Below are 271,641 nucleotides of genomic sequence, written 5' to 3' on the forward strand. Positions count from 1 at the left end.
TGGTGGGACTTGCACCTTGTAAGACTTAGATATGCAGCTGCACGGTGGTGAGACAGGAAGTGGTGGGAACAGATAAGTGAAGGCAAGCGCAGGTGGAAACTTCAGCACTTGAGAACATATTTTCGAGAAGTCCATTACATGTGAGGTGTAAAAAAAAGCCATTTAAGTACATGCAAAATGTCATTCTCACTCCCTTCACAACAAATAGTTCTGCAAACTGTGCAATAATGTTATGCATACAAAACATGTACAATGAATATTATGCCTTTTAATCTGTGTACATTGCATCTTTTCGACTATAATTCATATTTAGGCCTCTTAATTTGCACTTGTGCAAACATGACCTCAGACTGTGACAGTCTGATCACATTATTCATTCATTCATTTCCCGAACCGCTTAATCCTCACTAGGGTTGCGGGGGGTGCTGGAGCCTATCCCAGCCGTTTTCGGGCAGTAGGCGGGGGACACCCTGAAACGGTTGCCAGCCAATCGCAGGGGACACAGAGACGAACAACCATGCGCACTCGCACCTAGGGACAATTTAGCGTGTTCAATCAGCCTGCCATGCATGTTTTTGGAACATGGGAAGTACCCGGAGAAAACCCACGCAGGCTCGGGGAGAACATGCAAACTCCACACAGGGAGGCCGGAGCTGGAATTGAACCCGGTACCTCTGCACTGTGAAGTCGACGTGCTAACAACTGGACTACCGGGCCGCCTACATTAACATTTACTTATTTGTAAATGTAAATTTCCCCAGCGTGGGACAAATGAAGGATATCTTATTTAAAGAGCGAATTTCTGTCAAATCTCAATAGAACTTTTATGCATAAACTCAACTTCAGAGCAACTTGAACAACATTCAGTACTTGCCAAATACAAACATGCAACGTCTTAACCTTCTCTTTTTTCTTTTTCCCCTTTTAGATTAGATTTCAATGTACACGTGTTTTGAGTTCATCCTCAATGCTGCTCTTTGTGTTTGTTTTTAGTTATTATATTTTTAATACGCGTGAATTCCTAATGTCTGTCTGTCTGCCTGCTAAGACAATCTGAGTTGATGCATATTGTGCCATGCATGAGCTCATACTGCTAAACATTGTCAAGTTTGCCAGCTAAAATAACATCCTCAAGATTTATGCATCCATTCCATAGGAGGAAAATCGGGATGTGACCAGTTATTACGACGCGGGGTGGTTGTAATACGTGTATTACAGGATGAAAACTCCAAAATGAGGCTTGCGTTGTCCGATTGTGAGCGAGTGTGCTGCCACAAGTTCAACATGTTCTCATTTTCCTCTCGGTATTTATAACTTGGTCAGCTGACCGCTCACTCGGAATGTTCCACTGCTCGGGAACGTCGCTGAAGCATTCGAAAACATGACTTTGCCGGGGCGAATACGGTAGAAATAAAAAAAATATTAGTCGATTGACTTGTAAAATATTACCTTTTGTTACACCGTCTACTTTTTATTAATAGGGTGTTAGAAAAAGGCCGGTGGGTATTTTTTCCGTGATCGCCCCGTCGCCCACAAAATGGTACGTGCCGATGTTGAAATTCCGAGAATTAAGTCGCTCCGTTTCTTAGAACTGGATTCGCAGAAGTGGAGTGGCTCGGATTTTCGAGGAAACTTTTTACAAGGTTAGTTTTTTTTCCTACTCTCCGGCCTTCATCGCCTTCACTCTTCCCGACACAGAAGCACAACTTTAGGCTTCCCTCCTCGGCTGACTTGCTGTTTCCTATTTCCTATATTAGACATTAACAGTGCCGCTTTTACTGCTAGTCCCTTATACCAATTTGTGACCGTTTTAAAGTGTAGATGTGTGCAAGATGATTTTATTTGTTGACATTTTGAATGGGCTTGTGCGTGGCTGAGAAAGTTGGGTTGTTGACTTTGAATTGTCGCCACATTGGCTCGCCTTTTCTTTTATGTAAGCAGTCAAACTTTTTACGACCCTGCTGTCACTAAACGTGGCGCAATCTGACCGGTCTGTCTGGTTTGAGTGTCGTTTTTACTGTCAAGTAAACGTAACAGAAGCTTGCTATGGGGATGTTTTCCTCTGGAAGCAGCATTTCGAGACAAACTAATAATGGCGCAGTCTGAACTTGAACGCAGCGTTGTTGTGTTCAGGGCCTGACTTTCTTGGCGTGGCCAAGCAACACAACGCGGCTAAAGCGAATGAATGTCCTTCACGCAACGTGATTTTTTATCTTTCAAAACTCGGGAGTTTGGCTGATTTCTGATCAGATTGGGAAGAAAGGGGGAAAGATCGAATATAAGATTGAGATAGAAGATGAAAGAGGTGGGGTTCATATGTTATGTTTATTTATCTCTGTATTATCCGATAGTATTATCGTTTTTGAAGTTCAAACACAACATACGAAGACGGCTGAGTCATTGAGCGTATGTAATAGCTTTTTATAAGGAGAGCAATTGCCCTGTAATTAAGAGACCGTGTTAAGTGAGATCAGGAGGTTACAGAAGTTTTTTTTCTCTCCATAATTCGCCGCCCCCTGGTGAGAGATTGCCAAGTGTCAGTTCACTAAGTTTTTTTTTTGCCACGAGCTGCACTCAAAGAACGAACGTGATCATAACATCAAGTAGCAATCGACAAGATACGATGCAAATATGCAACCTGATAGCTGTGAGTAGAAGTCGAAATGATTGGAACGAGTTCAAATTGTATTTTTCGGAAGGGAAAACATTTTAGAACTGTGCTGAGGCCAGGGAAGGAGAAACGGCCTTCAAACAAGGAAAAACGACTGATTTTGAAAACCTAAAGGCAAAATTAAGCTTGTTATTATATGTTAGTATATAGTTTATTATTTTAATATTGTAGAGTAGATGTACCACAGCTGGCTGGCAACCGGTCCAGGGTGTAGTCTTCTTGCCCAAATTCTGCTGGCCGTGCCCTGATTGAAGACGAGCGTTGAAGGAAAAAAAATGGATGGATGGATAATAGCATTGGTATTTGTTGTCATTTGCCATAATGAAATGCGTTTAATCAGGTATTAAGTGCAAAACATAAAACAACATAAACACACTGCTGTTCAAAAGTTTAGGGTCACTAAGAAATGTCCTTGTGTTTGAAAGGAAAGCAGTTTTTTAATGATTAAACCATTTAATTAATAAGAATTACAGCCTAAACATTTTAATGAGGTAAAAAAATTGTATATGGGGGGCTGCTTTCCCATGATCGACTCATTGAATTATTAAAGTGGATATTTTTATTACTACACACACACACACACACACACACAAAAAGGCCACAGATGCCATTTCGGTAGCAGTTATTATTATTGTCCACTTGAGGTCGCTATCCTCACTGTCCACCCTATAACAACTGAGTGTGGATGGCTTTAAAAGGTGATGCCTGGCCTGGTGAGTGATGTGGGCGCCAGCAAACGAAGGTTAGAGTTGGCTGTTGTGAGCTGAGATTAGGCTGGCTGTTAAATGGTTTGCTGTGAGTCAGGACGTCAAATTATTACCAATATTTGATTAGTTGTTGCAGTGCCATCAACACTGTTTTGATGGAAAACGGTGGTGCGGGGGGCGGGGGGGGCCTCACTATTAGCAGCCTTAAATTCCCATGAAATGTGAACATGATTAAAACCGCATTTCATTTTGGACACATTTCTTCCTTTTGCTTAATTTTCACAGCACGGCAATGACTGCAAATGGGTGCGTTCAATTTACGCGGCACGCAGGTGACGTCCTGCTCAACTTTAACCGCCTCCGCAGCAGAAATATTCTGACCGACGTCACCATTCAAGTGGACGGTCAGATTTTTTACGCTCACAAGGCCATCTTGGTGGCCTGCAGGTAATGCAATACAAAAATGTGACCGGACCGCAGGGAGCAATGATCCTGATTCCTGTCCTTTCCTTTCCTTTCAGCGGCTTCTTTTATTCGGTATTCATGAACCCTGAGAACACAAACCTCAATGTCATCAGTTTGGATCCCAAAATAGATGCCAAGAGTTTCTCAAACCTCCTGGACTTCATGTATACGTCTTGCCTGAACTTGACGGATAGCATGCTGGCAGGCACCATGAACACGGCGCTCTACCTCCAGATGGAGCACGTGGCTGACACCTGTCACAGGTTCATCAAGTCCAGGTAACTATCGCGGCACACACAAAATTACAAATTTTTTTTAACGGATTTTTTTACGGATCGTAGTTTGTGGTATATTTTGGTTTAAAACTATGAATATAGGCAATTATTAAAAAAAATAAAAATAAAAATAGTGGGGTCCCTATCGTTCACGAATGGAAATCAGTGACATGGCTGGATTCTGTTTCTCCAGGCCATCTTTAAACGTACACGTTGAAGAGGTGCAGACCAGCATGTTACCACCGGCTGACCAACTCTCCCCACTGAGGCCGATCCACGTGACCGAGTTAGATGTTAAAACCAGGTACACGGCCACATCGCCCCCTCTTCAGGAGTGCAGGGGTTACAGCGTTTTTCGGGGCATCAACACCTCCGGTTCCTATCACGTGTATGGCGATCGCCACGTCCCCGCTGGCAAGTCCGTAGATTCCCAACCAACGGGCACCCCGACCAGAGCATTCTCCTTGTCCCACAAACCATTTGTGCAAGTTCCCGGCACCGACGCGCCTCACAAGGAGTCGTCGGCCATTATCGGTTTCCATCCAACTATCATTCGACCTGCCGCCCACATGGAGGAAGACGGCGTTCAGCACCCTCTCGCCGATTGCCGTCGATCGTCTCTCAGTTTTGGCAAAGGCGTGATTTGCAGCCCTCAGAGCCCCTTAAGATCCGACTGCCAACCCAACTCGCCCACCGAGTCGAGCAGCAGTCGAAACGCCACCCTGAGCCTCAAACAGCCCCCAGATTGCCACAAAGAAGCCAAAGTCCGAAACTGGAAGAAGTACAAATTCATCGTGATGAACCGAAACCCAGAGAGCAAAGAAATGGATGCTCCGAGAAGCAGTCCTGAAAGTGGATCGCCTTCGCGGAGTCCCTGCAGGAGTGGCGGAGACCAAAGGGAATCCCAAACGGAAGAAGCAGCCGCCGGTGAACACAGGGACGAAAACGCCACGACTGTTGATGGGTAAGTTACAACAAAGTACACATTTCAGTGACTCGGTGTGAACAACTATCAAAAATGAGACAGAGGTTTTATTGGAGAAAACGCAAAAACAAAAAAGAAAAACAGTTTCAATATTCATTCATTCATCTTCCGAGCCGCTTGATCCTCACTAGGGTCGCGGGGGGTGCTGGAGCCTATCCCAGCTGTTTTCGGGCAGTAGGCGGGGGACACCCTGAATCGGTTGCCAGCCAATCGCAGGGCACACAGAAACAAACAAACATTCGCACTCACACTCACACCTAGGGACAATTTAGAGCGTCCAATCAGCCTGCCACACATGTTTTTGGAATGTGGAAGGAAACCGGAGCACCCGGGGAAAACCCACGCAGGCCCGGGGAGAACATGCAAACTCCACACAGGGAGGCCGGAGCTGGAATCGAACCCGGTACCTCTGCACTGTGAAGCCCACGTGCTAACCACTGGACTACCGGGCCGCCAGTTTCAATATTAACACTGCAATTCAAAATAGGAAAATATACGAATAAAATGTCTGTCAGATATAAGTTACATAGAAATTGTCGCGAAATAAATATTTTCAAACACCCGTTCTTAAGGATTAAATGCACTGAACTCAAGTTGGGCAGTTCTTTCATGTACTTCTAGCAGTTCAGTTGTACTTAACTTTGAACTCGACTCCATTTCGACATCCCTTGAAAAACAACCGCAGTTAAAATAAACGGCTGTGCATCAACTCGACAATAAAACATAAGTGGAACACAGTGAAACATACAGGAAAGACCATAGAAGGACGGCAATGTTCAAGACAACACAAATACGACGGAAAGACGGAAGACGGGGAAACGTGCAAATGATTTTCGAAAGCGGCCCGAGTCATGTTGAATTCATCAACGTCTGTCCTTCTCTTGCAGCCGCCACAAATGCTCCTCGTGCGGTTGCGACAGCCCCCAACAGATGGAGGCCACTCACCTCTTTCCCAACTCTTACTGCGGAGACTCAAAGTTCTCGCTGTCGAGCTGCGGTAACGATAACTCCGCCCTCCCTCCGCATCCGACGGTATTGATCGAAAACAAGGGCGCGCTGACGACGCATCTTCTGACTTACAGAGGGCTTCCCCGAAGACGATTGCCCCAAAGACCACAGAAAGAAGCCGTACAAGTGTGACTGTTGCCAGGCTGCCTTCCGCTACAAAGGCAACCTGGCCAGCCACAAGACCGTTCACACAGGTGAGATTACCGCTTACAGTCAAGGTCGTCATCACCCGCTTGCCATTCGAAGGCGCCAATTTGTTTATTTACATCGATATATATTTTAGTTGCCGTTGTCAGACAACGAAAAGCTGTTAAAAAGAATTACGGGGAAAAACAGCGGACCACACGCAGCAAATATAAAAAGTGGACACACCCCTGTTCAAATGGCAGGTTTTTGTGGTGCTCCGCAATGAGACCAATTATTGTGACCTATCACCTGTACAGCTCATTCATTCATTCATCTTGCGAGCCGCTTGATCCTCACTAGGGTCGCGGGGGGTGCTGGAGCCTATCCCAGCTGTCTTGGGGCAGTAGGCGGGGGACACCCTGAATCGGTTGCCAGCCAATCACAGGGCACACAGAGACGAACAACCATCCGCACTCACACTCACACCTAGGGACAATTTAGAGCGTCCAATCAGCCTGCCACGCATGTTTTTGGAATGTGGGAGGAAACCGCCCCTCCGTGAGTCGTCACCTTACCGTGGTGGAGGGGTTTGTGTGTCCCAATGATCCTAGAAGCTAAGTTGTCTGGGGCTTTATGCCCCTGGCAGGGTCACCCATGGCAAACAGGTTCTAGGTGAGGGGCCAGACAAAGCACGGCTCAAAGACCCCTTATGATGAACAAAATATATGGACCAAGGTTTCCCTTGCCCGGACGCGGGTCACCGGGGCCCCCCTCTGGAGCCAGGCCTGGAGGTGGGGCTCGTTGGCAAGCGCCTGGTGGCCGGGCCTACACCCATGGGGCCCGGCCGGGCACAGCCCGAAGAGGCAACGTGGGTCCCCCTTCCCATGGGCTCACCACCCATGAGAGGGGCCAAAGGGGTCGGGTGCAATGTGAGCTGGGCGGCAGCCAAAGGCGGGGACCCTGGCGGTCCGATCCTCGGCTGCAGAAGCTAGCTCTTGGGAAAAAATGTCACCTCTCTGGCAGGGAAGGAGCCCGAGCTGGTGTGTGAGGCAGAGAATTTCCGACTGGATATAGTCGGACTTGCCTCCACACACAGCCTGGGTTCTGGTACCAGTTCTCTCGAGAGGGGTTGGACTCTCTTCCACTCTGGAGTTGCTCACGGTGAGAGGCGCAGAGCAGGTGTGGGCATACTCATTGCCCCCCGGCTCAGTGCCTGTACATTGGGGTTCACACCGGTAGACGAGAGGGTTGCCTCCCTCCGCCTGCGGGTGGGGGGACGGGTCCTGACTGTTGTTTGTGCATATGCACCAAACAGCAGCTCAGCATACCCACCCTTTTTGGAGTCCTTGGAGGGTGTGCTGGAGAGTACTCCTGCTGGGGACTCCCTTGTTCTGCTGGGGGACTTCAATGCTCACGTGGGCAATGACAGTGAGACCTGGAGGGGCGTGATTGGGAGGAACGGCCCCCCCGATCTGAACCCGAGTGGTGTTTTGTTATTGGACTTCTGTGCTCGTCACGGATTGTCCATAACGAACACCTTGTTCAAACATAAGGGTGTCCATATGTGCACTTGGCACCAGGACACCCTAGGTCGCAGTTCGATGATCGACTTTGTTGTGGTATCATCGGATTTGCGGCCGCATGTTCTGGACACTCGGGTGAAGAGAGGGGCGGAGCTGTCAACTGATCACCACCTGGTGGTGAGTAGGCTCCGATGGTGGGGGAAGATGCCGGTCCGTCCTGGCAGACCCAAACGTATAGTGAGGGTTTGTTGGGAGCGTCTGGCGGAATCCCCTGTCAGAAGGAGTTTCAACTCCCACCTCCGACAGAGCTTTTCCCATGTTCCGGGGGAGGCGGGGGACATTGAGCCCGAGTGGACCGTGTTCCGTGCCTCTATTGTTGAGGCGGCCAATCTGAGTTGTGGCCGTAAGGTGGTTGGTGCCTGTCGTGGCGGCAACCCCCGTACTCGCTGGTGGACACCAGCAGTAAGGGATGCCGTCAAGCTGAAGAAGGAGTCCTATCGAGCCTTTATGGCCTGTGGGACCCCAGAGGCAGCTGACGGGTATCGATTGGCCAAGCGGGCCGCGGCTTCGGTGGTCGCCGAGGCAAAAACCCGAGCGTGGGAAGAGTTCGGTGAGGCCATGGAAGCCGACTTCCGGACGGCTCCGAGGAAATTCTGGTCCACCATCCGACGTCTCAGGAGGGGGAAGCAGTGCACCACTAACACTGTGTACAGTGGGGATGGGGCGCTGCTGACTTCGACTCGGGACGTTGTGAACCGGTGGGCAGAGTACTTCGAAGACCTCCTCAACTCCACCAACACGCCTTCCTTGGAGGAAGCAGAGCCCGGGGGCTCTGAGGTGGGCTCTCCTATCTCTGTGGTTGAAGTCACCGATGTGGTTAAAAAGCTCCTCGGTGGCAAGGCCCCAGGGGTGGATGAGATCCGCCCGGAGTTCCTCAAGGCTCTGGATGTTGTGGGGCTGTCCTGGTTGACACGCCTCTGCAACATCGCGTGGACAACAGGGAGAGTGCCTCTGGATTGGCAGACCGGGGTGGTAGTCCCTCTTTTTAAAAAGGGGGACCGGAGGGTGTGTTCCAACTACAGAGGGATCACACTCCTCAGCCTCCCTGGTAAGGTCTATTCAGGGGTGCTGGAGAGGAGGGTCCGTCAGGAAGTCGAGCCTCAGATTGAGGAGGAGCAGTGTGGTTTTCGTCCCGGCCGTGGAACAGTGGACCAGCTCTACACCCTTAGCAGGGTCCTTGAGGGTATGTGGGAATTCGCCCAACCAGTCTACATGTGTTTTGTGGACTTGGAGAAGGCGTTTGACCGTGTCCCTCGGGGAGTTCTGTGGGGGGTGCTTCGTGGGTATGGGGTACCGAACCCCCTGATACGGGCTGTTCGGTCACTATACCACCGATGTCAGAGTTTGGTTCGCATTGCCGGCAGTAAGTCGGAATCGTTTCCAGTGGAGGTAGGACTCCGCCAAGGCTGCCCTTTGTCGCCGATTCTGTTCATAACCTTTATGGACAGAATTTCTAGGCGCAGCCGAAGCGTTGAGGGGGTCCGTTTTGGGGGCCTCAGTATTTCATCCCTGCTTTTTGCAGATGATGTGGTGCTGTTGGCTCCTTCAAACGGGGCTCTCCAACTCTCACTGGAGCGTTTCGCAGCCGAGTGTGAAGCGGTTGGGATGAAAATCAGCACCTCCAAATCTGAAACCATGGTCCTCAGTCGGAAAAGGGTGGAGTGCCCCCTCCGGGTCGGGGAGGAGATCTTACCCCAAGTGGAGGAGTTCAAGTATCTTGGGGTCTTGTTCACGAGTGGGGGTAGGAGGGAGCGGGAGATCGACAGGCGGATCGGTGCAGCGTCTGCTGTGATGCGGACGTTGTATCGGTCTGTCGTGGTGAAGAAGGAGCTGAGCCAAAAGGCGAAGCTCTCAATTTACCGGTCGATCTACGTCCCAACCCTCACCTATGGTCACGAGCTATGGGTCGTGACCGAAAGAACGAGATCCCGGATACAAGCGGCTGAAATGAGTTTTCTTCGCAGGGTGTCCGGGCTCTCCCTTAGAGATAAGGTTAGAAGCTCGGTCATCCGGGAGGGGCTCAGAGTCGAGCCGCTTCTCCTCCACATCGAGAGGAGCCAGATGAGGTGGCTTGGGCATCTGATTCGGATGCCTCCTGAGCGCCTCCCCGGTGAGGTGTTCCGGTCATGTCCCACCGGGAGGAGACCCAGAGGAAGACCCAGGACACGCTGGAGAGACTATGTCACCCAGCTGGCCTGGGAACGCCTCGGGATCCCCCGGGGAGAGCTGGAAGAAGTAGCTAGGGAGAGGGAAGTCTGGGCTTCCCTGCTAAAGCTGTTGCCCCCGCGACCCGGCCCCGGATAAGCGGTAGATGATGGATGGATGGATGGATGGGAGGAAACCGGAGCACCCGGAGAAAACCCACGCAGGCCCGGGGAGAAAATGCAAACTCCACACAGGCAGGCCGGAGCTGGAATCGAACCCGGAACCTCTGCACTGTGAAGCCGACGTGCTAACCACTGGACTACCGGGCCGCCTTGTACAGCTCATCAATTCAAACAAGTCACCGACACACCTTTCACCCTTTAAAGTGCCTCAGATGGACCTCGAAAATATCTCACATGTTCTAGTAGGCTTTTGTTAAAATGTCTTTTGCGTCGTGGCAGAAGCATGAAGGTTTTGTGCTCACACTGATTGTTGTGACAAAGTAGTCATCGTTCGAGCACATTTTCGCACGTGTGTTTGGGAGATTCTGTTACGGTCCGAGTTGAGCTTTTGGCACAGACGCTGTGCTTCACCACCCAAAAAACACCAATCATCTCTGTTGTGAGGCACGGCAGTGACAGCATCACACTTTGAAGCCGTTTTCTTCAGCTGCAAACTGGCGCCTTGGACAAGATGGAAGGAATTATGAGCGGTACAAAATAGCTGACAGTGTCAGGCAAAAAAAACAAAACAAACCCCCGCCCCTAGCGAAAGCCTTCTGCAACATCTGAAATGTATTTGTGGTTCATCAAGGGCACTTTAAATGGTGGCAGGTGTGTGCTGAGTGTCACTTAACACGAGTTTGAAAATGACGGCTGACTCTGAAAACATTCACGCACCAGTTGTGCAACCACATTATTGCAGTCGTTTGTTTTTGCTTCGCTTCTGGAAAATATTTTGTCGATCAACTTGTACACGTTAGAGGCCTCGAGGTTAAGTTTGTGGTCTTATTTATTTAGATCGCAAAAACTGGGCATTCAAACAGGGGTGTGTAGACTTATTTCCACCGTGTCCCGGTGAGTGAACAGCTTATATTTGTCCTTCGTTTGGCCTGCTTGCATAAATACATTTGATACCTTGACTGAATTCGTCATCACTCTTGTAGGTGCAAAGCCGTACTGCTGCAACATCTGCGGGGCTCAGTTCAACCGGCCAGCTAATCTGAAGACCCACACCCGCATCCATTCTGGGGAGAAGCCATACAAGTGCGATACGTGCGGCTCCAGATTTGTCCAGGTGAGAAAGTCTTCCGAGACCGCTCGTAGATTTACTTGCCGCGAACCCTGAGCCTCTTCGATAATAATGGTTCGCTGACCAGTTACGAGGGAAGGAAGAAGTAATAATTACCTTCACCCAATTTTAGTGTTCGACATTCCTGCGTTGTTTGAATAATCATTATTTTGTTGTTCTGGCAGGTTGCCCACCTTCGCGCCCACGTGTTAATTCACACAGGAGAAAAGCCATACCCTTGCGAAATCTGCGGGACTCACTTTCGCCACCTACAGACGCTCAAGAGTCACATGCGCATTCATACCGGAGAGAAACCTTACCATGTAAGTGTTCCCGACAAAGAGGGGGGGGGGGGCAAACGAGAGTATAAGTCAGGATACAGTATTGAAAAAAAAATCATACTCTAAGGAAGGAATCTGTTGCGTTGAAATCGATATATATAGCAACATCCGATCAGGGAGCAGGGCTCGTCCTGTACTTGTATGGAATCTGCCTGTTTTAGGCCATTTTCTGCTCCCATGTTAGGTTTGCAAGTTAAAAAAAAAAAAGTACGGAATTTCGCAAGCCTCTGCAACAACTTGAGTTTAAATTGTGTCCTTTGTTCCTCAGTGTGAAACGTGTGACCTCCACTTCAGACATAAGAGTCAGCTGAGGCTTCACCTCCGACAGAAGCACGGCGCCATCACGAACACCAAGGCGCAGTACCGCCCCGCATCCGGCAGCCTGCCCTGCTGAGTGCAACGCCACCCCCCCCCCCCACCCCCTCCATCGGCCAATGTATTGTAAACAAACAAAAGAAGATTTTTGTAATCCAAAGAACCAAATTTTGTTAATGTTGGGACTATTTTTCAGTATTTCAGAGTTTATTCTTGAAAACCTCAACTGAATGTACATTGGGACTGTGAATTTGAACACATCGGGGTTTTTTTTTTTCTGGTCAACATTTTTTTTTCCTTTCCAACACAACACGACTTGTTACAGTTTGCTCCAGTATTGATCCAAGTTTGGCCGCCAACGTCATCACTTTTGTCGTAAATAAGATGAGATTGCCATCTGCTGGCAGGGCGTGGAAATGTTTTCATGCCCACTGAGCTTTTACTGAAGGAAAGTGACAATAAGACGCTTTGTTTTGGTCACTTTTTGGTACGTATTTTTGTGTACAGATTGACATCCATTTGTATTTTCCTTTGTATGCACAGTACAATCTTTTCATAAGCCATCGTTGGTATTTTGCACACATATTGCTGTCTTCAGACTTTTCAGATATACTTGTTTTTCCCTTGTAACTAACATGTTGAGATGTTTTCAAAAGCATGTCCCTGCCCCCGCCCCTGATGCATGGCTACGAAAGAATTATTTTGCATTCAAATTTCCCTTGCCATATTGTCCTAATTTTGGTGCTGCAAAATTTCCTGAACAAACAGTACACCTTTGACCGTACTTACAGTGCCTTAACATTCAAATGTTTTATTGGGCGATTGTGTCCGTTTCTGATGTAAATGCCATGTACAGTCATGCTTTTCTTTTTTGTTAGTTGTTCACTGTATGCCGCTGGTAAAATGCAGACAAGCTAAAAACATGCTCAGGAATATTGCCTATGTTTAATCGCATCTTTGTAACTGCAGAATACGTAATATATATTTATATTTATGAAACAGAAATAAATATGCCTACCGCAGCAGTGCTCCTCCTCTTACACTGTCCAAGCACTATTTTGGTGATACCAAAGCCATTTTCAAAAGTTGCACAGGCAATTAACAGTTGCCTTGAATACCTTTCATGCACTCACTTCACGAGACACTCGCATTGAAAATTATTCGGGTCCATTAGCTTGCAGTATGACTTAAAAATACATTTTTTTTAAAATTCAAATGTCCCCTTCTGAATGGAAAACAAGTTCAATATTTAACAGGTGGCGATAATTTTATTATTGCAACCAGTTTCAAAGTTGTGTAAAATGAGTGTGAAATCAAAAACACAATCACCAAAAATATGGGCCACGTTATGCTTCAGGTGGGCTTAAGTAGATGTTCGTCATGTTCGTCAACTTTGTGTGCTATTGCTCAAGATACACAGATGCAAATAAATACAAGGAACATTTTCATAGCTGCTTTTTTATCTTCTGCAGATACAGACATCTCAGGAGGAGTGGGCGTGATTAAGCGCATCGAGTGGTTCTGATCTTGCTCATACTCCTTTGAGTCACACAACTTCTAAGTACAGTAACGAAGCGTGGAAAGCGCAACTTGGTCCGGCCCGTCCGGCCGTGGTCTTGGCAGCGGGATAATTATGCATTTTATGAACTATTTCAGCTCCCTTTGACTTCTCGCGTCGGTACGTTTGTTGATTTGGTCTGAAAAGCACGGCGGCTGCTGCCAAAAACGATCACGTAATGAGATCACCAATACATTTGTGAAGCAAAGCACACCTCATTGGTAACAGTACATTTTGTCCCTACGCACAGCGCTCCGAACTACGACGGAAGACCATACAGATGGACCGGAGTCGCTAACTGTGAGCTTTTCATTATTAATTCCTACCCTAGACATTGTACACCATGGCCCAAAAAGGAAAAAAAAAAAATAGTGCAGATTTTACAAGAGAAAGAAATAGACATGGTAACCGAAAGTGCCAATGGATGCAGAGATAAATATGACGGTTTTCATCACGAAATGGCAGGTGATAAAAAGAAAAACTAAAAAGAGTAAAAATGAGTGCCGGCGACAGCGGGGCCTAAGTCAACCCTCTTTGTCAAAGATGAGTTTCACGTCAGCAAAGACCTGGAAGAGACAAACACGTGAAGAGTGTGGTGCCTTGAGGTCCGCGTGACCCGATTTCGGTTTTTCAAGATGCCAGCTACCGTTTGGCCCATTTCCCCCCCCCCCCTTTGAATTCCAAGTAGGGAGCATGAACTCAAACCTTACTGTTGCTAAGCTGAAAAAAATGATCACAAACTTTTCTAGGCTAAATGGTCCTTTTGTCTTATCTCGCTTTTGGAATGGATGAAGTTCCGTCTTGTTGTTTCAAAAATAAATGCGTTGCGGGGCGGCGCCACGATCCCACATCACAAGTGTGCACACGCAAGCGTTGGACAACAGCACAAAAACAAACCCGGACTTGTCAGAAGGCAGGGCACAGTTAACATTGAAGCTCAGCTTTTTTTTTTTTTTTTTTTGCCTTGAGCAAACCCACGTGAAAACTGCCTTTATATGTAAAAACCCCGGACAAGCATTATTCGATGCGGTGAAGCTGCCAACATTCACGAGTTGACAAATGATTGCAGTGCTGCTTTTCGACACAGGAACCACAGTCAAAAAAAAAACATAAGCCAGAGATATTCTTTTTGAGGCCCAGTGAGCAAAATGAACATGTTGCAGTGAAAAAAAAGTAAATGAGAAAGATCTGCAAGTTAAAGCTCTTGAATTCTAGCTTACTTGGTCTTAAAAAGCGATCCCGCATCCGAGACTAGTGCCCGGTCAACCTGCAGTTGAGCTCTCGACGCGTTTCCCGAACGCAGTTGCCGAGCACACTCACCTCAGCCACAGAGTGAGCGGCATCCACACAGCGCACTTTGCCTTGCTTCTCGTACAGCTCGATGATCGGTCGTGTTGACTGCAGATACGTTTGGATTCTGTAGGGGGGGGGGGGGGGGCAGATGACAGAAGTGCTTATACGTCAGGTCCAAAAACACTTGCAATGGTGTCAAAGTACATGGAAAAAAAATGGGTCATGGATATATATCTTGATTTTGCTCATGTTCAGGTATAGAAAATATTTTGCAGTCGATACTCTGAAGCTTCATCTGAAGGAGTCGTCGGGTTGACGTGGAAAGCGTTTGGGTCATTTTGACTGAAGAAAATGCTAAATTTGAGTAAAATGCTGTATATACATATAAAAGATAATGTTAGTTTTTTTCCAACTACTATATTTAATTCAAATAAAACGACATATCGGCGTTTATCAAGTGTCGGCACTCTGTATCGGCGAATACTTGGACTTGTACCATGTCGCAGGGGAAAAAAAGTGGCATTGGTGCATTCCAAGTTTTAATTTTGGAAAACACCAATCTCAGGTTTAGCGCACCGTTTCTCCAAGCTTTCTCTGTTGTCATCTGTACGCCCGCTGCTCTTTCCTCGTTCTAAACATCTTTTGATGCAAACCTGTGCACGGATCACACAAGAGAAAAGAAATCGTCGGTGTCACGACAGGCAAAAGCTAATTAACTTCTCTGCGGCACGGCGATCCGCGGCGTACCTCATTGCTGCAGTCAAAGAAAAGGACAAACTTGACATCTGCTTTGCCATCCATGACTCTGTTCCAGCCCTGAAGGTTGTCCTCATTACGGGGAAAGCCATCTATTAGGAAGCGAAACTTTTGTTCATCTTTTTTCATGGTCTCTTCCATTGCCTTGAAGGGGGGAATGAAAAAAAGTGGGACAGACTTATTGATGGAAAAACACAACACAAACAAGAAACAAATTTGTTTGTGCATTGCGCAACACAAAACCCATCTGGATTGTCAAGGTGACATTACAAGCTGGGACAAAAACGGAATTGCACTGGCGGTCAGGCTTTGGGCTGAGATTTTTTTTTCCCCTCTTGCCAAAACGGAAAATATTTGTTATTCAAAGCGGCTGGTTGTCACAATTAGCACACTGCTGCCCCCTTGTGGAAGCAAAGGCTCCATGCACAACAATACAATTTAAGATAAGATAGGGAAGCCTTTATTATTCTCGCAATGGGGAAATTCCCAATTCACAGCACCAAAGTTATGAAAGGAAGAAGTAGAAGAGGAACATTTGACTTCTCGTCAATGTGCAATGTGTGGGCCCAATGCAAATACGTGCTCTCATTAAAATGGTTGTTAGTGATGTCATGACCCGTTGATGTTCGCAGCATAAAGAGGTATGTACTGTCGACTTTTTTTTTAAATTCAACAGTACCTTGGACATTGCTGCCATCTAGTGGGCATAAATGCATGTTCGCTGTACCCACTTTTGCATCATTTTAGAACGAAAAAAAAAAACCCACCAAGGCATCCAAGATACTGAGCCGAACTACTTACTCCAAACTACTACACCTTTGTAAAAAAAAAAAGAGGGATAAAAAAAGGTTTCTACAGTAACCAAGAAAATTGTGAGAAAATTAGAATCATTTCAGACAAAGCAAATGACTTGCAAACGGCTCTTGAGGAACTTGACGCGTGGCATGCGTGCGAATCCGTTTCTCACCATTCTAAGCAAGTTGATGGTGATCTCCACAGGGACTATTTTGCCTTCCTTGATGAAGTTGGCGATAAGAACTCCAAACTCTGATCCCTCTCTGGCCCGTTCTGCCCTCAGGAGGTCGCCAGCTGACAGATGGGTGTAGTTGTAGCTCTGAGGTACAAAGCAACACAGAGTTTTTTAATACGCATGGTACACATTCTACCCAATCCTGGAATCTCCCCTTGGGTACGCCGGCGACAACCATTCAGTCACATCACGGCCACTTCAACCAAATGTTTGAATCCAAAAACTCTCGCCGGTGATAGTTTACAGCAATGGCTGTTTTAAAGTGCTTTATGAATACAATTGAGTTAAAACGTTTTTGTTTTTGTTCTAATGGCTTCATCCCTCGCACGCCTCGACCTTGCAGTTAAATCCGGGAAAGTGCTCTTCGGATCGAATGAATAGAGCCTCTGTGTACAGCTGTCATTCAGGCCTGAAAACCATACGTGAAGACCAACAGCCAACACCCAGCAATACACACACACATACGCTGAAGCACTATAAAATAGGAGGATTCAGAAATGTAAATACTTAAGAGTGTATTTGGCAGCACGGTGGATGAATGGCGAGCACAATCACCTTCCTGTGAAGAGCTTGCATGCTCTCCTTGTGCGTGCGTGGGTTTTTCACTGGCATCCTCTCACTTAATAAACATGCCTGTTGTAAGACTGTAAATCGTCCTTAGGCGTGAATGTGACTGTGAATAGTTGTCTATGTTTGTCTATCAGGCAAGTGACCCTCGTGCACACAAGGCACAATGTTTTGAGTTTTGAGACGCAACACAAATTTCCCGGAGCAACTTAAGAAAAAGAGGAAATGGCCGAGGAGTGAAGACGATATCTGAGAGCCTTTTTGCTCCATTCATTGACTGGACAGGTGCATTCGGTGAGAGGCGCCACGGGTTGCTTTTTCAGCCACAGGTACAGTGCCCTCCATAAGTATTGGCACCCCTGGTTGAGATGTGTTTTTTAGCTTCCAATTATTTTATTTTTTTTCTAAATAATATGGGACCTTAATGGAAAAAAAGAGAAAAATCCAACCTTCAATACAAGTGCATTTATTCAGTGGGGAAAAAATCCCACATAAAGAAATAATTATTTGACATCAAATAATGTGTGTCACAATTATTAGCACCCCTGGTGTTAATATTTTGTACAACCCCCTTTTGCCAACAAAACAGCACCTAATCTTCTCCTATAATGTTTCACAAGATGGGAAAAGACAGAAAGAGGGATCTTCAGCCATTCCTCTTTGCAGAATCTCTCTAAATCATCCAGAGACCTGGGTCCTCTCCTCTGTACTCTCCTCTTCAGCTCACCCCACAGGTTCTCAATGGGGTTGAGGTCAGGGGACTGAGATGGCCATGGGAGGAGCTTGATTTTGTGTCTGGTGAACCATTTCTGTGTAGATTTGGCCATATGTTTAGGGTCATTGTCTTGCTGAAAGACCCAGTGACGACCCAGCTTCAGCTTTCGGGCAGAGGGCAACAGATTTTGATTTAAAATGTCCTGGTATTTCAAAGCATTCATGATGCCATGCACCCTAACAAGGTTCCCAGGGCCTTTGGAAGCGAAACAGCCCCACAGCATCACTGACCCACCCCCATACTTCACAGTGGGTATGAGGTGCTTTTCAGCATGCGCATCTTTCGTGGTACGCCAGACCCACTTAGAGTGTTTGTTGCCAAAAAGCTCAATCTTGGTCTCATCTGACCAAAGCACACGGTCCCAGTTGAAGCCCCAATACCGCTTGGCGAACTCCAGACGCTTGCGTTTATGATTGTGAGTGAGGAAAGGTTTTCTCCGTGCATGCCTCCCAAACAGCTTGTTGGCGTGTAGACAGCGCCTGATGGTTGATTTGGAGACTTTGTGACCCCAGGATGCTACCATTTGTTGTAATTCTGTAACAGTGAGCTTTGGAGATCTTTTGATTTCTCTTACCATCCTCCTCACTGTGCGTGGTGGCAAAATAAACTTGGCTCCTCGTCCAGGCTTGTTTACCACTGTTCCAGTTGTTTTGAACTTCTTAATTATTCCTCTCACAGTGGATATGGGCAGCTGCAGTTGAGTGGCAATCTTCTTGTAGCCTCTGCCTGACCTGTGAAGGTCGACGCACATCTGCCTCACTTGTATGCTGTGTTCCTTTGTCTTTCCCATGTTTAAGAGTGGATAAGAGAAATGGCCTCGGTGTCACGTCATATTTATACCCCAGGGAGACAGGAAGTGATGAATTACTAATTAAATGTTCCTACATACTCTGGTAAACTTTGTAAACTACTGTAGAAATGACAGAAATGCTTCAATTATATTTATTTCCTGGGAATTGTTAAGGGTGCCAATAATTGTGGAACAGGTGATTTGATGTCAAATAATTATTTCTTTATGTGGGATTTTTTCCCCACTGAATAAATGCACTTGTATTGAAGGTTGGATTTTTCTCTTTTTTTCCATTAAGGTCCCATATTATTTAGAAAAAAAATAAAATAATTGGAAGCTAAAAAACACATCTCAACCAGGGGTGCCAATACTTATGGAGGGCACTGTACATATGAAATAAATATGAATAAGTGTTGTTCGCAACATCGTGTCGCGATCAACCTGCAATTCCCAGTTATACCGGAGACAAATTCCTTGTGTGTTCTACATACTTGGCCAATAAAGATGATTCTGATTCTGATCTCGAATCGCAGTAAAGCGCACGACAGGACCCGACACACCACGGCAATGTTCATTCGCATTTAGTCGCGTTGCTGTGTGTGAAGAATATAAGTAGGTTTAAGGATGGAGCTGCATATTCGTGAGACTTCACACAATCAGTAGTCATAGATGAGCTAATGCTTATATAATTGCACAAGTTTGAAAACTCCTCATGGCATATGAGTAAGTGATTGCATCTTCATCGAAAAGTTCAACCAACTTGGTGTCTGCGCATGTTTGCGCTGCCGTTCCTTTGCGACCTTCAAATGTCGGGCTGATAAAGGAAACGTTGCCCTATGATTGACATTTTTTAGCATGCCAGCTACTTATAAAATGACATCCAACTGATCTACCTGCTTTATTTATTTATTTATTTATTTATTTATTTCAAATACAGTTAGAATTCTTTAAGTACAATATATATTGGTGTACCTTGCATAACTGCATGAACCCATATATCACTGTATACACAGTGATATACTTTTTTCTGTAGTTGTTTTCCCCCCACTGGCGTTGACAGTCAGCCACGTCAAGAGCATAAAACCGGAATTGCTGGTAGAGATTAAGTTGATACAGTCAGAGCTATACCTTCACTTCTTTTGCTAGCTACTGGTAGCTCAAAATATACTTAATGGCCACGTCTGGTGGACACAGTTTTTGGCTCAAATTCAGATGCGATAGGTTCCAGCTCAACCGCGAGCCTAAAAAGGACAAGTGGTCTCAGAAATGAATGGATGGAAATTGTCTCTGTGTGGGTTGCTTTAAAAGGTTTCCATGGACAAGTGCAGCCTAGACAAACACACTGACCCTGACACAACATTTGCTATCAGAAGTCACTGATAAGGTTACAAATATGCTACCTACTTCCATTGTTTTTAACCAAATACTGTTTGGATACTGATTCAACGTGTGTGATTTTACCAAGTTTGTCTGCAGCGTTAAGTCTCAGCTATTCATAAATATTTGGTTATTCTCACATTCTCTGGAATGACAGGTATCTCACTACCGAAGCAGAGTGTCGGAGTACTTTTGCCACCTCGCATAACTAGCTAACTTGCTAGCTAACACAGATTCATTTTAGAGGACGGCCGGAAGTCGAAGAAGCGGCGATAATAACTACTGTATTCCTTCCTCGTGTTTTTTTTAAGTTACTGTCCATGATAAGACGTCATATAAAGGGGTTTGAATCAGTCTCGCCATCTCTTGTAGCCTACCTCGACGATTTTGGCGCATTGGGTCCCTTTGCCGGCCCCAGGCCCGCCCAGCACGAACACAACCTGCGGCTTCTTCATTGCATATACCCGGTACACCAGGCTCGGCACCCTCTGCGCGACGTTATTCACCAAACGGCCGATCATAAACCAGCCACGCTGGCTCCTAAAGCGTCGACCGGCACTCTCGGGGAAGGGAGGACAAGCAGAAGCCCGGATAGCCGTCGGTTGAGTGTGTTTCAGACAGAGAGAATGGAGCCCGAGGTCATCACTTCCGCATGTGGGCTCGACGGCCAATGAGAGCTTCAGTCATTTGTGACGTAATATACGTCCACCCCGCCCCCACAAGGAAGAAGTCGGGTGACGCCACTCCCCTGGCTTTTCAGCATCAGCACCTCCAAAACCAAAAATCCGCACCGAGAAGGAAAAGGATGCTCTCCCGAATTAGCATCGAGAGACGGCGTTTGTTTTTTCCACATTTATCTCGCCTCCGTTCATGATGCACCCTTCATGATTTATAAGAATGGAAGCACAGCACAGATAGCGGGGCTTTAAAATAGCGGCAGCCTATCCTTCACAAGCCGCTTCGCCGGCCTTCTTTTGACGCTGCTTTTTTTTTGTCGTTTCGTGTTGCAGACGCAGGGTTTTATCTTTTCTGGGAACCGTGTAAATGTAGGCAAACAAAAGGAATCCGACCCCCCCCCCATCCCCCCCACACCCTGTTTCCTTTTGACGCACCTGTCAGTCCGGTTGACATGACAGCAGCGCGGAGCCGGGAGCCGAGCAGCAGCAGCAGCAGCAGGATCGAGGAGCCTCCGAAGAAAGGAGTCTCCGGACGCACGGGGGAGAATCTGCATCAGCATCATCATCAACAACCTCGGGGAGGCCGGATTGCAGTTTGTGGGGACGAGCGCCAAGGGCAGTGCGGCAGTCAGGAGGCTCACCAGGGGGAGGAGGCTGCAGAGATCTGTGATACTTCCTCCCCAGTCCCTACTGCACTCTCACCTCCACGTCACCCCCAGTATTTGCCCATGCACGCCACTTTTACATTTAATGAATGGTGACTGGTTCTACAGACAAGGGTGTAACCTGCATGGGACTGATGTGCATGCTGGTCAGGTGTCATTTGCTCCCTTGTTTATTGCTCGCTCTGCTGGTCACCTGCACGATGGGATGTATTCAAAGCATCGCGTGCAAGCCCCGCATCAGACGGGAGAATATCGTGGTGTATGAGGTGTCAGCCTCAATCGACCAATGCCCCACCATCATCGAGGAGAATTCGCCCATCGTACTTCGCTACAAGACGCCGTACTTCAGGGCCTCGGCGGGAGTTGTGATGCCACCAGTGCCCCGGAATGAAACTTGGGTGGTGGGCTGGATCCAAGCTTGCACCCAGATGGAGTTCTACAACACATATGCTGATATTGGCATGTGAGTATCCAGTCATCTCTACTCCCCATTCACAATTCCCCAGTCAGTCTGACTTGAACTGTCCCCAGGTGGCAGAATGAGCAACGCAACTGAAGGGAAAAGTGTGCCAAAACGTGGTTTTGTTTTTTTAATTATACAAAACATACATGACATCTCTATTTAAATAGCGCTTTCACGACAGCGGATCGAATTATGTCATTTGCTGTATGTTTTTCTAAATTCTAATATGATAGAAAGCGCTATTTTTCTCATGAACAAACACGTTGCCAATTTTGTTGTTGTTTTGAAAGAGGCTGGAATGAATTAAAGGCATTACAATTCATTTCAATGGGGCGCATCGATTTGCTGTATGAGTAAATTAAGGAACAGATTTAACTCGTATGTCAAGTTACTACTGTCAATGGTGTTATGCACAGCTTTGGTCATAAAAGCTTTGGGGAAGTCTTCACCACCTGCGCGTGTTCTTCCATTTTGTTTCTTAACAAATCTAATGATCTGCAAGTCATTTATTTTTAAGGGTATTCATGTAAAATCAGTTTGAAATCCAAATCAGTCCTGATTACCGATTATCGTATCACAAAGGAGGTTTTGTTTTGCTATCCACGTCACCCAATTTGTATCTTTTCCTCCTTTTCCTGCCACAAGGTCCAGCTGGGAACTACCGGAGCTGCGGGAGGCTAGGGTGAAGGCTATCAGCGACTCGGATGGAGTCAGCTACCCGTGGTACGGCAACACCACTGAGACGGTCACCCTCACCGGTCCCACCTCCAAACCGTCCCGCCTGACGGTCAGCATGAACGACAACTTCTACCCGAGCGTGACTTGGGCCGTTCCCATCAGCAACAGTAACACGCCCATGCTCACCCACATCACCAGGGATCAGAGCTTCATCACCTGGCTGGTGGCCATGAACTCCATCACTAAGGTGCGACAAATGAATAGGAAACCGTCTCGTCTTAAACTCCGTCCATCCAACCGTCTATTTTCTCTAGCGCTAGCCGTTATGATTGAAACCTTATCAAAAAGTCAAGAATAACGGTTTATTCACCTATTGTTTAAGTTACTATAATGATAACATAAAAATGCTTCCAGTATCGCTCATCTTTATTACAAATGATCATTTTAAATTTTGGTACAGATTTTAGCAAGCATCATGAAAGTCGACATCTTTCATTTGCTTTCGCGGGCCACATAAAATGATATCGCGGGCCAGATCTGGCCCCCGGGCCTTGAGTTTGACATCAGTGATGTAGACAATCGGGGGTTGAACTGATTAAGCCTTCTTATCATTTAATGTCGAGACTGAATATTACGAGTGTAACGGCAACTTGTTACTTATTTAAAAAAAATTGTAGTAAAAATAAAGAACTGATAATGTTGCACAACTGTGCACACCCTCTTATAGCTGGCATGTGTTTGTATTTAGAACGAAGCAAACAAATTCAAAGTCGTGTTATAAGCGTAGCTTAATTGACCCCAAATAAGTTCCACATGTTCAAGTTGGCTTTTTTATTGGCGGTTTTTGCTCTCTAGCAGAACGTCAATACCCCGACTCCACTGTCAGCGAAGGCTTCAACAAAGCTAACCGCATGACGCATCTCGTTGTTTTCCTCCTCTCCTCTTTTCAGGAACGGATTGTACTGCAGACGGTCCGGTGGCGCATGCGGGTCGACATTGCCGTCGACCCCGACATGCCGCTGGGCTCCCGGGCCACCCTGGTAGGTCGACCTTATCAGGAGCAGCCACACATCCTCAACTATCAGGAGCCCATCCCTCCCAACGCCCTGGGGAGGCCGAACGCCAATGATGCCCAAGTGCTAATGTGGAGACCGCGGCGAGGAGCACCACTTGTCGTCATACCGCCAAAATGAGAGACTTCCAAAAACAAAAAAAAAGAATTAAAAAAAAAAAGTCATTGTTTCTTCATGCCAAAAGAGAAGATGAGGGTGATCGAGCCAACAAAGGAATTGTTGCGTGAAGCGTCAAGAGTCGACGGAGATCTGGTGTTGCGTCAAGTGTTGTTTGTTGGCCAAGAGCTGCAATTAGAAAGCTTTGCCAGCGTTTTTACAAGTCAAACTCTTTTTAGATGCACCGGCAGAGGAATTTGACCGACCCCCCCCCCCGGCCCCCACCCGACGAGAACTGCGTCCCGCATCCTCATGTAGATCTTTATTGCATGCGATGAGATTGAGCAAAACTGTCATTGAAAAGCCGTTTGGCTCGCATTTGTTTTGTATTTCCGAAAGCCTTTGTGATCGAGACGTCACATCGTCCAAAAGCAAACAGCAGGCTGATGATACCTCTTTAGTGCCATCGAAGGCCTTCATCAGCACACTCATCACCAGAGTTCAAGAATGTATTCAGATGATTTAGGACACCTAAGTATTATATGAATCTTTTGAGTTAAGATCGTGACTATTATTGCGACAAGTCGGTGTGAAACGGACAAACAAAAAGACATCTGCTGGAGTTTATAGCACAACGACTTCATCGGGGAAACATTTCGTGTCCAATTGTAACCGCATCGGCGACCGTATTGAGGATTTTATTGACGATGCTTCGAACGGGAGCGCTGGGAATGACACAGAACGGTGTCAGATGGCAAATTTAAAACAAAAGTGTCATTGCACGTCATATTTGCTACATGTGAAATGAGACGAAATGACTGAAATAGTCGAGGGAATGTGGGCCTAATCAGGCCAGCTCATCTTGCAAGCGCTACGTGCAAGGTACATCTAATGTATTTCCAGACAATCAGGGAATCTGACTCTCCTCCTCTTATTTCAGAGTGGAATTCCTGAAAAAAAAAGCAGAACATATTCTGACAATGATAAAATCATTGTTCACATATGGCACAGTTGCTGTGTAGCAGTGGTTTTTGTGTGGATAATCGCCAACGAGAGCCTCTTCCCGTGTCACCGTTCCGGTCCCGTTCGCGCTGCGCTTTTGTCCACGTCTCTGCCCGCCACTCCACAAACAAGCCACATGGCCGATTCCTCCATCTGTGCTTTTCTCCAGGTTCATGTCTCATCCTCCCATCTGCCTCCTTACACACTTGTAGGTCCACCTCAGCACACACAAGCACACACTACCTCCATTCCAACCTGCTCATTTGCTCTGAAGGCCACAACTATGCAAAGGTTGTCTGAGTGTATAAAAAAAAAACAAATCTGAAAAAAAGATCAGTTTCACTTCTGTTATCATCTTCGGTTATTTGTAAGGGTATTTGCTGAATAAAATGGCCATTACAATCATGTAAATATTCAAAGGATGCTATGGCAGGCTTTATTGATTCATCGTGGATCGCGTTGCTGCACCGCGACTGCAACATTTGTCTGTTGCTATAGAGACCGCTTCGGGTTTTTCAGAGTGCACTGGAACTACAGAACAACTCTCAAAATATTCAATGATGTGTGTGTGTGTGTGTGTGTGTGTGTGTGTGTGTGTAAGAGAGAGAGAATAGGCCCCACCTCTGAAGTATCAGAGCAAAGCTCAGTTAAGTCTGTGAAGTGATAATGAAAAATCTCATATAACACAGTGAAGAGTGTTGTCAGCAAGCCTGTAACATTTTAATCAATAAAAAATAAATAAAATAAATGCAGTAAGTAAATAGAACGAGCCTTCAGAATCGTGCAAAATCAAGCCATTCTCTCAACTCTCAGATCAAATATGTTCGCGCATCGAGCGTTTTTCTTACGCCTATATAGTCCACCAAGTCGAAGCACATGGACACACGGTTATGGGTGAAAGGCGGCGGTCAATTGTGTGACCGACGACATCATCCGCAAGGGAAGATCTTGCAGCTCGCCTGTTTTAACACACTTTGCTCGCCCAGATGACATGTACGGACTCCCTAAGTCTATTTCTGCTTCCGCAATGTCAAGCCCGATGCCACTACGATTGTCGGGGAGTTGGCTCGGCTTCATCCCACAATAGTAGACAATGGCGCAAACACATTCTTATAATTTAATGAAACAGATCAAGCTGGTCTCGAGATTGTGGCATCCAGGTAAAAGGCGTTTTTTTTTCCCGAAAATGGATGGATGGATAGCCATGCAAAAAAAAAAAAAAATGCCGGCAGTTCTTATACAGTGGAGAAATAAATATCTGAATTCACTTTACGAGCTCTTGAATTAATTTGTTCCAACACAAAAACATTAATTTGGAAATTAGTAACTATGTGAATATGTGATATTTTTTTTCGCCTGGATCTTTCAAAGGCATTTTTCTTCCACTGGAATGAAGCTTAGCCAAGATTTTTCGAGATAAAATTGAAATATCCAGTCAAGTCCTGTTATCTCTATAGTCTACCACATTACTTTATTATACAATTGTCTTGATTTCACAATGTATGTATGGATGTGCAACAACTGTTGTTTTTTTTCATTCTTTGGGCAAAGTTGCAGTGATGCAAGGGCATATCTGTTCTGAGTCATTGCAGATTGTCGGTAATAGTTTTTTTTTTTCCCCAATTCACAGCAATCCACAGAGTCCTGCTCCGTTTGCGTTTTGCTGGCAGTGGGTCTTCTCTCCTTTATACTTTTGCAACGCTGCCGCTGGCAGGTTTGTGCTCATAGCCGTACAAAAATGTGGCTGCAATAACCAATGCTGCCCCTGAGAAAAACACCCTGACAAGCAGCAGAGGGAAGAGAAAGGGTGATAGACGTGTTACAAACACACGTATACAGTCGGAACTGGAAGCAGACTTTAAGACGACAACATCCTCAACAGTCCATTTGCAATTCAAATCACTCAAATGCTTGTGTCATTAGCATGCATGTATTTACCCCGTCGGGTTGAAGTCTTGCAACAGAAAATATGAGATCAGCGTGGACACGATGATGGACAGAGAGGTGGCGAACCCTTTCAGAATGTTGTCGGCATATTTAATGACCAAAGCTATGACCAAGCCTCCCAAAGCCTGCGTGCACACAAAACAGTGTTTCAAAGCAACTTGTGGGAGGAACATACGCACACACACACACTTCTGAACATTGAATAAACAGTGGTCAGCGGGGGTGCAAAGGTGGGGTTTTCGATGTGAGAGGCGACACGACTTGTGTTGCCTTCGAGGAACTTCACCCCCTTTGCTGATCAGCAAAAGACAATTTGTTTCTGAGTTGAGTTGACTCTTTTCATTCAAAATTCAAGATGTTCGGGTGAATTCCCTGATAATCAGATAGCTAGCTATCTGGATAGACAGCTAGCTAGCGAGCTAGCTGGATAGACAGCTAGCTAACTAACTAGCTAGCTAGTTAGCGAGCTAAATAGACAGAGAGGGAGGTTCGTTATCATTCAACAAATACTTTGTAAAGCAGGGCGTACTTTATCAAAGAGAAGTACCAAAGCAGAAGGAAGAAAAGGAAAAAGTGAACTCTCCTACCTGCAAGACAACCACTGTGCAAGCGATCTTGTTGTAGCCTTGAAACATTCCAGACTGTGCCACTCGCTCGCCGTCATACACCATCATTCCGAGTGTACCAAACACAAACCCGAACAAACCTGCAGGAAACAATTGACCATGTGCTGATGTTTGTACTTCACATTCATAAAAACAATACACACAAAAGTGTCTATTCTTCATTGTTAAAAAGCCGCTGCCAAAGGAATCGTGTGCTCACCCAGTTGTATGTTACGAACCCACAAACTCTGCTTCGTCTCCTTGAGAATTTTTTCAAAGTAAACTCCAGCAAAGCCACTGGAAATGCATGCCGTCAGCACAGCCATCAGACCTACAAACTGGAAGCTGGCGGAGAGAACCTTTTCCTCTGAATCGCCGACAGATGCCGTGGGCCACTGCAGGGGTTTCAGCAAAAAAAAATATATATATATACAAAGTTGGATTAATTTGCGACTACAGTGAGGAGAGAATATTTAAAAGCTACGCCCGAGTGTTTCTACAGGTTTTCTGCCGACCTGCACTAAAGCAACACCAGCCATGAGGAGGATAAGGGACAGCCATTGATAGGAAACCAGCCTCTTGCCCAACATGGAGACGGAGAACAGCGCTGTGGTCAAAATCTTCAACTGGTACGTGACCTATATGAAAGACAACTCACAATTTTTATGCTATCTTGGATCATCTAGTTAGTCGTGATTTGGACAAGCTTTCTTTTATCTTTGGACCAAAGTAGATAAGACTATTGAATGGCAATCCCCTTCAATCCTGCTTTTTATTCCTACAGAAAGCAATGACTGTAGGTTCATTTTATAGTGGTAATTTGTTTATTTTTTGTACTGTACTTCATTCACAAGCCACCAAATTGTCCTTTGTCATTTAGTGTGCAAACATTTGCGCTCAAGCACTCCGTACTTAAACAGTAGACACATTTTCACACATATGCAGCTCTCAAAAGGGTTCACTGTTGCAGTCAAGTGGCACATGGGTAACCTGATAGGTGGCTGCGTCCAGGTTGGATAAAGCAACATAGAGTAGATTGTTCTGCAGTGTGTAGATGCCTGCAGGAATGGCCAGCTTCATGGTCTCCAGAGGCTTACTCAAAATCTCCTCCGTCAAGAGCTGGTTCACGGCCCGCACTCTGAAATCTACCCGACACAGAGACAGTCTTGTCAGCTCGCCGCGGAGTGAAGACACAGTCAGGTACTAACGTAGATGTCAACAATTTTTTGGTCCCACCGTCCGCAATATAAAATTATATTTATATAAAGTGAATCGCGACATGACGAGAGACGAATGTACCGGTACTCACTCTTTTCCATCAAGACCAGAAGGGTGCAAATGATGATCTTGATGACCTCAGCGGACACGACGGCGGACGAGGAGAGGTAGCGGGAGCCATCTCCTTTCAAAGTACGCGAGTAGCGCATGGTGAGCACCAGCGAGGTGGTCTGCAACACGAGAACCCCCAGAGACAGATACTTCAGCCTCCTAGAATGCGTGGGGGACATCATGACAGGAGACTCTTCCTGGGGAGATTCTGGAGGATATTTTGGGAAAAGTAAAAAAAAGAACAAACAAAACCATCATCTTGGGGGGGTGGAGGGGCATCCCCGCTTGTGTTGTCAACGAAATGTTCAAAACATTGCTTACATAAAATAGAATGTGTTTTTAATGTGCACCAGGCTATCATCCACCGCGTGCCAATTACCGCCATGCTGTGAAACAGGTAAAACGAACCAGTTCGATTTTCCTGTTTTCTTTCATGGCATAAACCCGTTTCATCGTTCGATTTTGGTGTAAAGTGACGCAGATAGATCTGGTGCGAGAGCTACCCTGCTGGCCAGAGCAAATGAATGAATGAATAAATCAATCAAGACTTCAAAGGCTAAAGTAGCATTTTGACAGAATAAGAGGTATGGCTCGTATGCACACTGACCTCTTTGTGGAGCAGATCTGTTGAGTAGCACACAATCCCCCGTGTGTACCGTTTACGTTTATGTACCTCCAAACAAACGCTCCCCTCACTCCATCTCTTTCCATACATTGAAAAAAATGCTCACTGTGACTGTGAAGCAGCGCACACGGGCTCCGTCGGCACATATTAACATGTAGCCGGATGGAAGACTCCACAGAATATTTAAACTTTCCAGTGCGCTTGTCGCACATTAACTCATGACGAATAGTTCACAAATGTAAACAGTGCTTTAAATTGCACTTGGGATCCGGAAAGAAGTTGAATCAAACTTTCCCTTTTCATGTTAAAAACAACACTGGTTCTGCGACTGTGCTGTACTATCAGAACAGATTTTAAAGTAATCAGTTTCAGCCTCGCCCCTCACACCCCCAAAAAATGTTTGTACTTCTTTTTAACACACGGAAAATAGCACTTAACATAATCCAAGAGACTGTAAATAATTTAACAATTTGTGCCTTGTGATTAATTCTTCTTCCTTCTTGTGTGAGATTTGGCCACCAGGGGTCAGCTTAAGATGGATAGTCACGAAGATAAAACGAAGAGGGCTTTCACGACTATTTTCAGTGACACTATAAATCGTAAGATTATGATATGCCAGTGAGTATTGTTATATTGTCAGTCTATGTGAGTTGCTGCACAATTTGTGTTCACATATTAATTGATGACAGCGTAATACCACCGCGCCGATGCTACTCATGAGCCGGTCTTCCCATTATGTGTTAGCATTACCTGAGCAGACTTCGAGGCAAAGTCATGTGGTTGTTTTAAATACAGTATACATATTTTTTTGTTTTGTGTTTACTTGGACAGTCAACTTCAACTGGAAGTGTCCTTTAAACACTTGAAACCTCTGTTTGGGAGGGGAGAATTTATCACTATGTGCCAAACCCCTGCTTGTTGTGTAATGAGTTGAGTTGGGTTAAAACCTTTGTTGGCGTAATTTGCATGAAAGGGAGTTGACCAAGACAAATATTGAACCTTTCATCATCACCAGGATGTAAATCCTTTAGAGCCATGATTCTCAACAAGTGAGATGGAAACCATTATGAGTGGGTTGCAGACAGGTCGTAAAAAAGGTGCAGGTGGTGCTTATTTATATTGAACGAGTTCCACACAAGAAGGCAGGCGCAGTTACAGCCGGATCAAATTGAATTGTTTCATATTTATGTGCTACAAGTGTTATACAATGTAATACAATACATGCTGATTCATATAGCACTTTCACAACAGCGGCAGCTGTAACAAAGCGCTTAAGAAAACAGTTAACATAAAGTAACATAATAAACACAACACATAAAATGGCTTTTCTACTTTGTTCGCATAAAGTAGGTTAGTGATAGAGCCCGTTACGACTTTTGGGGGCTTACGTAAACTCAGGAAAAAAATATTTAACGTGCAAAATAACCTTAGCTTGAAAGGCACGTCGCTGAAAAATTCTAACTTGGGTTTTAATCTCGCCTCTGTTATTATTTCATTTAGTGGCATCTTAATGCCAAGGAACTGTTGACATGCGTTGAGTTCATTTTGATATAAGTAGTCCCCGTACTACATTGAGTTCCCGCATGAACATGTTTGGTAACGGACAGCAAGTGTATGTAGTCTCCGCAAAACAAACACAGCGCAGCTCAGCCTCTGGCTACAGACATCCTGGCTTTTTGTGGCAGCGTCAAACAAATTTAAACATGAGTGCAGGTTGAAGGAAAACGTGGTCCAAAGGCAACTTCCAGTGGCATTCCTATAGAATTTCATGAAAGCAATGGGTGCCCTTTCGCAAAAAGAAGAAATCAGTGCTAAGACATTTAAAGTTGACTGTAATCATTTTTGGAAGTGTTCATTTTCAGATTCTTAATATGGTGCTCGGAAAGACTTTTTGATCATGAAAAAATATCCATATATAAATATTCATTTTTACAAGGGCTATTTAAGTATAAGCAACATAATAAGTGTAAATGGTTGGACGTTAAATTTAAACAATAAAAAGGCTTTTTGTGAAATTCATATGAAAACTTAAACTGTTGAACATCCAACTCGAGAGCGTTACCTTGATGTGTGTGGGAAAGACTCTGGGGACGCTCATTCATTGGATAGTGATGTCCTCTTCTCTTCGGACAAAAATGTAGCTTTAAAAGTTCCGGCCACCAACATCCTGAATGGGGAGCCAAGTCAAATCCTCCCATAGACGTTCTTCACACTCTTAATGGACGCAGTGTTGGAACCTCCCTCTTGAAATCCGGTTTGAAGAAGCCTTCCCGTCAATCACACGATGAGCAGTGGCGCCATCTAGTGGACACCTTTATATTTCAGCAATGGCGTTTTCATTATGCTTTGACATACTTGACATCCCTCTCAAGGTCCAAGTATTATTGGTAGCATACTAATATGAACACTAAATTACAAATGAGGCAAAATTGTGCAGTCGTTGACATCTCTGCACTACTGCTGGAGATGATAAGGATAATGTTATGAAACCAGTAGACCTCAAAGAATGTAGTTTGTGCAGTTTTGCCACATTTGTCTTATTAACAAGCCAACGTTGTCCTACCAGTGAGGATTGCCATATTCAGGTTAAAAAAATAAATGTGTGTTACTAATTCAGACTTAAATCGGCATAGCTGCATCATCAGGCATTTTGGCGCCATCTTGAGTTTGAATTAGATATGTTGAATTTTTGACAGAAAATTGTATGGTAAAAAAAATGTTCGAAATCGAAATTTCGTGTTGGAGCCATTAGATTTCATGTTTTCATTTCGGCAGCTCATATGATAAACACATGATAAACTCACTCTTGATTTTTGTGTTACCAGTGTTTCTGTCAGGCAGTTTCTCTGTGTGAGTGAATCGCCGGGCCCATTCCACAGTCTGGAAGAAAGCAGAGTCGGTTATATTTCCTTCATTCTTGTCAAAGTTACAAAGTTCCATCACCGGTATTAGGCTCCGTATCGTAAATACTACATCATTAAAATGGTTTCATGTCTTGCAGGCTTTCTGTGCCGCTCTGGAGGAAGCGAACCATCGCCTACAGAGGGAACTGATGGAAAAACAGAGAAGTTGAACATTTGAGGGAGACGCTGAATGGGAGGATTGGAAGGAACTTCCCATTGATGTCCGCTAAGGGGCGCCAGAAGCCTCCACCCCACTGCAATTAAGGATTCATTCTTTCACAGGGGTTCCTGACCGACCTTTTTGGTTCCAGAGAGCCCTTTGGATGATATTTTTTGAACACCCCCAAGAACCCAAAGTAATATATGTAAAGTAAAAGTTCTGAAAACCCCCAAAAACTACAACATAAAAACCCATGACAGTCAAACAACGATCCAAGTCGCAGTCTTTTAAAACAAAAGGAGCTAATGATATGACGACAAACAGGTGCGACGCTGGACGAGCTGCCCTCCAATTTTTCCTAACATTACTATTTTTTTGTCTCTGTCAACCTTAAAAAAATTAAAAGTTGCTACCGTAACTGTAGGACTACCTTTGACATATTTTTAATTTCTATAACATTTTGGATGAGACGTGTTAGATGGGGGCTGGGAGAAAAATCAGTCTGAACGTGAATTACCTTTTCTTGTTGCTGCTCGTCGTCCCACTCCCGCAGAGATGCAGCCCGCCCACTCGCAGATCCACCAGCCTGTGCCTCTCCATGAAATTAGCATTATATGGTGTAATCCGTCTCCGTGCAGAGTGCCGTGCACAATTTTACGCCGGTCCCAAAAATAGATTGTCAGGAAACACCTGGCATCGTTTAAAGTGCCTTTGATTCACTCTAAATGAAATTCATTTGTTGTTGTTCCAAAGGAATCACAAAAACAGCCTTTTAACAGGCTGAAAAACGGCTCCAGACCGGAGGGTGGCATGCTCAGACCAGGAGAAACGTGACCATACTTATATCTCCAGCAGACTTGATTCTTGTAACAGTTTTCTTACTGGACTTTCTCAAGCCTCATATAAGATATCACCAGAAGTGAAATGCTTTATTTCTACATCGAACTGAAGGAGCAAGAGACCTGCAACATCTGGATATTGCAGATCTCATCCCATCTGGATCGCGGAGTGTGTCGCGCAGACAAATGTCCAAATGAGATCATCGCGTTTCAGGGTACAAATGAAACCGTAAGGATGTGGATGAGATGCACTTAAAGCTGCAGAATTTAATAAATGCACACGAAACAGGTTACAGTTGAATTACATCTAAGTCACTCACTGATTAGCTTCATTGTACAACAGAAGAAGAAGAAGAAAAAAAAGAACTCATTACCAATAAACAGATTGCTATTTTTTAAATATTCACATTGTGACAGTGTCTGTTTCAAATCACACAAGTGTCAAGAAAGGGTGCAGCAGCTCATGAGGCATGAAAGTTTCATTTTGGCCTCTAAGAAATGTCTCCATCTTTACCCTTGCACTGAGGGGAATAAAAAAGAGGAAAATAAACCGTCCGTACCGCATCAACATCACATAAAAACTTGAATAAATATGAATTCATCATGCACGTTGGTTGTACAAGAGCCTAAACTTACCACACTGGGTGGGGATTTCAAGGGGTATGTAGTTGTGTTGGCACAGATGAACAAAGGCAGACGCTAATCGACAGGGAGCAGTGGAGGAGCTTGACTCGCATACCAAGGAGAACTGACCAGGATCCACCTGATGGTAGACACACAGAAAGTACTCCAGAAAAAAAACAGCCCAAAAAGTTATAGGGACATTTTGTGCGCCATTTCAAGATCAACCTAAAATGCACTGTGACCTTTATAGGTGAACTTTTCTAATGGTGGGACTAATAAAGGTTATGTTAACATCGTGTAGTATGAGCTTGGATAATATTACACTCCTTGCTGCCAAGATGAGTTGTGTCATCAGGATTTGCCTCAACAATAATGATGCTCTGTTTCTAATATCACTGTTATTATACGGAGCTTCTGGATATCCTGACTTTGCTCTAAATCAATCTAAAATCAATTAAATGTTGGGGCGGTTGCACTTATCCCAACATTAAGAGCTCTAAACACCAAATAAAAGCATGTAATCATAAACTAAACGGTTTTATAGTTCTTGATAAAAAACTGTTTTCTCAGGGATCAACCTCGCTGAACAATAACCCCCCACGCCAAACATAAACACTCAGCGTTCATACTCACCACCCCAAAACAGGAACTTAGAGGAGAATCAGCAGAGGAGAACAGAAATTCACATGTGACAGCCCTGGTGGCTCCAAATTGCCTTTCAGCTGTCGATCTTGCACACTCAGAGTTCACCTTGGCACAGAGCATGAACATCCACATAAAAATCCTCGATTGTAGCCAATGGACCATTTCCATTTGCCAGAGGGATAAATTGTTCACAGACAACAGCTCAAATAAATGCCAGACCTACCTGCCAGCTGTTGATGAAGTCCTTCATGTTTTCAGCTTGGGAACCATCACGCAAAGGTGAGTCATTCCCCGCTTCGTTGTCATTGGTCCCCAACAGACCCGTCGACTTGCCTGTATGCACACAAGCACGCATATACTGTATATCTCCCAGCCAAGGCGCATCTTTTACATGAGAGAAATCTTACAGCACGGCACCAGACAAAAAAAAAATAAAAAATCTCTCGGAGAATATCATAAATGGGGGCTTGAAACATGGCTGGAACATCAGTGAGGCCAAAGGGCATCACCAAATATTCTAAGTGGCCAAGGGCCACCTTAAAGGTTGTTTTCTACTCTTTCCCCTTCCGGATACGCAGCAACCATTGCTAAGATCTAGTTTGATAAAAACGGTGGCTTGGTTGCTTGGTTGAGGGTCTCAAAGGAGGGGTCAATGAGGCAGGGTGGATACCTATTTTTAATGGTGATGTCATTTAGTCGTCTGAAGTCACTGCATGGTCACGGGATCTTTTTTTTTTTTTGTCCACAAAGAAGTATGACACGGTGTTCCTGTCATTCCTTTATGCGTGTCTTAAATTCTCTCACCGTGCAACCATCCGTCGAGAGTCAAGCTGCACACCTCGATTCTCAGGTCACATGAGACGGACACGCCATTGCGACTGGATACCTGCACAATGCGTGATCCCTTACGGACGATGACGCCGCCATCACTTCGCCACATGTGTGTCACGGTTTTGTTGCACTGAACATTTACCTGTGACACAAACAACTCTTATAACAACTCACCACTGGATTCGTGCCCCTCCCCAAAGAACACGTGACATCAATATTGAATGCTCCCATACCTCCCCACTGCGCTGAATCCTGACAGTGCTGTTATTCAACCGCAGCAGGAGGAGGTTGCGTGGGTGTGAATTGAGCACAAGTGTGAATGAGGGCTGGGAACTAATATCTTGGGCCAGAAGAAGTGGGCAGGATGGTGGCAGCTCATAAAGATGGCCATCGAACGTGACTACAAACTGATCTGCCACCAGCAGAGCTTGGTCTGTTGGAGGTAGAAACAAAACAAAAAAAAATCTAAATGTCGCAACAGTATGTAAGCAGCGGAGCTCATTACATCGAAGTGTTTCTTACGAAGAAACGGACTGTCCATGATCTTCCTCTTGAGGCGGTAAAGTTCAGCAGTGGGTCTAGTGGAGGCGAGACTTTGCAGGGGTTTGAGGAGCCACTCTTCTAAAAGGATCCCCACCAGACCGGCCTCAGCCACACGAGTCCAGCGCAGCGGGGGAAGTGACATAGACGCAGCCACAGAACACTCGCTGGCGAAACAAATGAACTCAAATCCTTAACAAGTGCAACATCTCTCCGCACATTTTTTTGAGATGCACGTGCGGTACCTTGGCGAATATCGATAAAGTGAAGCCAGTTGTTTCCGGAGTCCGGAAAAAGCCACTGCCAGTTTGCTTTCTATCCAGTGGTACGTCTGCTGGCCTGCCTGATAAATGCAGAAACAGAATAACTTCAGACCTGCTCAATATACACAAAGTAAATTCAAGTGTCAGTCGGCACAAATAACAAACGGTGAAGAGCTGAAGCTGAGCAGAAATACGGAGAAATACCGGCAAATGCAATTGTGTAAATGTGAAGCTATCCTAATAGTTTGGATCACGGAACAAACTTTGATATCATAATAACAACAATTGAGAGGATCTTGAAGTGTTCCGTACCAAATCCATGGCACGGCCGAGCGTAGCCATGCTTCTTCGAGCTAGCGGCCTGAGCTGAGGACTGTCCCGCAAAGCAGGAGCGGCCTTCAGAAGTTTGTCGGTCCACAAAACAACAGCCTCCCTCCACACAGCCTCCAGCCGTTGTCCTTTCACATCCTGGTACACGCCTGCGAGAGTGGCCATCGGCTCTGTGGACGGCAAACACACCCGATGACTAATCTTGGATCGAGGTACGGAAATATAAGCCCCGAGCGGATCGGAACGCCTGCGAATGACTGTTGGCAATCACAATTGAAAAACAAATGTTACATACTCCTCAGCTCCAGCTGTCCCAGTAGCGAGGTGTGCTGTAAAAGGTGAAGATATCGAGGCAGGCTCGTAGTGACGATGTGCCGAAGGGAGCTACTGTGCCACAGAGCCAACAAACTCTTGCTTCTGTGTCCCAACAGAGACTCTGCTTGTTGGACGATAAGCAGAGCGGCGGCACTCACGTCTTGGAGCAACTCGCTGTCTCTGGACTGGAGAAAGGGGAAAAACTGCTTGTTAAATGTGTCCTTTTGTCACAAAAGAATCGTTTTGAGTTTTTTCAAGGAAAAGAAAATGATTTACATCAGTGCCAGCTTTCTACTGACTACTTTACAGTGCCAGTAAATTCCTCTGAGATATTTTCGACATAACATCACAGTAGTATTAGCCTGTTAGTCACCTGTTGTCTGAATTCAGCGAGGAGATATTTCATTGTCTGGATTCTCTCCAAAAGCTTGCGTCTGACCTGAGAGCCGACGGCTTGAATCCGTGCCTTTAAAAATAAACACACCAAATATGGAGAAACATAAATACGCTAGTCACATGAAAAGATTTAGGAATATTTGACTCCTGAGTGAAATTTCATCTATTTGCAGATTTATTTATTTTTTTGTGTGTCAACATGTCGAATCTTAGGGCAGCATTACCTCCACTGCAGTCAGACTCTCCACACAGCCACTTGCTGTCAGCGTGAGCCTCCGATTGGCTGCTCCTGCGGACAGACTTCCCAAAGTTTCGGACTGGCTGCTGCCATCTCTTTTTTGTACCCCCAGAATCAGATTGCGACTTGTCCCCAAACACGCCACCACAGAAACATTCTCACTCAGGCCAGTACCTGCACATATACGGATAGACATATACAGTACAGACTGCATACCGTACTAGCTAGAACCATCAAGTACATTCGTTATGTCAGTCAAACTAGGCATGATTATTTGGTGAGCGTTGTGCGGCTGATTCTCTATGTACCGTTTTTATAGCCTGCAGTGGTCTGGAGACATCTTCCCTCCAGTGTGCCATTCAACCACATCTCGTCTCTGTGGTCCAATCTTGTGCGTACAAGAAGAGCAGACCCCTGGAGCCATGACAAAGCACTTGCTCCTACCTCCACACTCCAGTTCCCCATCCTAGACTGATAAAATATAGAATGTTTTTATGCTAACTCGCCATAGCATTTGGTTTCCTGGGGGACTCAACCCCGTGAAAATTACTTAGTTAAGAGCAGGGACTCGGACAACACCATACACATCCAATATGCACATACATGCAATATTGCTTGCCCACCCCAGTCTGCACCTCAGTAAAGAGAGTCACGTTGGTGCGCTCAACATTCGATGAGTTGGTCAGAGTGAGCGTGAGGCTGCAGAGGTTGGGGCGTCCTGTTACTGACAGACGAGACTGGGTGTAAAACAGCTCCTCTCCAAAATTCAGCCTGTGAGAGCCTGACCACGATAGAGTCTGAAAAACACAGACACACATGGAAACGGTTGCACATTGTCTGAATGTTGTACAAGCCCTGACAAAAATGTGCAATCTCTCTCAGGGGACGTTAATCGAGTTCTTTTAATTTGTAGGGAAAAAAAGCAGGTCATGAAATTCTATCAGTGTTAGGGCTTCTCCTTTTATTCTCGCTTCACCCAAGTGGTCGCATATCTGAAGCAAGCCGAGTCAACTGTATTTATAGAGTACGTTCAAACAGCCATCGCTGCATACAAAGTGCTGTACATGGAGCAATTTAACATACGCAATAAACAGTTTATCAAATCAAATTATGTTCATTATATTGACATCGCAGGTAGTTTTGGTTCCAACAATGTTCTGTTGGATTTTCTCACATTTAAATTACTGAATGATGTGAGCTTTGTTTCCGGACTCGGAGCCACGTACTTACGGGCTGTGGCGGGCAGAGGGCCAGCAAAACCGTGTACTCAAAGCGATCTTTGAGGTTGGTTTGGATTTTCGTTAAGACGGAATGTGAGGGACATGGCGCAGGTGACACTTTATCCAGGCCGAAATTCACGTGGAGGCTGTGCATTCCTCGTGCATCTTTCTAAAGAAACACACAACATGATTAGATCTGCCAGAAGAAGGAGAATTTACATCGTCATTCAGTCCAGTGCAAGCTTTTGCAAGTTGTGTGTACCTGATACTTCATGCCTTGTTTTACACTCCTGTTGTCCCATCTTAGCTCAGCATTTTGTGAGAGCAAGTTTCCTTCCTGGCTGACTGAGACACAACCTTTCACAGGAGATGCCGCTATCTACTCACACACAAATATACGGTATTAGGCTCAGAATGAAGATGGACCCTGGTTTGAGATTGACAACAATTGTTGCTTCCCTACCGTTTGGGTTGACAAGTGAGCACAAGCCTGCCCCCTGCTGGAGTTGAGCTGCCATCGTTTGTTTAGGCTGATGGAGATGTTGACCGGCAATCCGCTGAGCCAAGACAGCTGGGTCTGAGTTGAGCAAAAATATGGAAAGGAGGATAACGGTGGTCATCTCAGACTGGTTGGGCAGGCAACCTGCGCAATATTCATGCTGTCAAATCAGCAGCTTGAATCTGAACGTGTACCATCACCTGCAGGAAGCTGCGCCGCTCTTTCTCAGAGCCGTGTGAGAGTGTGTGAAGTGAAAGCTGGCTAAGTAATGAAGAAAAGGGCTGGTTCAGCTCCAACTTGGTCTCATTCATCTCCTGGGATCGACTACGCAAGCTGAGAGCTCTGACCTTGAAAGAGATAAAAAAACAAAAGTGATTAAAAATCATTCCTAGTGAAAAAAAAGCTAACAGTCATCTGTTTCAGTGTGTGCGAAGGCCAACCTGCTCCAGTCGACCGTTTCTCATCCAGCCTAAGGAAACGCTGTCCAGACAACCTTGGAGGGAGCGCTCTAGTGCGATCTCCAAACTGGTCAAACGAGGCCGCCACTTCATCTGAACTACGGTTAATCACATGAAAAACCGTACACTTAAAGGTGAAAGAACATGATTTATTGTTTATAAACGTTGACATCTGAAATGTGACAAAGGACAGAAAATAGAAAAGACAGTGATTCCCAGTATCAAGACAGTAACAGTAAGAGAGAACACAAGTGTATTCACTGACCGCAGCGCAGCTAGACCTTCTATTCATTAGATGAAACAAAAAAGCTTATTTGTGAGCTTTGATGAATTTTTGCATCACACTCACCTTTTAGGGTTTGATTCCCGCTCTGCAGTGACGGAGGTGCCGTGTAGAGCCCCGACAAACTCAACTCCTGCTTTCCCCACAAGGCTCCGTGTTGCACGAGGTAACTCCAGTTCCTGGCTTCATACAAGGTCTTCACCGCAACATTTCTTGGCAGCAGCTTCAACTGCAGAACACAGACAGAGTTAGATGAATGGATTAACATGAATCTGAAGAAAAGCGATGTAAATGTGATATCGTCTTGGAATGTAAGTACAGCACGGCCTTCTCAAGAGCAGCCACTCTTGGTATGCACTTTTTGCATATCATTCCTCTGGCAAGGCGCGATAGCCGAACAACCGCAACCACTGGGAAGCGCCAGGTGAAGGCACGCCCCGGCAGAGCTGGTGAAATATCTGCGTACAAAATCCCAACAATACCTGAGGGTACGAGTGTTTGAGCTCGAGAGATTGTCTGTATCCACCATCAATCACCGCCAACTCCCCAAAGCTCCACAGACGCCTTTTGCCGGACAACAGCTCTACCAAACCCCCCACGCCGGACTGGCTTTGGTTCAACTGGACAGAAGAAAAGACGGATCATTTATTTAGAGATGGCGAGTCTGCCTTGGGCATTAATCAGCATGTCTAGCATCCAACCGACCTGTGAGTGGAAATTGAGTTGTGATGGCAAGTAGATCTGCATCTTGGGAATACTCTGGACCACCTTGACGAGCAGATCCTTGCTGAATAAAACAATATTTTGTCGTCATTCGTAGTGATTACCAAAAACTGTTCCATGACATATGATTCCAATTGGTTCCAAAATTATTTATCATTATATATCATTTATCAATCCCAGTGACGTAAAGTGACAGGCAAAACAATTAAAAGCCAGATCTCATTTCTCTTTGTGCATTGGTTTAAAATGCTAATTGCTTGCACACCTCAGGTGGAAGCCAATTTTCAGAATTGTGTTATTTCCACGCCTACCTGTTGGGCAGATGGTGCCCTTGAATAATTATTGCAAGTGAGGATGCGAGTTCAGGGTTCAATGCCATGGAGGACTTCAACTGTGACCCAGAGAGTCTTCCCCACACTTCAACCTAAATGAACAAACAGAGAGATGGTTGGCAATCTGCAAAAAGTCCCGTCGTCGATGCCTTCTGCTCCGTGTAATTTTTTTACTTGCAAGGCAGGACTGGAGTCGCCAGCTCGGATGTGCTTGAGAGTAACTCGGCCCTCTTTGGACACTCCCTTGAGCCCCCAGCCTGCAACGTCTGCGACCAAGCGAACCCGCCAGTCTTCATTATGAGCATGCACTGAGATGCTCCTTAAAGGACCTGTAGAAAGAGAATATCATAGCATCACATTCCTCTACGGTGCAAAAAAAATTCAGCTTCTTCTTTCTGTTAAGTCAAGCTGACCTGTAAAGTGCGCAGTCACCACAGTATTGAGACTGAAGTGCTTCCATGTTTGATTTGAAGGTGAGGGAGAGTAGGAGAGAAGTGCAGCCAAACGTCCGTCAACCGAACTCACATTCACACCCGAGTCCAGCAGCTTGTGCCCGTCTAGAGTAACCTGAGCCCTGGACTGGAGCTGGGACGACGTCCCTTGTGTGGAACATAAGCCCTTGAGGACACATATATGTAAAAATAAATACATTTATGTATTTTTTCTTGTCCCGATAAAAAAATAGATTTTATGTCCCCTTTATGAACATGCATTTACATATCACACAATCCCCAAAAATTTGGCTGTGTTCACTCCCACAACAGCGGAAACTCTCTCTACTTGCAGCCATCTAGGAAAATGCCAAAAGAAACAAAACTACACTTGCACTGGGCACGAAAACAGGACCTGAGTGTTAGCTCAAATTGTTTTTTTTTCAGATCTTTATTTTCAATCTCATTGGATTACAGGGAAACCTCATTTACTGTTATACCGTACCTCGATATTGTGCGGTACCCCTCTTTGCTGTAGCCACGGGAAACTGTGCCACATGATCGCTCTTATCTCTTTGGTCATGGGAAAACATTTAAGATTTAGTCTCAGTCCTGCTTGCAAATGCTCAGATTGGACCTTTACGGATAGGGCCTTCCCTTCAGAGCACCCAATCTCCAGCTGTAGAATCAACACACAAATTAAAATATTGGCTCTTTTAATTGTCAGAGTTGGTGATTGACTGAATGTACCTGGATGCTACTGTTGCCAGGGAGACCCATTGAATTCAGGCGGCTCAGTGTATGTCTGAAATGACTCTTCACAGTAACCGTCTGAAATGCTTTCTCCACGGTCATCTCTTGATTGAACTGTAATCCAGAAAGGACAATTTTTAGTTGAAAAAGGTACAGTAACCGGTGCCACAAACGTTACCTTTTCGTTCTGTGCTCTGCAGTGCATCCTGTAATAATACGATTGATTGCCATGATTCCCAGAACTCAGTAATATATCCGTGTGAGTTGTGAGACCGAGTTTCTTTAACAGGGCCACGGAGTGGTTGAAATGAAGTGATACCTCATTTTGTGTCTGAAAAAGAAGAACATGGCTCTCTGAAGACAAGATTGCTACATGTATGTGTTTACTGGGTCACCCAAAACAAAAATGATCATTCCCCCTTACTCCTTTCACTTATCTCAACCGATTCAAACCATTTAAATTAGGCCCCGACCGACTAGTGGCACCAGACATTAAAATGAACAAGAAATTGAAGAAAACATGGCGGTGTCTCAACTTTCTTTTTCCCCTTGGCTTTATACTCTTGACATATATTATTATTATATTCTCAAAATTCCCACAGAAGAAATTTTACATACCTCTTCCATCCGCAATTGTTCACTAACCATTCAAACTTCAGTTCCATACAAACAGATGGAGGTTTCTTATAACATTCACCAGATTGCCACAAAGGAATTCCCAAATTAGTCCATCCTAATTTATTTATATTTATCATATTTATCTCCTCCTTCTACAGACAATTCTTGACTGATTCAAACCATTCCAACTAAAGTCTCACATTCTACATTTTAAAAAGTCCGCAGCATTTCAGTTCACCGTCGGATCTTCGGCAGTCGCATGCAATTACGACAGAAATTGCATTCTTGAGTTATTTATGATTTTCAAACCTTGGTTTTCTTCAGAGCAACTAATGAATGTAACTCAGCCTTATCAATCGCCATCGACATTTGAGATTCAGCATGAACTGGGGTGATAGTCAAAGACCCAGAGGCCTGCATCATGTCCGGACTACCCCACTCCTAGAAAGCACAAATATGAGGTCAGCTTTTGATAAAGTGAACCAAACAGGAAGCAACCTTGTGAATGATGTTGGACACACACTACCTGAATTACACTGCAGTTGTTGTGATACACAAATGACCCCTGCAGGCCAGAATGTGACATCACAAATCCTCTGGCTCTCACAGCACATTCATCCAGTAGAACCAGAGCCTCTGTGGCGTATTGTTGTTCGCCTAGTTTGCCTGTTAACCTCACTTTGCTGAGTTCAGGGAAATTTCCCAGAGAGGGAAGTTTATGCCTGAGCTCACCCTCCACACTTAACTCGGGTCCTGGCTGCGCAACGAGCCGCAGGAAACACCTTTTGCCGTCCACGTTTGCGTCCACCACGGCTGCCCATTTGCCCTCGTTATCCCGCCATGCTGATCCATTCAACTGAGCCTGAGCAGAAATGAGGAAAGGTCACTGAAAATATTTTGGACAAGGAGAGGTGGAATCTATGAAGCCCCAGACATGATATGGATGAAAATGATGCCGCAATGGAATTGTTTTTGTCATGTCTCAGGCTTCAAGACAATCATGAAATCAAAGTCAGGAAAACGTTTTTACTACTTCTCCCCACAAAGCGTACTTGCAAGGTTGGGCAATCTGATTGCAGAGCCCAGAACTGCCGCACCCTGTCTTGGTCCTCAACAAATCTTATTTGACAGGCTCCAGCTTTTAGGAACAGAGTCCCAGTCTGCTCAGTGCTTCCTGGAGCAGTGGCCTCAATGAAGACCATATAGGGAACACCTCGGCTCCTCAAACCTGAGAAAGAGTGTGTAAGGCTTGCAGACAGATGTGGGGAGCGGCAGGACTCGCGTAACTCAAAAGCGAGCTCCTGGTTGTCTGCCTTCAGAGAAGAGCTGATCATACGCCCACAGGGAAACCCTGACAAAGACCCCCGAAGAACCAAGATCGCAGGATAGATTGTCCCCTGTGGAAGAGGAAAAATGATGAGGGGCATGTTTGTGGGTTGCTTCTGTTGCAGAGCTGCTTTGTTCATGTAGTCCAGGGCTTCTCCAACTTTTTCAGTTCAGGAACCCTTTATAAGACGGACGCCTCTCATATTCCTAATACTAATTACGACATCTAGCGGTATTTGTACATCTAAAATAATCGACTATATCACTTAAAAGGTTGGCTGTTTTAAAAAAAGAAGTTGTCGCGTAACACAAAGGTCAATATTTTAGAGGAAAAAAATGTATGAGCCTGAAGTCATATTGTTTTAAGAGAGAAAAAGTTGGAATCTTTACAAGAACAAAAAAGTCTTTTGTGAAGATGAACAGTGAAAATATAAAGTCATACTTTTCCAAGATGTTGAATTCGCCTTTTGTTCTACATGATAAACAACTTTATGGATACAAGCAATCACCTCTGAGCTTTAAATTGAGTCAAAGCTTGGACAGGGAGGTACGCGCTTTTTGAAATGACACAGTTTCTTACCTGCAAGGCAGGGCAGGAGTTGGCCACATTTACACTGTAAGAAAATCCATTGCTCTCTGCTTCTGAAGATTTGCCTTTATCCAAAAGGCCGCTGAAGTGACAGTTTCCAATGTCCAGGCCAACGTGTACAAGAGGCAAATGTGTAGCTAAGACACTGATGACCAGTGCGCCATTAGAAGGGAATCCCAACGCTTGCAATGTCTCTATAGAGTGCCGGACTGATGCGTTCAAACTTAGACTAGGCTGAAAAGCAAGCGACAACGTAAAGCCGCCTCTCTGCTTATTTTGAGCCAGGAGATTAACGTGGACATTTGTAGAGGAACCAGAAGAGTTGATGGAGATGTTCATTGATGCCTGTGAGGGTAGGAGCGCCTATACAACAAAAAGAAGAAGAAAAAGTTAGGAACAGGATACATTTGAATTATTCAGTTTGTAAAATCTGTGGCAAATTTTCAAATTGTCATAATGTAATAAATAATTTGAGATCATTTCTTGTTACGCGAACAAGAGTCGAACAAGGTATTCTCCTAAAAATTCTGATCTCCACTTTAGCTTGGAAACAAGATGTCTGACATGCATCTTGTTTCCTGTCTAACCTTCAGAAAGACACATTGCTGATGAACAAAAACAGTCCAGTGGCGTCTCCCGTTCTCTCCTCTCCTTTGTTGATACAGCAGAAGCATGGAACATTCATCACTTTCCAGTTGAAACCCGACTTGACCCGCTGTGGAGAGCACACCTACAGCGAGTGCCCTTGGTACCTCGCGAGACACATTTTGGTCAAGCGTCATCCTGAGTGAGGGGAAGGATTCAAAGGCCACGGTGACACCTGACTGAGCAGACTGGCTTTGGACAGACTGTTGAGCACTACCATTGAGGAAGGTGTCACCAGAACCTCGAAAGTCCGGTGTGCTTGGGAGGAAGGAGAAGCGGGAGGCCTGTTTATTCTGGAAGGTCACACTCCGTTCAGTCTTCCGTTGCTTCAGTCGTAGAGAGAAGATGTGACGGGTGGATTCGTGTTGGTTGTGGAAGTGAATAGCAGCTTTAAGTCCATCTTTCACTGCTTGCCCATCTGCCGTTAGAGACGTCTTCCGCAGCACATCCCCTTCGAGTCTTCTAATCTGCTCCAACACTAACCTTCCCTTCCCTTGACATCGCAAAGACAGCAGCAAACTGGAGCTGACCGAATCCCACCATGTAGTGACATCCGCCCAGATGTGACACCAGCTTTCCAACCTCACGCGACCAGTCATCTCAGCCTTGTGTGTCACGTTACGACTGCCATACGCAAGTTTTCCATACCAGCCATACAGCCCACCCTTCTCCATTCTCAGCCCCAAATTCCAGGCCGTTATCCACGGGCCAACCACCAAGCCGACCCCCAAGGCCCACCTCTGAGGCCCGGGCCGGAGGAGCAGCCTGAGGCCAGATTTGGTGGGCACCCCGTAATAGCTCAGCAGCACCACAGAAGAATGTGTGAGGTTAGCTATGAACTCCCTCTGACCGTTAGGACTCAAACATCCTTTAGCTTCTGCTTTGAGGCTCAGGTGTGCAAGTGACAGACCGTAGCAGAGCCTGCGATGTGGTCGATGAGAGCGAAATGCTCGTACCTCCACTGGGCGCCCTGTCACGTCTCCGTAGCACTGCGCAGAGAAATGGTCTGCAGCTGTGTCCCCTGTGCAGTTCATCTGTGAAAACAAAAGCCCCCAACGCCCCCCTGTTGTTGACTTTGCTGTTCAAAGCAGAAACTAGAAAAGAAAATAGCATTGTGGGATAGCACATTACGGATGTGAACCGTGAAAGCTTTAAAACACAGGTGTCAAACTTGGGGCGCCGGGCGAGATCATGAAAACTTGTGCACATTTTTCCGAAATATTTGTTCCAATCAAATATTTTTAACAATGATGAGGGCCAAATGCAAGACAATGTCGCAGTTTGTGTTGGATTTACTCTATTCAAAGGGATTGAACTTGAAACCAAGCTATGTACTGAACAATGATTGTTGCCATACCTTTACACGCTTGGTGATTATGCATTTTCTGTTTCACAGCTAAAACCAGAATGAAGTGGACCTCAATGAAAACAAGGAAAACCTATTTGCTGTTTTTTGTGCTTTCTACTGTCTTCGTCATGAATTTAGTGTCTGATTGTTCGTTGTGGTGTGAATTATTTTGCTCCATGTACAGCACTTGTTTTAAAGTGCTCTATTAATACAGTTGAGTTAAGTTACTCTTCAATCTTACTGGTTTTGGAGGGAGTGTTGCTTCACTGTGCAAAACAAGACATGCTTGAAAAAGACAAGAGTGTACAACCCCAAAAACTGACCTGCGACATGGCAGGTATGATCCCTTGCAGCAGCTTTATTTGTTGCCACACGGATGCTATGAATACAACTGTGTTATTTTCTGTTCCGACAACTAAAAGGGCGTCAATCATTTTCATCTCTTCCATTTCAAATGCCAGCCTGGCATCTACCCCAGTGGTATCTATCTGTTAGGAGAAAAAAAAAACAATGAGACTGGCACCATCAAATTAAAAATCCATATTCATAATAAAGAAATAGTTTTGGACACCTCGCAATGCGCTTTGACTTGCATGGAGTTTGGTAAGCCTCGTCTCTGTAGTGCTTCGACTCTGTGTCGCAATGTCGAGAGGATTTCCCAGCGTGGGACAAGTCGGCTTGTCCTGCCACCGTTCAACTCGCCTTTTAAATGCTCAGGTCCGGCCTGCAATTCTACAAAGGCTGACAATCTACTTTCATCTTGGTCCCAACACACATGGGCACTACTACTCGGCGGTAAACCTAATAGAGTCACACAGCAAGAAAGACTTGGTTAAAATTGCCATTTTACAACTCGGATTTAGAACAAAGTTATGCAGTTTTGACAAATGCAGAATTCAGAAAAACAGAATACAGCGGTACCGTGAGATATGACCGAGTGTGGTCACAGAACAAACTCTAGTCATATTTCAGGGCACCGATGTATGGATGAATATCAAATATAAACAAACAGTCATGGAATATTAAGTCAATCTGCTTGAATTACGTAAAAAGTATGAGTTAGCGATTACCTGTGGCATTGAGTAATCGGGACACGTGAGACAGCTGGATGTGGACCTCACCCACCCCTTTTTTCTGTGATTGCCTACTCACATTCACACAGACATTCTCAGCCGCCAACAGAACACACATCCAGCTACGGGTGGGGGACAATTTCTGGTCAAGAAGTTCTTCCTTTTCCTCCTGATGCCTCAGAGTCATGCTGTAAAAAGTCTCCTCCACTCTAACTCTGACTTGCCCTTGAACCATTTGAAGAATTCTCATGAATTTAATCAAGAATTAACAAAAGAAAACAAAGCCAAAAAAAAAATTGAGAATCGTTTTACCTTCAGTAATGGTGTCTGACAGTCCCAATATGACATCTAACCCCAGGATGGAGGGCAGAATAGCGAGGTTAGTTATTGAATGCCTCAGTTTCCCTGACACTGTATACTGAAGACCACTGCTGTTCCTTCGAGAACCTTTCACCTGAGCCAACAGAGTGTTACGTCCCTCTGCATAGGAACCATGTAGAGACACGCTAGAAGGCCAGAAGTGAAGAAGAAAACTATCCAGATATCAATGCTTTCTGATCAACTGGGGAAAACAAGTGAGAAACAATACGTGCCTTTGTCGAGACATATGGGCGGCCATTTTGACATGCAAGTCAGTGAGTTCGGGCAGGAAACTCTGCGAAAAGTTGAGCCTCAGTAGCACTGATTTGTCTTCCTGCAGAAATAAGTGAGAGACCTGCGCATCCAATATCAGCTTGTCCCTCCCATCAGCCTTGACACAAATGGAGCTACTTCCTCTACCAGCCGGTGTGGACAGGTTAGCAGTTGCTTTTGCCTTCACGTGAAAATAGAAACATTAGGAGGTTATGCACTCACATTATCCCCAAATCCATTAATGCTGATTTATTATTTTTCAAAATCATGATAAAATTAAATCACGATAAACCTGGGGGAAATATTTTCCACATAGTTGCTCCAATCGGATTGGTTAGATTTGTTTCACAAATGCCATGTTTCCTATTTCATGATCTGTCCAAAAATGCACTGGATCATAAAATGGAAGAAAAAAAAACAACCCACCTCCAGTGATTTGGGAATCTTTGATTTGAAAGGATGTCTGAGAGCTGAATAAAGAAGAATTTTGTCTGAAGTTCCATTGACCTGCATTGAAAGCTGAAGGGAAAATGGCGTTTCAAAAAAGCAAGCATTTGAAACCTGCCCGGTTTGACTTTAATGAAGACTTCAACTGTTTACTCACTTGACACTCCTGTCTCTCAATTTTTAGTCTCCCGCGAACTACATAATCAAATTCTCTGTTGTTTTGGGGGCTCCAGCATACATCTCCTTCCACCAAAGCAAAGGAAGGGATTTGCAGCTGGAACAGCAAAAAAGGTTGAACTTGTCAAAAGGTAAATATAGAGGCCGGACAAATACCTAAAAACATTATATTTGGTGTAATTTAATCAACCATTTTTAATCTGCTGTTTGTTATTTTAAAATTGCCAGCTAATTTACCTCGAGTTGATGGGTGACATTGGCTCGAATTTTTATCACTTGCCGATTCGGGTGCAATGAATTCGAGAGAAGTTCCCCGAAGAAACTCAGCTTCTCTTGGCTGCCGATCCGCAGCCATCCTCGAATGCATTTCTGGGTCTTGAAGGAAAACGCCGATAATGTTTAAGGTCATTTACACATGCTTAAAAAAACGAATTGAACAGCATTGTTTTAATCATTGTCATGAATGTTTGATTTTAACATTACATGTCGCCCAATTTAAAACGAATTGAATCATTAAAATGTAAATATTAAAATGATTTTAATGTTGCCTGAAACATTTTTTATTAAATTACATTGCCTTATTGGTGACCCATTCCTGCTTATTTACAGTGTACAACTAGAAGTGGCAATGATGTTAAAGATTGAAAAAAAATGGAGGATACTTCTTGAATATCACTTGAGACTTTAGACCATGAAATATCTTACTTGGTTGCTGGAGGTGATAACACAGATCTCACAGTTTGATGGAAATGTTTCAGTGTTGAAAGGATGAACCAGCGCAGAGCAAACCTAAATGTGAGGAGATGCATTCAACAGTACTGTACCGAATTAACAACTCACACAATCCTCTTGTAAATACACAATTTGATTGCACTTACAAAAGGGCTTGGCGGCTTGGAGCCAATGGTCAGCGTGTGAATGATCTCTTTCATGCCAAAGAAACCGGCTCTTGATTCCAGGACGTAAAGGCCTTTCAGGAGGTCTACGGTGAAAGTCTCCCTAAGGAGAAGCTTCTGAGGAAATGACTTGAAAGGCTGTCTGTGCGAAAGGAATTTTTTTTTTTTTACATCAAAATCACAACCATAAAAGATTATGAGTGTAAATGAAAGTCGTGAACAGACTTAAGTTGCAGCAATGCTGTTTTTTGGTACATCTTCTTGTTCTTCATCAGTTCCTCCAACGTCCCTTCAAACTCAAACTCAGTAGGGGGACTCTTGGGCTCCAATAAACTCACGCTCAGTCTCACTTGCCTCTTTTTCAAAAGCTTGAACAGGATCGTTGAGAATACGGTCAATAAGACAAGCACATGCATTTTCCAAATGGGAAGCGGAGCACCTTGTCAATGGTGTTCAGGGCAGCTGCGAAGGTGATGTTTTGTTTGCCGTAGCTGGAAGACATCTGCAGGGTGAGGCTGGATTTCAGGGTCTCCAGAGAGATGTCGCCTCTCAGGGGAGCAGTCCACAGGGAGGTGAGAGAACAGGAGGCTTTCATATTCTTCTTTCCCTTGAATCCCAGTCCTCCTACCTGTCAAGGAATGGGGGTACAGATTGAGCACCGCTGATTTCTAAGAATCACTGAACCTGACATAATCAAGGAGGTGAAGTTTCACATTACTTGCAAGAATGTGACAGCTGGAGTGCGGAGCTTGAGATGGGCCTCCTTCTCGCGACCCCTATCTCTGTAGGAAGCCTCCAGGATGAGATTCCGGATTGTCACCCATTTGTTGGCTGTCAGTTCAGAGTTGAGCTGCAGCGTGTGGTGATGGTGCTGACTCAGCTTGTGGGTGGTGTAAATGTATAGCCACGGAGTGTCCATATTAAATGTTCCTGAGGAATTCAAATACTATGTCTGTCACTTCACGTTGGCACAAAAAGACATCAGAGAGTTTGAGATGATACAATTCACAGCGAAGTTCACCTTCCCATTTCTTGTGCGGCGTGTCATTCGGAGGACTTTTCCAGTGTAAACCAACCACAAGAGGCGTCAAGTTGTTGTAGTTGATTTTAAGATGAGTACTGCTGTCGGACCCCAGTTGTCGAACGTAGGAATGCAAAAGCTGGGTCCGGTAGTTTAAATCTTTGTCGGGAACTTGTAAATTGAACTGAAAAGATTTGGGGACGATTTCAGTCGTTCATGCAAGATCGGGGGGACTCATCAGAATCGGAATCATGTGACATAATCACAAAATTTACAACAGTGCACAGTAGTGTTTTAAAACGGATCTACAACAACTAACGGAGTCATTAGGTTTCAAGCAAACAGAACAGACACAGAATTTTAAACCGAACATGATCAAACTATAGGCCCGGGTTACCTCTAATATGTAGCTGGTGTGGTTTTGCGTGGTCTGATTTTTAAAGGACTGGCTCAGAAGAAGCATGCGTTTGTTGTTTATCTCGTCCCAGTGTTTACCGTAGCTCATATCCACAGATGATCTCACATGATTGGGGCTTTCTTCGTGCCTGAAATGGATCTGACAAGAACACAAATTGGTTGGTCAGAGCAAGCCAAGTTCAACGAGCAAAATACATTTACTTTGTGGTTGATAGCAGCCGTGTTGGAACAGTAGAACTCGTGGTCAGCTCTCATCGTGAACGTGAGGTTAGCATGCCTCTCACTCTTGACACTCTGGGATGTGTGGCACTCTTGATGCAGGTGCCGGGCGTCATCTACAAAGGGGCGAAAGGACATTAGCAATCCGTAATAATTATAACGACATAAACCCATGCCCAAAATATCATTTTCGATATTTTAGCAAGGAATTAGCTAGTAGGAGATTGTATACAAAAGTATGTATAGTGAAAAGAAAGAACCATGTTGCAGGATGTTTCTCAAACACTCACCGCCCAGCCCATATTTGAGACGAAGCGCAGAACTCCACAGCGTCCCTTTCTGCTCCATGATTCCCAGAATTCTGCTGCCGACCACATCGGGGAAGAGAAGATCGGCTTCCAGAGAGTACTGTCTGCTGTGGCTGTCCCTCCTTCGCTCCAGGGCCACTACAGACAAACAATTTATGTAAGTATAATATTATGAAAGGAAACATGAGACAATTCCATGGCAAAACTGTTGTATACCTGAAAGTGACGCGGGTAGTCTGAACACGTTCTTCATCATGGCAGAAAAGCTCATTTTCCTGCCCAGTTCACGAGTAACGTTGGCGGAGAGAATGACTGGATTTTGATTGTCAGCCATGTTGGCTTCAAAGTGGTAGCGTGTCATAAGTTCTGAGATGAGAGTCTGTTTGTCAACCAGAGCCTTGAGTACAGAAAATGGATCCAAATAAACTTATGGGTCAGAATATTAGACACACCTGCACCAAACATCAAGTAAGATCCATTGCATTGAATCTCATTCAACTGTCTGGACCATTTCATAATATTTGTAAACAATCGGCGCCAGGTTACTTCTAGGTAAAAGACAAGTGAATCTAAATCTGATCTGAATTGAAATGATGGCATAATACGTGCTGTGTTTGGGTTTGCACTGTCAAGTGTTCCCCAAAAGATTGAGGTATTTTCAATGTCTTCGGTTAAAATAAATACATAAATAAAATGACTATAAATCAAGCAGAAACTGTGGGCGCACTTCACATATTCAAACTATGGTCATGCAAAAGAAGCCTTAAAATCCAAATTGAAATTGCTTGCTTAATAACTCTGCCTCATCAAATTACAAGTGAGGGTTGGTTCACAACTTTTGCCACTCCTTGAGTGCATGTGCCATCATGATGAAACATCCGGCAGGTGCACCAATGTGTGTTTTAATAACAGAGGGAATCTTTTGGGAAAAGTCCAAACGATATGTTACAAAACTTACCAAAACATAATAATGAACACCATCAATTATTAGCTCAAGTTTTGCAGTCGTTGTACTCCTCTCTTGTTCGAGTTGCCCTGAGAACATAAAACATCTTTGGTATTCGCAAACCAAATCTGGTGAATGTTGCTCGTTGGACTAACCTTGTACGAGGATACTTTTTAGAGGGTGTGATACCCTGAGCAAAAATCTGCGAGGGTCGAAGGTCAGGTCAAGTGACATGTCCCTGGGGATGGATGACTTTGGAGTAGCCAGAAGGAGGTGCAAAGAAGCCTCTCTGGGGAACCAGCTGCCTATCTGAAGTCAAAGATAGGCTTGAGGTATTTGATATTCTTAAATCAGATTTTTTAAAAACTATTCAAATATATTTTGGTTCTCCTGAAATTCACAAGACAATGTGATCTTTGTAGCTCTCGCAAAGATATCCGAAAGAAGAACGAATAGAAATTCTGCATTACATCTGATAGATCTCTATTACCAGTGGGGTCATTGAGTAGGCCGCCTCAAGCAAGTAGTAATGGAGACCTCTGTCCAGTTTCAGCAGCCGAATGGATAGGTGGGTAGGACCTGAGGGCGGGAGCGAAATGCCCCCAGAAGCTAAGGGGAGGGACATATCGGCACAAAGTTGCCAGCCGACCATCTTTGAATCTGCGAAGAGAGAGCAGAAAAAGAGGCAATATCTGACAGTTACATTCACTTCGATGATGTCTGTAGTGTACATGTGAACGTCTTACAGGTCTTTGGTGTGCAGGCAGTGTGCTGGATGCGACTCTTTGGTCCTTTAATCTCCTCCATGTGATCGCCACTGAGTTGAAATACTCGGGAGCTGGTTAACAAATGCAGGTGTGGTTGTAACATATTTAACAAAACACCCTTGCCTGCCTTATTTTTCCCATTACAAAGGGTTTCTTTGAATTTGCTGTGATTTACGTGTGTGGCAAGGTGCGCTCACCAAAGGGACATGATATCCATGGCATCCTCTGGCGTGTTAAGTGTGACTCTGAGATCTTGCCCCTCCTGCATGTGGACGCCCCCATCCAGACTAGTGGAGCTCACCAGTTCAGACATCCAGCCGACTGCAGCCTGACCCAGGACCCCATCAACTCCCATCCTCGCTGACAGGCCTACAAAAGCACTTTGGAAAATAGACAAAACTCAACACAACTTGACATTGACAGAAGGAGGAGGCTACGACTGTGTTGCATTAGACATGGCTACTAGCTGGTCCTATTGGTGTTATCAGACGCAGCACAGGAAGATTTAATTGCATAGTAATGGGGAAAAAAAACATGAGCACGGTCTAATAGTTATGCAACCCATGTGCTGAAATTGTCTACTAGTGAGGACAAAGACCATAATTGCAAATGGACCATAAGATGGATAATAACAATCGAATCAACGATCAAATGGCTTTCTAGATATGTCGACCTACTTGGGTTTAATGTAACCACCGAGGGAGAAGTGCGACACATCCCTGTAGTTGATGCTTCCTTTGAGCCGCAGTGAAAGAAAGGAAGTCATATTGGTTGCTATTTTCACAGGTAAACCAGACAAAGATGGCAGAACCAACTCTTCGGTCAAGAGCACAGCCCTGTGATTCAACTGAACCTCGTGACCCTGGAAGAGAAAGAGGACGTAAGGAACTTTTTGAAAAGCCAATCAAGATCATGACAACGATGACGATAAAACCACAAGGACACCTTGAGCAGTTTAACAGCTAGTCCCGCCGCGCTAAGTGACATTTGGTCCATTTGCGCTGAGAGATCGTCGCATGTAAACATGCTGAGCTCATTCCCAAACACTTTCACGCCAACCCAACACTTCAGGCGAACCTCTTCCATTTTTTGCCTGGTGGATAACTGGAACACACAAACAAATGCATGCTCACCACGCACTATATTGAATGTACACTCTCAGAACGCAACTTTAGAAATGCTCGCATCTAATTCGGTACAGATGTGTGGTACCGAATTACAATATACTGTGGTGACTTTATAATAAATATTGTGATTAGATTGTTTTCATTACCAACCTTTATTGAGCCCAGGCCAATATTTTATGTTCTTGTCTCAAATTACTCACAAATTTACATACTCTGTGTAAAATGTGGACACATAACTATGACTGCACCCTATTGCATGAATGGCAACAAGTGAATAAACGGGTTAAGTGTACCTTCTGCCATCTAGTGGGAGAGCATTGAATTACTTTCCCGGTCACTATATGTCACTGATATCGACAGAGATAGATGAACAAAAATTTATAATTTCTCACAACATGGCCCGTGGTTAGGTCTTTCCAAAAAGAACAAGTGTCATTTCTGCTGCCCAGACTGTACATTTCTGAACACGTACTGTACACGCCTATGATAACACCCCGGCGTTGTCATTGTCTCCCACCCTTTACTGTAACCTCACCAATGCCCTGGCCTGCTTCAGATAACTGCTGGTGCTGGATAAACAAACGTCTCTCTTGAGATGGTCTTCGTTTATTTTTTCTCTCGCCCTCGCCTCTTTGGACACCGAATCGTTTTGATGTGAAGATGTGCGTTCCTCTTTTGCGAAGGGACTCAGCTGACCCAAAATGCTCTTCAGAAGGGGCTCAGCATTTTCAATGTGAAAATCAACCTAGAATGTAAATTGGGGCTGTAAGTACTGGAGACAAATTTACAGGAGGACCTTTTGCTAACAAAGTGGGGTTTAAAAAAATGGCACTCACTTCTAGAAGGTTGCTGGCCCGACCATGAAAATAAAATGTAAGGTTAGTGGATGCAGACCTCGGAAGGAATGATTTGGAGGAGAAAATAAGAGTTGTTTCCACATTTGTGATTCCCATACCTGAAACATTAAAAAACAGAAACTTATGAAGAGTGTATGATTTTTTTCCAGTAAATATAAAGTGGCCCTGGAGAAGTCTTGCCCTTCTACCTCACCCCCTGCCAATCCCAACCCGAACCTAGACTCCCCCCCCCCCCCTCCAAGGTATTTTTAATAAACATTTGCAGATTTAATCAGTCTTACCATTTGTGACTGTGTTGTCTGAATAAGAAGAGTATTTCAAAAAATCCGATTCAAAGTCTTTGCTGATTATGTCATTAGGTAGAGAATCAATGAGGGTCTGCTTCATGGGGTCTTCGCTTCTCAGGATACTGGTTAGGTGACTCCACACAAATGAGCCCACTACTCAGAAACACAAAATTCATGCAAAAGATGGAAAACATTAAATATCATGCTTATTTTCTTATGCAAGTGCATAAACAAGAATAAAACTCACTTTTCAGTAAACCTCTACGATATTGTGGTTCATCACTGGCAACCCTACTATATGTCCCATTTTTAAGTGATTATTTGTTAGGGGGGTTTCTACAGCGTACAGTCATAACATCCATGATCATTTCTATTAGCTCTTCTATAGCATTTTGCAATCACACCTAGGGACAGTTTTGAGTGTTCCGTTAACCTGCCATGCATGTTTTCTGAGAATGTGGGAGGGAACCGAAGCACCCGGAGAAAACCCACGCAAGCACGGGAAGATCATGCAAACTCCATACAGGAAAGCCAAAGCCGGAATCGAAACCTGCACCTCTGCACTGTGAGGCGAACGTGCGAACCAGTTGCCCACCATGCCTAGTAAAACGCCATATTGAGGCATCATCTACCGACCTTGGCTGGAGTTTTCATTTCTCAAGATCACCTTCACCGCCTCAAACACATCTTGATCCGGGCAGCGCATGAGCTCCTGGTATGCTGCAATTCTGACCTCCGGATCCTCTAAGGAGGAGCGGTACAGCTGCAACAACAAAGTCCTCTGAAAAAGGGAAACTGCTGTCAGTGACTCATGTCAGACTCCTGCTAACCTCCTCACCTCTTCACCTCGACCCGTCGTAAAGCATGGTTTTAGACATTTAATTCATAAAATCAACTCTTTACAAAACACATGTGAATGAATTGGACACGAGATGTCAGAACATGATGAATCATTTCATTTCAAGCAAAACGTTGTCATATTTACTCACATTAGTTGTACAATCAAAACGCCTGAAGGCTTTGATGGCAGCTAGTCTGAGCTCCAAAGGTGCTGACTGGTTGAGTCCACAGTGATTTAACAGAGGGATGAAGATTGAAGCAGCCAGGCCCATGTTGCCCACAGATTTCATTGCATAAATAACCTGTTGGATGAAACGAAATGAGTTTGAATTTTAGAATATATTTCTGTCCATTTACTTTGTCTTAAAGTACAAATGCGAATATTGTACTCAGCATTTATTATACCTCTCTCACTTTCGCAGGACTTTGTGGTTCACGGCATTCCTTCAAGGACACTTCGAGTTTCTGTATGAAGGCCTGTACCTGAGAAAGGTCAACGCAGGGTGTAGTGGACCGCTGACATAGTTGATGGATCAGGGAGGATCCCACAAGCAGAGCCTTGTCTCGCACCTCTTGGACGTTAACTAAAGTCTTTCAGAAACATCGGAAGTTTCAGAGCTTTCATTCTTCAAAAACAGTTGCATTTTATAGGATATAAACTATATGAACAAAGTTATTGAGAAACACCTCCTTATTGATTCATTAATCAGGGATTGAGATGAACCCCTTTGATTCTCACTCATTTTAACGAACTGTATTAGAAAATCAACTATGGAGGGTTAATTTGGGTAGTCCCTTTTCTGTTTCAGTGTGAGGGTCATGACAGAATTTGAGTTGTTTTTTTAAATAAATAAGATAAGATACAATAGAAATTCTGACAAATTCATCTGGATAAATTGAGATGACTCCCACGCTGCAAAGTGGGAACTAGCGACATTTTAGGTGCATGATATCACAATACTTTGTACATGTAGTTAATCTCATTAGTGAAAACCAGAAGGTGTAATTCCTGGTTCATGCCATGCAGACGTTCCTACATTGAGGGAGTGTATTATCTGTGGCGAAGGGTTAGGGATGAGGGCAATGGTGGTGAGGAAAGCATGAGCCTGTTCGTCCTCCACTTCTTTCTTCTTCATTAGGTCAGTCAGTAGTATGATGCAATTTTCTGAGCCACAAGCGGGTAATGCGTCCAACAAGGGCTGCCTGTCCCAACAGTGAATGAATATTATGTTAATAAATGACAATATAACAAAGTTATGCCAAAAGAACGCTGACCGCACAGACCAGTCATTGCGGCACTTGAAAGACGCTTCCCGCCAAAGTGTCTTGAGCTGCGCTAGAGTTAGCTCTCTAAGTTGAAAAGTCAACTCAAGAAACCAATGAGACACCTAAGAGTGTAAAAACAAAACAAAAACAAGAAAGAAAAAAAACCCCGTCACTCGATTAGAAAATGCGTTACACAAAAAAAGTCAGGGAATTTCATTTTCTTCTGAGTGCTGATGTTACGCTGAAATCTGATGCATTTTAAGCCTACCTCTTGTGGATGTGATGTGACGCTACACACCATCCTGGTAGTTTGGACGACTTGGTGAGGAGTGAAACTATTTCCAGGTCTTGCAGCTCCTTCGTCCTCAAACCGTAAATCAGCTTTTGTCCCACAACCTAAAGACTCTGCCATGCATTACATTGGTGTTGTCATTTCCATTCCATGTGGTGTGCATGAAGTGAATTTCATCTGTTAGGGCCCTATTTCCATTCCTTACCTACTCCTGCAACTGTGCCTGACTGGGCTCTGAGCAACTGCAAAGTTGACTCGGTTTGCATCTTCACCTGCCCTCCAGTCTTGGACCACGTTGGTATGGATACAGTTTCGGTACAATTGGCCTCTTCCATAACTGCTGAGCCGTAGGCCTGAATACAGCGTAGCTCAGATTGCACTGACTGTGGATGAGACAAACGAGAATGAGGTTCAGTAATCTTTTAGTATTACAAATAAATAAATAATATAAATTGTTCATGCATCGCAGGATGTCTTTGTCTTGACGTGCTGCTTGATCTTGTGGCCCACACTGAGGGGTAAAATTTATAGTTTGGATTTGAAATGTACCTTTTGTAATGCCGGTCCTGTCCACAACCACATTTTAAATGCAGGAAAAATGCCCTGTGATCACTTGTATTAGACTTTGTTCAAGTCATTTTATTTTTGGAGAATACTTGTGCTGTTTTATCCTTTTATTGGAAATACGAGAACCCCCCCAAATCCCCAGGGGAGAAAAAATCCTGGTGCTACGCTGGTATAAACAATGCATTTTATTTACTTACCGGTATATATTTTTAACGCTAAAAAAGACAATGAGCATGAACTCACCGTGTCTCCTGTTAGAGCCACGGAATGAGTCCAGAAATGTGCAAGCCTTGACTGGTGACACTCTTTCAGAGACCTGGTTTTCAACAGTAATCGTCCTCGCCTTTCATACAAGCTGGCGCACGTCCCGTGCACATCGGTCTGAAGCAGGAACATTTGATCAAAGTTAGAAAAACTCTCAGCACTTCATTAGGCTCTTTATTAACCTAATGAAATAAGGATTTACAATAGAAGTTATGAATGCATGAATTATTTTTTTTCTCCAGGTCATTGTAGGTGAAATGCATTAGACTCAAGAACTGACTCCTGGGGCACACCATAAGACACAAGGGCAAGGGATGAAGAGTATTGGTCTGAGGCTACTAAAAAATGACTTTGATGTCAACCTACTGTTCAAGATGATCCACGAGTGTACTTTCTACAGTACCCACAGCAACACGAAAATCAAACAGGATCAGATCTCACCTCCAATTCTGAATGTTTGGATTTTGTGTTGGAGGTCTGGAGCATGCTCAGAAATGCCCTTTTAATGTTCAACGTCCACATCTGCTCCCGCTCCTGGATGCATAAGTTAAAAACCTTCCCCCCATGGAGGCAGAACTTCAGGGGTGTTCTCTCCAACGACTCCCTGAGAAACAAAAACACCAGCTGAGCTCACCGGGACGGACAAAAACACAGACGAGTGATGCGAGTATCATATGTCATGATCTGGCTGTAAGACTTGTTGTGAGAATAAATAAAGGATGACACCACATGCATTGAGCACACCAACTGATGAAAGGATGCATAAGCAGGTATATTTTGACATTACCGTAAACTTTTTAACCGAGGCACAGGGTGGTCCTTCTGAGGGGAAAGTCGCTTTATCTGTGGATTTCTTATCTATGACACAAGTCGCACGTTGTAAGTCATCAACAATCACAATTTTCCTGATGTTACCGAAAGAGACAGAATTTGACCTGCATCATTAGATGACACTCGGAGATGGCATCAATATCAACCAAACAGTCCAGTGCCAGTCCATTTCTGCCTGCATTCGAGCCGTGCAAGGATGTGGTGATTGTTGTTTTATACCTGTAAGTATACCTCACCCCTTTCTGATAGGACATATCAGAAGTAGAGAATGCTGAGGAGATGCAGGAATAAGAACATTATTTTTGAGATTTGCATGGAAATACGTACTTCTTGTTCTTGTTCAAAGAAACGATTAATATCAGTCAGATGCAGCTTTTTTCCAACAAAATCTGTGCAATATTATAGACACAAACTCGCCCAAACATTTCTCAGCTGCACAACTTGAATCACAGATATCAGATTTTGACTGGAGGCAATCAGTTACTGCAAAGATAGGCAAGCCAAATCTCACACAACTTCAAAGATAGCATGGTTTGCTTCCATACTCAATATTCACTCAACACTCACTTTACTTTTCTTGTCTAATCTTATAAGATCAACTGACACACACAATTAAAAAAAATTAAAATGCACACATACACAGAAACTTACCACGCAGAAGACAAATAAACGCAAAATGCAGACAGTAAAACCATGGCATAGCCATTGCAGCCCCAAGTGACGGCAGGTCCTTCTGCCTCAGAGCCTCCACATGAAAGTGAGATGAAAACGAAGCACTGTTCCCAACCACTGAAAGACCACACTTGTATGAGAGTCTCCACAGTGACCCACACTGCTCACAGCAACCAATCAGGAAATACTTCCCAATTTGTAGCTCCAAACACACTCTGGACCAATCACTTCACACAACGCTGGCACCTAAAAGTAGCTGAACATATGGCACTTTGGTCAGAAAGCAAGGCAGGAGAGCAAAATCCAAAAGTACAAGATTACGAAATACAGAGATGCCTTGAGACACGTGACCCTACTTATATTTGAGCAGTCGTATGGACAATTATTTTCTTTGACTTGCAAGAAAGAAAAAAAAGAGATACGACAAGCACTCTATGTTGCCAGGTAATTCAACTCATATCACTTCACAACAAACAGTTTGGTATTGTGAACCATTCTAGAAAAAAGAGGTTGCAAGCGGTTTGATACGTGAAACAGAGATTGTGTATTTCAAACAACCATGTAACTGCCTTTGAGTCTGCTAGCCTAATCCTAAAACATAATGAGAAATGCCATAGACAGACTAATGAATATCATCTTTGTAGTGGTGTTGGAACACACAATATAACAACACTCATGCGCATGTATTCTTTATCCCCGGAGAGAGAAAAACGACAAATACTGTATTGCTGCAGAATACCAAGTCACTTACATTTGTTTGTATGACAAGATATTCAATTTTCAAACTGATAAACGTTATTGTTTTGAGCAAATAATCAAATAATTTGATGGCAGCAACGCTACCACTTTACGGCAGCCCTTTTACGTCACATGCAAATGCTCATTTACGGCATCATTAGAGACGCATGGATACAAACAATAAGGCAAGCGCGGAGAGCTTAGCAATGTTCGAACTCAAAAGGGAGGCTAAAAAGGAGGTGGAGGACTTGGAAGAGTTGGTGCCGAAAAGAGGGAGCCGGAGTTCCATGGTTTGGCTTTGGTTTGGATTTAAAGCATCAGACATCGAGCAGAAAACGGTCATTTGTAAAACATGCCGCCGTCAAATCGTTACGAGCGACTCTAACACGTCGAATCTCTTCTATCACTTAAAAACGCGACATGAAGAACTGTACATCGAGAGTGTGAGGTTGCGAGAAAGCATAAACGGCACATCCCTACCACAAAATAACGGAACGAAAAAAACAGACCAGAGGGCTCGAAAGGAATCGTTGACTAAATTCATCCCGTATGACGAGCAGTCTCGCAGACATCGAGAAATTACAAATGCCATCTGTGATTTCATCATATCGGAAGACACGGCCTCTGCATGTACTGTCGAAAAGAAGGGTTTCCGGGCATTGATCAAAACACTTGACCCCAGGTACAACATGCCGGATCGGAAACACTTCAGTGACATCCAGCTGCCTCGCCTCTACGAAGAGTGCCGCGCGAAGGTGACTGAAGAACTTCGAAACGTGGAATATTTCGCATTGACAACTGCTCTGTGGACCTGCGGAGTCACACGGCCATACATGAGCCTAACGGTGCATTTTGTCAACAATGACTGGATCTTCACTAGCAGATGCTTACAAACGGTTTACTTCCCTGAAGACCACACAGAGGTGATGATGGCCACCGTCCTCAGAGAAGTGCTTGAATCCTGGGAGCTGCGTGAGGAGATGCTCATCTGTGTGACCACAGATGGTGCAACTAATAGCAATAGTGCACTGCACCTGAACGAGTGGAACAGGCTACAGTGCTTTGGGCAGCGTTTGCAGCTGGCAATAGGTGAGTGCCATGGAGCGTTGTCTTAATTGTACTAATCCTAAGATTAAACAAAGTTGACACCTTCCTTTGTATCCGAGTAACAGAGAGTAGCCTGAAAACACCGTCTCCTCAAACCCAAACGGATGTGCAACGTGCAGTTGAGGTATGCAAGCAGGTGACAGGTACCATCTCAAATTCATTCAAGAGAAGATGTGACCTGGCCAAGGCTCAAGTGGACCTGGACCTGCCCATTCACCAACTCAAGAGTGAGATCCCCACAAGATGGGGCTCGAGGCAACAGATGATCTGCAGGTTCATCGAGCAGGAGAAAGCTGTTAAACAGGTATGTTTATATCTACACTTGGCATGCATCGTCTTATGTAAAGAGGGGGAAAAGCAGCAGTAAAATACTGAATCAGGGACAGTTTACATATTCAAACGCAGGATGGGGAAGTAAAAAACATACATAATCCTGGTTATGGCGCAAATGGACTTTTCACTTGTTTCGCGCTTTTCTAGCTTCAAAGCGCCTTAAACACTGTCTTGTTATTTCATGACACTGAAATTGTCACAACCCATAACCTTGCGGTTGGGAGACAACCACTCTGCCACCTGAGCCATGCTGCCCCCTCATACTCTCTAATTAGCTTCATATTTACAGTATATTATGCAATACATCTTTATTTATACATCGCATATAGTCATTGGTTCACTTCTCCTGTCCAATGTAAACCCGCTTCAATTCCAAGCGCCGATTGTCAGCTCCAAAGACGCATTTGCGCTCCACACAAGCTATATTTAAGTGAAATGTGTGGCAAAATTGAGAAAAACACGCAGTTAGGTGTTAAAATGTAAATCATGACAAATTACGCCGAAAAGTGTTACATTTGAGTGAAACCTCTGCCATGTTTTAGAGCAGTATTTATTTGTGAATATTTGGTTCAAAGGAAACACATTTGTAATATAATTGCAAGACGGAATAGCATTATTTAGTATCAGTTCTCGGTATTGGCGGGTACTCGACTGTAATCAGTATCCAAAACGCGCTTTTGGTGCATCCCTATGTGTAACATTTTTATCCATTTTTTTAGGTTCTCCGTGAAGACAGTAAAGTCAGGCATATGATCCCAACCAGGCAAGACATGAAAATTCTGGAGTCCGTGAACAAAGCCTTGAGCCCTCTCATGGAATTTACAGACGCCTTTCCTGGAGAGGAGTATGTCAGCGTGTCGTACGTTAAACCTGTATTACACCTCTTCAAGCAGCAAATTCTCAAATCTCAAGATGATGACTCACCGCTCACTAGAACGATTAAAGAGGGAATCCTGAATTACCTCCATGACAAATATACTGACAATGCCACTGAAAAGCTGCTCGACATGGCCACACTGCTGGATCCGCGATTTAAAACGGCCTACATTAAGGCAGAGCGAATCGACCTCATGAAGACAAGAGCCACTGCAGAAATAGAGTTGCTGGTGGCCGCAGGTGAGACGGCAGCACCGGCTGCCTCCACTCCAGCACCGTTAGCGGATGAATCCGAGCTCCCGACAGCCAAGAAAGCCAAGAAGAGTTTGTCCAGCTACTTCAGGAAAGCAGCGGCACCCAGTTTCCAAAGCACGGCAAAGCCAAGCAGAGCATCCGTTCAACTGGAGCTCACCATGTACTTGCAGACAGCTGACTTGGATCCTGAAGAAGATCCTCGCATATGGTGGAGGCAGCACGAGCTCCACTTTCCATTAGTGGCCAAGCTTGCCAAAAAATACCTGTGCATCCCCGCAACTAGTTTTCCCTCCCAGCAGATCTTCGGTGGTAGTGGGAACATGGTGACATGGAAGCGATCGTGGCTCAAACCCGAACGAGTTGACCAGCTTGTCTTCCTATCCGTCAACCTGTGAAGCACATGAATAAAAAAAAAAGCCACAAGGGGTTTTATCGTTTGCAAGACAAAACAAAAACTTAGCAGTCCCCTCCAAATGTATTGGAATGGCAAGGTCAATTCCTTTGTTTTCGTCGTACACTGAAGACATTTGGGTTTCAGATCAAAATATGATTATGAGACAAAGGTTCAGAATTGCAGCATTTATTTCATGGTATACACATTGAGGGGTGTTAAACAACTCAGGACAGAACACCTTTTGTTTGACCCCACCCATTGTTTTTCTTTTTTTGTGAGGAAGGTATTGGAACATGTGACTGATGCTCAGGTGTTGTCTTTTAGATTGATTGCATAAACATTACATTGTGCTTGTTTTTGGCTTTGTGTTTCACCTGCGAAAACTGAATTTGCTGTTAAGTAAACAAGAGGACTAGCGAGCTGTCTGTGTGTAAAAGCAAATCATTTTGAAGCCGAGAGAAGAGGGAACATCAAATTGGGTGTAGCCAATATAATAATTTGTAATGTTCTGAAAAAGAACGACACAACCGGTGTGCTGAGCAACAGAGATCAAACAGGTTGGCCAAGGGTTCCAACCGCAGTTTATGACAGAAACATTACGAAAACTATGAAGAAACACCTTAAGACAACGGCCGGTGACATCACTGACAGCTTGGAAAGGGCATGTTGGAGAAGCAATATACAGGCCGCACACAAGATGCAAACCACTGATCAGCAAAAAGAATCGGAAATTTGAATTGAATTTGACTTTTATTTGGTCTCCCGTAGGAGAAACTTGTCTCGGAGGACAAAGCCAGATTACGTAGATTTTGCAAAGAGGTACAGAGGTGAGGCACAAAAGTTTTCTAAGTTTTGTGAACAGAAAGAGGCTGCAGTAAAGGCCTGGAAAAACATTTCAAGTGAATACAACAGTCTGGAAAAGTTGATGGGCCCCAGGCTTGATGCAAATAAGGGCTATGTGACCAAATATTCAATATTTACTTCAAGTTAATTGAATCATATCTGTTCCAATACTTTTGCTCACTTGAAAAGTGGGTGGCTTTAAAGAAACCGTTCTCTGTCACACCTAGATGTAAATACCATGGGATAAAATCCTGGTAATCTCATCTTTTGTCAATTTATCTTTTGATCTGAGACAAAAAATGTCTTCAGTATGCAACAAAACCAAAGGTACAGTATTGACCTTGCCATTCCAATACTTTTGGAGGGGGCTGTACATTATTTTCACTTTATTATTTATGGTTGACTATCAGATATTTAGAATGGTGCTTTATTTTATTTTCACCTTTCATTCACGTTCTGGTGTTTTCCATATGAAATGTGTTTTGTGAATAAATGGAGAAAAAGATAAAAGAAAGTCGATTGGCTGGCAACTAGTTCAGGGTGTACCCGAAGACTGCTAGGATCGGCTCGGGCATGACAAGTGGATTACGAAATGGATGTAAAATATTTGGATATGAAATGTCCTTATATCAGGAGATAAAATATTGCACGGTACTTGCACTTTCTTTTTAGTTTTATTGTTATAAATGTTTGTATGTTAGTATAGTCATGTCCTGTACTCTGAACTACTGCTATTTTGTTAACATTTTTTGAACAAAAAGCTTGAAATACCTTCATTCGTCATGGTCCTTATTTCATAATGTTACAGTTATCCCAGCGTATGTTAAAAGCGGAAGTTGGTCGCATAGATTACACTTGTCAGAGTAGTTTTAATGCTGCATTCATGTTACTTTTGTTTGCACGTCTTTGTGAAGAGACGCCAGTTTTTATGCGTTGAGCTGTTTTCCGCTGTTACTTTTATTTTCTCTAGAGGCCTTTACTATTGCTTGAAAATTATATAGTTATAGAAAATGGATGCACAATGAAAAAGAACAGCAACTGCATGATATGCACTGTCATCTGTGACTGCCTAAAATGACATTACAACTCAATTTAGAATCTAAGATGACAAGAGGCTGTCTTTGCAAAATGTAATGCTCAATGAACTAAAACCAGCAACACAGCATATTCTCTCTTTGACGATATAATAGAAAGGTTTCTGTGCATTAAAACGGAACACAAAGAGAAACAATTAGCACCGAAAATAAAGGTGGATGTTGGTAGAACTCAATTTTTTGGAGTAAGTAGATGAGAGCATTGATGATAAATGTGAGTGAAGACAATCAAGTAAAATCCAATTTTGTTTCGTTAAAATATGTATCGTAAAGTGATAATGGTTAAAATTTGAGCATACACATACAGTATCTTCAACTCAACTGAAAAAAAATGCCAAGAGAGGAAATAAAACCCAAAGACTGAGATAATGTGGTTGCAGAGGTAAGTTTAGTGTGTTTAGAATTAACCAATCAGGTTCAATTTCAGGTTAAATAGGAGGCAACAGAGACCCGCCACCATTTAAAGTGCCCCAGATTAACCTCAAAAACGTTCAAATGTTCTGGTAGGCTTTTATTTGATTTTGAAATTGCCTCTCTCTCAGGGGTGCGCAGATTTTTGAACCCACTGTTAAGTTAGTAAGGGGAATTATTTTATGCTTCAGTACATTTCAAAGTCGAGACTTTTACTTATTGAAGTTAAACCAATGCTTCTTCTTTTACCAGTCTGTTTGACACAAATGTCTGCAGTTCTACTTTAGTGCATGGTTTGAGTGCTTTTGGTTTTTGCACTAACTCAGCCTATCATCAGTCCATTACAAGTTGGTACTGACGCATAAAAGAATAGAGCCATCTAGTGTCTCGGTTTTGGACTTGAAAAATGCAAACAGTGGATGACTGGAAGCCATGTACATTTTTAGCTATTAAAAAAAAGTCCCAATCATCCCACACGCCTTTCATCCTTCACTCCTCCCACCATCCTTACTCGAAGCTTGAGCTTGCCAGCCTTCCACGATGCACCCGCCAGGCCTGCCATGGGTCCACGCCCGTGCTGCGACGTCAGGCATTTTGTCGTTAAAGATGCGTTCAAGCCACGAGAAAATTTGGATATAGCGACACATAGGGAGAACTTTCATCGCGGGCAACCCTTGAATCTACTTATGAGCTACGTTCACGATCAAAAGCATGTTCAGATTTTAAATTCCTCAAAATGTGTAACATTGTGCATCCAAAATGACGCGAACCTGTTGTTTTGCCCATATTCACACACATTTAGAAGTGGCTTTTTTTCCATAACCATGGGCCTTGAACGCACCCAGCGGTCCGAATCAGGGGGCGTAGGTTTACCACCGGCTCAGTCAGACACAATGAGCCATCCGTCGTTGGGGTACGCGCATGTTGCCTCGGCGCAACGGGCACCATTTTAACCCACTTTTAGCCGTCGTTGTACACTTCTTTGATGTACTTGATTATTACGGAACAGTGGGAGCTCTTTATGGGGTTTACAAGTGCGACTACGTCGAGTTTGATAAAAACGAGGTCGAGAGTCGACTACAGTAGTTAGCCCCTCCTGCCTGCTGGACCCCCCGCCACCCACCTCATTTATTTTTGCTACTTTTTGGACCCCAAGACGAACAATGTCGGTCACCGCGTCCTCTGACTACTTCGCCGCCGAGTGCTTGGTTTCTATTTCGAGTGGTCCCGTTTTGCACAGACCCACCCCGGTGGCCCTCGCCGCAAGCCAGCCAAGTACTACCGCGGGCCTCCTCCCCGGGGAGCACGACGGCTCGAGCGAGGATCGCGAAGTGCGGGAGACCCTGAGGTTGGAGGGGGCCAACATGATGACCGTGGCCGGTATCCTCACCGACCTCCACGGCAAGTTCCGGCCCATGTCGGCCTACTCTGAGAGCAGCAACTCGTCGTGCGGTGGGGAAAGCGGTTACACCACGTTGTCGAACCCCACCACCCCTACCATGACCCCCTCCGCTACTCCGGTGCCCGGACAGCAACCGCCGAGGGGGGGAGCGGGAGGAGGAGGGGGCGTGGGCCCACCTCGTTCCCCCGTGAAGCGGCACCACTGCACTTTTGACGGATGCGACAGAGTTTACGGGAAATCATCCCACTTGAAGGCACACATCCGGACCCACACAGGTATGGAAACAACAGTGAGTAAGGTCACATGCTGTGGCGCATGGTTGACGCCTTTAGCTCAATTTCTCCCTTCCCCTAACTTCCGTGAAGGCAACATCGAAAACACGTAATATCTAACTTTTGTACAGTAAAGTGTTTCCTTCCGCTTTGTGGGAACTTTGCCTATCTTAGTGTCAATTTATATAATAGAATGTGGCCCTCAACCTGTTGTCGAACAAAAGCTAGAGGCGGGGGAGAGGGAAAAAAGCTACCCCTTTAGCGACGTCGACAAAGAAGTAAACTAACAAAAGAACTGGGCTGGTCGTTAAAACCGGTGACGAATCTCTTCCCCGATTCGCTTTGCATATGAAGTGAACGTAAGGCGAAACCTCCTCTTTGTCGTTTGCCAGACACGCTCTCTCCTGTTGATGGCAGTACACCACACTACTCGGCTATTGGCATTACACCCCCACCCGAAGTGAGCATCTTTTATGTGAAATTAAAAAAGTCCGAAAACATTGAACGTCGCAATAGTCATGCGACGTTGAACGGCTCGGGAAATAATAAAATTTACATTACACCCCCAGGTTAAGTCGATTAAATGTTCAATTACGTCTATTATGTTGAAAGCACTTGTCGGTCAAATGTAATCCTCCTCTTGCTCCGTGTGGGCAAAAACGCCCACCCCCACCCATACGCAAGTTTAATTAGACATTTGCTGGGGAATTAAAATGTTTACGTTATACCTCTTTGTGAAGTCGTTGTAACAAATATAACCCGCCCAGTGTGTTAAAGATTCTACAATCCTTCTTCCCGTGAGCTAAAACGAACGTGATTTTTTTTTCTTGCGTAAATTGACGGGGGACACGGTGCTTTCGGGGTCGTTGAGCAGGCGCAAATGGATTCAAGACAGGAAGTGGCTCAAAGAAAACTGCGATGGAAACGCCCACAAAGTGTTCTGCAACAACAACGTGGTTTGCCTTTGTGATCTTGAAAATGGCTCCGAGCATCCTCCCTTTATCTTGCTCGACTCGTGGAGGCTTGTGGCAGATTAAGGCTAGCAGTAGTTTAGCAAAAGATAATCTGTAGGATCTGAATCCCTGCTCCTCGGTGCTTTTTTTGTTGCTATATTTCACTGTGCAACAAGCCCCAAATCAGTTCTATACCACTACAGTCATACAGACACAATTATATGGGAATAACATACACCGTGACACATGAATCCTGGTAAAATTCGTTAGTTGTGCAATAAAAGAGCGCATACCTACGTATGGGTGTGCCCATAAAACGACTTTACTGTACTAAATCAATTACGCCTCCCTGCCTGAACATTCCTGCATGTGTGCAGCATGTCTACCTTGCAGCGATGGACAAATGTTTGATTTACATGAGTTTTTTTGCAGTTGAGTTCATTTCCATCAATCAACACTTGTAGTTTGACATTTTTTTATAAATGTTTTAAAATATACTGTACATAATTCTTGGGAATAGGCGCCCAGCCCTTGCGCAATTAGCGAAAACCCACATGCAATTGGACGCCAACTTTTTAAGGTTTGTAATTACCAATAGATGCCACAAGATGGAGGCAAAGCACAAGCCCTGTGTCAGAGAAGATCATCCCCTTCAACATTGTTCTTTGAGGTAGTAGCGCACTGAACGGTGAACATTTGCGAGTGTTTGCCCACATAGTAAAAGTTTTTGTTGTTGTTGTCAGGGTTCCTTCAAGGTTGCAAAAGTTTGCACAGTTGTTCGCCAGACATTTATATACAGTTTTAAAGGTCGTAAACAGTTTTTCTTGTTGCCATCAAATTTTGAACATAATCAACATTTCTTTGCAGCAAGAAAACCATTTGCAAACCTGTTTCCGAATGCCTTTGCAACCTTGAACCCTGATGAAAAACCAACATTTGCTACTTGTACAAACACTCACAAACCTTTGCCACCCTGTGAGATAGGGGCTTTAGCACCTCGATCCCACAAGATGATGCCCAAACACTACTTTATACGAGAGGGCTTACTTAGTGTTCATTTAGTTAACAAAAACGTAGGAGGAATGTTTTGGTCAATGCACATTTTTTGCCGGACGAAAAGTGGACTAGGCAAGATTAAAAAAAGAACTGGGACAAAATCAGTATACATTTTCATGGACTAATGAAGACGAGACAAAAATGTAGCTCATTTAATTAAGACTGGGCAAAAATCTATGGACACGTTAGTTCACCAACAAAGACGAAAATTAATATATGATTTCTATGCCTTGATTAGAGCTCGTTCAACCGAGTTCTCGCGTGATTCACGACAAAATAACACCACGTGAGTAGGTGGCGACTTGCCGGACACGGCAAAATGACCACTGCAAAAACGGTCATGTTTTGCATGAGGCCCGGGAGAAAGAAAAAACGTGATATGTAGACATATTTTCACTCTTCGGTTAAGTGAAAGGAAGAAAATGATGCCTGCCTGATTTTAGTCAAAGGGAAGGTATGTGGGCACAAGGTCACACTAAATAAGCGGTGCGGTGCTCCTGTTTTTCAGGCGAGAGGCCGTTTCCATGCACCTGGCCCGACTGCGAAAAGAAGTTCGCCCGTTCCGACGAGCTGGCCCGCCACACCCGCACACACACGGGAGAAAAACGCTTCCTGTGCCCCTTGTGCGACAAGCGCTTCATGCGCAGCGACCATCTGATCAAGCACGCCCGCCGTCACCCCGACTTCCAGCCCGCCATGTTGGGGCGCAACAAGGGCATGTGCTCTCCCAGCCCGACTGTCCACCATTAGATGGTTCAGGTTACTTGGGATGAGCGGAAGGGGGGGGGGGTATATTGGCAGGAGCATTTGTGGTCACAAGTGGGGGTTAACCAGCTACAATTTGTTTCATTGAGGAAAAATACAAGCATTGCTATGTGTTGCTGAAGAGGCGCACGTACCCAAATCAACGCAGCGGCTGGATGTGAGGGGCGACGAGCATTCGCTGCGCATCCCCCACAGATGAGTCACGTGACCACTTTCCACCTGCAACATAAAAAGGGTTGGGTTTCATTGGCTGGTATTGAACTGAGACCAGTTCCGAATCCTTCAGTTCAGATTTTGATGTGCTTCTCGATTCCACTTCATCGATTCCCGGAATTAGTCTGCTCGCTTGCACCTTTTCAAATCGTCGCAAAAGAGAAGTGCGGCATTAAGACAAAGCAGAAAATCTTTTTTTCTCCCCCCCTCCAAAAGGTGACAAATTGAAGAGACATGCAGTCCGATGCGAGGCTAAACAATTCGTTTATGTCATACAAGATTTTGAATGTCTAATTTGGGAGGTCTGCCTTAAGGAGCACACCAGAAAATAATGGCATGACAGACCTTTCATGGTATGGTAACCGTAACTGAAAATACATGATTTTTGCTTCCAAACAAAATTTGGGTTTCTTTTCTCAGGCGGGTTCAAATGAGAATTGGAATCGAAAAAGCAGATTTCAATTGACCCCCCCCCCCCCCCCCAAAAAAAAATAACAACAACAACAAAATAAATCAACCCAACCCTAAAGTCATGTCAGACTTTCACACTCTGCAGGGATTTTTTTTTTCTACTCTGTCGAAATCTGCACATCACAGCAACACAACAGCCACATCTCCTCTGTCATCTCGTGGTTACTTTGTAAATTGTTGCCGTACTCTACAATTGCATTTATTTACTGTGGGTAGCACAATAATAATATGATGATAGGTTAGCACAGCTACAACTAGATCATTTCTATTCCTAGCGCTGCCAGTTCCATGTTTTTTGCAAGTTTTAGTGGCGATACATTCCTTTTGTTTTTGTCTTTTACAATTGCATTGAAAGCATCATCCAAGTTATTTCCTTTGAAATGAAATCGGACCATCGATCAAATATGAATTTGGCCATGAAGTGGCTTCAAGCTTCACTGTAGGCGACCTGTTTGCACGCCATCCTAAAGACATCCTTTAGCACCCTGGAAACGCTGGCACATGATACGCAGTAGTATTATGTCTAATAATGATGCTCATGTATATAAGCTTTAAGCTTTTAATGTAGAAAAAAAAGTATAATGCAGCTAGCAGCAGAAGTAATACATGTGATGTAGTCCTTATATAGGGGTAACCATATGGGCTTCATAGGAAGATTTTGCCTGTGTGTGTTGGTGTGCACGTGTGCGTGCTTTTATGTTTTTCTTTAGATTTTTATTTTTTGTTTGTTTTTTTGCTCAGAACAGATGATTCTTGATGTGCTACATTCAAATATAAGCATCAAGTCCACAAGTGTGGAACCAGACAGCGAAAGACCTTTGAGTGTGCCGGGTTTTCCTCACACAGCAGCCTTATAAAACAAGACTCTTGCCGTGCGGCGTTCATATGGTACTGCTGAGCTAAATAGATGTCCAATCCGAGGAAAAAGAACGGGTACAAAGTGTGATTCAACACTTCTGTTAGTTCAAAACTTGATTTGTTAGCGTTTTAAGAGACTAGAAAGGAGATAGCGGTAATGTTGAGAGCAAATACCAAATATGCTGGAGAAAGGCCTAGTTTCCAAATGCATCTCAGTTGATTTTGCTGACGCTTGGACCCACACTCTTTTGTTTTGTCCCAAAAGGGTTCAAAAGAAAGTCTGGATAGTGACATCCACAGGCACCATCTTGCAGCCCAGCTTCAAAGTTAAAGTAATTTGGTTAAATACACGACATGAAGATGTTAGATTTTGTTTCATTGTTTCAATTCATATTTGATTGATATAGTGTTTACCTCCAACAACAAATGAGAGGAAGCGCCTTAAAGCCACACAGCAAAAATGGCCCCAAATCCACTTACAAAAGGCCCAAAACCCAGCAAAAGCTACCGTAGGCCCGTACTTGCGCTAATGGAGACGCTCATTAACACCGTCCATAAACCATGTGATGTGGATTCAACCAAAAGCATCACAGTGCGATCAGCTCAGTGTCCAGACTTTTCTTCCTTCATTTTGCGTTGTTTTCCAGATTCCAGGCGCACGCACACTAATACAAGAAAAAAAACACCAGCCGCCTTCAAAATTGACTCCAGTCAAATCGTTTCAGTGTAATTCAACAAACTTGGACCTTCAAATGATTTTTCTGCATTAGCAGAGTGTAAAATTAAGTTCAGAGTCTTATTCTGTGTTTGACCCACCGGGGTGTGAAAATGTTAACTCGGAAAAGCTAAAGCCGCTAACAGCAGTGCCAAGAATAACACTAACAGGACAATGTGGCTAACGTCCACAACTTTTTGTGAGTGGCGTAATTGAAACAAGTTTGATGGTACCACAATGCAGCGTGTCAAGAGGGCAACTCACTCACTCACTCTTTTTTGCAGGATGAAACAAAGCAAACCTCAGTCCCCCCATATCCCACACACACTGTTTGTGCAGCATGGACCTATTCCTTTAGCCTCAACACCTCTTCAGGACACTCTGAAAGCCTTAAACTGCGTTAAAGATACTTTGCACCATGTTTACAGTTTGATCATTGTACAGGTATAAACACTATGTCTTCTTTTGGGGCTCTTTACACATACTCCTTATGCAACGTGGCACTTTTTTCTTACAGGTGTACAGTTCTTGGCTGGAAAAAACAAAACACGCCAGGGCAGTGTTGCTATGTGTCCTCAAGCAAAACTGTGCAACTTTTTAAAAATATGTTGCTGGGTTGTCAAACGGCCTTTTGTCGTAAGGGCTTTCAAAAGGGGGTGACCGTGTTTTGATTTCTCAGACAGACTCGGATTTGTTCTTATTGTTTCATCTTATGCAGGAGATGGCTTTGTTTTTTCCCGTTCAACGACCACTAGCGCATCTTTATGTACGTGTCAATGTCAACACGAAGTGCCTTTGGTGTGTCCTCATCAGAATCACTCGATCGTTGTGAAAAGGTAGCCGAAGAATGAAATTCTGACGTCAGTGGCCAAACTTTCGCAAGCATACCAGACTAATGGAAATGGTTTTGATCATTGGATGTAATTGAGGTTTTGTTTTTTTTTTTTTTTAATTGTGGGACCTTGACCAAGAGTCATTTCTAACCGCTTAACATCAACATGATATAATCAACATGAAGTTCAATAAAAAAGATTTTTCCTGATAAGAGTGGGACATTTCAAAGGCACCTTATGCTGATATTGACTCCTACCGCCTCACTGTTCAGACCAATGACAACTGCACCCATTGGAGTTCATGTTTGCAAAAGTGTTCCACTTTTTTTGTCTTCACACCTGTTGATCAGTTTTTGGTTACTGCTGGCAGTGACTTTGGACGCATGGACAGTTTTTCATACGGACACACAAAACTACCTGTTTACCTGCTTCCCAGTGGATGTAGTTCTGTCAATTTCCTCTCTGACACATACACAAGTGTCCTCACAAAGACTCTCCAAGATTTAAAGCTATCATAATGCAATAAGAACATACCTCACAGTTTTTCCTCTTTTTTTTCTGTCTCTGCAAAATCCATCCAACATGTTTCTGTCACGGCAAGATCCTGTTGCAACATCAACAGTATCCGCGCAATTCTCATCCAACCTCTGTCGTTGACATGTAGCGTTAATGACTCAGCTGCATGAATTTTGCTCCAAAGCAGAGTTACTGAAATGGAACGCAAAAAATATATATATATAAATATTGGTAATCTGTCATTTCAGTGCAGATATTAATTGTGCAAGAGCTCAGTCCAAATTGTTCATATCACTGAATGTGCTTTGTTGGACGGATTATCCATTTTGGATTTCCTTTTTATGTGCTGCCTCTCTGAGGAATTACAACAAAAAAATCTCTTTCCGCACATTGTATTTTTTTTAATTGATGCCTTTTTTAAACATTAATGTAAATTGGTTTTAAATTAAAAAATTCCTCCGATGAAAAGGCTTTAGTTAAGGAGGAATTGTGGAGTGAAATGCTGCAACAAGCTGTTTTGATATTTATATTCTCAGGTTTGTTCAATTCTTTAGCAACAGGCTTTCAAGAGTTCCTTTGCGACACAAGCATGTTTTCTTTCTTTTTAGCTGATTAATTTATTCTGAAACGTATCAATTTTGTGGTTTGATTACTTTCATAACTACTTTTGTGACATGGAACTGCTCATATTTAAAAAAGGGTTCCGTTGTTTGCTTGACATAAAATGCTTTTCTCCACCCCCACCCCCCCCCCCTAATAAAATGACCCACGTTTATTCACGTTTGTCTATTGTTTTGTATTATTTGATGAAAAGGACAAAGAGAACTGTTGTTAACAACTGTGGCAAATTTAAAAGTGATTTTAAAAAATGTGTTTTAATTCACTAGTTGATGCACCTAAACCAACTCTGCTCAAATGGACAAACCTTCTTGTACATTCATACAATTACGTGAAATCCCATTGAAATCCAAATTTCATCACATCCTCCTTCCAACTGGCAGCAAAATCCACCACAAGCACCTGCTGTAGCTGTGTGTGCCACACCACCTACAAAGTTATGGGTGACAGAATCATGTTTACCTACCGGTACTTTCCAATGAAGATAAACATAACATACACATTAGCCCAAGTCATTAAATTCACTTTTTGGATTTAACGCGCAATAATAAATGTTACGGAAGGCAAAGAAACTATGATGCAAAGTAGACTATATGGGCTATAGGTAGCGGGACACTGGGTAACAAGTGGAAACATACTTTGACTTTTATATACTGTACTTCGTACTTGCCATCCGTCATCTCCACCGGTGTTCCACATAAATCGAGCATACTCGACATCTTTTCTTAGAAATCTGGTCGACATTTTAAAATGACTGCGTGCATGAATTACGAGTATCAACACATCCATCTACTTTATGCCTCGTGTTTCAGATATGATAAGAGAAAAATACAAAATTAACAGTTACAGAGATTCGTGGACATTATCAGTAGTTTCCCGCCCATTCTCTCTCCTACCCGCGAGGGCATAAACCAGACGCAGGGCACACATATCCGAAAAAGTCCACATACGAAAGAGGTCCGAAGGAGTTTGGATTTGAAAAAAAAATCTGAATTGTACTGTGACATAAAAGTTATATATAAGATACTCAGACCGTGGCTACGTTTTTCACATTTTCTAAAAAAATAAAATAAAATAAATAAAGAACAAAATGACATGGGCAATTATTTTAATAAGGTTATGATATGTGACCTTCAAAAATGTCACTTGTTTATAATAATACAATATAAATGAACACTTATTGGGTTATCTATATAGTTAAGTATGTTATATTGTATACTCTATATACTCAAGTATCTTAACTTCTACTTAAGTACAGACTACTTTAGACTGGGTGTCTGTTTTAGGCCTTTTCAGAGATCGTTAGTCGGAACAAAACTTCTTGCGTGTTCCATGACGAGCATATATAAGTGTAACACGTACCCAGTGCGTGAAGGAGTGTGTTCGAAATTAATGTCCCGGTACTAGTCAAGCGAAATAATTCACTATTCTGTGTGATGTATCCTCGACTACTCCAAGGTGATCTAATGAGATCGACACTCGACATTAATATGAAACATCGACGTTAACGCCCGACACATCACACATTCCATATCACAAGTGGCGTGGCCCAGTTTTATTTTTTAAGCGTCTGTCGGTACAGTCATGGACAGGTCAGGAAAGTCACCAAACTGGATGCTGCTTCATCCAGTGGTGAGTGTGTTTAATCAGACTTGAGTTATCGCCTTGCTAAATATAAATGTGCTGCTAAAATACACTGTGTGTTCGTATTGTATTCAGTATGTCAAGATGATGAACCTTGAAGTGGAAGACAATGAACAAGTCCATGCTGCTTTCCTTGTTTACATGGATCTCACTGAGGGTACGTTTGCCATGAAATTGAGCCTCACTGTCAAAGTACACTTTTTATCCTAATTAAGAAGACAATTCAGGGTACCAGTAGTACCAACTTGGGCACGCTAGAGGAGGAAGTAGTAAAGCCTTTTTCCACGACTGCCTGACATTTCTGCAAAGGATTCTCCGATCTCGATACCAGTACCTGTGTCGCTAGTAAATATTATACCAATAAATGTATAATTTACAGACTGCAGTCATTTAATTGGGCCAACGTTTCCATTTTAAACTATATTAATTATTTTTAAGAACTATATCGGCACAGCCTTTATAGCCTGGACATAATTTGAAGTTCTTGATTGTTGAATATTGCCATACAATATTGTTGCTCAATGTTTTGCAGAAGATGAATGAAGCGATTTAAAACAAACGACATGTTGCTAAGAAACACTGTCTATCCATCATTGTTCTGTGAACCAAGTATTTTGTGTAGAATATCATCAAATATTCAGGTTTGAGTTTTTTGTTTTGTTTTTTAATCAAAATATTTATACAATTTTTGCCCATATCACCCAAACCCAAGTACATGCAGTTGTGAACTAATTCAGTTGCACCTTTTTAGCAACATTTTGTTGTCCTACTTATGAGTACAAAGCACATACGAGGACATGGATCTTTAGGTGGATGTCAAGGATGATTGATTTGCATCTTTTCTTCCATTTTTCTGCCCTATAAAACACTATGGATGTGCCTTGTGTATGAATGGCGCTGTACAAATACAGTTGGGTGGCCTTCATGTTTGCAGTGCGTCATTGGAAAGAAGTGTCCTGTGTTAAAAGTGACGAACTCAAGCTGGTTTTGTTGGAGGCGAAAGAGAAGGAAGGATCGGCCAGCCACTCAGTTCTGCCGCTGCCTGTGCACCGGTCTCTGAGCCACAACGAGTAAGAAACATTTTCCTCTTTTTTTTGTTTTGAGTCATTCTACATGCTTCTATATGTAAATCAGCAAGTCACGTATCATCAACAAAAAGACAAATGTTACTGTCCTCTACTGGCAGACATTGCCGTGATTATCAAGTACATTTTCAGGATGATGTTGGTCAGTGGTAGGATAACTGTAAAAAGTATGCCAAATGTTGAATCTTTGGGAGCAAATTCACTTGCAGGGTTGTGAAGTCGTTAAAGTGTGAACCATAAATGCAATATATTTTCTGTCTTCCCTGAAAGTATCCGACAGGTTTTGGAGAGAGGTTTTCCTATGCTGCTTTGTGCTGTGGCCTCGGACTCCACGCTGGTCTACCAGAGGTTGACCGACGGTTTGGTGACCCCTGACCCACCAGCAGGCCCCTTCCAGGATGTGGGACGCCGGCAACACAGGAAGAAACGACAGCATCAGTCGACGTCCGGCGGGAAGCAGAAATGATGGTGCATTTGTTTGGCCGCATTGCAATTTTCTGCGTTGGCCTACTAGGATGCTGAAGGAGCCTCAGATTCTGACTCTGTTAGCTGGTAATGCTAAGTCTACTTGATCAGAGGTCCCAGGATTCAAAATGTTTCTCGCAATACAAAAACATTCAGATTAGACCTTTATATGTGCGATTGCGTGGCAATCGGTCATAGATAAGAATATCTTGACTGGGCATAGAAGTATTGACCGGATCTTCCTTGCGAAAGTTCCTCAAAATGCCTCTTTCTACAGGTCACTTCATAGAGTTCATATGGATTTAGGTCTGGCCTCTGGCTGGGCCATTCAAAAGCAAGAAGTCCAGGCATGCAAAGTTGTTTGAGCAATTATACCGTCGCCTTGATATCCAGCTTCAGGTCCATGTACAATTACACTCTTACACTAGTGCCGCTTTTGGCCTGCTGTTACGGCCTAAGGATGGATAAGAAGACTAGAGAAAAAAATGCTCAACAATTGTATGGAAAACCATTTGAGCATTTATTCGATATCCTTCATATTCAGCTGAAGGTCCATGCGCTTCACAAATGGTGCTAGTGGCGTGCAGATGTCCACTTGTGCTGGAGCATGTAATTATCCTCTTTGTGTGCAGAAATGTCATACAATAGTGTCACGAGTAGTCCATGGACTTGAAGCAGGATATCAAGGATAAGTGCTCCATCGGCTTTCTATTGCAATGTACTAAAAGTGGAGAAATTAGTTAGTGCAGGTTGAACTTTTACTTTAGATGCCAGTTTTACTTAACACATTTGGATCAACAGCAGTGGAGATCAGTTATTAAAAAAAAAAAAACATTTTTTTTTCTAGAAAAACAAAAGACCAACATTGACATACACAGTAACACTGGTGAGTGAAAGACAAACTCCGAACAATATGTGACTTCACCCAAGCAGGGTTCATCTGGACGCGGTATTGAAGCGGGTCATACATAGTAAGCCGACCGTATGAGTGTTTTAAATGTGCAGTGATGACAGGAAGCAACCCTGAGCCTTGTTTCTCATAAATATATTACAAAAAAATGTGGGTAGACACACAGACATTTAGTTTTGGCCCAGAAATTGTAGAAAAGAGATTCATATTGTTTCCTGGAATGCAGAAGTCAACCTGGTGACCTTTTAGGGAGGCATATGGGCACAGTGGGCCTCATGCATGAAACATCTGTATGCGCAGTTTTACTCTATAATTGTACGCTCTACTAACTTAGTTATAGATTTATTATTTTTTTAAATTGCCAGGCTTAAAGTCTCCATAAGGCGCATGGAAGCTGATTTGAAACATCAATGAAAAACCAAAAATCATGAAAACATGACTCACGGCAAAGGAGTTCGATTTGCTGAATACGTTTCTTCTTTTTTTTTTTACTTTCATTTTTCCGGTGACTCCATTGAGAGGAACACAAGTCGGACACCCTTCATGTATTGGGGCATCCAATTTTGGTATAATATACGGATCTTATTTTTCCCCATAAATATATTGAAGTGAAAAATCAGAACCATTTCATGCATGAAGCCCTATTTTCTGACTTGTCGTAAACTTCCAGCCGTGAATACTGACTTTGAGGCAAAATCCAAGCAGGGAAGAGTTCCTCTTGATCCCGAAATCCCTGACATCCTGTGATGGCTTTTTCAATAAAGTAAACTGAACCGAAGTATTCTCCTCAACTCCTGAACCGTCTTTGATTTTTGGTCGCTGGATTAAACAAGACGGAGTTTCGTATTGAGCATACGGGCAAGAGGTTGCTCAGTGGAGTTTTGTCCTTCCGCCCTTTACGTAGGTGGAATGATACTTGCCCATAGCAACACTGACATCCTCTCCATCTGATGGCTGAAGGATGCATGGTCATAGTGCTATGTCATGTCCTCCTCCTCGGAGCAGTAATCCCTGCCCTGAAAGTAATACAAAATAGTATAATCAAAATTAAACACAGATTTTTATCATCATTAAGTGGAAGTCAAGTCAATTTTTTCAATAATGTGCGGTATTTTGATTTAATGCGTTGTTGGGATGAGAAGGAAGTAGAATAATCCACCCATTTTCATCATGTAACATTTGCAATGTGAGCCCGAGGCCACTTTGACTTCAATTCTAGTCGACAGCAGAGGGCAACAATGTTAAAATGGTTGTGCCTTGAGATACCGGTACAGTGTTTAAACACGAGGGGCACATAGAACATGTTACAAATAAAATGTTTGACTTGACTTCCATTTGAACCGAGTTAACTTTTTAGGCAGACCCGTATCTTTGAACCAGGCAAAAGGTAACTGCAGTAAAAAAGGGAAATACACAAAGTAGTAATACTTTCTCAAATGAGAAATATGACAATAAATCTTGAAGAAACAGATTCCTAAAGACAAGCAATAAAGAAAAATCATACATTGGTGCCTTGAGATACAAGTGACCAGGTGATTTAATTCTACTTTATTTTATTTTTTTGACAAAATGCGCTCAGGAGTGGCACCCAAATTTCGTTGTATGCAATACAATGACGATAATGGCGATTCTGATTCTGCCCAACTTCTTTCATGATTTTACAAACTGGCAAACGGTGAACAATTATTCAAAAAAGAAACTTCAAGATGTTTAATGCCACTCCCATTTGAAGTTTACAGTCACCTTAAACATCAAACAAGGACAATTTCGACTTGTGGTATAACAATAAACTGAACAACTTTGCCTCCACTAGCTTAATGCTAACAAAAAATTTAAAATGCTAAAATGATTAGCATCGAGAGTGGCAATGTTATAACCCTTTAGCCAAACGGATATTTTAACACATGCTGAAGCAAAACATGAATACAGGCTATCACAATACTCACATGCTTATAATCTGCGTAAAACGACAAAATATTAAATGCATTTTATGAGTCACAAAGATCAGTGGTGACTTCATGACTGCATTATACTGCCGCCCGGTGGCCAAGTTTCGCACACCAGGAGAAGACTCAAGAAATGTACTCTACATTCTCAAAAAAAAAAAATATATATATATATATATATTTTTTTTTTTTTAACTGGATTCCCCCCCTCCCGTTTTTTAGGGGTGGAATGGATCAATTTCCTTTCATTTTAATTGGATGATTTATAGTTACTTGTATGGTCACCAATGACTTAAACTTGCATTTCAAGGCACTACGGTACTTTATTTCCAATGAAGCCACGATCATAAACTTGATTGTTGTCCCCATATGGTTATTGTTGTCGCGTTATCACTTGCTGGAGATTTGCCTCAGTCGGGATAAACCTTGACGACATCATTCCCTCATTATACAAAGATATAGATAGATAGATGTGTCCTCTCATCATACCTTTTCAATTTTCTCATCAAGCATCCTGAAGAACTCTTGCTGGCTCTCTGAGGAATGAATGCTCCTGTAAGGAGAAAACAAGTCAGTAACATGACAGCCCCAAAACAAAATACATAGACAAATGTGATGTTGATATGGAAATACAACATCATAGGCCAGTGACTCTCACAGTATCTTTCCATCTTCATTTGATCCCGTCTCATCCATGTTTTGACTTTTTCCAAGCAAAGCACTTTTCTCCTGCAGGACATAAAAAGACAGACCTTCTACAACTGTGTATACTCAAATATACACTAATATAAAGACTTCTCACAAAAAGTTATGGATAATTGGCTTTTGGGTGCAATGTCAGGCTATTTTCATTCATCCCTTAGTAAACGAATACAGTATACACATTCCATTTGACATGTAAACAACATACACTATAATAATAAATTACATATACAAGTAAGTATAATAATGCTATGCTAAATCCGTCGCATTTACACTGTTTATTCTTGTGTTGATTAATGTGCACCATCCCGGTGAAATAAATAAGTAATAAATAAAAAAACAAACCATGCTGTCCTGGCCATCCCCTCTTGCCTCTTGTCCACTGATGTACTTGACTTTCTCCTCTCCTTTCATCTTGTACTCATCTGCGAACGAATGGGAAGAGACAAAAGAGGCACAGAGGAGCACATCTCCTTGTATTAATCCATGACACCAACGCCCGGTGGCTCCAACCCTCCCTCTCCCCTCGGTTCACATGCGGTTCTCACACTTCAGTTCTCGGCTAAGTAATTATGTGCTTGATTTCTCACGCTGCGACCCAAATCCTCTCCACACAAAGCTTGGCGAGCGGCAAACACACGAGGTGTCAGCCTGATTCTCCTCTCCCCGCGTTTTCTCTCACAATTGCGTGGCCACCTCTTCCTACTCTGGCTCCCACACGTTCAGAGAGTGAGGAGCTAAAATACTCGCGGCATGCAAACATTCAACTATTGTAAAAAATGAAAATCAGCCCCTTGTGACTCAGTGCAATTCAAACTACTTGTACAACCAGGGTATTTTTTCAACACATATTCCCTTGGCACCAATAACTTTGCTATTAGCCAATTCTTTGACACCGTCTTGTGACATCTTAGAGCAGGGGTGTCCAAAGTTGGTCCTCACACCTGATTTAAATAATCAAATTGTTCTAATGTTGCCTCAGAGCTGGCTGATGAGCTGATCAAAAATATTTGGGGGAACACAGGAAAACAACAGTGTAGCGGACGAACTGACCAGAGAAGAGGTCTCCATTGCTGTGGGCTTTGCTCTGGTCCTCTTCACTGTTGGGTACTGCAGACACCTGCTTGGTGGAGGTGCAGCCCATCTCCTCCTCCTCCTCAGCCTCGCTCCTCCTTACCCGCGAGCATCACGGTCAAGTCTGGAGGGAAGAGAGAGAGTCAAGAGTGCTGTACTTATGTAAAAACAGAGATATTTGAGTACAAAAAAAAGACTCTGGTTGAAGCAGATATTTTGGTTCAACTCCTGTATGTAAGTAAAAGGGTTTTTTTTTTAAATACAGAATCTGAAATGTGTCTAGGTTTACATTTGCAGTGACTCATTTGTTTGTGTTGTTTTTTTACTTTAGTGTGATTTTTTATGACTATTATTTTTGGTACAAATCGTACTTGTTACTTTTACTTGAGCCACATTATTCAAAAATAGCAGTACTCTTAATTTGAGTACAATTTGTGGTGACTCACCACTGCACACAGGCCAAGGGAGACCATTTGAATACTCCAGCATACATCAAGCACAACATAACCCCCATAGCCAGGAGAATAAACCTCTTTAAGTTGCTCATTTTCCGAACTGTGCTGGCACAATTCCCTCAACCGGCAGCTTGAAACCACTCATTTCTCATAATCAATTAGTCATGAAGCAGCAGCACCGCCCTCGCGCAGGTTAAAGCACGTCCTCATTCCCAGCCCTTATTGAAGTGACAATGACTAGCCGGGCTCGGTCCACGCACACCAGCGCCGATCTTGCCAAAGAGGGTGCACGGTGGTGCCAGCTGCACAGAAACAATGGATCCTTTTTTTCACCCTCTCTCTCCAGGCCTTTCAGTGGGGTCATTGATTAGTGCATCCAGAGGTGGGGGTGGGGTTCTGTTACACTCTCAAGGATTAAACTGGCGGCTGCTCCATCCACCACAGACCTGATCTATAAAAGTGAGCCGCATCAGGCTGTGGGCCAGGGATTGATCCCTCTTGATGAACAAACTGAGAGTCCAGATGCAGTTATCTGAGCCAGACACAACACAACTATGTTTTAACTGTCGGTTTGACTGCAGCCCACAATCACTCATGAGTCGTGATGAGTGAGAGATTGTAAAGTATGAATGCTATGATTCGATTTCCAAACTAACACCGAGGTGGGAGAGGGTTATGCCACATATAAGTAATAAGGGGGGAAATTGGGGGGGGGGGGTGCCATCGCGCATGACCACAGACGCAACGATTTTCAACTGTCAAATATGATAAGCAAAAAATTACCTCTCAGGGGTATCCATGATTAAGGGGTCAGTCCTCAGGTTTCAGATTAGAGAGGGTTTTTGGAGCCAGACAGAACGCATCTGCGCCTCTTGGTTGGAGGCAGCATCCGAAGTCGAGATGCAGTCAGTCCGTCTGCCAGCTGGCTGGCCGGTCGCTGGATGATGCCGATTATACCCCGAACTTGATACAAATACACATCCAAGCCATACAATTGATACAATGACTTTAACGAATCTATGGCATTAAAAACAAAAATGGTGCTGTTTTCAAATCGACTGTCCGCGACGGTGTCCTCGACTCGACGGAGAAACCCACCACGGAGTTGCATTGGCTTCAGGTGTAACACGGACGTATTTCACCAGCGCACCGATGATTTCCGTCCAACTCCTCTCTTCCGCATTGGCACCCCCCCCCCCCCCCCCAAAAAAAACTTCGTGAAGTTTGGCGTCTCGGGGTTATAAAAGTTAACGCGTGTGAGTTTTTCGACCTCCAGAAGGATGATTTTCCTGACAATGATCGCTCGTGTGGCTGACGGATTGCCGCTCGCCGCTTCCATGCAAGAGAATGATCAGGTTTGAATCGAAAGCTAACTCCTCTCACCAAACCCTTCATGTTTTCAAACTTTTGACAGTCGCTTGCCTATTCGAGATAATACAACGATGATAACGCGCTACCTCGGGTTTTTATTCTGTATATGAAAATTCGTTTTTTATTGTTGTATGAATGGCAAAAGGTGCCGTGTGCCATATGGAACCAAACTGTGTATCTTCTTGGATAAGCTTTAGCTCACTGGTATTTCAATTTCGCGTAATTTTTTTTTATCAACCTAACATGAAATTGCCAATCATCTGGATTTCATTCCTGACTGTCATACTGGCCAAATGCGGTAGAGAGGCACTAATAAAAAGTTTGAGGGTTTTCAGCCAGGTAAAATTTGAAAATGGACCGAAAGTGCACTATAATGTAAACCTGCACAGGTGAACTTAATTTGACTTTCTCTGAAATTTTAAATGTAATGTTGTTCTTCTTGCCAGTCAGGAAGAGATCTCCAGCAGTACCAGAGTCAAGCCAAGCAGCTGTGCCGCAAACTTAATGCTCAAAGTCCAGACCGGTGCACGCTGGAAGCAAAAGACATCAGCTTTCAGTAAGTCAAGACGGGAAGCGAGTTGAATAAATATGTCTGTGGCATCATGAGAAATGCACACTATAGTGAAGCCTCATTTGTTGCACAAATACATTGTAGATGGGTGGATATCTGTGATATCGGGAGTCCATATCAAAAATAGATTTAATTTAATTATTTTGGTATAACACCAATTTTAAAGTATTGCTTTGCACTGTTCGCATTTGCAATTTTACAAATACGAGGTCAAGTACACTTGCTTCAAGCTGTACACATTATATTATAAACCACACAATAGCCGGGGTTCACTGTATTTATTTTTTTGGAAGGAACATATTTGTAAAGTCCTTGTTCAAGGTTGCTGTCCAGTTTGCCTGGTAGCTGAATGCCTGAAATTGTGTATCTTAATTTCAGTTATTTAATAGCAGAAGATGTTTGCTACCTGTCCCTTTGTGAGCCATCATTCCCCAAGAAAATTGTGTTTGCCTACCTGGAGGACCTTTATCATGAATTTTCTGACCAGTATGGGAGGAGGATTTCCACAGTCACAAGGCCATACTCCTTCATCGAGTTTGGTAAGTCTTCCTTTTGTTGCGCATTATGATGTCTCTTCAACTCTAAATGTCATATATTTCTTCATCTAGACACATACATCCAGAAAACCAAAAAGTCATACATTGACAGTAGGGCCAGGAGGAACTTGGGTAGTATCAACACAGAGCTGCAGGATGTTCAAAAAATTATGGTGGCCAATATTGAAGAAGTTCTGCAACGTGGAGAAGCACTTTCTGGTAAGTTTTTTTTCCCCTTTTTTAGTTTCTGGTAAGTTTTTTTTCCCCTTTTTAATTCAGGCCAGGTTACAAAAACAAATCACATAACACTATAATAAAATATTGTCCTGTCTGTTTTGAATAATGACACTACACAAGATGACAGCTGGGATAGGCTCCAGCACACCCGCGACCGTTGTGAGGATAAGCGGATTTGAAAATGGATGGATATTCAAGGCTATGGCCTGACTAAGTGAAGCTCATCCCCCTCACATTAACATAGTTCTTTGGCCCCAAGATGGCACTAAAACAATACTTTTCTATTAGACATAGCTTTGCCATGACCACAATTTATGGTACATTATGGAGTGAAAAAAATATTTTCAGACCAATCAAGTGTACTTGGGGCAGACGATCCGTCACCATGCAGTTGTTGTAAGCACTTCAAACTATGAGCTCAATGGATAGTTCTTAGATCATATAAATCTGAATATATCATGGTTATATTTGTACCCCTAAGTGTGTCAGTGAAAGCTCGAAGTAATCAGTTTTTCTACCAGCCCTTGACACAAAAGCCAGCAATCTGTCCACCTTGTCGAAGAAGTACCGCAGCGATGCCAAGTACCTCAACACCCGCTCCACATACGCCAAAATAGCTGCTGTGGCAGTCTTCGTCATCACACTCATCATCTATGTACGCTTCTGGTGGCTCTGATGGAATTTTGACAACGTTTGGGGGGATTTCTCAGAGAGCAGCACGTTTAAATTGAGTTCATTGGTTGTACTACGGAAAGCCATTTGAGCATTTATTCGAGATCCATCTTCAGGGCAATGTTCTTGTGCGCTCTTTGTCCTCACGTGCAGGACAACAATGGGGGGGATATTGAATAAATGCTCAGAACAGCGACCATATGATGAAGGCAAATGTTTCAACAGTGGCCTTGTTGGAGACAATGAGTCTCGAGCGACTTTGAGGGAGTCTTGCTCTGGAAGCAGGCTTGTGGTGCGTTCAAAAAGTTCAACTGTGCTGATGAGTCGTGTTTACATGTTTGTTTTAGGGGAGATATCTTTAAGTTAAGCCTTAAAAACTGTGACTAAAAATGTTCAATGTTAATGAACAAAGTTGTAAGTCTTAAAAGGGATTAAAAAAATATATACCCAGATGTCAGTGTTTTCTTGTGAAATTTATTAATATCAGTACTGTAGACAGGTGTACAATGTTTACACGGCACATACAAACCATTTTGTCGGACACGTAACGACTACATATCTGTACAATCTGATCCATGAGCCAAAAAGCCAAGTTTTACAAAAAGGTGATAAACACAAACTTTACCCAATTAAAAAGTAGCTTGTAAGTCCTGACAATATTCCTCAGAAGTCTTCTCTGTTCAAACAAAACAAACATCTCTGAAAGTTTGCCCAGTTTGTTGTTACACATCAAATTACATTTTATAACACTTAAAACAACTAGATGGCACACCAGATGTGCAATTTTTGACTGCATCAGAAATTGCATAGCAATTTTGAAATGATGGATGGAGATGATAGATTTTGTGTTTGAGAGTGGTGGGTGAGACTTTGTCTCTAGAAATTTGTGGGTAGCAAATAATTAAAACCGACAGGTCATTTTCTCCTTATTGATGACAGTTTAACACCTCTCATTTTATGTGGCTTGTTGCAGATGAACGTGGCAAAAAAAAAAAAAAAAGCAATCAGGCAAACATGTCAAAGTCGTCTCTCTGTAAAAGAAAGGGCCAATTAATGAAAAGGCTGTGGTCTTTTGAAGTAGTACTTTGCAAGTCAATTTTACAGCAACGCTCACCTCATCATTGTAATTCAGGACATGCTGTTTGATTTTTGAGGAATCCACCCAGGTCACAAAATCTTCCATATTTCTGCAAAGATGAAAAAAAAACATTTCCTATATTCCCAAGTCTGCAGCAGTTTGTTTCCAAGTATTTCAGGTAAGATAACTTTCCAGACCTTGTGATGAGAAACGCTGGATCTGTGACAACTTCTGGGCCCACACGCACATCTGAGAACAAGTGAAGGTCCACTGGAATGTGTTTCCGCCTGAGACACAATCAAAACCATCGTGTACAAATGTGCAGACATAAATAAGTAGTGAAGGATACGTCCTTGCTCAATCAAGGTGATGGCCGTTTTCAGGTTCTGGGCCATTCGAAGGGTCAGCATAATGCAGGGAAGCCTCCTCCTGTGGGAGTAAATAGTTTTTTTTTTTTTTTTTTTTACAAGGACAGAAGGTCAGATGGAATCAAAAGGGACCAACATTTTAAGTACAACACATTTGCATTTACTCTTCAATTTGTTTTTGAAGTACAGTTTCTATTTTCCTATTTACTGCATTTAAGGGGAAGCCCCTTTCGATGCATCTCACTGGCAAGGGGGTCTTTCCACATGCAAATAATGCCAAGACACAAAATAGTGATTAAAAACAAATCCACAACATAGTACAAATAACAGACGCTTGAGCAGACTGTTAATTTTCAAGCTTTTGCTACTGTATTTTAATGTTGGTACTGTATTTGGAGAGACAAATATATTTTAGGTGGTACTTGGTGTAAAACTGTACTTTTGAGCAGTAAAAAGGTAGTAATTGTCACCTTTAAATTAAAGTGTCCTTAAACTAACCCTGATCACATTCTTCTAACCGTATTACAATCAAGGGGAAGCCAGATGATTCTATTTTGACAGTACCCAGTAATTTGTGCTGTTTCACGCCATTTCACTGGATTAAAAATGGTGAAAAAGTATGGACACACCAACACACAGTAAGTAGTACTGTAAGAGTCTTACCTGCAAAATGATGAAGCCGTGACTTTCTCAGTGAGAGACAAATTCTGTTTGGTGGGGATAAGTCCGGTGCTGTATCTATTAGGAATAATAAATGCATGAGTTTAACTCATAGACTTGTTTACAAATTGACCATTTAAATGCTTTTTTAGGCCATGAATCATATGTAAAGTGTGCGCAACGTACAACATATATTTGAAACACTGGTCTTACAAGTATCCCCCCCCCTGAATTGCTTCTCAAACTAATTTTAACCAATGGGGGCGTGGGGGTGTTCGTCAACAGTTAGTAAAATTTCCAGATTTGTTTTCCATGCTGCATGAATTTTAGTTCTTTCCTTTCATTTTCATGTTTCACTTCAACAATGTGTGTTGAATGGTAACCCCCCCACCCCAAAAATTTGGGAAAGTACAGCTCTCATCTTACTCACACAAGAATATTAATTCCTCTTTTGCAAGGATACTTCAAGTTGCAAATACTATATATTTAATTGCAAGTCGCCGTTGTCAATTGGGCAAGCAAATTGAGCGCACCTTCTCCAATTGCTGACCCAGACATCCACGTTGGTCCTTGGAATGGACCACAAATAATTACTTATTTGTGGATTTAAGTATAAACCGCCCCCATTATATTTTATTTATAATATTTTAAATCGCCTCCTACAGTTTTTCTAGTAGACGATGTGTACTCTGAGCTCTGAATCCATCTTTCTCGTCCAAGTCCCGGATTTTCTGTGCCAAGTCCCTGATGTTCCGACTCAACTTGTTGTACCTAAGAAAGAAACACTACTTTTACTCTTTAATTCATATGTATGTCTCCTTGGTTTTATATACACAGCGAAAAGAGCTATCGGTTGCTTACTTAGTGTAGTCCTCCCTCTTCTCGATACGGAATCTCCTCAACACTTTGACCTCGTGAATGTTGTTGTCCACCTCCCAGTTAATGAAGTCCACCTTCTTCAGTAACTTCTGCTCATGGTATTTCAATTTCCGGACCATTTTGTACTATTTAAAAAATTTTTCTGTGCTTACTATTTTCACCCACACGTTGCGTGCTTGTAGACACGGGAAGCAAGCTTTACTCTTCGTTGGTGAAAACCGGAACTCTGATGTTCAATAGTGCCACCTCTCGACAAGACTAGGGAGTGATTTTTATGCACCACTTTACAGAGGGTAGCGCATTTGATCTCACCTCAAAATGACAGAATAAAGTATTTTTCTGTTAACATAATCCAACGATATGTAACAAACGAACTGTGAGGCCTGAAACGTAATAATTTCCTTTTCATACATTCCCATAGGGATATTTAATTTGATATACGAGTAAACTGACGGAACGAATTAAATACTACATCACCGTGCCACTGAGACTAGAAAAACGGCCAGCGCCTGAAAGTGCGGAGTCCGATGACACTGAAGGCGGCCTCACAAACCCCGAAGCGTGACGTCATGAACAATAACAAACCCGCCTACTTCAGTCTACTCGTGAGTAGTGACCGAGTTATCTTGAAGGGCGGTGCCGTATTATTTAGCAGATGAAATACACAAACCGAAACGTCCCGGCCTGTACTTTCGTGTCGGGGTGTGTATTTCTACCTCAGCAATTAGGCTGAAGTGCCGCTCCCATGCACCATTCCTTCTTCATTAGCTTAGCTCGCTAGCGCACAACGACGTAATGTCATGAGATGTGTGCGAACAAGCTGCCGCTCCTCCCCCTTGCGTATTTCGAAAAGGCCACTTCTGCTTTTTACGGCAGTCTAGCGCATCCGAGACCTTCGGAAATTCGAAGGCTCACGTTGGGCGATGGAGCCACACGCGGCTACGGGCTGCGTGAACGTTGGTTGTCTGACCAGCACCTTACCGGAGATTCCCTACCAGAAGCTGACCGACTTGTACTACCTAAGCAGAGGGGGCTTCGGCACCGTGTTCAAGGCTCAGCACTCCGACTGGAGAACTACCGTGGCCATCAAGTGCCTCAAACTGGACTCCCCGTTCGGCGAAAGGTACCACGTGTTTATGTCTGTGGTTACTCTTTGTATAGTATAAAGATGGAGGAGCAGGGATGTGGTTTTGAGTGGGCGGGTCGGGGTCACCTTTGGTCAAATTCAGTTTTTCCAACTTTTAATGCACGCAATTTACACAACAACCTGCTCCAAACAAAACGTATGTAAGTTGAGGGGTTCGTTGTTTTTTTTACACGTATATTGTGAATATTGTGGTTTGACAGTCACAAATTGATCTTTTTTTTCTGGGGAGCCTATCAAAAAAACCGAACTTGCCGCCATTTATTAGGCTGCTTATCCTCAGGGTCGCGGGCGTGCTGGGGCCTATCCCAGCTGTTTTCACAGGACACGGAGAGACGAACAACCATATGGCTCACAATCCCCGAATAGAAAAGTAGTAATTGGTGTCAACACAAGCGTATCGAGGTTGTGCTCACAAACCCTTTTGAAACTGCTTCAGTTACTGATTCAGTTTCTGGTTATGAATGGCAAGAGTTAGTGTCGTTACACCTGTTGCCATTTAGTAGAAGAACCGTCTGTCACTGTGTGTCGTTTGAATAGAAGAAAGGTGAGATTTGTTGTAAATAACGATTGATGTGAGAATTCAATCAGGGTTAAAAAAGAAAAGTCATATATGGTAATTTCCTGAGCCCTTACCTCACATCAAGGATTTATTGAATTGTTTGTGAAGGCTAATTTTGTATCTGTCCGTGTTCCAGAGAGAGGAAGTGTCTGCTGAAGGAGGCAGAGGTCCTCCACAAAGCCCGCTTCAATTACATCATCCAGATCTTTGGCATCTGCAACGAGCCGGAGTTCTTCTGCATTGTGACCGAGTTTATGAGCAATGGCTCCCTGGACCAACTGCTGCATGAGGTAGATTCGTATGCGCCTCTTGTATCATGTCATCACTGTCACAACATCTGTCTGGTGTTTTAGACACTGAGCGCTTCTTTTTTGGGCACTGATTAATGCGCAGGACTGCAAGTTTGATCACTTACGGTAATGCTGCGGTTCTTCCTGGAAACAAAAGGGAAACTTTCATTGTATTTATACTCTTAACTATGAAGAAAAGCCAAATGTAATTGGGGGAATTTTCTGTCTTTCAGCCAGTTACTAGGCAAAGGTTCGTATTATCAACTCACCTTGGTAAAAATTGTCCGTGAATTTGTGTGTGTCGTGTGAATGCAGAAGGACATGTACCCCGTGCTCGCCTGGCCTTTGAGACTGAGGGTCCTGTATGAGATCGCCTTGGGAGTCAACTTCCTTCACAACATGTCCCCGCCACTCTTGCACCATGACCTGAAGACGCAGAATATTCTGTTGGACAGTGAATTCCATGTGAAGGTGTGCGCAGGGTGCTTTTTTTTTTTTTTTTTAAATTATAATGAAGACGAATGCTTCACTGAGCAATCCTGACATCACAAACTGGGATATTTAAAAACTATTTGGATATTTCCTCTTTTTTGATTTTCTTTAATGTTCATCGGGGTAGTATTTTATGCAGAGCTGTACAATTTAGTTGAAAAATGATACTATTTATAGACTAATGTTGTGGGAAAAAACCCTAAAAATGGTGATTTGAAAATTTAAAAAAACAGGATTACAAGCCATGAACCAACTTTGAAGCCTGCAATTTATTTGGCATGTTGGCTTGGCGGTAGCATCATCAACTATGATCTTATTTCTTTCCAAAATTCGATTTGAGGATTCATTGTACTCCACTTTCAAAAACCGTACTTGTCCTTCATTCATCTCCTGACTGATTTTTAAAAAAAAAATTTACCACTCAATGTCACTGCAGTGCATCGACACGCTGATGATCTTCTTTCTGTTTAGATTGCAGATTTTGGTCTTTCCAAGTGGCGCCAGCTGTCTGTCAGTAAAGGCTCGGGGTCCATACCGTCGGAAATTGGGGGCACGGTGATCTACATGCCCCCTGAGGAGTACGAACCCTCCAAGAGCCGCCGTGCTGGCGTCAAACATGACATGTACAGGTGAGACAATGTCAGTCAACAATCAGTAATGTGGTCTTGCTCACATGTCTGTTTTTTTTGTCTTTCGTATAAAGCTACGCAATCATCATGTGGGAGGTGCTTTCCCGGCAAATTCCATATGACGGTAAATTTTTTATTGTTTTTCTTCTTCTCCATCTGCGCTTGCTCACTCTCGGATTTCGTTGACTTGCTGTCGATGTGACTTTAGTCTGACTGGTGTGTGTGTCAGAAGTGACCAACCCCATGAAGATCATGTTCAACGTACTTCGCGGGATGCGCCCCGACACCAGCTACGCCAGTTTGTCCGATCAGATCCCCAGCAGAGATACGCTCGTTTGCTTAATGACCTGCGGCTGGACCGCGAACCCCGACGAACGACCTTCTTTCCTCAGTGAGCATGCGCAACACGCACCGCACACTTGTCTCTTCAACCCCAACTCCGGTAACTTCGTTTCTCGGGATTTGTCAATTTTAGAGTGAGAAAGTGCAAATTTGGGGGAAATGGTAAATAGTTCCGTGTATGGCCTGAAGGTGCTAAACAACTTCAAGTGGGAATGCTTTGAATGTGAAAATGTGACTTTTGGTGCTCGTGGGATTGCGAGTCGCAGTTTGAGATCCTCGCTGTCGTTTCAGAGTGTCTCATTGAGTTGGAGCCCATGGTGAGGAAGTTCACCGAAATCGACTTCCTTGTGGCTGTACTCGAGATTAAGAAGTCAAAGGTCAGCACTTTATTTTTTTTTAAGCGAAACCGTAATTCACCTCTTACAGGAAGTTATTTGCTTCATTACTGATTAAGCCTTGCCTGACTATGAGTCCCGAGTATTGATTGCATGACATACACGGTACACAACATTGACTTATCTGAATGGCGTAAGGCCATGAGGTGTGTTTGTTTCACAAAGTTCATCCTTGAGAAAGCCCCCCCCAGAAGGTGACGTGCACCAAAGCGTGACTGATAATGGTTGACGGGCCATGACTTAACATCCTTTCCCCTAACGTAACCTTCCTCTTTTAAGTGCCTATGTGCATGTGTGAATGTCTGCTTAACTCTTAAGTGGTTATACGGGAGGAGGCGGTGTGGTGGGGGGGAGGGTTACTTCTCCTTATTGCATATCAACGCACGTGGGATGGTAACGTTCCCTTGCCGTGGGTCTCGTGAATGCCGACGGAGAAAAACATACACACACTTTCGGCTTTCAGAAACTTTCAGGTTCTCGCTTATAAAAGACTGGTTGTTTGAAAACGTCTTACGTAACCCGGTGGTTTCCCAAATCCTGTGTAGTGACAGAGCATCGGATGTGCTGTGCGGGAAATTCCCCATCTTCACTTTGTCCTCATGGTTGTTGACTTCCAAATAGTTTCTCTCTGTTGATCCACCCGTGGCCATTCATACAACAACAGAGTCATCGCTTTCTTTTTTGCATGCGGCAAAATGTTTCTGACGGTTCAATGAAGGTTACGGGCAACACTGATTTGTCGCTCGTCGGCGTGACTTATTTTTGTCTTCCTCTCCATCCGCAGCTGACCCAGCGGTCCAGCTGCTGCTCGGCGCAGCCCGACAGCGAGAAAACGGCTGAGGATGAAACTCTGACGAAGCTGAGGGACATGTCTCGCCCGTGGCCGGTCAGTCGAGATGCGCCAGCATATGCGATGACTGGAAGAAAAAAAAAAGTTAATTCACTGTGTTCGCTTGCAAATGTGGATCATCCCCCCTTGGTGTGTGACAGGAGAGCTGCACCTCAGGCTCAGGCTCTTGTTCATCCCAGGAAACAGACATGTCGCTGCCGGGCGCGCTCACCAGTACCAACACGGAGCCTTCAAAAGGTGACACTCAACTTTTTATCGGCGCCATAGTTGCGCACACGCTATGTTGGAAAGTCAAGTTTCGTCACATCGAGAGAGTGAGCCTAAAACTCGTTTTTCGTCATTTTTGAGACCGGATTTAGTTTTTCTATAATGCGGGTGGGCCAAACGTTAGTGCTCAAGGACCACGGTTGATTTTTAAGGTGAACATAAAATCTAGTCATGATCATTACAAAAATTCACTCTGATTTTAATTTCTCATCGTACTGAATTTAATTATGATGACCTAACCGGTTGTTTAATAAAATTAAGAAAAAGAAAGAAATGACCAAAATTATTATTATTTTTTTTTAATTTTAATACTTTTTACAAATTTTACTCACAACACATTTTATAATATTTAGTAGACCAATTATTTAATATATTAATTTTAAAAATAATAAATTTTTATTTCACTCATTTTATATTTAAATTAAATCAACAAACCAATCAATCAAAAAATTTAAATAACTCATGTTTAGATTCTCCATATTCATACTTAATTCAATCACAATGAATTAACCAATTCTGAAAATATGATTCATATTTCATTTAATTATGACGATGGAACTGATGAACACCGTAATCCTCTTTGTGTACGTAAAAGTATCACTTAATTGTTTGATTGGACAAAATGAATTCAAATGATTACCCCGTTTTAGTCAGAAAACGAAACCTGCTGAAATAATGCTACAAATATGCTTGCTGACATGAGGTGCTTTCGTTTTCCTCTTGTGCCCCCCCGCCCCCACAGAAGGACCTCCATCATCAGTCGCCATTGATACGTTGGAGCTCCCCGAATCTCTGAAGGACCCCTGCGCTGCCAGCAATCTGAACGGCTTCCAGAGTGCCCGGCCCATCACCGACCTCAGCAAATCTCTCCAAACTGCTGTGCCCGTAGCCGAGGACGAAACACAGTTGGGCGCCCTCACACTCCATGTCAACTGTGCAAAGCCACAAGGTGCCAGCGCATTTCAGTCAGACACGCCATTTTTGTTGTGTTTTGGAATCGCTCCCGATCCACCAGTGGCTAGAACCCGTCGACTGGCCCCTTTTCAAATGATGGCTTTGCAGGATGGAAAAATAGATCAAATTCTTAAACTCCTGTTAAATGGGAGTCAGCACACACCTGCCACCCTTTCAAATGCCTCCTGTTCACCCCAAATAAATTAAAAAAAAAAATAGACTTTTACTGTCACTTTGTCTGAACTGCTCATAATTCCTCGCACCTTGTCAAAGTTTCCAGTTCCAGCTCAGTAAAACTCAGCCCCAAAAGCATGATGTCGTTGCCACCATGCTCCACTGTAGGTCGGCCCTTCTTTTGGCGATGAAATTGCGAAAAGTTCTCTTTGTGATTAAGGAACAGAGATCGAGTGAAGAATTCCAACCTTGGTTTTTGCTGTTTTGCCACATTTTCCAATCAACCATATCATTCGTCTCCTTCCTCCCATCAGATAATTCGCCTCCATTGCGCAGCTCGTCGCCTTCGCAAGGTCCCGTCGGTCAGTGGATGTCGACGCGACGCGAGGAGATCGTGGCGCAGATGACGGAAGCTTGCCTCAACCAGAGCTTGGACGCCCTGCTCGCGCGCTCCATGCTGATGCGCGAGGATTACGAACTGGTGGTGAACCAGGCCACGCGCGCCGCCAAGGTACGCCAGCTCCTGGACAACTGTCACAGGCACGGTGAGGACTTCTGCCGAGTCGTCGTCCACAAGCTGCACCAAAACAAGCAGATGGGCCTCCAGCCGTTCCCCAATGAAATCGTTTCGCCCACTGCGGTCTTGGTGCCCAGCGCACCGCCACTTTCGGTGTCCTACAACATCCCGAGGAACATTTAGGCCCGCGCGCGGAACCGTCCTGATTGTAGATAGTGCTAAATAATTGCTCTGTGGGCCTTTTACTGTCATTTTGTCTGAATTGTTCATTTTCACAATTTTTGGGTGACAAAGACCCCAAGACGATTCCAAGACGCAGCGAACATAATCACCGATGGAACGGCGAATTAACGGACTTTTCTTTGGACGCTGAAAGCCGTAGTCTACTTGTAGGCTAGCCTTTATGTTTTGCTAAATGACTTGAAAAGAGCCCGGACGGATATTTTATAAACACCTGTGAAAAAAATCCCTTCCACAAACCCGATGATGTCGATTTGGATTGAGCAGATTAGAAAATGGATGGATCATTCTCTCTAATTGCACAAAACAAAGAGAATGAATGCAAATCAAGTTGTATTTTTTCCTGTCAAATTGTCGTCTTGATAAAATCAATAAGCTATTTTGTCAGTATAAAAATTAATCAAAACTTCTATTTTGGAAAATCTGCCTTTTTTCTTTAAAAAATGTAAAATAAAAGTGGTAATAAAACCACTCATGCTCTGCAAAAAGAAAAAAAATCTTGCACGCTGCATTGACATATGATCGATATTTTTCAGTCATATGACAATGTATCACACGTTATTTTATGAACCCCAATTTGAGAACCACTGATCAAAAGAAATTTGTGATTTTTATTTTTCCGAAGATTCCCTGATTTGCGGTGTTTATATTGCCTTTATTCAGAGGCCCCCCTCAACAAAGTCTCGCGTCGATATGTCATTTGTATGTTGTTTGCGGTCACTTGGATGTCGCCTCATTTGTAGAATGCTTCTCGGCACCGGAGCAAAGATGAAGATAAAGTATGACAACACTTTTAAGAGGCTGGAAACAAACTGCAAAAGTAAGGTTGACTTGGAGTGCAATTAAAGTGTTCTTTGACCCATCCAGGGACTTCTTTTTGTGGTTCATCGCTTCAAAAATATGACAGTTATCCCCCTCATAAGTTGTCTGACTAAGTGGGTAGAAATGTTGTCCAACAGTCTGTAAGGGGCGAGGTGTCTGTTCATTCTCTGAAACGAGATAGAGATTAATAGAGCAGTTAGCAAAAGTTTGTTTTTGTTGTGGGTTTTGTTGCCATTAGTTCTGCATCACATTTTATGCTACTGCATTTGGTGGCTTCGCTCGCTTCCTCATCACTGCCCTCACTTCCTCAAACTGAGTCTTCAGTGGTTGTATTGCAGCTGCGGCACTGACTGATATCTGAAGTCAAAGCTGCATATCTTAGTTCGCCTTTTCACTCAAGTCATGGAGTTTAAAAATAAAAAAATGCAAAGCCATTATATTTAGGACATGGCGTTCTCTGACTTTTGAGGTCCAGAGACCCCTTACAGGGGGAGCGTTTTTAATCCAAATTCATGACAATGTGTAAACCTGAATCCCATTGGAATGAAAATGTGGTTTCTTTTGAGGCAAGAAGTCAAACTGTTACATTAATTCATTCACATTTTTTAGAGAATTAATTACACCAAAGTCCAGTGGTTAGCACGTAGGCTTCACAGTGCAGAGGTACCGGGTTCGATTCCAGCTCCGGCCTCCCTGTGTGGAGTTTGCATGTTCTCCCCGGGCCTGCGTGGGTATTCTCCGGGTGCTCCGGTTTCCTCCCACATTCCAAAAACATGCGTGGCAGGCTGATTGAACTCTCTAAATTGTCCCTAGGTGTGAGTGTGAGTGCGGATGGTTGTTCGTCTCTGTGTGCCCTGCGATTGGCTGGCAACCGATTCAGGGTGTCCCCCGCCTACTGCCCGAAGACAGCTGGGATAGGCTCCAGCACCCCCCGTGACCCTAGTGAGGATCAAGCGGCTCGGAAGATGAATGAATGAATGAATGAATTACACCAAACCAAATTTCTGCATAGCTATACAGTCCATACCAGTTGCGATATGATTTTACAGGCTGACTACATGTTCTTTCGCTGCTCACGCAGGTTGACAGTTTTGACCCAGAAGTGTCCTGTTCTTTCTTCTGTAGAGGGGAGGGCAAGATCAGCCCCCAGACTGAAAATAGCACAGACGGGAACAAGAGAATATAGTTTTGCACGGAGCTTGGAAAAACACATGAGAGATGTAGTTGAGCTAAGCTGTCGGGTTTCCTCACCGGCTGTCTCGTCGTGTACGACTGCTCAACGCGGGCCCCGCGAAGATCTCACGGCCTCGTTCTGGGGAGTGTCGGTGGCCCCGGCACAGGGAAGAGTCGTAAAAACAGCAGTTGATCTGAACAACAAGGTAAGTCATTCCTGTTGTCTTCTGAGATATTTCCTCTGGAACACTTTGTTTCTTTCATGGCCACACTCATGGACTGCACCGAAGAGAGAAACGTGCCTGCTGATGATCCAATGGGGGGGAATTTGATAGCTTGCATGACCTTTTTAATTGTATGAGCCTGTTCATGGATATCAAGCTTGGTAGTTAGTCAGCATGGAGTTCTATGTCACTGTAAGAAAAGTCTGAAGTTCACATTTGTAACTTTTTGTTGTTGACCCAAGTGGGTCCCTTTTTTGTGAGAGAACAACAAAAAGTCATGCTATGCTAGCTTGCTCAATGCTAGCCTCAAATAAAGCTTTGAGATTCACTTGTTCAAATATGACTTGTAAATGTGGACTACAATATCAACAGAGTTTGACTTTTCCTCAGTGCCGCCTGAATAATGGGTGAACTAAGAGAGAAGATGAGGGCCTTATCCCAGACGATCTGCCCGAGAGGCCCGGTTCCATCCGACGAGGGTTTAAAAACTCCAAAAGAGGGCAAAATGCAGATGAAGAGAGAAATTTCCCTCATGAACGGGGTCTGTCTCATCGTGGGCAACATGATCGGCTCTGGGATCTTCGTCTCCCCGAAGGGAGTCCTTATGCACACCACCTCATTTGGACTCTCCTTGATCATCTGGGCTCTCGGGGGGATCTTCTCAGCGTTCGGGGCCTTGTGCTACGCCGAACTGGGCACCACTATTACCAAGTCCGGAGCCAGCTACGCTTACATCCTGGAGTCGTTTGGTGGCTTTCTGGCCTTCATCCGCCTGTGGACGTCCATCTTTTTGATGGAGCCAGCGAGCCAAGCAGTCATTTCGCTGACCTTCGCTAACTATCTGGTGCAGGCTTATTATCCAAACTGCAGTCCTCCATACGATGCCGTACGGCTCATTGCAGCAGCCTGCCTATGTAAGAGTTTGAGTTTATTTTTTCAGTCATCAACACACTGCCCATCTCGTCACGTTTTGGCTGTATCATGGCCACTTTTGACCAAATGAAAAGCACGACAAATACATTGGAGCCTTGACTTCCAAATTCAATTAATTCCGTGACCATATTCATATCTCAAATTATCTTTTAACATTGAAATAAATGGACATGCCATTAATCCGTTCCAGGCCCTCCGAAAATCATCAACAATTTTTGTAACATGTTTTTTATGAAGAAAATACCACTCTTCAATATTGCACTTTGTACAAACATACTGTAATAACATAATTGAATAGCATGCAAAGGATGGATGGATGGATTTAGCGCTAACAATGTAGCAAACTCAGTGACAGAGTGCATCTTGCCGTCCTTCATTTGGGACCCTGGCAAAACCTTGCCTGTTTTCTGTCTCCTCCGGCTTCTCCAGGCATGATCAGTTTCATCAATTGCGCCTACGTGAAGTGGGGGACGATAGTGCAGGACATCTTCACATACGCTAAATTGTCAGCCCTGGTCCTCATCATAATGGTAGGGATCCTGAAGTTGTCCACTGGTAAGCTGCAATGAACCAACAAACCAAATCATCTGAAGACAAAACGGCTTATCTTTACTCAACTTCTTTGTGTAGGTGAGACAAAAAGCTTTGAAAGTCCGTTTGAGGGTTCCACTACGGATCCTGGAGACATCGCTTTGGCCCTTTACGCGGCGTTGTTCTCATACTCTGGCTGGGACACACTCAACTTTGTCACAGAGGAGATTCAGAATCCAGAGAGGTAAAATAAGATTGAAAATCCTCTTCTTGTGTTCTTCTTTTGCACTGTCTGCTTTCCCTGCACATAATCACTTTCTGTATGAGTGGAGACGGCCCTTTCCTCAACCATTTTTAAACAATGACTCCATACACTCCTTCTCGACAGTCTTTCTTTGATAACAATGTATCGTTCTTCTCGCAGGAATCTCCCCCTGGCCATTGCCATCTCCATGCCCATCGTGACAATCATTTATGTGATGACCAATGTGGCCTACTACGTGGTTCTGGACATGCCCTCTATGCTGGCCAGTGACGCCGTCGCTGTGGTGAGGCATCAACAGCCACTGTGCTGCTAAATATAGTTCTTCTCTTCCTGGAACGCTTTGACTCAACATGAATTTTCCCCGTTTCACATGAAATCAGATTTCAATGATTTGTGATTATTCGGAATTGAGGATGCAAAATTTGATTACACAGACTTTTGGGAATGAAGTTTTGGGACCGTTCAAGTGGATCATCCCTGTTTCCGTGGCCATGTCCTGCTATGGAGGACTAAATGCATCCATTATTGCTGCTTCAAGGTAATTTTCAATCAGCAGCAGTGGCAAGTAATGACACTTCACTATCTAAGTAGTGAAGGAGTTCAAACAGTAGTGTTGGTACTACTCCGAAAATTTTGCTTTAACCAGAATAAAAATTACACTTGGAAGAGCGTAAAATATTCAGAGCAAATTGTACACAAAAAAAAAACCATTAGCAGTTTCGATGCTAATAACTAGCCGGCAGCCACAATTAATCGTCTCATCTTTTGCTGAGTTCCATTTGCAAGTCAGAATGCAGCACATCATGGATTGACCGATTTGGACTCAAATTTGATCACATCGTAGACTAAAAGTCTTTTTGAGACGATGACAAAGAAGAGTACTTTTGCCACTGCTGTAACATGTGCACAAGTCACCTTTAGTCCAGCATAACTCAAAAATATCCTTATGTTGCAGGTTGTACTTTGTGGGCGCTCGAGAGGGTCACCTCCCTGACACCCTCAGCCTGATCCATTTGAAGCGCTACACACCCATCCCTGCAGTGTTGTTTAATGTGAGGACATCCCAACTCAAACTAGAATGGAACATCTAAATTCTATTCGTTCATAAAAAAAAAAGAGAACTTTAAATGAATGACTGGATTTAATTTTTTTTTGTATCATTGCAGGGCTTGATGGGCCTCATTTTTCTATGCGTGGAGGATGTGTTTCAGCTCATCAACTATTTCAGTTTTAGCTACTGGCTCTATGTGGGCTTGTCTGTGGCCGGCCTCATCTATCTGCGCTTCACCCAGCCCGACAGGCCCAGACCCGTGAAGGTGTTGTGTTTGCTTATGCTTTTTGTCAAATCGGTTTAATATGTTAGCTTTTGCTAAAATTTGTAATATAATGATATAATGTACGGTATTCTACAGATGGAAACATTACCCCGAGGCCCCCCCCCCCCCCCCCCCCCCACACACACAATGCTTTAAATAACAGCTGCAAATACCATCACATTTGTAGACGACTGACTGGCAGGGCAAACAGCTCCATTGAAACATCATCTGCATCGTTTCTCAGAAAGAGATTACCGGTAACGTGATTACGCCTGAAAACAGATCCGTTACCAAGGCAGGGACCTGAACTTATCATTTTGGTCTTTTGTAGAAAAGAAATTACATGCAGGACAGATGAAAGAAAATTCAGATGCCGTATGTCGCCGTATCATGTGTCCAAACCAGCCGCCTTTTAATTTCACAATATCAAGTGTCTGGGTTGTTTGTCTCTCATCACAACCATGCAGGGACAGAGCTACGGGGTGGCCAGGGTTGGCCATGGCCACCCTTTGTCACTCTGGCCACCCTCACACCCGGGGGTAGATTTTCATACCTGTGACTATACTTCCATTTTCACATTGAGGCAGTATTCCTAGACGTCTCGATATTCGATCTCCCGTCCAGATTTCTGGCGCGTCCACCAAACATAACCACCAAAGAGGCATGTTTTCGGTGTAGCCTAAGGGTGGCCCTAGTTTCCATATCTTGGAGTTTTCGTGACACATGAATTATCGTGATGTCGTGAATCCGCAAGTTATCGCCAGTGATACAATAACATTTTCCATCACGGGGGTACACATTGTTATGTTTGTATGATGGGAGGGTCCTTGGACAAATTTGAGATTCCTCGGCTGTAAGACGTCTGTGAAGCCAAGATGTTTGACAACCCCTGTACTGTTCTCTCCACAGCTGACCTTGTTCTTCCCTTTCATCTACTGCCTGTGCAGCCTGTTCTTAGTCATTGTCCCTCTCTATGGAGACACCATCAACTCTCTCATAGGCATTGCCATCGCCCTCTCCGGCGTGCCCGTTTATTACGTGGCCATCCACCTGCCCGAGGAGAGGAGGCCAAAATTCTTGCGGCCGCTCAACAGTAAATTTCTCTTTTGAAAATGTTTCCCTTTCTCCACATGTGCCAAAGGATTGATTCCCTTCCTTTTTTTTTTCAACAGTCTTTGCTACCAGAAATACCCAAAAGCTACTCTACTGTTGCTTGACGCAACCAGACGGTAAAAGACAGTGAGCTGTGGACAAACTTCTGCGTGAGGCCGTCCACCGTTCTCAAAGGAAGGAGCTGATGTTGCGTCTCGCCGCGAGCAGTGAGAAACAACCCCCGCACGTGTCTGTGAACATGTCACACGGCGGGTCAGGTTTAAAAAAAGGCCTACGGTATCAAATGACGGCTGAGGGCGCTGGCCTTGAAAAGCAATATGCACTACCCGCAAAAAGTTGGCCGAGAACGAGACCCCTTGCACAACCCCCTCCCTACAAAAATCCACAAGTAGTTGACACCCACCCATTAAGGTGAGTATGATATTTTTCGCACGATAAGGTGCTATGGAGTCTAAGGCGCATCTTCAATTAATGGCCTATTTTAAAACTGTTTTCACATTTTGAGCGCACTGCTTGATGAGGCGCGTAGAATCGAAGCTACAGTAGTGGCTGCAGTTGCATTATGCATCCACTAGATGGAGCGACGCTATAGGGAATACAATACAATACAGCTTTATTTATATCGAGCTTTCACAACCGCTGCAGCTGTAACAAAGCACTTTCTAGAACATTTAAAACACTATGTCCAAGAAATCGGGATATTGATCGATAAAGAAGGCGTATAGGATTATAAGGCGCACTGTCGGCTTTTGAGAAAATGGAATGCTTTTAGGTGGACCTTATAGGGCGGAAATTACGTTAATTCTCGATACATGCCAAAAGATGGTGGCAAAGCAATATTTTTATAGTAGACGTTGCTTTGGCACAAAACAGTGATCAATGGAGTCCAGGTCACCCCCTCCCCCCCAAAAAAATAAAAAATAAAAAAAAATCCATGAATGACAAACAGGGGTTTTGGACTTTCAGGTGAAACATCCAAATGACCTTTTTCTCTAAACTGTTCAGTAGTTCGATGTTTCAGTTTGTTTTTGCACAATTTTCTGTTCTCTAAGTAGCCACAATGAAAAATTCACAACCGGTATTTGATCCATGTCCATCCAAAGGTTTTGAGAAGGTCAAATGAAATTTAATTTGTTAGGTTGATCCTGACATGTCCCCCGAAAGCCCAATATCCTAAACTTTTTTGGAATAGTTTATTTCTCACTAGAGATCATTTGGTATCTTCCATGAGGATTTTAAGAAAACATTGTTTGCTACCTTGTTTTGTTTGATTAAAAACCAAACCGGAAGGGCTTTTTGCAATGCATGGACTGATGAATTGTAAGACCGTTTGTTTTATCTGTATAGACTTTGTATTATGATGTGTTTTGTGATTTTACACCATGAAGAATATTTCATTAAAAAGTAAAGTTCCACCAGATGTTTCAGAGTGATCTGTTACATTAAAATTATTAATTCGAATGTCTGCACATATTTTCTATCTGAACTGAAAGAGTGGCGTCAATCTAACTTGGCTTTCTTTTCTTTTCTTTTTTTAACAAAAAAAACCTCCCTGAATTGCTCTCCCTGATTAAAGGTGAGCACGATAAACAAATGACAAAAAAAAAAATCAAAAGACTCTCTCAAACTGCTCCAAGCGCCGTCGATTCTCATGCTTTGTTCAGGACAAGGAGCAGTTGGCGTTCTCAAAGCCAGCACAGATCCACTTGTTGGTGAAGCGTTTGTATCCCTCAGCTTCAATCAGGTCACTTCCTGAAAGAAAACACGTAACACGTCACACGTCACATCATCTCGACTAGTTCGGAACAGGGTTGCAATAGTTTGGGATTTTTCATTGCAGTTGTTTTTCTATTTCGTTTGGACTTATGTTTTTTTTTTTTAATTCTGTTCGTCTCAATACGTTTTGAGATCAAGTTTCTTCATTTTCTTTTGTTTTGGTTTCAGTATTCTTTTTTTTTTTAATTGACGGATTCTTTATCTGGGGAAAGATTTTTTTTAAATGCTCATGTCACGTCAAGGTATTGTGTAATAAAGTAAACTGCAGTTCTCAAACGACTGATCTTCCTTCTTCTGTACTGTAAATATGTTTAAAATAAACCCGGAAAGCTCACGCATGATATTAATTGACAAAAATGAAAACTTTCCCTATCATTCTACATAGTTTCTTAAAAGTAACATGTCGTTTCAGTGAGGTTTTTTTTTTTTAGAAGCATTTTTGTTTTTATTTTCTTCACATAAATGTTTTCACAATTTTTCTTTTGGTTATTTTCATTAATTGTTGTTAACTATAATATTAATATGTGCAGATTGCTACAGATGTGGTTTGCTTGTCCAAGTTGCCTTTTACACGTTTTTGCTATGGCCAATCAATCAGATTAAATTTATAGAATTTAGCACGGAAATGCAGGCCGTTGCTCCCGAGTCTGCAACCGGCCACTCTGTATTTCCAAGTAATTCCTGCGCACATGAACTGACCATCCATCAAGTTCTGAAGGCTGCAAAAATTGGTGCTGTTCTCGGCTGGATCTTTGGAGGACTCCGACGTTCCTTCTCCCTGTGTATGACCCAAACACTTTGATCATCTTATCAAATCAATACCTTTTTTGACATGAACTTCACATTTACACGTCACATTCTTTTTTTTTTTTCACAAGCTTTGATATCAGGAATGAATAACATACGGTCACTTTGCAAACGGCGGACTGCTCCAAAAGAAACTGCAGGTCGTTGACTCTCTTGGTTTTTGGAGACGTGTGCGTGGCTGTTATCATGTGCGGATCAGTTGACACGAGCTGCAATGAATTTTGAACGCACAACTTTAATAACACAATCAATTTTTCACCCCCAGCCTGGAAACAGTAGCTGCAGTCATTGTGATCATCCTCGGCAAACCGACATAACCGACGCGTGCAATTGAGCGAGATCGCGTTCAGGTTCAATGACATGTTAACTGAGGAGGAAACAAAATGAAAACATTGTGCTTTCCTTCAAGCGTGTCATTGAGATTTTTTTCCCATTTCTCTGGTTCTATTTACAGAGGCCAAACTCTTGACCAGCCACAATATTAGGAACGGCTTGAATCTAATGAGCAAGGCACTTAATGCCCTTGTTACTTGCTGATCAGGAAAGTAACCCACTACGAAAGGGATTGTTCAAGTGTGTGTCTAATGGAATATCTGGTGAGTGTACTCATCAACTGACTTCGTATGAGCATATCTCTCCTGCATCTAGGCAGCTTTGTCGGATCTGCCAGGCCTTGATCTGGTTCACCAGTGTTCCGTAGACATCTTCACACGGGATTCCAAACAACCTGCAAAGCAGATACCACGGACAGTTTTTTTGTAACTCTAATGTTTAATTAATGATTATAGAACATACACATCTTCAATCATTTATACAAAAACACGTTCTAGACTATATTTTAAGTACCGATGAGTCAAGCTCTATAAACTAGTCAAACACAAATCGCAGCAACACATGTAGACCAAGCCTAAAATCATTCCCACAAGCACAAATTATTTATCCTCTGTTGAAAAACAGATTATATTACTGTAGTTTAGTACAAAATAGAAGCACTCTTCTTTTTTCATCATCAAATCTACGTGCAGTATGGTTGCGTGTACTATACTGTCTCCTGGTGGCCAGGCACCCACACCAAACATAATCCCCATTAATAATTAATACATGAAATCATGATGCACAAACTGCTTAATTCCTCGCTTTGTATTGATTTTTTTAATCATTGTATGTTTTTTATAATGTAGAATACTTTTAAGTGCGATTTTTCTTACTAAGAAAGCCTTTCAAAACATTTTATTATTACCGACATAGACAAATGGTATTTCCATTCATTTTGTTGGGGGACAGGTCATTTGAGATACGAGTGTTTTGAGTTATGAGCGTGGTCACACCACAAATTCAATAATGAAAATAATTTGTTGCAGAATGACGCTCAAATAAAGAAGCATACGATGACATGCTAGCTAAATGCAAAGCATTGTAAATCTAAAAGACAGAAGAAAAAAAAACATCCTACCACTTGATTTTGCACTGCGCTGTGCCGTTCGCCAGGGAGATGGCGAGTGTTGCTCCAATAATAATGGCTAAACTTGTAAACAGGAACCTCAGGTCCATTATAACCAGATCACCACTAACCGGAATGTGCTGCGTGCTGTACTGCACGGGCTCCTTCTGTCCACTCCGACAAATGTGACGGCTTAAAAGGACAACTCAGAGTTCATGGGGAACATTGCAGCAGAGGACCATCCCGAATGAATTAACACAAGAGGCACATGGGATTATGAAACCAATGTAGCTTCAATATGAGAGGAAAATTGCAATTAAAGCAAACATTTGAATCGACAAGTCAACTCGTTTTACTTTTGACCGGGAAATGGCCGTATTTTCCTCTTGGGTTATATTGGTCGTAATTCAGAGCAGGGTTTCCCCCTTTTCTCTTGACAGTTAAGTTCCTTAGTTAATCATCCTCAGTGGGCAACAAAGACAAGTACAGTATTCACGCTCTGTACTTATGATGAAAGTTGTGTAAAAAATACTGAATTTAGTGCTTGTGCTGAGAAGTAGTTGTCAGTCTTTGCACGTTTTCAGTACCAGTAATAATCTCCACTAGTGTTTTGAAACAAATCTCTGAATTCACTTGACAGGGTCGTTAGCTTTTTTTTTTCTTCCATGATCAATTTCAAAGCAGAGACTTCATTTTGCACAAACCCCTCTCACATTCCTTAGTTGACAAAGACAAAGGTCGAGTACAACAAAACCGCAGTGTTCACACAACTGGTGAGTGAGGATGAGGTTTCATTTCCTGGTACAGAGCACAAGTGGTCAGAGGAGCCTCGAGCGCAGAGTAGGAACATTTTCCCACAACTGATTTCACAGCTGTTTTTATCCGACACAACGTTGTCATCTTCCTGATGCTTCTCCTGATCCTGTTTGTTGTGTCTGTGACCTCATGTGCTACAGGAACAAGTGAGTAAATTCAACTCGCCTCAAACATTTTATTTAAAGGATTTTCAGTGATGGCAAGAGGATAAGAAACAAAACAATCAAATAAGCAAAGTTATTGTTGATCATTGTGACCTCTCCAGTCGCAGCAGGGCTGCCGATAGCCCCGAACTCAATGTCTCCGACAAAGCTAGGCAAGTGCGCTTTTTTTCTGCTTGCAACTTCCATATAGGCACTTGTTTGAATTCTTCGGAAATTATGTTTGTGTTTGCCTGTAGACGTGATGGCCATTTTGGAGATGAGAGTTCTGTCTGAAATTGACTTACATGGCATGCCAACACAACCATTTTTGGACAAGGTAACTTGAAACCACAAGTCACAGTAACTCATTTATGCACCGGCATGAAACCTAAACATACGATTCAATTATTTGTGTGTTTCAGCTCTATGAAGTCTTCCGGATGGAATCAAATGTGCCATTCGTTCTAACAATAAAGAGTATCAGAGGTTTAAAATGGGAAGGCAATTCTCAGCAGCATGTCTACTATCTGTACAACAAAAAGATGCCTTGAGATACAAGTCCAATGTGTTCCCGACCATGCTTGGAACTCAAAACACACACAAGTTGCGATGAGAGTGATTTTAAATTCCAAGCACGGCTCCCCCACTTAAATGATTTGAAATGCTATAATTCAGCATCCTCAAAGAAAACAACACCAATTTTGACAAAGCTGTGTTTTTAATTAAGGAAAGTAGCACTCCATAAAACTGACTTCAAGAACATTAAGAAGTCAACCTAAGCATTTTCTTTAACAATAATATATTGTATGTGCACCCACGACTCTAATCAGAGTACAGTATTCTGTTTCAAATTGCGTTTGTGGAAAATGGGAAAAAAAGCAGCAAAATCTACCCGTTTTCAAGCATCTTGGGAGCAGCCATTTTGTCACCTGCTAATGAAAAATGACGTCACAGCTGCTCGGGGCTCAAACATTACAGGACTCTTTCGATTCAATATAAATGCTCTGTTGACTATTTGGAGGGCCTCAAGCTTCGACTCACCATTTAAAAGCCCGCCCGCTCCAAATGGATTTGTTCTCAGGGGGGTCACTTGCGTGAGAAACGTAGCTGCGACAAATGCCGTGCGAGCAGGTTCGAATTCTTTCATGTTACCACTCTACCGCGTTAGCTGTGGCCGCTGTAACGGTTCACGTTCATGCTTTCGATGCACATTCCTGCCACTTTTCATGTAGTGAAAAATTGATAATGAATTCAGAAGTTGAAAGTGAGGACAATTTCAAGATGATTTATTGGTTATATTTCCGTTGTTTCAAGAGGTTTAACACTGCCACATCGAGGGGAGGCTGTCTAGTTATTTTTGATAATTTTGTTAGCTTATCGGAATCTTTGTGGTTGTTAATTCAGCATTTTTTTGGAGTGCCAAATTATTTACAACTGTTGTAGCAGGCTTTTCTTGACCTTTTGTTTTGCTTCGTAACGGGTAAATTTTGTGCTAATATCGACTGCTTTTTTTTTTAATTTGCTCATAATTCCCTCCATCTTAAGATGGGGCCGTAGTGAGCCGAAGAATAACAAAAAAAGCCCCTACCATGCTTCACTAGCGCCTTCTCTCAAAAAAAGCTTCTTTTTTTCCAATGAGTTGTATGGTTTGTATTCCACATTAAAGGAGGGAAAAGTTTTTAAATGATTTACATATTTTGGTCTATTTTTTATAGCATAAAAACCTGGCATAATATCATACTATGGATTCTTCAAGTTGCTGCTGGCTGAGCTGGAGCCCCTGCTGACTGAAAAAGGTGGGGAGGGAACAGGTAGATCCAGACTGAGGGCAACAGTCTTGACTAAAGAAGACTGAGGGGCAGAGGTGCTGCGTCTGCTGGCTGAGGAAGCTGAAGACCTGCAGGTTGGAGGGCAGTACATTGACACTTTTTACTGATTGACTGTTTATTTCAAAGTCAACACCCAGTATCAATTTGATCCCATCCTGAAACTGTTGCCTCTTCCACATTTGCGAGTCTTGGAAAATACCCCGCAAAAAAGGGAACATTCCAACCATGCGCAAAGTTAAGACTGCACTTTGCACCAGTATTGTATTGATCACAAAAATAGGGCTCCAAATGTGTGTGTCAGACCTGGCAGAGGTGGAAATGCGAGCTGAATTTGTCTTGGAGCTTCGGTGACTGCCGGGTGTGGACGCAGGAGATGGAAAAGACAAGTTGGTCTGAGAGAGAAAGGAAATTCAACATTAAATAGTTTTAAAAAACATTTCGATTTAATAATCTGTTTTAATTAAACAGTAAATCCCAGGCTAAAGGCTGCATCATATCGGTTTCCTGCAGTTTACCTGTAGAAAGTACTTCTCCAATACTGATCTGAGGTCAGGTCTGTCCTTTGTGGCATCATTAAGCATCTTGTTGATACTCCTGTCTAAATCTTTTAACTGTCTCAGCTTGACGTCCTTCTCCTCAAAGGTCTCGGACTTGGTGTTTCTTGAGCAGCGAATCTTTTGTGTTAGTTTAGAGCACTGGGTAATCAGAAAAACGTGAAAAAATGTCCGGTACGTTAAAGAGAACTTCTGCAATAATGATACATGTCAACGAAATGTACAGTCCAGTAACGAAAAGAAATCGGTCACAACATCAAACCTGTTTTGTGGCTCTGTTAATCTTTTCCTGCTGAGAGGCAACCTCCCGATTCAATTTGCTGATGAGGGACTGCGTGTGTTCGATCTTTTGGTTCTCCACCTGTTTCGCCCGTAGGAGACTGTCCAAGGTGTTGTTCAGTTCCTGAACAAAACCATAAAGGCGAAAAGCGCAGAAGTCCATTCCTTGGTTGACTCAGAAAACAAACAAACACAAAAACCACACAGACACCCAATTTGCCTTTGTGATACAACATGAAATGAAGACAAAATGGAATTGTAAGAATACGTACAAAATGATTTTAATGCTAAAATTCTAATTCAGTCTACTGATTTCTATTATGATCAATGTCCTCCAAATGGATCGATGTCGAAAGATAATATTTTCATGGTACTGTCCAACCTGCAACACTTCCACGTAACGATGCTACTCCAGGGCTCCCCCTACAGTCATCAACTATAACGATCATCTCAGGAAATTAGAGCAGCCACACTACCTCTGTAGAAATGTTTAAATCTCAAATGACAATTTATTTCGACATTTATTTGGTTAAGCCACACCTATTATTTTTTTCTATTCACTCTTGTTTTTTTCTTCTTCTTTCTACCCACAATCTTGGTTCTGTAGACTAAATTTCCCCAGTGTGGGACAAATAAAGGATATCTTATCTTATTAATCATCTCGTCTGCCTCACCCAATAGGATCTGGATTTTGGCCTATTTTGCTGCCGCTCCCCTTCCCCCCCTGCCCCTTGATTTAAAATGCTGGAGACAACATTGGGCTTTGATGTGTGCATTCAGTCGATGATTTAGGACTACAGTTGGAATCCAGTAAATGAAAAAGTTCAGTGAGAAAAAAAATTATAATAATAACCAGTTGGTCTTGCTGAAGCTCTCCAACTTGTCTTCTCTTGTACTTCAGTGTGCCTTCAACCAAACGTAGCTGTTCTTCCATCCTGATTTTTTCCTGGTATTCTGGACCTGACAAAAGAATCATAAGTGGTCCAACTAAATCATCCAAAGGAGAGGCCTGTAAGCTATTCCTAAAGGGACTGACAACAACATTGACTGACTGGATTCTTTTGCTTTGGCGACCGACGTGTGGAATCCTGAATTGCTGGCGTTGAACAGCAGCGTTGTATTCTGCAGAGCTTTATTTTCTTGCTCGGCTTTGCGTATTTTGGCAGTCAGACACTCTGCCTGCTCCATCAGTTCTGCTCTCTGTAGCGCCGCCTTGTGGGGAGGGAGGGGATGTAATATGGTTACACAGAAGGTTTCTCAATCTTAACCGAGCCCCCCCCAAAAGTCCTGTCACCATAGCAATGTAGCGAGCTTGACACTTCACCACATCTTCCTCATCCTCTCCAGGGGGTGCCATTGAAAAGGTCACAACTTCAAAATGTTTCTTCACGGCATGAATTTTGGACAACTTTCTGTTCAGGTCAGCGCTGTGAAGAAATCACTTTTAAATTCATTGGCTTTTTGCCGCGCTAACTTGCCTGAAATTTGACGGTCGGGACTCGGGACTTAACAAATGAGCACCGATACAAACGAGAACGACAGTCGAAGTTTCACCTGATTTTCTGTCTCTCCTGCTCGGTGGTCTTCAGCTCCTGACTGAGCATTTGACTGTAGATTTTGATCTCCTCTTGCCTCCCTTGGATGGCTTTCTTCACATTCAGTTGTCTTTTCTCCAAGGAGAGCACGCCGTTGGTTTTGTTGAACAGAAGGTCTCTCTTGCGCTTCACCTCTAGCTTGAAGATGTTCTGCTCTACGAGCTGTTCCTGATGAGGAGCGACACAGTGCATGGTGACACCGATGGTCCGAGATCCACCACGGATCAGATTTTCACCTCCAGGTGTCTGTATGTGTCAGTGAGCTTGAAGATTTTTTTTTTAAATACTGTCACACGAGGCTTCCTTCAGGCGGTCATATAAAAACAGATAACAAGCAACTGTTTTGCAGAGTGCAGTACCTGCTTATTGAGGCCAAGTCTCTTCAGCTCTTTTTCAGTATTATTGTTGATGAGCTTCAACTCTTCAACTTTGTTGAAGAGTTCTTCCTTCTCGGCCGCTGTCTTGTCATTCTCTTTCCTCAAATAGCGAATGTCACCCTGTCAATGACAAACTATGTAATGACAACCGGAAAAATGGGGTCAAGATTGGTGAATTCTTCCGTACGCAGGCTGACTTCAGATTCTTTGATGGCATTGACGATCCTGCTGGACGTCTTCATCATGTCGTCGAGGGCTTTGGTCAGTTCACCCATTTTCATTTCTAACACTTGCTTCTCATCCGAGTCGTGAACGCCTTGCAGTCGAGCGAGCTTCTTCTCCAGAAAGATGATCTGCAAGTCCTACAACGCAAGCGTGCCAAAAGAAAAGACGTGCGAGCATCTGATTTGAAATCACAGTTTTGGCCCAGCATACTTTTTCACTCATGATCATCTGCTGCCTCCTCAAATGCTTCTCCTGTTTGCTGAGCTTTCGTTCCAGACTGCTGATGGTGGATTTGCTCCACAACTCTTGTGCCAAAGAGTCCTTCTCCATTCTCTTGAGGTTGTCAACGTGCTGCTTACAACGGAAGAGCTCATCCCTGCAGTCACGTAGTTGGACATCCAACTCCTTGTACAAAAGAAAAAAAAACTTTCTTTTAAAAGGCCTTTTGGGAACTACGCTATTTGGATAACATCAGCGCATATCACATGATTCCTCACCTTAATGGCCCGCTCCTCGTCTGTGAGGAACTCTTCCATTTGGGCAGCTTTCTCTTTCTCGCTCAGGGCGTTCTGCGTCACAGCTTTCAGCTTCTCCTCAAGGGCCGAATTTTGGCTCACGGTTTGCTTGAGTCTACCATCAGACATGAAGAAACAACTTGTTTCCCAGTCCCTATAATGCCTTCCATTGACAGCTGTGGCAAATAACGGACGGAATGTGACTGACTTGACATTGTTTTTCTGGATTTGATCTTTGAGCCTGGCGATGTCGGACTTCATCGACTCCACGGTGGAAGCCGTTTTATCCAGCGAGGTTTTGCAGCTTTTTTCCTGCAAACGTGTCAAATACACAATCGGCTCAGTTGAAATACTGCATATTTATGTTTTCATGGAATTTTTGGGGTAGGGCGAGGGGGGGACTTATCCTTGTTGATTTGTTGAGTTTGTGCTCAGGACAAAGCCATGTCTAATGATGAAAATATATGGGTGCCATTTTGATTGACATTCTGAAAATCAGTGTCAAAAATATGCTTGGGGACACATAAAACCATCTCTGGATTAAGTTTTCTATTGACGGGTGATCTCGGCAGAATTTTCGTTTCACAGCACACGATTTCATCTCGGCTCCGAAAATGTTTACCTCATTCTTCAACTCCAAATAATTCCTCTCCTGCTCCTTCAGTTCCTGCCGCAGTTTTGCAGCCTGGCGATTGGCTGCGGTCAATTTCCTCTCGTTTTCCTTGTTGTCGTTCATCTGCGAGTCGTACAAGTGCTTCATTTCTGTCAACTGGCCATTCCTTTCCCTGATGAGCCGGTTGGTCTCTGCGAGATTCTGGAATGATGGATGGTGCTCGCTCAAAGGATGGGAAACTCGAGCATCTTTTCAAACCAAAATGAGGCGGAGTGGTCCACCTGCGAATGTTATCTGGAGGAAAAACCCAGACGGTGTTCACGTTGTGTGGGAAATATTGTTTGGTTGGTTACCAGAGCCCAGCGTTGTGTATCGGCATCTCTTTGCTTCATCTGCTGGATAGTGTTTTCCCACTGGTGGATGATCTTCTCGGTTTCCCGATGAGCCTGCTGCAAATGCTCCGTTGTCTTGTCTAAAGCAATCTGACAGGAACAATGAGAAATTTACGTTTCCACTCTATCTAATCTGTTCTTCGATGTATGAGGTATATCAGGTGCCAACAGGCTAAAAATGACGTATAACTCATTTCCATTTCATTTTCCTAACCGCTTGGTCCTCACTAGGGTCGCGGGGGGTGCTGGAGCCTATCCCAGCTGTCTTCGGGCAGTAGGCGGGGGACACCCTGAATAAGTTGCCAGCCAATCGCAGGGCACACAGAAACAAACAACCATTCGCACTCACACTCACACCTAGGGACAATTTAGAGTGTTCAATCAGCCTGCCACGCATGTTTTTGGAATGTGGGAGGAAACCGGAGCACCCGGAGAAAACCCACGCAGGCCCGGGGAGAACATGCAAACTCCACACAGGGAGGGCGGAGCTGGAATCGAACCCGGTACCTCTGCACTGTGAAGCCGACGTGCTAACCACTGGGCTACCGGGCCGCACATATAACTCAGCTTACAGAAAATAAAATCTGTCACCTTCACTCATAAAATCCTCACATGCAAAAAAACCCACCGAAAAAACAAACACACATCAACCAAAATATGTTTTGGGGTTTGTTTTGGTGAATTAGACCACTTTTGGGACATTGGTATAAATTGTCAGCATGAGTTTTGTTGGGTTTGGAAAAAAAATCTGGGGGGGTGGGTGCTTTTCAGTGTTGGATTTCAATTCAACATGTGTCTTGCTGTGTCGTACCTGTACAGATAAATTTTCAGTCATTTGCATGTCAAGGGCTTTGCGCTTCTTATTGGCCTCCAGCGTTGTCCTCTCGATGGCCAAAGTGAGGCCCTGTGAGATCAACAAGAGATTTTATTGGGGCTTTCAGAGACCTTGAAAAACAAGCTCTTCTCATGACCTTGATCCTCTGTTCATCCTGCTGCGAATACTTGACGATGGCCATCACGTCGTCCTCTTTTCGTGCCGACTCCTCCAAAAAAGAATCCATGGCCTGCTGGTCCCAGTTCATTTGAGTGCGAAAGCGCTGCAGCTTCTGTTTCGCCTTGAAGATGTGATTCTGACGACGCAGACAAAAGGTTAATATAGCGGTCACGCCGCCGCACCTGCGATTTGATATTTCAAAGGAAACAGACCTCAAGCGTGTTCTTCCTCTCGGCTAAAGATCGAAGCTCATTTTGCATCTCGGCGGTTTCCTGCGCCAGGTGGCCAATTTCTCTCTGCGCAACGGCAGTGAGGTGCGTCTCCATATCTGCTTCTCTGTCTTTGGCCTGGCATAGGGCCTTGGCACGATAAAACCACACAGCACATCAGTGCGTTTGCATATAAATGACATGTTCTCTGCATCTTTTGGGGGGGGGGGGGCAAATACCTCCAAATTGTGCAGCTCTGCTTCAACCTGTTTCAGGAATTCCGTTGCCAGTTGTGTTTGGTCTTTATGATTTTCTCTCCTGCTTTTCAATTGCGAGAGTTCCTTCCTCTTCTTGAGGATCTGTGAAGACGTCATCACATGACATGAATTGTGGGAAAAATCTTGCCCACATTCAAATATATCCCTAAATTCATGACTTTTTCTTGTTTCTTTTGACAGCTTTTTTTTTTTTGCAGTGTTATTATTATTCAGATACTCCGTGAATCCCGCAAATACAAAATAGACAAGATAGCAATTGTGGTATATTTCATAAATAAATTTCTCACCTCTTCAATTAAAGCCTTGTTTTCAACATTGGCCCCGGGAACAGCGTAACATTCCTCCCAGTTCATCTCTGGAAAAACTGCCAAAGCGGCACTCAACATTGCACATCAATCCCGAGTCACCCCAAAGATGGAGCTCTAATTTGAGCTCTAAGGTTGTAATTTCTTTTTCTCACTGCGTTACTATCCGCAGCTTCTTGCTGTAAGCTGCGAGCACTGCTGTTTGTTGTTAGTCGCTCCTAGCAACCATTCAGGCTTCTTTTTTTTTTTCCCCCTCCCCAAAGATGAGCACCAGGAGGAGGAGGCAGCTAGGTTTAAAGCCCTGTAAGCACAGGACAAATTTTGCTCAACCATTTTCAAAATGCATGTATATTTCTAATGTTATCATTGGCAAAATTTTTCAATGACTCACAACGGCTGTGCTGTAACTGTTGCTTTATTTGTAATCAAGGGGAAAATTTGGACTGAAGCACATTGACAAAAGGAACAGGTTCCACCACACCACCCGAATTTAATGTTGCAAATTCTAATGAACTCCCCAATTTCATTTCCAGCCAATTAAACTCACATATTTTAGGGTTCAGTCAGAATCTTTGGAAGCCACTGGGAGGGGCAAATATATCATTTTACATGTCACTCAAGTATCTGATCTAAAAGGACTATTGCACACTATTGCCCTTTTTAAAAGGTAAAATGTATTTTTTTTAAAAAGAGTTTCCAATAGTCTATGACTTTTTCACTCATGTGTGCAAGGAATAACAATCATCCAATGCACACTCTCTCAAGGAGACGAGGTCAATGGCCAAGTTGCTGAAAAGGTCACAAGCTCAAAACCGTTAGGGAAGATCCTGGCCCAGGATCACGGTCTTCACAGTGGGGTCCGGCTCATCAGAAGGCTTGCGGCTGCTGCCTGAGATTGCAGCACACCTGTGATGGCGAGGGAAGACTAGAGTTACACACCCAGAAACAGTTTTAAGAATATTAAAAAAAAAAAACAATAACATTTAAGGTGTGTTTGACCTTGCAGAGAGAGAGCTGCTGACAAGGTTGGACCTTCGACTCATGCCAGAGACAGTACGAGAGGGAAAAGGCAGATTGGCCTGAAAGAAGCACATACTGTACGTAAGCATTATTGCATCGTGATAATATCAACATCCAAGTTTCCCAATCTTGACACGAGGTGCATATTAATCATCCGAAAAATCACACGGCAGCAACGAGAGTAAAACGTATCGTGATCTCATCTCGATTCACTTCCTAGTTTAGCAACCCGTGTGAAATGTGAACGCAAATTTATTATTCGGCTCAGTTGTCCACAGTTTAAAATGCACCCCTCTGCCATCTAATTGAATAACGTTGTCACTGTTCATCGCTGGCATAGATTGATGAACAAGGATATATTATTTGTACTCAATAAATAATCTTTATCGGCCCAACTGGGTCCCACACAGTTGTTGGGCATCACTGATCTCCATCTATTTACCACTTGGGATTCGTCAAAATATTACCCCGGCCCCCTACACACACACACACACACACACACACTGATGAAAAACACAGGAAACGGCGCGAAGAGCCCAACCTGCTGAAAGTGTTGCGCTAGCGCAGATTTAAGCTGAGGTTTGTACTTGGTGGCAGCAAGCAGCATGTCATTGACAGAATCGTTAAATTCCATTATTTGCATGACTTCCTTCTCCAAAGCCTGCTTGGCTTGTAGTCGATTCTTCAAGGCACTGTTAATTTCCTAAGACAAAACAGGAGAAAAATGCAAAAGAAAGAGGAAGAGGGTCGCGCCCAGCTTGTTTGAGAAATGCAAGTTTCGACGTAACTGTCATGACAAAAAGATGCCGGCAGAGAGAAGCATCGCATCACTTTGGATTTGGGATCTGGCGAGCTGTTAAATTGAAAATAGATGATCCAATGAATCTCGATTTGTCACCTCAAATATGAGGGAGAGAAATGCCAACACGTTGGAAGTTCAACATGAACGCTAAAGAATGGACAAAGCAACTTCGTCATGTTACCGACGCTTCTTAAAAAGGTTTGTTATCATAAATAGATTATTTGTTAAATCCTCGCTTGCAGTACCTGTAGGTCCTCACGAAGCTTTTTAGCCAGCTGCCTTTTGGACCCCAGCGTTTCCTCGGCTACCTGCAGCTGCTCTTCAAGCTTGAACTTTTCCTGATAATCCGGAGCTGATATGGAAACGCGCATCTATTATTGATCTTTTTCTCAATTTCTTACTCTCACATTGATAATTAAGGGATCTCAACACTCGTAGTGAAATGAATGGCAATGCTCTTAATCCGTTTCACAATACCCTCTGAACTGTCAACATTTTTGTAATGTATTTTAAAATATAAAAATCAAATTTTTTACTACTATAGTTGACCCAAAACACAGAATTGGCAATTAAAGAGTGTAAGGAATGCATGGGAATTCACAACTTTTTTTTTTCTTCACTTCAATGGACTTTGTGCCGTTCTTTTGGATGTGTGAGCCTTGGACACCAGGGGGCGACATAATGCACTTCTACCGATAGACACAAAAACATGCCTTTAAGTATATTGGCTGTCTGGCACCACTGCATATGTTAAGTTTGAACGGTTTCTATCGGTAGAGAAACGGCAAAAAGGGACAATCACACAAAATCAAAGGTTTTGCAAGCAAACTATTCTCAGATAAGAACGTCACCGTCTAGTTTACATACTGGCTTCTTTCGCTTTGACGACTGTTGTGTGAAATCCGGTGTTGCTGATGTGGAATAACAGAGTTGTGTTCTCCAGAGCTTTATTTTCCTGCTGGGCCTTGCGGATTTTGTTATTTAGGCACTCTCCCCGCTGCTTGAGTTCGGCTTTCTCTAGCGCAGCCTAGTGGAAGAGAGTCGCATCTCCATGACGGTGCCAGAAGAAATGGCGACGTTTGCCATCTTCTTACCTTGGCGATGTAGTGAGCTTGAGACTTGACGGCGTCCTCGTCGTCCTCTTCGGCGGCCATAGTAAAGGTCACAACCTCGTAATGCTTCTTCGTGGCTTCAATCTTGGACAATTTTACATTCAGTTCCAGACTAGGGAGGATGGCAATTAAGAAAAGAAATTGTGCTTCAGTTGCGAGCGCAACTCAATGTTGTCAAAAAAGTCAAAATTCCGAATAGAAAGCCGTCAGAAAACCTGGGTTGGATTTTGTAAGGTTCTGTTTCAACATTTAGCCATTTTCCCCCCTTTTTTTTTACCAGATTTTCTGTCTCTCCTGCTCTGTGGTCCTCAGCTGCTGAGTGAGCATTTGGCTGTAGACTCGGATCTCCTCTTGCCTCTCGTGAATGGCTTTCTTCACGTTCAGTTGTCTTTTCTCCAAAGACAGCACGCTGTTGGCTTTGTTGAACAGGAGATCCCTCTTCCGCCTCACCTCCAGTTTGGAGATGTTCTGCTCCACGATATGCTCCTGAAGAAAGGCCACTGGGCATTATTATCAATGCAGTTGATCCATCATTAACTGATTTTAAAAAAAATATAAGGACAGCATAAACCCCAAACGTATCTATAGTGGTAAATTTTAGATGCAGTATCTCATAAAGCAGAAAAATGCATTTTTGCCACAATGTAAAATAGGCAGCGTACAGCTGCAATAAGAGCGTAAATTGACTATGACCCCCCACTCACACACACAACAAGAGGACAATTAACGTCTTAATCGCCAGCAACAAAAGTGAGAACACCCCCGAAGCGAAACTGTCCAAATTGGGCCCAATTCGCCATTTCGAGGTGTCATGTGAGTCATTTGTTTTTATTTTTGTTTAGTTTTTTCTTTCAATGTGAATCCGTAGCAGGTATGTTCAATTTGCATCGTTCGCACTTTTTCAGAAGGAAGTTCAATGCGGCATCCATGCATCAGCGACCTGTTTCTTGAGCCCGAGTCTCTTCAGCTCTTTCTCAATATTATTATTGATCAGCTTCAGTTCTGCTACTTTGTTGGACAGCTCCTTCTTTTGAGTGGCAGAATCCTCCCGCTCTTTCCTCAAATAGCGAATGTCCTCCTGCCACAGACAAAATAGGAAAACAAAGAATGAGGTCATTGTTTGTTAAGATTGACACGTCCTCCTGTGCGCCGTCTCACCTCGGACTCCTTGATTTTGACGAGGATCTTACTGGATGTCTTCTTCTTCTCCTCGAGGGAATTGAGCAGCTCCGTGATCTTCAATTCCATCGCCACCTTTTCATCGGAATCGCCGACGACACCTTGCAACCGTGCTAACTTTTTATCTAAAATGATTAACTGGGAGTCCTAATGCAGAAGATTAAAAAATGGGGAGAGAAAGCAAGCAATTGGGCTGAGGTAATTATGGCGTTTTTTTTTTCTTCTTTTTTTTAGGTATGCCTACCTTTTCATTCATGATCATCATCTGTTTGAGTAAGTACTCCTCCTGTTTCCTGAGCTGACATTCCAACGTGTTGATGGTGCATTTGCTGCGTAACAAATGCGCCATATAATTCTTTTCCCTTTTCTTATAGTCCTCCCCATGCTGCTTGCAACGGACAAGCTCCTTGCCGCGTTCACACAGCTGGTTGTCCAACTCCTGATAAACAAAGCGGCATGGTGAGCGGCAAATAAAGCACCGTGTGGTGCCTTTAGATACGAGTTGAATTCATTTGCGCAAAACATTCATGACCCAAATCATTGCTCCCTATTGAAATGAGTGTGCGTGCCATAAATCCGTACCAGCTCCAACCCCAAGGGGTGATTTTTGCAAAACTAAACTTCTTCCGTCACCATAACATCCACAAGGATCGTAGGCGGTGTTAACTTCAGTTTCATCAATAACTAGTCAAACGCGAACTAAGCTTCATATCGGTCATACCTTTGATTGAATAAATGATAAGTACCACGAGTGGTACATGCTCTCCCTCTAGTGGTGTTAGAGGGAATCGCTGAAGCAAATACAGACAACATTTACAATTAACACATGCAGTCTATTCGAACACAATGTACTTTTTGTTTTTTAATCCAGGACAGTGAATGTACTTTCATTTATAGTACATTTTTTCTTACTTTTTCAGAATAAAACGATCTTTAAGTACAGTTCAGTTACGTTTGATTGAACTCTTTAAAAAATGTGATTCTTTTAAAACAATTTCATGAAAAATTTGAAGGTAATTAGTATCGTCATTGGGTGCTAAGTAGCTTACGCGCGGGTAAATACGAGTGAGCAAAACGGAATGGCTTGACTTATTACTTGCTTAACCTGTCATGACTTGACCCGACTTGCCCAAAAACTTGCAGGTTAAGAAACAGGATCAACTCGTACGTGAGGTGATTTCCTCCCACCTCGGAGGATGACCAACTTGTATTTTATGGCTCTTATTTTACAACTTGAAACAAGCGAAGCGTACAAGGTCCCACCTTGATGGCCTGTTGCTCTTCCTTGAGGAAAATTTCCATCTGGGCAGCTCTCTCCTTCTCACTCAAGGCATTCTGGGTGACAGATTTCAGCTTGGCCTGAAGGGCATCATTTTGAGCCCCGGTGTGATTCAGTCTGCGAGAAACAAAATCCCGGATCATTGTTCTGCGGGGTTCGGCATGAGACGGCTTGCATGTTGAGTTGGACTGACTTTTCGTTGTTGTTCTGGATGTTTTCTTCCACCCTGCGTATGTGGCACTTCATCGAATGCACGTTGGAGGTTGTTCTATCCATGATGGCTTTGCAGTTTTTCAGCTGCAGAGACATGAGGATAAACATTTAGAAACAAAAAAATCCATTCAATTTATCTTGAACAAAAAATAACTTTTATTTTTTAAATTATTATTATTATTTTTTAAATAATCTTAATTTCACAAAGTCATCTGAATTTTTTTTTTTGGGGGGGGGGGGGTCCTATGATATATTCCCAAAAGTCTATGCTCTTCATTTTATAAGGCTTGATCTTGACTTCCTGTTTGCATTCATGAATGTTGGACATTTTTGTCCAATCCGATTTGAGCCTGTGTTGCTACGTCCATCAAATCCGCCTTGGCACTCAGTAGCGCTGGCCCATATCAATTCAACGCGCTGCGTATAAATAACCGAGCATGTCGGACCCAGACAATTTTTGAACTGCTCCAGATGACACGCGGCACAGTCGCGTGCTGTCGTAACGTCTTCAAAGTTTCTGTGATTGCAATGCGCCAAGAGGTCGATGAACTCGGGTTCAAAAGCGCGGGGCCGCCCGCCGACTTTCACCTTACCTCATCCTGCATCTCGACGTAATTGCTCTCGTGCTGCTTGAAGTCCAGTCGCAGTTTGGCAGTTTGTCGATTGGTTGCGGCCAATTTTTTCTCTTTTTCTGTGTTGTCGTTCATCTGCGACTCCTGCAAGTGTCTCATTTCCATCAAGGTGTCGTTCCTTTCCCTGATCACCTGATTGGTCTCAGCCAGTTTCTAGATCGACGGCGAGACCGGCGAGTTACACGTGAGCGTGCGTGTTCACATTCTGTTTTGTTGAGATTGTTCAATCCAAAGTTGCTTTACCAGAGCGCTCTGATGGATTTCACCATCTCGTTGCTTCATCTGCTGGATGGTGTTTTCCCACTGGTGGATGATCTGTTCAGTTTCCACGTGAGCCTGCTGCAAGTTCTCTGTCGTCTTGTCCAAAGCAATCTGTGAGGAAAACGCGAGATGTACAGACGGTCCTCAAGTTCCTTTTCCGTCCCCCCCCCCCCCCCCCCTCCGATTTTGTTGCTTTTGTTTCAGTACCTGCGCCGCTAAAGTTTCGGTCATTTCCTTGTCCAGCCCTTTGTGCTTTTTAGTGCCCTCCACCGTCGTCCTCTCAATGGCCATAGTCAGTGACTGCGGGGCAGACATTTCCAGCGCAGTTGAGAACGATTCGGAAACGCTGAAAAGAAACGCGTGGTGCCAATTTGCTAATGACCTTGATCCTCAGCTCATCCTGATGTGAATACTTCATGATGGCCATCATGTCATCGTCTTTTATGGTCGATTCCTCCAAAAAGGAATTCAAGGCCTGCTGGTCCCAGTTCATTTGCACCCGAAACTGCTCCAGCTTCTGTTTGGCTTTGAAGATGTGGTTCTGAGCATGGAATGGGGAGGGGGCAAAAGGTTAGTCATCGCATTTTGGCAATTTTAGGGTGATATTTCAAATCAAAAGGGAAAAAATCCACCTCAAGAGTTTTTGTCTTTTCTGCCAAATACCGGAGATCGTTTTCCATCTTCGTATTGTCTTGCCTCAGCCGGCCGTTTTCTCTCTCGGCAATGGCGGCAAGGTGTTTCTCCAGTTCAACTTCTCTGTCTTTGGCCCTGCACAGAGCCTTTGCACACAAAAAAAAAGTGACTGATGAGCCAATTCCCAAAAGACACATTTTTAAAAAAAAATGAATCCTACCTCTGTGATTTCCAGCTCCTTTTTGGCATTTTTCAAGCAGTCGCTTCCCAATTGCTTTTTTTCATCATTAGTCTCACGTTTGTGTTTCAGTTTCAAGAGCTTCCTCTTTATGTCACATATCTGAAGGATCAGAGAACAAACATGGCGACATGGCATTCCCAACTATTTGCTCCTTGCACTTCCTGTTCAGCATTTCCGCACCAAACAGAAATGCATCAAATAAACGGATCAACCAAAATTATTTCAACACTTTTTCCGCCGTCAATGTGACCTACAACACATACGACTCAATTGAAAGGCAAATCTTGGAGAGAAGTAAAAATCAACAGGAGGGGATGTGGTTGCACAAGTGTGCACACCCTCTCAATAGTGGGGACGGTGCTCTGTTCAGAATTAACCAAATCCAAATCATGTTAAATGGTAGTCATTGTACACCTTCCACCATTTAAAGTGTCTTTTATTAACACCAAATACATTTCAGATGTTTTAGTAGGCTTTTCTTTCCCTTTGTGTGTGTGTGTGGTCCCCAGCAACAGTTTGAAGGTTTTGTGCTTCCCCCGACTGCTAATTGGAACAGCTCATAATTCCCTCCACCTTGACAGAGGCCCCAATTCCTATTGCAGAAAAACAGCATTTCCTTTTTCAAACGAGTTGTACATTTCGGTCGGCCACACAACTATGGAAAAATTATTGAAATTCATTCATTCTCCAAACCGCTCATCTTCACTAAAGTCCCAGGCCACGTTTTGAAATGATTCGCAAAAAAGTGACTTATTCCACATTGTGTCGTGGAGATCACGCATGTTTGGTATAAAACTTACCTGTGGTCGTGAGAAAATAAATCAGGGCCATACTCACCTCATCTATTAAAGCCTTGTTTTCGGTGTTGAGCACTGGGAGGGCATAGTGCTGCTCCCAGCCCATCTCGGATAACACTCTTGCTGCAAATGCCGCCATATTTACTTATTGCAAGTCAGGTTTCTATATTGGTACGGATTTATTTTGTTGGCTGATGCAACCGTAGCATCAAGTTAAAAGTGTACATGGATACAACTGACTCGTCACGCCAAAAGCTGAACGTTTTTCCCCCTCCCGTCTCCCTGGACTGATTGTACGACATCGTTGCGTTGGTGTCGTAGTCACGGTGACTCTGATGATGTCCCTATTTGAAAGGCAACACTTACAGGGGGCACTTTATGACACCATATGGCAGAAGATCCCCCTTGGAACTATGTCTCTTGTCGCCTAGCAACAATGCTATTGAATTGGGGAGGACTGGGCAGTCGGATGTAGAAGTAGCCAAAGTAGTGCGCTCACGTTCTGTCCGTAGCGATATTTCGTGTAAAAAGTAACCTATAGTAAAGAGAACTCCTGTCCTTGAGTAAAAGTTACAACTGATTCTGAAATGTGCTTAAGTACTAAAATGTTGTCATCACATAAATCTACCATTTCTGCATGAATATGGTCTTGATTTATTGGAAGCACACGGGGGGCCGGCAGTTTCCAGATACCAATCAATACCAAATTGAAACATTTATTTCATGTTCAAAGAAGGAAACAGCATTGATCTTGGAAAAAAAAACAAAACAGGCTATAAATGAAATTGTCACAGATGTATCATAATAAAAATCGGGATGCCACTCAGAAGTCAAATTTAAAATTATTATTATGATGAAAGAATGTTGACATTACAGTTCAAGATGTGTTTGCTGACACTGGAGCGGAGCCTAAACACATCCCAAAACAGAGACGACGGTGCCTCCTCTCGCTTGGCTTGGGCACCCCCCCCCCCTCCTCAAAAATCCCAATACTGTACTGTAGTTAAAAGCGCCCCAAACCACCACAAGCTGACCGACAAAGTGATATGCATTATTTTTATATCCGTCTTGTACATACACGAACACTCACTCACGTGTTTTTATAAAGTCTCTGCTGTGTAAAATATTTCAGTCCTGAGGATTGAAAAGGCAACGCAGTTGTCAGCTCAGTGAGGGCCACGTGTTCTTTTCTCTTGTCTGCGTGGGCTGTGGAGAGGAACTTAAACCGCAGTACTCTTGGTCCCGACGTGCGGTCGTGCAAACTCCACAAAGTCATCGATGAGTACAGGCCAGGCTCCTGACGGAAGGAAAACATTCATGAGGCCACGATGGTTCTCTGTGAATATAAAATATGTTTTGTCTCTTTTAACCCTTTCGGGGAGAGCAGTTACTGCAGTGGACAGCTTAGCGTGTTGTTAGGTTACTGGGTGCATGAGAGGATTCTGGAGCAGTCTGAAGCCATAACTGAATTTCCTAAGAGTCGGAAACATCTACAAACCTTGCAGTGGATTTTGTTTCACCCCATATACTGTCATGATGCTGTTACGGTTTGTTTTTGTCTTATGTGCGATACTGCAAGGTGCTATTTTGGTTATTAAATACACTGACATTTTTTGGGGGGTGAAGGTGGGGGGCAGGGGGGACACCAGAACGGATTAATGGCATTTCCATTCATTTCAAAGGGGATAGATGATTTGAGATCCAAATGTTTTGCGTTACGAGTGTGGTGACAGAATGCATTGAGCTCAGTGTCAAGTCACCATCGGATGACCATACGGGCTTCTAAATCCAGCGACATTTAATAGCTTTCCCGATTGTAGCCATGCCGAGAGCAGACACCTTTTCATTCCAAACTGAAAGGCGGTACGAACCTTCCTCGTCATAATTGGACATGTCATCTGTGATCATGGTGCTGAAGTCCAGCAGCAAGTTCCATGTATCCTTAGGAATCGATCTTTTATGGTGCTCCTGCAATACAAAAATGGCAGAGTCAAGCCCAAAAAAAAGACATTAGTGAGCTGGAACTTTCCCCGAGGCTTTAGTAGATTGCTTTGAAATTCTACGACGACTGAGATATTTCAGAATACATTTTAGCTGGAGTTACAATATTTGTCAATGACAAACAAGGCCATTCGCAGTCATTTAGAGCCGCTGCAGACAGTCAGTCTGAGATGACCGCGAGTTAGAGATAACTTCCTTTTCAGAATGACTTCCTGTATCAATTCTTCTGAAGGAACAATGCCAAAGTGCATCTTGGGAATGCACGCAGTGTACTTACAACTAAAAATGTTTTCCATAGGTCGAGGAACTTGAATCTTCCATCCAATACTAAATTCCAATACGCAATAGCCATTTCTAAATCTAGAAGAAAAAAGCAAAAGGGGGGGAGGGAAAAAACATGTTTAAAATAGAGATTACAAAAAGCGGGTTAGCGCACATCATTTGGTGGGTCACAGTTGCGTTACCTAAACCTTTCTGGCCAGGATTCTTTGCAAAATTAAATGTAAACTGGTAAAAGTCCTTAAATCTTCCTTGGTCTTTTAACTCCTGCTCCATCTTGGGTAGCTGAGCTTTTAGCTTGTCTATACTGTCGCATCTGAGGAAACACAAGACAGTCGATGATCACGTCTCATACTTGGACCACAACAGGAAGCCCGCAAGAATCGGACTCTGGCTCCTAATTTCTGGACTTTCTTGACTCGATTTCGATACCCTAACACGACATCGCCCTACGTCTCACCCTTGCTCTGCCATGCCATCCATGAACTCCTGTTTCGAGAATTCGCACTGCGTCGCAGCCCTGAACTTCCAAGCGATGAGGAGAACGCTAATACTGGCGGGGTCCAAACCGAGGTCGTCGCAAAACTGCTGGATCCCTTCGATGCCAATCTTGTTGTCATCGTGAGGATCTGGGTGAAAAGGGTGGGAAAAAAATATCAATAAGGAATACGTCAATAAAGATTTTAGCGTAGTAATCTGTGATCAATCTTTCTCCCAAACCGCAATAGGATAATATGCAGAGTATATTTGTTGAAAGTCGTACCTCTATATCTGTTGTATAGTTGCTCAAGCTTCTTCTTATCCAAAGCCCCTTTTAAACTGCAAACGTAGAGCTCTGGGTTTTGGAAAAACTTGTCAGTGGCCACCTCTAGTTTCCAGTCATGTTGTGACAGACAGACCAGTGCAGTCTTCTCGTTGGATTGTGTGAAAATCATGAACTGGCGAATTTTATCCTTCTGTGAGGACTTCAGCTTGTTCTGCCAAAAGGGGAAAAACAATAATAAAATTTTGAGACACCCAACAACATCCAAAGAGCCCACACATTTCAGTTATCAGACGCCAAAACACTGACAACTGTGACCAACTGATTATCCACTTGCTCTCATTTGTTTGGGGAAGGAAACGCTTCGCAAAGAGCAGGTCGACAACACTACAGGGGTGTCATTTGCGAGGAGTGCACAACTCTGATTATTTGGCATCAAACCCATTCAGCAGCTTGGTTAGCTGAATGGACGAGTTGGCCTCGATACCTTCAGCTAGTTAGCGCATGCTAACGCGCCTAGTTGCGTATCGATGGGACCCAGAAGGGCTGTTTCAGGCAATTAAGAGTTTTTGTCGACTACAAGGACCGCGTTATCGGGATTATTGATATTTTCAGCAGTGCACTCATGTAAGAAGTAACGTTTCTTACCATGTTTGTCTTTGCTTGGCTCCCTTTCCTCCCATCCAGCTGGCTAAAGCTTGTAAAGTTGTTACAGAAACAAGGAAGTTTCCGGTTGTTTTTGTTCAAAATAAAAGCGCATATTTGTTTTATCTATAATATTTCAGAGAATATTTAATTACCTGTAATATCGATGACTAATGCCGAAAATATTTACGTTTATGATTTAAGATTTGGTGGAACGACAAAAGGTTTGGCCGCTAATAGCCGGGAGCAATTCTACTTTTATAGTTCACTTCTGGTGTCGGAAGTGATTTATTCATTATTACAACCTAGCTATTTATCCGAGTAAGGTTAGTTCCTTGTTCCTCTGAATGTTTCGAAAAGTACTGGAGCGATCACGGCTCAAGTGGCGGTCATACCGGCACCGATTTTTGCCTTGGATTGTTTTAAACATTTCTAAAAATGAGAAAACACTTCGACATGTTCAAGAGCGCCGTGAGGACAAGTTGGTCCCGGACGAAGAGGTCTCACGGAACCTCCTGCATTTCTTCCGAGTTCTCCACAGGGCAAATCGTCGTGTGGAATTCGGTAATTTCCACAGCCAGGTAATAAGTGACTACGAGCGGCGTGTACATGATGCCATGTTCCAATCACTTGGATTCTGCATCGACCGGAAGCCCAGCACACTTCCCAATGCAGGAAATGGAGTGTTTGTCACCAGGGGCTTGGTACCCAAAGGAGCAACAGTTGCCATGTATCCTGGTACCATCTACCAAGCTTATGAGCCTATTCTCCTTCAATCCATCAGAAACCCATTCGTCTTTCGATGCATCGACGGCGTCTTGGTTGACGGAAATGACAAAGGGATCTCCAAGATGGTGTACAAGTCATGCAGTGGCAGAGACCGAATGGGCCCTTTCATGATGAGTGATACCACCTGGCTGACAGTCACTCCACAGAATCCGCTGGCAGTGGGTCAGTATGTGAACAATTGCTCTAATGAGAGGCCCGCCAATGTGTGCTACCAGGAGTATGATGTTCCCGACACACTTCCCATGGAGTTTCGGTGTTATCTTCCCAATGTCAACTACAGTGCGCATTCGCAGAGACCTCTTCGCTGTGTGGTCCTTGTATCACTCAGAGACATTACAGCAGGAGAGGAGCTATTTTCCAACTACTACACTATTGTGCATTAGAAGCATCAATATGACATTGACCTAATAAGGACCACTCAGAGCGAATTACCCAAAAATAAAATGTGCCTCCACAGCTCTTTGTTTGATTGTTACACTAACTCATCTAATCGTACAACTGTGCTTGCGTTGTAATGGTGCTGTTTGGTCCAGAAATAGCTTCATGGATTACATGCATGTTAGAGTCACCAACTCTGGTCCTCGAGGGCCCCTCTTCTACATGTTTTTAATGATTCCCTTCAACTTTATACTGATTGAAATGATCAGGATCGTTATCAGGCTTTTACATTTTCCTCTCCCATCTCACCTTCACTGAGTAAAAGGGACTTTTCATTACAAAGCCAGCCTTCCTTATGTGTCTGTACAATTTTCCCCAGCCAGCAGCTGCAAAAACAATCCTGGCCAGGAAGTACCTATCCCCTAGCTGTCGTTCTCAAAATTGTTTTCAATAACTGTGTGTACAGGGAAATGCAAGACAGACTGTTTGACAAGAAATGAACACTGTTGGATCATTCCTTCAGGTACAAGAGCAGGAACTATTAATTCTCATGACTGGAATAATAAGGAAAACCGTAAAATTACACAAATTAAAATGACCAAGAATCACTTGAGAACAGACTACAGGATGCCAAGGAAAGCATATCTGCCTGGCTTGATTGAAGAATCATATTGTGCAAGCCCAGGCTGGTCAGTCTGAAACCAAGTCTTGTTGCATGAACTAGTGTAACCTCTGATGTGAGGCAAAATGTGTTCCAATACAATAATTTCAATGCCGTGAGAAAGAATCGACATGGATTAATGAGAATATACACAAGCACAAGTGAAGCTGTGTCAGCATGTTCAGGTATGTGTGGTGTCAAGTTCTCCAGGAATGGCAGCCCCTTCCCCAGTGGTAAATGGGACCCATGTCACCCACCACCAGTCAAAGCATAATTATAAATAGTACTCTGCATTGATTGTCTATGTAATATCATGCCAATCTGTGCATGTTGTGGATTCACTGGCCAGATTAAGTGTACCGGTACTTCAAAAGAGAACCTCTAACAAGAAGAACGTCAAAAGCAAAGAAACAAAAAACATTTTATCTGGTTAGAAGTTCATATTTTAATAACTAAAGGGGAATGATTTATTCTTCATAAAACCACAAAAAAATATCAGAAACACCTCTCAGTATAAGGCGACCTAGTAATATGCCACTGAAGACTACAGTAATAATCATATTAAATCAATACCTATTGGTATAAACATTCTGACTCCACGAAAATGTTGAAACAAATGAGGTATGGACTCTCTTAGGTGTCTTTAAAGGCGCTTATAAATAAAACGTCTTAATATTATTGTTATTGTCACGATACAAGACAGTGTTTTCATTTAACCATTCCTTTTGGATAAATGACAACCCTGTTGCGCATCTCTACCGCCATACGTTTGTCCTTTCCCAAGCACTGTAGTTGCCGCAGTACCGTTCATTACTGCAAAATCCCTCCGCTAATAAATGTAGTCATATATGATTTCATTTTTCTATTAATATACGTAGACACTATTTCAACGAACTGATATGTGTTATGTTTTTATACGCTCTAAAGAAAAAATCCACACAAGATAAACAGTATTCCCGACGACAGCGAGTACTGAGTTCAAACGGCGAAAGTAGTTCGGCCGCATAAAGGGAGTTGACGTCGCCATCAGCGATCTTTCCAGTCGCATGCCGAGCTTGGATACGTATCATGTCTAACGATTGTGCTGATTACAACAGGTAATTAAAAATTACGCAGCGGGCTATACATCGTTGCAACGCGTGGAGCAAAAGCTTATTTATATGTATATGTTTTCGCCCTCTGATCCGTCGACTAACTGAAAAGCAACATAGGCCCCGAGGCCGACGCTGCTAACGGAATGGGGTAGCTAACGGTTGGCTAGTATACGTTCGCGACGAGTCCTTCCCTCTGTCAAATATGAATAATATTTTTCCTATAGATATATCATACAATGTGTCAGCAGTGCTATACTGTTAATGTGAACCGGGTGGACTATGTTCCAATGGAGGTAAATATAGTCCCAATTGTCCGCGGACTATACAGTACTGCATAGGCCCAATTGGCCGACATGTTGGCCCTGTGATCGAACCGTGGACTCCATGTTGGGATTTTCCTCAATTTCTGTACATGGGTACGATAATTATTTGCGGCACAATTTGACACGAACGTCCACACTGGTACGAAACACGCTCGGTTACATAAGTAGCATTTTTTGCGGGGTGTGGAGAGGGGGGGTAGGTAGTTGATCGAGCTCGGCCCGTTTTTGCGAAAGTGGACGAATACCGTGATTTATGACTTTAGTCTGATAGGGCCATGCTCATCTGATATTTGCTAGCGATTTTTTTGTCCAATTTTTTTTAACGTTAACCCGACACGATTGCGCCATAACCGGGGAGTCTTCGCAGCACCACGTGGTCGCACCACGTGGTTGCAGAGGTTCGGGTTCGTCATTTGGGGGTCGAGGCAAAAACCCAGTCATGAGGCCCTCCGGATCTAATCATTGCACAGATTTTAAATGTTATAAGGTAAACTGTTTGGGTATGAAAATGTTCTCTCTTCGGCACATTTTCCTAAGCAGTATGAAATCTAAAAAATATACTTGAGGATGAGGGAACAAGGGGATCATGGCAACGCTTTTCTGCAATTGATAACGATGTTACTCAACATGTAATATAGTTTACAATATCAATATTACTTGCCACTTCAATATTAATATCATGTAATGAGAATTGTCCCCACGTGGTCTTTACAGCATCGCCCTTTCCTGACAATGGTGGCAATACTACTACATTAGAACATTAATAATACGTTTTATTTATAAGTTTTACCATATCAAATCTGCACATGTGCAGCAAAGAACAGAATGGCCTGTTCCGTGAGAAGGCAGGGCCAGCGCACTTAAAACAAGCATTAAATATTAAAAAGCTACATTAAGGCTGAAAATATTGCTTTATATACAATTACATCTGATTAATAGGGTTTTTTTCGTTTGGCGGTCCCTGGAAATGGTTAAGTAACTGCTAAGTTTTTTCCATTTCTGTCTGTGTAGGGAGTTTTTCTTTCGACCCTGCTCCATTATGTAAAGTGCTTAGAGATTACCTGTATAATGAATTAGGGTCATATAAATTGAATATAATATTTTTTGTGTCCTAACAGCGACCATGCGGGGCCAGATGGAATGGAGCCAGATGGTGTCATTGAGGTACGAGCACTTTGCAACCAATTCATAGTGCATGATGCCGACACATTTGTTCACTTGAATTTTGTTTTCAGAGCAACTGGAATGACATTACGGACAACTTTGATGATATGAACCTGAAGGAGACTCTTCTCCGGGGAATTTATGCATACGGTTTTGAGAAGCCTTCGGCCATTCAACAGAGGGCTATAATCCCTTGCATTAAAGGTACAGTCGTCTATGAAACCCCTAATTAACTGGTGTATTTGAGTGACATGATGCTTGACCATCTTTCGGGACTTACCCAATAATGGTGATACCTTCTTCTCCCTGATCACTCAACATGAAGTCAATGTTTCCCAACCTTTATTGAGCCAAGTTGCACATTTTTACATAAGGGGGGTATCTCAACTGCACGCCACCAGACATCTTGAAAAAGATTATTGTCGCTGCCTGGTTGAATCATATCTCCAAAACAAGTTCTCGGGAAGTTAAAATGTTTTGCTCTTCACAATACCCAGTACATTTTCAGTAGGGTCCCAGTCAGGTTCAATCAGTTCGCAGCTCAATCAAGTACTGTACTTGCAAGACTATTAAAACGGGGATTGGCAGCTTTGGTTTTATGGGCAGGTGCAAGTCACTGAACTTGGAACCCGGACGTATCACCCTCTACATGATCAATGGTCAATCCAGTAGCAGTAAATGAAAATAAATGAGCAATGCTAGCCAGCACCTTTGTGAAAGGTGAATCCTAAGGCCCGTGTTTATCCGCGCAGTGGAAACAAAGAAAGGAATATTGTTTGGTGGTGAACAAAACGGCAAACTGGCTGCCGATTTGTTGGGCGGGAGTGGCTCAGTAGTTGACGAGCTCTGCTTCCTAGCCTGTGCAGGTGGCAGGTATCCCAAGGTCTCCTGGTATTGTCTGTGAAATGCACCTTTCTTCTTGGTCAATAGGCTCTTGACTCATTACTGTGCCTTTTCCTCCCCAACACAAACTTGGGGGGGGGAAAAAATCTATTTTAGTCATGTTGTCAGCTTGTGGGTCGAGACACTTGGCATCTTACCATGCATGAATGGCCTTTTTTTAAATGGTGGTCAGGTTCCCAGGCTCAAGTGTACACTTGACACAAAATATGAACTAATATGACATGGAAGCATTCTAGTCGACTGGTTGGACACTCCTGCTTCAACGTTACCAGGGTCTTCTCATTTAAGATAAATTATTGACAGTATAGAGGTAATTTGAGCAAATGTGTTAAGTTTATATCCAATTGGTAGTGCTTTGCATTAATCAGTACCCAAGAAGTAGCTCCCGTTTTTTGACTGTCCGAAATTGACTAAATTGCAACACTAGGAACACTTAATATTGAGGCACTGACTTGCTAATACACGCACATGTGGATCAAGTCAAAACGTGTTGCGTTCACCTGGCGATTAGCCAGGACCTTAAAACGTGGGTGGGCAAAGCGTGCCCAATTCAAATGAAACCTGACACCAGAGAGTGCTAGAATTGCACACATGGAAAACGATCCCACCCTTTGAACAGATGTGATGCTTTTAATAACTTGACATGACAACAAGGCTATTGCTGTTATCGTTTCATCCCTACCACAAACTGTGTGAAATCCATCCGCGTGTGGTTGTACAGTTTGTGTTCTGTTTTGACCACCAGAGGGTGCCGGAATTGCACAAATCGAAAACAATCTAGCCCGTTGAACAGACGTGATCAATCGAGCAGTTTATCCACTATTAATGTCTTGACACAACGATATTGCCGTTGTTGCATTCCTACTAATTATGTAAAATGTTTGGTTGTACAGTTTGTATTCTGTTGTGGCGAGGCATGTGGAATTTCTTGTCATTGGGAATATGCCATTTAACTTTATTTTTTTTAATATGTGCTGGGGCACAATGGTTGGGGAAGCAGTGACTTAAAAGTATGAACAAATGACTGCCTGTACCGTTTGAGTCTCGCCATGAATAATTCTGTGCCCCCCTTTTGTCATCAGGCTATGATGTCATTGCCCAAGCCCAGTCAGGCACTGGCAAGACGGCCACATTTGCCATCTCTATCTTGCAGCAGCTGGACATAGAGCAGAAGGAGACTCAGGCTCTGGTGTTGGCTCCAACCAGAGAGCTGGCTCAGCAGGTATGCTGTTCCTGAGGTCATGACTCATGAATACCTCAGCAGTGTCTCAGACCTAAGCAGCACATTGAGGAGACTATTCAGATCTAAAAGGTACCGTTCTTTAAAGACTTGTGTAAATTCTGCAAATTTAAACCTTAGCCCTCTAAGATTTGGTGCAGTCCCAGTCCATGACTGCACTGGTCTAAAAGGTGATCTGGCTTATCTTCCTCTGTCTTTTTTTGGGAATTTGTTGGTGTGAATAACTGGGTGACGTGATGGCATACCATCTTTCGGGACTGACTCTTCGTGTTGAGAGCTCTTGACACACTGATCACTCTCCAGTTTGTCTGCGCGGGCTGCCGTTCTTCGGTGTTACTCTGAGCCCGGTGCGCTTGTCTTCTGCTTCTCCCTGCTCTTTAGATTCAGAAAGTCATTCTGGCCCTCGGTGACTACATGGGGGCAACTTGCCACGCCTGCATCGGAGGGACCAATCTGCGCAGTGAGATCCAGAAGCTTCAAGCCGAGGCCCCACACATAGTTGTGGGCACACCGGGTCGAGTGTATGACATGCTCAACAGGAGACATCTGTGTGAGTGCGATGACGGGAGTTTTATTTCTTTTTTTAAATGATAATCATATAATAATGAAACGATTGAAAGCTCTTGGCAAGCACACTCATGCCAATTCATTCCCTTACAGCACCAAAATGGATTAAGATGTTTGTTCTGGATGAAGCTGATGAGATGTTGAGTCGAGGTTTCAAAGATCAAATCTATGAGATCTTCCAGAAATTGAGTACGAACATTCAGGTAAGACTATTGGACATTAGCAGTTGGAGGTGGTTTTCACCCCCTCCTCCGTTAAGAGAAGTCTGCTAGAATTGCATGATCCAGAACGTTTTATCTCGGTGTGGAAGGTGGTGTCTTATTTTAATTGCCAGCGTGCCTTGAAGACGCGCTTATCGTTTTCAACCAATCCATGTCGTCTCCAGGTTGTCCTGCTCTCGGCCACCATGCCTACAGATGTGCTGGAGGTGACCAAGAAGTTCATGCGGGACCCCATCCGCATCTTGGTGAAGAAAGAAGAGCTTACCCTTGAGGGTATTAAGCAGTTCTACATAAATGTTGAGCGGGAGGTAGGTCTGTTATGAGCCGTATTGAATTTGAAACGCGCCTTCTCTCTAAAGCACCCTGCCCAAACCGCAGAAGCCGAGCCTCCCGGGGCTCGGCCAATGTGGGTGTGTAAGCACGGGTACACCAGGGAAGGAGATTAAAGCCACAGTTTCGGAAATGGGACGTGGAGGGACCTCTTTCTTAATGTCCGCTGTCCATTGTCTCGAGATTCTGTGCTACATGGCTTTTTCATCAAGGACCTAATTGCGACTGAATTTGTTGAAGTGGCTGGATGTGAATTTTTGTGCGCATGTGTGACCTCAGGAGTGGAAATTGGACACCCTGTGTGACCTCTATGAGACTCTGACCATCACCCAGGCTGTGATCTTCCTCAACACTAGAAGAAAAGTGGACTGGCTCACAGAGAAAATGCACGCTAGGGACTTCACCGTTTCTGCTCTGGTAAGATGAGTGACTTCATTACACTGGTGGACAATGTAGTGCCCGCTACGTTTGCCAATTCAGCCGACGGAGCATTTAGTCAAGTTCATAAATATTGGGGGACAGGCCCAATTCTCGTCTTGGCTGTGTCACCAGCTGTGTGTCAGGAAAGCTCAGATGACTGATCACAAAAATGTAGAACTACTATTAGGGGGTCTGAATATGCTTCAGATGATTCACAATACTAGTTTTGTGCTTCCTCTCTCCACAGCATGGCGATATGGACCAGAAGGAGCGTGATGTCATTATGAGGGAGTTCAGGTCTGGCTCAAGCAGAGTGTTGATCACTACTGATCTGCTGGTTAGTATCAAACGGAGCGGTGTTTTGTCAACTTTTATACATTGGAAAATTCAAACTGCAAATCGCCACAAGCCCCAAAGTGTCTATATTGAGAAAATAATAAGATAAGATAAGATATCCTTTATTTGTCCCACAATGGATAATAACCTCAGTTTACTTGCGGTGAAATCTGCGCCAGTGATTCTGTTGTAGGAATGGCTACAGTTGGATACACGTACTGATTGTACCTTCTGCCATAGAGTGGAAAATCCATTTCAGTTTCCCACTTGTCGCTGATGGTTCATTTTGGGACCAATTTTAAGTGAACTGTATCGTTGACAATATTGATATGCTTCGGTGTCATTGCAATAGCGGTTGTTGGTATAATTGTGTCAAGCCCAAAAGCTTCCAAAAATCCTGTTAAGGTCCCGCAATGACTTGGCAGAGTGAACTTTTGGGATATGAGTGCTCAGACTCCACAATGGCTTCCTCGAATGTAGGAATCTGTTACTTATACCCGAGCGACATTCGAGTATAGCTGAGGTTAACCATAAACATCTTGATTTAAATACGTGGCCTAATTTGTCAATTGTTCTCCCAGGCTCGTGGAATCGACGTACAGCAAGTGTCCCTGGTCATCAACTATGACCTTCCTACAAACCGAGAGAACTACATTCATAGGTACGTTGGAATTGCCGATGAGTTTCTCCCAACATGACTGACTCCCTCCATTTCCCCCCAGAATTGGCCGTGGTGGCCGCTTTGGCAGAAAGGGAGTCGCCATTAACTTCGTCACCGAAGAGGACAAGAGGATTCTGCGCGACATTGAGACATTTTACAACACAACGGTGGAGGAGATGCCCATGAATGTGGCAGACCTCATTTGAGCGTTTTGGGTTTTCCTTTCTAAAAAGGCAGAGATAGGTCGGGGAGGAAAAAATTAAATAAAACAAACCACCGTATTGATGCTAAACCTTGGATCTAAATACTTTTGCGAGGTGATTTCTATGGTAGTCCCACTCGGGCCATTGTAGGCTTCGTACCCTGCACGGTTTTGGCTGGTTGGAGCTACAAAGCCATGGGGTCTGTTATCGTGGTCCTTTTCAGGCATTTCTTTCCATGTTCTATTATAATGCGTATATTTGATGTGCTCCACCATTTAGTAACCTTCTTGTGGACTAAAAGGTACAAGTGCTGTATAAAGTCTGCAAATTCTGTTATGCTAACATGTGCGATGTGTTGTGGGCCTGCTTACTTAGAGGCACTTGTCACGGTATTATATAATATAGTAGATTTGTATTTGCTTTTTTGTGAATGTTTATTTAAATGTATCATGTTTTCATCCAACTCGCCGTCAGAATTTCTCGGCTAGGCCATAGTTTGCTGGTGTTTTACTCACAATAGGGTATATTAGCATTTAGTGACATGCACACCTCCCCCCTGCACTACTTTTCAGATCTCTCAAATTATAAGAATGTCTTAATAAATGAAAGTTGCTGTAACCTTCTGTTGTAGTCCTTCAAGGTTTTAAGTCACCACCCGCTAGCGATACGATTGGTGCCACTTGTTGGCTCTAAAGCGTCATCTAAAGCATTACTCTTTCCAAGCAGGCAGATATTGCATATTTATATCCCGCTTTGCTACTTGTGTGAATGGAACGCACGCAATGGAATCTTTGTGCTTCAGTTTGCTGAAACGGTAACACCACTATACATTCACTTCATAGTCAATGAAAATAGAAACTTGGGACATGCATGCAAAGTTACAAATTGAGATGCAGGCATTGATTAAATTCGCTCATTTGTAGGGGTTGGTCATTGTGCCAATTGGTGAAAATGGCATCGCGTGGGCACAGCTTGCCAAAGTCAAATGACCCAATCTTCCCAAAAAGGTAAATACAGGCGCTCTTTTTTTTACAATCCATTAGGTACTATTGATATTATGTGCTGCCCTCTTAGCTTATACACTGAACACTCAAATATAATTTGCTTCACCATAAAGCTAATTTTGTATTTAAACTTGAGTGTCTAATATGTACTTTGTAGTGCGATGCATCATACAAAGTGCAATATTAAAGGTTGTTTGGGATCCCTTTCATGTGTTAAATGGGCATATGTAAATTCTCGAGTAAAATGACACCATAAAAACACAGTGGGCCTTTTTTTTTATGAAATTGTTTTATTTCAGTCCACAAAACTGCTCGCATTATCAGTCACATTCAACATTTTTCTTCTCTGTGTGGAATTTTACACTAAGCCACGCAGATGTTTTGGGACTCATTTGATTGGCCATCCTTTGGATTCACAACCAGGACCAGCTGCTTGGCATTGTGGTGTAAACCAGTCGACAATTTAGTCATTTTATTTGACTTGAGGCAAGACACGGCATCGGTATTCAAGAAAATAAATATTAATTCAAGTACCCACGGCTAAAGTTCAACCGTAGCTTAACGAAAGACAGTATTTTATGTACAGTATATTTTAGCAGGCAGTGTGAGTGATTGAGAAACAAGACGGAGCATTTACTCTTAAGTGGAGCACGGAAGGAAACCGGCACGGTCTTCGACAATTTTTATGAGGTTAATTTATTTTTAAAACTGTGTTTCAAAAATGAATGTAGGGAATTGAGTCTTAACTTTGGTGTTTCGTTACAGCCCTACCATCCGTGGCCTTATTAGCAAGAGCGTTTCATGGCTAACGTGTTGTTCCAGCCTAAAACCCACCAGCTTATTGTCAATAATTCTCCATCTAATTTGACAAAGCATCCAGGTAAGATGTATTTTCTTTTCCAGTTGTCGAGATTGGTGAATTATCTATATATTGTTTTTTGGGGGTCAGTTTGAGAGCTTGTGCTTGCATTGTCAAAACAGATAATTGTATATAAATGGCAGTAAATACATGTTTTACTTTTGGCCTTAATTGCATTTCAGAGTCTTAGGGGACTTACGGAAAAACTCAGATCAATGGAGTACTTTTACTTAACTAGCAGAGGATGTGTACTTCTTAAGTCGAGTTTTTTGCTCCCTCTAACAGTAAGGAAGACTCCAATTACAACACTTGAGTCATGTCATGTCCAGTCAGGAGTGTTTGACAAAGAACTGAGGTCATACCAAGTTCAGAACTCGTATATCAAATCAATATTATTTAAATTGAAATTGTGTTGTTTACCACTATTAAAAAAATACCTGTTTATGTAATTGAATACGCAGTACTGTACTGCATATATATATTTTTAAAAAAGTGAATGTAAAAAAAAGTTTTTACTGCACAGTGGGGCAGGCCTGCAGTCACAACTGTGTACTTAAAGGGTGCGGGCCGATTGAGTGACAGCCCAATTGTCTTCATGTGGTTACTGGATGTGAGCCTACTGTATTTTATATTTGTGTGTTTTGACAATTTATTCCATTCATTCATCCATGTTTTTAAGAACTCGTTCAGCTTGTCCTGTCAGGGCCCACCAAAATGAGTGACTCACTGACATGGAATAGGTAGTTGGGGTTTTTTCTCCACTCTTGACTCGACTTCCAGCCAACGGGAAGCTCAATTAAAGCAACACAACCCCAAAAAATTAGTTGATGTGGTTATCGAAGTATTTCAGCCATACAGATGGTTCATTTATTACAGGCGGCAATGACGTGACGTCACCTTCAGTAGCCGTCTCCATTAAATGAGATCAAGGAGCTTTGACTCATATACCCAAAACTTTTCTACTTCTTCCCACCACGCTACTATTACGATAGGAGATGATCAAATGCGCCCCGATACACATTTACCTCCGTAAGCACTGCGCTGGTGTATGTCACTTCATGTCATGCATTGTGCCCATGCGCGTGACATCACATACTCATTGATTTCGAATTAGAAGTCGTACTTGTTTTTGTAATGTGAACCAATACATCAGATCAAATTTAATTAAAAAAAAGTCTGAATTGCGCATCACATCTTGCAGTGTGAACGCAGCCCAAGTAGCTCATTTCAGTTGCAGTCATTGTCGAGGGTCAATTTTATGTCGTTTTGTAAGAAACTTTAATGCTTATTTAAAAAAACATAACATGCAATGCTCTTTATTTTATGTTTAGTTTGACAGTCAACTGGGATTGTTGAGTTGAGTCAACTAAACATTTTCACTCTCTTCCAAATTGTGTTAAGTTCGTTGCCAACATTTAACATATCTTTTCGGTCCAATTTTTGCGCAAGTCCCAAAAAAAAAACCCTCCAGAATCAATCAGGGTACCGCTGAATTTTTAAATGTTCCTTCCTTGTACAATCTCAATAAAAAGCGGCGATGCAAGGGTAGCCGTTGAGATGGTATCGACAAAGCAGAAAGATCTTCACTGCCGTACAGTAGAGCTTGCCTAGTAGTCCAGACGTCTTCTCTTTCACCTTCGGGTGTGTGGCCGCCTTCCATAGGTCTTGGAGGTCCTCCACGTGTCCGTGGGAGGTAATCATCTGGTTATAGATACACAGGTGGTAAGGTGCCTTCCCCTCCCCCGAGAAATACAAATGCTCCTGCGGCGACACGCCAACGGCTTTTGCGCAGATGCCCATGAAGACGTCATCGATGTGAAGCGAGGCGTTCAGCGTCAGGGTGGCGTGGTAGATCTTGTCCGCCACGTTGCCGGACAGCACGTAGCCTCCCCCGGGCGTGTAGTCCGGGTACGATATCCACTGGTACATATCGGGAGGCACGTAGTACTTACTGTCTTGACTGCGCTTCGGTGGCGCGCCCCGGTGGACCCGGCCCACCCAGAAGTCAGCGATGCCCTGGTCTCGGACGCCTTGCAGGTATGCCACCAAGTTGGGCATGTGAATAAAGACGTCGTCGTCGGCCGTCATGAAAAAGCGGGCGTGAGCGCAGCACCTGTGCATCCAGTGAAACTGCATGATCAGCTTCAGGGTTAAGTTGTGGAACGAATCCTGAAAGTCCTGCTGGATCAAATCGCCACGGTGACGGTCCTCTCGGAACAGCCGCGTCTGAAGAATAGCGTCCGTGCCGTTGGGTCCCGAGGGCGCTCCCAAGGCGAAGACCACCTTAACCGTCACCCCCAGTGAGTCCAGTATGAAGGTCTCGTTACCCCAAGTGGATCGAATGGCCTCGCGCCTGGCGGTGTTCACCGGGGACGATTTCACAAAGAGCAGGAGGAGGACATCCTGGTCGTCACATTTGTTCGGGTGATCCAGCAAGTTGCGGAAGTTGCTGAAGCTGCGGGCCTGCTCCCGCGTGATGGTGAGACTCCTGTTGATATCGCCGAAGCGGTTCACCAGGAGGCGGTACGAGTAGGACTTGACATGGTTCATCATGCCGTTATCCCACCAAACCATGACCACCGACAGCACCAGGCAGGTGGTCATTAGCCGGACCCAGTGCGTCTTCATTGAACGGCGGACTCTCCAAAACATCTCGTCACTCGGTCGGTCCAGCGAAGCGGCGTTATGAAAGCTCGGAGCTGCGGTACCGTGGCCCCTCTGTGCGGCACTTAAAGCGGGTCTTCCATTCTAGGCGGCGATGATGGGATTCACTGGGTCTGTTGGGAAACATTGTCCGATCACTGAAGAATTACTCACGCCCACCAAGCCACTGAGCAGCCAGTCATTCATCTTCATCTGAGGAAGGAGAGCATATTTACTGTGGTGACAAGATTAGGGCCAGACAAACTGCAGCGTTAATAGGATAGTTCATGAAAGTCCAACAAACAGCGGTAATTGCACCGTAGCGGATGACAGCCAAGCAGAACCCCCCCCCCCAAAAAAAAGGTAGAGCACAGTAAAGCTGAGATGTTGCAGTCCCCCGCGATTTGAGATATTTGGGGTCTTCATGCCATTTATCCTCATTAGGTCAAACATTCACGTTCTCAACTATGGACAAGAACCCAACGTGCACGTCTTTCCAAATGTGGAAGGAAGCCCGAGTACCTGAAGAAAATTGAGGTGGCTCCTTTGGGGTCTTACAAGGTGGAAAAAAAACAGCGACATTGAGGATTGTGAACCAGGGTCCAACAGATTCATCCATCCATCCATCCATCCATTTTTTGATCCCCTTTATCTTCACAAGGGTCGCGGGGGGTGCCGGAGCCAATCCCAGCCGTCTTCGGGCAGTAGGCGTGGGACACCCTGAACCGGTTGCCAGCCAATCGCAGGGCAAACAGAAACGGACAACCATCGGCGCTCACATTCACACTAAGGGGCAATTTCTAGTGTTCAATTAGCCTGCCATGACTGTGGGAGGAAACCCGAGTACCCGAAGAAAAGCCACCCAGGCACAGGGAGAACATGCAAACTCCACACAGGGCAGGCCGGAGCTGGAATCAAACCTGGTACCTCTGCACTGTGAGGTCGATGTGCTAACCGCTCATCACCGGGCCGCCCCCACCCTTTCGCCTCAAATAAGACCAAAATTCACTAACAAAAATCAAATACTTTGATAAACCTCAAAAACTTATTTTTACATATTTCTGGCCTTGACCTTGACCTACTGACCCTTGGTTAAAACTTTGATTGCCCAACTACCCCACCGAGACACACACAGAAAAACGACATCCACAGATAAGAGAATTGGTTGAAGAAAAATAATTAGCGTCTCGCGCTGGCTTCAAATCCACCGTTTTTTTACCATTAACAAAAATTCCTTTTCGCTAATTTAGCATTTTGTCATGAGTACATGTCACGTTAGCAAACATGCTATCTTGATGGTGTACACGCACGCGTGAGTACTTTTACAACTTGTACGTAAAAAATACAATAAAATCACGATTCCATTTCTGCCCCGTAAGAACAAAACAACTATAGCGTGCAGCTTCACAAGCAAGATTTAAGAGATGATGTTTTTCCGCACCTTCTCAGAGAACGGCCCCTCCATTTCCTGAATCATCACGACCGGCAATACTGACTGAGGTGGAGTAAGTCACATAAGGGGAAGTCCGAAGTACCGCATTAACCTATGAGCATGTTCCAAGCTACTGTGGCAAAATTCAAGCACGTCAAGTCAGTGCTTGGGTTCAGGAAGTCATAAATCATGTTCAGCCACAAGATTAAGAGTATGGTCACCGACGACATTCGTCATTTCGGCGCCACCGTTTCTTTTTTTTGTAATGGTTGTAAATTAGACTTTGTATTATCCGTTATTGTGCTCGGTTATACCCATAGCAGGCATAAAACTTAGTTAATGTTTCACCAGTGATCTGGGAGCCCAACTGTCAAGTTAACGCATCTCACATGTCTTTGCGCGCTCGCTCTATTGTGATGCGGCAAACCTTCATTCTCTCCCTCACAAATTTCATGGAAAAAAGAAAACCCTCAATCGTCGAATCCAAATGAAATCATCTACGGGCGCTCACTCCGTGATAGCGCTTTGATGGAGTGGCCTCTTCACTCTGAATCAGGGCATGCGGATGGGTTGCCAGGTTTGACTTTAACGTGTGTGAAAGTTCACAACAAGCCCAACAAGCTGTGTGACCAAAAGAGAGACCAAAGTATAGCTGATAACGTAAACGACCCAAAGCGGCAAAAAATGTCACAGTAAATGTCAAGGTAAACAAACTCCTTTTCCCAGTTTGATCCAAAACGTGGGGCGCTGTGAGAGTGATTGGAGGGACGGCCATTGCGCCACATGGAGTACCTGGGCCATCGATACCGTTTGAGTTTGCCGATCCCTCTAAAATCGATACCACTAAAATCAATTCTCAAACTGAAACTCCAATACTTCAGTCATTTGAGGCACTGCATTTGAAGTAACATTCCGGAAAGGGAAATCGCTACGGCTATTGAGCGACTCATGCGTTGGAGCCGAGCGGATTTCCGTGCTAGCAATTCAACCTAATTAAGAAAACCTTTATTAGTCTCGCAATGGAGAAATTCCAGATTCACAGCAGCAAAGTTATGAAAGGAAGAAGTAGAACAACAAAAAAATAGGAGCTGCTGGAAAGGCAGCCACTCTCGCGGCGCCATTTTGAAGTCAAAATAACAAAAAAACGGCTGCATATCGACATGGAGAAGCTGCTACTAAATTTGTGGCGACCCCGTCACAGGTAAATGTGAGAAAGACTGCAGTTGTAACATCTTCATTTCGCGGCACCGTCGATGCATTAAGACATGTCGTCCGATCACAATATGTGCATAAAATGCAAAAAAAAAAAACCCCACAAAAATGTGATCAGATCTCGGCGCCGCGATCTTATAGTAGTCGATGTTTGGGGCGATCAGTTTCGTCACGTTCGGCCGCATCTCTCGCCGTGCAGTGGGCCTTCAAGTCTGCCGAGAAGTGAAAGCAGGCTTGCGGGCAACGGTACCCAAACAAACAAACTAAAAATAAACGGCAAGAGTTGGCAGAGGCCGCAGGAGTTTGGGCGAGGAGGGGGGGGGGTTGGCGGACATTTACTATCTGAATGCAAAAAGCCAACACAGCAAATGTGGCCATATAAGGGAGGCCGGGAAGCGGACGACACTGTGAAAGCGCTGAGAGCCGTGGAAAAGCGCGTTTGTGTGTGCGTATGGCGGGGGGGGGGGGGGGGGGGAGCACAATGGACAGCATCAGAAAAGCTATGCTGCACAATGCAACGGGTGAGAATAGTCCTGCTTCCTGCTCTCAAACCTGCAAAGGGGGCAAATCCTGATGGGGGTGTGAGCGGCCCGAGTGTCCCACCGCACCCTGAGAGCTTTTTAAACACTTTTTTTTTTGTTTGTTTTTTGACTGTGGGTAATAAGACACCCAACTACCAGTTTGCACTGTACTGCGCGTCCCAATAATAACGAGCCAGATCCACCAACACAACACGCCTTAATGAGCATGGATAGGAGAGTATGGGACAGGACAAAAGAACTGCTCTCACCTCATCCTCGACGCAACCGGACTTGTGGTTTCTGGTCGGCTGGACTGTTGACTGAGGGTGTCGCTGGGACTGCTGCGGCTCAACTATGACAACTCTGTGTGGAAAGTGCAGTGGCTGTACAGAAGAAACAAGCCTTCCGAGTGTTTATGCTGCGTCTAAAACCAGCGCAGCAGGGAATGCGCGGCGCACCGCTCGCAGACTTCCAAAGTTGACATTCGTCTCAATAGGAGGCGCACCAGCGTTCGACACTCACCCCAAAGAGCGGCTTGAACCGTCCCCCCACTTCTTGCGTTTAAGTCCACTGTTTGACATTGAGTTTGCTCATTGGATCTCTTTGATACAGTATTTGGTTCTGGTTTGCTCTCTGTCTGTCTGTCTGTCTGTGTCTGGAGTGTGTTGCCTGAGCTGTCTAAATCTTACCCGCCTCCCACTCTCAACTCTCACTTCCCCTTATGGGTGTGGATGGGGGTGGAGCTATTCAGTCAATGGAGTCAAAAGGCAATTAACTCCCAATTCAGGGATTCTCACATTGTTTGGGTGAAAGAAGCTCTCATTGGGAGACATTTTGCCATGCCTTCAGGATCCATGAGCCAATTAAGCGTCGCTACTGTGCTAAGGCCACAGGAATAAAAAAAGTGGCTGGTTTTTAAGGATTAAAAAAAAATTGTGACATCATGACATTTTTTTGGGGGGGGGGGACAAGCAGCAGAGAACTGATGGGGTGGGCAGACATTTTGTTTTAAATTTTGTCTCCTGTTTTTCTGCGCAGGGAGACTGGAGATATGTTTAAAATCCTGATTTAAGATGTATGGATTTCTAAACTGCCACATTTCCTGAAACCGCACCTGGTGCACAATTAGTCTCTTGCCCTGACATCTGGATTGTGTTTTATGTGCCTTGTGTGTCGTCACTCTTGAAAGGGAGAGTAACAGAAAAAAAATATGGACGAAACAGTTTAAGTGTAATGTATTAACGCCACGCAGCATTTTATTATCTTGACTGTAATATTCACTCAGTCTGCATATTATTATCTCATTAGGCAGGATTCTGGTGACGGCACATCTCCTCTGTTGAGTCCTTATCAACAAAGTCGAACTTGAGCAGTTTGCATTGCTGTGGCAACCTTGAACCCAAGTAGATAAGCGTTTGCTTATTGTTACAAGGCAAAGGTTCCATTCATCTGCCGATTCTCAAACAATTACCATTCAGAAGCACCGCACAGTTGTCTTTAACGTTGAAGTTCAGTACATTTGCATTTCATCGTTGTTTTGTTTTTTTGGTGCAGGATTACATTTTTTTAAATAAGGAGACAGAGACGGCACAGTCGAGTCCTCAATCACCCACTCTTGTTGACCAATTGCCCCTTAATTTAAATACGTGTCTATAAGCACAATGTTTGAATTGGACAGATTATGTTCCACCAAAATGTTTTGTTAAGAATGTCTCGTGCAACGTTTTCGATGTACCCGAGTTACCGCGTAGTGCTAGTTAAGTTGTGATCTACGTCGCAGTCACATACTGAATTGGTGCCACTTCCGGTGTCACAATAAGGGCCAAAACCGGAAACGCTTCTTAAATGTTGACAGTTTAAACGAGTCTTTGTGTCATATGGCTTGCGAAGTTAAAGTGTCTTAATTTGTGTTTTTCTTTCGAAAAACCAGATAAACATACACATACCCAAAGCCCACAATAGTATACCAATGTTGTATGAAGACAGAAGATGACGGGGTTTCTTTTAAATTGTGGTATGAATATAGATATAACGTGCACAGGGAATGCTGAGTGTGTAGCCATGAAATACTAAATAGCGGTTCTCACGATCTTTCTTGTGAACGTTTCGAATTAGGTTAATAAATGGCGCGCGCCTTCACTTGGACCTTAAGTTCAGGAAAAATACTGCTATTCGTTTATATTTTGTGCGCACATTTATACTACTTGGTGGTCACAAACAACTTTTGGGTGCACATTACACTTTATTAGCGGCCAAACTATTTAATATAGCCAGATGATTTACATAGCACAATTGCAGGCTCTGATGTTGTTGTTGTTTTTTTTAAATATTGATGGTTTATATAATTGTATTTTTTTTAGGGCGTTGTGGGAGCAACCCTCTCTCGCGGCAAACGCTCTGGGGCTGTCAGATTTTGAGGGGGTAAGGGGGGGCAATGAAACCAAGTTTTCTTATCAAAATATATTTTATTCTAGACCTTGAGATCTGACTGCTATTCCAACAGTCAGACTGCAACCATGTGGTGAGTGAGAGAGTACAACGCAAGTGGGGGCAAAGACATCACAAAAAAAAAGCAAACTGTTATTTACATTTTCTGTGATACACCAACAGTTATCCAGATTTTTCTTTTTGTTCATTTTTGAGTACATAGCTACAAATCAATCGGAATTACAAAAGTTTGGAGGAATACAAAACCTTCAAGGGCTCTCAAACATAGCAAAGATAGAAGAATCAACGTTAGTATATATATATATTTTTTTCTTGGTAGGAACAAAAAAAAACAAACCAAAAAAAAGCTACCACTTGAATGCAGTGTAAAAAGCGTATCTAAAACAAACATTAAAAAATACCATTCCACTGTCATGGACCTCATTTTGCAATGACTTATTTGTAGTACAGCTCAGTCACCATCGACACCACTGAAGCAAACTTCAAAATAGTACAAAACGTTTCAAACGGGTAACACTCTGACAGACCTCCCATGTATTTGTATATTCGTACAGAGCTGATGTTATGGCTGTAAGATGACACCTGGAATGCAGACATTGGCTTCAACATTTATGAGGAGTCAGACGAAATGTAATTAAAACCCCTCGAATCTCACTAGAACACTGCACTGTTTTTTTCCTCTTTTTTAAATGTTTTTTTTTTAACTTTAGATGTGTTTAACTTGAACAAAACACACCTCCCTGTTTCTCCATTTTTTCTAAAGTGCAGGAAAAGAAAACCCTTTCAAAGGGCAGCTAGTTCATCTTTCCAATGACTGTTAAATGGTATTTTATCACACAAAAAAAAGAGAGAAACAAACAAAAACATTCTTCATGGTCACGGCCCCTGGTCACGCTCGAGAACATCACGCATTGCATTTCAAACATGACAATGGATTTGAATCCACTATGTGCTAGAGTGGCACACACATGGATGCGTTTTAACAAGCACAGACTGGCAACAGGAAATAAAAACAAACAAAGCGCCGTCCATCTGTGCATAGGCTCGAACGAAGCCTGTCTCCAGAGCATTTGATCAAAGCAAGAGAGCCGCTGACAAACGATTTGGGCAAAAGTTGGAATCGAGTTTGAAACTTGCGGTGCACAATTGAGAGAGGATTAGTTTGATTATCGCTCAGCATTACTTTGCTTTGAATTAATGATGCAAGCACAATGACTATTAGAATGGATGCGAGTTAAAGCTCCACTGCGCCCTTTCACTCTCTCTCTTCAGATCCCAGCCAAGGTCCTGCACTATGACAGAGGCGGAGGCCAGATTCCGGTGCGAGGACGACGACGCGAGACCAACTTAAAGAACAGAGACGATAAGTCTTGAGTTTTTTTTTCTCCTTTCTTTTACAACTCGACACAGAACCTGATGAATTGAGAACACCTGAAAAAAAATCGGGGCAAAAGATGCAAACAAAGAACATTTGGATTGTTTGGATGACTTGCGTTATACCGTATTTTGCTTAGAATAGGGGAATGGGTGTGGGGGGGAAGCAACACGTGAACCAATGTACCTTGTAGTCTATACATCTGCATGTTTGAAGAGTGCCAAGAAGTGATGTCCTACTGAAGAGTGGGCATCCATTAAAAAAAAAATCAAATAAAAACTCTCCATCCTTTTGCCCCAGCACATGATATAAAACTTACAGTAAAATCCAATTTAAAAACAATGTCCACAGGACACCAAATGCTGACATATGCAATATGCACACACCAACAGAGAACGACAACAACAACAAAAAATCTTTAGAATTCTGGAACAAAGGGGGGTTAAAAAAAAAGGGGGTGTGGGGGGGGGGGACCCAAGGAATTCTGGTATTTTGGTGTGCATGTTGCGGGCTAGGAACTGGGTTGAACAGAAAGCAACGCCTTTCACTTGAAAGTCTCTCACATGTGCCAAAATGTGGTCCTCGAATGAGTGTTGAAAGGCGGGGGAATGGGGCAGCGCTCCGTTTGGCGGTCATGACAGGCCATGGCGTCTGGTGGGGACTACAGCAGTGTGGCGGGACAGGCAGGGACAGTCAGTCATTTTGGCTATGTACACATTCGTAGTCGGTCCATGGCTCCCCCGCACGAGTGTCATTTCCTCAGGTCTAATACGCAAACCTGCAAATGGGAAGAGAAGGACAGCGGTGAACAAAACTGACAGTTTACAGCCAGGAAGCCACAAGATTCTCACTTCCTCATCCAGATTGGCAGAGTAGCGAGGGATGGGGGCGCCAAGGCTGCACGGTATTGGGAAAAACATGCCCCGCGGCTGCTCAGCTATCACGGCCATATATTACCGCTATGTACCCAGAGAAATGACAGTATCGAATGAAAACAATATACAGTATATATAACAATGAGACGAAATAAGTAGATTCAATGCATTATTATCATTTTAATAAATGTTAACGTTGTGTGTATCCATCATAACACGTGTACCTATTCCGAGAGAAAAATATTCACGTGTCTATTTGATTCAGTTGGCCACGAAATAATTTTTTTGGGGGGGGACAAATAATGTTATGATTAAAATACAATTAATCGAGAACAATTATAAAGCACCCCCCCCCCTTTTTTTTAATCAGAGAGGTACTTACAGATCCATCCGATGCGCTGGCTCCTACTTTATCACCAGTGGCATTCCAGCACACCTCGAAGATCCCTCCTGTCCCTCTGTAGCTGTGGACTAAAGCACCGGTCTGAAGACACAAACAGACGTTAGCCACGACTGCCTCGTATGCGTGTGCGTGTTAGTCAGAGAGAGAGAGAGAGAAAACTTGGCGCGCGGACCTGAGTGTTCCAGATGTGGACACACTTGTCGAAGGAGCCGCTGGCGAGGTGTCTGCCGTCAGGACTGAAGGCCACGCTGTACACGGGCTCCTGGTGGCGAGTCAGCGTGTGGATGCACACCCCGCGTTCCACGTCCCACAGGCGCACCGTCGAGTCGAACGACGCACTGCGAGGGAGGGAATTACACCACATGTCACAGAGGACCAATTAAAGCTGAGTAAATTCGCCATCAGCGAGTGATTTGAGCATAAAATGTCCCGGAGTTCACCTGGCCAGCATCAGGTTGGCATTGGGGTTGTTGGTCCCAGGCCCCGTAGGGCTCCACTTGATGGTGTAAATTTCTTTACTGTGGGCTTGAAGGTCATGGACGCACATGTCCTGTTTCATACTCCAGATCTGCAAAGAATCCAACAAGAGACCGGGCCGTGAGCTCCAAGCGCACGCTTTTGCGTCCGAAGGTAGCCACTAGACCGCGCATGCATGAACTGACCTTTAGAGTCATGTCGTCGGAGCAGGAGGCCAGCAAACTGCCAGTGGGGTCCCACTTGATAGCGTTGACCTCATTCTAAAGCAGGTCACATGAGGATTGAGTAAGCGGGACGTTGACACACAAACTTATTCGAGTGGCACCGACCAACTAACTTTGCGCCGTTGACTTACCGTGTGTCCCTGGAAGGTCTTGACAGGTCGGTCCTGACCCAATTTACAGACATGAATGCACATGTCTGTACTGCAGGAGGCAAACGTGTTGTTACTCTGCCAGTCAACGTCCAGAGCAGGCGCTGCGGGGAGGAACAGAATAAAGAAGACATTTTTGCAATTCGGGGTTTATTAAGGAGTTACAAAATGTAACCTCCACCCAATAATTGATTTGCACGGCATTAATTGCCATCATAAGTCTTTCTTGCCCCACAATAAAAACTTGATATTTGAACAGGGACGTTTAGACTCTTCAATTCTGCTTTATAAATCAATGGTAACCTCTGGAGTCTCACCTGAGTGGAAAGGAAACTGCTGTTTCGCCTCTCCTGTGTGTGCGTCCCATATAATTGTGGTCTGGGTGAAAGACATGGAAAAAAAAACACTTAACCATCAAAATGCAAATATTCTGACTATAAAATGAAATTGTTCATCCAAAATTTGGGTGAAAACAACTCATGGGCTACTGCTGATTTCTAAAGAATACAAAAAGTTTTCGGGAGAGTAAAATAAGAGAGTTGATGTTCTCTTTTGGTGTGATTGGTGTTTAGATTGTCGCAACACAATCTTTTGTCCCTCTTGAAAGATAAAGTCAAAAATCCAACAAAACAAGCTGCCGATGCCTGGCGGTGAACCGAGCTAACGGCCAACGTTAGGAACAAAAAGAGCAATAAATATGATATTTTTGAAAGATGACGTTCAGATTTTTTGCAGCTTTGAAGAAAAGGCATCGTCAGCGTTGAGAATGCTTTGCACGCATGGGAGATTTTCTTCATTTTGAACTCGGCAAAAAATAAATTGAAGAACATTTTTCATAACGGCTTGATGATAATGATGATTTTACAGCCATGTGTTCTACTGGCGAACACCAGGTGGCAGCGTTGAACAATGAGGAGGCTCAGCCAGCTCATCGTCACATGAGTTTGGAACATGAAACAGTTTTAAGTATTTGAAATACTGAGCATACAATCTAGAGAATATTCTGCACATAACTGTTTGCTGCTCGTTGCTCCCAGAATGACTTACTTTGTCGACCCCAGCACTAAGTATGAAGTTTCCTTTCTTATTCCACTTGAGTGCAAATATGGGACCTTTGTGCTGACCCAAAGTACTGGCCAGGTTACCTGTAAAAACCACATTGTTGAAATATGCGGGCAATACTAAAAAACAAAATAGAAGCGGTGCGAATTTACCATCTTTTGTCCATATCCTAGCAAAGCCGTCGTAGGAGCCTGTTGCTAAGAGCGTGCCCTCGCTCTGAAAGACAACAATTTATTTTCATCATGAATCGGGAGATAAACTGATGCGGAAAAAAGGCGATCACAGACACGTGCGCCAAGTTTACCACGAGCAACCCTACGGGTGAATTGAACACACACTCACATTCCAGTCTAGTGAGGTGACGTCTTTGTTGCTCGGCACGTCCTGGCCTCCTTCCCGTATGCAGTGCCTCAGAACCAGCTGGGTAGACCCACCTGAACTGTTCTCACTCAGGTTCCAGATTCGAGCCGTCGAATCTCCAGACCTATCATAGTAAAAAAAATAACAACATTTAACAGTGATCATATCAATTTCAACTAAATTGTAAACGCTATGAACACAATGCACTCTCATCTCGTACATTTCTACATTTCATTTAATCGCTAATACTTTGAAGCCTTCAATTTACAGGATCAAACTCAAAGTTCCTCCGAAAAAAATTGTGGACTGTTATTCTACATTTCAATCATTTAAGTCATCAATAGGTTCATAAAAAATGGGTGCTTAAAATCACATTTTGGAGACATAGACTAAGAATGAATAAGATGTATCTTGCAAGTAGGCACTGACCCAGACGCCAGAAGGTCATTGACCGGATTCCAGGCACAGATAAAAACTTCTGATTCGTGACCTCTGAGGACCATGGCTTTACTCTGGGGTATTTCCACATCCCGATCCACCTCCATCATCTCTGAGTGGTGATCTACAACAAGGGGCGGATTAAATTTTAAAAATAAATCAGGAAGTGAAATGAAATAATGTACAAAATATCATACAACAAAAAATGGTGGCGCATAACATTTGTAATATATTTCAAATCACTTTTTGAGAGCATGTGTAAATGTCTAACTGTGTTTTCAACTCAATATAACTTTCACTATTTAAACTAATAATAGGCTCTCGTGTTTCTTGTAAGTGCAAGACATTCCGTTAGTCCCATGACAGCCCAGATGCCACACAGGACAAGATGGACAGTCGCGCAGCTCACGACTCAAGTTCGTTGGTGACAGACGGGTTGTTGAGAAATCCTTTTGATCGTCAAGTGGGCTCCAAGCCCACCGACTAGAGAAAAGAAAAACGCCGTTTCGTAGCTTGTTGACAACCATGCGCTTGCTTACTGGCTAAGGCATGGGAGCCGTTTTCCTCCCCGTTGGCTGCACCCTCGCCGTTCTTGGTGCTTCCCGGGGGCCCGGTGCCGCTGCCGCCGCCGCTGCCTGCCGCCGCCTGCTGTTGCTGCTGGGCCAACTTGTCCCTGTAGGCCTGCTGCCTCGTTTGGACCACATCGGGCATCACAGCATCGATCAGAGATAGTGACTCGATGGGGCGCCCGTCAAATAAAGTCCCATCCTGCAAAACAAACAAACAAGCAGAGAAACAATTAGAGAAATATGATCATAAAACGCGGTGACGACAGATTAACACCGCAGTCACAAAATGAAGCCGCGTGTCTATGTCGAGCTGCCGACTGACTTCGTTGATGCTGACTTCAGCCTCCACATACTGCAGGCCCTTCTGGATGATGGAGATGAGTGCAGCAGGGGGCACCAGGGCTCCATTGATGTTGGACTGGCTGATGTGGCTCTCTATGCCAAAGGTGAATGCTGAGTGCGAGAAGCCTGGAGGAGAGCAGCGGGGAAGGTTGCTGATGCATGCTTTTTGAATACGGACAAGGTAAGAAAAACTAAATATTCAGTGGCGTGATCGCGTTTGGCTATGCCTACGGTTGCACAGGTCATCTTCTAATCCGGGAAAAGAAAGAGAAAATAAATAAAAACAAGGGCTGCGGCTATCAAATATTTTTGGGAATTCATTATTCTACCGATTATGCTATTAAGTAATCTAATACATTACATTTTTTGTTGTTGTTTTCAATTAGGTAAATAATTAAATAGTGTATGAATGTGTCTGTGATGTGTCTATGAGTAAAAAGGACCCCATGACGCTTTGAGGCACAGACTTTGCTCTGACATTTTTTTATTGGGGGGAATCAAATTGCCAGAGTTGGACGAATTATCGTTTCAGCCCTCAAGAGAAAGAATGCCGATTAACCATTTTGCCAATTTGGACAATCGCATGCATTTTTGCAAAAGGCAACATATAAACAATGTCCGTGTCAAGTAAGTGAAAGCGTGAACGCAAAATGATAAGTCAGGTGCAATTACTCCAGAAAAACAAAAGTGAACAAGATACAACTAAAAGGCCACAAGAGAAAACCCCAAAACAAGAAAAAGATCAGTTTTGTTATCTTGTCTCTCAATGAAGTGAATTGCATGCATATTTACCTGACTCCTGCAGGTATCTGTAAACCAGGAAATTAACCTCATCACTGCTTATGCTCATTTTTAGTCCTGGTCATTAAACCATTTGGTCAGCACACTATAGGAGCCTGGGGAAGAAAAGATTTACTTATTCACACTTTGTGGCAAAACACAGCACAGGCTCAAGATAAATAGGAGCAACGCACCATAAAAATACTTCGCACCAGCAACAATTACTTTCATAAGGGGATTATGTGGACGTTCCAGAGGGTGGAGGAGAAAAAAAAGGAACTTTTATTTATTTTTCTTAACCAACAAAAACACAAGTGATCTTTCATTTGATGAAGAAATTCGAGTTTGTTTCTCCGAGCTCGAGGCAGGGAAAGCCTTTCTATTCATTAACCTACAAGTGGAAAGAATTAGCAGTTTTCTCCACCAGGCAGCCATTACGGGGTATTTTGAACTAAGTCTGGAATAGATAGGCTTCCATAATAACAGACCCCAGAGCTTGTTTTCTGCAATGCAGATTCTTTCTCGCAGAACTAGCGCCGGTCAAATGCCAGTCGCTTTATCGCTTTCGACTTGTCAAGTTTTATGAAGATCTGCACTCCTAAGCACATTGTAACTAAATATTCTGAATATATCAAACAAAGCCTTCCGGCCGACCAAATTGTTTTTTTTCTCTTTTGTTTAAGCAAATTGCAGCCTTTGTAATTTTAATACGTCGTTCTGGTCGATGTCCATTTGAATTCGATGAATCGTTTAGGCCGAGAGAACAGCGAGTCTTGGGAACTTCACTTCACACTCGGATACACACAGGCAGCATTCCATCTTTGATACGACTACCTCTAAAGAGGGCAAATTCCCAAGGTTGACTTCAATCCGCTAACCCACATCAATAGCGCACACAGAAGACCATCAAGTCAGTTGAAAGGCGGGGTGGGGGGGGGATAGCTGTCTCAGATGGCCAGTGTGTAAGGGGGCTTATCCCCACCGCTGCAACAGGTGGTGATTGTGCTCCTTTCATCTAGTTAAGCTACGTCATGTCAAACAAGGAAGTGGTGGGTTGCTGCTAACGGCGCCATGTCGAGGGCTCAATATTTTTGAGACGCGTTTTCCTAATTGAGTCGGTGTCTCTTGTTGGTAAACTATTTCATGATGCAAGTTGAAGCAAAGACGAAAAAGGAGAAAAAATGTTGCCACCGTAAACACACGCCTTTCTTTATCCGCCCCCACAATACAGGCAAGACAGAATACAGTGTTGTGTTGAGAACAGTGTGAGAAATTTAAATAACAGCTGCACCGCTTGTAGGAAGTGAAGGTACACAGCACAAACAGCGACGCAAACACTCTGAAAAAGAGTTTTCAGACTTTTTATACGATTTTTTTTTCCTCCTGGAAAGATACTTTTTGTGAAAGCCGGTGTGTTTTATTAGAGTGTCCATTCGCAGGGTGCACACTTACGCCCCGCCGCACTGTTTGCAAAGTAAATAAACAATGTCGATGCCAACAAATTTAGAGTGGCGACAGTCATTTTAAATAAGCTTGCCCACTGCAGTTAAACCGCATTCCAAGTTATTATGCTTCTGATGTTTTCCCCAGGTCGATGCAAATCAATTTGCAAGTCAAGAATAAGTCAATGTATAAAAAAATACAAATGTAGTTGTTAGTATGCACTTTGAAAAGTCATTCGGTGTGACTTGCCAGCCCATATTGGACGATTATTTAGCGGCTAGCTACTAGCCGCTACTCTGGCAACAGACGCCGTCTTATACGACGTCAGCGTAATTTGAGTTGACTATGCCAAACCACATTCTGCACGTGTTGCGACAGCGCGACTTCGTAGTAAGCATCACAACTGCAGGATTATCAAGTATGGGTATTCAGCGAGTACTCTTGTACCCATGCTCAGAAATAGTGATATAGTGACATGCCCGGTGGTGATACTTACGCCGACGTCAGTTGATACGAACGTAGGCCGATTTTGAGCCGACACCCACGTCGCAGACGAACATTGTAGCCAATTTTGAGTTGCCCTGAGGCATCGTCGTCTGTGTAGTGTGACATACTCAACAATTGGTCGTAAAGCGTGTGGGATGCTTAGCGAGCACGACAGCAAAAGTCTGGCATGTCAGAATTTTTGTTCGTCTTTCCGATAACTGTGACACGTCCTACGTCGTCCTCCAATTGGTTTATCGGCATTGACCGATAGGGAGACCGTGCCCCCCTACTTCTTGATGAGAGACTGGATGTGGCGCACAATCATAATGTGGCGAATATTATTATTAAGTATGCGTAGTATTTCAAAAAACGTGATTTTTACCAACTGCAAACAACCAAGTAGCAAACGTGGTGTCATTCAACAAATTTGTCGTGTTCTTTTTCCGACTACTTAATCCTATTTGCTCCACGTGAAACTACTAACCAAGAATTTCGCTCTAATTTTCCAACGCTGCTGTTGAGCAAACAGTACACAAACGTAACCATGATCAGCCCGAGTAGCAGCAACAAACAACCGCAAGCACATGACAGCTGCCGCCAACCTCCCCTCCACTTTATAACCGTTGTCATGTTATGACTATAAACAACTGAGACGGCAACAGAATCCATATTAATGGGAATAGGTGCGCCTGCTCCACTAATGGGTTTAACGGTAGTTCGTGTAATTCAAGAGCGCCATCGTCACACCGGTCGAATACAAAGCACTCCCACGGGGGTACGGGGCAAAACGGGACCCGGATAATGGAAAATATCTTACCCATGTGATCAGGATATCTTTATGCGTGCATCATCGCTTTGTTGTGCTCAAAAAGAACGCTCAACCCCTGAAAAACACAAACAATAATGATGTGTCATAGAAGAAGCATTTATATTGCATCACTGAAAAATATTACAAGGCGCAGTGGGGTCAAGCTGCCTAAACTGTTGGCTATCAAAAGACCGGCTGCCATGGAACCAACATGAAATCACACTTAAACTCGACTTCAAGCGAAAAGTGTGCAAGCAGTTAAACCCTATCCAAACACGCCGTACTGGTAACAGCGTTATGACAATGAACTTGTGCCAAATGAACGCTTTAGCAAGGTTGTGTCAGCGTGGCTGAGAAGAAGTAAACACGGAGGTGCGACACCAAACGAGAAGAAAACGGTCACAGGCACGAAAGCGAAATGAGGAGTAGATAAGGCCAATGTCTAACGTGAATATTGACTATCAATCGATTAGCTTTATTTACAGACTTGAGGTTTCGACTTAAGACAGATACGCCAATATACTTACTAAAATGCATCAACAGTAAAAAGATCTGAGCTAGCACATAGCATTTAACATCATGTTCAACAAACACGACATATTTTTATTGTTATACAAAGCATGCTTATGCATAACAGGCCATCAAGGTCAAGTGTGTCAAACTCATTTTTGTCGCGGGACAAATTATAGTTACCATTTCCCGTGGAGGGACGTGATGATTGCCAAACCAAATAAAAAAAGTAAATAATAATGGTTTATTCAACTATTGTTTAAATGACTGTCAAGAAGGGTTTGGTAACAAGAAAATGCTCAATATATCTCTCATTTATTACGTGCAAGCATCGTGAAAGTTGGCATGGGATGTGATGGGCCAGAGCTGGCCCCTGGGCCTTGAGTTTGACATCGGTGATCGAGGTTTATCAAAAGCAATAATCGCAGAGCATTATTATGCGTAAAAACATTTTTGTCGGCTAGTTCAAATTTTTGTGATTTTATTTATAAGTTACTGACAACACAGCTCCCAAACACAAATATTGGCATTTGGAGCATTTATTTGCAGCAAATGGAAACCCCCCAAAAGGTCCTGTTTTTTTCGTCGCTTAATTTCTTCCAGAGTTGCATAAAACGGAACGCTCTGACCAAAGACAGCTTTAGAATATTCTGTACTGGACTAGACATCTGTTGAAAGGGAGGCGTGAAAATGTTCCATAAAGTTAAATCTGAGATGTCCCTATCCATTCCAACATTGTGTCATGCACCATTGTGGCCTTTTACTCCCAGATTCAAATGTAACGAGAGTCAACTGCGTCACCCTGGAATTGCTGTTTTCTAATGGGGGGGCTCGCATCGTATCTTCACGTTTGCTTTGTCCCCTCGTTACATTGTTAGTTTCCCTCTACAGCGAAGTCACGTGTATGCAAAAGCGTGTCAACATGCTTATCTGTCGGGGGGCTAAATTAGCAGGATAGCGTGGCGTGCTAGCCATTTGCGGAAACACGTCGCCCATCCCCCAACACATTGGCGGTGAATGGGCTCCACATAATAACAGTGTTGATCTGCACCGATCCATTTAGTCATCTGAAGCAGTCTTCTTTGAACGCATGAATGATTAATAATGCATTTATATGAGTAGTAAGCCATGTCATCACTTACCCATCAACCGTATATTAACGCGGCCACTGCATAATAGGCGAATGTATGACTAATGACAACGGCACATCGCCTCATTTAAATACACGGTCATCGGCAATTGTCGCATATTTAATGTAATTTCAATACAATTATCCAGGCTATTTTCTGGATATCGTGTACGACCATTCCAGCAACGCCCCAGCCGGCAATGCTCTTCTTAAGGCGGTCGCCACACAAGGCGCTTTCAAAATTGAATTTATCTTCTTGTGATCGCACTGAAAGTGTTACTGGTGCTTCGTGGTTCTCTCCATCACACGCCCACCGACAGATCCATTACAATTAGCTTATTTTTAAGGGGATTGAAATGAGGACTGTACTAGGGCATGGCTAGGTAGCTCCAAGCTAACCTAGCCCCCCTGCGCTAAAGCTGCTAACAAGCTGGCTAACCGCTAGCGTGCTAAGTGTCGCTATAATCTGGTACCTACTTGGGTCAAAACCTTTTCAAATACGATGATATCTCCCGACAGTTCTCGTGTAAAACTTGGAGCGTGTCATGTGTGCTGTCGATTGTCTTTTGTTGTTGTTATTGTTGCAAATGTTAATATCAATCGTTAGGTTAAAATACTAAAGCTAAAGCCAGGCGGTAAGAAGCCTGCAACGCTTTCAGACGTTCGACATAGTGGCGTGACCCAGCAGGCAAAAATGGGCTGCCTGTAACTACTGTTATTTTCAAAGCTCCGCGCTCATTTCGTTTTCATGTACTCTCCCAGCGTGTTTATAGTTACCTAATATGCGATTTAACACCACAACAATAAAATCACACACAGACGTACTTTTAAGCACAAGCAAGGCGATCGTAGTAGCGATCACAAAAATCGTCACATCGGAGACTAACCTATTTTCCGAAAAGCAGCAAACACCCGGTGTATGTCCTCTCTTGTTTTGCGGATAAATTCCGGTTACGTTGAACGGCGTCGCGGTAAAACAGAGTCAGATGTCCTTGCCGATTCGAGCGATGAGAGGAAAATGTAAAATACCAAGGCCCTGGAAGTTTGTCCTGCAGCCAAGGACCAGTCATAACAACAGAGAACGCGCCCATCCCCCACCACACAGCTCCTTTCTGCATGTGTGGTCACCACTAGCTAGGCTTAATGACACCCCACCCCCTATCCTCACCCCATCTCCTCACCCCCCCTATCCTTCCGTCAGCCATTCAGACTGGAAAAGTCAACAACAAGCTTACATCATCATTGCAATCTCTGTTCAACACAGATTTTGTTTGTAGCTTGATACAAAATCCATAATCACATTAATTCATGTCATGTCCCTAAATGATGAAAAATGCCCGTCGATATTTATGATGCTCGCTGATAAACATGTGTACTAATTCATTGCTATTCGCTTATACAGCAAATTTCCACATCATCCATCCATTATCTTCGGTTTATCCAGGTTCGGGTTAGTGGGGCAGTGGCCTAAACAGGGAAGCCCAGACTTGCCTCCCCCTGCTACTTCGTCCAGCTGATTTGGTGGTATCCTGAGATACCCAGCTGCATCATATGTATCTCTACTCTGAGCCTCTCTTGGAGGACCCAACCTTCTCACCCTATCTCGAAGGGCCAGCAGATATTCAAATAGCTTCTTCTTTCTCACCAATAACTCCCTAAACAGTAACTCAAATCTATAGTGGCTCTTTTGAGTTCTGAGCTTCACAAATCAGTGTCATTATTTTCATGTATTTCAGGATTGATACATCTCAGCTCTGCTGACGGACGTTACCACCCTGCTTCTGCCCTCTCCCATGTGAGATGATGACACACAATGAAATACCACATTGGGACTCTTTCAAATGCATTGTTGCAGCGACAGCAAACATTTTCAGAGCATCTTTCAGACAAGTTAGAGTGTTTCATGTTTTTTTTCTTCTTTACAACACAAAAGAAAGATTTAATCTACTTTGGGTATTTTGACAAACTACTGTCGCCTAGGTCAGAATTGCTCATAAATGTGTTATACTGTATAGAGATATGCAGGTCATGGAGTAAGTGGAGAAATGGTTCACATTTACAGTATTTCTAGCCTATACAGTATCCAAAAGGGGATGATCAATGCGTGATCAAGTGATGGATTCGGTTGAAGCAGGAATACTGCAGTTACAGCCTCAGAAGCGTCTGATCCTTCCTCCCACTCAATTATTGCAGCACTCATCTATTTTTATTTATTTATTTGTCTATTTCTTTTTTATCTGCAACTCCCCTCTCCCCCACGTCTCCAGTCACATCCACAGAAATATGCACGGATGATTGGGCATCACAGTACATCGTAATTTTCACGCGCAGTTGTCAACTGCGAACATTCTTTACGGCGTCGTTTTTGGCAGCCATGGATTTGGATGCATAGTAGCTCAAGACTGCATTTCAGATTTATTGCGGTTTGGTTCACGTGAGGGTTTCCCCATATGCTGCCTCTTTGCGTCTCTCTCATCGAGCCAGGGGCAGGGAAAATACATGCGCCACATTCCTACTGTGTGCGGGTGTTTCCCACCAATGATGTGAGGGAAATTCCTTCCAAGCCAGGTGTTACACAATCGCTGATTTACTTGATGTGCAATGGAATTCCCTAAACACCATCCATCCATTCTTACATCCATATTCTGCCTTCTATACCTACGTAGAAGATAGCGGAAATCGACAGTCCATGAATCTGGATCAAGCGCCTCAAAACTACATCCGAGTGCTCATTCTAGCAGGAGTACAGCTGTGGGGGCGGGGAGTACATCTGCAGGTCAATGACATCAGGTTGCTAAAGGATATAAGCAGAGCAGCAATGCTGATAAATATGAGGTGGACCTGTTGACATTGTGCTGATTGGATACAGCAGTAGTGGCAGTGTGCGTCATCATCTTAGAAACAGGAGCTTTGCTTCGATTTAGGTGACTTTCATTGTGGTGGCTCAGTTCCAAATTGGGGGGTGAAGATTGTTGTTTGTCATTTGAAAACCTGTCTCGCGTGAGACTAGTATGAATACAATAGGGAGTCCCTAGAAAAGTCTCCAGAGCAAAATAGCGCTGAGATTGCATGCACTTACAAATATGAATCCTTGCATTATGGAAAGGTGCCTTAACAGTTCCCGGGTATTTATATATATTTTTTTGCAGTCCATGAAGCAGTGAGATAGTGGAACTAAGGACAAACCGGAAAATGGAGCAGTAAAAAGAGCCGCATGGCGGCTTTTGTGCCTGCTCAGCAAGAGCTATTTTTAGATCTTGGGAACAAAGACACAGAATTGCCTTTCTTCCTTTTTCATCCAATTTCACCTCGAAATGTTACATTCAAGGGTAGCCTACAATCATTGGTGCTATGTTTAGATCAAAACATGAAAAACAATTGATTGCCTTATCTGCCATTGGTTCATGTTTTTCCATTTGGGCAAGATTTGTTCACCTCTACCAATTTTTTTTGTTTATTTGTTTGGGGTTTTTTTTTGTTATGGGTTTGCAAATTTTAAAGATGGACAGCGAAGGGGCTTGTGTAATGTTAACGGAAGGTCACCACAAAAGGTCAGTCCCCGCTGAGGACCCCCCCTCCGCCATACCTCGAATAGAGTACACAGTCTTGTGCATTTTGTATGACTAAAAAGACAGACCTAGTCAAATAATAGCATCATCTAAGGAATGTGTCATCTGTTCAGCAACTATCGGTCGTTCACGTGACACGACATTTTATATTTGCAGCAGTACCCAGTTTGTTCCTGTTAGGTTAGAGTGCCACCCTGTGGCACAAAATGGTAACATCTCGAAGGCATCCCTTTCAAGGTGCCTCGAGTACAGCATAGCAAGACAGAGATGGTTGAAATAAAAGATCCTGGATTCCTCTTTGGAGGTACGCAAGTGCCAGAAACAAACATAGCAACAGGCGTTAGGTGCTAACCTAAATCGGTGCTAGTCACAATCAGCTATTCATTCACCGTGCTGGAAGTCTGAGACCAATTCATTCATTTGAAGCGAAATATCATGCAACAATTATTAAAGAAAAACAAGCAAAAAAAAGCAAGTTGACAGATGAGCACTATATGGTCTATAATAGGTTGGAGATGGTCGCCCGATAGCGCGTGCAGTAGTTTTACATTGAAAGGATGTACTGGTTAATCTTATTGGCATGCGTGTGCATGTTGGATAGAATGACAAGTTTCTTATTATATGACAACATTCCTCTTGACTGGGGAATGAATACTGACAATGCCAATCAGGATTTATTTTTCTTCCGTTAAATACTCTTTAATTTTGGAATGATCCCACGTGTAGTAAGCAATCATGACAATCATAAATGAATGACAAGTTGATTTCAATTCAGGCTTTGCATTGTTAATACATTTCAGGTAGGGGTTCCCACCCTTCAAGTGGGTGGGGGGTGTTGCTCAGTTGTGGCTATTTAAAGTCATCAAACACAAGAACACCTGACAGTCAAGCAATAATCACTGGAAGGACGAGGCAAAAATACATGCTGACACATTCTTCATCAAAGAGCGCGTTGGTAGCAAAAGTGAGAGTAAACGCCTCCAAAATCAAATTGTTTTATTTCATTTTAAAAAGAGGACACATTATCCGCCTAAAGTAGTCAATCTGGAGAGTGTTGAATTTATATTCACCTTTGTTTGACGTTACCGCCTCGACGAGCCATGCAACTGAGCCCCCAAAAAATACTACAAATAGAAATAAACACCTGCTTTACAGTTATGTGGTCTGTCACATGCCATCAAGATTTACCACTCATCCGCACACGCTTTCAAGACCGGAGAGCGGCAACTGGAAGTAATGTGAACCGAGCCACATCAGTCACATCCATCCAGGAACGTTTACTGAACTGTAAGGTCAGTTGATCGTGTATGTGTCAGACTCGAGATATGTGGTTTCTCAACTTAGAACAGGTGGTCTGAAGTCCGAACAATAAGTTCCTGCTGTCCACTGCAAGAACGTGAAGCATTTATGATGTGGTTTTTGCTCATTGGGCTAGTATTTCGTAGAGCAATACTCATGCTCTACATTTGTTTAATTATTTCCGCTGACCGTGTATAACACTCAAAACTATATATACACACACACATATATATATATATATATATATATATATATATATATATATATATATAGTAACTTAAAAATGGCACGGGCAATTAAGATAAGATAAGATAAGATATCCTTTATTCGTCCCACACTGGGGAAATTTACAGCCTCCAGCAGCAAGAATGTATGTAGAAAGAAGAAAGGAGAAAGAGAAAAAAAAACAACAAACATCTTTCAATTAAATACAATATGAACACAATGGATAAATCTCAGTACTATTTACAATTTTCCTTCACATAATTTAATTATTATTATTATTATGATTGTTATTTTTTATTCATCATTCAATTAGGCTAACAACCTTGTACCGTAAATGGAAAATTTCACTGAATTCATTCAATAGTCATATAAGGCATTTTTAGATTGCAGATCACATCTTGAAAATTTTCTGGAAAATTCTAATTTTGCTTGAATAGCTCAAGCCACCCCCCCCCCACCCCCTTCTGTTGGAGCTGCCCTGGAGGCTTCTGCAAGGTTAGAGTCTAAGAGACTCCCAGCCCTTTCCTTTCATTCACTCAGAAGAGTGACATGAGCCATTGCTTATGAGCTATTTGACAGGAAGTCACCTGCCACATTTCAGTTCAGCCTTTGTGGAACCTGGAGCCTGGCGAAAAAGTGACACGCTCTTCAATAAGTTTACAAGCTTTAGTCTGATTGTAAAAGTTAGCTGAAGCAGTCAGACGGTGATTGTTAAAATTTATGTGTCCGTGTTTAGCTGAAATCAATCCAGGCATGCGTGGAACTTGAGGCACTCGGGACGCAAGGGCCGGTGTGCTTCCATGACGGAGAAAAGTTGCAAGACACGGCGTCAAAATCATGTAAGTGGAAGTCTGTGTGGTGGGAATGCATGCAAAATGTTACGGAATCTTTCCAGGAAAGCATGATGAGTTGAATAGTTTCTTTCCGATGTCTTGTGTCACTCTCAGAAGACTTTTCCTGAAGCAGCTGGGAACATGAAACAAAATTAGCAATTGTCCAAAACATTGATTTCTTTTTTTTCCAGACTACTTTGCTTCTAGTGCATCCACTTGATTCCCTCTTCAGTGACCAAAAATTAGGAAAAAGTGAATTTTGATACATTTGAGTGCTGTATGAAAAACATGCTGCATACTTTGGTGCAGAAGGAACTGGGCAACCACAAAGGTATGTTTGCGTGCAGATTCATTTTGGCCTTCCGTACTGTTTAGTCAGCCCATCATGTTATTTATTGCATCGGTCAGGGCTGTGCAACTTTTGAGAAGGCGTTTGGGAATATAATGGAACTATTATAACGCCTGCTTTTGTTTTTACATCCCTGGTAGGAGCTCCAGAGAGAAAAAGGATCCCCATGCAAGGTGTTGTTGTTTTGCCAAGCAAAGACCCAATGACTTTGTGTTGACAGCGTTCATGATCCAACGGGTAGGTTTTTCACTGCCTCCCACTACCCCCCCACATCGGCATTACACCATTCGTCTGTCATCGACTTTACATTTTTAGTGTTTCTTTGTGTTCAAAATGGGATGTTCACCTGGTAGCCGTCACCAGGAAGTCAACTATAACCGGAACGATCACGTTCAGACAACGTCGTAAAAATGAAGGAGCGCAGGATTATTCATAGGTGTAGATACAATCACTTTAAGTATTGCACTGAATAAGGGTAGACATGCACCAAAGGTAGGTGTAGTTTGATTTTTATTTATTTCTATATTTTTGGGGTCCTGGCAATCCCCTGCCTAAGTATTTCATTTTCAGGTCTTTCCAGCAATCTCCTTGTTCCACTTCACCGAGTAAAGGAGGAAGAGGATCATCAAGAAAAATGTTCTTTGTGGCCGGGGCCAAAAATACAGCATTGGGTGTCGGAAATGAAAGGAGGTGAGGAAGTGTCAAGTGGATGGATCTATCGAGAGAAGCTCTGTAAACAAGCACTTTGATTTCCAGGTTGTTGTATTTTCTGTGTGGCTTCTGTGTAACGATACAATTTTCTCTCATCCGTTCTGTAATTGTCAGGTCAATTTATCAGAAATTCCGGGAGGTTGATTTACTGGACAAGAAAAATACCGTGACAGCTCTCAAGCCGGGTGAAGATCGAGCGATTCTCCTGGGTCTTGGAATGATCATTTCCTCCGTCATGATGTACTTTGTACTTGGGATTACCATTTTACGCTCATATGCTGAAAGGTAACGCTCCAAATTGCCATCTTCAAAAACTGTGCTTTGAAAGAAATTGTTGCTTTACGACCGCGTTCTCTTCACTTGATAATTTAAATGATAATGAAATAAAAACTTGCGACTGTGATCCCCCCCCCCCCGTATTTACAGATTTTTCTGCTTTGACTTGCAAGCAAAAATATGAGTTATGGGCGCTGTATGATAACAATGAACTCAACTCCATTCACAAGTAGCAGTTTGTCAGATAGTGATAAAAAAATAAAAATAAAAAAAGAGGCTTGAAAGTGATTTATCGCAATTCCAAGCTGACGTTAACGGTCAAACTCAACCTAAAATCAGAAAAATACAAAATGTATATGTAATACAGCCACAAGTCTGGTCAGCATATTGGCAACGAACAATGCGAAATGCCATTACTGTTGCAGTATTATAACCCTTTGTCCAATGTATATATGAACACAGTCGGCGGACCGGTGGACATATAGTATACATGTAACCTCATGCATATATTCTTTATCCCCTGCGAAATATTAAAGCGGGCCACTTTTTGGATTAAAACCACCTTAGAAGTACATTTTTTTGGTTGGATGGGGTTCAACACATTTCAAAGCAGCACAATATGTTGAAGTCAGTTGAGGCATTTCATTTAGAAATAAGCAGGGCTTTGCTGCCATCTTGTGGCATCCACAGGCAAACCATTGTGGTGAGGGGTGTTGTAAAGTGAATAGCGTGGGTTTACTGGACCAAGATTAAAAAAAAATTAACCCCAAGCCAAATTGTTTGGCTTTTTTTTCTTCTTTTTTTTGGAAATTGCATTAAATGTGCACCCCCATTTAAATGTCACAACAGTGCGTGGACAGAGGAAGGTGTGTGCGTTATCCTCAACTCCACGGTCACGGCAGACATGAACTGTTCCTACAGCTGTGGCTCCGATTGCTGGCGAGTCTCCAAATACCCCTGTCTGCAGGTCTACGTCAGCGTCAACAACACCGGCCGCATCAGTCGATTATCTCACAATGAAGAGACGCAGGATGCCAGCTCGGAAGTGAGTAGTACGCGAGGATTCGCATGACGGCATTTGGAGTGAGTCCTTCTCGTAACACGTGGACAACTGCTCACAGCCGGTCGTTTTGTGGCAGTGTTTCTATGTGCCCAGATGCCAGAAGGACCGTGCCCAAATGCACACCATCATCATGAACATCTCTGAGCGCCTGAAGGCCAAGCAGCAGGTTCCCTGCTACTTCGATCCCAGCGAGCAGCAGGAGACGGTTCTCCTGACTCGGCTCTACGACCACAGTGTCGTCTTCCACTCGCTGATGTGGCCCTCGTGCATGTTTGTGGGAGGGGCCCTCATAATTGTGATGGTCAAGCTCACACAGTACCTCTCCAGGTTGTGCGAAGAGATCAGGAAGATCAAGATGTGAAGCACCTGACATCAAACGCGAAAGAGGAGATCTCACCAAACGAGCAATCTGGGAAATGATGCCTTTGGCTCAGGCATTTTGGGGCAGCTGACTCTCTCAGGATCGAGGATGCGACCGAAAGAAGGTTCCGAAACAGGAAAGTGTCAACTGTGGTTGTTCGGAGAAAACCGACTGAAATGGATTTTACAGAAGGTCATAGCACTGCACAAGCAAAGCATTTAGAGACTGTTTACACTTTTTCTGTCTGCAACATGAAATATTTTTCATTGGAAATACGTGATATATAATTATGACAATCCCAAACCTGTCCATAATTTATAAGAGCAATGTCATTTTTGACATGTTCTTATACTGCCTTATAATTCAGAAAAGAGATTCATGTGCTCACGACTATTTCGAGTGACCAAAACAAACAGCAGGTCTCGCTAGGCTTTCATTACTTTCCACTTCTTTTTTTATTTAAAATTCTATGCATTTTCTATTAGAAATGTAATTCCTTTTTTGTATGCAGCATTACATTGTCAGATAGGGTGATATATACTCAATTACTTTTATGGTACAAGAAGGGGGAACCAGATTTATTGTACATTTTTTTCCAACATTACTCACAAAAAGTGCATCGCATCTTAGACCTCTTTTAAGTCTCTGTGAAGTCAAAATAAATGCATCCTCCTTTTGTGACGCACATTGAAATGTGCTATACAAACAAAGGTTTGATGAAACTGATATTTCATTTTACCTTATTTATTTTTGAACCTGCAATTGTCACGGTCATCCTCAATTTATTAAGGAAGTGCTCTAAATGGTACTTAGAATATGTAAGCATGGATACAGTACTGTTTTTGCTTAAAATATGTTATACATATTTTTGAACATTACTTTTTTTGTAAATGTCTAAGAAAGTGGGTCATGATTTTTCCAACAGGAGCCGTACAGCTGAACGGCAAAATTAACAAGTGGCGTTTGACCTAAGCTTTGACCACAAAAATACCAAGGACATCTACTTCTTAACCTTTCTGTGACTCGCCCAGTCTCTCATGTCGAGAATTTAGGTTCATCCTAAAATGTAATCCAAAATCTGAATATCCCTCACTTTTTGTGAGTAATTTATGATTGAAATTATTTTGTAAAGCTCGGCCCTACAGTTTTCTATAATTACTAACTATAAGTTAGTCAGGTCATTGTTATTTGTTACCTGTTCTCTGTTTTATCCAGCTTTCTAACACCAACCTTTTGAAAATAGGATTAAGATTTTCACCAGTCATTACTTTGGTATTTGTCTCAGTAAAATGATACTTTTCACCAGAATCGTCTTAAAAAACATCTGTTAAGTAATGCTGGTTTCGTCAGATTTCACACATACCTTCCGTGCCCCATGTTTTTTTTTAAATTAACTTGTTTAAAACTAGGCGACGGCTTTTCTATTACAAAGGTAAGTGTACCGGGGACACACCTGATCAGAACCACCGGTTTAATCAATGAAATTCCTCTAGGTTGACCTCATTCCCTCTAACAGGAAAATAAACAGAAGATGTTTCCAGTAAACTCCGCCGTCAACAAGCCGCTTCCCTGGGCGGTCCGTCACGAGGAGCCCGCTTGCAGTTAGCTCGGGCGAGCTAGCATGTTACCACCCCGTGCCGTTTACTTTGGGGGCAGCCCAACGGGAAACATCATGAAGTCGTCTATCATTTTCCGCACCACCGCTGGACAATAAGAAGCGTGTTTCGGTCCCACGGCCATGCTTTGGAAGGACTAATGTTTCGGAAGGACTAATGTTTGGACCTCCGAAGCAGGCTCGGATGGGATTTGCGCAGTTAGCCGCCGCTACTAATGATTGTGCTGGATGGCTAGCGTCGCGGCCAACCGGTTCGGACTAGCCCTGTGACACAGGTAGGTAGCATGATGTTTTCCTCTCCTTTACCCCTCCCGATGAACAAGCACCCGATAACAAATGTATATCGCGGAGATCTACACCGGGCTTGTGTATGCGTATCGAGGTTTTTCATATTGCTTGTGACAGTTGATCTGCTTAGACAATTCGCGAAAATGATCCATCAGCTAGCATTAGCCCAGTGAGTAGCAGCACAAAGTTTGGAGGGATGACTGGCAAGTTTATGTGTGAAAACAACATCTTATCACAGTAAGTCTTATTTTGGGGAAAATGCCAGATTAGAGTTGTCTGTGCAACACTATGATATTTGTACCGTAATTGGAACGCTGTCGCGTGGCACTTGTGGGATGTCACATTCTTTTATAACTTCTCACATTATTTTCATAATTAATGGTGGTAGCTATGTGTGTAAAATGTAAAATATTAATTGAGCTGGTTTGTCAAGACAGATCTTTTAAAAACAATTCCACTGTTCTCAATACCAGTTTTCCTGAAACAAACAATATGAAAGTTCGGACTATTTAAAACGGGTGAAAATGCACCAATTGATCGTTTTAATACAAATACAATGTTGAATTTTGAATCCAAGTTTGAAACCATCATAAACTTTTATAATCTTTATCTTGTTTTCCAAAGTGTGTTGTCATTGGAATGCTTGCTACACACAAACTACAGTACATACATGTAGTCATGGCCATGACTGTGTACTAACTTCAGAAATATATACACATACATGTATTTGAAATATAATATTCCATAAAATGTGTTTCTGCCTCTGGCAGTTCTCATTTGAGGACATATTTTAGATGGAATGGCACAGAGCCCCCAATGATTTCAAATATTACTCACCATCAATGATGCTTTTACAAGGCAGGTCTTAAATACAGTGCGTTACGTGTCTTGTTGTTGGTGCACAATGTCATAAAACATCTGTAATGCATCAAGTTCTCATTGGAACAGTGTTGTTGTTCATGGAGATAATAACCTGGCGATGAAGTGTCACTTTGCGTTGCTGCTTTTTTTGTGGTTCTATTCCATGATCCTGCTGCCGTTGATACAAGTATATTAATTCAGCAAGAAGCGACCGGGCTGGCGATAGCTAGTGACATCAGACTAACCCCAATCAGTGCCCTTTATCCAGTCGAGCGTGTGCTTTTTTTTTTTCCTTGCGTCATAACAACATCCCGTTTCTGCCGGATTTTTTTCAGTACTAAAAGTAATGCGTCCCAACGGCTGCCATAATTTAGAAATGTGTACTGGTCCTGCGTCTGAAGGTGGATAATGGCCTATCCGTGGCCTAGTGGCCGTCTGGTCACTGTTAATGCTAAACACTGCGGTTCTGTTCCCACGCAAAGTACGCGATCAAGACTGACCACTTCTGACAGCCAGTCAGTGGTCAATACACACGCAACTATACTAATGAAATGCTTATTATCGCATCAATCACATGGAATTAATTATTCCCTTTCCTTGTTATCTGCTCCATTTTTAAACCTCCCTTTCCTTACTGTACTGTATTAAGCATGTGTACAGAATGTTAACAAAGAAAATCTTCAGGGAAATCTAAATGCTGGAGTAACGTAGCTTTGGCTTATTTGGTTCTAACGGAAAGTAAGTCCATCAGCTTTGAAATCAAAAATTGAACTTTTAGCCTGGCAATATTGTTCTTGGGCATGTTGTACATTTGTAACTCTCGTTTTCCTTCTACCCGTTTAGCTGGTTCACATCGATCCTATAAAAAAACAATCGAAACAAAACAGGTGGATTAACCGGAAGAACCATGCCACCCCGGCCATCCTCGGGAGAACTATGGGGGATGCACTTGATGCCACCCAGCATCAAAGTGGACTGCCTCCTGCCGAATGGCATGATCCTCACGTTGGAGTGCCTCCGTGAGGCCACGCTAATCACAGTGAAGCACGAGCTTTTCAAAGAAGCCCGGAAATATCCTCTTTGCCATCTACTACAGGAGGAGAGCTCCTACATCTTTGTCAGTGTCACCCAAGAGGCAGAACGAGAGGAGTTTTACGATGAAACCAGGAGGCTATGCGACCTTCGACTCTTCCAGGCCTTCCTCAAAGTCATCGAGCCCGTCGGCAACAGAGAAGAAAAGATTCTCAATCGAGAAATAGGTATCGTTCACAAATTACCGTAGAATGAACAAAATAATAGTACTGTTGGCCACAACAAGCTGTACGGAAATCTGTCAAAAGTTAACGGGGCTTGCTCATAACAACCGAAACGAACTTTAGAGCACTTGAGAAGCAATGCGAATTACAAACATGAAAACTGGAGCAAGCGGAAATGATGTGCTTTATCTGCGTTAATGACGCTGTTGGATGTGTTGGTTCTTCCCTTTTAGGTTTCGCTATTGGGATGCCCATTTGTGAGTTTGATTTGGTTAAAGATCCGGAAGTGCAGGACTTCAGAAGGAACATTTTAAATGTTTGCAAAGAGGCAGTGGACCTTCGAGATTGTAACGGACCCCACAGTAGAGCTTTGTATGTCTATCCCCCGAACGTGGAATCCTCAGCAGAACTGCCCAGGCACATCTATAACAAACTAGATAAAGGTGAGACAAAAGCTATCGATGCCCTTTTTTTTTTTAAACTGAAATATTGTAACCAAGACTTTGCATTTCTTTTTCCTCAGGTCAAATAATTGTGGTAATCTGGGTTATCGTGTCACCCAGCAATGATAAGCAGAAGTACACTTTGAAGATCAACCATGACTGCGTGCCGGAGCAGGTTATCGCCGAGGCCATTCGTAAGAAGACGCGCAGCATGCTGCTCTCCCAGGAGCAGTTAAAGATGTGCGTGCAGGAGTATCAAGGGAAGTACATCCTCAAAGTCTGCGGTTGCGATGAGTACTTACTGGAGAAATACCCTCTGAGTCAGTACAAGGTAATCTCATTTCACGTGACATAAACTACCTCTGATGCTTATCCACCGAGCACAAAGTGGATCATATCCAATTCTGTTGAAATGGAAAGGACCAAAATGTGTTGTGAATATTTATTTATGTCATTTTTAGAAATTGTGTTTTTTTTCCCTCTGTCCTCAGTACGTGCGCAGCTGCATCATGTTGGGGCGAATGCCCAACTTGATGCTGATGGCAAAAGACAGTCTGTATTCCCAACTGCCCATGGACAATTTCACCATGCCGTCATACGCCAGACGAATCTCCACAGCAACTCCTTACATGAACGGGGAAACATCCACAAAGTCTCTGTGGACTATCAACGGCGCACTCAGGATTCGGGTGCTCTGTGCCACTTATGTCAATGTCAATATCAGAGACATAGACAAGGTACAACTGCAGCAAACGTGTGGTTACATCACCTTTGATTATTGTTCGGCTCTTGAGTTATTCCCTCACATTTGTACGTGGTGTATGTTTGCGCCTGATTTAGATCTACGTCAGGACTGGGATATACCACGGTGGAGAGCAGCTGTGCGACAATGTCAACACCCAGCGCGTGCCCTGTTCAAATCCCCGGTAAGTCGCAACAAAATCCTGTGACGCACACTTATCTGTGTGTGTGTGTTTTTTTTTTAAAGATGTCATTCGTGTTCATCCTAGGTGGAATGAGTGGCTGAACTACGACATGTACATTCCAGACATCCCGCGGGCTGCCCGCCTTTGCCTCTCTATCTGTTCTGTTAAAGGCAGAAAGGGAGCAAAAGAGGTGAGCTGCAGTTGCACTTAAAAAGGAAGTCAGGTTACTGAGATGATCATTTTCGATACATTTGGAGCAATGTTTGGCGGTTGCGGAGCTGGATGACATCATTGCCATCAAAGTTTGTCATATGATGATACTTTGTCTACTTGAGAGCACTCATCAAAGCAATCACACACTTGTCCCTCCTTTTTGGTTGAATCGTCTTTTTGTTTTTTTTTTCTGAGCTAAAATTTGATGTACGAGCGAGCTTCCGATAGGTCAGCGCTAGATGACAGTTTAGGGAAAAGCTCGGTCACAATCAATTTTGAAAAAGTGGGTAATGGGTCCCACAAGGTGAGTTTGAAAAGGCTGAATTATTAATATAGGCAATTGTAAACATTTTTTGGGGGGTCAATTACTCATAGTTCATTAGTGTATAATTTGTGTTAATTTTAGTTGACTTAACTATTTGTATAATGCGCTTCCGACCCGACTCCCTCAAAACACCATGAAACTGTTGCAACTTGTTCATACAATCAATACAGAAATGGAAGAAGCCGCAATCAGTCGTTACGTGTGAAAGTTTTTAAGACCAGGATAAATTTTTTTTTTTCACGTTTATGTTTGAGCTCCTTTTTAAAGCATTGATGTTTAAAATGTGGGCGGCCCGGTAGTCCAGCGGTTAGCACGTCGGCTTCACAGTGCAGAGGTACCAGGTTCGATTCCAGCTCCGGCCTCCCTGTGTGGAGTTTGCATGTTCTCCCCGGGCCTGCGTGGGTTTTCTCCGGGTGCTCCGGTTTCCTCCCACATTCCAAAAATATGCATGGCAGGCTGATTGAACACTCTAAATTGTCCCTAGGTGTGAGTGTGAGCGTGGATGGTTGTTCGTCTATGTGTGCCCTGCGATTGGATGGCAACCGATTCAGGGTGTCCCCCGCCTACTGCCCGGAGACGGCTGGGATGGGTTCCAGCACCCCCCGCGACCCTAGTGAGGATCAAGCGGTACGGAAGATGAATGAATGTTTAAAACCTTTTTTTTTTTTTTGCACGATACATACTTGTCAAAAATCAAGTAAGCTGTCTTTTATTTCTGACATCTGTTTTTAAGTGTCTTTACTTCCTTGTTTTTAAATGTTGTACTTTTCATCACTTAAAGCACATTGTGTCGCCTTCTGTCTGAAAAGCTGCCCTGCCTTGTTTTGCCTTGACTCAGCTCCGACTCGATATACTCGAGTCACGTGGACAAACGGCATCATGGGAACCAAACAAGTTAGCTGCGGCTTTGTTGCTATTGTAATTGTTTTGCTGCGCATCAACTTAGCGGTATTTTCCTGTAGGAGCACTGTCCTCTGGCTTGGGGCAACATCAACCTGTTTGACTACACCCACACACTCGTAGCAGGAAAGATGGCGCTCAACCTCTGGCCCGTCCCACACGGCCTGGAAGATCTGCTCAACCCCATCGGTGTCTCGGGCTCAAACCCCAACAAGGTCAGCCGAATTTTCTGCAGAGCCTAATCGTGTAACTTCATGATTGAATTTTGACCACCTCTCTTTAAGCAGCATGTTTTTCTCGATGTGAGTGGCATTCTTTCATACAAAAATATAGACTCAAATATTAAATCTTGTAGGAAACCCCTTGTCTGGAGTTGGAGTTTGACCATTTTAGTTCTCCAGTAAAGTTCCCTGATATGACCATCATTGAGGATCACGCCAACTGGAATATATCCCGAGAGCTTGGCTTTAATTACTGCCCCACAGGTTTGGTAAGAGCGCACACTTCTTCGGTTTGCACCATATTCATCATGACAGTGACAACAATAAAATACAGTGGAGCCTCAGTTTCTGCGACCAATCCTTTCAGATATTCGGACTAAAATGGAGTCAGACAAAAATGGAAGCAATATTTACCGTAGGAATCAATGATATTAAACCTTTCCAGACATCCAAAAATATGAAAAAAAATCTAGAGAATAACTATAGTTTATTATACAGAAAGCAATGTGAAATATGGATAAAAAAATTGAAAAATGAACATTAAACATCACATACCCAAGTCTCCTGATGGTGCTTGAAAGACCGCAAACGAGGGCGGAAGGGAGGAGAAGAGCAATCTGCCATTTTCGTACGTTGAAGTTCCACTTGGAACCGTCTTGGGCACCCTGGTGGCTTATTGAACAGGTGCGCTTCGTAGATAAGCACAAAACAAAATGCGGGTGCGGTGACGCTCACTCGAGCCAAAACTCCGTAAAGTTGTGAACGTGCTTGGGATGCTTTGTGTGGCACGACTCGCACAGGTCGGCAGATGAGTTTGGTAAAGGACCGTTTTCAGCTGTGCGGAAACTGATCGGATGTGCGAGATTTGCGATAGTATGAAGACAAACCGAGGTTCCACTGTAGTTTATACATCGGTCGAGTTTATTTCAATGTGTGCTGTGGTGCAATAGAGTAACAGAGTGGCCCGAGACAACCCCTTCACAGACATCGACAATGAGCAGCTTCGCCAAGTTTGTAACCGGGACCCGTTGTCTGAGATCACTGAGCAGGAGAAAGACTTTTTATGGAGGCATAGGTAACGTCTGCAAGTCCACGATGTGACCGAATTGTTACAAATTCATTTGACAGCGTATGACAAATCGTTTTCTTGAGTTTCTCGGTCGTATTCTAAAATATAGCTGATGCGCTTTGCTGAAACTCTCACAGACATTATTGTGTCAACATGCCCGACATCCTTCCCAAGATCCTCCTTGCTGTGAAATGGAACTCCAGAGATGAGGTTGCACAAGTAAGATCCATTGCCCTTCCTTCTCCCCATTGCTGACGTGTATTCATTTCAGGACATTGTTTGGGCCAACAAATGTCTAACCGGGCTTACTTGAGTTACAGACAGAACTCAGCAGATTTTCACATTGATAATGACAGCGGATTCCCTTTTTCATCAAGGGGCGATTTGTTTTTCCCGTGTTTAGAACTGCTCAGCGTAATTGTCCCTCTTTGCCGCCAGATGTATTGCCTTCTGAAGGATTGGCCTGCGATCAAGCCGGAACAAGCCATGGAGTTGCTGGATTGCAACTTTCCCGATCCCATGATCCGAGATTTTGCTGTCAAGTGCCTTGAGAAATATTTAACCGATGACAAACTGTCACAGTACCTCATTCAATTGGTTCAGGTGAGTTAGATTTTGCTGTATCCTGCGTTCATGCCGGGCCATGTACACTTGACTGGACGCTTCAAGAGGCGTACCTGCTCAATAGAAGAAGATCGATACAAGAGCTGTATTAAAAAAAAGTAAAAACAAAACGGCGTACACAAAGATAGCAGAGTTTCCAATTCTGAAGTTTTTCGTCATTTTCATGTAGCTTAAGTCAATCACCCGACCTTGCTAAATAACAGTCCTCCTTTTTTAATGAAATGCTTGACGTGCTGCAGTATGAATGATTTTCTTGTCCACCTCCACATTTTCTCTGCGTCAACAGGTTCTAAAGTATGAGCAGTACCTCGATAATCCACTGGGCCGTTTCCTGTTGAAAAAGGCTTTAACCAATCAGAGGATAGGACATTTCTTCTTCTGGCATTTGAAGTAAGTTTATTTTCATATCTATAAAAACCAAGGACTTTGGTCTTGATTCGTTTTTCAGAATTGATTTTACACAAAAATATTAAGAACAATAGAGATTTTTTTATTTTTATTTTTTTTAATCACCAGAGCAGCACAGTGCCGAGCAGGCTGTGGTGTGTGACTGGAAGGTGGCGGAGGGTGGAAAGTGCAGCTGCCAGTGACTGCAATACAAATTTTTTAATTGAATATAAAAACCACATAAAAAAGAAAACAAATATAGAATGAGCAAAGCGCTCAGAAAGGGCAAATCACCACGAAGGTTTAAACATTTTTCACCTGACATTTCAATAAATTATCAGCTTTAGTCTAGCATTTTGACAGCTAATGGTGGGCATGTTTTGTGAAAATTAGTTGGGAGTTTCCTCAGGATCCAATCCAATTCAGACAAATAGGTTTTAGATATGTCTCCACTGGAAAATACTGTACAAATCTAAAAATGTGAGGCATAGACACATGAACCATTTTTCTTCTCCCCATGTGTCTTCAGATCAGAAATGCACAATAAGACAGTTAGCCAGAGGTTTGGACTCCTGCTGGAGTCGTATTGCCGGGCCTGCGGCGTGTACCTGAAGCACCTGAGCCGGCAGGTGGAGGCCATGGAGAAACTCATCAATCTCACTGACCTCCTCAAACAGGAGAAAAAGGATGAGGCGCAGAAGGTAATCCGACTGCTGACAGCTGCTTGGCCAAATCACGGAGTTTAATCTCGGCAACATCTGGCCTCGGGGCCGCACAGGTCATTAGTGTGCTTTAGAGCTTCGGATACATTTGGGGATGGTTGCTGTTTTCTTGTACCGTTTCGTCCTGTTATATTGTTTAAAAAAAAAAAAGAAAAGAAAAGAGTACAGAGAAACGTTTCACAAAGACTGCGGTAAAAATAACCACTCTTTTATTTATTTGAATTGGCGGTTCGGATAATGGATGGTTAGATGATATTAAGGTGTTCCCCAAGTACCACAATCCACAATAAACAGATTTAGTATTTGGAAAGTTTCTTTGCAATGGGCACAGGGCCCAGTGAGCATTCAACATGAGTCTTTTTCTCCCCAAGAAGAAAAAGAAAAGTGCATTTCACAAAGAATACCTTCTTGTTGGGAAAACTATGCATGGTGGCAACTCACTCGTGTCATCCGTGAGCGATGTAGTATCTGACCTTCCACAAAATACATATTATTGTACATATTTATTTATTTAAGTATTTATTCGAATGGATGATGTCGAGTTCAGAACCCTTTCATCATTCTTACTTGCGTTGCCAAGAGTTGTACGCGTGGACGACTTACATGCCCGCTGGGTGTTTATACGCCCACTCAGCCCGCGGTACAGCAGTGTTACGTCATTATGAAGGCTTCGTCTTTTTGCTGAGGCAAACCAGCAGATGGCCAGCGCTTCCGTTTACCGCTCTGGCTTGACTCGTTCCAGCTGCCCACACCTGGCGGGTTATTGATCTACCTGATTCTCTCCTCTCAGGTTCAAATGAAGTTTCTGGTGGAGCAAATGAGGAGGCCAGACTACATGGATGCACTGCAGAGCTTCACCTCTCCGCTCAACCCTGCACATCAGCTGGGAAACCTCCGGTACTTTACTTTCCTTATGTAACTCACCTGACTACTGCTATTGTGCGTCTGTGCGTGTGTGTCTCACATACCGCCGTCACGCTATATGGCAGATATTTTTGCTTGAAATGCAACTACTTTCTTATAGCGGAAATCCAGGCTATTTTTCACTAATATGTAATATATGCCAATTGTTTTCAATGTGTTTCTTTTCTTAGCATCTTTAATGTAAAAATAGAAAATGTGTAATACTGATTAAAAAGTAGCGTCTGTATTTTAAATGATGAGACTTCAGCAGTTCTGGTTGGCTTCGGAATCGCTGCTGGTAACAAAACACGATCTCAGAGAAGATAACAAAGTCCTTTTTTCGTCTCAAAATGGAGAAATTCCCAATTCACAGCAGCAAAGTAATGAAACCTAAACTTGGAGTGTTTCCTGTGATTTTATCCCCCCTGACTTTTGTTTTATTTTAACGTGTACAATATTCCACAAGCACTCTACATGTTCTCAGACTTCTGGTAGTGAGCCTAAGGAAATTCCTGGGCCCCCCCAGGCTGACATTGGGCCCAGTAGACAAAGCAACGTCTCTGCCTTTTTAACGCTGCAACAACAGCTTGTTTGAAATCCCCCCTAAGGGCCCCTTACTAGTTGTTGCTGGATGATGGCAAGTCGGGGGGGACCTGTGAGACGGCTGAGATTGGTTCATATTAGTCACATGCGTTCACAGAGCGCTTAGCAATACTGTATTTTATTTTGTTTTAAATACACGTTATGCTTTTACCTTTAGTTCTGAATGATGTGTTTCCTAAAGACACAGCTGTCTTTAAAAAAAAAAAAAAAACAACTGTATTGTGTCCGCCATCTCTGCCCGAGTCATACCATTCTTTTTCTGCTTCTCACTAATCGCGTGCTGGTTTCTGTTCCAGTCTGGAAGAATGTCGGATGATGTCATCTGCCAAGCGACCGCTGTGGCTTAATTGGGAGAACCCAGATATGATGTCAGAGCTCCTTTTTCAGAACAATGAAATCATCTTCAAAAATGGAGATGGTAAGTTTTTGACATCATTCACATTTGCTCCGGAACTCAAGATGCAGTCTTTTGTACTTGAAATCTGCTCACGGCGTTATCCAAAGCGCACTGTGCAATTGTGTGACCAAAGAAACGTTGACAGCCCTCCTACTTACTAATGTTATTCCCATCTACTTTCCCCATCTTACTGCGCCTCTGTAGATCTGAGGCAGGATATGCTGACGCTGCAGATCATTAGGATAATGGAGAACATCTGGCAGAACCAAGGCCTTGATCTCAGGTAAGGCGCCTCACTTCACCGTGACAGCAAGGATGCAGGTGCTCATTAATAGGCGGCGGATAACTTTTATGTTCTCTGATCGACGCCTTTAATGCTGAATAACCTCAAAGCCTTCCAGCCACCTTAGGTCATCACACACTAAAGCCGCTTTGACATTGGCTTCCCACTAAATTGGCACATCAGAGGTGTAGCACTAGAGCTTCTTCTTAGTCGCCCGCCTCCTCCACACCGACCGACCTTGTTGAAGAGGGACGGCCAATGCAGGTGCATGTATGTGCTAATGAGTTGCTCGGTGATGTCGGCGCAAAGGTTAAATTTTCTGTAAAAAAGAAACGGGGCGTAGGCAGTGAGTCCCAGGTGATAAGTGTTCACTTATGTGCTGATACAACATGGCGATTCCAAAAGCGTAAGACAAACTCATCACATGATATTTCAAAACAGGAGGCTCGAGCTTGGATACATCTCTTCACGTTATTTCATGTTTTATGATGTCAATATTTTCCATTTTTTGCTAAAAATAAACCATATTCATGTGGGGCTATCAAAATAATGCAATAATACATCACAATCTCATATTGAGTGGCCCAAAGCTAAGCTGGGGTGGGGTCATTGATGTAACATGTTTGTTTTGCTGGCACGTTGCCCCAATGTGTAGATTTTAAAAATAAAAAAACAATCGTTTATTTGTAGTTCTTGGGCAAGCCGCAGCTCGCGGACCCCAGTTTGAGAACTGGCGCCTGAAGCTAGCCAAGAAAAAGAAGCCATTCTAGATCGCCCCTTCCACACTGGCTTACGCGGTTCTTGGGAACCACAGAGAATCCTTTGAATTAGCGTGCGATTTCACAACCCTAAATCTTTGATCTTGGGCCCCCACTTTTTTTTTCGTCTCTCTTTTTTCTGTCTTTCAAGGATGCTCCCTTACGGTTGTCTGTCAATCGGTGACTGCGTTGGGTTGATCGAGGTGGTGAGGAATTCTCACACCATCATGCAGATCCAGTGCAAAGGAGGCCTAAAGGGGGCGCTGCAGTTCAACAGCCACACGCTGCACCAGTGGCTCAAGGATAAAAACAAGGGCGAGATGTGAGTGGCGCAGCGCAATACCCGGGCAGTGCTTTAGTCACAATAATGACAAGCCACACATTAGGACATTAAACCTAATTCTTTGTCATCCTTTGTCATGATTGACATTGATTATTGATTATTATTTTAGGTATGACCAAGCCGTAGATTTGTTCACACGATCATGCGCAGGCTATTGTGTCGCCACATTTATCCTGGGGATAGGGGATAGACACAATAGCAACATCATGGTTAAAGATGATGGACAGGTAAAATTCAACATGACATCATTCTAATCTTCCGCTCATACTTCTCACGAGTGTCCTTCATTTATTTGATGCTCTGCAGCTGTTCCACATCGATTTTGGCCATTTCCTTGACCACAAAAAGAAGAAGTTTGGATACAAGCGAGAGCGGGTGCCCTTTGTACTGACGCAAGACTTCCTGATCGTCATAAGCAAAGGAACGCAGGAGTGCACCAAAACAAGAGAGTTTGAAAGGTACAGTCCACGCTCACTTTCAATTTGGATTTTTTACTTAGTGTTGTTCAATGCAGTGAATTTATCATGGGAGATGCGTTCCAATCCCACTCCAATAGGTGAAAATCTCCAATATAGGGATACCGAATGAAAAATATTTTCAAAATAGTTGTACCCCTCGCACACGCGTATTAAACAAACTTGTTTTTTCGAAACCTCTCAAAATATGCTTGGATATTGAAACGGCAAATTGTTCAACCAAGCCCCTCATTTTTGTATACCTAAAGTCTGTTTGCTTAATGATAATGCTAGTGAACAATGTCGTCCTGTTTCGTGCCACTCCCAGTTGCAGTTTACGTCATACGAAACATGAAACAAAGATACTAGACGTCTGTTTAAAACGACCACACATTACATTCCACTAGCTTATTGCTAACACATAATCCTTCCTATCAAATAACAACAATAGTATTAATAATAATTAAATGATGCGAAAAACAATTGTAAATGGCACTGCGATTTATCCGTTTTGTATTTCTATTGCACTTAATTGAACGGTGTTTGTTTGTTTTTTCTTCTTTCTTTTTTCTACCCACATTCTTGCTGCTGGAGGCTGTAAATTTCCCCAGTTGTGGGACAAATAAAGGATATCTTAATCTTAATAATGGGGATACCCCATATATGGGCTCACGAATAGTATCTTTGTGGCAGTGCTATATAACCCTTCAGGAAATTGATATTTTTGCACACTGGGCCAGATAACCTAATGATACCAGGCATACATTCTTTATCCTCTTCGAAGAACAATTATCATCCCGGTCTACTGAAGAGTTTGCAACGCGGCCGTAAGAAGATAACGCCCCCCGTAGCCAAGGTGCGCGCACCAAAACGAGCAGTGCAGTCTGTGTTGAATTGAAGCAGAAAGTGTTCAATTCTTCACATTCTGTTGCGTGCTAAGCTTTCCAGAGAAGATTATTGGCATTTCAATGGGAGAAGATAATTTGAAGTACCAAGACACAACCGTCTGGGAAGAAACCGAACCTCGGTCCTTGTGACAATGTTTGTCACAAAGGCTGACGAGGTTTTGGATTTCCTTTGCGCCCCCCAGGTTTCAGGAGATGTGCTACAAGGCCTACCTGGCAATCCGGCAGCACGCCAACCTCTTCATCAACCTGTTTTCCATGATGCTGGGCTCAGGGATGCCCGAGTTACAGTCATTTGACGACATCGCTTACATCCGGAAGACCTTGGCCCTGGACAAGACGGAGCAGGAGGCCCTCGACTATTTCATGAAGCAGATGAACGACGCCCACCATGGCGGCTGGACTACGAAAATGGACTGGATCTTCCACACCATCCGCCAGCACGCCATGAACTGAAGCGGCAAGCGAAATAGTTGAGCGAACAGAAACATTGACCAGAACGAGCTGCGCACTGAGAATGCAAAATGCAGTAGCGGCCATGAATTGCCACACGAAGACCTGGTTTCGTTTGCCAGCATTTGACTCTGAACCATTACCTGCCAGCGCAGTATGAACAGGGGTGCTAAGAAGAGCCTTTATCAGGGACACTAAATGTTTTCACACCCGTAGGAATTTATTTGTGGCTGCACTATATGAACTTCTGAAGGCATGGTGGAGCTGTATTTCATCAGTTCCCTCCATAGGAACGAAAACTGTCTCATGGACCTCGGGCACATCCGGCCATCTTCATAAGAGCTAACGAGAGATCCTCCTTTTTTTCACGGGGGGGGGGGGGGGGGGGCAGACTTTGTCAATGTATTACGAGGAACATCACTATGAAGTTGTACATCTTGAGCACAGCAGGCTTTTTTTTTTACAAGAATAATAATAATAACAATAATCCTGGACAGCTGACAGGGGTCATACTACATCATTTACACTACCTAATTTAAAACTATGAACCATTAAGAAAGTGGGGAATGATATTTGTTCAAATGGAAGAAAGAAAAGGACACTGAGAAGCCGATTCCGGTGACTCATCACAATCCTGAAAAATTGAAGTAATAGTATTCACAGTACAAATGGAAACGCCGTGAGAGCATTTATTCGATTCGGTACGGTCTTTGTCCTCACAAGTATGACAATTCAGCCAACTAGAAGACTTTTTCCACTGCTTTCTTTCACAACAGTATATTTCTGCACTCTAGGACTACTTTGGTATACTATTAGGACAACTAGATGACGCCAATGAGGCAAACGATTCACTAGTTGTTGACACACACCGCCTTCCACAACAACTCTGTACACTAATAGGACAACGGTATGTTACTAGTGGACATATTGAGACTACTAGTAGGGTCCAGGAGAAATTGGGCTTTGTACCGTTTCTAATCCAGCACAGTAGGGTCCCTTCAAAAATTGCACTAGTTGTAGAGTTTCCCCTCTAATAGAAATTTTGTTCTACTAGTGTGCTGAATTGTCAAGTGAGGTCAAAAAGTGTGCGAGTACATGGCCATCAAACTGGGAATCAAGAAGATCAAATAAATTCTCAAACTGCTTTCCATAAGCATGAGACTGACTGAGATATTTGAATAATAGCATTTATTACTTGGACTTACCCGCCGTTGCTAATTTCCTAATTTGTAGAATATGGATATGTCCACCATGTTTGAAGTCATTACACCGTTTTTGTTTCTTTTTGTCCAGGAGTATAGTCCATTTCTGAGCCAAAGTGCTACATGTGTGTTAACCCCCTGCTCGACAGTCTTATTGTTCATTAACCCCCCCCCCCCCCCCCCCATCTGGTCCAATTGTCATGTACTCATCGCACTGATTTCTGCAGTATGTGTTTTGCGCGTGTCATTTTATCAGTATTATTAGGTCGGAGGGAAAATGCGCAGATTTCAACTAACCTCTTTGGCCACTTGGTGTAAATTGGCCGAGTTTAAAAAAGCAACAAAGGGGAGAAAAAATGTGCAGTGTTCTTTTTAGTTGTTGTTGTAATATGCTGTTACACTATGCAAATTGTGATCCTAACAAGTACTGTATTATACAAAAAAAAAAACAGTTGATGTCACGAATAATGAAAGCAACTCCACAACTGAAAAGTGTGCAAACTTAAAACCCCTTTCACACATGGAAGAAAATAATGCACAAAGCTGCAACTCTCATCCACTTTGTTTCCAAAAAGCCTCAAAAGGAAACAAAAGCTTTTTTCCTGCCTTTTTAACCTTACTTAACATCAGTCAGTTATGCTCTTGTCTCCTTGCCGGCTTTTTAACTTTCCAAGTGTCCTCCTTCCTATGATTGTCATCTTATACAGAAGAGGTACCTAGCTTTACCAAACGATGCATTTATACACATGCACTCACACACAGTGGTTTCCTGTGTTTTTTGTTTTTTTTTTAATAGAGGAAACCAGTCCTGTTCAAATGCTTGGGCTGGACCCATTCGAACTGAGACCCCTTTCGTATTTACTTTGAAACAATTCACATTCTCCTACGCTTTGTATGTTTTTTCCCTTTTTTTTTTTTTGGTCACACTGCATTATGTATGAGGTCTGCTAGTATTTTTTTGTTTGACCTGATGCTGTTTACTTGAATTTCATGTATAGAAATGACCTTGTTACTTGTGAGGTACAACTAAGTCACAATGAAGGTAACAGAACTGCTACTGCTACATGTGTTTTTTTCCCCTTGAATAACTACAGAGGTAATATATTTTTGTATTTGAAAAAATATATATATATAATCAAAGTCGTATATTAAATTGCTAACCAAAAAGAAAAAAACATGTCTATCATCTAACCCAGTAGACGGCTTGTAGTTGTGAAATGAAAGACAAAAGTTGAGTGGATGAATGCACGGGTTGATGATGGCGTTCATCAAGAGCACAATGAGAAGGGAAAAAAATACCCTGCATGTTTAAAAAAAAAAAAAAGTTTCACATGTTATATATCCATCTATGTACATATTTACATATATATTGTACCTATAAAGCCTCCAAATACTTTTTAGTCATTCTCCTATGACTTGTCCGACAACAAACTGTATCCATTGTTAAATAAAGCGTTTCTCCCGAAAAACATAATGACCTTTATTATTTTACTGTGAACAAACATGAAATGTTTGTGCAATGGCACTTATGTTTTATTGTGATGATTTTGATGAAAGAAATAAAACATTTTCTGATAAAAATGATTGAGTAGACAATGCATATTTGGACTGACTTGTCAATACTTGGCACTATGTTTCAAGTGTTGCTTATGTGGGACGTTGAATCAGAAAAAAAAAATGGTGAACCGTCAAAACATTTTTATTTCCTTGATGTGGACAAATGCATTTTAAGATATCATATCCATCATTAAATATCCCAAAAACATGATTGTCACAAGTCACACCAAATGGCACGTAACCATTTTAATTGAAACATTCTAAAATCAAATTTGAGGCACGTCCATGTATTGGAAATAAGTTGTAGAATTTGATTTTTTTTTGCATATCTCAATTTGCATTTTCGACCCCACGAGGACGGTGGAGTTGCACTCCATTTCTTGGACCTCGCTAAATTAGTCACTGCATGCCAACCAAATTTGGGCATGTTGCTTATTTTCTGACATCAACATGTTGTCACATCGGCGAGCACACAGCCGACCTCTGGAGAAGTTGGAAAAATTTTCCCCGAGTGTATCTGGAAGTCATGCGCTCCCCCGCTGTCACGCTGCATATCTCAGCCGACAGATGAGCAAGACACTGTGTCACTTTGACCAGGCCCACCAGCAGGGCTCCGCCAGTCAGCATCAGGCTAGGCCACAGAAGTGCGTACAGGGTCCTCCTCAGGGTGTACTTTCTGCTCAAGATGACATCCCCGGGGTGCCTGGCCAGGTCTGTGAGGCACGAGGAGGCGCTTCCCAGCTGAGAGTCCAAGTTGGTTTTCACCTTCAGGGCTTCACCTTCAAGTTCTGTTTGCTCCAATGTACACTTGGGCATGTAGAAACACTGCCGAGAAACATATTTGCTTACTAACGGTCAGAAGCGCTTTATGCAATCATCCGATAACATTCTGTGTTCGCCGTGATTTTTATTTCTGACGGCACTTGAAGCGGTTAGGAGCATTGTAGATATCGCGACGGTCAAAGCTCGTTCCCGACGTACCCCGTTTATGTTTTTTGAATCCTTTTTGCTTCCCAGAATGCATTGCACGGCACAATGAATTTAATTAATTCTTGTCCAGGGTCGGAGGTGGCCATTGGGAATTTCAGAAAAATATCAGAATTCTCCTGAATGGGTAGTGTATTTCCTTGCCGGTACTGAAACATCACGGCTGCCGGTAGTTGTCCTTCAACACATTGACGCTTGATTTATATGTTGCTCTAAGTTTTTCTTCAAACAGGCCACTAAGCATCTCTGCGGGCTGGCACGGCCCCCCTGCTGTGCTGGGTCTGGGTAATATTGAATTTTTTTCAACTGAATCTTGCATTAGTGCTTTCTTTTCGGCAGGGTATCCATTTTGGTTGAAGATTTGGAGAAAAAAAATATTTTAGGATTATTGGGTGCGGGCTTGGAAAAAAAGTTTGAGAAGCCATGTTGTATTGACATTATTCTTTTTGATAATATAAGATGTAGTACGGTTTCAAAGAGCCAAATGGCAGTGTCCCAAACGACTGCCTTACCTTGGGTGCAAGCATCACTGACTCCTCGTCAAAGTGCAGAAAGGCTTTTTGATTGGAGCGTGTGAGATTAACGGTGACCGCCAGGCACGGCACCCTGCTCACTCCTCTGCAGTCCACCCACTCATCCAAGATTTCAGTGTGCAGCAGCACACAGCTGTCCTCCTCCTCCCACTTGCTGCAGCACAAGGAGGCCACGAGAGGAGTCAGGCAAGCTTTTGTTAAATTGTTAATTATCGTCATTTTATGTTTGAGAATTATATTCTTTCGTGTTACTATTACCTAAATATATTCCGTGTAATAATTGCTTAAACACGTTTATGTTGATATCGTCTGATTGGCTGAAGGAAAGCAGGAAGTGTTTGAGTAGCCGGAGGGAGGTGTGTTCTCGAAAGTTACGTTCAAACGAAGTCCATCTCTCCTTTTTTGCCCATTCTTCACGTAGAGCCATCCATTCCAAAATTACGAACCCCCCAATTTACATAAGCAACAACGAAAACACAAACAGACATACAAAGATTGACACAGACACTCGCACGGAAACATGGAACACACCACTTCCGGTTTCTCTTACTTCAACAACCAATCAGAACCTATCGACATAAAAACACGTCGACGCAATTATTAAACAACAGAATATAATTGAGGTATGAAATAATATGATGAAAACATGAAATGCTAATGATTAATAATGTAACATAAGCTTAGACGGTGTTACTCAAGTACAAATTCGATGACGATTGCCAGCGCCGATACGGTTCAAGCGTACCCGTTCACATGCGGCTTGACCGTGGTGATTCCAACCACGAAGAACATGAGCACACAGAAGGCCATCATGCCGTAGCCCAGCAAGATGGCTCGCTCTTCCCCAATGCTTGCCACCAACTTCTGGCTCCGAACTCGCTGCTCCCCGGCACCTTCGACAATTCCGCCTCCGTCTTTTTCTTGGGATGTCACCCTGTAGAGGAGCTCCCTGTATCTCGCGCACACACGCATGAAAACATGCAGTATCGTAGGCGGCCAAAACGACGAGGAGGCCGTCGGGGGCCTTAATTCAGAATCAGCCAAAGCGGATTCACTTGCGGTTGTGGGGATTTGCGTGTGGGAGAATGTTGGAAGTGCTGCCCGTGAGAGTATTTCGATTGTGTTTCACTGGTGTGTGAGGGGACATTTCATTTGGTGCGAGAGCTAAATTTGTGTGTTACAGTAGTAGGTGAGAGCATTTCAGTAGTGAGTGAGAGCATATCTGTAGTGTGCGTGACATTCTTTCAATGGTGTGTGAGAGGACATTTCGGTCATGTTTGTTAGCCCATTTTACTTGTGTGTGAGAGCATTCAGTGGTGTTCGTCCTGTGTTGAGTTTTTTAATTGTAGATGGCTGTTTCAATAATGCATGTGTTTCAGTAGTGTATGAGTGTTTCACTTGCGTATGTGTGAGAACAGAAGCCTCAATTTGTATGTTGAGAGCCAAAGTATTGTAGTTAACGAAAGCTAGCAAACGAACTAAAACGACAATTGGGGGGGGGGGGGGGAGTGTCGTTAGTCAAATAAAATAAAAAAAAATGAGAGGACTTTCAGAAAGACGAAAACAAGCCAGTTGCAGTTGCCTTCATTCAGTGTGTTTGCTCAGCAATCCGTCCGTAGCTCTGGGCAACTGCTGATATATTTGGTTTCAAAGAGCAAATTATGTCAAGGGAGAAGTTATTAAAAATATATATTTTACCATGCTACCGTTTGTAAATGCCCTCTGTGGTACCGCGAGACCAACTTGTACCGTCTTTTCATGTATATGTCCATTTACGAGAGCTCCATTTTGTCGGGCGCAAAGCGTCACGTAAATAATCTTACTCTGTTTACCTTTCTACAAATGAGTTTTAGACGTTGCGGAGCTGTGGGAACAGATCAAAATGAAATGTTTCAATTCACAAGACTCACTTTGAAGGGACAGTCTTATAAATACTTAATGTGGCACTTTGGATGAGGGATGAGTGACAAAAATCAAAGTAGCAAAAGCTCTCACCAGTCAAGCTATGAGAAGACATTTTCCGTAATGGGGTAAACCGTGATTACGTGTCATCGTAGCCCTTAAAATATGATACGCGGCCACGCTTGTCGAAGGTTGCAACCCACCGGCGATAATACGCGCCTGCTCAAAATTTAAGGTTTTAATCTCTCACATCTTTTTCAACGAGTCATAAGCGTTTGTATTTGCCCTTTAACTTGCATTTTGTTACATTTATTTAAAAATTACATTTTCCCCCTCAACGTTCTACAAAACGCATTCCATAACGACCAGATCATTTTGCTTGAATCAAGCAATCAAAATATTGCAAGTCATCACCCCCCCTCGAGTTTTTGAAAGCCTAGTTTTTTTGCAACGTGGCGCTGCATCAATAATAAAACAAAAAAAAAACTGCACTGCTGAATCCAGAATGGACGCTCCAACCAAACTTCCCGCTCAGAATCGTAATGAGAAGCCGAGTGAAACTTGAGCAGTGTTTCTAATGATCTCCAAAGAGTCTGCTGCCCGGCCAGGTCGATGGTCCTCCTACCGTGCGTGCCGCCTGCGAGCACCCTGCAGGTTGATGTTAATTGGGATGCCGAATGATCTCCGGGGAGAAGCCGTGTTCAAAAACATCGTAAGTCGGTCAGCGCCGGGCCCCAGATTTCCACCCTAACAAGCTGCTCTGTCTATCTGAAAGTCAAATATCTCCGTGTCAACAGCCCAGCGCGGCTTATCTTCGGCGGGGCTCCGGAGCCCGCGGTGACAAAACCGGAATGGACGAGAGCCGGCCGCTGAGGGAGCAACCCGCTTGTTTACCCGGGCTCAAAGGTGAGAAGGAAAAACACCCTCGTGTCTGTTCCTATAGAAACAAGCGCAGGTAAGCCAGGTAGGACGTCTAATGGCCTCTCAGTGGGCCTGGGAAGCCGTGACAAATGTCAGCGCTTGTTTGAATCCCACAAAAACGGCATCTCAGTCTGTTGGAGCTACAGTATGTGACGTGTGCCTCAATTCAACTTCAATATGATATGAGTGTCATTTCGAAAATTGCCAGTGGATAAAATACAACAGGGCGGCCCGGTAGTCCAGTGGTTAGCACGTCGGCTTCACAGTGCACAGGTACCGGGTTCGATTCCAGCTCCGGCCTCCCTGTGTGGAGTTTGCATGTTCTCCCCGGGCCTGCGTGGGTTTTCTCCGGGTGCTCCGGTTTCCTCCCACATTCCAAAAACATGCGTGGCAGGCTGATTGAACACTCTAAATTGTCCCTAGGTGTGAGTGTGAGCGTGGATGGTTGTTCGTCTCTGTGTGCCCTGCGATTGGCTGGCAACCGATTCAGGGTGTCCCTTGCCGACTGCCCGAAGACAGCTGGGATAGGCTCCAGCACCCCCCCGCGACCCTAGTGAGGATCAAGCGGCTCGGAAGATGAATGAATGAATGAATGAATGAATAAAATACAACACACAAAACATCCACCACACCAAGACTAAAATAACCAAGAGAAAAGAATGCTTGATAATAGTTTTAATAAAACCAAATAAGTCCGGAGTAGCCACTAAAATGCGATTTTCTCTTGTCCTTGCGTTTGACTTTTCTTTTTCAAGTTATCTTCTCAGATTTCTTCCCTTTAGTTTTGTGACTGTTGACCCGAGTTGATTTCACCGCAGCCTCCTGCTGTTTTAGGCCCAGCGTGTTGCATTTAATCTAGACCAGGGGGAGGAAAAAAAATTGTCATGGTAGCAAGATGGAGGGGGAAAAACGGGCGGTAAAAAAAAAACACATGACCGTCCATATAAATATCCTCCAGTAATTGTGCCTTTCTACCTTGAAATGTTTACGTTATTCAGGCGACGATGATGCTGTGGAAAAGGGGTCTTCTCACCCGCAGCTCAGTCACATCCCGACGACCTCTCCGGTGTTGCCCACTTACGCCGACTGCCTATTTTGCCTGGAAACAGCGCTAGACAGACGCCAGTGGCAATTGGATTTGGGAGATTTATTTCCTCCCCATGTTCCACAGACAGCAGACGGCAATAAAACCTTGGGAAAGAAGCGGTTAATAAAGCTGCAGCGTGCGGGTGGCGGGATGCATGATGAGCAGAGAATGTCGGATACAAACTTAATCTTTTTGTTTGGTGATCGACTGGCATCCAGTCCAGGGCGTTGTCTCGCCTTCGACATCTGCCAGATGCATGAAAAGACGCTTTCTCAATGAGGCCGCTTTGATCCTGTAGAGGAAATCGAGACTTGGTTGGCACTGATTCTCAATGAAAAGAAGATGGCGAAGTGACGGTGTTCGGTCCCAGTGGCCCTTGTACTTCCCACCCTGTCGACTCGGGGGGGCCCCCTGGCTCGTTATCTTAAGCCAAGAGTCCACCGTTTTTGTGCTTTCCACCATCTTTGTTATGAATTCATATTTTGTCGTATGAATTGTTTTTGCTCCACGTGCAACATTTTGCATACCGCGATGGTTTTTGTTTTGAAGTGCTCTAGAAATACCGTTGAGTTGAGAGTCCGAGTTGGCCGCAACCCCGAATCAAATAAAACAACTCGATGGACGACTTAGATGACCGTAAGTCTGCCGATGGTCGGTGGATGAAGTAACAATGGTTAGATCATAAAAGGTAACTACATGAAAGAGAGATGACAAAGCAGGTGGTGCTCCTGACCGGCGGCCTGCAGTAAGTTATATGGCGTAATTATTTTAAGGGCCAACTCCTGTCCTCTCTGCCAGCGTTTCTTTTTCGTGAAGCAACCAAGTGCCTCGGGGCGCACTAAAACATTGAGACAGATGGATTGAGTAAGAGTGGCCGTTTGAACTGCGCCCGAGAGAAGGAGCTAGCGGCATCCGCGGCCAAGGATTATTCAACTCTCTCTTTGCTAGCTGCTACGACACACAGCTAAAAGGGTTCGACTCTGAATCGTATCAAAGTGGTCGAAAAGCTGCAGCCACCGTTCACATTTGTCTTATCCGTTTTTGCTGTCATGTATCGTCGCGTACAAACGTCAACACAACACCACGCCAAAAGAACGTTCGAGCGCAAATTCATGACTCTGCTTTTGATGAAAATGCTAGCACGTCGTAACCGGCGGATTCAAGCTGCACTCACATCAACCCGCCAGCCAGACAAAAAGCCTTTAGTACTTCTGATACCAACAAAATGATGACGGTTCCATCATCGTCCCAAACCCGACCTTCGTGTCTGACTGCTCCCTTCTGTACTGAAGCGTTACAGCGATCCAACGTTGCACAGCTAGCGCGCAGCGTTGGACGTGGAAGAGTTTTACAGCATTTCTTCTCAAGACAATTCAAGCATTAATGACGGTTAAAAGATTTGCTCTCAAGCTGTTTTCCACTTTAAATCGGTTACTATTGTGTAAAAATAACAAACAGCGTGGCGACAGACCAAACGCTAAAGGTATCAGTTTGTGGAAAAAAAAAAGAAAAGAAATTGACATTTGGACATCTGAGGTTAATGACTAACAGTCAAGGTAAAATAAATACTTTTCCCCTCCAATTTTTTTTTTGGGGGGTGGGGGGGGGGGATTTTTCAACGCTCTCTTCAGATTAGTCGACAACTCGGCAAATCGGCGCGTATTGGAAGAGCTGCGTTGAACTCGGAGGCATTCTCGGGATGCCCCTGACCTGACATGTCAATGTAAGCTTATGTTATATTATTCATTATTATCATTTTATTTTTGATCATCATATTATTTCATATTACCTGTATTATTTCATGTTAAGATACCTAAATTATATTCTGTTGTTTAATCGTTGCTGAGACATGTTTTTATGTTGCTAGGTTCTGATTGGCTGTTGAAGTAAGAGAAGCAGGAAGTGATTTTAGTTGGGAGCAGAGTTGTGTTCTCGAACGTTCTCTGGTGCAGACGTCTTTTTCCCCCCTTTTAATAAAACCGCATTTAAAGGATTCCATCTCTCCTTTTGCCGTTGGTAAAGTAGAGCTATCCACTAAAAACAACGAACCCCTAAACTTACATTAACAACAAACAAAAAAGTTGGCTTCCTTAGCTGCGTGCTATCATTTCCAAACCAGAGTTTAACCCAACAATCAACAGAAACAATATCTGAAATTACATACGGATCAGATACCTCGCTGGCAACTTTGATTTTTTTTTCCCCAGGGAGTTGGTGTGTTTGGCGAAACTCGAGACAGCTCCATTAAAAATGTATAAAGCTTCAGTGTACTTGACTTCACCCGGTAACGCGAGGCATTTCCTCCATCGTCGTGCTCACGGCGTGACGCCACACTTCATCCCCCCCGATGTGACTCAAAGAGAATTTCGTCTTGAACATAAATGCCGAATGGTAAAGCGACCGCATTGCTGTTATTTCAGAGCGTACAGATTTCCTGTGCTACGGCCGACTTTTCATTCAAGACCCTCGCGGGGTTTCAACACGTGATCTCTTATTTTCATCATGCTCCAAAAGGACTTTTTCAAATGGTGGAACAAATTCCCTTTGTGGTCCCGCTAAGGCGACGTAATTGGAAATGCGGTGTGTCTTATTATCCGATTTTTACCACTGCGCCGCGTCCCCGCGGCACATGTGCAGAGGTCGTTGTGTAAAAAAAGTCGCAGTATGGACAATCTCCGGAAGAGGAATCACACTTTTATTACCATTGGACTAATATTTACGCTCAGCGGCATCGAGTATGGTAAGTACATCCTCATGTTTAAAAAAAAAAAAAACAGTGATGGGTTGTAATGGAGTACAAATACTTTGTTACTGGACAAATGGAAATTTTTCACTCTGACTTTTCTGGCAATTGAAACAACGCAGTAGAGTCAGGATTTGTACTTTTACCATTTTTTTTACCCAAGTATCTAAACTTCTACTTACTTATTTGTTGTTGAGACTAAGCATACGTCTGCTAGGAACAAAGCATTCCGAATGTTGACTTCAGCCTCCCCATTATTGAGGACTTTTCATCAGATTTTGCCGAGCTTCAGTATTTCAGAAGTTGTTGTGGTCATTCATTGATCCCCTTCTGCTGTTTTCAGCTGTCATTTTGCCGACAATATGGCGATATCTGCAGATCCTAGAGGCGCCGCCATATTTCTTGGGTCTGGGTCTGTCTGCTTTCAGTCTGAGCGGCCTTCTCACCGGACCGCTATTTGGCTGCTGGTCAGACCGCAGCAGAACGACCAAGCCCATTATTCTTTTCTCCAATCTTTTTGAGATTGCTGGTGAGTCGCAAATCCACATGGAACATCGTCACATGACGTTTTGCTGACTCCTCGTCTCGGTTCAGAGGGCATCCCAGAGTCTATTCTCACGACAACACAAAGCGGATTGGTTGCAAACCGTACTATGTTTGAATTTGGGATCTATCTCTCCGACAAAGTGCATCTTAAAGACCCTGTAAATTTAATTCAAAGATATGTTTGGGAATACTTAATTACGTTTGAAGGCGATTGGTGTAAAACGTCCAAAGACTGAGAACTATGTCGTGCTCATGTGTGCAGGTCTCGGAGGGAGACCTCGAAAAACAAGGCAAGGTCCTAATGGTTTGTTTTTCTGACTTTCCCAGGTAACTTCATGTATTTTATCGGCTATTCAAAGTGGCTGTTAGTCGCCAGTCGCCTTGTGACAGGTTTGACACGCACACAAACACGCGGGTGCCTAAATGCAGCAGCTGCCGATCGAGACTTAGGTCAGTGTAATAGCTGGTTTACCTCTCAGGTGTCGGTGCAGGAGCGGGATCCTCCATCTTCGGTTTCCTGACTCGGTGCACCCGGCCGGAGGAACGAGCCGGCATCTTTGCAGCCGTCATGGCCTGTCGACAAGCCGGCCTGCTTGTGGGTGAGTTGCCTCCGATCCCGGACGCTTTCCCCCGACATTTGGTACCTGGACATTCAGTTGCTGACATGCGTGTGCTACATGCACATTCCTGACATGACAAAAAGATGCACCGGTCAATAAAATACTTCATAATCATGATGAAGATGATTAAAAGTATGAATTTGCTCGGTTTGTTTTGTTCTGACCAAACCTAGCTTAGCTCCGGCTGTTTTCAACATTTTAAATTGGTGAATAGGTTGGGAAAATAATCGAACATTCGTATCAACCCCCCCCCCCCCCCCCCAATAAACGAGATGAAATTTGCCACATTTGAAGTGAGAATGACGATAAATTGAGATACCTGAGCCGGATTTGATTGACATGACGACACATCGAGGCTGACATTTGATTGGACAAAAAAAAAACAACAACAAAAATACTGAATACATGCATACACATATTGGAAAAGTGGTGCGGCCAAGAGAAACACTACCAAATAAAAATAATAAAAATTTGAGGGGAAAAAAATGAATCCAATTTTGTGGGGCCAAGGGTCAGTGCTTCTGATAGTTTTAACAAACCATATGGCACACACACACACACACAGGCTGGCATTCGTTGCCGTCTCTTCACCGCCCGTTGCTTCTGAGGAAATATCAGATAGAGGGGGGGAAAAAAAATTAGATCTCTCCAAGGTGGAGCTGTTGTGTTATTCCGTCTCATCTTGAAAGAACTTCCTCCCGTCTCTCCAGGGCCGGCGTTCAACCTGTTTCTGCGGCTGTGTAACTTCAAACTTGGACCGTTTGTTGTCAACAAGTTTACATCTCCTGGGGTAACAGCATCCTAATCAATAAACTAAGGCCCCCCCCTCCCAAAAAAAAAAAACCTCATCAACACAGTGGCAATGTGCAGAAATTGAGCGCTGCTTCTTAGTCTTTTTTTTTTTTTTTTTTTTTTTACTCCCTCAGAGTAAGAATCTAACTTGCTGATCAGACTTTCAACAGCCTGCATCGATCGACACTTCATTTGGTACTCCTGCATAATTTAGAAGAGGAAAAACAATCGTTTTATTCCCTACAGTTTTACAATTTTTTCATTCCCCCCCACCCCTGTTTTGCATATACATGAGCATGATGCTCAAGTAATTGGGTGTTTGGTGCATTGCTCAAGGGCACCTCAGCAGAGTTCCCCCATAAGCGCTCCAGATTTCCATAATTCACTCTCCAGCTGACATTTTCTTCCGAGGACCCCTAAGTCTGGCCCAAATCATGTTTTCTTTATTATTTTCTCAACTGATATTTTGAATTCATGCGAGACAATACCGTTTGAAAAAAAAAAATAGTCTTCAACGAAACCAAAGTTGAGCACGAACGTGTTAAAAACACACAATACTTGAAACCGGTCTTGCGTTGCAGGGGTGTCAAACTTATTTGCCCGATGGTGAAATGTTGATTCAGATCATTTTCTTCATCCCTGTGAGTTAGATGCTCGTCTTCTTTTTTGAAAATTTAAGATGCATGCGAGAGCACCAGTAACTTAACTGTGTCAATGATTATGCTATAAAAACATGAAGAATGGCATTTGTTACACCGGGGAACACAATTTTAGGCCTGACGGCTGTTTTTTGAAATACATTTTTTGGGTGCCGAATCAAAAATTGATCTTCGATCCCCATTTTCTGAAAAAAAAAGAAATGAAATGAATGTGGCTAGAGGAAGATAAAACACTAAAATGCAATAGTGCCAAGCTTTGAAATCTCCATCCATTTTGTAATCCGCTCATCCTCACGAGGGTCACAGGCGCACTTGGAGCACGCCCATCCCAGCTGTCTTCGGGCAATAGGCGAGGGACACCCTGAACCGGTCGCCAGCCAATCGCAGGGCACGCACATGACAAACAACTATTCGCACTCACCATCACACTTGGGGACAATTTAAAGTGTTCCATTAACCTGCCATGCATGTTTTTGGAATGTGGGAGGAAGCCGGAGTACCCGGAGAAAAGCCACGGGGAGATAATGCACACGGCTCTCGCCGCACTGTCTACTACAAGTTGCCCTGTAGTTGTCGAAGAGTCCAATCATAATAAGATGGCCAATTTTACAAAAGCTAATCAGTGGATTTTTTTTTCATATCTGGTCAGCTGTGCAGAACAAAATTTGACAGCCACCAGTGTAAATATATCCGCATTTTTTTTTCTTCTCCTCTTCGTCCACCCAGATCTTCATGTGCTTGTTGTGGTTGCTGCTGCAGTTCGTGGTGCTGGCAATGTACTGGGACTTACCGGCCGCGGACTCCACACAGGGCGCCGTACTGATGATGGACCTGAAACGGGAGGAAGACGAAGAGGATGAAGATGAGCCGCTGATGGGCCCGGACGGTGTGCAGGTGCATGCTTACCAAGCTGTCAACTCCAGTCAATTGGAGATCTCCCCCTCATCTGAAATGCAACCTCTCCACGAGGCCTCATCGCCTGGAACCGAAGCGTTCGATAACCCCAGCATCAGTGCAGGTAAGCCAGCATCTTTTTGAGGAATTTCTTCCAGGCCATACGAGACTTTGCGATCATTCCCATTGGTTTTAGAAATATGTCCTTCACAGACATCAATTTCTGTTCCGCGTGTGTGACTTCAGCTTTTGTGCCCATGTCTCACGATGCAATAATCATTGCAGCTTTGTTCTGTTCAACATGTCGATTTTTTTCCCCTTATATTCCTGCGAAAATACCAAAATAAAGTCTCGCCCACCCCATGGCTATTACACAGTGTTGGAAATTAGTTATCCAAAAAAAAAAAAAACCTCAGGGAAAGCCTACTAGAACAGCTGAACTTTATTCAGGGCCAATCAGAGGTACTTTAACAGGTAGTGGTTTTGTGCCGATTCCCTTTTTAACGTGAGTTTGAACGTGACGCGGTTAATTTACTGTTGGCTTCTATATATATTTTTTTAGGAAACTAACAGACGACTTCATTAGCGCCTAAAATATGATTCGTAGACAATACACATGCCGCAGCCTACCTTTGTTTGTCTATCTACTCGGGCGACATTGGGACCAGCGGAACAATGAACTTGACTCCCCACCTGCTGCCGAATACAATCGAAGAATAGCTTTTCGGCTCATCTAAACAAAGCCGGACGTCACACTGAATAAGTCCCGTTGTGAGAGATTTAAGACAAGATAATTATGATTTGTCTATATAGCTAGCTAGCAATTTATCTATTTATTTATTTCAGTAATTGGGTGGGGGTGTATTTATTCATTTACATTTTTTTGTTTGTCATGGGTGACCGGGTTGGGGGTGTGGGGAGGGGGGGGGGGGGAAGCGCCCTCCAGGATTAGTGTCAGTTTACACGTAACCAGCCACTCAACGCTGCCATTGATTACCTATATTGCATCGTGCTGTGCGGACGTGCGTATTGTACAGCGTCCGAGCATGTGTCAAACCCTGACATTGATTCTTTCATTCTGTGAAAATGTGCCAAAGAAAGGGCTCGATGGAAAGCGCGCTATTGACCGAGCACGCTGCGGTGACTCGACACAGAGAAAGAATCGGTCGTGTGCTCGACGGTCTTCTCATTGATTTTTCCCGCGTAGTGAAAAGTTCTGAGCGGCCCGGACTATTCCGCAACCAAACAAGGGAAAATGCGCATTCCGGGCAGCAAGCCGGCTCTTAAATATCGATCTTATTTCTTAATATAGTCATAGATTCAACACTGCGTTGTTGTTTTGTTTTGAGAGGGGCTTGATCTTCGGCGCAGTCCACGACTATAGACAATAAGAAGAACAATTTTCATGAGCCTTTATCTCATTATAGAAACAAACGTTCTCAGTTGCTCTCTCGCTCGTCCCTCCAGACATTCGGTTGAACTTCTGATGGACAACCCCGCGCCCCCCACCCCTCCAATATTACTGCAGTTATTAAATCACGGGCGGCCCGGTGGTCCAGTGGTTAGCACGTCGGCTTCACAGTGCAGAGGTACCGGGTTCGATTCCAGCTCCGGCCTCCCTGTGTGGAGTTTGCATGTTCTACCCGGGCCTGCGTGGGTTTTCTCCGGGTGCTCCGGTTTCCTCCCACATTCCAAGAACATGCGCGGCAGGCTGATTGAACACTCTAAATTGTCCCTAGGTGTGAGTGTGAGCGTGAATGGTTGTTCGTCTCTGTGTGCCCTGCGATTGGCTGGCAACCGGTTCAGGGTGTCCCCCGCCTACTGCCCGGAGTCAGCTGGGATAGGCTCCAGCACCCCCCGCGACCCTAGTGAGGATCAAGCGGTTAGGAAGATGAATGAATGAATGAATATTGAATCACTTCCAGTGGTTGTAAAACTCTTCTTTGTTTGTGTCTGCCTGACTGTATTATACTGCCCCCTGGAGGCCAAGTTGCACACGCCAGAAGGAGCCGCAATGAATTCATCATAATACACATACTGTTCATTCTGTTTTTTATTAGAGTCAATGTCCAGTACAATATTATAAAGCCCTCTTTTAATTATTGAAACATATTACCCAACCCTTAAAAAAACAAAACAAAACATTTGCATGGGTGGAACGGATTAATGACGTTCCCATTCGTTTAAAGAGTGAAAGCTGATTTGACCTACAAGCATACTCACAGAATAAATTCAACTTGTATCTCAAGGCAGTTGTTGACACTTCTCATGTGTCGGAATCATCATTTATTAGGCGTGCAGGTGGAGCCGACTGAATGCCTTGTGCCGAGTGTCCATTTTCTCCTTTTTGTTGGCAAAGCGACTCAGATGTAAATCTACATTTACTGTACATCGAAAGCATGTGTGTATTCCAGGGCTATAATCCCGAGCGTTTCCCTTCGGCCATCTGGCCAAGCCACATCCAAATTTAGCGGTGATAGTAGCTCCGTTTTCACTCCATTCTCAACAATTCCTTCGGGAGAAGATTGGATGAACATTTGGACTGGATTAGAAGACACTTTGTCCTTGTCTTGATTGCATTTTTGGACACAAGAAAAACAAGCAAGCCATTTATCTCCCACGAAAAGCACCGCCAGTCCAAGATGCACGCGGCCTGACTGACAATTTTTTTTCTTCTTCTTCTTCTCTTGGAGCTTCTCTTTCTCGGCATAAATTGCCAGTTTAAGCTTTCAATTTAATGGTAGCACTTGAGCTGATTTTGTGATATTTTTTTCACCCGTCTCTTTTGTTGCTCAGTGCAGCTGTCTCTCATTTTTTTTTTTGTCGGTCACTCCTCAGAGTTCCTGAGGGAGGAGGTGATTGTTCTTCTCACGGCTCAGTTCATCACTCTCTTCAATCAGACTGCGCTGGAGGTGAGAACTGCCACACAGCCTGCACCCATCAGCCGGATTTCCCCAAAGTCTACATTTCATGCTGTTTTCATCCCGCCCCGAAAAATGGATCCACTTGAGTAATAGAACGGATCAGTTATTCTGAGAATTCACCGGATGTGAAGCGCATTTACAATATCAGAAGAAAGAATATGAATGCGGGCGGCCCGGTAGTCCAGTGGTTAGCACGTCAGCTTCACAGTGCAGAGGGACCGGGTTCGATTCCAGCTCCGGCCTCCCTGTGTGGAGTTTGCATGTTCTCCCCGGGCCTGCGTGGGTTTTCTCCGGGTGCTCCGGTTTCCTCCCACATTCCAAAAATATGCGTGGCAGGCTGATTGAACACTCTCAATTGTCCCTAGGTGTGAGTGTGAGTGCGAATGGTTGTTCGTCTCTGTGTGCCCTGCGATTGGCTGGCAACCGATTCAGGGTGTCCCCCGCTTACTGCCCGAAGACAGCTGGGATAGGCTCCAGCACCCCCCGCGACCCTAGTGAGGATCAAGCGGTTCGGAAAATGGATGGATGGATGAATATGAATGCACTGTATCTTATCCACAGGCAGCAATTGTACTCACAGAAAAAAAAAAGTTGCTGTCGCCAACCCCAAATCTCAATTAATCAATCAAAAGCATGCACACGTCAATTGGCGCAGCCCTCCCTCTCACGGATCCGCCTATCTGCGCATTGTTCAAACCCGCCTTGGCGTAGAGCGAGAGTGGGCAACCCCCGGTCCTTGAAGGCCACTTTCCTGCATGTTTTCGGCGTTGCCTTCCCACAACGCACCTGATTGAAATGATCAAACCGTCAGCAAGCTCATCGGGAGCCCGATAAGGATCCTGATCAGGTGTGTTGGAGGAGCGAAACGGAAGTAGCCTCAGAGGACTGGAATTGCCCACCACAGAAGAGAGATGTCACGCAAGATTTACAACGGGCACAAAAATGGAGCCCAAAGTGGCAAAGTGCTTTGACAGAGTGGTCAGACATTATCGGTGGGGATTGCCATCTGTTGAATATGAAAACATGCAATGGTCTTCGTGATGCTTGTGAAAAATTGCTCTAATGAGGGCGTCCTTCACTTTACCCCGACTGAAGTATTCGAGTGACCTTGTAATTATGCATTTTAGACCATGGTGACTCCTCTGACGCAGCGTTACTTCGGCTTTGGCGAGTTGGGCAACAGTGTGATGTACAGCCTGTGTGGCTTGGAAGTCATCCTGGGCTTCCTCTTTGTTCGCTGGCTGAGCGAGAAGGTGGCTGAGCGTGCAGTGTTGGCTGCCGGCCTGGTCATCTGTTGCGCCGCCTGTATCTGGTGCCTCGTCTTCCTCTGCAACCTCCGAGGTACCGACCAGGCCAAGCAACAGATATTCCCCAACTAGATTGTGGTCCCCCCGCCCCCACAATATTTTCAAAACTGTTGCGCGTTTTTTTTCATGCTTTTTTTTTATAGTATCGAGTGAGACAAGGAACTAAGCCCCGCGAAAAGCAAGAGTCTGAAAATGATTGACTCCACGCTCAGAAACAAAAAGTCTGGCGCCGTACTGTAATTGCCTTTAGATGCCACAAGAGGGCAGTAAATACTCTGGCTTTGGACTGAGCGCAAAAAGAACAAACAATACGTTTTCCAGCTAATTATTGACTCCACGATCAGAATCAAAAAGTCTGACGCCGTACTGTAATTGCCTTTAGATGCCACAAGAGGGCAGCAAAGACTCTGGTTTTGGCCTGAGCGCAAAAAGAACAAAGAATACATTTTCCAGCTAATAAAGGAGCATAGGCTTCCGCCAAGGCGAACCCGGTGACCCTTGTGAGGATAAAGCGGATCACAAAATGGATGAATGAAGGTTTCGGCCAAAATCCGCTAATAGGCGATTAAAAATACTGTGTCACTTTTTTTTTTTTTACTTTAACCTCACAAGATTACCAAATTATCAAGGATAAATATGACTTTATTTATGACCACTTTCTACCCCAACAAATGATGTCTTCGGACTTATAATAGATTACACCTGTAACATTCCATCTTTCCCCCTTGAAAATAGGCAACTTGAAAATTTTTATGACATTTAGAGGTACACGTGGCAGTTGTGTTTAACTGGCGTCGGAAAACGTTCTGCACCCAAAAACTCGAGACGTCCTGCTTTGCAGTGAATGTACTCTGTCAATGATCTCACTCGGCATTTGTAAGGCCATCTGGAGCCCGTGGAGCCAAACCGGATCGTGTGTCTTCACGTCAGTGCGCGTCTGCCTCGGCGTGTCACGTTTATCACTGTGATGACAAACGACAGGTGCCGGGGCGGGAAATTGCCTGAGTACATATAAAGGGATTACGGTAATCTTATTAGACCCCAATGCTATTTGTTAAAGCGTAGCGTACATTTGTACGCTATTTGTTAGAGCTGAAACAGCAAAACAAAGAAACCAATCTCAATGTTGACGTACCTGCAAACATGATTTTTTTTTTTCCTCGGACCATTTAGAAGCATGACTGATTGATCGAATTGCATTTGGAAAATGAGATTACAGGCTTTCACTTGAGAGAGAGGACCATCCAACATTTTTTTTTTTTTTTGAGTGGGCACAGAATTCACACAAGCATGTGCGTGATGCAGGAGCGGCCCAGAACAAAAATGAGAGCTTGGCACAGGTTTCATTTTCAGATAGAGCTCTCTGTGCTCCTGCCAAAACATTTGTGGACACGGGAAGGGCTGGAGCAGTGAATAAAAGATCACAGTCTACCAGCGAGTAAATAACTTGAGATTGAACACTAAGATTGTATTGCATAGTTCAGACAAAAGTCGCCCCCCCCTCCCTGCCAAATGACGTAATAAATGAGACCAAGATAAAACATTTCAAACCTGTTTTGAGCCATTAATGTAATCGATAACCAATGTGATGCAATTGAACCCCAAACAAATGTTAGCTGTTCTTGTCGGTTTTTGCGCTAAGTCCGTATTTCATTGAGCGGCAAATGCGAACGTAGCGTATTTCGTCAGGGTTTGTCAAAGCTTGCAAACATGTTTGCAAACAGTTTTTCTTGCAGTTTCCTTGTTTCCTAAGTAGCAAAGGTTTGGGAAAACAGCTGCTAGCTTTTGTTATAAGTCCACCTCTGCATGATATGAATCTTAACGAACATTAGAGAAAATAAAAAATACATGTTGTTCAATTTACAATACAGATTGGGTTTATTGACATTGTTTTATAGTCTGTAGTAAAAAAAAATGTCAGCTGCTGACACCTACTGTAGTGGATGTGTAATTACACTTTACTCCAACATTAAAAAAAAACACACTAGCCTGGTCTTGTTTTTCATCATGATTTATTCCTCCATCAAATAATCTGGATTTGCTGGTGTGCATGACTGGTGCTCACCAAAATACAAATGCTTCGCTTGTAGGTAGCTACGAGTGGAAGCTGTCAGCCTTCATTATTGGCGTGTTCCTGCAGCTGTTGGGGCTCCCGTTGGTGGCCGTGTCTCAGGTGTCGCTCTTCTCCAAAGTGACAGCGGAGAGAACACAAGGTGACCTTGGCCACACATTTATTTGTTTTTTTAGTATGCACAGGAGAAGACTATATACTTTGTAGTTAAGAGAAAAGAAATTGTATATATACTGTAGCGATTAGTTAGAAGGACCATTCCCTGCTCCATACATTGGGATTTTTATATCGTGAACTATTGAGTCAACTCGGCAGTCAAATGAAAATGAAAATAATAATGATAATAATCCTAACTGTGTTCTTCAACGTAAAGGATTCAGCCAAGGTATCAGACGATCGGTCGGGGGCCTCGCCACCATCATGGGTCCTTTATGGGCTGGAGGATTGACCAATCATTTATACATCATGATCGCTATGATGTTGGCTCTCCTCTTGATGGTCACCGTAAGTATCACTTTTGTCATGTTTTACACCCAACACGGCATTATTCATAAATTCACGTCTTTCTGTGGAAACTATTCTCACAACTTAGTTTTTTTTTTTGTGCTCTTTCTGAAAATGTGCTAGAAAAGATGCCGCCAAAACCCGGGCTAATTGAAAAGTAGCACTTGTGGTGCAAAATTGTTAGCTTCATTGACTTGACGTTTCAAACTGTCATTTTATCTCTTCACACCCTGAGAGTGCGGGAACACAAATAAAAAAAAAAAACGACAAAGCACTGCTTTGGGATACACTTGGATGTAAAGGCCTTAACTCAGCATGTATTAGATCGGTTTGACTTGCTGTTGCATTCTCATACGTTTCAGGTGATGACGGTGTTGTCGTACGGCCGTCTGACTCAGCCCAGAGCGGTGCAGTGTGCGCAGAGCTCCGATACTGGAGGATAGACACAAAGAGCGAGAGATGCCCCCACGCATAGGAAAGGCCCTTCATCTCCGAGAGGATCAATACGGGCGGACTGCGGAGGAAAAGCTGAGACTTAAAAAAAAAAAAAAAAGCAGACTGGCATCAGTGGTGGGGAGTAACTTTGTTACTGGACTCGAGTGGATTTTTCAAGGCTCTCTACTTGAGTATATATATAGTTTATTTTTTTCTGGTGACTTTTGACTTGTTCTCCTTGCTTTTCTGAGGCATTTTATGTTATCTCATCTGAAAAAAAAGCAAAACTGAAAAAAAACGCATATAGGTAAAGGTTTTTCTGTTATTTTGCTCTTCACAATAAATCATAGTGTGCAGGGTATTTTTCCGATAGTGCCAAGTTTTAAAACAGGCAAAGCTGACACGGGGGGGCGCTGTTGCTCTCATGTAGAAGATGCATGGGGGGAGTGGCATAATTGAGGAAGAAAGTGATTCTTCTCCCAACTAAACTATTTATACCCCCATGTGTTGATGGAAAGATAAGAGAAGAGGTTTTTCCATGTGACCCGACTTCTCATTCCTTGTCTCCAGTCTTATTCTTTCTGAAAAAAAAAACAAAACAACCGACTTGAAATGAAACAGTTGACACGCTGAGTGTAAAAGTGGAGCTGTCAACATCTTATCAGCTTCGTGACAGTGAGCTGACAGGAGCGCATGTTCAAAAATAGTGAGGCATTGCAGATTGCTTAATATTTATTGGAGAAAAAAATGATTTTTTTTTTTAATGGCTCAATCAAAAGACAAAGCCTTGACGACACCACAAAGAGCATCTCTGAAAATATAACCGCCACGCGGCCCAAATCATACTTGTCAGTTGTTAATATTTCTTCTTTCGCATTGAAGGAGAAGGCGCATTTACAGCTTCATTTTCCTTATTTGTAATTCAGCACTTGTCAAGTTGTTAGCCGTGCACAGTCAGCCACTTGCAGGTTGGATTGTCCCTCAGGATGAGCCGCGTGCTCCACATCTGCATCTGACGGGAGATGGCTGGAAGCAACATGAAGGCAGTCGATTCCTTTTGTAGGGCTGATCACGGGCTTGGACAATCTCTCAGTGTTTTGCATAATTTACAGATAAGGCCCCAGTAACCTTTCCATTTTTCAACAAACGGCGTCCCTTGTTTGGCTTTCTGAAGCCTTTTCACCTGAAATGGAAAATCTAATCTCTGGGGCTCAAGGACGTAGTATTCATAAGCACTTTCATGCAATGATCAGCATATTCAGCCTCTTGACATTTAAGGGAGATAAGAAAGTGTACAGAATCAGGTCAAAACTGATTTTACACTCTCTCAGCTCGCTGACTTTCAGCAGGGTTCCTGCCTGCTGCCGATTCGTAACGGCAATCTAAATGGCCCCGGCCAAAAGAGTTCCTCAAAAACAGCTTTGGCCCATCTTGAAAGACTCATATTAAGTAATAACACACAACTTAGTTTGTAAGGTGTAGGCAGGGATTACATTTAGTCAAGTCTTTAGATTTGATATGCATGTGTAAATGGTTTTAAAACTTCCTTTCTTTATAAATCTTGTTTAATCATAAAGTGCGTGACTATATTTTTCAATACCAAGTACTTGTTCAAGTTTGTACAATCAATGGGATCAGTTGCAATGCATACATGTGAATGATAACAGTCAATTGCACATTTGTTGAAGGAAATGTAAGGTGCTTCATGAAATGTTTTGTAAAAGATACGTTCATTAAATTTCTAAATGTTCTTGTGCTTCTTTATACCAAAACAAAGGAAAGACATGTTGTTTTGGTTGTTTATAGCAAAGTATGGTATCATTTTAATGGTCCGGCCCACTTGATATCTACCGAGGCCGTATGTGGCCCACCATGTGAAATGAGTTTGACACCAGTGATGTATAGTAAGGCTTTTAGCCTAAAAAAAACCCGACCATGTATATATAATAAGGCGTTTTTAGCTGAAAAAAACGACCATGTGTAGTAAGGCGTTTTTAGACTAAAAAAAACGACCATTGAAGAGTAAGGTGTTTTTAGCCGAAAAAGCACGACCACGTGTAGTAAGGTGTTTTTAGCCGGAAAAAAACGACCATGTATAGGAAGGTGTTTTTAGCTGAAAAAAACGACCTCGTATAGTAAGGCGTTTTTAGACTAAAAAAAACGACCATGAAGAGTAAGGCGTTTTTAGCCCAAAAAAAACAACCACGTGTAGTAAGGCGTTTTTAGCTGAAAAAAACGACCATGTGTAGTAAGGCGTTTTTAGCTGAAAAAAACGACCATGTATAGTAAGGCTTTTTAGCCGAAAAAAACAACCATGTATAGTAAGGTGTTTTTAGCCGAAAAAAAACGACCATGTATAGTAAGGTGTTTTTAGCTGAAAAAAACGACCTCGTATAGTAAGGCGTTTTTAGACTAAAAAAAACGACCATGAAGAGTAAGGCGTTTTTAGCCCAAAAAAAACAACCACGTGTAGTAAGGCGTTTTTAGCTGAAAAAAACGACCATGTGTAGTAAGGCGTTTTTAGCTGAAAAAAACGACCATGTATAGTAAGGCTTTTTAGCCGAAAAAAACAACCATGTATAGTAAGGTGTTTTTAGCCGAAAAAAAAACGACCATGTATAGTAAGGTGTCTTTAGCCGAAAAAAAGACCATGTAAAGTAAGGCGTTTTTAGCCCCAAAAAAACGACCATGTATAGTAAGACGTTTGTAGCCGAAATAAAACGACCATGTATAGTAAGGCGTTTTTAGACGAAAAAAAACGGCCATGTATAGTAAGGCGTTTTTAGCCCCCCAAAAAAACGGCCATGTATAGTAAGGCGTTTTTAGCCCCCCCAAAAAACGACCATGTATAGTAAGGTGTTTTTAGCTGAAAAAAACGACCTCGTATAGTAAGGCGTTTTTAGACTAAAAAAAACGACCATGAAGAGTAAGGCGTTTTTAGCCCAAAAAAAACAACCACGTGTAGTAAGGCGTTTTTAGCTGAAAAAAACGACCATGTGTAGTAAGGCGTTTTTAGCTGAAAAAAACGACCATGTATAGTAAGGCTTTTTAGCCGAAAAAAACAACCATGTATAGTAAGGTGTTCTTAGCCGAAAAAAAAAACGACCATGTATAGTAAGGTGTTTTTAGCTGAAAAAAACGACCTCGTATAGTAAGGCGTTTTTAGACTAAAAAAAACGACCATGAAGAGTAAGGCGTTTTTAGCCCAAAAAAACAACCACGTGTAGTAAGGCGTTTTTAGCTGAAAAAAACGACCATGTGTAGTAAGGCGTTTTTAGCTGAAAAAAACGACCATGTATAGTAAGGCTTTTTAGCCGAAAAAAACAACCATGTATAGTAAGGTGTTTTTAGCCGAAAAAAAAACGACCATGTATAGTAAGGTGTTTTTAGCCGAAAAAAAGACCATGTAAAGTAAGGCGTTTTTAGCCCCAAAAAAACGACCATGTATAGTAAGACGTTTGTAGCCGAAATAAAACGACCATGTATAGTAAGGCGTTTTTAGACGAAAAAAAACGGCCATGTATAGTAAGGCGTTTTTAGCCCCCCAAAAAAACGGCCATGTATAGTAAGGCGTTTTTAGCCCCCCAAAAAAACGACCATGTATAGTAAGGTGTTTTTAGCTGAAAAAAACGACCTCGTATAGTAAGGCGTTTTTAGACTAAAAAAAACGACCATGAAGAGTAAGGCGTTTTTAGCCCAAAAAAAACAACCACGTGTAGTAAGGCGTTTTTAGCTGAAAAAAACGACCATGTGTAGTAAGGCGTTTTTAGCTGAAAAAAACGACCATGTATAGTAAGGCTTTTTAGCCGAAAAAAACAACCATGTATAGTAAGGTGTTTTTAGCCGAAAAAAAACGACCATGTATAGTAAGGTGTTTTTAGCTGAAAAAAACGACCTCGTATAGTAAGGCGTTTTTAGACTAAAAAAAACGACCATGAAGAGTAAGGCGTTTTTAGCCCAAAAAAACAACCACGTGTAGTAAGGCGTTTTTAGCTGAAAAAAACGACCATGTGTAGTAAGGCGTTTTTAGCTGAAAAAAACGACCATGTATAGTAAGGCTTTTTAGCCGAAAAAAACAACCATGTATAGTAAGGTGTTTTTAGCCGAAAAAAAAACGACCATGTATAGTAAGGTGTTTTTAGCCGAAAAAAAGACCATGTAAAGTAAGGCGTTTTTAGCCCCAAAAAAACGACCATGTATAGTAAGACGTTTGTAGCCGAAATAAAACGACCATGTATAGTAAGGCGTTTTTAGACGAAAAAAAACGGCCATGTATAGTAAGGCGTTTTTAGCCCCCCAAAAAAACGACCATGTATAGTAAGGAATTTTTAGCCGAAAAAAACGACCATGCATAGTAAGGAATTTTTAGCCGAAAAAAACGACCATGTATAGTAAGGCATTTTTAGCCCAAAAAACGATCATGTATAGTAAGACGTTTGTAGCGGAAAAAAACGACCATGTATAGTAAGGCGTTTTTAGCCCAAAAAAACGACCACGTATAGTAAGGTGTTTTTAGCTGAAAAAAACGACCGTGTATAGTAAGCCGTTTTTAGCCGAAAAAAAACTACCACGTATAGTAAGGCGTGTTTAGCCGGAAAAAAAACAACCTTACTATTCATGGTCGTTTTTTTCGTCTAAAAACGCCTTACTATACATGGTCGTTTTTTTCGGCTAAAATCGTCTGCATCTTTCTTTGACGTCGCCGTAAAATGAGAAGGCGGAGGAGCGTCGCCTTATTTCCCCCCCCAACATTTTTATCTCCTACCGCTTTGCTACTCTGGCGATTTCACTGTTAAAAAAGATGAGCCCTGACATGTGGGAATTATTGACTTCCGTAAACACTGCGCAACTTGACGTATTTGACGTGACTCACGCCTGCGGTACGCTGACATTTAAATGCTGTATTTCATTTGGGTAATGTGAACCAGTACATAAAAGGATCGGATTTGACAAAAATCCAAATTGGGCATCACATCCTACATTGTGAACGTAGCCTAAGGCATTATACAGCGGCAACCTGTTTTAATCGATGAGTGAGATGTTTGTTGCCCTGGAATTTGGGCGTGTTATCTTACGTGTACTGTATGTAAAACCCAAAATATCCAATTATTTTATAGAACTGATATAGATCATAAACAGTGGTCAACCCTGACAGTTTTCCAACCAGACGGAGGCAGAAAAATCTCTCGACATGTCCCACACCACAATGATAATCGCTAGCGACATCCGCTAACTGGGTCTCTGCTGAATTTGTTCAAAAGGGGGGAGGGGGGATCAAACTCCACATCGTCCCTTGTATCATCATGTGTATAGCCAACTTCAGTTAGCAGGACGACACCATTCATTCATTCATTCATCTTGCGAGCCGCTTGATCCTCACTAGGGTCGCGGGGGGTGCTGGAGCCTATCCCAGCTGTCTTCGGGCAGTAGGCGGGGGACACCCTGAATCGGTTGCCAGCCAATCGCAGGGCACACAGAAACGAACAACCATTCGCACTCACACTCACACCGAGGCACAATTTAGAGTGTTCAATCAGCCTGCCACACATGTTTTTGGAATGTGGGAGGAAACCGGAGCACCCGGAGAAAACCCACGCAGGCCCGGGGAGAACATGCAAACTCCACACAGGGAGGCCGGAGCCGGAATCGAACCCGGTACCTCTGCACTGTGAAGCCGACGTGCTAACCACTGGACTACCGTACCGTAACGGAGGATTTCCACTGTGTTACTTTTCCACCACCGCTGATATGGACGAACAGTACAACCCTACATATTCTGGTTAGCTGCAACAACTAGCCCACACAGGCCATTAAGACACCCGCACAATCCTCCCAAAGGATGTAAATAGACAAGTCAGAGGCCAGGGGGGGTGCTTTTATGTTAAATGCCCCAAAGGTACGCACAAAAGCACACCGTATGAAAATTTAAACATGCTGTGCACGGAGAGGCCATTTGATGCAGTGGCTAACTCTTCTCTCTGTGACTCATATGTTTGTTGCCATGGCGATTGGGTGTTGTAGGTTATAAGTAAGAGCTACAGATCCAATGAGATTATGAAACGGAGAAGCGGTTGTAGGACACATTCAGGTGTAGTGGAAATATTTGCACGTCGTACCGGCGGCTGACTTGAAATCGACGGCATCGAGTGGCCCGCGCCCAAGAATAATAAATCGGCTCCGAGCGTTTATTTCAGTCTGCAAATAGCTTCAGCCATTATGCAGTGTTAAGTCGTTTTTTTTCAGGAGGTCGCCGTTGCTGTACAATGAACTGAACCGGGCAGTAATTACATTTACTCGTCTCAGGCTTTCCTCATGCCAAGTCTGCCTCACTCCACACCTGAGTGGTTGATCTTGACTAAATATCCGCTTCTCATATCAGAAAGATAATAACCCGCGGCTGTTGTCATTACGGCGGCCCGGTAGCCCAGTGGTTAGCATGTGGGCTTCACAGTGCACAGGTACCGGGTTCGATTCCAGCTCCGGCCTCCCTGTGTGGTGTTTGCATGTTCTCCCCGGGCCTGCGTGGGTTTTCTCCGGGTGCTCCGGTTTCCTCCCACATTCCAAAAACATGCGTGGCAGGCTGATTGGACGCTCTAAATTGTCCCTAGGTGTGAGTGTGAGTGCGAATGGTTGTTCGTCTCTGTGTGCCCTGTGATTGGCTGGCAACCGATTCAGGGTGTCCCCCGCCTACTGCCCGGAGACAGCTGGGATCAAGCGGTTAGGAAGATGAATGAATGAATGAATGAAAGTCATCATTACTCGCACGGAATGAACAGCTACGGAGGTGCATTGGTTCTCCGCCACAACACAGCTCATCATTCGAGGCCCCCGCGCCATATCACAAATTTGAAAATGCCCAACCGCTGCAGTTTTCACGGTACACAGGCGAGTCCCGATGTCAAGATGCAAGCCGTTGTTGTTTCTATCTTTGGACGTGGCTGATATTCACCTAATTCCAGGTTAGGGTCTGGAACGCACCCCCCCCCCCGCCCTCGCAACAAACCCCGGGGTTCACCCTCCATTAACATCTCCCGAAAGATAAAGATAATTGGTCGCGAAGCGTGAAACCGCCGCCTTTTGAAGTCCGACAATTATGCCGAGCGGCGTTCAGGATCTGTTCCTTGCCCGCGCCGTTAGCCGCACGCAGGATGGCTGCTAATGGCTCCCCGCAAGATAGATGAGCTCCAGCGCTGGAAAATACAAAAGGGACTTGAAATCCTGCCAGCTATATTCCATCCATAATTTCCCGTTGCCATCCGGGCTCCTGGCCACAAATCATCTAAGTGGAAGATTTAATCTTACAGGAATATATTCATCCAAGGGTGTCATTTTTGCTTGCGTGGACGAGGCCATTTATGGAGGCAAATCTTTTGAAATGGATGTTTCGCCCGGCTGCTTACCGCTCGGCTTGGTCACAAGATTTGCGGGCGTGACATCGTCGCTGCCGATTTATGGCTGTTGCTCCGGTCCAACAACGCGCGTGTGCTTTCTGTCACCAATGATATGAGCCCAACCCCCCCCCCTACCCCCCTCTTCTAATTAACAGCATTCTATGTCACAGGAAGTGTAATTGGAAGAGAGTCTCAATCTCGAGCCTCAAATGTAGATGGGCTACTAATGAGCAGGGGGGAAAAAAATGGGAAGGCAGAAGAAGGGAAAGCTCAGGCTTCGGTATCGATGAATACCAATCACCCCCCCCACCCCCCCACCAAGTGTTTGGCTCAGATCCAACAACAAGATGAGCAGGCGGCAATGCAAAGAGATTTGACTGATGACATGTGACGGCCGCCCCGAGCCCGGCGGCCGGTAGAATTCGAAGCGGCTCAGGTATCCTCCCCCCCTCTGCAGCTCTTATCTGTCGCGCTCGTGTTTGTATTCCGCGCACCGGCGTCGCCTCGCATGCCTTGAATCAATTTCCTCCACCCACGGCCGGCATCCACCCGTACACCCTCATAAGGGAGTCTTGGTGAGATGAATGCCTTTGTGGGCTCGTGCGTAAATCGCAAAGTTGCGCCTGCTTTACAGATCATGACGATGGCAAAAATGGGGAAACTACGCAGCGGTATGAGCGAGGAATTGAAGCAACGGCCAAATATTAAAAAAAAGGATGCGTGATATACTGCGAGAATATGGATCAATCCGTTACCGAGTGAGCGTCGCCAATATCGATACTTTTAATTATTAAAGTTGATGCGCCATGAAATTGCTCAGTCTGAATGAGGTTTTCGTGACCTTTGCGTGTTTTTGTGCCTTTTTTCCGTTTGGATCCGGGTTGCGACTAATATTTTTAGAATTGATTATCTATACAGCCATCCATCCATTTTTTGGGGGGGGGATCCACTTCATCCTCACGAGGGTCGCGGGAGGAAACCGGAGTACCCAAAGAAAAGCCACGCAGGGAGAACGTGCCAACTCCACGCTAGGGAACGGGAGCTGGAATCGAACCCGGCACCGCTGTACTGTGAGGTCGACCCGCTAACCACTGGACCACCGGGCTGCCTCGAATTGATTCTTCGGATGAATATCTGATGAATTAATTGGGTAAAAATGGGTGCGGCGGTGTGAAACAACTGAGGCGCACCTCACGTTGGAACGGATGAATAATATTTCAATTCATCTCAATGGGGAAATGAAATGCTTGTAAATTGAGTTTTGAGCTTTTTACACGACATTTACACAACCTCCACCTGGAGAATTATTCGATTGCTAACTTTAACCCTGGAGAACTCACGGGGTCAAATTTGGCCCCTACAAATTCTGCTACTCAAATGCTACCCTTGATTCCCAAAGGGTCAAATAATCCTAAATTAGTATTAAAGCGTTAAATATTTGAAGGAAAAAAACATTTCGGTGTTGAGTGAACATATAGCAGTCATTTAATGTAAAACTCGTCATTTTCCAATGAAGAAAAGGGTTCTTGGGTTCTCCGGGGTTAAGACCAACCCACCCCCAACTGGAAATGAAACATCGCTAAATTACAACATCTTGCCGAGTTTGAGTTTTCGTTTTTGAATGAGAAAAATTAGCTTGGAGCTCGTCAAATTGTCGTCGCGAACAAAGAATATGTTTTGCCATGATTTGAGGTACCTCATCTTGGTTAGAGTTGAAATTTTGCAGCCTAGCGGCATACAGTATTTTTTCTAGTAATATTGTTCAAATTCAAATTATGATTTTTTTTTGGGGGGGTGCGGTGGGGGATCGCACATCACTTTCAGCCCCTGACATTCAGTTGGAAGGCAGCAAGAGCCTCTGCGCCGACAGTGAACCTACCAGTTTAGTTCCGGTGTGTGGTAAAATTATTCACAATTTCCACGGTCTGGCTCTTGTGAAGGTCTGAAGTAACACCACTGAGCTCAATTTCATTTTCATGGCCTGAAATGAAAAAAAAACTGAGTTGAGCTCGTGTGGTAAAGAAACAAACAACAATAAAAAGGTCAGATTACAACAACAGCGACATGAGGCACACGGTCACGGCGACTAAGGTGGAAGTTCAGTCAGGCCCAGTGGGACAGCGCCAAGCTCATTAGCAGTGTGACCAATAATATCAAGTAATGAGAACGTTACCGGGGGGATGAGGGGGTGGGGGACAAGGATCAATATCAAATCCTGTTTTAGTCATAATCCTGCAGGGCGGAGAGGCTCGCCGCCGCGGCTTAGCTGCTTCGAGATGGCGACGCAGAACAATCGACTTTCATGCTCATGTGAATCAGCCGTAATAAGGAACACGTGCTGTGAGAAAAACGCTTTCTTTGTCTAGCCGCGGGCAACGAATGCACGATAAATACAACCTGATGAATGATGGAAAAGCTCGGCCCAAAGAGCACAAACGCGATCCAGGAACGCCTGTCGCCGCCAACGCGATTCACAATCGCCATCCCGAAATATTGGCGCCTGGGCTATCTTGGCCGTCTTTCATCTTTCGACCTTTTTTTCCACGAAACGCCGACTTTCGATCTCGTTTTCGACATGCGCTGACCATTTGCTCCCGACATCCACGGTGACATTTGAAATGGCCGGCAACATTGCGCAGCACTTTCGCCAACTACTACGACCACTCCAACTATGTTCATATTTATTGATAGATTTTTCTTTTTAGCGCATTTCTAGACACGCAGAGGGAAAAAACGACACAGTGTCCAAAAAGTCACGATACGCTTCCTTCTTTTCCCATCTCAGGTCCCGAACCGCACTCGGCGACAGAAAAACTTTTTTTTGCTAACGTTCCGGCGTCACGTGATCCAACGAATCTGTTGGATTGAGACCCGAGACAAATTTGAAGAAAGGAACGCTATCGCCACGTTTCGGGGCGTCCTGTGTTACCAACTGAAAAAAATGCTAAACTTTCTCTTCAATCGCAGTAGCTAAAGAGGAATCCGTTTCGCAAGCAAAAAAAAATGTTTTCCTCCACTTGCCGCTCTGCGTCGAGGTCCGATTTGTGAACATTCCCCCCCGTGAATGATCTCAAGTAACGGCTTTAAACGCCGGCCAGATGACGACAAATCGCTCTGCTTTCGCCTCTGAATGCGAGACTCGAATTTCCAAGTGGCCCTTTTTGCCTCCTTCCTTTTTAATTTTTTTTTTCCCCGAGGCAACTTTTTCCTCCTCCCAAATCTTAAAGTTTGATCTTTTGATTCTAACGTCGTCAGACAATTAAGCCGTTTGAAGTCGTCTGAAAGAAGAACGGCAATCATTTGGCTGTGCAGGGACGCACCCCGGGGGTCCGCCTTCCCAGGGGTCCGCCTTCCCAGGGCCTGGATGTGTAATCCGGTTTAACGCGCATGCAAATCTCACCTATGCCAGCACACAATGGAGCGTCTGTGTGTGAGCGGGGTGTGGGGGGAGGGTTGCGTGGGGGTGGGGGGCTAGACTGGAGCACGCCACGATGGGGGTCGTGACACCGGGAAAATGGGCTCGCAGGCTGTAAGAGTATTGGAGCGTTGATGTTTGAACACCTGCATAATTATTCGAATATTTGTGAAGCTCTCTGAGTGGAGAGAAAGAGAGAGTGGAGGGGGGGGGGGGGGACGGGGAGTACAGCCTGTGGAAAAGAAAAAAATTGTACAATCCTGGCATCGCAGCTCTTTTCGCCGCCGCATGAATTCTCCGGGGAAATTAAAAAAAAAGAAAATCTTTGTTTTATCCAGCCAATTAAATGAAATAAAATTTCTTACATGGCGGCCGACCACAGAGTCTATTTATGACTGCGTTGTGGTTATTTCTCCAACCGCACTTCACAGCACAGGATGAAGCCAAAACTTTTTTTTTTTCCTCTTCCCAGCGACCCCGAAAACTTACTTTCCATCTGTCTGCAGTTTGTACTTTTTTTTATCGGATGAGGCCAAGTGCAGTTTTGGTCATCGCTTCTTTCATGTGAATTATTGGATGAAACGGCGAGGGCGCTTTTGGGCGTCTCCTTTCTGATTTGGTTTCTGTCATTGAGCTCGATGAGGTCTGGATGCCGTCGTTGTCCCCGTCGGCCATTTTGTTGCTCTTTTGGGACCTCGGCAGGGGGGGGGGGTCTTCAGTCCAATTTGCCCTCGTTTGTCAAAGCACTAGAGCCTAGATGCTAACGGCTACATAGCTGACCTTTGTATTCACTTTTGGTTCCATTTTTCTCCGGCGCCGTCTCGTTTTGTTTTTTTTTTCTCCTTTCAACGATGTGTCGCCGGCCGAACGAAGGTTGACAAACTCGTTTCTATTGAGCCCAATCCCGTTCTTGAGCATATATTTTTCTTCCGCCTGTCTGCTTGCAGAGATCCCCAAAATAGTTTCCCGGTCCAATTACGGCATTTCATCTGCCATTAATATTGTAGAACGCTAGTGTTGCATTATTGATGACGTGTTTGTTCTGGCGCATGAGATGCTAATTAAAAGATAAAGTGGGGCTGTGTGACGGAGGCCAGAGATGAGAGCGTCGGAATGCTCCAAAGCCTCCGTTTCCGTTTTTATTGCCGATGCCCGCTTTTGTTAACGTCGTTATCACAGGGAACTCGAATTTCAAGGTAAGGGCGTAATTGCCGAGTTTGATGATAAAGCGACGCCGGGCGGACTTCTAAGCCTGAGAAGGCTTGAGCGCCGTGGCCGAGATGGCTCGGGCGGATAACGGCCGGGGCGCCGATGGCCGATTTCCAGCCGCCTATCGCCGCTTGGCATCTTCGCTCGCGCAGCTGAGAAAGTCAAAACATGGCAGATCGCTCCCTTGCCCTGTAAAAACACGGCGAGGTCAGTCACTTGAAGAGCTTTCCAAAAGCTTCCTCGGGGAGTCGAGGCGCTCTTTGGATCGCTTTGCGTATTTGTACTTTCCACTAGGTCACTTCTGTCGCTTCCCCCTCGAGACCCCCAATTCTTTGGTTCCGATATCACGCAAGCGATGCCGAGGCCCCCACCGCCGCCTCGCCGCTCCTCCTCCAACACATGATTCGACGAGATTTGTATTTTCTTCTGGAGGGCAGCCGACGGGAATGCCAACGATTGTCGGATTATTTTCTGCCACAGAAATACGACCCAAAATATTTTTACAAAAGGCGGACATTGGCTCCGCCCATTTTGGGGTAAAATGCCTCAATTACGGTATGCGTTATTTGCCTTGAGCTAGCACATGAACACATTACAGCGGTGTTCACGTGCTAGCTAGCTAGTTAGTAGCTAGCTAGCTAGGTAGGTGCTAGTTAGTCCGATTCATCATTTCGACTCCAAATCACCAACTTCCGGCGTTCAAACATTTTCCGTCCGGCCTGAATAAACACATCTGGGTAAGGTGAATTATGATGATGATTTTTTTTCAGTCATGATCTGGTTATTTGCTCTTCTCTCTCCTACACGACAGTCAGAAGCTTCCGCCGCTAATGGCGGGATGAGCTGACAGTTGGTTGGCCGGCCGAGTGGACGTCTGCCGCTCCCGCTCAGTGAATCCGCCGATATAAATAAGTTGGCAAAGAGGCCGCTTGCTTGGCACCAACGCCCACGCGGCTCCCTTTTCGGCCCAGTGAGGACCCCAAAAACAGATGTCTGGTTTTGGGCCACGGCGAGCTCCCTGAGCGGCAAATTGAGTCTTGTTTCAAGTCAGCCTGTTAGCGTCGCTCGTTTTCAGTATCATGACATGCACGTACAGGTATACTTTTTTTTTTTTTTTTTGCGCGCGGCTTGAAGACTCTCATTATGTCAGAAAGTGAAGGAAGCCATTAAAGAAAGGCAGCGAGTTGTTAGGAGGGAAAATGGGGGAGAGTTCTTCATCATCATCATCATCATCGTCCCAAAAGTGATAATGCACTTCGTTTTTTTTTCTCCCCAACTTCCTTTCAGGTGTCAGTCTGACACATGTGAGACAATCGGCTCCGACTGTGCAATTTTTTTTTTTTCTTCCCGGCATTGCCTTTCCCGTGGCTCACCAATTAACATTGGACTGGACCGGCGTTGCAAAATTGCTGACCAAGACCGGGCTTTTCTGTCCGCCGCCTGCGTTTCCGCGCCAGTTTGAGAAGCTTGATCAACTGCCTCAGCGCCTTGCGATTTTTTAAAACTCCTTGTGGAAAGTAGTTCAAAGCAAAATCCGTTTTTGACGAACAAAAGTTCGATCCAGCAGATATACTGAAGTCGATTTTTTTTTTTCCCAACGGGGAAGAAGTTGGACAATTTCCCCGGTGCATCACAGTGGTAGGGAATGGCCGATGCGGTTCGTATTTCGGTCGATTTCAGTGAATTAAGGGCCAATCGGGTCCGTCTGAAATTGGCAGCTGCGAAATAATTATCAAGCAAAAAAATGTGTTATTTACTCCTGGCTAAATAACATTTGCTCGAGTGAAAAGCGCCCAACTGATGGAATGAATGTTTTCATAATGAGACGAAAGCCCCCATTTGGACACGCGTTTCAGGAGCTAATTGCGGCCGTAACGAGGAGCGCGGAATGGAAATACAAAAGCCGCAGCGCTCTCGGTAGGAACGTTCATTTCACGGCGGCAGTTAACGTCATCGGCTAGTGCCCGAGCGACATCCTCTCGACGCAGAGGCTCCATTACTGGACTCTTATCGGTCAGAACCGCTGAAACCTTTGAATCGGAAAAGACCAAATGGGAGAAGCGCAAAGTCCGGTTCCACGTGTGACTATCCGGCAGCGAGGCGTGAACCTCGTGAAAGTTCAGCCAGAGTCTGAGCTTTTTTTTTTCCCCATCTTGAACGCTATCACGGAAATGCAGCTCACCTTCCGTCAGTTTTGATGGAATATGCCCTCCTCAGGTTTTTATCCTCTTTGACAAACGATCAATACGACAGCATCTTACTGAGTTACTTTTTGTCTTTGTTCGTGTCTGCATGACTGAATTATACCGCCCCCCGGTGGCCAAGGTGGGCACAACAGAAGCAGCAGTGCAACCAATTGAATTGCGGCATTAAACCGCGGCTGTCTGCATGACTGAATTATACCGCCCCCGGTGGCCAAATTGGGCACAACAGAAGCAGCAGTGCAACCAATTGAATTGCGGCATTAAATCGCGGCGCCCAAACTGTTTACATCGAATGGACACACGGCACCGCTACACCTTTAAATGGGGGGGGGGGTAACGATTCAAGACACGGGCGTTTTGAGTTACGAGCGCACTGAACTCGTGCTTTAAAAGCGGGAAGAAAAAAAAAGACAAACAGACTCGATTGTGCGGTAAAGTCAAGAGGAAGCCATCAGCATAAAAAGGCAATCCGGTTCCTCTTCCAACCTGAATATTGCAGTGAAAAAAAAATAAAAAATGTGGCAACGCAGACATAATAACACTTGTCTGAGCGAGAGCGGCGAAACGAGCCGAGCGCATCGATGCAAAGCCGTCTCATAAAGCATCCATCATGTAATTAAGGTTATCGATCAGATGCTCTTGTGATTATCTGCGATAAGAACAAAGGGTAAACGCATGTGCAAAGACTGGATCGTATTCGACCCCCCCTTTCCGCCGATGGATTTTTACATCTTTATCATTTAGCTGGAGATTCAATTGAGCTATCCGACTCATGCCAGAAAAAAAAAGAAGAAGAAGAATAAAAGACATTTCCGTTGCTTTGCTCCGCTGTGGTTGACTTGAACGAAACATCAAAGACATTCGCATGACTTTTCATGTCATGTCCAGCCTGGAATGAGAGCCCTGCAGCGGTTGCCTTTTTTTTTTTTTCGCATCCTCTCCCGATTTTTCTTTATCCTTACAACCCCCCCCGTGTGTGTTAACAAGCCACAATGCTTACCGAGCGAGCCGACAAGACCTCAAGGTGGGGTGGGGGCGGAGACTTGGATCTCTTGGGTTGGTCGGCCCGATTTCTTCTTCTTTTTTTTTTTCAGCCGCCAACATGCAGCTGGGGCTCAATTAGTGGCCATTTTTAGGAATTAAGTGCATTCAGTGGTGCAAAAAGCACTGTTGTTTGTCAAATGGGACACTTTCGGTTGTTTGCTGCCCCCGGTGGCAGCCCACGGTACACAGTTTACCACCACTCTCAATCCCTCGGAACTCTCCAAACCTTTTTTTCTCTCTATGCTGTTTATATATTTTGTTTAATTCTTTGTCACCTTCCGCAGAGACTTCACATGCAAATGAGCTCCCGCTATAATCTGGCACGGAGCACCTCTGCAGTTGAATGTTGTTTTTTTTGTCCGCGGCGGCTGGCGAGTCAACAAACGAGCGGAAAAAAAACGCACTTCAAAAAAGCTCAACTCTGAAGTTTCGCGCAAGTGAAGCTCGGCCCGGCTGATAAACCCCCGAAAGGCTCGAGGAAGAAGAAGAAGAAGAGAGCGACAGTCGCGGACATTTACGGTGTGAAATACTACCGGGCTGGTGTCTGAAGTTTCCACTTTGTAGTATGATGCGTACCATCTGCGTGCGCCATTCATTTTCGCGCCTCCCGCAAGAAAGGGTCGGCGGCACCTTCTCCAAAATGATCCGTCGACTCCTTCCATCATCCCCCTGTCGCGCTCTTATCGCGGCGGCGCACTGCAGTTGCCATGGCGACGGCTTCGGAAGTGGTGGAGGGGGTATCAAAAGAGAGCTCTGGAGTTTTGGCGAAAACTCCCTGACACTCTTACCTCTGTTGTGTTGCGCTAATCCCTCCCTCGTCATCTTCTTTCAGACAGCGGACATGCTGGATGAATTCACAGCCAAACGCCTCACAAAAAGCTTCACGCGACCGTTCGAGCGGATGAGGCGTCGGCTCCTCTCGCCGAGCTCATGCGGCCGCTCGGCGGTGGTGAGGCTGTTCTCCTCCAGATACGGCCTCATTATCGACAAGGCGCCGCATCTCTAAGCTCGGCTTTCTTTTGAAGCTTCCGCAGCCAAACAATGAAATGTGAAAATTCCAGCGCGGTGAAGCGGCTCTTTTGTGCTTAAATGACTTCAAAAAACGCCGTCCATATGAGTCGGCGGCGCTAAAATGATCACGGTGGCTATAAACCCCCCCCTCCCCCTCCCCTACCTTCAAAACTCAAGAACTCACCAAAGCGGGGACGGCCGAGTCAAAACGTCCACATCACTCGGAATGAACGCGGTCGCAGCGAGGTTTCGTGGTGGGCTGCTGAGATTTCTATAATTGGAATGGAAGAAACAAGATCAAGGAGGGAAAACACACACACACACACACACACACGGACGGAAAAGACAAGATGTCCAAAGAAATTTCTCCGAGACGACGCGTCGGCATTTTGAACATTGCGGACAAAGACTGCAATCGAACGAATGCCGAGTCTGAAAGAATCATGAGAATGTCAACCTGCTGGTCCCGCAACTGCCCCCCCCCCAAAAAAAGAGCATCTCATCTGCAAAAAAAAAAGTCTCTTTGTTTTCTGCAATCACAGTGACCGAAACTGAAAAATAAAATGAAAAACAAAAACAAAAACGGAATAGCCGGAAGATAAATAAGACTCGAGCCATTATTGTCTCCTACAAGTGTCGGATGGGACGACGGTCCACCAAAATTTTGGCAAAAATGGAAAATGGGTGGTCATAAAATGAGACATAAATCTTTATTCCTGTTTGTCTATTTCAATTCTATTCTTGTGACTCAATTCTGTTTTGTGAGCAAAAAAAAATATATATATATATATATATATTTGGTGTCAACAAGACGCAGAGGCTCCATTTTTTGTCGATGGCATAAATCCCGCGCTGCACGCGCTGTAAATCTGCCGTCGTTAATTTTGCAGACGAGTAAAGGCCAGCGGGCCTGAGAGTGATTGAAATCGATTTTCGGGTATCAGCCCCCCTCCCCCTCTAAAAAAAGGGAATGGAATCATCACTTTTTCATTTGATATGAAGTCCGGCATGCCGTCTGTCAACAATCTCGCCTCATTAGCATCCATGCCATCGCCCGAACAGCCCCCCCCCCCCACCCCTCCACGGAGCAATTAACAGTAATGACCGACAATTATCGCGGCGAGGTGGTGACACAGCGCGCGACAATTAACCGTCCTGCTTTTGAGATGCGGCGCCATAATTGTTGCGCGGGAACTAAAAGGTTGAGCCCGTATGTGACTTGTTGTCGAGAAGAAGGCCGAGTTTATATGGTCGGCGTGATGAATGGCCCCGTGTCAAGTGTTACCATGGCGATGATTACTTGGGAGCAGCCGAGGCATTAGAAGCATTCCGCATTTCTAGAAAGCCATCAAACGCTTGGCAGGCCATTTATTTCCAATATGCAGGTACGTTCGGGCCATACCAATCTGCCTGCGCGGGTGTGTTTGTTTTCTTTCTTTCTTTGTTTTTTTGTGTTGTTGCTTCGGTGGTGCTTGCTATTATTTCACGATGAAGCGGCGCTGACACAGATTGCCGTCGTTGACCCCCCCCCCCCCCCCCCAGCCAGGAGGCCTCGTCGTCAACACGCCCCCCACGGGCCGCAACAAAAGAGAGCCCCCCTTTGAATGGTTTGAGTGGCAGTCTGGCGGGGCGAGATTCGCCTCGCTGCCTGTCGCTGATACTTTGCGCGTTTTACAAGGACGGGGGGGGGGGGGTTAAGTCGACCGGGATGCACCGAGTCTCTTTGGCCTTTGGTCTCTGTTCTCCGCTGATCTGGGACATCTGTTCGGGAAAAGCGCCGCATCACACGCCCGCACCCGACGTGTTTACTAAAAAGCTTTCCGTCTCCCGTCTCCCTTCTCCACCCCCGTCGGCAGACGTTCGCCCTCCCGAGCGGGGATTTGTGATTCAAACCGGGATGAAGGAGGTCCAAACCCTTCAATCTCATCAGCAAACACACTAATGCATAATCTTTTTTTTTTTTGAACCAAGGTATTCAAATGCATGCAAACGATGCCCGTCTTGTCAGCCACAGCCGATGGCGCCGCCGCTTTGAAACCCACTTCACTCCGTCGCGTGTTTCGGATGCTTTTTTTTCCATTTGCTTTTCTTGTCTTGTGACAGAGAGCGGAAATGTTGAACAGTTTGAGACAACGTAGGTATCATCTGTCTCGCTTGAATATTAATAATATAATATATATTATTATATTCGTAATAATATACTCACTACAGCCACCTACAGGCCATTACCGGCAGCGCACCGCCATACCCCGCTCATGTTCGCAAGAATAACTCCCCCACAAAATGCTTAAACATTTCATGACATCGTTAAACAAACGCCGTCCCATCTGCCACCCCTGACGCTCGCATTTATTTCCCCCGACTTGCGCTCCAGGGCCTGCCTGCCTGTTTCTGTTTTTGTCGGCGCGCACGTGTGTGGCCCTGAGCCGAGCGACAGGATGAGGGACGGCCGCAGTCGGTCCGCTCATCTGGGCGCACGGCGCCCTTCGTACGCGCCGGGCTGGCGACACCCTTGAATCGATGGCCTCGGCCTCGGACGCGTTTTAAATTCAATCAAACCGAGTCGCGCGGCTTCAACCTCCTCCTCCACATCAGCGGCGGCGTACAAATGGCAGACGGGGAAGCTAAGCGAGCGCAAAAGCGACAGCCCTGAAAACGCGAGCATACCAAACCGAAACGCGACAGTAGAAGAAAATGAATAAGTCGCAGACTATCGTCGTCGCTTAAAAGAAACCAATGGCAATTGCACAGCATTCAAGGTCAAAGCAGGGAAGATTCGGATTTTTAAAAAAAAAGGCCTTTCATATATTTTCATCACCCTCACGTTACGTCTCATCATTCTGTCGCTTTTTCTCAGCGTGCCCCATTCGCGCCGTTTGCCACCTTCCCGGTTTTGCATATAAATTGTTGCTGAAAAGACTTTGATTTCCATTTGTTCTTTGCCATTTCCACATGCAGAAATCGCTCCGCAAAAAGAGCCAGCATACCGGATGCTTCAAAGCCTGATATTTTTTTGTCTCCTCGCAGTTTTGGGGGGTTTAGCGGCTGCATCCTCCTTTTTCCATTGATGGGATGTGGCAAATCGTTACGCCGTTGAAAGACCCCGATGCGTCGCAAACCCTCCCGCCAAGCAACTCGTTGCTCCGAATACGCCTGCTTGCCGACCCCTTGCAATTTGGGGGCCGTTGGACAGTCCCGCGAACGAGTCATTGGAGCACCGATGAGAACCGACCGGCGCATTCCCGAAAGCCCGTTCGCAAGTAAACGTGAGCTAAATCTGACAAATCACTACCAGCAGATTTGCGCGAGTTAGCGCGGCCAACACAAACGTGTGTTTCGTGTACGCCCAGACGTGAGTTTGCAGTGAGCTTCCGCTATTTTGTCTCGGCTTTGGTTTCGTGGGCAACTGAGCCGCTGCCGTTAATCCGGCCTTAATCCCCACGGCCTGAGCGGCGACATCGCCTTTTGGCCGCCAAGCGCAAATTGGCAGCTTACCGAACTCCAAAATCGCCCGTCGCGCCGACATCCCGTCATCCTCTCGGGTTTTCCGACCCCCCGGCGCGCTCATTAAAAAATCTGTGTGATCGGCACTACCTTAATGAGACGTTTCCTCTTTGCAGTCTTTTTGCATCATCTCTCGGATGCGGCGGCGGCGAGATATATTCCAAAGCTGTTTCTGCTGAGACGGAGGGAATGTTTTCTCTGGCGAGCGTTGAGCCAGACATTTCAAATGTTGAATGGGAGACGGGACGCCTCGGTTGAATGTTTCATCGGATCTCGGACGCAATGGATAGCGAGCAAACATCAAGAAATACGCAGTGGTTTTAGGCCGGGCTCGGTTCTAAGTGAGACTGGCTCAGAAGCAGTCAGTCATGTGAGCTCGAGCACTTTGATATTTCTTGTCGAAGGGCCGCCAGCGTTGTGGGTTTCCTGCGATCGAGAACGTCCTTTCGGGCGATCAAGAAATTGGAAAGTGCTGGGCAGTAATTGGATACTCTGGGGGGCGGTGGAATGAATGCTAACCCCATGCCGCCTACAAATATGTTATTTTATTTTATTTTTAACACACTGCTTACCATAGTTTTTAAAAAAATTTAATCTTCCATATGAGTAAAACGGATTCTTTTTTACAAAACTAAATCAAAATTAAATGTCTTTTTCAAAAAATGAAAACTAATAAAAACTAACCCCCCCGAAAAAAACGACTCAAAATGAAATCAAAACTAATTTTGATTAGTTTTTCTTTTTAACACACTGCTTACCATAGTTTTTAATTTTTACTCTTCCATATTAAGTATAACGGATTTTTTTTTTACAAAACTAAAACTAAATCTAAATTAAATGTCTTTTTCAAAAAACGAAAACTCAAAAACTAAAAAACACCCCCGCCCCAAAAAAAACTACTCAAAATGAAATCAAAACAAATTTTGATTAGTTTTTCTTTTTAACACACTGCTTTCCATAGTTTTTTTAATTTTTAATCTTCCATATTAAGTATAACGGATTCTTTTTTACAAAACTAAAACTAACACTAAATCTAAATTAAATGTCTTTTTCAAAAAACGAAAACTCAAAAACTAAAAAACACCCCCACCCCAAAAAAAACTAGACTCAAAATGAAATCAAAACAAATTTTGATTAGTTTTTCTTTTTAACACACTGCTTTCCATAGTTTTTTTAATTTTTAATCTTCCATATTAAGTATAACAGATTCTTTTTTACAAAACTAAAACTAACACTAAATCTAAATTAAATGTCTTTTTCAAAAAACGAAAACTCAAAAACTAAAAAACACCCCCGCCCAAAAAAAAACTAGACTCAAAATGGAATCAAAACAAATTTTGATAAAGTTTTCTTTTTAACACACTGCTTTCCATAGTTTTTATTTTTAATCTTCCATATTAAGTATAACGGATTCTTTTTTTACAAAACTAAAACTAACACTAAATCTAAATTAAATGTCTTTTTCAAAAAACGAAAACTCATAAAAACTAAAAAACAACCCCCCCCCCCAAAACAAAACAAAAAAATAGACTCAAAATGAAATCAAAACTAATTAGAATTAAAAATCCCAACCAATAAGAACCCGGTATATAGCCAACATAAGAAGAACACAAGGCTAGCAGGCTAGCTGTCCCCTATTTGGAGGCTGATTAAAAAGGAGGATGTCGTTTTGAGCAGTCGCTGGAGATGATTAGGCAAGACCCAGCCCACATCACCACCCAATCGACACATCCGTACTGACACATGAGCCTCTTCCCCGTCTAGAAAAACCAAAAGGTGACAGCTTTGCTCACCTGCTCTGAGCTTTGTGTCCTGGCTGACAGATTAAAGCAGAACAACATCGACAGCCATATTAACTTTGTCTCCTTGATGCTTCTCCAGTAACGAAGCCTAGAACAAAAAAAAAAAAAATTCCGGTTCAGGCACGTGATATCATTATTTGGCGAGTGGCACAAATGTTAACTCATCTAATAAACCAAAACGAGTCCATCCCAAACCGTTGCGATTTTCCAACTGTGGCGGTAAAACATATTTGCTATTCCTTCTTTTCATCTCTCGGCCGGAATGAGACCTGAAACTCCAGCCTGGTGAACATGCAGGGAAATCAAAGAGAATACCAGACATCTGTTTAATAATTTATTTGCATATGATTATCGTAAAAATATTGAAGGAGAAATGCAGATTTTTCTTCTAGTTTTCTGGCTTTTTTTTGTGTGTGTGTGTTTTTTTTTGGGATATACAGTATCTACTACACCTTGAATTGCACAGGAAAAAGTCCGCCCTTACAGACGCATGTTTTCTTCTTCTTTCTTTGTGACACAGTTTCAGATACGTAATGACCGTTAACACTTTTCATTTTTTTTGCCATTGTTTGCTTCCTCACCAACAAACAAACAAGCATGTAAACAAAGGTCACACAGAGGCCAAAGTCAGGTCAGAAAGCAGTACAATGCGGATTGATCCAAAAGAGTTACCATGGGGTATATACAGGCAGTCATTGACTTGAATAGGAACCGCACCGGACAACATTCAGGAGTAACGGATCGGGAAGCCGTCGACTTTCAATCCACATTTGTGGGTCAGTTCAGTTTTAAGGTCAGAACGCTTTCATCTGTTGGCGTGACCTTTTTAACGCAAACATGTTTGCCAAAGTCGGAGCGACAATTCACAGGCGTCGTTCATTAAAATGCAAAAAATAGTCACATGGAAAAGCTGAATAGCAGAATTGTCTCCATTTTGTCCTTTCAAAGGTTTACTCATTCATTCTGGTCTGATCGATCACTGAAAGAAAACACGCACGCACGCGCACGACCACGCGAGCGTTGTAATTAAAAAAAAAACAAAAAAAAACCTTTGAGCCTCGGTTTTAAAAAAAAAAAGCACAAATACACTTCATCAGTCTTAAGTTAGCATTCGAAACAATGCGTATAGGTTTCAAATAAGAAAATGCGGACGTTAAAGTCCGTAGCAAATGCCGGCAAAGCAACATATAACGCGGAAGATTCCAATTTGGCATGCACGTGACGGACGTGTCCAGCACAGTATCATTTTGCAGTCTTGCTCTGCGAGGAGAGACCACGTGAAGACTCGGATGCTTTGTACACAATTAGAACACGGAATTCTCCCAGTTCATGTGTGGAAGACATGAAGTTTACGTGGAAGCAAATTTACCTGGCAAGTGACCCCCCCCTAAAAAAAAAGTAACAGGAAGAGAGAGACAGAGTAGATTAAGTAAAAAAAATAAAATAATAATCTGTGTAGCATTTGTTCTTTTTTGTTTCAACTGGCAATTGCAAAAACAAAAGTTAGCTCATTATTTTAATTGCTTTTGAATCCAACACAAAGAGTGAAATGAATTCGATTCTATGAAATAAAATGAATGAATTGAAAAAAAAAATGTGCCAGAGGACAGAGTTTGATTTGAGTATTTGGTTGTGTTTACGGGGACCCGTAAATTTGGCAATTGGGATTCCTCACAAGATACGCTAGCAGGTTAGCAGCCACAGTCGGTCAAATGCTTTTCCGATTTCTCAAGCTCATGGGATTGTTACGTCGACGAAAGTTGTGGAGGATCGTGAAAGAATCCTTCCGGGAGCGCATGAAGGCACGGAAGAGAAGGCTGCTTAGGTACCTTTATCTTTTGGGACTCCTGTCCTGTCCTGTCCTGTCCTGTCCTGTCCTCCGATAAGTGAAGGTGCTAGCTGGTGGTCTGGACTGACTGTGGCGACTAACAAGCTACGTAAATTCATCAAACATACGGGTCACATAAACCTGACCATTTCCAAGTCCCTGTAAAATAAAAATAAATATCTTCCATATTAGACACACCGCAGAGTTTTTTTTTTTTTTAGAAACCCTGCCAAATTGGAGTAAATCCAAAACGCAACGACAGAAGCTCGCCACGAGCTAGCTTACGGGCTCTCGGGTTTCATTTGACGTCGTTCGCAATGTCACCACCGAACTCGGGGATTTAAATGACAACACCGAGCTTGTTCTGAAAAGGGGGGGACATCCCAGGGAGAGGCATTTTCGAGATGCGCGCATACCCAGCGAGCTAAATCCATGCGCTAACTGCTCGGAATGGATGTGAGTCACTTGCAGTTACAATGAACAACCACTGACGCAAACAATGGCGCTCAAGTGTTTATATAGCCTCACCCCGACCTCCCACAAAAAAAACAAAAAAAAAACAGTCAAACTTTCCCGGTGATAAAACATTTTGACGCTATGTCGCCACAATTTAACTCGATTTCCTGCTCAGTCTTTGCAACTAAATAATGAATTACTTTTTCCATGTCTTTTTTGTATTTGTTTTACGATTCCCAATTGATACTGGAAAAAAAAAAACAAAACTAAAAAGACACCTCCAACAGCTGTCTTTGAATCTTGGCACTGTCGGATCCTTCCAGACCCTCATCCTAAGTTTCTCGAGGAGAAGCCCAACTGGCTCCCAACCAGCAGAAAACACATGCAAACATGCAAACACAACCTGAGAGGGCCCAGAAGAAGTTTGGCGTGATGTCAACAGTCACAAAACCACCAATGAAGAACACACGCGCGCACGCACACACACACACACACACACACACACACACACACACACACAGACCGCAATGGAACATTCTCTTTTAACACAAAGTCTTCGAGCGCTCGCACAAAGTAATCCGAGTGGTCCTTCCTGTGCAGTGGGAGCTTCCCTCTGGTTATTTTACATCGGGCGCTTCGCCTCGAGAGTTTCTCTAGGTAGTTTCTTTTGAGCGTTCCGTCTCCACGAGGTCGCTTTTGGCGGCAGCTCACACTCTGATGGGGAGAGTTTGGCTCATTTGCTGCCGCACAATTTCCTCACTGCTCTCCGGACTTTTCCTGTTGTGTCCCGGCAGCGTTCCTCCCAGCCTCAGCAGGTCCCTGTCGGTTACAAGTCGGACAAAGTCAGCGGCGGGTCAAGTGACACATCGCGGCGCAGCCCACGTTTTCCACTCGGTCGGCTTTTACCGCCGTTTCCGCGGCAAAGGTCTTTTTTTTTTCATTCCGCATTTGTGTGTTTTTTTACCGTTTTTTTTTTTCATTCAATGAAGGGCTGAAAGTGCACTGGTGACTTTTCTGCGTGAGAGAAGAGCCGCGGGGATTTCGGATTGATGTGAGACGCAATTATATCCGAGCTTTTATTGGCACAAAGCTAAAGTAGAGACAAGGAATTGGTGCAACTATGTTTTATGGGTGTGCCAGTCGTTGCTGTCAGGAGGACACCTCGTTTGTCCAAATATGTTCAATTTGATATCTTTGGAATAATCGAGGCGGCCCGGTTATCCAGTGGTTAGCACGTCGGCTTCACAGTGCAGAGGTACCGGGTTCGATTCCAGCTCCGGCCTCCCTGTGTGGAGTTTGCATGTTCTCCCCGGGCCTGCGTGGATTTTCTCCGGGTGCTCCGGTTTCCTCCCACATTCCAAGAACATGCGCGGCAGGCTGATTGAACACTCTAAATTGTCCCTAGGTGTGAGTGTGAGTGCGAATGGTTGTTCGTTTCTGTGTGCCCTGCGATTGGCTGGCAACCGATTCAGGGTGTCCCCCGCCGACTGCCCGAAGACAGCTGGGATAGGCTCCAGCACCCCCGCGACCCTAGTGGGGATGAAGCGGCTCGGAAGATGAATGAATGAATGAATGAATGTTTTATGGGTGTGCCAGTTGTTGCTGTCATGACGACACCTCGTTTGTCCAAATATGTTCAATTTGATATCTTTGGATTAATCGACACTATTGATCTGTCTCCTGGTCAGCGATGAGGTAAGCGCATGCAGATTCCTTTTCAGCTACCTTAGCTTAGCCATCTGATTGTATTACTTCTTGCATCACTCTTTGGTACGAGACGTTTGGGAAGAAGATGATGCAGCCATGGTTGTTTGTTTTGGATTAAATGATTTTTTTTTCCTGGTCAGGGGGATGCGGGAGGGGGGGCACAGACTTTGATGTGGAAGGCTTGCATTGGCAATGCACTGACGACGACCATTTAAATCAATGTCAGAGTCATAAATTCCGTTTTAAGGGCATTAAATTAGTGATTGCACATGATTTTGGGGTGGTGTGTTAATGTTGGGGTAGAATGATGGAAATATTCGGTTATCCCAAATCCATTTGGGAATTCAGGCAAGAAACTGTTTTTTTTTTTTTTGGTGCAACATAATTCATTGCAAATGTATTTTGCAGGCCACCGAGGTACGGCTGGGGACCGTCGTTTGAGAACCACTGGGCGAGGAGACGCCTTCCATCTCATCTCTCCCCGGGGACGCCATGTTGCCGACCATGGTTACAATCACACGCTGACAACACAATGCGCCCCCCCCTCCTCTTGCCACTATCTCTTGCTGTGGCATACAGACGAGGCCATAAATTAATCATTGGCATGTCATCAGCGCACGGTGACACGTAGCATAACACGCGCACACGCTCGTCTCACACACTTCTTTCCCGTTGCCCCCCCCCCCCCCCCCAAGACGGCACAGGGCGCGCACTCTTCCCGGTGCATCAAAAAGCTCATTAGCAAGCTAATTAAACACATTCCTCTCTTTTAGCTTCTCCTCAATCTCCCTTATTACTCACACTTCATCACCGCCTGCTTTTCCACATCGGCGGCCCTTGGCTGCTGTCTGTCCTACCGCCGACATTCCAGCATCTCGCCAAGCGTCGGGGGGGAATTAAACCGAGGTCAGCCGTGATATTTCCACACACAATTAGCTTCACTGAGCCCAAATCTTGGCATATCGCTTGGGGGCCTGCGGCGCGCGAGTGAAGCGCTGCGCCAAGTAGCTGGAGCCGGCACACCACCTGGATACGCGAGGTGTCATTCTTACCGTTTTGCGCCCATCGGAAGCAAAATAGCACGAGAGAGCTGGAGACAGCCCCCGTGTGCTCAATTCTGATTCAACGCGATGAATCAGTGATTGGGCAAGCCGAGGCAGCTTGATTTTGAAAGCGCGTTTCATGCACAAGGTAAGTCAACGTGCTGCCTTTACAAGCAAAAGCCAAAGTGCATGCAGCCCAAACAAGATTTTAGAAGATTTGATTTTAGAAATGCGTCGAACTTCTTTCATCACAGGTAAGGTGATGGCCTTAAAGCTATGATGGCCAGTCCCTCCCACCCCCTCCTCCAGCCCGCCCTGACAGCACTTGGTAGCTCCTTCAGCCAGAGACTGTTACACCCGCGCTGCAAGAAGGAGAGATACCGACGCTCGTTCCTACCGACTGCTGTCAGGCTGATGAATAAAAAATAACAATCATAATAATAATAATAATTAAAGTATGTGAAGGAAAATTGTAAATAGTACTGCGATTTATCCATGTTGTGTTCATATTGCATTTAATTGAAAGATGTTTGTTGTTTTTTTTCTCTCTTTCTTCTTTCTTCTTTCTACATACATTCTTGCTGCTGGAGGCTGTAAATTTCCCCAGTGTGGGACGAATAAAGGATATCTTATCTTATCTTAAGGGGAAAAAAAAATGCATCGATTTTCCCCAGAATTGACACATTGCGGCTTTATTCTATTTGCGTGCAGGAGAACAGCTAAACGCTACTACAGCAGAGTCTATTGTTTTTTTTTTCGCATTCCTTTCCTGTATCCGGGACCTAAACCATTCAGTGGTTTATAGACCAGTAGTAGAATTTCAAATAGGTAAAAAATGTCCGCTTTAAACACATTCTAAACGATTAACGGACACTTTTTTTAAAGACTCCCAGGACAGATAGATCGATCGATACGTCCCACAAAAGAATCCGAGAAGCGAGCGAAGCCGGAAGAGTCTCATTCGCCGCGCTCGACGTTGAAAGAACAAACGATCATCAGGCGCACCGGCACCTGTGAAGACGTTGCCTTCACAGAGCGGCGGAGGCGCGCGACTGTCTGGCAACAAAAAGCCTTCCGGCTCTGAGGGAGCGAGGGTTTCGCTCTCAAAAACGAGCTGAAAAGCGACAAACCCGACGAGAGGGAATCTCATTTGGCTCTTTGCGAGCCCGCCATATTTGTCTTTTCCACGACATCTTATTCCAACAACCCCCCGGGGGGCAGAGACATCTCTCGCCGTGAAGGAGGCTTCATCCTCTGCTTCACAGCTGTCATATGCAATAGCGGGCACATTTTCACACGGGGTCAAAGGGCAGGTCGTGTATCGTGCTTTCGTTTTTCTTTACTGAGATGAGCTTCTCTTGCGGAGGTGAAAAAATAAAAAATAAAATGAACGCAGCACGCGTTCATTATCGGTGGTGGGAATTAAAGAGCAAATGCTTTCTGCTAGCTACTGTCACAGGAATGAAATTCATTCATTCATTCATCTTCCGAGCCGCTTGATCCTCACTAGGGTCCGCGGGGGTGCTGGAGCCTATCCCAGCTGTCTCCGGGCAGTAGGGGGGGGACACCCTGAATCGGTTGCCAGCCAATCGCAGGGCACACAGAGACGAACAACCATCCGCACTCACACTCGCACTTAGGGACAATTTAGAGTGTTCAATCAGCCTGCCATGCATGTTTTTGGAATGTGGGAGGAAACCGGAGCACCCGGAGAAAACCCACGCAGGCCCGGGGAGAACATGCAAACTCCACACAGGGAGGCCGGAGCTGGAATCGAACCCGGTACCTCTGCACTGTGAAGCCGACGTGCTAACCACTGGACTACCGGGCCGCCCTCAGGAATGAAATAAACAATAAAAAAAGTAGAATTGGAAAATCGTTTTTTGATTCAAAAGATTCGAGTGCAGCGAATCAAATCGAATTGAGTTCTGCTTTCGACATCCATATCGAATCGTCTTTTATGGGGAGGGGGGGGGGGCTAAAACTTGGAAGGAAATGCCACATTTACCATACTGACAAGTTCATTCTTGTGCACTCACTGTACGTAAAAGAACAACAAGCAACTCATTGCGTCAGACCCTCTCAAACGTGAATCGATTCGCAATCCCATTGAATCGAACAAAATCCAGTCCTTTTTTTTTTTTTTTTAAACCTTTGTACCCAAGTCTATTCCCTAGTTTGTATCTTTCTCCGCTAACCTTTCCTGGACTCCTGTTTTTTTTCTCCACTCAAGTATCGATGCTTCTGAGGAAGCACTTTGGCTCATTCCGATTGATTACAAGAAAACCGTTCAACGTGGCAGTGAAAATCTGCCGTTCCAATCCTCCATGACGAGCGCTCGTCATCACATCCTTAAACCCGACGCGTTGACTTGGGTGGGCAGTCACATGACAAAAAAAACGCACAGTGGGATTTTCACAGCCATCTCCGAGAGAAAAGGGATCCCTTCGCTCGGCGGTCACCACCCACTGAGTTGGTGCGCAGCAGGCGGCTGGCTCAAAGCCGTGTTCACAGAATCCTTTCACTTTAGTACAACACCGATCGTACAAAAACTAACGATAGCCCATCCACGCACTGAAATAATGATGAGCTCGTCTCAGTTTAACGAAGAAATCTACTCACTCTCCGGGCCCGATTTACTTGCCTGGAAAAAAAATGGCCGCACGCTTGATTGCTTATGCAAAGCGCATGCGAAAGCTGAAGATGTGGAGCTAACGGAGGGCATCCAGGACGGCGTCTGCCAAAATGCCAACGGTGTTCATTTTACAGGATTTTGGGAGGAGTATATTCCGATAAGATGAATTGAGCACATTGCATGTGATTGATCAAACCTGAGATGATTTACAGAGCGCGATTTTATTACCTTGTCTGAAAGGCAGGTACAAATTAGATCAATGAGTGGCGGACGGGAGGATTTTTCAACTCGCGCTACCCGTTTGTGAGATGCCAGAAACAAAACTTATCATGACAGCAATTCCATTTCGGAGCTTCTGATAGATCCGAGGGGCTGACTTGGAGTCAGTCACAAGAGGGTGTCATGCTACGTCTCCAATGCTTTCGACCGGTGTCAAGTTTAGTTTACCTCCAGCCACCAAATTGTCAGATGCGAAAAAGAAAAGGCTCTCGTTCCAGCGACCAGTGGTTCTCAAAGTTTAGATCGCTCAACAATTCAATCACCTTTTCATTTCCACCACAAATAACGACGGAAGCTCAAGTCCACTCACCCCGAGTACGTGCTCGTCACCACCTTGAGGCTGCCGGCGTTGCGCAGCAGTTTGTCCAACGTGTTGACGATGCGCGAGAACTTGGGCCTCAGGTTGCGCTCCTTCATCCAGCATTCCAACATGAGCTGGTGCAGCACCATGGGGCAGTCCATGGGCGGGGGGAGCCGGTAGTCCTGCTCAACCGCCGTCATCACCTGCAGGACAGTTTCGGACAATTTTATTCATCACGGTTGGCAGACTCGAGAGAGAGAGGGGTATTTGCTAAGAAATTGGCCGGTCGTTCGAATGCTTGTTGAAAGTCAAAGGAGACGGGGATTTTTCTTTCAAAATAAAATCACCTCTGGCATTAAAAAAAAAAAACAAACAAATGAATAAATAAATGGCGGTTTGTAATTAGAGGAATATCAGTGTACTGTATTTTCACGACTATAAGGCGCCATTCAAAGTCTAAAATGTTCTCCAAAATGGACAGGACGCCTTATGGTGCGGAGCGTCATTTATATGCGCCGAGTTCCAAAATCTGACTGACAGCCGACACGCTGTTTATATAGAGAAAAGGCGGAAGTGACTGTGGCCAGGCATGCGGGAAAGAAGTCGGCCAATCAGGGAAGGATGGGCGTGTATTTATACATATATGGAGAGGGAGAGGATTACGGTACTTGCACAATTGTTCAATTCTTTCTACACACACGCGCTGCCACCATGTTTCGGTCTGTTCTTTACATTCAAATGTGGGAAAGCTTCTCACGAGAGAAATGTTGACTTTGCTGTTGCTACTCCTTCTTTCCGCTCGGCAATGCGTAGCAACTCACACTAGCATGTGATGCGTTCAATGACAACTGGGATGTGCAGTTCTCTGCTTCTGATACACAGGATGAGGACTTTGATGGATTTCTGGGTGATGATTGATCGAAAAACGTGAGAACATTGTACGATGGCTAAATAAAATACACCCGAACTCAGTTCTGCTTTCGTTGCCTTTTTAAAAACGTGTTTTTAGCTTGTATCTGTATGTCTTGGCATGCTACCGTATGCTTCAAGCTAACGTGTTAGCGTGCGCGCATGCATGCCGTATGTTTAAGCTGGCGTATGTTTTACCACTGTAAAACTGCGCCCATTGGTACAGTGCGGTCTGTATATGTGTAAAATACAGAAATGTCACCCATTAATGAGAGTGCGCCCAACCGTACAGTGCGTCGAATAGTCGTGAAAATACGGTAAGCTATTAGGATGCTACATGTATGCATGCTAAGCCTCAACAGATTTTTATTTTGAGCAACAAAAAGCCTCACTATCGCATACTGTCGGTTTCTTTCCAAAATGACACAAACAACATTCTCCATAAAGCGTAGACTGCAAACGTTCACTTGCTGGATTTTTCACAGGGTTGAGTGTATTTTTTTTCCATATGGTTTAAAAACTCCACAAGAAAAAAAAAAAAAGCCATCCGGGACTAAAAACATTGCAACCCCCCCCCACCCCTGCAGCCCTCCTCTCCTCCTTCTGCGTGGATTTTCATTTTTATAGATGGGCTTGCAGCAGACGAGAACCTCTCTCTACATCTTCTGTTTGTTGACTGTTGCTTATTGCGCAAAGTCTGAGGCAAGTGGGAACAATGGAAGCTCTTGACTTTGATACTTTCATTACCGCACGCGGCGTTTGTTGCTGGCAATTTTCACCGCGCCTCCCCTTTTTTATTTATTTTTTCTCTCTCTGTTCTTATAGGCATTAAAAGTCTGACTTTGAATCGCATTGCCGAGCAGCTATTCCACTGTGAATCGCCAAGCGTTGCGAGTGTGATGGAAGGACACAATTTGCTGTGAACTCACTGCTGGAGTTGCGACGTCTGTGTGTTGCAGATAGCCCGGGGGGTAACAACAGCCCGTGTCTGAGTGTGTTGGTGTGTCATGGGGGGGGGGGGAGCTTTGCAGTCTGCATATTTGGGAGGGTTGGAGGGTCAGCAGACGAAAGTTGTAAATAGGGTGAAATAAAGCAGAACACAGACACGCTGCTGCAGTGAGGAGATAAAGAGTGCAGGCCTGGTCAGATAGTGGATACCGGACTCGGTCTGAAATGTAAAGCCGCACGTGCCTTGGATCTCCAATTGTACGTTTGGAGCTTTTTTTTTTAAGTATTTGTACTTTACTTGAGTACAGTGTTCCATCACTCATTTTTTTTTTGTTTGTTTTAACCCAAGTCCAAATTTGGAGGTGTACACCTTCAGCGCAGTACCACTTTGTGCCACAACATGTCAGGCAGCACTGAGTAGACACGCAGGAAGAGACGCAGCGTAATTAAGAGCAAGCGGCAGACAAAGTAGCCAAATATACTTCACTAAGAGCCGCCGTTCTCGCAGAGCAGAGAGAAGACATGTCCGTTAGCAAGCTTTTTACTTCTTGCTGCCACCATCTCGCTCAACTCAAATTTCTGCGCGCAACTTAAGACAAAGAAAATGTACGCGACACGTTTGTTGACGTGCTGACTCACGTCCTGGTTGCTCATGTCCCAGTAGGGTCTTTCTCCATACGACACCACCTCCCACATAACGATGCCGTAACTCCACACGTCGCTCGCAGAGGTGAACTTCCTGAAGGCGATGGCCTCTGGCGCCGTCCACCGGATGGGAATTTTCCCTCCCTGCTCACACACACACACACACACACGCACGCAGGGAGTGAACGGTCACAGTCTGGGAAATACTGAAGTCATGTAGCAACAGTGCATACAGTGATGTCAACATTGGCAAATACTATGGGGAAGTCTCCACGTGGGCATTTTAAATTAGCGTACCGAGGACCTCAGTTGACTATTACTTCAAAAGGTGGACTGCATAAATTGGCTACAATTTTGAATTTTTACTCTCCCCCTCCTCATTGACCTTACTTCTTGTTTCTTATCGTATAGGGACATTTTCTCCTGACAAAACCTTAGCAAACAGTAATACACACACACACAGACACACAAAGACTCACCAGTGAGCTTGTGTAAGTGGGGTCGGCCGAAGTGTCATCCAGAAAGCGTGACAGACCAAAGTCTGAGACCTTGCACACCAAATTGCTGTTGACCAGGATATTGCGGGCAGCGAGGTCTCTGTGGACATAGTTCATGTCCGACAGGTACTTCATTCCCGCGGCGATGCCCCGTAACATCCCCACCAGCTGAGTCACCGTGAAGCGGCCATCGTTCAGCTGAGGACACAAGAGGATGGTGGTGCTCGATTTGAGGAGAGGGAAACGAACAAAACAAAAAAAACAAGAGAGCAAGGGATGCGTTGCAAAAAAAAAAAGGGGAAAAAGCCGAAGATAGTCGAGGAATCCAATCCGAGACAATTACTGAGGCCATAAACACCACAGCTGTCATCATGTTTCATGACAGTCATTGACAGGTGACCTTTTATGAGAATCCTGTCCAATTAGATATATATTGATTAGACTCCTTACTTTCATTCATTCATTCATCTTCCGAGCCGCTTGATCCTCACTAGGGTCGCGGGGGGTGCTGGAGCCTATCCCAGCTGTCTCCGGGCAGTAGGCGGGGGACACCCTGAATCGGTTGCCAGCCAATCGCAGGGCACACAGAGACGGACAACCATCCACGCTCACACTCACACCTAAGGACAATTTAGAGTGTTCAATCAGCCTGCCACGCATGTTTTTGGAATGTGGGAGGAAACCGGAGTACCCGGAGAAAACCCACACAGGCCCGGGAGAACATGCAAACTCCACACAGGGAGGCCGGAGCTGGAATCGAACCCGGTACCTCTGCACTGTGAAGCCGACGTGCTAACCACTGGACTACCGGGCCGCCTAGACTCCTTACTGTTACACACAATTTTTTTTTGAATGTGTATGATATAACGGAAGCATTTTTTGCTTTTATTTCCAGTTGTACCTTCTTTAAATGCGCCTCTAGAACTCGGAGTCCTTTTGAGCCACAGTTAGTGTGACAGTGTGACCCGGGGAGGACACGTACGCTGTTATATTTTTTGTTTTTTGTTATTTTTATAATAGGACAACTCGCTCTGAACAATGGCCAAAAGGAGGAACAGACCGAGTGGACATTCGTTTCTCCACGAACAGCGCAAAGTCTATCAAATCAAGGCACCCTTTAACAATTGTGTTGACTTCTCCAGACGCATTTTCTGAACATTAGTGGCTTTGTAAAGACCCTAAAAACATTCATTTGACTCTTTCTTCCAGTGATTTTAATGAGGAATGACCACAACTAAATTTAAGAGTGCGTTTGCTGCCGTGTTTACATGCCATTTAACGTGCTGCGGCTGATTAATTATACAGCTCGCCAAGTGATGGTGAAGCGTGTGGGTGTAATAAATGTCTTGCGGCTCGCTCGGCTGGACCCACGCAGGAATTTAAAAGTCATAAAATGACGTTGAGGGCGCTTGCCGCAGACAACTTATTGGCGTCGATGTAATTGTCAAGTGCCGATTTTTATTGGGAAAATTCCGCAATTGGGCAAAAGTCCTGATTTAGCTGAATATATTCACGTTGGAATGGTTTGAAACGGTCAGGAAAGATGGGAGGAAGTCAAGACAGAAATGAATTTAATGATGGAAATTTTACTGTCAGAACTTGTGAATTGGTGGACTACTCTTTTTTGAACAACCGACTTGATATTGAAGTAGTAGGAGAGGTGTAGTTTCTACATGGCGGAACTGCAAGATCTCCATTTGCGGATGATGTAAAGTTGGCACTTGGAAACAGCCTTCAACTCCAGATTTTGTGTCTGTGTGTAACACGCATGTTTAGTGGAAATGCTGTATGTAACGGGAAAAAAGGTCATTAAAGGTCAGAATACAGATTCACCAAAAATATGAAGAAACCCCTTTTATTCTAAAAGTCTTCTCTCAGCTCAACCATGCCTTTTTATCAAATGTAAACGGCACGTAATAGCCCCGCACAGTCGCAAATGTAATATGCGACGCCTCATTTCTCATCCCGTCTTTGTTCGGCACGTTGCGGGGGCGGCGCAAAGCGAAGGACTCTGATCGCTAACGTACTCTGTAGTCACGTAAAGACTCCGGGAATACACTGAAGCAGGCATTCAAACGCAACAGTTTTCCACCTGGAGTTAGCGTGCTTGAGGAAAAAGGTGCCAGCATCAGAGCGTTAAGCAGAGACACCGTGCCTGCCGACAAACGTTACACATTGCACATTTCATCTCTATCACTCAGCAAGTCATTGCCTCGGGCTGTTTTATGAAGCGGAACACATCCCGATAACCCGGGGGGGGGGTGTCGTGGAAGACTGCCATTTTGGCATGTTTTGAGAGATGTTCCTCGAGAGGGGAAACAAGATTAGGCTCTCAGATTCACCAAGGAAATGTTCTCTCGAAATAAATAACCTCCGACATCAAAACATCAAATTCCATACCTTTTGCACGCAACAAAGAAACGCTCACATAAAAAAAAAAAATCACACCAAAAAAAACTCTCCCACACACCAATACATGTGTCAAATGTACCCAAAAAAGGGATTTACACACCTCACCCAAAAAATTCATACGACCCTAAAAAACATCTCATACTCAACAACAAAACCTTGAACACACACATATAGACCAAAAAAACCCCTCACACTCACCAGAAAATCTTTCACACACACTGTAATCTCTCACTAAGCCACCCAAAAAAAACCTTCCACTAAATTCCTCTCAATCAACTCACCCAAATTTTTTAGTTTTAGGTTTTTTTTTTTAAAAATCCTGAGTGTGAGAGGCTACCTTTGACCTATATGGCGACTCATAGTGCCTCTCTCTTTTTTAATTGGATGTGATGTGGTGAGCACTTGCCATCAGGCTTACCCGCAGGAAGGAATCAAGCGCGCCATTCTCCATGAATTCTGTGATGATGAGGACGGGGCAGCTGCGCGTCAGCACGCCCTCCAGCCGGATGACGTTGGGATGGTCGAATTGGCCCATGATGGACGCCTCGGCCAGGAAGTCCCGCCTCTGGCGCTCCGTGTAGCCCGCTTTCAGGGTCTTGATGGCCACCACCATCTCCCTGCGGCCGGCCTGCTTTAGCCGTCCACGACACACCTCGCCGAACTCACCTGGAGTGATACAAGGGGCGTGGCCAAAAAGGGGTGCGGGGGACGAAGGGAGGAGGTGAGGGCCATGAGGGAAAAGGGTCTAGTGAGTTCAGGAAAGAAAAGGAGGAAGGGGGCTGGAGACCATATGAAGGGAGTGAACTTGGATGATTTTGAGTGAGGTCAGTGCCTAACTGTGTATGAGTGTGTTAGGGGGGTGTCAAAAAATGGAAATGGCGAGCCAGTCAAATGACAAATTCTTCCTCTGATTGGGCGGTCAGATCAAAACTTGTTACAGCCAACTTCGACGAACAAGATGCGTGAGTAGTTGTGAGTAGTACGTTTAGCTCATTCATTGCTATTGGTTTACATTGGTATATTGGTCATCGAGAACATTTTTCAGTGGGTAGGCACGAAGCATGGAAGAGGGTTTCGCCCAGCTTGTCTATGAAATGCAGGTTTGTAAAGCACTGTAATTACAAAGAGATGCCTGTAGATGGTGGTGTTGCACTGCTTTCAGCTTGTCTATGAAATGCAGGTTTGTAAAGCACTGTAATTACAAAGAGATGCCTGTAGATGGTGGTGTTGCACTGCTTTGGATTTGAGTTCAGCACAGTTTTTGAGTCAAAGATAAGGATTAGGCGGTGAATCTCGGTTTGTCATGTGGATTATGAGGGAGAGAAATGCCAATATGTTGCACGTCAGAGAAGTTTAGGCTCCTCACACACAAACCAAGTGCGTGTGTGTGTGTACTGTATATAAACAGAGAAAGTGTGCGTTATCATAAGGAAAAATGACGCAGTTTGTGGAGTGAACCGCGAACACCATGTAAAAAGTAGTTGCACATCTGTAAATAATTATTTTACCCTGAAAGGCCCTTTCTGTCTTCTTTGTTTGTTTTTTAGTTTGATGTGACAAAATTAAAGGCCCAGACACCAAATGCATGGCCCGCCCCGCCACCGCAAAACCGGAGAGGCAACTCAGGTAAGTGGTCAAAGGGTAAAGATGTCAGGGAGCCAAGGGGTGATCGGTCGTGATGGAGTGTGCAATCTGGGAGTGGTGTTGGGACAATGTGGACGGGTGAGGAATTTGGGTGTTGTGCTTGTGGTGCCTGAGTCCAAACATAGACAAAAAAAGCAGAGACAAGGAGAAGGAAAAACAAAAACAACAAAAAAAACCACCATGAAGGAATAATAGTCGATCACACTGTCATTCAGAGGTGCCGTAGAGAAACGAAAACAGGTTGAGAGGGATTTTCACCTCAATCCGCCCATTCCCACCCGCATATGTCGCCGCAATACACGCACAGAATCCAAAGTCCTTTTTTTTTCCTGCCTTCAAGCCCATCACACAGAACAAACCCGAGGGCTTGATGGCACATTCCTGTTCAGATAAATCATTCATGAACGCGACTCGTTTTTGGTCGTCCCTTTCGGACAAAGGCAGCAGAGCTATTCACCTGCACCGATGACTTCTTCAATCTTTATGCAGGAAATGTCGATTTCCTTCGCAAACTCGTGGATGGCGTCATTGGGGTCCTCGTAGGTGAAAGGGTCGATGTACACTTTTACACCTGGAGAAACTGAGATGTTCAACAGTTTTTCAGTTAGGTTGTTTTTTTTTTCTCCCCACCAGTCAGCTTTTCAGCAGTCACACGCATTTTCTTCAGAAATTGCATTCTCCAGTTTTAAAATGGAATACTTTTTTTTGTGGTTCATTTTACAGATTGTGAAGTACTGATTCGAGGTTGAAAGTACCGCTGTGTTGGGCACATGACTCTCACAGACTAAAAAAAAAAATCAGCCCAAGCTTGGTGATGAAAAGAAAGACTTGCGTTGTTGTCCGGCCAGAATCCCAATTAATTTGCGGTCTCTGAGTTAAATGTTGAAAGGGCACCCTGACTCAATTAATGTACAACACGCAGCAAAATGGTGTCCAGATGGAATGGGAGGAATTGTGCAAATGCAAAACTTGTTTCCTGCCGGGTCAGGTGACTTTATTGAATCGGGTACTTAACAGTCCAGGCATGACCGATTAAGCAGAACTGCAGAACACATAAACTTACTGTACTGCTGCAGTTTCTCCGTGTACTCCAGCTCCGAGCCACTGCGCTGCTTCCTGTAAACAAAGTCACGTAAAAATCCGTCTCGACTTTTTCCAGCTGTTAATTTTAATCGCCATCAGATAAATGAACGGCCGTATTTGCTTCAATACTGGCTCCATTCTTGAAGGTTAAGTGGAGATTCACTCTGAAGGCATGCGCTGGATGAAAGATGTTGATTAGAAGATTTTACAAGTCGGTCAACCATTTGTAAAATGATCATTGACAAAGTCAGCTGTCGTGTAACTCAAATTTCATTTGAATATACAAGTCACCAGAGAGAAGGTTTCAAACATTCTCGGCCATTCAAGGGCACACCCGCAGCGAGAACACCGCCGTGCACTCACACTATTACATTTGGTGCTCTGCTGAAACTATTGCGGAATATCCATGGCTACGAGTCTTCAAACATCCACCCCTGACCCCCTATTTTAAATACAGGAGTTGAATTACAACTCCCAACGTATGCCAGAGGCTTTATCTTTGTTTGTTTTTTTAAAAGGTACTTCAATTTAAGTACAGAGTATTATCTCCACCTCTGAAGGCATGGAAGCAATTAATCAGCCCCTTTATTCAGGCTCCAATTAACTAAATGAAACATGTAGTTCACGTTGTCAGTGCTGCGCACTTACTTGAGGCAGACAACAGCAATTACCACCATGGCAACAATGACCACCAACCCTGCAGAGGCGGAACCGATGATGAGAGGCAGCTGATCCTGCACAGACTTCTGAGGATCACCTGGACCGGATCACACAAAAGACACAAATGAGAACCGGTCAAAGCGTGGCTGCGGAGATTAGACAGTGTTGCGTACCACCCGGGTATCAGAAGCCATTAAAAACCACGAGGCTCTAAAACCGTCATAGCAACGGATCACGGCAGAGATAAACCGAGGTCTTACTGTGCAGGCTGGTGCTGATGTCCATGGGGTTGCTGTAGCGACCGTATCCTGCGACAGTGCGAGCTCGCACCTGCACAACGTAGGGCGTGGCGGCCCTCAGCCCCTCCACCTTGGCTGAGCTGTGCTGGGACGTTACCGTGTGTGACATAGCCTGGCCCTGCAAGATGTGACGGTTGATGTTTAGCGATCACAAGGAAGGATATTTTTCTTACGATTGTGTTGTAGAAGCATGACGACGCGGGAGAATTGACGACGGTCACGTTTTGAATTTAAAATGGCTATTCACTGGACCGAGCCCTGCTGTGAGTAATTGACGCTCCCCTCTATAAATGTTTAGAACAGCCTATTCTCAGAGCAACAACACCGATGCAATAGGAGGAGGTCCGCGCAGCGTCGACTGCAATCTAACAACCTGGGCTAAGCAAACAAGCATTGTTCGTTAGTCGAAACACAATGTCATCATACTTCCTTGACACCACTTCCTATTTAGACGAGGCTTTGGAGGCATCTTGGGGTATTTCAGGTCGAGCTCCCTGTGAAAATGTGAATTTTGAAAGAGTACCGTATCGTCTAAAAAGTCATCAAAATGCTTACCCGAGCATTTTTTTCACTCCACAAAATCAAATATAATTGTCCCATCATTCATTCATTCATTCATCTTCTGTACCGCTTGATCCTCACTAGGGTCGCGGGGGGTGCTGGAGCCCATCCCAGCCGTCTCCGGGCAGTAGGCGGGGGACACCCTGAATCGGTTGCCAGCCAATCGCAGTGCACACATAGACGAACAACCATCCACGCTCACACTCACACCTCGGGACAATTTAGAGTGTTCAATCAGCCTGCCACGCATGTTTTTGGAATGTGGGAGGAAACCGGAGCACCCGGAGAAAACCCACGCAGGCCCAGGGAGAACATGCAAACTCCACACAGGGAGGCCGGAGCTGGAATCGAACCCGGTACCTCTGCACTGTGAAGCCGACGTGCTAACCACTGGACTACCGGGCCGCCATTGTCCCATCAATTGACATTAATTTGACTTTTCAGACTAAAGTCCATAATATCGTTATGACTTTAGCGTAGAACCCGGAAAATTCCCGTTGGCAACTTTCAGTGTTGTTAATGTGAAAATAAAAGTCTCCCCTAGTTAAACAGACATCATCATCATGCAAGCGAACACTCCCGTCGAGAATTTTTCTGCAATATGAAGGTCGTTTAAACCGTTGGAGGTCATAAAAGGAACACATTAAACCTAAAGGGCCCTTGCCAGGAACTTGATCAATACCGACGACTCAACATTGCAGGAGCTGCCGAGGCCCCTCCATCAATACAAATGACTCCCTCACACGCAGCACTAGAAGATTGTATTTCCCAGCATCCGCAAAAGATGAAGTCGCCAACTCACCCTTTCGTGGTATTTAATCTCGTAGTCCAGAATGACCCCGTTAGGTTTCTCCGGAGGCAACCATGATAGACTCAGAGTGTCTGCGGTGGAACGCATCAGATGGACTGTTGGGACTGCGGACGGTGCTGCAGCAAAAATATATGATGATTAAAAAAAAAAGGGGGGGGGGGTGGAGTTGCTTCATTATTTTGAAGAATGACACAAATCTCTCCAATGTGATATTTGTTAGTTTGGTTTTTTTTTGTTTCTTTTTGTCAGTCAGCTTCACCTGAGCTGAAAAAGACACTTTGCCTCTCAAGGCCTACTTTTGGCTCATGCTCACCTGCCTTCAAACCAAACTTTACAGTAGGATCTTACAAATTGAATCAAAGTAGAAATTTAATAGGCCCAACTCTCCGGCAGTAAAGGTCGAAGAAATGGTGCGTGTTTCACATCGGCCGCATGGCTTGATGAAGCCGAAAAAGTGACTCATCTCGCAGCCATTGTCTGCGTTCCATTAACCGCAGTAAAGTGGATTAAGTGTGGGCTGATTTAAGTGATTACAGTGTGTGAAAGGTGATGAAAAGTTGGCTGGGCCAAGACGTATGAAGGTGACATTGGTTGAGAGCAGAGAGATCATTTTCTTGGCATTTAATCCATCTACTGTACCTCTACATTTTTATTTTTATTTTTTAAGACGGTTTTTACTGTGAATCGACAGAGGTGAGATTCAATCGCATAGTGTTGCAAAAGCTCATTTCTCAACGGTCAGTTTTATCCATTGCGTTCCGGTTATCCATGTTCAGGTCGGAGGATCGGGAGCTGAAGGAGGGAAGCCCCTACGCATTCCTCCCCCGAGTCGGACATGCCCGCAACGCCTCGCCACGGAGGCGTTCAGGAGACTTTCGACAACAATTTTAAAGAAATGAAGATTTTGGTGGTGACAAGGCAAACTGTGTGCGACCATAAAAATCGTTTCAAGCAAGTCCCAATTTATTCATTCATTCATCTTCCGAGCCGCTTGATCCTCACTAGGGTCGCGGGGGTGCTGGAGGGTCCCAGCTGTCTTCGGGCAGTAGGCGGGGGACACCCTGAATCGGTTGCCAGCCAATCGCAGGGCACACAGAAACGAACAACCATCCACGCTCACACTCACACCTAGGCACAATTTAGAGTGTTCAATCAGCCTGCCATGCATGTTTTTGGAATGTGGGAGGAAACCGGAGCACCCGGAGAAAACCCACGCAGGCCCGGGGAGAACATGCAAACTCCACACAGGGAGGCCGGAGCTGGAATCGAACCCGGTACCCCTGCACTGTCAAGCCGACGTGCTAACCACTGGACTACCGGGCCGCCCTAAGTCCCAATTTACTGCGGCAAAAAAATCAAGCAAGTCGAGTCCCAAATCCGACAATTTCATGAGTGACTAAAGTCAGGTCACGTGGCCGGGAATCCCCCCCGCCCCCGCTACGAGATCATTAAGAAACTCATTGACATGGACTGAGCGTAGGATCCGATAAACTGCCTCTTTCATTGAGCTTTTAAGTGATATTGATCGCGGGGGGGAGGCCTATGAATTAACTTGGTTTGCGGACACACGCGGAAGCGTCATTGACGGGGTCTACTAACCGGCCTGGTTGGTGGTGATGTTGACTGTGGAGTAACGCGGCGAGGTGGGGTTCTTCCCGGAGACACCGTTGACCGCTTGCACTTCAAAGCTGTAGCGGGTGTGAGCCTGCAGATTCCTCACCACGACCTTCCTCTGCCGCAGCCCCAGCCTTCGAGGGGAGATGTCCACGTTGTCGTCGCAGCGCGTGCACGGGCTGCGGTCCCGCAGGCACTTCTTACACACCACGTTATACACCAGGTCATTCCTGCCACCGCCGTCTTCGGGTTCCTCCCATTCCAGGGACAGCGAGGTCTCATTCACACTGGAAATGACATTGCGGGGAGCCGACGGGATTGCTGCAAGATGTTCAAAACTCGGGTCAATGATGAAATGACACGGGGGATGTATAGATTACATGCGCAGCATTTCAAGCATCGACAAGGCGAGAGGATTTAAAAAAAATATCATTTCCGAGGCATTGAATACACGCGTTGAACGCAGACGGACATCTTTTAACTCATTCAGTGCCAGCCAAGTGGGCCAGTGGGCCAAGTCTGAAAAGACGTTTAAAAACGTCTTTGGTAGTGAATGAGTTAAGTGCAGCAAATATGGCACAATGGTGACCTGGCGAACTGGTTGTCCGCCTGCGTGATTAGCTTTTTTTTTTAAATTCATTTTTTAAATAGAATACAATACAGCATTATTTATAGAGCACACAAAACGGACATTTGAGAGGAGTATTTAGACTTTAGACCAGGGGTGCCCATTAGGTAGATCCTGATCTATCGGTAGATCTAAGGCAGGTCCCAAGTAGATCCGAGGAGAAAAAAAACAAACATTTGTGTGTCTTTGTACATGTTAGTAATATATTTTTGTGTTAATATACACTGCACACTAATCATCTTATCAGTCTCATTTTCACAAAAAAAAAAATATTTAAAAAATAAAATAAAGCAGGTAAATCTTAAATTTGTGTGTGTGTGTGTGCGTGCGCGCGCCGGTAAGGGTAGATCCCGTGAGGTTAGTTGATCGAAAAGTAGATTCGATCCAAAAAGTTTGGGCACCCCTGCTTTAGACCAACTGAAAATATTGTGGGAAATTATTTGCCGATCTATTTTATTGAAGGTGTGATGGCAATGAAGCTGGACCCCCACGTTGACTCAACTAAACTGTATTTATAGACCACTTTCAAACAGCCATCGCTGCATACAAAGTGCTGTACATGGAGAAAGTCACATATACAACAGTAACTACTCAATAATTACTATGTTGTAAGACAGAGAGGAAAAAAAGAGTTTGTGAAAAATGAACATTGTATTTTGCACAGAACGCATTGAACTTTCGGTTCAACGAAATAAAGTTATTCCAGTGAGAGAATACAATACAGGACATTAGTCCATTGTGAGTGGTAAGTGGACAGCTAAGGAAACATTTTAAAGGCACAAAGGGCTCTAAATTACACGAGCGTGCTGGCATGTCACAAAGAGGAAGTTGCTTGCGGTGGGGGTTTTGTTTTTTTTTTCCCCACCATACAAAATGCATTCAAACACAAACAACAGCGCAAATCTCGCTTAAGCAGTTTCTTTTATCGCTGCAGTATGTCTGCAATATTGTAGGCAGTGAAATATGGTGATTTATTGTAAATAGAAAGAAAAAAAAAAGCGGGGCAGCGTTTGACCATCTGGTTGGAGCAGACTTTCTGAGAACCAGCCATTTATATTCATATTGCGCGGTAGTAAAATACTCTGATGTATCTGCTGTCAGAAGGATGAACTGAGTCACCGCAGAGCCCAAAGAAGTCGAGAGGAGTAGCGAGCGAATCCTCGTCTCAACCGGCCATCCGCTAACTTCGCCCTCAGCCACGTTTCCCTCGCCCTCGTCCTTTCTAATTAGAACGAGACGGTTCAGAGTGGAGCCTCTTCTAATTGGACGCCCGACGGAAACGCACGCTGAGCCCGAGCTGCCGGCTGGCTTAACCTCGTTTGTGCAACACCACACAAAGGACAGGCTGGCACACAAGCTCTGCCAGGCCACAGGGACACAAGTGTCAGGCCTGCGTGTGTGTGTGTGTGTGTGTGTGTGTTTGTGTGTTTAGTGTGTGTGTGTTTAGTCGGAGGAGGTGCCGCCCGAGTTCCTGCCCGTGTGTGTCTTGCTGGTCAGCGTCAAGAGTGCACAGTGTTCCCGCGACAGGGATCTGGGGAGGACATTTGCGGGGCCGTGTGTGTCATTTAACGTGTGGAAAGCCCCCCCCCCCCCGGGAGTGATTTTTACACAGTCGAGGCAGCTCATGTCACTCTCCATCAGCGCCATCGCCGGGCTAAGAGCTTTGTCCACCCGCCACTGATATGGACTGTACATCAGATCACATTAGGAGCAGCAAGCAAATAAAAAGGGTAAAACTTGCTACTGTCATAGCACACGTTTGCTTATGTATTATTATATGATAACAAATGTGCATATTAGGTTCTTCTTTTTATGCAGGAGGAGTAATAAAAGACGGCTTGGAAGAATTTTAGAAAAATACGCTATACACCCGAGACGATCGCTCTACGCCAGGGGTGTCCAAACTTTTTGCCAAGGGGGCCAGATTTTATGTGGTAAAATGTCGGGGGGCCGACCTTGGCTGACATTCTTTACATTGAACAACAATATTGTTCAACAAATTTTAGTAAGCCAGTCTGTTTCACATTTCCATTTTTATTTTAATTTCAACAATCTTAAGAATTTCTTTTGGTTCATTTGAAACAGGAATTTGAAATATGACATATCAGTCAATATAAACACGGAGTCATGTCTTGTTAACTCGTGAGTGATGCCCTCTGGTGTCTAAATGCTATTACTCATTTAGTGAATGCTATTACTCATTTAGCCACTAGAGGGAAGCAGTACTCTATGAAACATCACTCGCCAGTCTACGAGACCTCAGACAATGCAACACGTGTTCCATTGCGCCCAACCTGCGGGCCAGACGGCACTGATTTTATGACGGGGGCCGAGGGCCGGATGAAATTCGACCACGGGCCGGATTTGGCCCGCGGGCCGGACTTTGGACATGCCTGCTCTACGCACTTGATTAGTCTATGATTTGGTTTTACTCATGCTTGAAGTCGATTAACCTCGAATTACACGGTGTTTCGTGTATTTTCATCTTGTCTTATAATTTGTCAATTTGTCAATTTACAATGACAGTTTTTCACTCTCCCATCCGCATTCGGACAATAACGCTTTGAGGAGCAGCAAAATGTCCGGCCCAAGAAGGCGACGCCGTCGCTATACGTGCCGCGCTGTCCGCGCGGTTCTGAGAGTAGGAAAATATGCGGGTTGTAGATAAGAATAGCAGTTAGCCTCACTAACTTGGGCTATTCTAGTCTTGAAATATTCATGCCAGCGGGACCGTGGGGCTCGCGGCGGCGAGAAACGATGGTGATGGCGCAAAGTGAAGCTGCGGGTTTGTCGGCAAAAGGTGATGGGCGATAATGGGCCGAGAAGAACTTCACTGCTGGTCAATCAAACTCGTGCTTTCGGTGAAACTGTTTCATGGCGCAAAAAGGGTTCGGGACGAAGATAATGGCAAACGCTCTTGTCAAAAGACGTAAAGCCCAAGCAGCATTTATTTGGAGGGTTTTCAATGCGGGATGACTTACTGGTGCAGGCGGTGTCAGGTGGGTCGCTATCGGCGCGGTAGAACCCACTTTGGCAGGGACAAACACTGGCTCCTCGGGCACCGGTGCGACTGTTGGACGGACACGCGATACAGGAGCCGTCACCGAATTTGGATTTGAAAGTCCCGGCGATGCAAGCTGGATGAGAGAGAAGATGAAATCAAGAGTTGGGAAGTAACAATTATTTGTTACTGGACTTTTTTTTCCAGATGCCTGTATTTTACTTGAGTTGAGAAAACAACAAGAGGTTTTTTTTTCAGTATGTTTGGTGAGCCAGATCACAACGTTAGCTTGCGGTCACATTGTTTTGCTAACATCAAAGATGAGCCAATGCTAGCTCACTCCCAAAGAACATGTGGCGTTTTTTTTGTCTTCTTGGTCACCTAAGTCAATAAAAGAAGGAAACAAATTTGTGTGCAGTCCCCCCCACCCCCCAACCCCTCCCCGTTGTGCTCACTCACCAAATATGTTATGTGTGTAACTGGCAGTGAACATTCATTTGTACTTTTACCTAAGTACAGGAGAATCTGTTGGAGCTTCTTTAGTACTTTGACTATTACCAGAGTGACCCCCCCCCCCCCTTTTAAGCTACTCGTATTTATTTATTTTTAGCATTCGTAGCTATACGACAGAGTTGCAGTACTTTTGCCACCGATGGAAGAGAAATAAAGAAAGCAATCAGAGAGAAAAAGGAGTAACGTCACGCTAACGACAAGTAGATGTCACACCTGTCGGTGAACAAAACAGCGCACTGATGACGCTCGGTATTTACGGAGACATCGGAACATGAGTGAGAAATGGGCCACATTTAAGAAAACCTTATCTTTGTATTTGCATCTGGTCTTGCTTCCCCCCCCCCCTCCTTTTATAGGTGACATTAATCTCTCGAAGCTTGGATGACACTGAAATTTAATGTTGAAGAGGAGGAAACAACGGGATAAAGAAGAAGAAGATAGACCGCTGACAGGAGATTGGTGTTTTCAGACAAACAAGAGATGGAGAATGCCTCGGAGGGGACGGATACACCCTAAACCTATCCATCAGCCCGCAGCTCTCAGGATACCATCAAGCCTCCAAATGCATACAGAGCTCTCTCATAATTAGCCTATAAATCAGCGCTGTGTTTGAAGCGACGCCGAGACGCAAATTAACTGACAAGAGTTATAAGGGAAACTAAATAACCTTTGTTAGGTGCCAGGGTGGAAAAGTGATCGACTTGAAATGGTGAGTTTGAGAAAAAAAAATTGAAAGATCATTTTTTTCCCCCAATACTTGTTAAAATTGTCATTATGAAAAAAAACCAGCCCTCTTCAACCACATCTTTTGCCTCGAATTTGGATTTTCAAGCTCCCATGCCTCCAGGAGGAAAACCAGCCAATCCCCGCACTCACTTATCCTCGTGAGGGTACTACAGTACAAACCCAGCTGTCTTCAGCCACCTGGTTTCTTGACAGGTAAGTTTTTCACCGCTTTTTGAGTTTCAATAAAACGTTTCAACACGATAACTCCATTTTCGTGCATGTGTGCTTGTCGTAAAAACTGCCGCGATTTTCAGTTCGATGCAAGCCTGGTTGAGCTCGTTTGGGAATTTGGCAGAACGCGTTCCAGCAGACCGAGAGCTTTTTCTTTTACACGTCCCTTGGCACGCCTAAAAATCAGGTAGAAACTAAACTTTTGACCAACTGGAAGCAGGTCTAAGTTGTGGCGCAAATTTGGTGAATGTGATCGCATTCACACACGGGCACAAACGATCGGGTTGGACGACGGCCTCCCGAGCACCGCGCTTCACGGTGGTGATCCGTGCTGACGTAACAGCTGACTGACACTTCACCTGCTCATATTATGGTGGTACAAGCCATGAACCTTTGGTATATTAAGATATTTTGTGATGTTTTCTTTAATCAATGTATATCTTCTCAGAGAAAAACTCTTGAACCTGCTTTGAGATGATTGCATGACTTGGTGACTTGCTTGCCTAAGCAATTTCAGAGATGGACTCTGGAGCCTGCTTTGATGACTTCAGCAGAGTCCGCTGTGGGTTAGCGTACGAACGCCCAGCTCGTATTGAAGCTCACTCTGCTAAGGGTGTTGGCTCTCCACCCTAATGGAATACGGTAAGAGTTCTTTAGCTTCATACAACTTGTTTGAACTGTGTTATCATTTCTGTGTGGGACCAATAAAGTGCCTATTGTTGGTAGCCAGAAGTGTCTTGTCTTGTCCTATCTCCGACGATCCTTTATAAAACTTGATATTCATTCAAATTGAGTATCAGAAGTGTTTCAAAACAACCTTGTTTTTCAAAACACTCTTCCTTCATCAAATGACACCGGAGGGTTTGTTTAGTCGCGGTTCTGGCGGAGAAAGCCGCCCGGAAGCAAACGTGACGTCACGGTGAAAAGATCTACCGGATTACCTTTGATGCTAAATCTCGCCGGAATTGTAAAATGTAAACCATATGAAGACAAGACTGAAGAAGGGTTCTGATCAAGGGGGATTAGTGGTAAAAGATGTGGACGAATTAGCCTCGGCAGCCCCTTTTGCCACATTCCAAAGCGGTGGTGTAAAAGTGGGCTGGGTCTCTGGCAAACATCTGCCCTGTCAGCATGAGGCCTCATGAAATCCAACCGGTGAGTGATTAACTGGTCGGCTCAAGTGCTTTTTGGGTTTGAACTCAAGTTGCGGGGCTAATTCTCAACAATGGCGCTTTTAGAATAATCCTTGCAGCTAAGAGCCTCTCTTTGTAGCTGGAAAATGGCGCAATAAAAAAAAAAAAAGTCGCTAAGTGACGGTGCAGAATTGCTGCCTCGCGACCGGCCTTCGGGTTCCGCACGCTCTGATCTGATTTATGGCTCTCGGTTATTTGTTTTCACTTTCCGTGGCCTCTTTGGAGAAGTTGTTGAATGGCCGCCACTGTCCTAATTCAATCCATGAACCCCCTCCAGAGCAATGATGACCCACCACTTTTTGATACACCGACGTTTCCTCCACTCGATTATTCCCTGCGTTTCGTAGAGAACACAGCGAAAAGTGAAATCAAACTAAAATTAATCCATTTTTCATTTTCGGCATCCCGGCATCCCTTCATACTTACACCTGTGACCGCAATCATGATCCGTTCTCTCGTCTATTGACTACTTGACACAAGATGCAGATGCCGCACGGTCACATTTTATTCCCGGCACGTCCCTGCTTGAATTGCCCCTCGGGTCTTTTGAGTCATTTTCGTACTTCAATTAAAAAAAAAAACTGCGCGGGAACCATTTATTTGGTCTACAACCATCAGGAAGAAATTAAACGGTGTACGGCTCTGTTCCGTCAATTTTGCAAATATCTGGAGCAATATAGTATACTGCCATATAGCTGTCAAGTCCCACTCCTCCCCCCGCTGCGGGCTGCTTGCATCAGGCCTTCTGGGTTACACACCTCAAAAAAAAAATTGTCCGGCTCAAAGCACAACGCTCAAATTCCAAGGACATCGCCGTTAGTAAGAATAAGAATCAGAAAACCTGTTAATCGTCTCAAAATGGATTTGATTTGAGAGACAGTATTTTGAGTTGTGAGCGTGGTCAAAAGTTTGCCCGGATGTTTTGAGACCCCACCCCCCCTCGAGCGTTTTGCCTTGAGAGCGTCACCCGCACTAAAGCAACAAGTAAAACGCCGGAGTGACGAACGCTAGCGTGGCCGCGTTGGCTCACGTTTCTCCGAATGGTGTTAATGAGTGTGCCTGGCTGTAGATTAACTAACAGGAGGCCGCCGAGGAAATTACACTTCCTCGTCGCAACCCCCCCCGGAGAGCTTTTTATCAGGCAGTGGCGGCAAGCTTTTAACCTTGAGCCGCCAAATGGTCACGATAAATATCTCCGCCACGCGTTCGATGCCGTTTCTCAGCCCAGGTGAGACAGACGGGAATGCTTTTGCATCCCACAGCATTTAAGCCACGCCCTCTTTTTTTTCCCTTCATTTTGTTCATTCTTGGCTGCTGTTCCGGTCCCATGTTTGGCAATTCACACGTTCCCTCGTCGGCTAATATCTCTCCCTCTCATCTGTGGACCTCCAACATCCAATCTCCCTCTCCCCCCCCCCCCCCCCCCCCCCTCCCTCGTGTCCCGCTCTCACTGTATTTGTATGCCGCTCCTTTCGGCAACACCTCATTAATTCATACTCTCTACCCTCCTTCACCTCCATTCAGGAGCCGCACAATACATGCCGAGAGGGCAAAAACTGGGGTGACTTGCGGGCGGGGAGGGAAATATTAAGCAGCTTTGGTTCAATAATGGTTGAAATGTCACATTCGGTACGAGGGAGGAGCAAAATCATCAGTCAATTGATCATTAAAGATTGCTCGGATTTGGATTTTGTGTCGGCTAATAAATTTGCGGGCAATCGAGTCCGTTAGCAATTCCAAGTCTCAACTCGTATATATGATATATGATTCCATATATGATTCCATTTCACTTCATTGGCGCATGTGTCCATGTTTTTATTGTTAAAATGGCCGTTGAATGAATGACATTTGTCATATTTTTAGCGCCGACAAATGTCAAAGCGAGTGAAACGGATGCAAGCCGTACATACCTTGGCATTGGGCGCGATCGGCGGAGGGTTCGTAGCCAGCGACGCAGGTGCACGCGCCCACCGGAACCATCCACTCTCCGTCACCGTTGCAGTAGAGCTTCAACGGGACGGACATCTCCATAGCGTTTGTCACGCAGGCCCCCGGCGCAATGACCAAGGAAGTGGCTTCCGCCCCCGTGGCGGTCTCAGGGAAGACGGCAAAATTAGCGATGGTGGTGGAGCACTTTTTGAAGAACACCCGGACCGAGATCAGTGACATGCAGGCTCCCAGGTCCTGGAAGGCCAAGAAGAAGCCCGACTTGGACAGGGGGCCGAAGCTGCGCACTTTGGTGTTGATCCTGCCAGCTTCCAGGAGAGAGAAACTCTCATCGGGGGCGATCGTATCCACTTTCACATAAGGGTTCTCCCTCCACAGGGGGGTGGTGTCCGTGGCCGTGTCCCCGTCAGACTCGTAGTAAAACAGATTAAAGGTCTCTTTGCAGGAGCCGGGGATGTTGGGGATGCTGGCACAGTCGCGCACGGAGAATTTGAGCTCCACGTAGACGCGAAGTACACCCCTGCGGGGGATATAGTCCGTCCTGAGCCAATTGTTCTGGTTGGGCTGTCGGACATTACACACCTGGTAGGTTCTGATGGGGCTCATGGAGTCATCATAGCCACTCACTTCTTCCCACTGTGGGATTTAAAAAAAAAACACGCAGTGTGACAAAGGAAGGCGGTGGTGGTGGGGGGGGGGGGGGGGGTTGATGATGACACGGCGCACGTTTAAATGGGCTCATTTTAATTGGACCGCGGGTCTATTTCTCATTTGCCGACAACTGAGCCACAGCAGATAGGTGCTTATCGGTTGCGTTTTAATTAATAATACGGAGTTCTATTAAACATAGAGCCGCCCGATACAAAGCGGCCAAGCGTGAGCGCATTCAAAAGTGAGAAATGACATCTGATATAGAAAAAAGGCACAGCCCACATTGTGTCGGGTACGCGCCGTGAGGAATCATTTGCAGCCAAACAAGATGCGAATTGCAAGAATCGGTCTGCAAATTCTATTCATTACGTGCAGACTATTGATAGAAAAACACATTTTCTCATTAAAACGCATTTCCGAGCACGCCCGCTACTTGACAAACACATCTGGGGACCGATCGTCAATTGTAAAAACACGGTTGTTTTGCATTTATAGTGCAAATGTGGTGTCCACATTTGGAGGAAAAATTATGTGTATTATGCAGGGTGCCCACAAAGTCCCTTTTATAAGTAAAAAAATAAAAAAAATCTCTTGTTTCATCCTCGTTTAATCCTGTTTGTTCATTTGCTTTTAAAATCAACTGCGTCGTAGATTTAAACACAGGGGCGATTTCAAATTAACTCTAACGTATATTTTGGATTGTGTGATATATTATATTGTATGAAAATATGACATTTAGTGAGATTTAGTTTGTTCCATCGCTCACACTCAGATCTCAAGTCTTCTTGCACCATTGAAATGAATGTAAATGCCATTAATCCCCAAAACAACAATCTTTGGAATGCGTTTTTGAGAAAAAAAAAAAGAAAATAGTACTCTTGAATATATAGTGTAGTACATTTTTGAATAAATAAGGCAGTAGCACCTTTTTGGTCTATGCGCCAAACTTTTTTTGTTCCTTCAAACCTAAATGCAAAATAAAAGCATTGGGAATTTTGAGTATAAGTGTCTTTAATTATATCGATCAGGGGTAGTCCAGTGGTTAGCACGTCGGCTTCACAGTGCAGAGGTACCGGGTTCGATTCCAGCTCCGGCCTCCCTGTGTGGAGTTTGCATGTTCTCCCCGGGCCTGCGTGGGTTTTCTCCGGGTGCTCCGGTTTCCTCCCACATTCCAAAAACATGCGTGGCAGGCTGATTGAACACTCTAAATTGTCCCTAGGTGTGAGTGTGAGCGTGGATGGTTGTTCGTTTCTGTGTGCCCTGCGATTGGCTGGCAACCGATTCAGGGTGTCCCCCGCCTACTGCCCGAAGACAGCTGGGATAGGCTCCAGCACCCCCCGCGACCCTAGTGAGGATCAAGCGGCTCGGAAGATGAATGAATGAATCATACAGTAAGTTTTTTTTTTGTACTGGCCCTGTTACACGCATACACACACATTTATAAATAATAATTTAAATGCAATGCCGTGCTTTGGTAGCCTTCAGCCTTCCTGTGAGCTATGACCTCACCCAGAATATCGTTTGTGCACTACCACGTGCTCAAATGATCACTTATCTGGTAATTATTTACGTATAGCTGTGTTACAAGGTGAAGTATTTATGCGTTTGATATTTTATGATTCGGACTGTCAATGTCATCTAAAGTTGACGAATAGCGGCTCCTCTGCATATTAACGTATGGTAACTAACATTAGAGTCTGATTAATGGCCCAGTTAGTCAATAAATGTACAGTCCATTAAGCAAACCACCTCATGGCAGTCAATCAGTTTTTTTAATTTTCTTACCCTCCCCAATTCCCAGACGGACCGAATGCTTCGTTTCCATAACAAATGAGCTTGCAGAGGTTGATTATTTCCACAGCAAGAAAATACTGCATAAGTCATCTCACGTCTCTGAGCCGCTGTGCAATTTATTCCCACGCGATGAGCCCGGGAGTCAGCGTTTGTCGTCATAAATCACCAGCAACACGTTGATGCACTACCTGACAAATATGATAATTGCAGGTCCCTGAGTGTATGGGCTCGGCGGACAAGCGGCCTGGTTGGGTGGGTGGGGCGGGGGGATTTACCAGTACGCTCAGACTGCCCTTTTTAGCAAAAAGGAGGGAGCCTTTGCTACTCAAGATCGTTTCCATGGAAACCCAGCATTTCCATTGACTGACTTTGCGCTCACGTAGTGAAGACAAATGACAATGGCCAGGAGCGGGGGGAGGTCTGTCAGGCTGTTAGCCCTCGGGTCAAATTCATGTTGCTTCATTTTCCCAGCGCTCATCCAGGGCATATCAACAGAACACCTTCATTTTGGACTCAAATACCCTCTCGGATTTGAATTATCAGGCACTCCACGATTCCTAGCGGTTCTTCAAAACGATGGGGATTTTTTTCTTTGATTCATTGGCATGTTTGCGCACGTTTAAAGCAGTCGCATTCTAACTTTAGTCTAAGTATTTTCTTGTGTCATTGGAAAAAAAAAATGCTCATCCTCATCACACTTCTAGTCATTTGGAGCAGAACATTACCCAATTCCGGTACGGATTTAGGGAACAAGGAGGTTAACAGAACTGCCAGAACAGATTGCGGGTGGTGTTATGGATAGTGAGCACAGAGCAAATATAGGGTGCGGTCTTGTGAAATGATTGTTTCATAGATAAAGGGGGGTCAGCAAATTCAAAAGGTGGTTGATTGAGCAGTGATGGGTGTAGAACGGAGAACCGGCGGTAAAGTGGATGGAGAGCTTCAAGAAAAAAAAGGCTTTTTTATTCTCAAAACATTCCAAAAATCTCAACTGTTGTTTTATGATTTTGACGTTTTTGTTTAAAATAGGCAAGATTTTATTTCCTCTGTCATGTAACAGTCCCGGGGCGGCCCGGTAGTCCAGTGGTTAGCACGTCGGCTTCACAGAGGTACCGGGTTCGATTCCAGCTCCGACTTTCCTGTGTGGAGTTTGCATGTTCTCCCCGGGCCTGCGTGGGTTTTCTCCGGGTGCTCCGGTTTCCTCCCACATTCCAAAAACATACGTGGCAGGCTGATTGAAGACTCTAAATTGTCCCTGTGAGTGTGAGTGCGAATGGTTGTTCGTTTCTGTGTGCCCTGCGATTGGCTGGCAACCGATTCAGGGTGTCCCCCGCCTACTGCCCGAAGACGGCTGGGATAGGCTCCAGCACCCCCTGCAACCCTAGTGAGGATCAAGCGGCTCGGAAGATGAATGAATGAATGTAACAGTCCCAGTTGTAGTCTTATTTCTTTTACATTGGAATTATGAGGGAGTTAGGGGAGGGGGGAGGGGGGGGTTCTTTCCCGCCCAATTCTTCCTTGTAGGTCCGACACACTGTGGGGATTTGCTGTGGTTTTTCTGCATGTTTGCACATCGGCTTGTTTAGAGAACACGATGCACAGATTGCGCGGGGCTCATCAAGCTTTTGGCTTTTCTTTCTTTTTTTTTTCTCTAAAATACTGAAACTCTGCAATTGCTCCGCTCGCAATGTCACGCAGCGCGTTTCTGATTTGCGTTTTGAGTATCCCAGAAAAGCAAACACACGCTGCAAAAACAGAGCAATAAAACAGTAGGAGGTGTGCTACTCAAAACGCTCGGGGCTCTATTAACGAGCAAATGGAACAAATGTTGTTAAAGGGGGGGGGGGGAATAAACGGAGTGGGTGTGGCCACGAAACACAGGCAAACATATGCTCACCCCACTTTCTGGGAATGTAGTCCAGGCCAGCTCTGTTGTCGCCCAGCGACTGTCCATAAGCGTTTCTGCAAAGTCAGGAAACACTCATTATATTTCATGCACGACAATGTCAATGAATTCACAGTTCACAAAAAAAAAACAAAAAAAAAGTGAAATCAGAACAAAGTGGAATTCCCTCAGGATTTGTATGCGAATGCCGAGATGTAGCAAATTGGATGCAGTTTGATGTGATGTCAGAATTTTGACATTCTTCACTCCTCTTTCAGTGCCAGTGTCGGAGTAAGCAGAAATTTAGCCGATTGATTTTAATTATCGCTCAGCTCGCATCAAAACATCCTGTTTTTCTTTAGATCACAACCCAGTTGAGACCGAATCAAAAGCATCTCTGCCTGTTGCAGCCAAATAATACAACCATCAATTTTCCCCATTATTATTAGCAATGCGATTATTAGTTGAGGGTTTTTTTTTTCAGTAACTCATAACAACCGTATCTGAAATCATCTTTCACCATTGGAATCATCTTCACTTTAATGGACATTATGCTGCTCACTGGCCACGGTAACACAGACAGAACCATGTTCAAATGCTTCTTTTTCTTTAGAATCATTTACCTACTACGAGGGGTTTTCACTAATGTATTTTTATTGTTTTTTTTTTATGAATATTTTAAAGGAAAACAAGTGCACAAAGTGACCTTCTCTTTCACAAAACTGCCTGCCACAAAAAAAGGCAATTTTTGCCTTGATTTAAGATCTTTAAATTGTGGTTTGATCTTAAATTTTGCATTGCAAGAACAAAAACCTCACCGTGCCGCACCAATTCTGAAGGCTCCCGTGAAAGTACACACCGTGGCTCCTCTGAGAGTTGGCAAACAGCCTTATCAGACGACTATTTACGCTATTTACGACTTTGCAGAGAGCTGAGAGAGGAAGGTATGTAGACAAAGCAAATGGCAGATCAATCGGCACTGTTGTCTGGATGTCAATTAGTCCTCACCTGGGCCAGCGGGCTTGTTGCACCTCTCCCAACTCCCACAATGGGCGAAAGGCCTCCCAAAGCGATGTTGTTATTAGCGCAGAATTACCCAAACAATTACACTTTCTTCCCAGAGACTCAATGGCACGGCGCCTGCTGTGCACCATTTGCTCACAAGTTGTTGATAGCGCAACCCGACGAGAGGGAGATGGTGCCGGCAAACATAGACGCGCACGCCCCTGGGTAGAGCACAACAGACGAGCCACACTCTTCCCGGTCTTGTTGCATACTGTTGTGTTTCAAAGAAAGAAGGCAATGCGGCGCGAGCACGCTGTGTGTCCCTGACTTGCCCGAAGAGATCATTGCTCCATCTGTAGCTGCTGAGTTATAGGACTGCACACTGTTTACAGTCTGGGCAGCGCCTTCATTTCAAACCCAACAATGGCCTCGCTTCTCTTTGGAATACACCTTTGCGGTTTGCTGTTTGTGAATTCACGTATGAACTCATTCCAGACCCACCGGCGGCACGTGAAAATCAATGTTGCGAAAGGACACTATTAGCTGCTGAAAACAAGCATCCATATATTGCACTCGGCACTTTTCCTGATTCATCCAATGGCCACGCCCATTACAGCAGGCTCCGCCCCCCACCCAAAATGATCAGAAAGTGAAATTCAGACAGAAGATTCGGAAAGTAAATTGCGTTTTATAAATTGATAGACTTGACGGATGGTTGGACTTAGACCACAATATTTTTTTCTATTTTTTTCTTTTTTCTTTTTTTTTCTTTTGAGACAGTCCCTAAATTGTGGTGAAACTGTGATCATATCTCACCAAAATCAAAACCATTCTAATTGGTAAAATGGCCAAATATGAGAATAAAAACGCAATATTGGGGGAAAACAAGTTTCTCAAAGATTTTTTTTCCCCCTGTTCGCGGATTGACTGTCCATTTTGTATTCTTTCCTTGAAAGGACAGAAACGGTGTTAAAAAATGTAACAGGCTTGCCTTCTCATGTTAGCTTTACTACAGTTAGATGATGAGCGCAAACGAGGAGCAGCCAAAAAAAGAGACCTTCTCGTTGCAATGCAAATGAGCTTCGTGTGTGTGTAAATGGAGACGAGACCTGACATCTGGTGTAGCAGCTACACAGATACAATGTTCAAAACCTGGAGAAGCTCACGCAGCGAATAAATCCAGCACAATTTGCAATGAATGAATGCGGATGCAGCACAAATTCCGGGTGCTCTTCCTTTAACAACGCTTGAATCAATTACCAAAGAGACGTGCAGGAACATCCGAGTTCATCTCGATCTAACGGCTTAATTCATAGACTCCACTGAGTCTTTTCTCAAAAGTAATGCACTGCAATAAGGCATTTGGGGAATCACTTTACAGCGGAACCACAAAAGTGGAACGTCTTTATATTCGGAAGTCAAGCAAACATTTTTTTTGCTCACCGTGGACGTTCGTTAATCCACCCGACGTACATATTGGATGTGTGGAGAAGGTATTTTTATCAACGGGTAGGTGCGGAACACGGATTCGCCCAGCTAGCCTGTGAAATTCTGGTTTGTATTTACAAACGGATATCTGTAGATGGCGCTGCATCCTGGCTCGTCAGGTGGATTTTGAGAAAATGAGAAAAGTTTAGGCACCTCAGAAGCTGTCGGTAGAAGAAAGTCTGCATATATATATATATATATATATATATATATATATATATATATATATATGAATGAATGTAACAGTCATATATATATATATATATATATATATACGCCTTATACTGCCTTTATTATCAATTTGTCTTACTGTTTATTGTGCATGTTAAATTGCTCCATGTACAGCACTTTGTATGCAGCGATAGCTGTTTGAAAGTGCTCTATAAATACAGTTGACTTGACTTGACTTAGAAGGTTGATTTAGCGCCCATGCCTTTTTACAGGATTCTGTGAAAATATGATAAGAACACATCGCACTATGAGAATCCTCACAGGAGCATATTAAAAAAAATTCTACTTCGTGCCTCTATTCCCTTTGATTTCGGTCGCCACATACATTTCTCAGCACATATTAATAGATGATTTATGTTGCCGGGACTTTTTCCCATAAACTCCATTATTTTTTCATGGTTCACAACAGGAATTCGGGAAAGGTCACGCATTTAAACGTCAAGAATCTTCCTGAAGTTGAATAGTTGAATTAGTCGGCTAAATGGGGTGTGTCAAGTAGTTCGGAGTTCAGCTCACGTTTGCCTTAGCAGCAATAACACACTGCTAAAAAACTCAAATCAAACTCAAATCAAATCGACAAGAAATGGGTTTTAAAATGAGAAAAATAACACTGTATGGTTTTGTAGTTCATAAAAATATTGACAAATTATAAAATGAAAAAAACATTTTTGTCAGATTTTGATTCAATTCAATGCCCATTGTGCTGCTCCATCCTTTGCGCGCATCTTGACCACCAGGGAGCAGTATAATCCACACATAGGGATATAGATGGGGACTATTCATTCCCAAGAAGCCTACGGTAATATTTGGCATTCTTCGCAGAGGATAAGGCAGATATGCTAGTAGATATTGTTATATTATCTATCTCTCTTGCTTCACGCGTTATGTTCAAATATCTGTTGCTCAAAAAACATGAAACATTGCCACATTGAAACATTGCCACATAAATGTCACCCCAGGAAGATTCCCATTATTTGTTAGTATGAAGCTAGCCAAGGCTACATGGTTGTAATTCTCCGTTTTATCTTTAGCTTGACAGTCAACTTCAACAGGGAGTGGCCATGAACAGCCCGAGGCCTCTCCTTGAGCTATTGTTCACTAAAACTGCTGCTTATTGTGTTGTGAGTCGAGTTTCCTGCCACCGCGTCGTAATATATGCCAAATTTCACTATTTTTGCTCATGTTTTTCAAGCTCGGTCAGTTTTTGTTGCGCGCGCGTCTGTGAATGACAGCGCCTCGGTTCGAGCACACACGCACAAGAATGAAGACCTTAGTTTTTGTCATTCGTCGTGAGAGAAGGGATTGGGGGATGTGGGAGTGGGGAGCAACCAATCGCAGCTGTGTTTGTTTGACTACTCTCGGGCCTTGGGCAGCACACACAGCTGGTTGAGCCTGGGATCACGCTCAGCCCCTCAGGAGCCCGATCCGGTTCACCCTCTGCTCAGGGGGCAGTGAGGGCAGTCGTTCACAAACTGAGGTGCCGCAAAATAGTTTGCAATTAATGAACATGCTGTCAAAAAGTGCATTCCTACACGTTGGGACCGGCATGGCAGTAAAAAAAACAAAACAAAACAAAACAAAAAGAAACAACATCCAATTATTTCTTCCTTCTGTGGCTTTCAGTCAATGAAAAAGATCTGATATGACGGTGACATCGTCCCATAAATTTGTAAACATTACAACAATTTTTTTTCTTGAAACAAATACAAAGTTATCCTCAGAAGTTGCCTTTTTTAAAAATCTGAACTTGTTTTCCGATTTGTTTTCTTTGGAAAACAAGAATTAGTTTCACAACATATTTTGACAAAGACAATTTTTTCATGACTTTTTTTAAAGAATGGTCTCATAAAGATTACTTTTTAAAAACATTATTTTCACAAAATTGCAACTTTATTAAAAAAACAACAACAACAAAGCTTGTTCTTCTAAAGATTCATTCATCCTTTCATTCATTCATTCATCTTCCGTACCGCTTGATCCTCACTAGGGTCGCGGGGGGTGCTGGAGCCTATCCCAGCTGTCTTCGGGCAGTGGGCGGGGGACACCCTGAATCGGTTGCCAGCCAATCGCAGGGCACACAGAGACGGACAACCATTCGCACTCACACTCACACCTAGGGACAATTTAGAGTGTTCAATCAGCCTGCCACGCATGTTTTTGGAATGTGGGAGGAAACCGGAGCACCCGGAGAAAACCCACGCAGGCCCGGGGAGAACATGCAAACTCCACACAGGGAGGCCGGAGCTGGAATCGAACTCGGTACCTCTGCACTGTGAAGCCGACGTGCTAACCACTGGACTACCGGGCCGCCTCTTCTAAAGATGATGTCTTTTATTTCTTAAAAAATAAGAATTTCTTCCGGTCACTTCATGACTTTAAAAAAACTACATCTCCGTTCATGTAAAGTTTATGAATATTTTTTTATTGAAGAAATACAATGATGCTCTCATAAATAAATCTGTTTCAAAAATCCGAATGTGTTTTTTTCTTTATCCCTTTTTTTCAAAAAGGAAGCTTTCAAATATGCTGCAGCAGCAGTCTTGTGTGAATTTATCTTCACTCGGATACAAAAAAAAAACCTTGTTTTCGTATCCAGCCAAGAGGTTTGATGTCATACACCTAAATCCACTCATAACACATTTCCTTCATTTGTTCCAGAAACTGTTTCAGATCGTAAAAGATCCCGTTTGTTCCTGAAAGCCTTCACACCCCCTTGTTAAATTTACTACACCTTTGAGATAACCGCCGCTATTAGTCATAGCCCCCCCTCCTCTCCCCCAGCTCATACACCAGCCCCAGCCCATAAAACTACAGCAGCAGCAGTAGCTATAGAGTTGCCCTGGGGTACAAAATAAAAATAAAAAATAAAAAATGCTGCAGCGAGTGAACTTAAAACCATCTCCACCAGTGGCGTGGCATTTACCGTCCTGTTTTTAATTTTTTTTTAAGTTACCATCACCGAAGCCACAATGCCACACATCCACGAGTTCGAAACACACTTTGGGAGCTCACACATGTTTTATTCACTTTGAGAAAGCGCAGCGCATCATGAAAGGGAGGCTTCCTCTTACAACGCGGGCTCGCCTGCCAACAAGCAAACATATGAAATATTCACTAGCAAATATTAGCATCGGTGATAAGAGGACGATGAGCGAGAGAGCCATTAAAAAGGTATCCTGTATATATTTTGGGGGCGGAAAATCAGCCCACTGTGGGGATCTGACATCTGAGTTTTTGCACAGCCGCGCTTCATCTCTGCTTGAGATTCTCTCCGGTGGGACTCGTTCGACACTTGATGAGGAGCTATTCCACCACTAAAGTCAACCTGGTTTCATTTCACGACACAGCTGATTGTACATTCATTTGCGGGTCAGCAAATTATTAAGAATCTCTTGCGTGAATCATTGCGTGTCGGAATAAAGTGCATCTTTAATGGGTGATGATTATTTTGTGGAAAAGCGAAGGAACGGTCGCCCTTCCACTTTATGATCTTTTAAAACAACTATACCGTAAAAGCTCTGTGCAAAATGGGAGTAATGCAACATAAAAATGCCACCTTTTATTGCAGTCTGTTGGTGTGAACTGCAGAGATGCGATTACGCGAGCATCATCAAGTTGAAGCTTGCCAAACTGAAAGAAATAACGAAAGGGATGAAGTCTAAAGAGCCTCAAGCGCAACACAGAGATTTAAAAAAAAAATCTGACCATAATATGGCAATAATGTGAACGCAAAATGCTAATTTAGGACAAAGTGTGCACAAAATGCTAATTTTTAGGTTTAATATCATTCCTGTCAACAACTTGGACGTCTAGGTAAGCAAATGGAGTTCACCTTGGCTAGACAGATGTTCACTGAAAAAACTGTGTTGAAATTCCTCAATTTTATTTTGTGAATGGTTTCACAAAATCATCTTTATCCAGATTTTTTTTTTAAATGGATGCATAGAGTATGTTGTATGTGCCAGCACTATTCAAATTACGGTACTCTGATTAATACTGCATTTGTGGAATGAGAAGTATAAAGAATAATTCATCAATCTTAGGGGGCTGCCATGTTGGCCAATAGCACCCTCCGGAAGTGACGTCACAATTGCAGTCGCTTTTTTGCTCGGTAAAGCATTTGATTACGCCTGGTTTGTAAAAAAAAAAAAAAAAAACATGGATCGGTAGGCGCTGTAATTGCGTACGATATGCAGTGCTTTCAATTAGCGATTTAACATGGTTTTGCGGTGATGTTTGTATCGTACATAATGGCAATAATATAAACTCTCGTCAGCTCATTCTCCAGTCAAAGTCAAGCCAGTCGCCAAAATGCTATGCTATGCATTAGCGCAGTTTTCCCCAACCTGGGGTACGGGAGCACGTTCCAAGCGATACCTGAAAACATTTAATCATTCATTTCCAAGATCAATAAACTGTGGCAGTGCCGTGCCGAAATCACAACAGGCACGTGTCAGCTCAAGTGTCTCATTAAATCTCAGACGACTGATGAAAAGAATGCAACACTGCCCCGCGAGAGTGAGTCTGCACATTATGCTTGTGAAGTGTTTTGTTCCTGAGATATAAAGTTTAAATGTCCGTTTAAAGAGAGCTTATTCTAAGGAGCTGCCGTTTTTTTCTCATAAATGTTATGAGTTACATATGACAGAAGAGACGTTTTTTGAAAAAAATTGTTTTTCGTTTCCCATTTTTTTTCCCAATCCATATTGATATTATTAGCATCCATCATTAGCTGGTCAGTAGATCTGAACGATGTGTAGTTTATCGTCGCTGAATATTTATGAGCTGACATATATATCGTTCTCCCGAATTCACGTTCCCGCAGCCCCCGCCGACAAGAATAGGACTAATATGTAATAGATTGAAGTGAAAAGTATCAGGTAAAGAATAACAACATTTAAAACATCGTTATAACAAATTGAGTTTAGTTCCTCTTGAAGCATTTTGCCACACATGCCACGCCTTGGGCGCCATAGGCCTCTACCGAGGTACAACTGAATAATCACAGCAGAAAAAGGCCTTGCTCACTTCTAAACCCTCTGCGATGGTCTGCCCTTCGTGTTTATCCCCAGAGGACAAACACTAGTTAACCCCTTAGCCTTCAGTTAAAATCTGCAGACGGCTTGGGAGAAAAGAGCCCGATCATCTTGCCGCGAAAGCCTACTGGGACTCCGGCGTGCCCGCTGCATTGATTTACTTGCTGACAGCAGAATTGATGACGAATCATGCTGGCCGCGCGCCAAGCGAGGCAGAATGGCCGGGGAGGTGAAGCCCAGAAGGGGAGGAGCTCGGGCGAGTATGGCGGCTAAGGCGAGGGTGGACTTGATTTTCCCTCGAGCACGGTAACACGACCCGGGTGCTGAAGACAACTCAAGGGGCTGCGGCGTACTTGTTAAACCGCTGACCTTTAATTCACTATTGTCACCTATCATGTTTCACATGTATGTCCCGCTGGCTTTGAGGCAGGAATAGTGGTAGGGGTGTGGGGGGGTGGATAACCGCTGTCCAGTCTGATCTGCGCTTTAAACCTCTGCGGCACGCTTCAATTTCAAAGACATGAATTCACTCGCTGCCCTGCGATTGGCTGGCAACCAGTTCAGGGCGTACCCCGCCTGCTGCCCGAAGATAGCTGGGATAGGCTACCGCACGTCCCGCGAGCCTCGTGAGGATAAGCGGATTAGAAAATGGATGGATGGATGGAATTTACACTCCAGGAGATGTGGTGGAGGGGTATCGAGCACCCTCGCGTTCTGCTAGTGCATGAGATCTCAAACTCTTTGGGCCCAAGTTACGATTTAATCTTAAAATAATAATGACCATCATTCTATAGGTGTGGGTTGGGATGTGGGGGAGGGAATGGAGAGTTTTAGGGTGGCTATGTTTACTTGTTTGATGAAATCTTGCCAAGTCAATGTTTCTGCTTGTATGAAGTAAAACATTCCCCATTTCATTATTTTTTTTAAGACTCTGACTACTTCTGACTTTGCTGGAAAAAAAAAGTCAGACGTCATCGATTAAATCGATTTCAATTTGACTTTGATCAGATGTTCAATCTTTAATCTATCATCCTTATGGGCAAAAACTAAACATGTCAAACCAAGTTTCATCCACAACGAATCCAGAGTGCACATTTCATTTCTGTTTTCAACAACAACAACAAAAAAATCAACGGCCGTTCAACCCCTATCCTGTGAGAACACATTGAAAAAAAATGTATCTGCTTCATCCAAGCACCGATGTCATATTCCATTGCAGGTTTGTTACAATCTCATCAGAGCTTTTAATTGGTCTAATTAGTCTAAATTGGGGAGAAGAAATTGGTTTTGCTAGTCCCTATATAGGTATCATGCATTTTCTCTTTTTTTTTTTTAATTATGCACCGTAATAATGTATTGTAGCTGATTTTTCGGGCCCCCACGTAACAGCTTGTCAACCCGTGGGGGTCCTCAGACCCCAATTTGTGAACCTCTGTGCTAGTGGGTGTGACAAGAACAGGGACAATAGCAACAGGGCAGCCCTTGAGCCGCAATGCACGGCCGTGCAGCATCACACATCGCAAACCCCCACAAAATCATCCACTGACACTCTTGTCTTTTTGCAGCCTTCAACGAGCCGAAAAGTGACTGCGCCGAAACCACAGATCGCACGAGCTACTTTTCATCCCGCGGGATGTCATAGAACCAAATTCAAACATAGCCATTGTTCTCGTGTGGGAGACAAGTGTCGAAAAGGCTGAAGAAGAAGAAAAAATAAATAAATCAAACAGACCTTCAACAGCCAACACCATTGGCACGAGGAGGCTGCACACCCACAGCAAGTAATCCATTGTCAGGAGCCAGGCTTTTGTAACATGAATAGAGACCCTCAGGATGGCTGCTGGCTGGCTGGATGGTAGGAAGGATGGATGGTGGGCTCAAACAGTGATCACCGCTGCGGGGCTTTGTGTTCCTCACTCATATCACGGAGGGCTCCTGCCGCACCATTCCAGCATCATCCAAGTGTCTTTTGTTGTTATTGTTGCTTCTTTTTTTTTTTAAACCCCTCCCACCCACCCCCGTTATTTACTCACGTCCCGTTATTCCAGTGACTGGGCGCCGTCTCGTTCCCGTGATTTGACTTCACCAGCATCTGACCACGGGCGCATCTCTTGTCTTTCTCTCTTTATCTCACTCCGGGGTTGCTGTCCTCCCACCCCACGCGCACCGAATTAGGTTGGGAGGTGGGAGGAACCCGCATCCGAAGACGTGGGGACTGGACCGGAGGTTCTAAAGGAAGTCCACTTGGGCAACTCCGTTTAGCTGTTGCGCCTCCGTTGGGGGCTGTGCGTCGGAATGGCAACGCTGGGACCGACAGACAGAGAGGGCTCTGGAGAAGAGGGGTGGGGGCTTGGGGCAGAGGGGGAGATGTACCGTTTCAAACCGCAGCTCGTGAACCGACAGCATCCGGTGGACACTTTCAAAATAATAGCTACCATGTGCGGTATACGGTAATGGTAAAAACAAGAAAAGAAGAAAGGGGAGATTAAAAATGTTTGATCTTTTTGTTAGCTCACAAGCTGTCTTCGGGCAAGACAACCAGTCATGCTCGCATTCATAACTACATACAATTCAGCCTATCCAAGTAACCTACCCTCGTATTGTTTTTACAAAAACGGACGTTTATATTTTCAAAAAAGGTACTTTTCCCCTCAAATTTTTTAATGCTTTGTTCTAGTTCATTTTTACATCAAGTGACATCTCGAACATTCGTTAGAGGCTCACAATTAAAAAAATACTGGATTTTTCCATAAAGCTCGTATTGATTGTTTAAATAATTATACAAGCTAAATAAGATGTTGCTTTCTTTATTGTTTACGCGCATTGTCATTTGTCAGTCGACCGTTATAGAGATACTTTGTGTGTTCTTCCTGGACTGGGAGCAATTAAAAAAATATGAGTCACGAAGGAGCAGCTGCCTGAAAATGATTTAAAACTATGACGTCACACCCACAACACCTCACGTCATCTCATCAGCGATGACACGTCGGGGTAGCGCATCACTGTGTCGTGCGCTCACTGTATTAAGACACCAGCTCTTTTATTTTGTCGTCAAAATGGATATTTTGCCCTGCAAGTTTGCGTGGGTCTTGACAGAAGCTGCTGCCGGGTGCTGAGACTGAGGTTGAGCAGGTTTTGTAGCTGGCTGAGCACGGCCAACATCCCTTGCAGCATTTGTCCATCCAAACAGCAGGCAGCAACGTGTCGATCAATCGCGGTATTAAATGGACTTTGGCGAGCGTCTGTGTAAGCCTGGATAACAATGGACAGACAGCACCTCCCGCGGTTTATTGAATGCCCTTTGAGACTGATACCGCACAACAAAAACCCTGTGTGCTTCCACGCACTCATTTGGGTGTACATGCAAATTATAGTAAATGAATCTGAACCCAAAAAAAACATCCAAACAAAGCCAAGCCTCACACAGCTGAAGAAGAAACTTTAGATCGTGTTTGACCTTTAGAGTGTCTGTCACTGTCAGAGAAGGCTGTTTTTGTGCTCAGGCCTAAAGCAATAATAGATACCATCTGGGGGCATCGTGGTACGAAGGAAGTGAGTTGAGGAAGTTTGCCACCATCATGTAGCATACTAGTACCAAGAGAACTAAAGTGAGACGAGGAGCTCCATTTTGGCAAAAGAAGTGCTCTACTGACAATTTGGTGTTAAGGAACCTCGTCGAAATGAGTTGGAGTTTTATTTAGAACTTTATCTTGGCCCCAAGGGAGTCTGTTGAAGTGAGTCAGGCAGCTTCATTTAGACAAAGCTAGTGCTTTAGCACCATTTTGTAGCATCCTGGTGTCAAGGAAGCATGTTGGAGTGAGTCGAGGAGCTTCATTTAGGCAAAAGTAGTACTTTGCTGCTGTCCTTTGGCATCCTGTTGCCAAGGAACTGCTTGGCTGCTTTGTTGTGACATCTAGGTGTCAGGGAACGACCCCCCGCAAATACTGATCGAACACATTATAGTATAGTATAGTGTAGTATAGTATAGTATAGTAGCATAGTATAGTAGTATAGTTGTGGATGAGGGGTTGAGCTCTAAAAACTCAAGCACAAGGCTCCCTTTCACAGTACCTATTCATCAGTCTGTACTCCCCACTGCTTTTACAGTCCCACCAGTCCCCCCCCACCCCGACCCCTACCAGATCCTCACCCCCGACATACACACACAAACACGCACACACAATCCTAAACTTGAGATCCCCTACTTCTTCATCCCCCCCCTTTCCCACTTATTTTATTCCCCCCCCCCCACCACCACCACCACCTTACCAATCCTTTTGGCTTTAGCAATTCTACCACCCTCATCCCCTCCGCCCTCCAACTCTCTTTTGTCCCCTCAGCTTTGTGCACTAATTAACTACAGTTCAGTTCACAGCAGGCTTGGGTCAGCCCACACTGTCGGGGGAAGTGATTGACAGCTCCCTTTGGCTCGCCGTACTCAAACGCAGGAAAACTCATACAGTTAACCCGTCGGTCATACGAGCAGGTAAATAATGGCATGGAAATGTCTTAAGAGTTCGCATTTGAATGCCATTACTAAAGCAGAAGGCGTTTAAAAAATGGTCGGCGACTTAGTTGTTGTTTCGACAGGTGTGGAAAATAAGAGAAATTGCTCCAACTGGAGACTCATCCCATCTGGCTTCAGATGACAAGTCAGGTCTCGGGCTCAGGGGGTTAAAAGTCCAAGAGACACAAAGGAGTCATGGATGGAAGCAGAGGAAATGAAAAGTAGCTCGGTGGAGCGGTAGCGCTAAACCGACAAGAAGGGGGTGACAGAATGCTTCCAAAAACTCTAAACGACTTGTGAATTATGGAGTCGGCCCAGCACCCTACACTGTGTCTGTGCGGAGGATAAACAACGCATGACCACCAGGTTCATGTTATGCTTGTGCAGCTGCAGTTCTGCCATTAATCTTAGATGAGCGCTCCTCATGTTTTACAAGAGGGTTCCATTTGTTTCCAATCAGCATGTAAAAACAAAATATTTAGCGACGAGTACTGGCCACATTACCGGTGATAAAGTGAGATTTGGTTGACGGAAACATTTAAGAAATGGCCCCGTTTGTCAAGAGTAGCTACGCAGTTTTAACCTAATACTTCTGAGGAAAACCAAATTACTCTGCATGTTTGTTTATTTTATTTATCTGAGCTGCACGGCCAGACGGCCGCAACCCGGCCCCGAGCGCACGAGACT

General features: G+C 44.0%; 26 protein-coding genes and 3 non-coding genes across 50 annotated transcripts; 16 read left to right on the forward strand and 13 right to left on the reverse strand.

The window, feature by feature from the left end:
- The first annotated feature begins 1,487 nt into the window (after positions 1–1,487).
- Positions 1,488–12,936, forward strand: bcl6ab (BCL6A transcription repressor b). 2 transcript variants are annotated; one of them, XM_052046140.1, is made up of 9 exons: positions 1,488–1,643; positions 3,664–3,825; positions 3,900–4,121; positions 4,312–5,082; positions 5,991–6,100; positions 6,186–6,305; positions 11,131–11,261; positions 11,441–11,578; positions 11,865–12,936. In XM_052046140.1, exons 2-9 carry the CDS (start codon positions 3,671–3,673, stop codon positions 11,988–11,990), a joined length of 1,773 nt encoding a protein of 590 aa, XP_051902100.1. In that variant the 5' UTR covers positions 1,488–1,643; positions 3,664–3,670; the 3' UTR covers positions 11,991–12,936. The 2 variants fall into 2 exon arrangements, with proteins under 2 accessions (XP_051902100.1, XP_051902101.1); XM_052046141.1 differs by having other exon boundaries at positions 5,991–6,098; positions 6,196–6,305.
- Positions 12,937–13,159: 223 nt separating this feature from the next.
- On the reverse strand, positions 13,160–20,714 carry cmpk (cytidylate kinase). 2 transcript variants are annotated; one of them, XM_052046145.1, is made up of 6 exons: positions 20,435–20,711; positions 16,486–16,632; positions 15,510–15,662; positions 15,339–15,415; positions 14,790–14,886; positions 13,160–14,035 (listed from the first exon to the last, which is right to left on the reverse strand). In XM_052046145.1, the coding sequence occupies exons 1-6, from the start codon at positions 20,576–20,578 to the stop codon at positions 13,994–13,996; spliced, it is 660 nt and encodes a 219-aa protein (XP_051902105.1). In that variant the 5' UTR covers positions 20,579–20,711; the 3' UTR covers positions 13,160–13,993. The 2 variants fall into 2 exon arrangements, with proteins under 2 accessions (XP_051902105.1, XP_051902104.1); XM_052046144.1 differs by lacking the exon at positions 13,160–14,035 and having other exon boundaries at positions 14,138–14,886; positions 20,435–20,714.
- A 455-nt stretch (positions 20,715–21,169) lies between these two features.
- fam78ba (family with sequence similarity 78 member Ba) lies at positions 21,170–25,130 on the forward strand. Its single transcript, XM_052046143.1, has 3 exons — positions 21,170–21,862; positions 22,508–22,787; positions 23,491–25,130. Exons 1-3 carry the CDS (start codon positions 21,489–21,491, stop codon positions 23,731–23,733), a joined length of 897 nt encoding a protein of 298 aa, XP_051902103.1. The 5' UTR covers positions 21,170–21,488; the 3' UTR covers positions 23,734–25,130.
- Positions 25,131–25,407: 277 nt separating this feature from the next.
- Positions 25,408–28,975, reverse strand: slc35a3b (solute carrier family 35 member A3b). The gene is made up of 8 exons (XM_052046142.1): positions 28,914–28,975; positions 28,573–28,800; positions 28,254–28,408; positions 27,779–27,901; positions 27,484–27,658; positions 27,246–27,364; positions 26,650–26,783; positions 25,408–26,490 (listed from the first exon to the last, which is right to left on the reverse strand). Exons 2-8 carry the CDS (start codon positions 28,772–28,774, stop codon positions 26,397–26,399), a joined length of 1,002 nt encoding a protein of 333 aa, XP_051902102.1. The 5' UTR covers positions 28,775–28,800; positions 28,914–28,975; the 3' UTR covers positions 25,408–26,396.
- Positions 28,976–33,373: 4,398 nt separating this feature from the next.
- LOC127616863 (uncharacterized) lies at positions 33,374–48,139 on the reverse strand. Its single transcript, XM_052088663.1, has 37 exons — positions 47,912–48,139; positions 47,597–47,824; positions 47,098–47,327; positions 46,850–47,014; positions 46,135–46,212; positions 44,525–44,896; positions 43,671–44,015; positions 43,145–43,480; positions 42,928–43,059; positions 42,179–42,331; positions 41,998–42,114; positions 41,753–41,926; positions 41,230–41,434; positions 40,991–41,145; positions 40,796–40,908; positions 40,467–40,548; positions 40,244–40,381; positions 39,828–39,990; positions 39,461–39,576; positions 39,221–39,367; positions 38,985–39,098; positions 38,784–38,900; positions 38,532–38,690; positions 37,925–38,098; positions 37,610–37,772; positions 37,288–37,475; positions 37,041–37,133; positions 36,648–36,852; positions 36,335–36,522; positions 36,005–36,102; positions 35,742–35,926; positions 35,453–35,652; positions 35,193–35,361; positions 34,612–34,721; positions 34,377–34,493; positions 33,756–33,882; positions 33,374–33,640 (listed from the first exon to the last, which is right to left on the reverse strand). Exons 2-37 carry the CDS (start codon positions 47,784–47,786, stop codon positions 33,630–33,632), a joined length of 5,829 nt encoding a protein of 1,942 aa, XP_051944623.1. The 5' UTR covers positions 47,787–47,824; positions 47,912–48,139; the 3' UTR covers positions 33,374–33,629.
- On the reverse strand, positions 48,139–61,318 carry LOC127616864 (apolipophorins). Of its 3 annotated transcripts, none has more exons than XM_052088665.1 (37): positions 60,413–61,318; positions 60,193–60,244; positions 59,866–60,031; positions 59,718–59,788; positions 59,372–59,534; positions 58,910–59,047; positions 58,305–58,482; positions 58,076–58,212; positions 57,826–57,929; positions 57,579–57,744; positions 56,947–57,132; positions 56,691–56,843; positions 56,338–56,482; positions 55,696–55,854; positions 55,394–55,512; positions 55,093–55,302; positions 54,376–54,534; positions 54,108–54,292; positions 53,628–53,810; positions 53,410–53,501; positions 53,154–53,323; positions 52,819–52,972; positions 52,676–52,752; positions 51,934–52,114; positions 51,700–51,855; positions 51,392–51,525; positions 51,171–51,329; positions 50,774–50,957; positions 50,471–50,682; positions 50,192–50,380; positions 49,978–50,120; positions 49,735–49,894; positions 49,562–49,645; positions 49,094–49,231; positions 48,837–48,953; positions 48,659–48,751; positions 48,139–48,293 (listed from the first exon to the last, which is right to left on the reverse strand). In XM_052088665.1, the coding sequence occupies exons 1-37, from the start codon at positions 60,465–60,467 to the stop codon at positions 48,144–48,146; spliced, it is 5,322 nt and encodes a 1,773-aa protein (XP_051944625.1). In that variant the 5' UTR covers positions 60,468–61,318; the 3' UTR covers positions 48,139–48,143. The 3 variants fall into 3 exon arrangements, 2 of the variants coding, with proteins under 2 accessions (XP_051944625.1, XP_051944624.1); XM_052088664.1 differs by having other exon boundaries at positions 48,139–48,413; XR_007967226.1 differs by lacking the exons at positions 48,139–48,293; positions 48,659–48,751; positions 48,837–48,953; positions 49,094–49,231 and having other exon boundaries at positions 49,735–49,890.
- A 20-nt stretch (positions 61,319–61,338) lies between these two features.
- LOC127616865 (E3 SUMO-protein ligase ZBED1) lies at positions 61,339–65,755 on the forward strand. Of its 3 annotated transcripts, XM_052088667.1 has the most exons (5): positions 61,390–61,461; positions 61,854–61,926; positions 62,084–62,260; positions 62,344–62,582; positions 63,331–65,755. In XM_052088667.1, the coding sequence occupies exons 3-5, from the start codon at positions 62,098–62,100 to the stop codon at positions 64,135–64,137; spliced, it is 1,209 nt and encodes a 402-aa protein (XP_051944627.1). In that variant the 5' UTR covers positions 61,390–61,461; positions 61,854–61,926; positions 62,084–62,097; the 3' UTR covers positions 64,138–65,755. The 3 variants fall into 3 exon arrangements, with proteins under 3 accessions (XP_051944626.1, XP_051944627.1, XP_051944628.1); XM_052088668.1 differs by lacking the exon at positions 61,390–61,461 and having other exon boundaries at positions 61,785–61,926; XM_052088666.1 differs by having other exon boundaries at positions 61,339–62,260.
- A 1,607-nt stretch (positions 65,756–67,362) lies between these two features.
- On the forward strand, positions 67,363–71,621 carry zgc:153115 (uncharacterized protein LOC768186 homolog). The gene is made up of 2 exons (XM_052088680.1): positions 67,363–68,161; positions 70,676–71,621. Exons 1-2 carry the CDS (start codon positions 67,648–67,650, stop codon positions 70,915–70,917), a joined length of 756 nt encoding a protein of 251 aa, XP_051944640.1. The 5' UTR covers positions 67,363–67,647; the 3' UTR covers positions 70,918–71,621.
- A 4,885-nt stretch (positions 71,622–76,506) lies between these two features.
- On the forward strand, positions 76,507–78,766 carry tsen15 (TSEN15 tRNA splicing endonuclease subunit). Its single transcript, XM_052088684.1, has 4 exons — positions 76,507–76,788; positions 76,876–76,957; positions 77,735–77,870; positions 78,156–78,766. The coding sequence occupies exons 1-4, from the start codon at positions 76,741–76,743 to the stop codon at positions 78,349–78,351; spliced, it is 462 nt and encodes a 153-aa protein (XP_051944644.1). The 5' UTR covers positions 76,507–76,740; the 3' UTR covers positions 78,352–78,766.
- Positions 78,767–79,106: 340 nt separating this feature from the next.
- Positions 79,107–84,632, reverse strand: zgc:55943 (uncharacterized protein LOC406337 homolog). Of its 2 annotated transcripts, XM_052088686.1 has the most exons (7): positions 84,536–84,632; positions 84,221–84,400; positions 82,962–83,106; positions 82,254–82,333; positions 81,865–81,935; positions 81,696–81,759; positions 79,107–80,276 (listed from the first exon to the last, which is right to left on the reverse strand). In XM_052088686.1, exons 3-7 carry the CDS (start codon positions 83,050–83,052, stop codon positions 80,238–80,240), a joined length of 345 nt encoding a protein of 114 aa, XP_051944646.1. In that variant the 5' UTR covers positions 83,053–83,106; positions 84,221–84,400; positions 84,536–84,632; the 3' UTR covers positions 79,107–80,237. The 2 variants fall into 2 exon arrangements, with proteins under 2 accessions (XP_051944646.1, XP_051944645.1); XM_052088685.1 differs by lacking the exon at positions 84,536–84,632 and having other exon boundaries at positions 84,221–84,529.
- A 10-nt stretch (positions 84,633–84,642) lies between these two features.
- sec22ba (SEC22 homolog B, vesicle trafficking protein a) lies at positions 84,643–87,583 on the forward strand. Its single transcript, XM_052088681.1, has 5 exons — positions 84,643–84,792; positions 85,255–85,364; positions 85,758–85,918; positions 85,988–86,134; positions 86,674–87,583. Exons 1-5 carry the CDS (start codon positions 84,718–84,720, stop codon positions 86,826–86,828), a joined length of 648 nt encoding a protein of 215 aa, XP_051944641.1. The 5' UTR covers positions 84,643–84,717; the 3' UTR covers positions 86,829–87,583.
- imp3 (IMP U3 small nucleolar ribonucleoprotein 3) lies at positions 87,279–90,076 on the reverse strand. The gene is made up of 7 exons (XM_052088682.1): positions 89,792–90,076; positions 89,594–89,701; positions 88,934–89,008; positions 88,252–88,331; positions 88,100–88,151; positions 87,939–88,011; positions 87,279–87,855 (listed from the first exon to the last, which is right to left on the reverse strand). Exons 1-7 carry the CDS (start codon positions 89,926–89,928, stop codon positions 87,829–87,831), a joined length of 552 nt encoding a protein of 183 aa, XP_051944642.1. The 5' UTR covers positions 89,929–90,076; the 3' UTR covers positions 87,279–87,828.
- A 220-nt stretch (positions 90,077–90,296) lies between these two features.
- On the forward strand, positions 90,297–97,529 carry LOC127616867 (receptor-interacting serine/threonine-protein kinase 2-like). Of its 2 annotated transcripts, none has more exons than XM_052088669.1 (11): positions 90,297–90,932; positions 91,652–91,805; positions 92,121–92,276; positions 92,769–92,926; positions 93,001–93,050; positions 93,156–93,317; positions 93,560–93,645; positions 94,448–94,549; positions 94,654–94,750; positions 95,523–95,729; positions 96,223–97,529. In XM_052088669.1, the coding sequence occupies exons 1-11, from the start codon at positions 90,733–90,735 to the stop codon at positions 96,606–96,608; spliced, it is 1,758 nt and encodes a 585-aa protein (XP_051944629.1). In that variant the 5' UTR covers positions 90,297–90,732; the 3' UTR covers positions 96,609–97,529. The 2 variants fall into 2 exon arrangements, with proteins under 2 accessions (XP_051944629.1, XP_051944630.1); XM_052088670.1 differs by having other exon boundaries at positions 93,159–93,317.
- Positions 97,530–98,714: 1,185 nt separating this feature from the next.
- LOC127616868 (Y+L amino acid transporter 2-like) lies at positions 98,715–103,941 on the forward strand. Its single transcript, XM_052088671.1, has 10 exons — positions 98,715–98,866; positions 99,275–99,798; positions 100,247–100,372; positions 100,448–100,592; positions 100,773–100,896; positions 101,048–101,151; positions 101,569–101,665; positions 101,780–101,929; positions 102,839–103,022; positions 103,102–103,941. The coding sequence occupies exons 2-10, from the start codon at positions 99,288–99,290 to the stop codon at positions 103,170–103,172; spliced, it is 1,512 nt and encodes a 503-aa protein (XP_051944631.1). The 5' UTR covers positions 98,715–98,866; positions 99,275–99,287; the 3' UTR covers positions 103,173–103,941.
- Positions 103,942–104,583: 642 nt separating this feature from the next.
- On the reverse strand, positions 104,584–107,343 carry wu:fc46h12 (uncharacterized protein LOC568958 homolog). Its single transcript, XM_052088683.1, has 5 exons — positions 107,079–107,343; positions 106,244–106,352; positions 105,724–105,834; positions 105,518–105,596; positions 104,584–104,794 (listed from the first exon to the last, which is right to left on the reverse strand). Exons 1-5 carry the CDS (start codon positions 107,174–107,176, stop codon positions 104,703–104,705), a joined length of 489 nt encoding a protein of 162 aa, XP_051944643.1. The 5' UTR covers positions 107,177–107,343; the 3' UTR covers positions 104,584–104,702.
- A 2,211-nt stretch (positions 107,344–109,554) lies between these two features.
- Positions 109,555–124,935, reverse strand: ccdc39 (coiled-coil domain containing 39). Its single transcript, XM_052088872.1, has 39 exons — positions 124,400–124,935; positions 123,542–123,661; positions 123,321–123,467; positions 123,071–123,229; positions 122,896–122,988; positions 122,671–122,799; positions 122,389–122,580; positions 121,776–121,879; positions 121,567–121,699; positions 120,548–120,742; positions 120,283–120,450; positions 120,065–120,202; positions 119,402–119,610; positions 119,107–119,236; positions 118,880–119,039; positions 118,258–118,364; positions 117,752–117,913; positions 117,190–117,269; positions 117,011–117,096; positions 116,173–116,249; positions 115,847–115,966; positions 115,611–115,757; positions 115,376–115,534; positions 115,216–115,308; positions 114,366–114,494; positions 114,022–114,213; positions 113,608–113,711; positions 113,382–113,514; positions 113,095–113,289; positions 112,857–113,021; positions 112,642–112,779; positions 112,242–112,450; positions 111,982–112,114; positions 111,740–111,899; positions 111,541–111,647; positions 110,671–110,811; positions 110,370–110,549; positions 110,158–110,246; positions 109,555–109,922 (listed from the first exon to the last, which is right to left on the reverse strand). The coding sequence occupies exons 1-39, from the start codon at positions 124,496–124,498 to the stop codon at positions 109,766–109,768; spliced, it is 5,439 nt and encodes a 1,812-aa protein (XP_051944832.1). The 5' UTR covers positions 124,499–124,935; the 3' UTR covers positions 109,555–109,765.
- Positions 124,936–125,061: 126 nt separating this feature from the next.
- On the reverse strand, positions 125,062–128,206 carry dcun1d1 (DCN1, defective in cullin neddylation 1, domain containing 1 (S. cerevisiae)). The gene is made up of 7 exons (XM_052088679.1): positions 128,051–128,206; positions 127,403–127,616; positions 127,100–127,268; positions 126,825–126,955; positions 126,638–126,720; positions 126,231–126,327; positions 125,062–125,656 (listed from the first exon to the last, which is right to left on the reverse strand). Exons 1-7 carry the CDS (start codon positions 128,051–128,053, stop codon positions 125,580–125,582), a joined length of 774 nt encoding a protein of 257 aa, XP_051944639.1. The 5' UTR covers positions 128,054–128,206; the 3' UTR covers positions 125,062–125,579.
- A 51-nt stretch (positions 128,207–128,257) lies between these two features.
- On the forward strand, positions 128,258–129,292 carry setd9 (SET domain containing 9). Its single transcript, XM_052088678.1, has one exon. The coding sequence runs from the start codon at positions 128,395–128,397 to the stop codon at positions 129,217–129,219; it is 825 nt and encodes a 274-aa protein (XP_051944638.1). The 5' UTR covers positions 128,258–128,394; the 3' UTR covers positions 129,220–129,292.
- Positions 129,293–130,807: 1,515 nt separating this feature from the next.
- eif4a2 (eukaryotic translation initiation factor 4A, isoform 2) lies at positions 130,808–137,955 on the forward strand. Its single transcript, XM_052088672.1, has 11 exons — positions 130,808–130,972; positions 132,411–132,456; positions 132,528–132,660; positions 134,442–134,581; positions 134,981–135,149; positions 135,260–135,369; positions 135,552–135,695; positions 135,997–136,134; positions 136,385–136,474; positions 137,055–137,134; positions 137,196–137,955. Exons 1-11 carry the CDS (start codon positions 130,944–130,946, stop codon positions 137,338–137,340), a joined length of 1,224 nt encoding a protein of 407 aa, XP_051944632.1. The 5' UTR covers positions 130,808–130,943; the 3' UTR covers positions 137,341–137,955.
- LOC127587686 (small nucleolar RNA SNORD2) lies at positions 132,701–132,772 on the forward strand. The gene has a single exon (XR_007958832.1). It is a non-coding gene; the product is annotated as a small nucleolar RNA SNORD2 (small nucleolar RNA).
- On the forward strand, positions 134,826–134,897 carry LOC127587685 (small nucleolar RNA SNORD2). The gene has a single exon (XR_007958831.1). It is a non-coding gene; the product is annotated as a small nucleolar RNA SNORD2 (small nucleolar RNA).
- Positions 135,732–135,916, forward strand: LOC127587684 (small nucleolar RNA SNORA81). Its single transcript, XR_007958830.1, has one exon. It is a non-coding gene; the product is annotated as a small nucleolar RNA SNORA81 (small nucleolar RNA).
- Positions 137,956–139,994: 2,039 nt separating the features above from the next.
- LOC127616870 (lactosylceramide 1,3-N-acetyl-beta-D-glucosaminyltransferase A-like) lies at positions 139,995–145,779 on the reverse strand. Of its 5 annotated transcripts, none has more exons than XM_052088677.1 (3): positions 145,531–145,779; positions 145,278–145,371; positions 139,995–141,977 (listed from the first exon to the last, which is right to left on the reverse strand). In XM_052088677.1, the coding sequence occupies exon 3, from the start codon at positions 141,850–141,852 to the stop codon at positions 140,722–140,724; it is 1,131 nt and encodes a 376-aa protein (XP_051944637.1). In that variant the 5' UTR covers positions 141,853–141,977; positions 145,278–145,371; positions 145,531–145,779; the 3' UTR covers positions 139,995–140,721. The 5 variants fall into 5 exon arrangements, with proteins under 5 accessions (XP_051944637.1, XP_051944634.1, XP_051944633.1 ...); XM_052088674.1 differs by having other exon boundaries at positions 139,995–142,056; XM_052088673.1 differs by lacking the exons at positions 145,278–145,371; positions 145,531–145,779 and adding exons at positions 143,285–144,264; positions 144,422–144,767 and having other exon boundaries at positions 139,995–142,056.
- Positions 145,780–147,453: 1,674 nt separating this feature from the next.
- On the reverse strand, positions 147,454–160,004 carry LOC127587595 (F-box-like/WD repeat-containing protein TBL1XR1). 3 transcript variants are annotated; one of them, XM_052046008.1, is made up of 16 exons: positions 159,774–160,004; positions 157,257–157,323; positions 154,523–154,626; positions 153,711–153,856; positions 153,359–153,587; positions 152,811–152,943; positions 152,364–152,505; positions 152,174–152,237; positions 152,007–152,104; positions 151,277–151,337; positions 150,942–151,063; positions 150,772–150,846; positions 150,550–150,677; positions 150,282–150,447; positions 150,089–150,190; positions 147,454–149,609 (listed from the first exon to the last, which is right to left on the reverse strand). In XM_052046008.1, exons 3-16 carry the CDS (start codon positions 154,578–154,580, stop codon positions 149,583–149,585), a joined length of 1,551 nt encoding a protein of 516 aa, XP_051901968.1. In that variant the 5' UTR covers positions 154,581–154,626; positions 157,257–157,323; positions 159,774–160,004; the 3' UTR covers positions 147,454–149,582. The 3 variants fall into 3 exon arrangements, with proteins under 3 accessions (XP_051901968.1, XP_051901967.1, XP_051901969.1); XM_052046007.1 differs by lacking the exon at positions 159,774–160,004 and adding an exon at positions 159,364–159,580; XM_052046009.1 differs by lacking the exon at positions 159,774–160,004 and adding an exon at positions 158,900–159,324.
- Positions 153,807–168,300, forward strand: LOC127587599 (calcium-activated potassium channel subunit beta-2-like). Of its 4 annotated transcripts, XM_052046016.1 has the most exons (10): positions 153,807–153,911; positions 163,611–163,747; positions 164,716–164,818; positions 165,020–165,143; positions 165,302–165,398; positions 165,515–165,653; positions 165,732–165,851; positions 165,987–166,157; positions 166,998–167,193; positions 167,288–168,300. In XM_052046016.1, the coding sequence occupies exons 6-10, from the start codon at positions 165,643–165,645 to the stop codon at positions 167,570–167,572; spliced, it is 783 nt and encodes a 260-aa protein (XP_051901976.1). In that variant the 5' UTR covers positions 153,807–153,911; positions 163,611–163,747; positions 164,716–164,818; positions 165,020–165,143; positions 165,302–165,398; positions 165,515–165,642; the 3' UTR covers positions 167,573–168,300. The 4 variants fall into 4 exon arrangements, with proteins under 4 accessions (XP_051901976.1, XP_051901974.1, XP_051901977.1 ...); XM_052046014.1 differs by having other exon boundaries at positions 165,302–165,653; XM_052046017.1 differs by lacking the exon at positions 165,515–165,653.
- A 775-nt stretch (positions 168,301–169,075) lies between these two features.
- Positions 169,076–183,887, forward strand: LOC127587594 (phosphatidylinositol 4,5-bisphosphate 3-kinase catalytic subunit alpha isoform). 2 transcript variants are annotated; one of them, XM_052046006.1, is made up of 21 exons: positions 169,078–169,462; positions 171,180–171,595; positions 171,826–172,035; positions 172,116–172,366; positions 172,527–172,772; positions 172,876–172,961; positions 173,046–173,151; positions 174,462–174,614; positions 174,755–174,889; positions 175,571–175,695; positions 175,827–175,908; positions 176,128–176,292; positions 176,600–176,703; positions 177,230–177,401; positions 178,213–178,319; positions 179,225–179,346; positions 179,530–179,608; positions 180,518–180,688; positions 180,819–180,936; positions 181,016–181,167; positions 182,255–183,887. In XM_052046006.1, exons 2-21 carry the CDS (start codon positions 171,244–171,246, stop codon positions 182,523–182,525), a joined length of 3,207 nt encoding a protein of 1,068 aa, XP_051901966.1. In that variant the 5' UTR covers positions 169,078–169,462; positions 171,180–171,243; the 3' UTR covers positions 182,526–183,887. The 2 variants fall into 2 exon arrangements, 1 of the variants encoding a protein (XP_051901966.1); XR_007958794.1 differs by lacking the exon at positions 180,819–180,936 and having other exon boundaries at positions 169,076–169,462; positions 182,255–182,403.
- A 1,520-nt stretch (positions 183,888–185,407) lies between these two features.
- kcnmb3 (potassium calcium-activated channel subfamily M regulatory beta subunit 3) lies at positions 185,408–189,474 on the reverse strand. 2 transcript variants are annotated; one of them, XM_052046012.1, is made up of 4 exons: positions 189,329–189,474; positions 187,547–187,750; positions 186,781–186,955; positions 185,408–186,106 (listed from the first exon to the last, which is right to left on the reverse strand). In XM_052046012.1, exons 1-4 carry the CDS (start codon positions 189,412–189,414, stop codon positions 185,738–185,740), a joined length of 834 nt encoding a protein of 277 aa, XP_051901972.1. In that variant the 5' UTR covers positions 189,415–189,474; the 3' UTR covers positions 185,408–185,737. The 2 variants fall into 2 exon arrangements, with proteins under 2 accessions (XP_051901972.1, XP_051901973.1); XM_052046013.1 differs by having other exon boundaries at positions 187,547–187,735; positions 189,329–189,443.
- A 50-nt stretch (positions 189,475–189,524) lies between these two features.
- Positions 189,525–205,724, forward strand: mfsd8l2 (major facilitator superfamily domain containing 8-like 2). Of its 2 annotated transcripts, XM_052046010.1 has the most exons (12): positions 189,525–189,609; positions 193,132–193,451; positions 193,798–193,983; positions 194,328–194,390; positions 194,480–194,599; positions 195,331–195,410; positions 196,798–197,089; positions 199,804–199,877; positions 201,017–201,230; positions 203,287–203,409; positions 203,641–203,771; positions 204,134–205,724. In XM_052046010.1, the coding sequence occupies exons 2-12, from the start codon at positions 193,376–193,378 to the stop codon at positions 204,212–204,214; spliced, it is 1,440 nt and encodes a 479-aa protein (XP_051901970.1). In that variant the 5' UTR covers positions 189,525–189,609; positions 193,132–193,375; the 3' UTR covers positions 204,215–205,724. The 2 variants fall into 2 exon arrangements, with proteins under 2 accessions (XP_051901970.1, XP_051901971.1); XM_052046011.1 differs by lacking the exon at positions 189,525–189,609 and having other exon boundaries at positions 192,334–193,451; positions 196,831–197,089.
- Positions 205,725–226,107: 20,383 nt separating this feature from the next.
- ephb3a (eph receptor B3a) lies at positions 226,108–268,775 on the reverse strand. 2 transcript variants are annotated; one of them, XM_052087617.1, is made up of 15 exons: positions 268,180–268,771; positions 258,700–258,764; positions 254,321–254,993; positions 249,728–249,883; positions 246,104–246,439; positions 244,496–244,620; positions 243,094–243,250; positions 242,822–242,930; positions 242,154–242,206; positions 241,548–241,670; positions 239,865–240,112; positions 237,017–237,232; positions 236,532–236,681; positions 234,045–234,238; positions 226,108–228,889 (listed from the first exon to the last, which is right to left on the reverse strand). In XM_052087617.1, exons 1-15 carry the CDS (start codon positions 268,235–268,237, stop codon positions 228,778–228,780), a joined length of 2,775 nt encoding a protein of 924 aa, XP_051943577.1. In that variant the 5' UTR covers positions 268,238–268,771; the 3' UTR covers positions 226,108–228,777. The 2 variants fall into 2 exon arrangements, with proteins under 2 accessions (XP_051943577.1, XP_051943578.1); XM_052087618.1 differs by lacking the exons at positions 226,108–228,889; positions 234,045–234,238; positions 236,532–236,681; positions 237,017–237,232; positions 239,865–240,112 and adding an exon at positions 240,933–241,199 and having other exon boundaries at positions 268,180–268,775.
- Between the last annotated feature and the right edge of the window lie 2,866 nt (positions 268,776–271,641).

Source organism: Hippocampus zosterae, chromosome 15, assembly GCF_025434085.1.
Source record: "Hippocampus zosterae strain Florida chromosome 15, ASM2543408v3, whole genome shotgun sequence".
NCBI classification, from domain to species: domain Eukaryota; kingdom Metazoa; phylum Chordata; class Actinopteri; order Syngnathiformes; family Syngnathidae; genus Hippocampus; species Hippocampus zosterae.

Coding starts and splice junctions, on each gene's coding strand:
- LOC127587594 (XM_052046006.1), top strand. CDS start 171,244: ATGCCACCCCGGCCATCCTCGGGAGAACTATGGGGGATGCACTTGATG. Junction 176,704..177,229: donor TTCTTCTTCTGGCATTTGAA/GTAAGTTTATTT, acceptor ATGTGTCTTCAG/ATCAGAAATGCACAATAAGA. Junction 180,937..181,015: donor TGGTTAAAGATGATGGACAG/GTAAAATTCAAC, acceptor GATGCTCTGCAG/CTGTTCCACATCGATTTTGG.
- cmpk (XM_052046144.1), bottom strand. CDS start 20,578: ATGATCGGCCGTTTGGTGAATAACGTCGCGCAGAGGGTGCCGAGCCTG. Junction 15,663..16,485: donor CCATCAACTTGCTTAGAATG/GTGAGAAACGGA, acceptor CCCCCCTTCAAG/GCAATGGAAGAGACCATGAA. Junction 15,416..15,509: donor TCTTTGACTGCAGCAATGAG/GTACGCCGCGGA, acceptor ATCCGTGCACAG/GTTTGCATCAAAAGATGTTT.
- wu:fc46h12 (XM_052088683.1), bottom strand. CDS start 107,176: ATGGACCTGAGGTTCCTGTTTACAAGTTTAGCCATTATTATTGGAGCA. Junction 106,353..107,078: donor GCGCAGTGCAAAATCAAGTG/GTAGGATGTTTT, acceptor TCTGCTTTGCAG/GTTGTTTGGAATCCCGTGTG. Junction 104,795..105,517: donor CCTTCAGAACTTGATGGATG/GTCAGTTCATGT, acceptor GTTTTCTTTCAG/GAAGTGACCTGATTGAAGCT.
- LOC127616865 (XM_052088666.1), top strand. CDS start 61,339: ATGGATACAAACAATAAGGCAAGCGCGGAGAGCTTAGCAATGTTCGAA. Junction 62,261..62,343: donor GCGTTTGCAGCTGGCAATAG/GTGAGTGCCATG, acceptor TCCGAGTAACAG/AGAGTAGCCTGAAAACACCG. Junction 62,583..63,330: donor AGGAGAAAGCTGTTAAACAG/GTATGTTTATAT, acceptor CCATTTTTTTAG/GTTCTCCGTGAAGACAGTAA.
- LOC127587595 (XM_052046008.1), bottom strand. CDS start 154,580: ATGAGCATAAGCAGTGATGAGGTTAATTTCCTGGTTTACAGATACCTG. Junction 152,105..152,173: donor TAGGATATGGACAAAAGATG/GTAAATTCGCAC, acceptor TGGTTTTTACAG/GTAACCTGGCCAGTACTTTG. Junction 150,191..150,281: donor TCCACATCTGGAACACTCAG/GTCCGCGCGCCA, acceptor TTGTGTCTTCAG/ACCGGTGCTTTAGTCCACAG.
- LOC127587599 (XM_052046014.1), top strand. Junction 165,852..165,986: donor GGTGTCGGAAATGAAAGGAG/GTGAGGAAGTGT, acceptor TGTAATTGTCAG/GTCAATTTATCAGAAATTCC. Junction 167,194..167,287: donor CGCAGGATGCCAGCTCGGAA/GTGAGTAGTACG, acceptor GTTTTGTGGCAG/TGTTTCTATGTGCCCAGATG.
- LOC127616870 (XM_052088676.1), bottom strand. CDS start 141,852: ATGTTTTGGAGAGTCCGCCGTTCAATGAAGACGCACTGGGTCCGGCTA.
- kcnmb3 (XM_052046012.1), bottom strand. CDS start 189,414: ATGTTTTTGAACACGGCTTCTCCCCGGAGATCATTCGGCATCCCAATT. Junction 187,751..189,328: donor GCTCGCAGGCGGCACGCACG/GTAGGAGGACCA, acceptor CGCGAGATACAG/GGAGCTCCTCTACAGGGTGA. Junction 186,107..186,780: donor CAGTGATGCTTGCACCCAAG/GTAAGGCAGTCG, acceptor GTTTCTCGGCAG/TGTTTCTACATGCCCAAGTG.
- eif4a2 (XM_052088672.1), top strand. CDS start 130,944: ATGTCTAACGATTGTGCTGATTACAACAG. Junction 134,582..134,980: donor CCAGAGAGCTGGCTCAGCAG/GTATGCTGTTCC, acceptor CCTGCTCTTTAG/ATTCAGAAAGTCATTCTGGC. Junction 136,135..136,384: donor ACTTCACCGTTTCTGCTCTG/GTAAGATGAGTG, acceptor CTCTCTCCACAG/CATGGCGATATGGACCAGAA.
- LOC127616868 (XM_052088671.1), top strand. CDS start 99,288: ATGGGTGAACTAAGAGAGAAGATGAGGGCCTTATCCCAGACGATCTGC. Junction 100,373..100,447: donor GATCCTGAAGTTGTCCACTG/GTAAGCTGCAAT, acceptor TTCTTTGTGTAG/GTGAGACAAAAAGCTTTGAA. Junction 101,666..101,779: donor TCCCTGCAGTGTTGTTTAAT/GTGAGGACATCC, acceptor GTATCATTGCAG/GGCTTGATGGGCCTCATTTT.
- slc35a3b (XM_052046142.1), bottom strand. CDS start 28,774: ATGATGTCCCCCACGCATTCTAGGAGGCTGAAGTATCTGTCTCTGGGG. Junction 27,659..27,778: donor CTGGTGTTGCTTTAGTGCAG/GTCGGCAGAAAA, acceptor AAACCCCTGCAG/TGGCCCACGGCATCTGTCGG. Junction 26,491..26,649: donor CAAGACTTCAACCCGACGGG/GTAAATACATGC, acceptor GCTGCTTGTCAG/GGTGTTTTTCTCAGGGGCAG.
- dcun1d1 (XM_052088679.1), bottom strand. Junction 127,269..127,402: donor ACTATACAACAGATATAGAG/GTACGACTTTCA, acceptor CTTTTCACCCAG/ATCCTCACGATGACAACAAG. Junction 126,328..126,637: donor TATGGAAAACATTTTTAGTT/GTAAGTACACTG, acceptor TTTGTATTGCAG/GAGCACCATAAAAGATCGAT.
- mfsd8l2 (XM_052046010.1), top strand. CDS start 193,376: ATGGACAATCTCCGGAAGAGGAATCACACTTTTATTACCATTGGACTA. Junction 195,411..196,797: donor ACAAGTTTACATCTCCTGGG/GTAACAGCATCC, acceptor TCGTCCACCCAG/ATCTTCATGTGCTTGTTGTG. Junction 203,772..204,133: donor CTCTCCTCTTGATGGTCACC/GTAAGTATCACT, acceptor CATACGTTTCAG/GTGATGACGGTGTTGTCGTA.
- tsen15 (XM_052088684.1), top strand. CDS start 76,741: ATGGACAGGTCAGGAAAGTCACCAAACTGGATGCTGCTTCATCCAGTG. Junction 76,789..76,875: donor GGATGCTGCTTCATCCAGTG/GTGAGTGTGTTT, acceptor TATTGTATTCAG/TATGTCAAGATGATGAACCT. Junction 76,958..77,734: donor TTACATGGATCTCACTGAGG/GTACGTTTGCCA, acceptor TCATGTTTGCAG/TGCGTCATTGGAAAGAAGTG.
- sec22ba (XM_052088681.1), top strand. CDS start 84,718: ATGATTTTCCTGACAATGATCGCTCGTGTGGCTGACGGATTGCCGCTC. Junction 85,365..85,757: donor GCAAAAGACATCAGCTTTCA/GTAAGTCAAGAC, acceptor TCTTAATTTCAG/TTATTTAATAGCAGAAGATG. Junction 85,919..85,987: donor ATACTCCTTCATCGAGTTTG/GTAAGTCTTCCT, acceptor TTCTTCATCTAG/ACACATACATCCAGAAAACC.
- zgc:55943 (XM_052088686.1), bottom strand. CDS start 83,052: ATGGGCTGCACCTCCACCAAGCAGGTGTCTGCAGTACCCAACAGTGAA. Junction 82,334..82,961: donor CAATGGAGACCTCTTCTCTG/GTCAGTTCGTCC, acceptor ATTCGTTCGCAG/ATGAGTACAAGATGAAAGGA. Junction 80,277..81,695: donor TTGATGAGAAAATTGAAAAG/GTATGATGAGAG, acceptor TATTACTTTCAG/GGCAGGGATTACTGCTCCGA.
- LOC127616867 (XM_052088669.1), top strand. CDS start 90,733: ATGGAGCCACACGCGGCTACGGGCTGCGTGAACGTTGGTTGTCTGACC. Junction 91,806..92,120: donor TGGACCAACTGCTGCATGAG/GTAGATTCGTAT, acceptor GTGTGAATGCAG/AAGGACATGTACCCCGTGCT. Junction 92,927..93,000: donor GTCAAACATGACATGTACAG/GTGAGACAATGT, acceptor TTTCGTATAAAG/CTACGCAATCATCATGTGGG.
- fam78ba (XM_052046143.1), top strand. CDS start 21,489: ATGGTGACTGGTTCTACAGACAAGGGTGTAACCTGCATGGGACTGATG. Junction 21,863..22,507: donor ACATATGCTGATATTGGCAT/GTGAGTATCCAG, acceptor TCCTGCCACAAG/GTCCAGCTGGGAACTACCGG. Junction 22,788..23,490: donor CCATGAACTCCATCACTAAG/GTGCGACAAATG, acceptor TCCTCTTTTCAG/GAACGGATTGTACTGCAGAC.
- bcl6ab (XM_052046140.1), top strand. CDS start 3,671: ATGACTGCAAATGGGTGCGTTCAATTTACGCGGCACGCAGGTGACGTC. Junction 3,826..3,899: donor GCCATCTTGGTGGCCTGCAG/GTAATGCAATAC, acceptor CTTTCCTTTCAG/CGGCTTCTTTTATTCGGTAT. Junction 4,122..4,311: donor CACAGGTTCATCAAGTCCAG/GTAACTATCGCG, acceptor CTGTTTCTCCAG/GCCATCTTTAAACGTACACG.
- LOC127616863 (XM_052088663.1), bottom strand. CDS start 47,786: ATGACTCTGAGGCATCAGGAGGAAAAGGAAGAACTTCTTGACCAGAAA. Junction 41,435..41,752: donor GGGTACCGCACAATATCGAG/GTACGGTATAAC, acceptor TGTGTCCTCAAG/GGCTTATGTTCCACACAAGG. Junction 39,368..39,460: donor GAAACGGTCGACTGGAGCAG/GTTGGCCTTCGC, acceptor ATCTCTTTCAAG/GTCAGAGCTCTCAGCTTGCG.
- LOC127616864 (XM_052088664.1), bottom strand. CDS start 60,467: ATGGCTATGCCATGGTTTTACTGTCTGCATTTTGCGTTTATTTGTCTT. Junction 53,324..53,409: donor TGCCTGCACACCAAAGACCT/GTAAGACGTTCA, acceptor CTCTCTTCGCAG/ATTCAAAGATGGTCGGCTGG. Junction 52,753..52,818: donor AAAAAGTATCCTCGTACAAG/GTTAGTCCAACG, acceptor TTATGTTCTCAG/GGCAACTCGAACAAGAGAGG.
- ephb3a (XM_052087617.1), bottom strand. CDS start 268,237: ATGGATTACTTGCTGTGGGTGTGCAGCCTCCTCGTGCCAATGGTGTTG. Junction 249,884..254,320: donor CGATCGCGCCCAATGCCAAG/GTATGTACGGCT, acceptor TCTCTCATCCAG/CTTGCATCGCCGGGACTTTC. Junction 241,671..242,153: donor GGAGAAACTGCAGCAGTACA/GTAAGTTTATGT, acceptor TGAACATCTCAG/TTTCTCCAGGTGTAAAAGTG.
- imp3 (XM_052088682.1), bottom strand. CDS start 89,928: ATGGTCCGGAAATTGAAATACCATGAGCAGAAGTTACTGAAGAAGGTG. Junction 88,332..88,933: donor ACGGCTTCATCATTTTGCAG/GTAAGACTCTTA, acceptor TTACTCCCACAG/GAGGAGGCTTCCCTGCATTA. Junction 87,856..87,938: donor TCCTGAATTACAATGATGAG/GTGAGCGTTGCT, acceptor TTTCTTTTACAG/AGAGACGACTTTGACATGTT.
- setd9 (XM_052088678.1), top strand. CDS start 128,395: ATGTTTCGAAAAGTACTGGAGCGATCACGGCTCAAGTGGCGGTCATAC.
- zgc:153115 (XM_052088680.1), top strand. CDS start 67,648: ATGTCGGTCACCGCGTCCTCTGACTACTTCGCCGCCGAGTGCTTGGTT. Junction 68,162..70,675: donor ACACATCCGGACCCACACAG/GTATGGAAACAA, acceptor CCTGTTTTTCAG/GCGAGAGGCCGTTTCCATGC.
- ccdc39 (XM_052088872.1), bottom strand. CDS start 124,498: ATGGCGGCATTTGCAGCAAGAGTGTTATCCGAGATGGGCTGGGAGCAG. Junction 122,581..122,670: donor AAATCCATCAGAGCGCTCTG/GTAAAGCAACTT, acceptor CCGTCGATCTAG/AAACTGGCTGAGACCAATCA. Junction 120,743..121,566: donor AAGAGCAACAGGCCATCAAG/GTGGGACCTTGT, acceptor TTTGTTTATCAG/GAGTTGGACAACCAGCTGTG.